Source organism: Myxocyprinus asiaticus, chromosome 45, assembly GCF_019703515.2.
Source record: "Myxocyprinus asiaticus isolate MX2 ecotype Aquarium Trade chromosome 45, UBuf_Myxa_2, whole genome shotgun sequence".
Classification (NCBI taxonomy): Eukaryota; Metazoa; Chordata; class Actinopteri; order Cypriniformes; family Catostomidae; genus Myxocyprinus; species Myxocyprinus asiaticus.
The window spans coordinates 11,072,105-11,360,197 of NC_059388.1; the positions used below are offsets into that span (position 1 = coordinate 11,072,105).

The window sequence follows — 288,093 nt, forward strand, 5'->3', positions numbered from 1 at the left end:
GATATCTAAGATGTAATATTGTAATATTCACCAAAGCAAGCTCACAGAAATCTGCCTAAGGTAAAAGCAGATATAAAGTTTTTAGCTATGTGTGTCGTACAGCAATAGTGATCGGTGCATAAAAAAGACATTTGTATTTGATGACTTACAGAAATCAGTAAGTGTCCTTGTTACACATATTGCATGTAACGACTATAGTAATAACAGTCAATCATGCATAATTACAAGCAACTAACCGTAAACCAAACACTTACCCTAAACCTATAGTAAGAACATGTTGTTAATTAGTAATAATCAGTAATTACTTGTGTAATTACACTGTAACAAGGACACTAAAACAAAGTGTAACCCAGAAATCCTATGTCACTTTGTGATTCTTTTGAAAATCTTTTAAACCGTGGTATTACAGCAACAAAATAATAATTCCTGAGAGTGAGAGCTTATATTTGATATAGGACTTGTCCATTTAGGTGCTATGTGAAGGACTTTTATTTTCATAGAAATATTTCTACCCCATTATCTCTAGGGGGCGCTAATTTTCACCGCGAATGTTTTGAGGCCTTATTTTGTTATTTTAAGTATAGAAATGCAGAAGTCTACTCTTTTCCATGCCAGGTTAAAGCTAAGCTGAATTTAATCTAAAGGCTCATTTGTGCAGCCATATAGAGCATCTATGAAACTTTAACTGGAAGCAAACAATAAAAGACAAGTTATAGCTTTTAATTCAGTAATTATTATTGTTGCAAGTTGAATTGCATGTTTTTATTGCCCTGTTCTTTTCGATATCCATCACTGTAATGTGAGCCCGTAAACCGCTTTACTACATGGGTTTATAAGGATTTTACACACTAGTAGACACCCTGACAAAGTGTAATAACATGCCGTCCACTGGGATGGGACCGATAGCAAGGTTTATCAGGACACAGACTCTTGTAATCCCTCTCAGACAAGCTCTGACGGGGCTATCGCAAACACCTGCCTTGTTCATCTCCCCCTCTCTTTTGTAAAAAACATATTCACACTCCTTAAAACACAAAGCCTTATATCCAAACCTTAGTCAAAGAGTGCAATAAAGATCACAAACTTATCTACTCTCTTCTCTCTCACACAGTTGTCATATGTCAATTTGTGTTTCACTGGTGTGAAATCAGCAGATCATTTTTCAAGCTTAGCGGGAATCAGTTGAGGCAGCATGATTCCCCACGAATGTGAAACCTTAAAAGAGCTTGTAAAGCCAGAGTAAATGTCAAGCTTGATAAAACACATTCTCTTTGATCTTTAAAGAAGCCGAGCCGCAGAATCCAGGCATTCTTATGCAGGCGAAACGAGGCCTGTTATGGGACTGAATGATTAAAACACTGCTGTGTGGTAGTATTTACCATGTTGATTAATATTCACAGGAAAATTTTCCATTTTAGCACAGCATTTTTGAAGATTCAAGATGCTAGGCAGAACAGCAGTACATTTTAATAAGAGAAGAAACATTAACCACTAATAGCAAAAGTCCTTCCTTATTAAATGTGTTAAAGGCATGTTGAAGACCCCATGAAATCAAAATTGGAGTTGGGCATCATTAAGTCATGTCTGTTCGATTTGAGGTCATTTATATTCTTGTGTTCTTCCAAAAGATGGATTAACTTCACTGAATTTACAGACTGTACATTTTAAATGTGTATTTATCTTCTCAGAAAACAGACCAAAAATATTGATGACATCATCTTCTGTTCAGGAGCGATACAAATTTTGATCAAATAAAATGCTCTTTAGAATGAGAAATACCACCTCCAACCAAAAATGGGGTGATTTTCACAAAACCTGTCAAGATAATGTCCTGGCCAAATTTAATTCCTAATACAAAAAATCTGAAAATATATTTTGCATAAAGAAAATGAAGACTACCTTTAGGACTATTAAAATGTTTTTGCATTGTGACATTATTAAAATGTTAAAATGTGTGTAATTGTCATGAAAATAATATGATAGAATAAAACATTTAAATGGCCCTAAAATTGTTTTAATTTTACATATGTAAATGATAATTTAAGTTTTTATTTTAAATTTAATGGGATAGTTCACCCAAAAATGAAAATTCTCTCATCATTTACTCACCCTCATGCCATCCCAGATGTGTATGACTTTCTTTCTTCATCACAACAAACAACACAACAAACAAAGATTTTTAGAAAAACATCTCAGATCTGTAGGTCCATACAATGCAGATGAATGGTGACCAGACCTTTGAAGGTCCAAAAAGCACGTAAAGGCAGCATAAAAGTAATCAATAAGACTCCAGTGGTTTAATCCATGTATTCAGAAGTGATATAATAGGTGTGGGTGAGAAACAGATCAATATATAAGTCCTTTTTTAACCTATAAATTATCCTTCTTGCTCAGTAGATGGTGATATGCACAACAAATGTGAATCACCAAAAACAAAAGAAGAAGAATGGAAGTAAAAGTGAAAGTGGAGATTTTTTTTAATTTTTTTTTTTTTTTAAGGACTTAAATATTGATCTGTTTCTCTCCCACACCTATCATATCGCTTAAGATATGTATTAAACCACTGGAGTCGTATGGATTATTTAATACTGCCATTATGTGCTTTTTGGAGCTTCAAAGTTCTGGCCACCATTCACTTACATTGTATTGACCTACAGAGCTGAGATATTCTTCTAAAAATCTTCATTTGTGTTCAACAGAAGAAACAAAGTCATACACATCTGGGATGGCATGAGGGTGAGTACATGATGAGAGATTTTTCATTTTTGGGTGAATTATCCCTTTAATAAAGTAAAATAGGACTAAAATAATACCAGGAAATTGTCTTAACAGGTTTCATGAGAATCACCTAATAGCAACTATGAAATCATGGTTTGTCTCTAATGCCTAAATGCTTGTACTTTTATTTCCTTTTCAGATAATCAATTGGTTGACAAGGAAGTTTCTGTAAATGTATTCATTTTAAAAGTTTCTTCATTGCTTTTGTATTTTATTTTGAATGGTTTTGTTGGGCTGTGACATAGGACAATGTCCCACCTCAAAGTCCTCTTGAAATAAGAAATGTGTTAAAACAGGATAAAAAGCTGCTAGTCAGACCTTTATTATGTGGCCTTTAACATTTTCAAACGATCCTTCTCTCAGAGACCTACTACAGTACACTCTTACTTTTTATGCACTGAACTATGCTGTAAATAAAATACATTCATTGCCCGCTTTATGCATATTATAGAAGTCATTGGCATAACGTCTAAGTCAAATGAAATACTGTTCTTCCCTATCAGAAGGAACTACTGAATGTAAAGATGTAAAGTGAGCTATTATTCCTGACTCAAGAGAGAAGTGCACCATATAGAATGTTGTTGATGTAGAATGGCAGTGATTCTTGTAAACAACTCAGTCTCTCTCTCTAAAGAACTGGTCCCTCATGGCTGGAGTTCAGCTCAACACTGCAATGATCACTATATGCCTACAGAGTATACTTAAAGTCAATATGAAATGGCAATCACAACACATTTTACTTCCGTAATGTGATATATTTACAAGTGAAACTTGGTATATTCAGTGAGTAGTTCAAAGGATGCGAGTTTGCTCAAATTAATGCCCAAATAGCTACAGTATTTGTCTATTGGTTTACAATATCCAATAGTCTTTGCTGCCTTAAAAACAGGGGAAAGGTTTTTCAAAGGAAGAGCAAATTATTACATTTTGAGTAAAGATTAAAGACATTTTATTTGGAGTAATGTGCACCAGTGCATTGCGCACACTAAGACCTGGAACATGGATTGAGAAAGTAAGAAAGTAGGGTCAGTAATATTTCATGTTGACTTAAAAGGTGAAGTGTATAATATCTTCTTCACTAGCACCACTTTCAATTTGTGCTGTTAGTGGTGCTGAAATTATACACTGACATAACAGTAAAGTCAACAGTGGAATTTATAATTGTATTGTCATTATGTGTAAAAAAAAAAAAAAAGAGAGAGAGAGACAGACTGACATATGTTCATGAGGACACACAAATATTTCTATTTCATATTTTTATATCATGTGCATTAAAAAAGATCACTTCAAGAGATTGTTGAGGGGTTCGCGTGACTAAATTCCTCTGTTGAGACTGAGAGCTGGCATTTATGTCCTTGCAGTGACCATGGGAATGGGGGAAAAAAAATCAATGCAAGAAAACATGAAACAAATGTAGTGACAAACTTCACCTCTCCAACCACTTCACTCCTCAAGTCTTAGTGATTTTCATGATGTTTAATTGCTAATTTTTACTACAAAATGCTATTTATTTTTTTTGTACATTCTGTAAACCCTAATGCTCAAAATAATTAATTGTTTTGAATAGGAAAAAATTTAATAATACAAATTAGTTCAAATAAATTAACCTGGGTGAGTTTTTAGAACGTTGAGTAGTGGAGCTTGAGCTTAGGTTGAGGACAGGTACAATTGTACCAATCCAAAAAGTTCAATTGAAAGCTGAGTGCCATTAAAATGTATGAGTTAGCTTACTCAGTATTTCAAGTTAAGAGCGATTAACATGCATGTATAAAAAATGGATGTAACTGATTGCCTCAATTTTTTGGAGTTCTGCTAAATTATTAGGGTTTACAGTGTGAAAAAAAAAAAAAAGATGTCTTAAAGTTAGGAGTTCTACTTGAAAATATGTTCTTTATGGAAAGATGTTGAAGCAGTAGAAACTGACTGTGGAACTGTAGTGTGTACAGTGTCATATCCGCAGGGGAGTCCTGAGGCTGACGGACCTGTCGTTGTCCATGGTGCTGACCCATTGAGAGCCAAATGATGCCGTCCATGGTTATAAGGGTAAGCTATGGAAAATGAGTGTATGTACTGCTCTTAATCTTAATACTAGCCTACAGCCAAACACAAACCTAAACATTTCAGTGTTTAAATGCTTTCTCCAATCCCAACTTAAAGTACAGAGATAACTATACTGTAAGTGAGCAATTCATACTGCAACTTGACTCCCTGAAGTGTGTATACACTGTGGCTCTGACATTTTTATATATTGCACTGTTCGAGCAATCTGACACATTAACTTACGGCTCTAATGGTATGAGTTTGAGTTGGGACTACCTGTTTGTTTGAACAATGGATGACGGGGGAAGTGTTTTGGTAATTTTTTTTTTTTTTTTGCAATTCCATTTGTGCTGATAGGGTTTGCAGAAATGATAAACATCACCTTTAAAGTCAGCAGTGGAATTTGACAAGTCAATTGTCATTATGTGTGAAAAGAGAGGCTTAACTATATTCATAGCAACGTAGCTTTTTCAGTTTCTGCTTTTTATATCATGCACATGCAAAAAAAAAAAAAAAAAAAAAAAAAAAAAATCCCTGCTGTCTTTCTCACTCAGAAACTAGATACTGTAAAATATTGTAAATGGTGCAGATAAGTAGAACAACAAAATGGAAAACTTCAAACAGTGAATATTGAGCGTATATTGTATAAAACAGCAATTTACTTTCTGCAGTCTTGTATTGGCATTCAAGCTGTCTAAATATTAGTAGGTATCCATCATTTATAAACCCATATCAGTCAACCACTACTTTTTATGTTACACAAAGCACCACAGACTCCCATGACTAAAAGGTACACAAAAAGTTTGGTTAAAGTTTAGGGGTGCCTAAAGGTTTTTTACGCTTTTCCGCATATCGCGGCCCCTTCGGCATATCGCTGAACCATTTTGCTGCCCTCTTTAGCCAGTAGTAGCTCGTTCGGCATAACGCGGTGACCTGTTTCAGCTTATTACCGCCCATTCCGCCCCGTTTTGCAGCCAGCACACAGGGAAAAGTCCCAGTTCTCCCTATAGCCAATCTACCCCTGATATGAATTTTCAAAGTGTAGTATCGTCCCAAGTGGACACTTTATGTTTTTTTACTACATAGAATGTTTCTCCGTATAACAGCTGACGGAAGTGACATTTCAAGCGCACGTTATGTGTTGCCGCTAGCTTTAGCGCGTTAGCCAACCTCAGTTAAACTCTTGTACAGCTTGGGGTGGTGGTTAAGCATTCAACTCATATTTGTAAGGTGCTGTATCTGCTGAAATTCGCTAGCTGCTACATAATTCATAATTTAGAACTGTTTTGTCAGACCAGCAGCGCAGCCAGGTAATTCCGCCCCTTCCGCTATGTACGGCAAACCGCGTGCGCTGATTGCATGAAGTGTCCAACATTCCACACTCCGTTTTGACGGTTGAAAAAGTGAGTCATCTGGGTTCTTAAAGTACACATCTTTTTACTGCATTTTCAATGTTAACATACTACTCGCACTACTTCCACTACAAAATGGCGTAGACGCACCTAGTATCTCACACCTTTGTGCAACTGTTTAAAGTGATCAAATCAGGCATTGTTTCCCCTTATTTCTTCAGAAGATTCGCTCTTCACATGAGAGCATGTCATAACTCAATGGATTAAATGTCTGGGATATTGTACACGTAATTAGGTGCATTGACTCTATGACTACACAATTTATTTCTTTATACACAGTAACTTTGTCGCGACCATCGAGGACCTGATGGTGTGTTCGGGAAAACACTCCAGCTTCCGGTTTGCTAAGCGTCTGGGTTTGTTAGAAACCGAACATACGAAAATGTCCTGGTCTTATTTTACACGCATTGAAACATGCACTTTCTATGTATTTGCATGATTGTTTTATGGTTAGAAGTACTTTTTTCTGAAATTACGTCCTGGTGGTGTGATGATAATGTCATGTTCAGATACCGTAATTAAGGTGCCGTTTAGACTGTACAAGTTTTTGTGGTAAAAACCAAGAAGCAGTGCAACGTAGGCTATATAACAGAATGCAGGTGTTCCGAGATTTTTTAACGGTTAAACGTATTTTTTTTTTTTACTTTACACGGTGTCTAAAAACGCGTTGCTCCTGCGCGAGATGCAGAAAACACAGCGAGACGCAGCACAACGGTCAAAGACGCACGTGTTTACATAGTGAAACAATCGAAAAACAGCAGACGGACACAAAACCGCTTTCAGCGTGACCTTATTCACCACGGCGCCATCATTGATTTTTGAGGGGAATGACAACGGGGCTGTAAGGAATAGACGTACAGTCTCTTCAATGGGTTGTACAGTTGTTTAACGTGTTTTTGGATTGTTCCGCTGATGAAACATTGAAAACATATATTTCCAAGAAATTTAATTACACAAAAAAATCCAGACAACGTGAGTTGTCGAAAAAATAGATATGAGCTAGGAGCTTTTTGATAGCTTTGTACAGTGCATGTCATTAACAAGATGATAAGTCTATCCCTCACAGCCTCGTTTTCATTCACGTCAAAAATCAAAGATGGTACTATTGTGAATAAGGTATATGCCCTCTAAGAGTGTATTTTCTGAATTTGTATAACATTTTCTGAACGTTGTTAATAATATATATATAAGCTACATGTTCATTTTAACGTGTAAACCAACGTATAGGATTGTTTGGTTTGCGTTGGAAAATTGCACAGCTGCAACTTTAAGACAGAGGCGAGCTCCCCCCGTTTTCTTGAGTAATGGTCTCTACCGACCGCCGCTGCATCTCGCCGCTGAGTCCTTTTAACGTGCCATTTTATTACTAATGGGCATATCTGGAAATCAAAATGTCATCGATGTACGGAACAGTCTCGCGTTTCTGAGGATGCTAGCGGTGGATATTCGCGCGTGTTTCACCGGACCAGTGCTGTTTTTAGACAGTGCTTCCTTATAGTGAGTCGGATGATTGGAGCAGCTGTGCGCTCGCGCTTAGACTGCTGCAGCTGTCATTGACTATTGAACAGTGAACAGTGAGTATACGACAGCATGCACTATCATAAGCAACAGTCATGCATTGTGTCAGACGTGTGTGTAATTTTAGTATTGTTTGAGCAGCATGGTCAAGGTGATTTAGAAAAGCCGCCCCTTTAGAGCAAGCAAACTTCCAACAGATGTGAGAGGTATTGCTGTACAGTAGTAACAGAGATCAATGAATGAGTGCATTAGTGAATAAATGAAAAAGTGAATGCATGCTTATTCTGTTGAATGCATGATCATCTATCGAATATGTCAGACAGGGAAAAGGTGCATAGATCAATGGAAGACACTGAAAGAGATAGAGAGGAGGGAGAGAGAGAGGGAAAGACAGGCATGATGTAATGCGCTTGAGACAATGGTCGAGGATTCTCCAATTAGAGTCACAGCAGTGGAAAAGGCCGTTTGGAAAGCGATGAGATCACTATAACGTGTCGGCCGGGAATGTGTAGCGGGAATGCCACGGGAATTGTTCCTGTACGTCCCACTCGCCTGTGGTCCGGCTGTAATAGACCTTATTCACATGTGCGGTCTGTATGAGTGAACATACTGAGATACTTTAACATACTACACACATACATCTGAATGGAGGTTAATACAAACAAAGAATATTTGAGTAATTTCAGGATTGACACATCAGCCAAGTGTTTAATGCCTCAAATTTCAATAATTAAAGGAATATTCCGGGTTCAATACAATTTAAGCTCAGTCAACAGCATTTGTGGCATAATGTTGATTACCACAAAAATTTATTAAAAGTTGTGGCTCCTTTAAAAAAAAGAGCAAAAATCTGGGTTACAGTGGGGCACTTAAAATGGAAGTGAATGGGGCCAATCCGTAAACGTTAAAGCTGAAGTATGTAACTTTTTCAGTGTTAAAATACTTTCTTCTATCCCATCTTAATATGCAGAGACAACTATAAGTAAACCATTTATAGGTTAATTTGCTTGAAAACTGTAAACGCTGTCACTGTGGCGCTATAAAAATTGGTGTTTGTTTTGAGTGACCCGCTTAGACCCGCCCCAACAACGTTACTCAACCAATGACGTGAGTTGGGGCGGGACTATCTTACTGTTTGAACAACTGCCGGCGAGGGCGTATTCAGAAATTTTCGATGGCACTAGTGTCGCAGCTTTAAAATACTCACCTTTTCAAAAGTATAGCCATAAGACATAAACAATATGTGTGTTAACATATTGTAGTGTGATAAAATGGCTTACTAACATTTTCTGTGTAAAGTTGTATCTAACTTTTACAGCTTTGTTGCCAGGACGCCCATAAAAACGATGATTTAAACAACTTTGCAGCTCAAATAATGCACAACTTTTCACAGAACAATTAACGTCCTGTAAGTGCTTTTATAAAATTAAAAGCTTCACATGCTGAAGTTCTTTTTAACCTGACACAGCGTCTAAATAACATGGCGCTCCTACATGGAATATTTCGTAAAATACATGTTCATTTAAATTAGGGCGGTCGATTGATTTTATTTTTTATCAAATTAATTGGAGACATGCCGATCACAATTGAATAAATGTCCCTAAATAAAGATAATTCAATATAATGAAAATTGTACGTAATAATTTAATGACAAATGTAATATATATAATAAATATAATCATTCAGATTTAAATATATTGCATTATTTTGGCAGACGAGTAAAGCATTGATTAAACAATACAAAAAGTGTCTTTAGAAGTCAATATACATCTATTGTTTTATTCCAAAATCATTGAACAAGCCTACTGTCGACAGCAATCCATTTTGCAGTTGAGTTTGTTGGTCTGTCCTGTGCCCACAGGATGCGTTTTTGCGTTCCACCTGAGCTATTTTTAATTGTTGGTTTATGTACATGTGTGTCAGACTGATGCTTTAAGAGCGTCTCACTGGCATTCAGCATCCTAAACTCTGCGTTTTTTAGTAAAAATGTTACATGTACTTCAAATAAAATACATACTTTTATTTATTTGATTGTAGGCTTGGGATCGATGCCTTTTTCGCACATCAATAATCAGATGATTTTCCTGATGATTATAGATATGTATCAAGATTTTTTTTTCAGATATAAATAGGGCTACCTGTTGCAAAATAGTCTGTCTTTTCAAACATATATCTGAATGCAACTTTGGTAAGGTCTGAGCGGCATGGTAATTTAAAGGGGGTTGCACACAGGACATGTTTGACGGACAGCGCGTTTTAAAATTCAAAACAATTATTTTCTATGAAGGTATGTATGCCCACACTGCACGCAGGCTTGCCGTCTTTTGAGGCTGCTCAAGAAACTGCAGCGCCACAAAACTCAACTCGCATAGTTTTCCTTAAAAATCGTCCCAAATCATAATCAAAGGACAAAGATTATTTACTCTAGCCATCAGTGGATGATATATTGTGTATATGTATCTTTTATATAGCCTACACAATGTATTTTCAGTTACAAGTATGTCTTTTTGTGGTTTCTCCACTTGAATGAAACCTCTTCAAAGATACATACAGAAAAATTGCATAATAATTTCTAATCGTTCAGTTTGCGAAGTTAAACCAGTTTCATACACTAACCTGCAAACTCATCAACGTCACTTTGATTCTTGAAGAAGTACAAAAACCTTTGTAACTTTTGTGTGTAAGCGTCTTGTGCAAGGAGCTCTAAAATATCCATCCTGTGTTTTGATACCTGTGCCTTGGAACATGCTTCAGTAAATGTTATATCACCCCCTTGTGGTCTCACAATGCTATTATGCCTCACATTCAGCAGAAGCTCAAATGGGTGAATTGGAAAGCATGCAAATTAGGGTTCTAATTTAAATGTTGGCTACTGTAAATATATCGATGCCTCAAAAATACATTATATTGGTAAAATACCATGCAGATCAATAATAGATATTTTATGACATGCCTATTTAATTGTGTTTTTTTTTATCATTATTTTTTATGTAATTATCTCACTAAATCAACTCATTAAATAAAAAAACATAATTTAATTTATACATCATACTACTTATGTGCTATTATTAAGCTGAAATAATCACACTGGCATTATTTCGGACATTGGCTACCCTGTTCTATAGATATCAGCCTCAACCAAGTGAAATGTCATAGACAGAGCTTAACTTGTATTTAACCAAGAATATTCCTTATATTTCAAAGCCAGAGAAACATTCCATATAAGACCAGGCATGCACCATATGCATCATGAACAGTCCTTTGTTACAATTGGATCTAGCAATCACATGCAACCCATTTAATGTGGAATCCATGACTGGGTCAAGCTGAATGAGACTTGTAGCTGCCATATTGGTGTTCTAAGTTGCCTCTAATGGTCCATACCACTGTAGCGAGACTGAATATAGGATGCTCTCTGTGTCCCACTGACCCTGTTGGTAGTGTGTCTAAGGTCTGGCTCAGCAATTTTCTTTGTATTTTGCCATCCATACAGCTATTGATGCTTTATGTGACCTTGCTGGGTGAGTGTGGGGAAAAACATCCTTTTCAAACTTCTGAAAGCCAAGGTTATTCTGCGTGTCATTACGTCTTGCGCACGATTGGTCGTTCTAGCAGTTCAAAGTATTAGATTTTGACCACAAGTCCATATGTACGCATTCATCTCATGCGCAATACGACTGCTTTCTGATACTCTTTAGTGTATTAATATCTATGCTTTTTAGTACATTCAACTTCAGGCACGTGCAAAGAGGATGCGCAAAGATGCGTACAGTGTGTATGTGTTATTCCCTATTATTCTTGCTCTATCTTGTATCAGTACAAATCCAGAAATTTCAATGAACCCTCTCACTCTTTCTCTTTCTCTCTCTCTCCCTCCCTCCCTCCCTCCCATAGCCATTCATTCATTCATTCAGACAGTGTGTGGAATATGATCCCTCTTGTACTCATCATTGGGGCTTTAACTCTGGGAACTGCCTTGTGCTCCACTCAATACTCAGATTGAAATGTGGGTATAAAATACAGGGTACAACACAAAGTTGCACCAAATATTTTATCAAGCAGTGTTGGGTTTGTGCCCATCTGCCTTAAATTTCAGTGCATTACTGTTAAGCCAAATAACTTCCAAATATGCTGTGCCCTTGAAACTTGTGTTAAGATTTGGGCTGCCATGTGCTATTAGTCAATCCATCACACTCTCACGGCGAAATCGTCAGGATTTGTATGACTTTTCTAAATTAGCTTAATTTGTATAATATCGTGCGACTGCACTCATTTGAATTCCTATGACTTTCACTACAGCCAATGATGTCGCTGGGCATCGTTTCCATCTAATGCTTCTGCCACACAGAACAACTTCTTATCATGTTTACACACTCTACTGATTGGTTAAGTTTAGATTAGGGGTTTGGGTAGGGCATAATATTAATAAGTATGTCCTTAATGCCTCGTGCGTGGAACTCGCGCTTACTTCCGCATTAGAGATCCGGGAATTTGCACGTGATGATGTCGTACGAGTTTATGCAAACAACATCATGCAAGACCATACGAAATAGCCAACTTGTAAATTATGTATGACTTTTCATGAGATCTGGTTGGTCAATCTTTTTATTCTTTTGTTCTTTTATTCATTTCAGTCCACAGACAGATACACCACCCCCTACTTGCAAGGATTTAGTATTGGTCATCATTGGAATACTTGATGCAGTTTCATTAACCAGTCAGAAGGCCTTAATCAACTTAATCAATGCAAACGTTTTGAGGGCAAGTTTGATGCATTGTGTCCAAATTTGTAACCATATTTTTATAAAATACATTATAACAAGACCCAAATGGATATAACCATATTTCTTCTGCATTGCCACCAGAATATGGCTTTATTACTCTCGGAAGTTCCCCTACAACAAGGGTGTGAGTCCCTGGAGTCATGTAAAAAACTGAATTGTCACTGTCCTTTTTGGATCAGCCCAAATAAATCAGTTGTTTCTCCAATGAAAGGTGGGATTCTAGTGTTCTTTACGTTCATTGAATACCAATATGCATCTCGAAAGGAGATCTCCCCTGTGCTGAGCTCTGGATCATTCCACAGTTAAAGTATTGATGCCTTGCCAAGCCCAGTGCTGATGTCTGAAGTAAGGGCTGTTTGGCTTTATGAAATATAGATGGGAGTCTCACTTAAGCAGCTGTAATGGCTTTTTCTTTTGCCTTCCGCTGCATCATTTTTTCTTTCTTTGCCGTTACCTATAGATAAAAAAAATCGAGGAGCAGTTGGTGATTAATTTCAAATTCATTCATAATTTGTCCATGTAATTTCTTTGTAAAAAATTGGAACACTAGGGTTGGGAACCAAGAACCATTTTCTGGAACCGTTCCATTTTTAAGAAATACCGGATCTGCATGATTTTCATTACGTTTGGTTCTGTTAGCTTCAAAAGTGCAATCTTTCACCGATGGGGATGAAACACCATAGTAACATATTCTTGCAGTGTTTCTTGCACTATATTTAGTGACGCCGCAAAACAGCTATTGAATCTATGGCGTGAAACATACAGCAATTATTGAGCTGGTTCTTTTTAGTGAATGAAAATCGTACAGTGGGACCAGTATGGTCCGATTACTAAAATTCTGAACAAATAACTCTTATGAGCCGGTTTTATAGTGAATCAAAACCATACAGCCGGACCAGTGTGGTCCAATTCCTGAATTCCTGAACAATGACTCTTACGAGCCGGTTTTTAATGAATCAATAACAAACAGCCGGACCAAGGTAGTCCAATTATTGAACAAATTACTGTTATGAGCCGGTTGCACCTGGAGCAGTGTCGTCCGATTCTTTTTCAGATTAACATTTTTATTGGATGATTCTCAGCATGACACATAACAGTTAACCAGCTCTTTTTAGTGAGTCATAAACATACAGCTGGACCAGTGTAGTCTGATTCCTAAATTCTTAAATAATGAATGACTCCTACGAACCAGTTGTTAAGTAAATGTAAAAAAAAATACAGCGGATCAGTGTAAACCGATTCCTGAATTCCTGAACAAATTACTCTGATCTTTTTAGTGAATTATAAACATACAGCCGGACCAATGTAGTCCAATTCCTGAATTCTTAACAAATGACTCTTATGAGCCGGTTCTTCTTAGCAAGTCAAAAACGTCCAGTCGAACCGGTGTAGACCAATTCAAGAATGAATTACAGTTATGAGCATGTTCTTCATAGTGAATTAAAAAACACTTTTTGTCATGTCCGATTCCAAATAAACTGTAAACTGTTGAATGTTGTATTTGAGGCTTTTGAGACGTAAATCAGATTTTCTTCTGTAGTGGGAGTTACTGACTGGTTGTTCATATCACAACGTGTAGTTTAAGATACATAATTAGTTTTGTTGCAATCAGTGGTATTTTATTAAATAAATGAATGAAGTATGTTACCACAATCCTGTGTTTGCCCAGTTTGTGGTGTCAATGTATAATAGGGATGTAACAGGCAGTGTGTACGCTGTGTGGCACATCCAGCCTGCTGTGAGAGTCAGTGCTGAGCACTGCAGCAGATGTTTGCCTCTGACGTCACTCTCAGAGGGTGACTGAATGTGTGAATTTTGTGTAAAAACAAATTTAGCAGCCTTTCTTCCATTGCAGTTGTGATGTGTGTTTGTACGTGTATGGAATATCTGTGGTCTGTGTGTGTGAATGCTTGTGCAGTGATTGAGAGGGAAACCCAGACTCTGTCCCACTTGAATAATTTATTGATTGGCATATGGCATTGAGACGATGCTACTATACCAGTTCCTTTGTTCCTCTTCTCACTCCTGTCTCTCCATTCATGATTCCTCTATTCCCCAGATATTCCTCTATTTCCACTTTTTCAAAAACGTGACTGAAATGATAACAATCAAGCACAACCCTTCTTATGCTTTGGGTTTTGGTATACCCCATCCTATTAGTGATTTAACTGCATTGATTTATTGACTTTCATTGTTGTTAGACAGCCGCCTGTTTTACAGTCGTTAAAAATTGTTTTCCTTACCAGCAAGCTCTAAGGGTCAAGGGTAAGGAGTGCTGGTGATTGTTTTGTATTGATCAACTATCAATATCCTAATAACTGTACTTTGAAAAGAATGACGATGTAGGATAAGGCAGTACTATACTGTTGAGAAGAGACGTTCAGATTTTAGAAATGTAAATCTCTTCATTTCTTAAAGGAATAGACAACCAAAAATGAAAATTATGAAATTATTTACTAATTCCAAACCCGTATGACTTTCTTTGTTCTTTGGAACACAAAAGATTAATTTTTACATGGTTTATTTGCCATAATGTTAGTGAATTGTGACTCTGGTCTGTCAAGATCAACACCAGATTCTCATCAAAATATGGCTGCTACATCGATAACATTATTGGTTCATTGCATTTTTTGCTAAACGTACGTCATGCTCATGAGACGCCACGAGTACCAGTGAAGTTTGATGTTATCGATGTAGCCACCATATTTTATCCGCTTTATTAATATGATTTGAGACTTTTTGTTTTGTGATTGCCTCGCTTTAGAAGATTTGGAATATAGTGCACACTAAAAAACCCTAATAAGTTGAATTTACATAATTGATTGAGTAAATTTGTTCCCTCAATTGAATTGAGTAATGGCATCTCCAAAACATAATGTAATTAAGTTAACTTAATTTGGTGTTCATATAGAATGAACTTAACTATTTAAGTTAAAATAACTAGATGCAAGATGGCTAAACTCAGATTTGCTATTTGAAAGTTGTTGTTTCAACTTAATAATTTTCATTGAAGTGACTTAAATTTAGATCATACAATAACACAGCTCAAATAAAGAAGATTCTGATTCTAGGTGAATCATAATATATATACAGTATGCCTGTACTTCAGTTGCACATGCACAAGGAGAACTGAGATGGTGTAAACAGGGTCCAACTTGATCAAAGGGGACACAGATCACTCTAATGGTGACATCACACAAAACAACTATTTAAAAACTAAAAATCATAAATAATACTACAAAAGTGCTAAAACCTCGATGAACTCTAAATAACAACTATTTAAATGCCTCCATAAGTACCCTTTGACCAAGGAAACATAATTAAATAATTCAAGCGCAAGGCAATATGGGTGTTTCCCATAGCCTCAATTTTGTACTCAGTCATTTGAGTTTAACACTTAAAATATTAATTCTATGGATTTTTAAGATAAATAAGTTCAAGGAGCATAGATACAGTATTTGAGTTGTGAGCCCAAAACTTGACATTCAAGTAATGTTTAATTAATACAACTTGATTTTTCCAGTAATAGACAACATTAGGGTTTACGGTGCATGAGTCGTATCGATTACTGGTCCTACTTTATATTAGGTGTATTTAACTACTATGTACTAACATAAAAATACATCCAATACAATGTATTTATTATGTAACTACCAGTGTTGGGTAACATTACTTTTAAAAGTAACTCGTTAGAATATTGCATTACTCTTTAAAAAAGTAACTTAATTAAAAAGTTATTTATTTTGGATAGTAAAGAGTTACTTTACTTTTGCATTACTTTTGTGTTACTTTTTTCTCACAGCCACTTTCTCTTCTGCTATGCTATGCATTCCAAACAAATAAGCCATGCATTGCATACAAGAGACATTGCAGGTCATGCTAGCTACTGTACAACACTCATGTCAAAACAACAAAGTAAACAAACAGATATTTAGAAAGTAGATCTTCAAGTCATTTTTTATAATAAAGAATCAATAACATGAATATGCATGATTTGTTTTTCCATCAACATGGTAGCCAATATGAATAATGAAGAATAACCACTGTCTTAGCTAAAGCAGCAAAGTCCAACACTTGAACCTGCATCATATGTCATCATGTGCTGTGCCCATCCACAATGTCAACTTAAGATGTTTTTCAAAAGTCAGGATAAAATTCAGTGGGGAATGCCAGTCTAACATGTTCAAGGAATAAGTCTGATGAATAAAAGAATATTTTTCACTTAAGTCATCTTAGTGCATGCTTGTTTTGAGTTGATCCACGGTGCATACAGATGGCACAACTTCAAAAGTGCATGTTGATACAACTTGAATGGAATCGTATTTAATGCTACCAAAATATCATAAAAAGAGTTTGTTTCATGAATCAAACTACTTGTTTATTATAAAACAAAAATGTAGAATCTTTTTAGAAACTAAGATATTTTCTCCGCATACACAATTGATGTAGAACGTTGTTCGGAGCGACTGATCCAGAGTCAGCTTTTTCATCCCATTCTCCTAGTTACAGGGAGCTGTAACACTGAGCAGTTCGGCTGCATAAGTCAGTGAATTGAGTGAGTATTTCACACTGTGTATCATGTTGTGGCCAGTGGAAGACTAGTCTTATAATCCCTCTCCTTAAACGCGTTTACTGATTTTTTTTTATTTAATGCAGTGTATATTAACACATGAATCAAACGCGTTTCACTCAACTGAATGTTGACGTCATATTACACTAAAACATGAAATGCGCATGCATACACACACCAATGGACAGGTTGATGGACAGGTGATGTCTGTATCTAAAAGGTGATTGGCTCTTTTATCTGCAAGGCGGGACTTCCTTTCTACATCCATTGACTGTTGGGTGCTAGAGCTTCTTGATTGGGCGTTCCAGTTTCTCCCATTCATTTAAATAGAAGTGACTCGTCTCTACTAAATAGTCTCTGGCCTCACACTCTATAGAACTATAATGCCCATCATGCACTACATCTCCTCCCCGAAGTTTGCACACTTTTACTCCTGATTTCTCGCAATACAGGGACAGTAGAGGTGTACAAAAGCAACACGTTGCTTTATTTAAAAAGTAACTCCGGTATTATGGTCTAAAATAAAAAATATTACGTTACTTTACTTGTTACTCGAAAAAGTAATCTGATTACGTAACACACACTACTTTTATCGCATTACCCCCCAACACTGGTAACTACATATTGTTTTGCAAATTCACATTTGCTGCTACTGAGGTTGAGGAATGGGTAGATTTAGGAGTAAGGGTACTGTATGTTTAGAAGTATAGGGGTTAGGGTAAGGGTTGGGTTAGTTAGGGGTAATGTTTACAGTGAAACTACAGATGTATTGTATCAAATGCTTAAGTAAATAGTTTTTAAAGACACCTAAAATAAAGTGTATCCTGCTTTTACAGTGGTTTTATGGTGATTTTTATTTTTATTTTTCAAGCTTTTCATTGTTCTCTTTCATTTTGTGGTGCATATATGTGTGTGTGTGTGTATGTGTGTGTATATATATATATATATATATATATATATATATATACACTATATTGCCAAAAGTATTCGCTCATCTGCCTTTAGACGCATATGAACTTAAGTGACAGCCCATTCTTAATCCATAGGGTTTAATATGACGTCGGCCCACCCTTTGCAGCTATAACAGCTTCAACTCTTCTGGGAAGGCTTTCTACAAGGTTTAGGAGTGCATTTGTGAGGTCAGACACTGATGTTGGACGAGAAGGCCTGGCTCACAGTCTTCGCTCTAATTCATCCCAAAGGTGCTCTATTGGGTTGAGGTCAGGACTCTGTGCAGGCCAGTCAAGTTCTTCCACACCAAACTCGCTCATCCATGTCTTTATGGACCTTGCTTTGTGCACTGGTGTGCAGTCATGTTGGAACAGGAAGGGGCCATCCCCAAACTGTTCCCACAAAGTTGGGAGCATGGAATTGTCCAAAATCTCTTGGTATGCTGAAGCATTCAGAGTTCCTTTCACTGGAACTAAGGGGCCAAGCCCAGCTCCTGAAAAACAACCCCACACCATAATCCCCCCTCCACCAAACTTCACAGTTGGCACAATGCAGTCAGACAAGTACCGTTCTCCTGGCAACTGCCAAACCCAGACTTGTCCATCAGATTGCCAGATGGAGAAGCGCGATTCGTCACTCCAGAGAACGCGTCTCCACTGCTCTAGAGTCCAGTGGCGGCGTGCTTTACACCACTGCATCCAACGCTTTGCATTGCACTTGGTGATGTATGGCTTGGATGCAGCTGCTCGGCCATGGAAACCCATTCCATGAAGCTCTCTATGCACTGTTCTTGAGCTAATCTGAAGGCCACATGAACTTTGGAGGTCTGTAGCGATTGACTCTGCAGAAAGTTGGCGACCTCTGTGCACTATGTGCCTCAGCATCCGCTGACCCCGCTCTGTCATTTTAGTTGCTGTCATTCCCAATTGCTTCCACTTTGTTATAATACCACTGACAGTTGACTGTGGAATATTTAGTAGCAAGGAAATTTCACGACTGGACTTGTTGCACAGGTGGCATCCTATCACAGTACCACGCTGGATTTCACTGAGCTCCTGAGAGCGGCCCATTCTTTCACAAATGTTTGTAGAAGCAGTCTGCATTCCTAGGTGCTTCATTTTATACACCTGTGGCCATGGAAGTGATTGGAACACCTGAATTCAATTATTTGGATGGGTGAGCGAATACTTTTGGCAATATAGTGTATATATATATATATATATATATATATATATATATATATATATATATATATATATATATACACTACCGGTCAAAATTTTGAAACACTTGACTGAAATGTTTCTCACGATCTTAAAAATCTTTTGATCTGAAGGCGTGTGTTTAAATGTTTTAATTGAGTTTTGTAGACAAAAATATAATTTTGCCACCATATTAATTTATTTCATTATAAAACAAGTTTTTGAAATTGATGACTTGGACCAAATAATAAAGAAAAACAGCCAATAAGTGCCCAACATAGATGGGAACTCTTTCAATACTGTTTAAAAAGTATCCCAGGGTGATACCTCAAGAAGTTGGTTGAGAAAATGTCAAGAGTACATGTCTGCAAATTCTAGGCAAAGGGTGACTACTTTGAAGATGCTAAAATATAACACAGTTTTGATTTATTTTTAGTCACAACATAATTCCCATAGTTCCATTTATGTTATTCCATAGTTTTGATGACTTTACTATTATTCTAAAATGTGAAAAAAAATTATAATAAAGAATGAGTATGTGTTTCAAAACTTTTGACTGGTAGTGTATATACTGATGAGCCAAAACATTATGGCCACCTGCCTAATTTGCTGTTGGTCCTCCGCCTGCCGCCAAAACAGTGCTGACCCACCAATGCATGGACTCTACAAGACCCCTGAAGTTGTCCTGTGGTATCTGGCACCAAGACATTAGCAGCAGATCCTTCAAGTCCTGTAAGTTGTTTGGTGGAGCTGCCGTGGATTGGACTTGTTGGTCGTGCACATCCCACATATCCTCAATCGGATTGAGATCTGGGGAATTTGGAGGCCAGGGCAACACCTTGAACATTTCATCATGTTCCTCAAACCATTCCCGAACAATATGTGCAGTGCCACTGCCATCAGGAAATACCATTGCCATGAAGGGTGTACATGGTCTGCAACAATGTTTAGGTAGGTGGCACAGTGCATCCTGTTGCAAACAGCGCACACGTACATGGCTGTCCACGTGATGTAAAAGAAAGCGGGACTCATAGGACCAAGCAAGCTTCTTCCACTGCTCCAAGGTCCAGTTCCGATGCTCGCGTGCCCATTATAGATGCTTTGGACGGTGGACAGAGGTCATCATGGGCACTTTGACTGGTCTGCAGCTATGCAGTCCCATATGCAGTGTGTTGTGACACATTCCTCCCTTAACCATCATTAAAATATTCTGTGACTTGTGCCACAGTATACCTTCTGTCGGTTCGGACAAGACGGGATAACCTGTTGCCCTCACACATAAAAGAGTCTTGGGTGCCCCAACACCCTGTCTCCGGTTTATGGTTTGTCCCACCTCTGACCACTGTCGGTAGGCACTCACCACTGCTGGCCAGAAGCACCCCAACAGCCTTGCCGTTTCAGAGCTGCTCTGACCCAGTTGTCAGGCCATAACAATTTGGCCATTGTCAAAGTCGCTCAGGTCTTTACTCCTGCCCATTTCTCCTGCATTCAAAACGTTGACTACGAGAACTGATTGTTCACTTACCATCTCATGTAGCCTTGTTAGAAGATGATCAACGTTATTTGCTTCACCTGTGAGTGGTCATAATGTGTTGTCTCAACAGTGTGTATATACACCGATCAGCCACAACATTAAAACCACCTGCTTAATATTGTGTAGGTCCCCCTCGTTCTGAGTATTCTGAGATGATATTCTTCTCACCACAATTGTAAAGATTGGTTGTCTGAGTTACCGTAGACTTTGTCAGTTTGAGCCAGTCTGGCCATTCTCTGTTGACCTCTCTCATCAACAAGGCATTTCTGTCCCCAGAACTGCCACTCACTGGATGTTTTTTGTTTTTGGCACCATTCGGAGTAAATTCTAGAAACTGTTGTGCGTGAAAATCCCAGAAGATCAGCAGTTACAGAAATACTCAAACCAGCCTGTCTGGCACCAACAATCATGCCACAGTCCAAATCACTGAGATCAAATTTTTTCCCCATTCTGATTGTTGATGTGAACATTAACTGAAGCTCCTGACCTGTATCTGTATGATATTATGCATTGCACTGCTGCCACATAATTGGCTGATTAGATAATCGCATGGATGATTGTTGGTGCCAGAAGGGCTGGTTTAAGTATTTCTGTAACTGCTAATCTCCTGGGATTTTCACACACAACAGTCTCTATAATTTACTCCGAATGGTGCCAAAACAAGTGTGTGTGTGTGTGTATATATATACACAGCTGTAGCCAAAAATATTGGCACCCTTGGTAAATATGTGCAGAGAAGTCTGTGAAAAGAAATCTGCATTGTTTATCCTTTTGATCTTTCATTAAAAAAAATCACAAAAATCTAACCTTTAATTGAAGTAAAACAATTGAAACAGGGGAAATATCTTATTATTAAATAAATATTTTTCTCCAAAATGCATTGGCCATAATTATTGGCACCATTTTATTCAATACTTTTTGCATCCTCCCTTTGCCAAGCTCTGAGTCTTCTCTTATAATGCCTAATGAGGTTTGAGAACACCTGGCAAGGGATCTGATTCCATTCCTCCATACAGAATCTCTACAGATCCTTCAAATTCAGAGGTCAATGTTGGTGGACTCTCCTCTTCAGTTCACCCCACAAATTTTCTATGGGGTTCAGGTCAGGGGACTGGGATGGCCATGGCAGAACTTTGATTTTGTGGCCAATGAACCATTTTTGTGTTGATTTTGATGTTTGTTTTGGATCATTGTCCTGCTGGAAGATCCAACCAGGCCGATTGTAAGCTTTCTGGCAGAGGCAGCCAGGTTTAGATTTTTCATCTGATGGTATTTAATAGAGTCCGTGATGCCATGTGTCTGAACAAGATGTCCAGGACCTCAGGCAGAAAACAGCCCCACAACATTAAAGATCCAGCACCACATTTAACCGTGGGCATTGGGTACTGCTTCATCTCTGTGTGCACCAAAACCATCCCTGGTGTTTGCTGCCAAAAAGCTCTTTTTTTTGTTTCATCTGACCATAGAAACCGGTCGCATTTGAAGTTCCAGTTGTGTCTGGTAAACTGAAGACTCTTGAGTTTGTTGTTGGATGAGAGCAGAGGCTTTTTTTCTTGAAACCCTCCCAAACAACTTGTGGTGATGTAGGTGATGTCTAACATCTTTTTTTAGACTTTCTGATCACAAGACCCATGAATTTCTGCAATTCTCCAGCTGTGATCCTTGGAGATTCTTTGGCCACTTGAACCATCCTCATTGTGTGTGGAGACAATATAGACACACGTCCTTTTCCAGGCCAATTCTTAAGATCTCCAGTTGATTGGAACTTGTTAATTATTGCCCTGATGGTGGAAATGGGCATTTTCAATGCTTTGGCTATTTTCTTATAGCCACTTCCCATTTTGTGAAGCTCAACAACCTTTTGCTGCACATCAGAACTATATTCTATAGTCTAACCCACTGTGATTGATGATAAAGGGAATTTGGCGTGTGTGTTATCTCATATTTATACCCCTGTGAAACAGGAAGTCATGGCTGAACAGTTTCATGTTCCTAGTCACCGAGATGTGCTAAAAAATGTAAAATATGAATGGGAATATACTTCAGATATTTTTACTCATAAGAATTTCTAGGGGTGCCAATAATTGTGGCCAACGTATTTTGGAGAAAAATATTTATTTAAAAATAAGATATTTCCCCTATTTCAATTTTTTTAATTCAATGAAAGATTAGATTTTTGAGATTTTTTTTATTGAAAGATCAAAAGGATAAACAATGCAGACTTTTTTTTCACAGCCTTCTTTGCTCATATTTACCAAGGGTGCCAATATTTTTGGCCATAACTATATATACAGCTCCAGCTCTAAGAGACCACTGCAAAATTATCAGTTTCTCTGGATTTACTATTTATAGGTATGTGTTTGAGTAAAATGGACATTTTTGTTTTATTCTATAAAGCACTGACAACATTTCTTCCAAATTCCAAATAAAAATATTGTCATTTAGAGCATTTATTTGCAGAAAATGACAACTGGTCAAAATAATGAAAAAATGCAGTGTTTTCAGACCTTGAATAATGCAAAGAAAACAAGTTTATATTCATTTTTAAAAAACACAATACTAATGTTTTCACTTAGGAAGAGTTCAGAAATCAATATTTTGTGGACTAACCCTGATTTTCAAACACAGCTTTCATGCATCTTGGCATGCTCTCTACGTCTTTCACATTGCTGTTGGGTGACTTTATGCCACTCCTGGCGTAAAAATTCAAGCAGCTCGGAATTGTTTGATGGCTTGTGGCCATCCATCTTCCTCTTGATCACATTCCAGAGGTTTTCAATGGGGTTCAGGTCTGGAGATTGGGCTGGCCATGACAGGGTCTTGATCCAGTGGTCCTCCATCCACACCTTGATTGACCTGGCTGTGTGGCTTGGAGCATTGTCCTGCTGGAAAAACCAATCCTCAGAGTTGGGAACATTGTCAGAGCAGAAGGAAGCAAGTTTTCTTCCAGGATAACCTTGTACGTGGCTTGATTCATGCGTCCTTCACAAAGATGAATCTGCCCGATTCCAGCCTTGCTGAAGCACCCCCAGATCATCACCGATCCTCCACCGAATTTCACAGTGGGTGCGGGACACTGTGGCTTTTAGGCCTCTCCATGTCTCCGTCTAACCATTAGACGACCAGGTGGAGGATTGGTGATATATATGTATGTATATATTTTAATGCCTGTTCCACAGAATCTAAGTCATATGGGTTTTGTAAAACATAAGTAAATGCAAGTTAATAAAAATAAGATGGAAATTTCAGTTCCATTTATTGCCCTAAACTCACGCCATTGGTTGATCCAAAAGTCAGGTTGCTCAAACAACAGAGCTTTAATTATAGCTGTAATAAAAAATTTAAAAAAGCAAGATGTTCCGTTTAAATTAGTTCAGGTTCTTAGTTTGTTACTGCAAATATCTGTTACTTTGATGCCCATCTTTTGTTTATGCAAAAATTGCGGTGTGGCATAACTCATGTCTAACCTTCGGAAAAATAAGAATATGTTGCCTGCAAATAATAAACTACCGTTATTTTTGGTATTTGCGTGTTTTTTTTAGATTGCATTGCTACAGTTCCCGTGAATTTCCTTCTGTTTGTAAACTAGGCATTCCATCCTCAGTATAGTGTAACAGATGAGCCACCTGAGATAAATAACACAGTTTGTGGTTTTGGTCTTGATGTGATTTCTACCAGGTCATGGTTCCGTTGCTTTGGAGCCGCTCGGTAATGTAATGTAACGGTTCTGGCACAGTAAATGACACAAGCATGAAATGTAGAGCACAGAGACCACAGCTTCCCATGACATGTCTGCTTTAACACACACATACACAGAAACACACACTCTTACACTACAAGGTAACATTTCACACACAAACACATTTCGTCCTTGCCAGGAGATTCCTCCACCCGCATTGCCTCTACTGTATCATCCAGGCATGGAGTTCTGTGGCCCCTTATATTTTAATGCCTGTCTCCCCTGCAGCAATCAGCCGCCACAATTCTGACAGCTTTGAGTCTGACAGGAGCAGACAGACATCAACACTATGTACATACAGTCTACATGCTGTCTACTCAAACTTGTTCTTAGCGCTTAAATGCTTGTACAGATAGACACAAAAGGGGCTGACAGAAGATGGGCTGCATTTTAAAACATTGTGTCAGGAAAGGAGTTCAATTACGAAAAGCACGTCTCGAGATCCCCGCCTTCTGTCTTATTCTGTTGCGCTGCTTCTAGCTTTCTGTTTGAACAGCCCCTGTTGAAAATTACTACTGTACATAAAACTATTATAAATAAATTCCCTCACTAAGGCCTGTAGCATAATCTACACCTTCTGAAATGTGTCGGAACGTAACATATAATGCAATGAATGTACTGTATGTGTTGCATTCTCAGCGTTGCCACAAGGGGTGCTATAGCACTATTGTGCTATGCATCCCTGCAAAGGCAAAACAGTAAGTAAACATTTTGTCAAATTTGCATTGGCATTGTTTTGGCTTTGTAGGGCACTATAGTCTTCCTTGAGGGACTGTTTCTCTTTTCAAGTCACTGTAATGGTGCACACAAGAATGCGCAAGTATATCTGCATTTGCATATTTGCATAAAGCATGTTTCTGGCCCTAAACAACTGATATATTTTTAGTGCAAAAAGTTTTGCCAAATTACATACACTCACAGAGCACTTTATTAGGAACACTATGGTCCTAATAAAGTACCAGATGTGGTCTTCTGCTATTTTAGCCCATCCACCTCAAGGTTCAACATTTTGTCAGTTGAACAGAGTGGTTATCCGAGTTACCGTAGCCTTTCTTTCAGCTCAAACCAGTCTGGCCATTCTCCGTTGACACCTCTCATCAACAAAGCGTTTCTGTCTGCAGAACTGCCGCTCACTGGATGTTTTTTGTTTTTGACACCATTCTGAGAAAACTTTAGAGATTGTTGTGTGTGAAAATCCCAGGAGATCAGCAGAAATACTCAAACCAGCCCGTCTGGCACCAACAATCATGCCACGGTCCAAATCACTGAGATCAAGTTTTTTCCCCATTCTGATGGTTGATGTGAACATTAACTGAAGCTCCTGACCTGTATCTGAATTTTTTTATGCATTGCACTACTGACACACGATTGGTTGATTAGAATTGCATGAATAAGTAGGTGTAGAGGTGTTCCTAATAAAGTGCTCAATGAGTGTATACTCTGCATGTTTTCTAACGACTGTCGTCTTTCAGCAGGTAAAAATGATGTGCGAGGTGATGCCCACGATCAGCGAGGACACTGCGCTGAGCCAGCGTGGCTCCCAGAGCAGCGCCTCTGACCCAGACTCGCACTTCGAGCAGCTAATGGTGAACATGCTGGACGAGAGGGACCGTCTGCTGGACACCCTAAGAGAGACGCAAGAGAGCCTGGCCCTCGCCCAACAACACCTGCAGGACGTCATCTATGACCGGGACTCACTGCAACGTCAACTCAGCTCCGCACTGCCACAGGTACAACACACACAACTACACAAACAGTGAGCTGTTGAGAAGATAACTCGTATAACCAGACTTTTGTCTAAAGTATCAGCATGAAGTCTGGTCCACATTGCAACTTAATGGGTTTAATTGTTTGGCTCATGTAGACATATATGGACATGGCAAGTGCACTTAGATCTGCATCAAAACTATCGTCTGATTTCAGCTCTAGAAGTGTCCAGTTTTGTTGGGTATCCAATTTAACCCATCAAACCAAAGAACCAACCAATATCCTATGATAACAACAAGAATACCTGATTGATCTTTAGCATGTATGAACAGTGTTCGAGCAGCCGCCAAGCTCCAAAACAAAAGAAAACAAAACAATATGTAACAATAATGCTTTATTAACATTTTCCAAACAACAGAGGCTGCTAAGTACTTGATTTCTATCACAAGTCCCATTTGGGCTTGTTTTGTTCAACAAATAGTGTTAAGAGTGTCCTTATCATTTGATCACTGACACGGCTGTTGTGTGTGTGTTAGTGGAGTTTGTGGAGTGTGCATGTAATGACTCCAGGTGGACACATCGCAAAGGTTCTGCCCTTTTCCAACCAGTGTATATGCTGGTTTATGCTTTATTAACGGTAAATGCGTTAATTGGATTAAGAAAAATGAACAAGCTAAACTTTAAATTAAATTAACGTGTTAACTTTGACAGCTGTAGTTTCATTATAACTACTTACTTAGACATGAGACAAATAAGCTATATTGTCTCATGTCTATCAAATCCACTTGTAAAATGCAATTTAAAAAAATGTCCGGTAAGAAATCAGACTGGCTGGTACTTTTGTGACTGGTGGGCTTAAAAGTTACTTTCGGACTTCATCTATAGACATCAAAGCTACCAACTACAGTCCATTTATTTACTGGACATTTAGGGGCAGGTAAATCTGAAATATGAGAACAAATGTTCAGGTATACTCAAGGATATTTTGTTTACTTATTGAGTGAGCTATTGAGTGTCTCAAACAAAACTCTTGAAAGATTTGATGTCATGAACCTTGCAAACTTTAGCAAATTTCAGTGACTAGTTCTTCGTCAAGTGCTCATTGTACCAGCCTGGAAATTTGTCAACACAATTTTATTACCAGCAGACTATTATAAAACTCCCGGAAATTGCGTAGAAGCCAACCAATCAGGAACTGGCGATATCAGTGAGCTCTTGCCATCAGTTTGTCTATGAATGGTCCATGGGCGAAAGTTGTGTCTTTAATTTCAATAAGGATATCTGAGAACCAGAGGTGTTGTGAGGAATTGAGTTTTTGCTCGTTCCTTTGCTGTACGTTTCAGTATATTTTTACCACAGCTGAGAGACTCTGAAAATATGGGCATGTCACAGCTGGCCGTGTGTGATTGCAGCAGCTGAAACTGGTGATACTAAAATCTGTGTCCAAGTCGCTCCTCCCAAACAAAGAGCGCTAAAAATCACCAATCGCGTTTTTCAGCTGCACTTCCATCGCCCGGAGACGTGGGCAATTGACGGCTTACATAATCATGCCTAAACCCAGATTAGCTCAACACTCAAAGGAAAAGTGTGTCAGTAATTCTAGCCACAAGTCCCTACTGCTCTCCTTCTAGAAGTCTCTGTGGTGTTGGCGGAGGAGAAAAGGTTTTATTGTGTGGTAGTTCTCAATTTCCAACAGTTATTTTCTTGTTCCTGGTAGTGACAAAGTTTTAGTAAAAAAAAAAAAAAAATGAAATAAATCGGTAACTTCAATGTATTTGTTACTGTTTTAGTAACACTTACTATTAAAGCAATTATTACTTAATGTATAGGTAATAATAAAGCATTGACTAATTACTAACTAAGCATTTTGCATGACCTAAAGTAAGTGTGTATATGCCTAATTAAACATTTATTAATGATCCATTACTCTGAAAACTTGGCCCTGAAATAACCATCTCCACAGCATCTCAATCACAAAGGCTCAAAACAGACACAGACACAACACAAAAGTACAGGAATAATAGTGAGAGAGGAAAATCCACAGTTTATTAAAAGATATCCTTTAATTGCTCAAACGCCACTTTAGCATGTTCCATCCTATTATGCTTTATGAGCAGACTTGTTCTCATTATTGCCATGACTGTTTAATTCAGTTTCACCAGTGGACCTACTATAAATATTTCATTAAATTTAATACGATTCCAGAAGGAAACTCCAAAAGTCCCACTACAGTCTGTGCGCACACTCTGGAAACTGGTCACATGACAGTGATGAAATGGCAAAAAATAATAATAATAATAATAATAATAAAAAATGAGTGCCTATTGAACTTCATTAGTGAAAATGTCCTTACTATGCTGCTGAAGTGAACAAGTGATGTTGTCACGCCATACATGTTACTTTTCTCAGCGCTGGGCCGGATGGAACCAGAGATTGCAGGGGCGGATTTGTATCTCAAGTACTAATCCTTGCAGTAAAAAGATACAAGCGCAGTATTGAATGTACAAATGTCTGCAGTATGACAAAAACGTCCTAAGATTTGAATGCTGATCAACAAAGAATTCAGCTTTCAGGATTCAGGCCGGGAGGTGCCCCCCTTCAGGAAGACACATTTGTCTCTCATAGAAGGCAATTTTTTTGCCATATCACCACTTTGATGACAAGTTTCAATTAGAAAAATTAGATATTCAATACATCAACAACTTTTATTAATTGAAAGAAAATGCAAATGTTTAAGTTTGCAAGGCATAAAAAATAGAACCTGATTAATTTTTTTTCCTACTTCTGCTTTGTTTTCCCAAATTCAGTTTTCCATTTGTATTTTTTCTGAATTCCATGTTTAAAAGAGATATATATATATATATCACTGTATAAATTAAAAACTAACAGTACATTCAGTACAACAGCACACTTTCTTGTGAAATTTGCTCGAATATAAATATTCCTGATATAATAGTAATAATAATAATGTTTATTATAATAACATTAATAATAGTAATAATAATAATAATAATAATTATTATTATTATTATTATTATTAATATTTTAAAATTGAATATAATTTTTTGTCATCATTTCTTCAATTTAAACCAAACTTTTATTTTGATGGATCACTGTGTCAGTTTCTGTCTGTTTGACAGAAGTTTCACACTTCTGGATAAGCAGTTCGCTACGTGGTATTTTGATGTGCAATTTAATTAAATAAGTAGTTTGGAATGTGCTGCACGCTTCGCATTAAATGAGCATTTCGCTTTCTGTAATCTAATACACAGATTACAGAAGTCATAATGTGATGTTTTTGCGGGTCAACGCCTTCACACATCACTTTGAAGCATGCAACACATGAGAACTGGATATTTCTTAAATGAAATCGCAGGCTGCTGTGGTTTAATAATCAAACTAGGACAAATATACAACACATTTACAAGATCAGTGGAAGAATCTGTGACAACGCAGAACTGGCCCGAAAGGGCGAAACTCTCACACTGGCCCCGGGCCAGCTGGCCATACTTACTGTTGAACCATGTTAATAAATGTTTAATTAGGCATATATACAGTAGTTCTCACTTTAGATTAGGTCACGCAAAATGCTTAGCTATCCATTAGTAAGTGCTTTATTACGACCTTATTAAGAATTAATTGATTTAATAGTAAGTGTTCCTAAAACATTAATATACACATTAATTAAGCAGAAATGTTTATCCAATTCATTATATATTTAATATCTTTATTAACTATGAATTTATGCTTTCTTAATGTTCTCATAAACACATCTTTACCATTAGTTTGCATCAACTAAAATACATCAGTTAGGTATGATTAACAAGTTGTTTACTAAGGATAAAAAACACATTATCAAACTGCCTATATATTAACTTATTAAACAATAATGAATTATTTGCTAAAGTGAATAGAAACAAATAACATACTATTTATATGTAGCTTATTAATGTATTAATAATGTAGGAACAATAATTTATATATGATTAATTAACTACAAACTAATGTTTTACAAATACTTTATACTGTGTAGTTATTATGAAGTGTTACCAATAAATCTTATACGCCTGTTGTCTCCATGTGAATTATGGACATTATCATCTGACCTCTTGACTCATGTCTCACTATTTTACGATCCAGCGCTACGAGATCATTTTACAAGCATTACACCGCTGAAGAGCAGGTTGATAATGATGTATTGATTGTCATTATTTCACGAAGGTACGTTGACATACTGATCACCACACGGCAATGGTTTAAATGAGATGTTGCGTCTCCTGATCCAGATCTTTCTCCCCAACGTTGCACACATGCAGATGATTCCATTAATTACCATGGCAGAGCTTTATTAGCTCATGCCACATCAACTTCATGCTAATGCTTTATGAGGCTCTTTGGAGCGGTAATACTGAAGATGTGTACCAGCAGGAATGCTATGTTATTATAAGCTGCTATAATGAAGAAATTGTGAATGGTGTGTGCTAATGTTTTTTTTTTTTAAACATGAATGAAATGGGTTTCATTTACAGTGATTGTTCAGTGGCGGTGGTAAATGGGCACTTTATGTAGTTTATGCTAATTGTGGTATGACGGATGCAGGCTTTTGTATAGTGATAAGCAAACTATCCGTTTATTTACAGCTTTGCGCAAAGATGATTTTACATACCCAGAGGAAAATTTATTTGCACAAAGATTGTTCTTTTACAGCTCGGGTACCGTCATAAATATTTCAGTTATGTTCAATTTAAAATTGAAGTGTGTAATTTTTTTCAAAGTTAAAATACTTTCTCCTGTTCCAGCTTAATATGTATAGACAACTATACGGAACGTAAACCATTGGATTTCCCCAAAAAGTGTAACAATGCGGTGCTCTGTGGTGCTTTCTGAACATTGCTTTGTGTGAGTTACCTGTCCAGCCTGACATAGAAACAATGTCTCGACCAATGGCATGAGTTGGGGGCGGGACTATCTGTATAGCCAACCAATGAAGACCGTGCTTGTTCAGGTAACCTGTTTGAAAACAATAGTTATTTTTGCAGTTCTGTTCTGTCATGCTAGTTTCGCAGAAATTACACACTTCTACTTTAAGTATTAAATTTATATCATGTTTCTCCTAAAAGTCCCTAGTGGAAATAAAAATAGACATAAATGAGACACAAATGTTTACATGAAGTAACAGTATAGAACTATAACATTAACGTGGAGTGCATGGAGGGGTTTGATATGAAATGTTTGGGGTTAAAATCCCTGTTTTATGACTTATGATTGCAGACTTTGGTATCTTAGCAAATCTAAGCACATTTTGAGACATTGTTGAGATCTCTTGCAGAGATGTTTAGAATATTTTTCTCAGGAGAAAAATCTGAGAAGCAGAGAGCTCAGTTTTTGCTGTCAAAAACGCCGCCTCAGTGTGGACAGAAGGCCAAAACATAGAGAAAAAGTGGTTACTGAATTATTCTTATACTGATGGGCAAGTTGAATTTCCAACTGAAAATTAAGTTAGAACTGTTGAAGTCTCTCAAGCATGAGGGCACAGAGGTCAGTCTCTTATTTCCAAATAATTTTACCTCAAAAGTACTAAAATAATCTTTACTGGAACCATTAAGGGACCGAAAAACGTTAAGAGGAATCAGAATCGGAACCGGTATCGTTAAATTCCTTACGATACCCATCCCTAGATATCGGTTGATTTGTTGCTCTGTTGGGTCAGATTGCATTTGCACCACAAGCGTTCGATTGAAATCAGGCCGAGACTACCTTGTCAAGGTGGTCTCGAACCAATTGTTTTGAAGCAGATCTGAGTGCGATTTGCCGTATTCGTTTATATGCCTAAACGAACCGAACTAAGGAAGAAAATGCACCAGATTCTGAAACAAATTCTCCAAAGGAGCCAGGTGTGAAAAACCCTTACTTTCATCGTTATCAAGAAGAAGCAACTGAGAAATTAAAGAGATCTCGTTTGGTGATTTTTTTCTGTCCTGTGGGTTGTGCTGATTTTGTTGCTGTAAGCAGGTTATCTGAATCAGGTCCACGGAGTGCAAACATCTGGAACATTTCTGAAACAACGCTTTGCCCTCTTTTAGTGTTTGACAACGTCTGAGCTTTAGACACAAGGTTTCAAGTGTGTTTTAAATCTGGGCTCTGATGAGCTGGGAGATGAAATAGGCTGAATTATTGCTGCAGGGTAAACTCGTATGTGGAAGAAGAACAGGAGAGACAGGAAGGGGGGAGGAAGTAGATTGAAGGTGGAGTGATGCGGAGAGGAAGCGGCCTGATTTCACCACATGATCGCAGCGAATGGCTTTCTGAAATAAAGCTGATACCTGAACTCTTTCTATTTGTCTCTCTCCGTCGTACACATACATCTCAAATTTAAATCTGAAAACTCAACACAAAACATGTCAACATGTGTCAGTCAGATCTGAGTGGCGACCTTTCCGGTGTTCTGGCGACTTGGCACATATGCATGTTTTGTGTACATGTCTGTTTACGTTTTTGATGTCAAAACTGTAGGAGATCTAGACGATTTCAAAATCTCATGTAAACGCAGTTTTATTGTGTTGTAGGGTTTTTATAACGAGCCATTTTTGGAAAATTATCAACACTTTTTTTGACATGTGAAAACACTTATTCATTTACATATGATAAACTGAGGCTTATTGTTTAAGCATCATCAATGGTTATAGTGATGCTTGTCTTAGCAAATTGCAGTAACTAGCCTTTTACTGTTATACCAAGGGGCAGCACACAGGTTAAACCTAAATCTAGCAAGGTGTGCAAGTGTTTTAATGGGAAGTCACTTTTTAAGGTTTAATTCAGCCCAAGAGAAATCTTTTTTATAATTTATTTTTTTGCAACTGTTAACAACACCTCTAAAGTCACCCAGTGAAGTCACTAAAACACAATCGTTACTATTGATTATCCCATCTAGAGTAAGTTGCTGACCGAAATGCTGACTGGACTTCAGTGCAAGCAGTTGAAGTGTATTTACACAAAAGAGCTGTGGATCTTAAAGGGGTCATAACATGAGGAATGGAATTGTCCTTGATAATTTGAAATAAAAGGTAGCATATTCAGACTGATCTCACAGTAAAAACGGAAACAGTAGGTTGACTTTTCTTTAGATAAAATCATTCTGTGCTTACTGATTTTGTTTTCTAAATCACATACTTGTGTTAACCATGTCAGCTGAGTTCTGCTTACTCATCAGTGCAAACTGGTGTGCTCACATGAATGCCACTTTTGAGTCTAGGTCAGCAGGTTTTAGAAAGCAAAACAGAGAGAGAGAAAGGGAGGACCATGTCTGCCTCTCTCGGAGCACTCTTTTTACGGACCTTCAGACTGATTTGACTTAGTGTGCTTTGACTTTTCTAACCGATTGGGCTTACGGTTTTCCTGTAGTGGACATTACAAATCCCCCAAATCCCATTGACATTGACATAATGTTCACACGGGCCAACACTATTCAAACTCTTATAACTGTCTCTGTAACGGTCAGTCTGACTGTCTATGTAACGGTCGGTCTGACTGTCCATTTGACGGTCTGTCTGTCTATCTAGATAGCTACCTGTTTGTAGTATTGTCTGGATTACAATCAAACTTTTCAAAACTAGTTTAAAGTCTTTGTCAGGCCAACATCAAAGTTTCTCTAAACAAATCTAGTTGAGTAATGGTGTCTCTCAAAATGTATCAAGTTCACCTAATGTGGTATTCATATAGAGTGAACTTGACCATTTCAGTTAGGTTGATTCAAGATGCAAGTAGACTTACATTTGCTATTACATGGATCAATTGTTTCTACCTAATATTTTCAAATGAATGGGCTCAATTAAGAAAATGACGACTGATTCTTTGTCAGTTGTTAAATATGTTTAATTTCCCACAGAAAGAAGTATTCCCCACAGTCACAATTTTGTACTTGATTATTTGGGTTACATAGATTAATTTCTTAATAAAAAACACCACAGAACCTTACTGTTTATAGTTTTTGAAAAAATCTGCCTATTAATGGTTTACGTACAGTTGTCTACATATTAAGCTGGGATACAAGAAATAATTTGCATATAGAAAAAATAACACTTCAGCTTTTAAATTGCATTGATACCTTCGCAATGTGAGATACAGTGAAAACATGAATGCACACCAAAGTTGTTTCTATGGCGTAATGGATATGTTGTATTTATTATTAACTGAGTTATTACAGATATGCAACCTGTCAGTCTAGCTAACCCCATTCCATAAATCATCAAAAAACCATCCTAATTTATTACCAGTCAGCCTCTGTTTCTTACAGTCCAATCAGTGAGCGGGATTGTGTGGACATGGAATGTACCATTATGATACGGGGAGGTGAGATTGTTGTGCTGTGTGGAAAGTCAGATGATTAAATGGCAAAAAAAAAAAAGAAAACTGAAGGGCAAGAAACACATGAATAAATTGTTCTTCTTTCCCATCTCTGCCTCACTTGTACTCTTTCCCTCCTTACATCTGTCTAATTCTTCCTCTTCCCTCTGGGCTCATGCAGTCAGCTGGTTTCCTGCATGACAGCACATGATTCGTTGTGATCGTCCATTATTGTTTGTGCCCTACTTCACTCGACCCCTAGGCCACATGAACGCTTGATGCCTTGAGAGAGACAGAGAGGTTGAAGGAAAAACAAACATCATGCTCAGTTTTATTTCATGTACATCACAAATGAGTTCACACATTTCTGTGTATTTGTATCTGGTTATTTAAAGGTGAAGTGTAATTGTGTGCCACTTGTGGCAACAAAAGGAACTGCAAAAATTCATACCTTTTGTCATCCACTGGTCAGCTAGTCCTTTGATTGGTTAGCTTTGATTAAGTATATATATCATTGGTGAAACATCAGTTCCCTATCTGTCACTCACTCGACGTTGTGTCGATGTAGTGACACTAGGGGTCACTCTTGGGAGCCCGAAACACCTCTGATCTTTTGAAAAAAGACCAATGAGAATTGGCAAGTGGAATTTGCATGCCACTCCCCCAGACATACGGGTATAAAAGGAGCTGGTGTGCAACCACTCATTCAGATTTTCTCTTCGGAGCCGAGTGGTTGCATTCAGTGCACTGAATACAATTCCTCTTGAGAAAAAAAAAAAAACTCACCTCGCAAAAGACTGCTGGATTTGACGGCTCATTTCAGCGGTTTCTCCCCCTCTGTGCCTTTGCAGTGCAGAGAACGCCCCTGGGTGCTTCGGCAAAGCAAAAAAAAAAGAGTATATTCTGAAAAGAGTATATTTTATATTCATGTCCCCTTGACGTGGCACCTCGAGCTCCACCCCGCCGCGAGGCCCCATCCGCCAGTACGTCCGATACGATTATCCCCTTGGTCCCCCTCATCCGGAGTTTGGACTCGTGGCTCGCGCTTTCCAACCCATCGCATTGGCTGACCTTCCAACTCGGCTACGCGATTCAGTTCGCCAGGTGCCCGCCCAGGTTCAGCGGCGTCTGCTTCACCTCGGTGAAGGGCGAGAACGCTGCTACCTTGCGTGCGGAGATCGCGACCCTCCTGAGCAAGGCCGCGATAGAGCCTGTCCCTCCAGCCGAGATGAGGAAAGGGTTCTACAGCCCTTACTTCATTGTACCAAAGAAAGGCAGTGTGTTGCGACCAATCTTGGACCTGCGAGTACTGAACCGGGCCTTGCACAGACTCCCGATCAAGATGCTGACACAAAAACGCATTCTAGCGAGCGTCTGACATCTAGATTGGTTCGCGACGGTAGACCTGAAGGACGCGTACTTCCACGTCTCGGTCCTACCTCGACACAGACCCTTCCTGCGGTTTGCCTTCAAGGGCCAGGCGTACCAGTGCAAGGTCCTCCCCTTTGGCCTGTCCTCGTCTCCTTGCGTCTTCACGAAGGTCGCGGAGGCAGCCCTTGCCCCGCTAAGGGAAGTAGGCATCCGCATTCTCAACTATCTCGACGACTGGCTGATCTTAACTCACTCTCGAGAATTACTATGTGCACACAGGGACCTCGTGCTTCAACACCTCAGCCGACTGGGGCTTCAGGTCAACTGGGAAAAAGCAAGCTCTCCCCGGTTCAGAGCATCTCTTTTCTCTGTCTGGAGTTGGATTTGAACGAACGTGCTCAGTCGGTGCTGAATTGTCTGAAGGCGTTCAGATGGAGGACAGTGGTTCCACTGAAATTTTCAGAGGCTCCTGGGGCATATGGCATCCTCAGCGACAGCCACACCACTCGGGTTGATGCATATGAAACCGCTTCAGCACTGGCTTCAGACTCGAGTCCCGAGATGGGCATGGCACCGCGGGATACATCGCGTGGCCATCACGCCGATTTGTCGCTGCCTCTTCAGCCCTTGGACCGAACTGGCATTTCTACGGGCAGGGGTTCCTCTAGAGCAGGTCTCCAGACGCGTTGTGGTTACAACAGATGCCTCCAAGATGGGCTGGGGCGCCGTATGCAACGGGCACGCAGCCGCCGGTTCTTGGACTGGCCCGCGGCTGCATTGGCACACCAACTGCCTAGAGTTGTTGGCAGTACTGCTCGCCTAGCGGAGGTTTCGGCCGTTGATCCAGGGCAAGCACCTGTTGGTCTGGACGGACAACACAGCGACGGTAGCTTACATCAACTGCCAAGGCAGTCTATGTTCCCATTGCATGTCACAACTCACCCGCCGTCTTCTCCTCTGGAGTCAGCAGCGCCTCAAGTCGCTACGAGCCACTCACATCCCGGGCGACCTCAACACCTCAGCGGACGCGCTGTCACGTCAGGTTACCCTCAGGGGAGAGTGGAGACTCCACCCTCAGGTGGTCCAGCTGATTTGGAGTCGATTCTGTCAAGCACAGGTAGACCTGTTTACTTCCCGGGAATCCTCCCACTGCCCACTTTGGTACGCACTGACCAAGGCACCTCTCAGTATAGACGCGTTGGCACACAGCTGGCCCCCTGGACTATGCAAGTATGCGTTTCCCCCAGTGAGCCTACTCACACAGACCCTGTGCAAGGTCAGGGAGGATGGGGAGCAGGTCATCCTAGTAGCACCCTACTGGCCCACCCAGACATGGTTCTCGGATCTCTTCACGACAGCCCCCCCTGGTGAGTTCCCTTGAGGAAGGACCTGATGTCTGGCCCTTAGACGGGACGCGGAGTACTTAAGTGGCCTACCGCCCATGGTGGTAGACACGATCACTCATGCTAGGGCTCCCTCTACGAGGCGCCTGTATGCTTTGAAGTGGCATCTGTTCGCTAAGTGGTGTTCTTCCTGATGGGAAAACACCCAGAGATGCGCAGTCGGATCGGTACTTTCCTTCCTGCAGGAGAGGTTGGAGGGGCGGCTGTCCCCCTTCACCTTGCCTCCTCCTGGGACAGCGCTTGCAGGTTCACCACCTGATGCCTAAAAGGGGTCGTGGGAACTACTTTGTAGTTGTGGTGAAAAATAATTGTAGCAAAGTTGAATACTTCATTTTTAATCAACTCAAGTAAAAGTTCTATTATTTATTTATAATTAAATTAGAAAAATGTGAAAAAATGTACTCAAGTGCTGTAATGAGAGTAGTTGTAATTCATTACTTTCCACCTCTGCATTTCACAGAATGAGTTTCATTCTGTGCCATTTGAGTCAACATTGTGTCTGTGTCATGTACTTGACCATATGTAATTAAATTGATTGATCACATGACTCTCTGCCCAGATATGGAGGACTATCACCACTGGTTGGAGCAATCTTAACCCAATACGACTAGTTTAGGGTTCCATGATGCTACAGCATTTCCGATGACGTCATCTGATCCAGGAAAACTAACATGTTTGTAGCCAGATAGCAAGATTGTGCTTTGTGTGGATTATCTAATGATCTTTGCATCTGATTGCTTTTGTGTGTGGGCTCGTTTTAAAAATAATAGCTCCCTCTAAGTAATGGTATGTGATATTTTATGTTCTGTTTATTTTTTGTGAAGTTATAAGCAAAAACGTGGCATATGAACAACACCTGTTCACATGAAACATGTATGTGAAAGACATATACTTTGCTATTACTCTTTCCAACAACACGACACATGGCTATTTGATGAGTTTGATGTTTTTACCAATTACAATAATAAGTACAATGCAATTTTTTTTTTTTTTTTTAATACAGATTATCAAAACGGAACACTTTTAATTTTTCTGTAAATTTCAAAGCACTTGTTCAGTTTTGGTCATAATGCCTACATGCATCATAAAGTACAGCTTCTAAGCTTTCAGACAATATTTATTTTGTGATAATCAAGACTGTAGTTATTCATAGATTGATAATTATTTTTTTACATTCAAGCTTAAAGGGTTAAAGTGTTTTAATTTATCTTTTAGAAATGTAAATCGAAGGAAAGTGCTTGAATTTAAACTGAAACATTCCTTTCGTGTAATGTGTTCATCAAAGATGAGATCCACACACTCCACTTTTTTTCAGTAATGTGTTATAAAATCCTTTGTCCTTTACAGTCAGTTAACATTAATTTGAATCACACATATCACGGATGCAGTTGTTAACATGCAAAAATATGTCCCTGACCTAGGCTAGGCATAGAAACAAGTACAGCCATCCCTTGCATGTTACAGATTACCTTTGATTGCAACCTATTATATATTTAAGGACATTTTCTGGGCTGCATTTCCCAAAAGCAGTGCCTGAATTCATATGGGGGGTCCCCACTCCTTGAGGTTTTGATTTGGGAGGGTGGAGGGGGGTCCTTGATTGGGGTTGTTCTGCTTAGCAATACTTAGGGGCACAGTCAGTGTTCAGGTTAATACAACTGGTAATGTATCACAACAGAGCATGCATGCATTAAAAATTACTACAGAATTCATTAACAAAAGATTCTTCATACATGACAAAGGACGTCTTCTCTGATAAACCTTTTTCAAATTATGATTTCTTAAATTAACCTTACAGGCAGCCCCAAACTACATCAGTCCTGATGGATCTCCTTAAGCCACTAATAAACTAATAATATATTGATGACACTTTATACTTCCATTTGCCATTGACAAACATATACTCAGGGTTGGGAGGGTTACTTTTGAAATATATTCCACTACAGATTACAGAATACATGCTGTAAAATGTAATTGTAACATATTCCGTTAGATTACTCAAGGTCAGTAACGTATTCTAAATACTTTGGATTACTTCTACAGCACTGGTCGATTTTTTTTCTACCAGAAATTATCCTGTTTGGACCAAACAAGCTTGACTTAGGTATTCTCACTCATGTTAAGAACTTAGGCTTTTTCTTTGATAGTAGCCTAAAGTTCGACAAACAAATTAACGAAGTGGTTAGATCGAGTTTTTTCCACCTACTTCGCCTAGCTAAAACAAAACCTTTTCTATCCAGGAAAACTTTTGAAATTGTGATCCATGCTTTTATTTCTTCACACTTGGATTACTGTAATTCTCTGTACACTGGTCTGCACCAATCAGCACTATCCTGCCTGCAGATGGTCCAAAATGTTGTGGCACGACATTTAACGGGCAGTAGTAAACATGAACACATCACTCCCATCCTGATCTCCTTGCACTGGTTGCCTATCAGATTTCGAATTGATTTTAAGATTTTAACATTTGTCTATAAATCCTTAAACAATCAGGCACCCCATTAACTCTGTGATTTGGTTCGTCCGCATAACCCAACCAGATCACTCAGATCTGGGGATCGTGGACTTCTGTCTGTTGCTAGATCCAGGTTGAAACATAGAGGTGATTGTGCTTTTTGTATCACTGGCCCCAAACTTTGGAACAGTTTACCTGATTACCTCAGGACCGCCCCCTCTCTATCTGTTTTTAAATTGTTGTTTAAAACATTCTTATTTTCCTTAGCTTTTAATTTACCATAAATCATGGTTAAGCTGTGAAATTGCCCTTCTACCTATGTTTTATTTCTATTATACTGTCCTGCCTGTGATGCCACTGTACAGTACATTGGTCAGCCGTGGTTGTTTTTAAATGTGCTATATAAATAAATGTGATTTGATTTGATTTGACTTGTTTTGACTATAAAAACTCTGCCAGTACAGTAAGACAGATACACATGTTAAAAATATATTCTCTGAAAAACCTAAATATCTTATGCAGTGTTGTTTCTAAAACAAGATAAATCAAATTGATCTTGTTTTAAGGATTTTTAGATATTTTTACAGGAAAACAATAAAAAAAATTATTATCAAGATTATGATTTTTGCCCTAATATCAAAGGTCTTCCTAGAAAAAAAGAAATTATGATCCAACATGAATTTTCTTGATACAAAAATATGATCGTGCCTGGTAACGTGCATGTAAAATGGCAAAAAATAGCATTTTATCTTAGCGTAAAGCTGACAATTTACACAAGGTTTATTTCTATTTCTTCTGCTCTAAACTTACTTCAAACTTATTCGCTGTCTGCTCGTATGAATGTAACACATCATAAGAAAGTGTTTCACTGCTGTTCAAATGCACTTTGGATTGCATCATTTATATGTATAAATGTTTTCCATCTGAAAGGACTAAATATTAAATGAAACAAATGACAATAAAATGCAAAGGAATCTCTTCAGTAATCAAAATACTTTTTGAATGTAACTATTCTAATTACCAATGATTTAAATTGTAACTGTAGTGGAATACAGTTACTTATATTTTGTATTTTAAATACGTAATCCCGTTACATGTATTCCGTTACTCCCCAACCCTGCATATACTGTAGGTATGACTAATTATTAACAGATTAGTAGCTAGTTCATTAACATTTAAATCTTTCAAATCAAACTTTCAGGACATTCATAACTACATTAATGTATTTTCAGTTAAAAGTGTCTATTAAGCATTGTATAATGCAATAATGCTTAATGGGTTATTCATGAAAGTTATACAATGTTAATTTTATATGACATAAACTACCAGAATGAAGCAATTCTGCATCTGTATATGCTGTTTTTTTAAAAATTGTTTTCTATGAAAATATGAGCCAGACCAGTGATTCTCAACCTTTTTACCTTGAAGCCCCTTCTACTTATATACTGTATGTCTACACATACAGCAAATGCAAAGGTTATGCAATGCACGTTCCCAAAAACCATTGAATTATAATCATAATTTTGCATTCCTCACGCCATGGATGCGCGCTCTCTCTCCTCGCACTCTATGTGTTTGCTAGTGTGCGCGCGTGAGAAATGCAAATGATGATTATAATACAATGATTTTTGGGAACGTGCTTAGACATGGATATTGCATAACCGCAATAGACATGATACTTGATACATTTCTAGTGGTTGACATTTCTACTAGTCTGTTACACGTTGATGCAGAGCCATGCAGCTGCTTGATGATCTCGTTATAAAGCATCAACAAGGTATGCCCTTTTAAGAGTTTTTTTACAGTGTTGCATTGCGTGGTTATGATGTTATAGAATTGTCATGACCATTGAAGATCCAAGAAAAACAAACCCACAAGCACTCGTCCACGCGACAGCCAGCACACCTGCGTTAGAAGCAGAATACTGTAAATTTGGTGCGCGTCATCCTCACACAGTTGTGCAAAGAGGCTGTTGCTGGTAGAGTGACATTTCATGATTTAAATTTTTTATGTTTGAGATTTTTCTCATCACGTTGAGTTAGATGAGGGCGCTGACATGCTGTTTATTGTTATCGCGCATATTATGGATTCGCACATTTTAATTTGACTCGCTATTTTTCGCCGAATCTTGCTTGTGAACGCTAGATTAATCCATCATTATTTAAAACGCTGTCCATAATTTTGACACATAAAAAACAAGCAAGAAACTCCGCTTACACCATCTTCACGTAGTATATCTCTCCGTCAGCCTCTGCATGCGCATGAAAGAAAGAGAGAGAGGGAGAGGACAGCGTTCGCAGCCATGTGAGAGTGAAAAAAGGCACTTTTGATGCAAAAATAACGAACACGCCTCTTTTAAAAGTATTTGGTATATGAGGGAAGATACATTAGGGAGTTTTAATTCTGATGGTAGGCTGCAATAATAAGTTCATAACTTTGGGCGTTAGATCAGCTGTTACTCGCGCTGGTGCGCCCAAATAATTTTTTGCATTCGCAAGCAGTAATTTTCACTCGCAAATTTTCTACGTCAGTTAGCAATGTCAAATGTAAATCAAATCAATCACTGAAACATCAGCGCCACCTTGAGTGAGAAAAAACAAGTATAATATGTACGTGTACACTCATATATGATACTGATAATTCACCATTGTTGATAATTCATTGTTGCACAGAAAATGAACATGATATAGTATTTATTTGTATGAATATAGTACTAATTTCTCTTGTAATAAACAAAGAAATACATATCCTATTATAGTAAACTTAAATACTGTAGATTATGAAATAGTCATAAAAATATAATTTATGGAAGTGCGAAAAAAACAAACAAACTCTTACATACCTCGGGTCTCTAAAGACCCTATACACTTTTGGTACTTAAATTTTTATGCAGTTTTGACATTTTTTTGTGTTGCACTATTTATAAGAGATAGATTGAGGAATACTAAAGAGGTTTGGGCACAACTTGAATGAGGTACATGGGGTGGAATGAGGTCCCGGGTCTCTTAAGGGTTAATGCAGTGAAGAGCTCTACATTGTTCATTATCACTCTGTCACCTAATGCACGCTTAATGACAGTGTTAATTATAATAGAAGCTTGGGCAGGAACCACAATAGAGAATGACATCTGCTTTCCCTACTTCATTCTGTTATCATCAGTCGGCCATTCATATGATTGACTGTAAGACATGACGCGAGGGGTTGGCCACGTCCCATGGGTGTTCATTAAGGTGTGATTAAAAAGGGCTGGAGAGACCTAAAGCTGTAATGTCGTCATGTCTTCTGAAGTCACTGAAGTTGTTAGAGGACGAGTGCAAGTAAAAATGTATGAAGTCAAAGACTTACTTTCTCGGTAACACTTTACAGTAAGGTTCCATTTGTTAACATTAGTTAACAACATTAGTTAACATGAACTAACAATGAACAGTACTTATTAAGCATTTATTAATCTTAGTTAATGTTAATTTCACCATAAACTAATACATTTTTAAAATCCAGAGTTGTTTTTGTTAACATTAGTTAATGCACTAACATGAAATAACAATGAACAGTTGTATGTTTATTAACTAACATTAACAAAGATTAATAAATGCTGTAACAAATATATTGTTAATTGTTTATTCATGATGACTATTGCATTAACTAATATTAAAAAAGATTATTAAATGCTGTAAACAATAAATTGTTAATTGTTTATTCATGATAACTAATGCATTTACTGATGTTAACAAATGGAACCTTATTGTAAAGTGTTACCACTTTCTCTTTAAAAGAGGTTTCATTTGTAATTATCTTGGTTTTAAAAAAGGTTACAATGCACTTCTTTGTGTTTGTATTTCTTCTTTTATGAAATTTATCTTTCATACAGTAGTAGCACTTTTACATTTTAATATCTACAATGAAATTGCACAATAGATTCTTTAAAACAGCAATGTTTTTGATTAATACCAGTTGCGTTTTAATGCGCAACCTTGTAATTGTGTCGCAGGTGATTTTTATGAGTGTCTCAACGTTCAGTGGATCAGCACCCTTGCCAGTGCCAGAATACGTGTTCACGACATACTGATTCACGACATAGGGAGCTAGGGAGCGAGATGAGACACTCCCTGGTTCATGACTGATAAGGAAAGATTTAAATAACACTGACTTGCAAAATGTGTGCATTGAATATCTCAATGAAATTGTAAATAAAGTATGTAAAAAGTTTGGACTTTATCAGTTACACATCCAGAAAAATAATACACATATTCAGTGTGAATAGTACTCAAAGTACATATCTCCAAAATCCACAGTTTTCCTGACTAACCACTGGGCACTGCCATGATGATTTTAATTGCCACTGGATTGCTTTCTAAAGTTCTGGTCTCCATAAGAAGCAATGCAAAAACTATCAATAATGTGTGGTTTTTAGTTGATTTTGTGCGGTTAAAGAACAGATTCTACAGTTGTTAGCTTCTGATTGGCTCTAAGATTTCATTGACATCAGCAGACAGTGTCACACCCATAACAAGCATGACTCACAACTGAGGTGAGGTTCATCTGAAAAATAGTGTCTTAGTAAAGCATGTAAGGTGTATAACCTGATCCCTTCACCAGCCAAACAGCAAATGGTGTTGACTGTCTTGTTATTATTATATTTAGCATCCATTTAGCTGCTTAGAAGTATCGGGAAATCGTATCTACTCGGCAGAGCCTCAAATCCTGAAGTTGTATCTACCAACAGACTGCTCTTGCATGGAGCTAAATTCTCTTTCCTTCTAACAGCATTCAAACTTCTTCCATTTGAAACTGAATTAACTTTTTTAGAAGGCAATATGTGTGTTTTTGCATTCTTCTTTTGCTGTTCATAGTCTATTAATAGTTAACTAACTAGTTATAATGTAGTAATAACGTTTTATCACATATTTAATTTAGAATGTGTTTTGAGAGTGGCTTATGCTCCAAGATTAGTTAAACCAACTCATTAACAACTTAAATGCCCTCTATTTTATATAATTGGGCAATGTTTGGTTAAATTAATGGCAATATAAACGATTCAGGCCATAATGTTACGCATTTAATCAGTCCCAGAGTGCTGCTAAACCAATCAGCTATGTCCGGTCTATGAATAGTACAGAATTACAGATCCACAGACATAGAATGGGAGCTGATGTTTTGTGCGTGCAGCTGGCCGTTAATGGATACCTTTTAACTTCTGACTGCCTCACTTGAGTGCCATAAATAGATGATGATGTCACAGACACTCTGCTTGGAATGCTTAAGTAACAACGGGAGATTCAAACTGGTCAGATTCTCAGCTCTGCATTCCCAAGACAAACGACCAACTGCATTTAAATACAGCTGCCTTTGCTGACTATTTGGCACCGTTAAGCCTAACATCAGGAGTTTTATGTGAATTACAAAGCCATAAAACCACTCTGAAAAGTTGAAAGTTGGATTTCTTTGTCTATCATTCTAGTCCCCTTATGAGCTATGATTGCTAGAATTTCACTGTCCCTACAGATCAATCTAAGGCCTCATACGGTCTTTCATGCACAGGCTCCAAAGTGAAGCTTTCAACAGAAAACAAAATGTGTAATTAGTAGGGCTGCCCCCTGATAGTCGACCAAACGTTAGTCGATGAGAAGAGTCTTGGTCGACCAAGTTTTGCAGCACTTATAGAAGATACTGTTCTTGCAAAAAATAAATAAATCAGAAGACTGAAACAAAGAAAGAGTGAGAAACTTTTACATGCGCGTGTTCCACGTGGCTGCACGCCTCTGTATCAGCGCGTCATACATGCACATAGATGCTTTTCTGTCATCTGTTCTTATAATATAATAAAGTGTGTTTCTTCAAGCACCTGTCTGTGTGTCTATGGGCAAATTATTTGTAATATTAATTTGATAATAATAATAGCCTAATAATAATAATAATTTAATAGATTAATGGGAAAACGAGCCAAATATCGTCTTGACATGGTCAAAGTCATCAGCTATTGGTGATCACTCTGACCATCGTCGATCCCCGAGATCATCGTCTGTCGGCACAACCCTAATGTTCATTTTTCTCTATAAATTAACAGTATGTTCAGACAGTCTCCTTGTTGGTTTTTCCGACACATTCAGAATCATTACAGCTTTTGCCAGTGTCACTATGACTCGCTTCGTGCGTGCGCTTGTAAAATGTATATTTTAAAGGCTCATTATTATGGTTTAGTATTTCTCTGTAATGTAGAACAGTGTTAGCAATGTTACTTAAAACATTCTTTCTCAGCCTTGGAACTCAAACCATTTTCTGATGCCCCCCAGTATATATATATTTAAGTAGTTAAATTATTATCATAAACGTGCGACGACTAGTCGACTAATGGCTTAAATTAACGACTACTAGTCCAGTAGGAAAATCTTTGGTCGGGGGCAGCCCTAATAATTAGTGCTGGCTAAGGCAAGAATTTGTACTACTATTACTATTTTTTCTAAACCCCTAAACCTAAGTATTAAAATTCAGTTTCTAACTTGTCCTCTATTGTTTGTACTACAGACATGAATGATGCTTAAATTGTACAGATTGTTGAAGGTCACTTTTTATTATTACTTTTCGAAGTAATCAGACTTGGTGTGCAATTTTCACATAGTGAATGATAAAGTGGGCAAAGAATCTCATAGACCCTGTTTACACCTGTTAATAATATGCTTTTCGGGTGATCGGATCGCAAGTGGTCAGCACTAAATACAAGTTTAAACGGTGTCTAAAAATGTTGTGATCGGATCACAAAAAACACATACGGAGGTAGTCAAAAACGCATGTGACCACATTGCATTTGAGGTATAAATGCTAATCTGTCTTAAAAGCATATATCGTCATGAAATCAGAGACCCTCCCCTCGAAATCCGAACACAGTTGGTCACAGGAGATTCATTTAAATGACCAGGTGTAAACAGCGATGTGTCTCGATCAGATCACCTGAGACACATCTTAAAACCAGGTGTAAACGGGGTCGTAGTCTTGCACTGAAGGAGCGACCTGAACCATATTGGGACCAGAATATCATAGAGACTTGGGGGTGGGCTCTTTGGAGTTAGGCTTGTAAGTTTCTAACTAGCCACCACCCAGAATATCCTTGCAACCACTAAGCAACACCCTAGCAACAACATAGTAACGTCCTAAAAAACATACAGAACACCTTAGCAACTGCATTGCAGTGCCCTTGCAACCACCCACAACAACCTATCATGGTGGCAATTTGATAGGTACTCACATTTTTCTTAATATATTAAAAATACGTTTTCTATGTATGTACGCAATTTAACTGTTAAGTGTTAAAATAAATTTTTTTATAAAAAAAAAAAAAAAAAAAACACTTCCAGACAGATGTGATTTTTGTATTTTAACAGAAAAAAGACCATTTTGCCACTCATATTTTTTTAATTTCATAATTCATTGCCAGTATATCGAACCATTTGTATGCATAATTATTAGGCGTAGGATCGATGCCGTTTTCACGTATGGATAATCGGAAGATTTTCCCAATGATTATCAATATACAGTATATCGGGATTTTTTCAGATATAAATTGGGCTGCTCGTTGCACAATAGTCTTTGTCTTTTTTTTAATATTTCTCAACGTAACTTTGGTAAAGTGTGAGCCGCAGGGTTAATTAAAGTGGGTCACGCAGCAGACGCATCTGGTGGACATGGTGCATTGTAAAATTCTAAACAATTATTTTCTGTGAAGGTACGTTTGCACACTGCACTGGCTTGCCGTCTCTGGAGGCTGTACAAAATTCTGCAGCACCAAGGAGCATAGTTTTCTATTGAATTCGACCCATATCATGGATCATTTACTCTAGTCATTACTGAATGATATATTATATATCTTTCATAGAGCCTACATGTATTTTCAGTTACAAGTATGTTGTTTTGTGGTTTGACAGCTTGGATGAAAGACATATTCAAGGCTACATACAGAGAAATTGCATAATAAACGTCACCATTTCTAATCGTTCAGTTTGCACAGTTACACCAGTTTCATACACTAACCTACAAACTCATCAACATCACTTTGTTCATTCTTGAGGAAGTACAAAAACCTTTGTAACTTTGGACTGCAATCAGCTCATAATGTGTGTGTGATGCCTTGTTGTTCATGCCGTGACCAGCTTCAGTAAATGTTATATCACCCCCTTGTGGTCTCCCAAAGCTATTACATCATTGAATGGAATGCAACTGGCAGTGAACTGAAAGCACACAAATTAGGCTTCTAATTTAAATGTCGGCTGATGTTAATGATGGATATTGTTTGCCGAGGATGCATTAAATTGATTAAAAATAATTGGAAAATTACAGTTAAGGCATTTATAATGTTTACAGTTGTCTGTTTCTTTTATAATAAATGCAGAATTCATAAAATTTTCTGTTCATCCAAGAATCCTCTACTAAAAATTCTGCATACTGTTCATTAAAGCTGCTAGTTTAGGACCTGTGTTGAGTCTATTTCTCAAATTAGAGACCCTGATGTACTTGTTTTCTTGTTGTGCATCTGGGTTGTCCACTTCTCTCTCTGTCTCGTTAGATCGAGTAAGTTTTTTCTTTCAAAACAGAAGTGCATGGAATATCTCTAAAAAGAACAATAGATTGATGAATTTGAGGAGAAATATGTTTCTTTTTAGTTATTTTTAAAACTGAATTTTGACTTGCAAGTGTAAATTAACTTGCAAATGTACTCAACACCTCAGCTGGAAAAAGACTGTATTGTAGTTCCACACTTCATTAAGTAGCACAACCATTTTAACCACTCTAACAAAAAGAAATGTTACTTTAGTACCAAGTTAATACATTAAATTATTTCTTAAGGATTATGTGACACATTATTTTCTTAGTAAATTGGAGTAATGACAGCTGAAAATGGGGCTTTGCCATAATTTTATTATAAATAAAAACATAAAACACTAATTTCAAACACTAATAATAAATTGCAACATTTCGAATGATTTTGCTAGTATTTTTGATCAATTTAATGCATCCGAGGTGAAGAGAAGCATCTTTTTTTTTTTTTTGTGTTGGTGTTCTAAAACCTTTGAATGGTGGTGTGTAATATAGAGTTATAATATAGATTATATCTCTGTAATCTTGGTTGAAACTGAAAATTCTGAACACATCTTTTTTTTTCCTAAAAAATAAAATAAATAAATAGCCAAATCTATTGGATATTTCCATTCATTTTAATGAATGGGCGTTTGCTGTCAGCCACGCTAAACCACACCCCCAGCACTGCACGTGCACGCGTATGTGTGTGTGTGTGTGTGTGTGTGTATGTGTGTGTGTGTCGAGACTGCAGAACAGAAATTCTCGAAGAAGAATACCAATACAAATGTTTCAGCATTTATTATTCATTCATTAAATTACATATATTGCAAGACTTATGTACTTGTGGATGGTTTTGTAAGCAAAGACAACCATATATTTGTGCTCTCTTCTGGTGCATGGATTTGTGAATACTTCAGAGATGGCAGAAAAAGTGGATGGACACTGTTGCACACTATTCTAGATTAATAATGATACAGTATGAGTGAAGACTAGATGCTTTCTTTTTCTCCTCTATTCTATAAGCACTGATATTAGAAAGGTCTGGATGTGTGAAAAGCAAGATGGCAGCAGCTTCATCAAACTTTTGTTACCCATCCCTTCTGTTTGAGAAGCAACACTAACAAAGGGATCAGCTCTAGCATGCTGATTGGCTCACTAATACCTTCTCTGGGATTTTTCCTGAATAATTCATACATGGTCTGTCCCTGATCACAGCAAGAGTCCTGACTCCAGATAGATGTGAGGAATACTTAGGGCAGATAGTTAGCATTCATGTCTTTGACTACTTTGATTGTCTCTCTCTATGTTTCTCTCTCTTTCTCTCTCCCTGTGCCCCTGTGTTGTGATAATTACAGCGTAGCTTTCCTCATCACCAGGATTTCTGCCCACCCACAGTGGGCTCAGCTGTTCATCCAATGGTAACCGCCTGCAGCCCGCCACAGCTGCCGTCAGGGAAATCAGCGCACAGGTACTCCACCGCGCCAGGCAAATGCTGCTGCCCCTCCAGTCGCAGACCCCTGCCTGATTATTGCACCTGTAACCTTTAAAAAATGACCTCTGTGAGGGGCTGATTGTAATTCCCCTTCTGGTGTACAGGTGGCATACAGGTTGAAAGGTTTGAGAGAGATCATGTTCACTTTTATTGTGTCTTTGTTTCAAACAGACACTAGTTATTGATAAATTCAAATTTATTACCTCATATACAGGAGTTGTTTCATGGACTCTACCTGCTGTCTCAGTGAATTGACAGAATTCTTCCTTGACAAGTGTGAATAACTATTGCTCTTCTTAGGAAGCAATTTGGGAAGCTGCCATATCTCCATTGCCAGATTACAGATTCATGAACAGTGCGAAAAAAAAGACAGTAATTGGCCAAGTTTTAGCAAGGGGATTCCTTTTGATGAAATAAATATGCAACAACTTCCCACTAATAGGGTGATTCTCACTAAACCTGTCAAGTAAATGATAAATCATATACAGCATATACTGTATATATATATAGTAATGTGCAAAAGTATTAGGCACATAAGATATATATATATATGATTAAAATTTTAAAGGATTTTAACTCCCCTTTTAATTTTCACAGATTTTAATAAAAGTTAAAAGTGTTAATTTAAAATTTAAACTGTTAAGTTAAAATTTTTGATATATTTATGAAAAAGCAATTTCATTAAATGTTTTTCAGGTCAAATGGAGTAACCCAAAAACTTCTTGATATTCTTGACTCAAAAATTCATGATATTTTTGTAAAAAAATTAATAAATAAATTTCTTTAAAATATGTTTGAAAACTTTTTTTATTTAATTAATTTGTGTGCACTTTCATGTATTTAAGGTGCGAGGAAAGTATTTTAATTAATTTTTACTTGATGGTTACACCACTTGACATTTTTAAAGTCATTAATTTGTTATTACTTTTTTTTGTCGAAAATACTAAAAATGTTTTTCAAAAATGCATGAAACCAAATTGAACACAAAAATAATATTTTTATGAACTTGACATGAATGTAACTAGATTTTTAAAAGATTTTTAAGTAAGGAATAATTTACGAAAGCATTGGATTGTTGAAAAATAATGCACACCCGAGGTGGCAATGCGGTCACGACACACAACGGAGACAATTATTCAGATTATACCATGGTTACCACACCTTAAAACATCGTTCAGGGTTTTATCTTGAGACATTTTCTGGTTTTCGTCCCTAAAGCACTTTTGTGAGTGGAACTACTTTCTTCTGCCACAGATTCAGCATCTTTAATACAGCTCAAGCCTTCGTTGCTAATTCAAAATTGTCACATTAGAACTAGCAACGGAGGCTTGAGCTCCTTTACTCGAGGACTTACTGGAGGAATAAGGTAGTGCGTTTGTGCGCGCGTGTGTGTGAGTTAGTGCATGTGTGTTTGAGTTTGTATTTAAGGGATCGAAAGAGAGAAACTTAGAAAATGAGAGAGATCGCTTCTGGGGTAACCTTTTTTGTTGCAGCTCTCGTCAGAAGTAACATCACATATTCCCGTTTTTCCCAGAGATATTTCAGATAATATAGAAACTGTCATATTGATCAAGTGTATCTAGCTTTAATACAGCTCAAGCCTTCATTGCTAATTCGAAAACGTCATTTTAGAACTAGCAAAGAAGGATGCTGATTAGGAAGAAAAACATTGAAACATTAAAAGTTATTTCGGGTAATAGAAATTGTTGTATTGATCAAGTCACGGGGGTTCGGGTCTATTTGTTGGTCGCGACTCGAGTCTCAATGTGTGTATGTGTGAGTGTAAGTGCGGGGGAGATGAGGGAGTGCGAGGGCTCTTTTTTTAACCGAAATTGAAATAAATGTAGGATATTTAAGACATTGTTTGACGTTCTTAACCGATTTACTTTATTCAATCTTTGTTTTAACTGGTAATTTTGTTGTGGTAGCCTGTAGGGCTCTATTAAATAACTGAAATAATTTGGTGAAGTGATATGGAACCGTTATATGGTCAAGACTTGGAAAAATAATTGCACACCTTAGAACGTCCATCAACCAATGAGAATCAAGCATTTACCAGACCTGTGGTATAAATTGTTATAATCTTTGACAACCTTATTTATCAATTAACATTAAGTGTCCTGAAAATAATGTCACTATGCAAAAAATATTCATAGTCCTACTCTAACTGTAGACTTAATTTTTTATGCAAAATATCATAATTGTTATTTTTATTTTTTATTAAATGGGGAGTAGATTTAGAACATTTTTCTTGACAGGTTTCGTGAGAATCACCCAAAAATGTAAACTGCGTTCTAGAACTTGTACACACACTACGCCAACTTCAGGTGGAGGATCAGGGAGTTGTTCTCGCCTTGCCTGTTTGGACACTTTTTTCGAGTGTTTCCTCACAAGTGTGTCGCCGTAATGGAGTCACTCAACACCGAGACGTGTCCTCCCTGTGCTTGTCACTTATCGACAGCACATCTCCTCACACACGTCTGCTGTAAATCTGGCACACTCTATTGTCACAGCTAAGGGCAAGACCAGAGATTGACTGGCCATTGGGAGCACCGGGACTTTTCCCAGTGCTCCCAATGTATAGCTACAGTTTATGTGATCTAAGAGGGGCATGTTGGCACTATTCTAAAACATACTGAGCAGCCTCGCTGTCTACTGCCTACATGGGATGCTACCCTCTAAGGCGCCATCCTGAAAATAATAAACAGCTGAAATGACAGAGAATTTTCGGTTAATTCCTGCTCCAAACCATTTATTCTGCCACTTTGGATTATTTTTGTTACATTTTTGTTTCTTACTGTTTGGAACAGTCTTCGGTTCAGGAGTGGGCCGGTGATGCCTTAAAATGCTATTTAGGTAGGCAGCTCACTGTTTTCGAACAGAGCTACTTTATTTATCTAGTGGGATGTCTGCTCTTCTCCTGACTCATGGACTATGATAACAGATGCCAGTTGTCACAATGTTTACTGCAGGACATTTCATAAAGCAAATGAGTACAAGCAACGTTTGAACACTCCCCTCGATAACCACCAGAGAGCGCTGTCACCCGTGTATTAACTGTTTCTCATGAACTACGATTCACATCATCCTCAGCGGGACTGATTACTACACAGCTGTACCTTATTTCATGGACTATTTAAGCACTGCAAACACTGGGTTCAGTGTGAAGTCTTGTTTTTGCCCCGGCTAACATTTCTGAGCGTTTTTCCATATAAGACTGCCTGTGTTTGAACTTCTGCCTGTTATTGTCATTCTGATTCACTGCTGCCTGCCTTTTGACTTTGATCTGTTCCTGGGAATACACTTTGCGATTGTTTTCTGCCTGCCTCGACCCTCTGCCTGTTTTTTGACCACGATTATTGGATTTGCCTACGTTGCTGTATATTTTGAATACTAACCTCTGCCTGTTGTATATTCTCTACTGACTTAACAAGTAAAGCTGCTAATGGATCTAACTTCTGGTTCTCCTGAGTCTATGTTACAGAAGACTTCGCAACCTACTGATCCAGCAGGTATTTTTCAGCTCTCCAACGACCTCTCCGCTCAGGCTGGTGTATTGGCAGTTCATCAGCAACAATTACAACGGCTTACCTTATTAACAGAGGAGATGGGGAAGACGCTGCAGAATCTTCACCTGCCCGTGGTAAACCCATCTCCGCCAACACCTCAACCAATTCCTGTGGAGAATCCAACAACACCGAATCCCATCACCACCAATCCATGACTCGCCTTCCCAGATAAGTTTGATGGTACACCTTCTAAATGTAAGGGATTTTTGATGCAATGCTTGATGTTCGTGGGCCAACAGCCTACACTTTATCCCACTGAGGAGAGTCGCATTTGCTTTGTATGTTCACTGCTCACCAGGAGGGCATTGGATTGAGCTACTTCCGTGTGGTCTAACGCGGGTTCGAGATTCACCTCATTCACCAGCTTCAAACAACGCTTTCGCAAAGTGTTTGAACATCTCAAGGGAGGAAGAAGTGCGGGCGATCAATTACTCTCTCTCCATCAAGGAAGAAACGCCCTGTCCTTCCTCACTCTTGCTGCACAGACTGTATGGGTTGACGACACGCTCAATGTGCTGTTTCGAAGAGGATTAAACATCGAATTGCAATCGGAGTTGGCATGTCGTGATGAAGGGATGACCTTGAACCAATTCATTGATCTTGCCATCCTTATTGACAATCTCATTCGCTCGCAGAGACCAGTTAAACCTCCCCTGCAGAATTATCAGCCGGCATGCACCGCTGAGGAATCGGTGTCTGTGCAAATAAGGCACGCTCATTTCACTTCGGAGGAGAGAGAACGCCGCGTCAGACAACACCTATGCTTACATTGCGGTTAACCTGGACATTTAAGAGCAGCCTGTCCCATACGACCAGCACGATCATCTCAATCAGCAATGAGTAATGTCTCTCTACCTCTCCATGTAACCTCATGCATTGATGTACCGATAACTATTTCCTTCACAAAGAAATAACTTCCCACTCACGCCATACTCAACTCAGGGGCAGCTGGCAACTTTACTGATGAGGAGTTAGTCAGAGAATTTAAGATACCATTAATTCCTTGTGAATCTCCCTCGGCAGTGGCAGCACTAGATGGACGTCCTCTGGGGACCGGCCATGTTAATTCACCACTGCAGACATCATCCTTCAAGTGGGCATCATACACACTGAAATCACACACCTCTGTCATTCGCTCACCACACCATCCTGTCATTCTCGGACTACCCTGGCTTCAGCAACATAACCCACAAATCTCTTGGAGTGAGAGACAGATATCACAGTGGGGCTCCACATGCTTTTCCAACTACCTGAGATCAGTAGTTCCTTTATCTGTTGGAGCTGTATCAGTCACAGAGAAGATCACTGAGGTACCCAAATTACCAAAGGAATACACAGATCTGGTGGAGGCCTTCAGTAAGACCAAAGCATCACAACTTCCCCCTCATCATTCCAGCGACTGTGCTATTGAGCTATTACTGGGCACGACACCACCATGAGGCAGGATTTTTCCTTTATCTGAGCCTGAAGCCCAGGCCATGGGTCACCTCCGAAACTCTACCCCTGTGCTTTCTATTCCTGAAAACTCTCCACGGCAGAACAAAACTATGATGTGGGGACCGAGAATTACTCGCCATGAAAGCAGCACTGGAGGAATGGCGACATTGGTTGGATGGGGCAAAGCATCCATCTCTCGTGCTGACAGATCATCGGAACCTTGAATATCTGCGCTCAGCAAAGAGAATGCATCCACGGCAGGCCAGGTGGGCACTGTTTTGACTTCAAAATCACATATCGCCCTGGCACTATGAATGTTAAAGCTGACGCCCTCTCGAGTCAATTTGAAGCACAGAATCAGAACCAGACATCAGAACCCATAATCCCCACATCTCTAATTGTTGCACCAGTCCAATGGGACATCATGACAGAGATTAACCAGGCCCAGTCTCAAGATCCAGTTCCTCACGATTGCCCTGAAGGTAAAACCTATGTGCCACAGTAATTACGGTAGAAGGTTTTACGGAGGGTCCATACCACCACCAGCTCCAGGCACCCAGGCATCACGTCTACACTCCAACTGCTCCGGAAACAATTTTGGTGGAGAACCATGCAGGCAGACACCATTTCTTATGTCAACCAATGCCCCACTTGTGCAGTAACCAAATCTTCCAGTCTACTCCCGGCAGGCCTGCTTCAACCACTTCCCATTCCGCAGCACCCATGATCTCACATCGCCAATGACTTTATCACTGATCTTCCAGTCTCTCAAGGTAACACCACAATCTAAACTGTAATCGATTGTTTCTCCAAGGCATGTCGATTAATCCCTCTTCCCAAGCTCCCCACAGCCTTCGAGACAGCGGAACATCTATTACATCAAGTATTTCGGTTCTATGGGTTGCCTGATTACATCGTATCCGACCAAGGTCCACAATTCACTGCTCGGGTCTGGACGGCCTTCTTCCGTCAATTAAATGTCAACATCAGCCTCACCTCTGGGTACCACCCTCAATCCAACAGGCAGACCGAACATCTGAATCAAGAGATCACTCGTTTCCTCAGGTTGTATTGCCATCAAAACCAAAATGACTGGAGCCGGTACCTGCTGTGGGCAGAATACAGCCAAAACTCACTACTAAGTTTTGTAGGCTCTGTTACGAACACTCCCCCTCGATAACCAACAGAGAGCGCCGTCACCCGAGTATTAACTGTTTCTCACGAACCACGATTCCCATCATCTTCAGCGGGACTGATTACTACACACCTGTACCTTATTTCATGGACTATTTAAGCACTGCAAACACTGGGTTCAGTGTGAAGTCTTGTTTTTGCCCCGGCTAACATTTCTGAGCGTTTTTCCATATAAGTCTGCCTGTGTTTGAACTTCTGCCTGTTATTGTCATTCTGATTCACTGCTGCCTGCCTTTTGACTTTGATCTGTTCCTGGGAATACACTTTGTGATTGTTTTCTGCCTGCCTCGACCCTCTGCCTGTTTTTTGACCAGGATTATTGGATTTGCCTACATTGCTGTATATTTTGAATACTGACCTCTGCCTGTTGTATATCCTCTGTGACTTTACAAGTAAAGCTGCAAATGGATCTAACTTCTGGTTCTCTGAGTGTATGTTACACAACATTCAAAGAAACAAATTTAAACAGTGTGAAAAGCAACATGACAAATCAAGGCATCATCATTCCCCAGGTTTCTCAGAAGGTTCCTGTGGTGGGCATTATGAGACATCATTAATGGTAATACTTTCGCCTTAAGATTTTATAAGGCACTCAATGGAGAGAGGAGTCAAGTTAAAAGTGTGCGTGTGTGTGTGTGTGCATAAACTCAGCAGTCATTCAGCAAGGGAGGGCTGTAATGATGGCAGCAGGGACATCTCCAGGGTCACACCCACAGCAATGAGATCATCACAGTTTCTAAATCTGGAGGTTAATCATTGTTTGTCTCTGTAGATTCCTCTTTATACATTGTTAGGGTGGGAACTGTGAATGCTTTTTTCCTGTGCTGTTGTAGTCTGACCTTTATGTCAATGGATTCTGAGTGCAGTTAATTTTCATGTCCAAAAAGTATAGTTTCAGTTGCTGTAGCACAACTGGTAGATCATGCTCATAAAAGGCCAATATCATGGGTTTGATTCCCAGGGAACACAAACTGAAAAAATGTGTACATGGAATCTGGGCCCAAAATTAACATTTACAAATGAAATGAAATTTGGAGTTACTGGTCATTGGCCAACATAATATATAATTGAAATCACAATTTAAAAAGTCAAATCTTTGACATTTTATTTATCTGACATAAATGCCAGTGAATCAAAAAAGACATACAAATTATTGACTAAGCTCAAAAATACAACAGTCAGTTCCGGTCCTCGAATCTGATTGGATAATTATCATTCCGCTTCTCCGTGTTCGAGACTTTAAAAATAGTGGTGGGGATTTTGATTTACCTTTCATTTTGATTTCATGTACTAAATTTGTTAAGTGCCTATTTCTGGAGATTGCATAATTAGGCCAGTAGTTGGCGACACATGAGCATCTTTTATAGATAGACAGATGGTCTTTATTGTCCCAGAGATAAATTTGTTTTCACCAGTCTGTTCCACAAACACAAAACATACAGATACCCACATTACATCATATGACATATAAATTCCCCAGACCCAACCTGTGTACATGCATACAAATGATCAGTGCTATCGAGTTAATTTGTTCAGAGCAGCAATGGCTGATGGGACAAAACTTCTGCCAAAGCGAGTTTGTTTCCATCTTAAAGTCCTGTATCTGCGACTGGAGGGTAGCAGTGTAAAAAATGGATTCAGGGGGTGATCAGTGTCATTTGCTAATACTTTCGCAAGATGTGCGGTGGCTCTGTCATTCAAATCTGAAAGGCTGGGAGTAGATAGGCTGATGATTTTGGAGGCAATATGTGTTACCTTAGTGAGTTTGTTTTTGTTGGAAATGGTTAACATTGTGAAGAAACAATGGGAGCAGTGCAACAAGATGGACTGAATTATGCTTTTATAAAGCAGCAGCAGAAGGTGGGGGGCAACAGACAGAGCTCTGAGTTTGCATATTACATAAAGTCTTTGCTGTGAACACTTTTGGATGGCAGTGATACATCGAAACTTAGTTTATTATCTATGATGAGTCCAAGATATTTGAAACTGCTGATCTGTTCAACTGGCTGTCCGTGGATAATGGTGTAGTTCAGTCCAGGGTGGGATGTGCTGATTCGTGAATGACCAGTTCTTTTGTTTTATCCACATTCAGTTGGAGGTAGTTGTCAGAGCACAACTTTGTGAAGTGAGAGATTGAGTGTTGGTAGGCTGTAACAGAGTTCTTGTCGTTGAGTAGTCGCAGTATGGCAGTGTCATCAGAGTATTTGTAGTATGTGGTGACGGGTGACTGACTAATGCAATCAATTGTGTAGAGGGTGTACAGAAAGGGACTGAGGACACAGCCCTGAGTATTGGTGATGATGGTTGATGATGTTACAGTGCCCACTTTTATGTTACGAGTGTGTCATTGAGTTGTTCACCAACAAAGCAATGGAAGTGAACAAAAACAACTTAAAAGATTTGTTTTTCTGCTACCGTTATATAACGGCAGGACTTTGAGGTGACACATTCCTGGTGTTATGCTACCAAAACGAAAATATGAGGAATAAAATGACCTATGGTGATATTTTCAAGTTGTGCCATTTCATTGAGTGACTATATGATGGTGTAACACAATGACCTGCACTGTTTATAGAGCATGCACCTTTATAGCTCCTGTCTGGCAGTGAGCATTCTTGACAGGAGATTCATTGCGTACGTCATTGGGACACACACACACACACACACACACACACACATACAGTATACAGAATAAAAAATAAAAAATAAAGTCATCCAAGAGGAAACTGGAATATGAAGTGTATGCTCTGGAAGATTGGGCACTGGTGTGTGTGTGTGTGTGTGTGTGTAATGGCCAGGACAGAGCCTTAAGCATTCTGAAGAATTTAAAGAGGAATGACACAGCTGTATGACTGACAACTGCAGCTAACTAGGTCATGGGAAAGAGAGAGAGAGAGAGAGAGAGAGAGAGAGAGAGAGAGAGAGAGAGAGAGAAACAAGATTAAAAAAATGAGAGTGAGGGAGAGAGAGAGAGAGAGAAAGAGAGAGAAAGAATGATCAAGCACAAGATACCAAGAGTATGTCCATATCAATAGTCCCACACAGGTAAAAGAGCCTATATAATGGTTTGACAAATGCATTTTTACTTCCTGTTTTGTTGTATTTTATTTTGAAACAGGAAGTTGGTGTAAGACATAGATGTCGCACGTGAAATTGATTGCTCACCTCACTGATGCTAAGCTAGTTTCGAAACTACACTCTGTAGTAAGCATGTATTTAGCATGCTAACATTCACTAGTTAGTACATAAAGAAATAAAGAGATTTATCAGTTACATTGACTTATTTTGTTGGGTTTGCCTAATTCAACTAGGTTCTTTCTACACAAAGTGTTTGTGTTGAGATTACATAGTACAATTAAGGTAAGAAAACTCATTTTGAACCACTGTTGACGACTGAATCAAGTTTAGCCATAGAGCTATTTTTTTAGTGTAGTAGGATGCTAAAACTGGCAAAAAAAAAAAAAAAAAAACTCCTGTAGATTGGAGCTGAAGGAGGCCATATCTTGATTTTGGGGTGGACTATTTTGACTTTGGGCAGTAAGAAACCACCCAGAGTAATCCACCAATGTGAAAATAACTTGATTTAAATGTAAACGTTTGATTGCTACTTGCTTTTGCTAGTCAGTGGCAGCTGGTATTAAAGGGATGGACATTCTCATTGTGGAGAGCATTTTATTGGACAAAAATGTTTATATGTCTCTGCGAATAAGATGAGTCATCATTATTTTTGGTCCATGTTTTTGGTCTCCCAGAAGAGAAAGACTAAATTTTAAGTGTGTATATCTTCTAAAAGTTTTGACAGTGTTTAGAAGTACACTAGCATATAGATGACTTAAAAGCTAACAGACACAAAATGTATTTTTTTTATTTGATTTTTATTTCCTGGAGTCTTTAACAAACTTCCAACCAGCGTTATACATGTTAAACACCACTCTGCTTTTTACGTTCAAACACCATTAGACGTCATAGAGCTGACTACTTATTCAAATGCAAGTTTATGGGGAAATGGTGGTGGTTGCAGTGACGTAGTGGGCTAAAGCACATAACTGGTAATCAGAAGGTTGCTGGTTCAATCCCCACAGCCACCACCATTGTGTCCTTGAGCAAGGCACTTAACTCCAGGTTGCTCCAGGGGAATTGTCCCTGTAATAAGTGCACTGTAACTCACTTTGTATAAAGGCATCTGCCAAATGCATAAATGTAAATGTAAATAAAACTTTGCATTGATTTCATACTAAAAGTGTGCATACGTACAAAAGTCAGATTTCACCTGATTTTGAACCTGCACAAAGTTCCCTTTAAAAATCCCAGTTTGCGGAAGTTTGTGTGTACAAGCACGTGTTTCATTCCCCACCCTGTCTCCTTTGCAAAATATCCATATGTGTAACCTAACCTAACTTATGCAATTTTTTTCTCAGTTAATTTGTAAAATCGTTTTTAGGATCTTTTTATAGATCTTTATCTGGCATTTTTTAATAAATAAAAGGTAAGATTATGTTTTGTTTTGTATGGTATTTTCCATGGTGTTTTCGTTTGATCAAAGCGCTGCACGGTGGCTAATGTTCTTTAAATGGGGCTCATTATTGTTGTATAGTATTCAGGCTGTGCTGGTAAAACAGCATTTTGGAGCAAGAAACCATGCACACTGCTAAGCTCAAACATAAACATGACTTTAGTAAATTAATTTAGTGTGACTTATGCTGGTACTGTATGTGGAGGATAATCACAACAGAGGTGATTTACATATAGAAGTCTTAAAGGTACACTAGCAACAACAGCCTGTTCAATTCTAAGGTTCAGAGAGAGGTTGGAAAGTGGTCATGAAAACTAACTTGTGACTGTTTTTGCAGCAAGAATCCTTGACTGACATTATAAGTGGAAATTTCCCCTACTGAAAAATCCAACTTGAGCTGTTAGCACTGTTTTGGAAAATGGCAGCTAGTTGTTAGCTGGTCCAAACTGGTCATTAGCTGGTTAACCAGCCACCATGTTCCAAAAAACAGTTTGATCATCTTGAGTTAGAATGACAAGCTGGTATCTGGATTGTTGCTTATCCAAGATGGCCTACCTGTTAATGACCAGCTACCATGCTTTAAGACACAGCTATCTGCTCAAACTGGATTTTCCAGCAGGGAGTTGATTAAAAAAATGCCACGAAAGTGTAGAATATCCTCCCTTTAAGTATTATTTTCCCTCTTATCATCTCAGCAGCTTCTATGTGACTTTAACCGTCCCATAACGGCAGATAAGAGAGACAAGGAGAGAGAGAGAGAGAGAGAGAGAGTGATGGAAAACATCTATCCGGAGGGCAGAGGAGTGTTGGGGAAAAAGGAAGCAGAGATTGGAGGAAGTACTCAGCATATCTAACGAAAGAGTGGAAAACAGAGAGAGAGGGAGTATTTAATGTATGAATGTAATGGATATCAGCAGTTCTTCAGTTGTCCTGGCTCACTGCCTATGTGATATTGACATGACTTCTTACCGGATCAGCTCAGCACAGGTCAAACTGAGGCTGCATTTACATTACAAGGCCTAATACACAGATCTGATCTCTGATCTCATTGGAACAATCTAGTTTTGTCTCTTCACATCATGGCATGCCCCTTTAAAGCAGCACCTTTGACAAGAAAGGCAGAAATGCAAAAAATGCCTTGTGTGTAATGCTAACAGAACTACTCAGAGTGAAGAGAAATGCTTAAAACAGAATTCATCACCCTGCTAAATACCTGTTATCCCTCATCTCCATCATCTGATGTAGGCTATACAGGTATTTTCTCTGCTTTTGTGAATTAGTCAAGTTTAATAATATAAGTAGGCCATAGGTATCGGTATTAGTATACATAATAATAATGATATAAATACTATATTAATACTTGTAATATACATGCATAATATTCAAAATATAATTTGATTACCTATCTTTAAAATACTTCAATGTTATAAAAAAATACTTAAACGTCAATGTTATTGACTTTCTTTTGTGCTACACAGGAGAGAGAAATTCATGTGGGGAACAACATGAGGTTGAGTACTGATGAAATTTTTGGGTGCACTATCGTTTTAATTGCCTGTTTAAGTTTTTGTTAAAAGTATCTGCCAAGAACAACAATATAAATGTAAGTCAGCAAATGACTTCATTAAGTCTTGCTGGGAAACAAATGAATTAAGAAGGGCCATAATGTAGGCTGTATATTCAAAAATAAAAAATAAAAAAAAACTAGAGGTAAGAATTGAGAAAAGGAGCCACCAGCGAGATTTAGGTAAGAATGTTTCTCACGCAGTAAAACTAAAGTTTTTGGATAATTTAGAACACAGAGATCAAACAGAGCACTGGATGAATTGGATATTAATCTACAATCAATTGAGAGGTAACTTTGAGAAACTTCAACTAGTGCTTTGCCACTTAAACAAGTCATGATAACATGTATATGCAAAGAGATTTAAGTAACTGACAGTAATATCATATAAATATACTTGTATATAAGTATGCAGTGATAATATGCTTACGTATAGTAAATAAACCCAAAGTTGAAAAAACAAAACAAAATATGCTTTTATAGCAGATAGCCCACTTATTTTACGCCTTGCCGTGAAAATTTGGCAATACAACTATGACACATGTGATGGCACCCCTGTTTCATATGTTCTTTCCTTTGTGCGTTCTTTTGTACGTTTGTTCTTTTGCACGTACGTGCGTGCAGTTCTTTTGTGCATTCTTTTGTACGTTCTTTCTTATCGTACATTCTTTCTTTTATAAGTTCTATCATACATTCTTTTGTAAGTTTGTTGTTTTGCGTGTACGTGCATGCGTTTGTTTCTTTGTACGTTCTTTCGTACGTTCTTTTTATACGTTGTTTCTTTCATTCTTTTTCTTTCATACGTTCTTTGTAGAATGTTCTTTTTCTTTCGTACATTTTCTTTTATACAATCTTTGGTACATTCTGTTGTACATTCTTTTTTCATTTGTTCTTTCATTCGTTCTTTTGCGTGTACAAGCATGCAGTTGTTCTTTTGTATATTCTTTAATAAGTCTGTTCTTTTGCGTGTATGCACATGTAGTTCTTTTTTGCATTCTTTCTTTTGTACGTTCTGTCTTTCACACGTTATTTTGTACGTTTGTTCTTTTTGTGTGTACATGCATGCAGTTGTTTGTACATTCTTAGTACATTCTTTCGTAATTTTGTTGTTTTTTGCATGTATGTGCATGCATTTGTTCCTTTGGTACATTCGTTTGTACGTTCTGTTGTACGTTATTTCTATTTCATCTGTTCTTTCGTTCATTCATTCTTTCTTTTGTTCGCTCTTTTGCCTGTACAAGTATGCCATTGTTCTTTTGTGCATTCTTTTGTACGTTTTCTTTTCATACATTCTTTATACATTTTTCTTTTGTACGTTCTTTCATATGTTCTTTTGTACAATCTTTCTTTCATACGTTTTTTTTTTAGTTTGTTATTTTGCCTGTATGTGCATGCAGTTGTTTCTTTGTACCTTCTTTATTTCGTACATTTTTTTTCATACGTTTTGTTCTTTTTCTTACATTCTTTGTAGTACGTTCTTTGGTATGTTTTCTTTCATTTTCCGTAAGTTCTTTTTCTTTCTTTCTTTCTTTCTTTCTTACGTACGTTCTGTCTGACATTCTTCATTTTTCATGTGTTCTTTCTTTTATATGTTCTTTCGTTCATTTGTTCTTTCTTTCATTCCTTCTTTTGCATGTACAAGCATGCAGTTGTTCTTTTGTACATTCTTTAATAAGTTTGTTCTTTTGCTTGTATGTGCTTTTGTACGTTCTTTCTTTTCATACACTCTTTAATTTATATGTTTTTATGTTCTTTCTTTCATACGTTCTTTTAAACGTTCTTTTGTAAGTTTGTTCTTTTGCGTGTACGTGCATGCAGTTAATTTCATACATTATTTCTTTTGTTCTTTTTCTTTCATACATTCTTTGTAATATGTTCTTTTTCTTTGGTACATTTTCTTTCATATTTCGTAAGTTTTTTCTTTCTTTTTTTCCTCCATTTGCTCTTTCTTTTATCCGTTCTTTTTTGTTTGTTCTTTCTTTCTTTCGTTCTTTTGTGTGTGCAAGCATGTAGTTGTTTTTTTGTACATTCTTTTGTACATTCTTTCATAAGTTTCTTTTTTGTGTATGTGCAATAAGTTTTTGTGCAATCAGACTTTTGTACGTTCTTTCCTTTTGTACGTTAATTCTTACATTCTTTCATATATTTTTTCCGTTCGTTTTTTTCTTTTGTACTTTTCTTTCATACATTCTTCCTTTTGTATGCACTCTTTCTTTCATAATTGTGTATTTCGAACGTTCTTTTGTAAGTTTGTTGTTTTGCGTGTATGTTCATGCATTTGTTCCCTAGTATGTTCTTTCTTTCATATGTTCTTTCAAACATTCTTTTTTCTGTACTTTCTTTTCTTGCGTACATTGTGAATGCAACCGGTACAGTAATTGCATTACGTTATGAACGTAGCTAGAAGTTCAAAAGTGCTTCTCTGCAATTTTTTCCCACATTGCCTATTCATGTATATCTTTTATCAATGTGTGCTCTACATTCAATTGCTTAATGAAAGGCATACATACACACAAAGCAGTATTATCCTTTTTACCACCTACCAATGCTGTTTCCCCATCAATGACAGCAGCTTTTCACCGCAACCTCTTTGAAGGTGAGAGAATGAGAGGGAGAGAATGCACAGATGGCTTGTGGGTAATTGAGGGCACATATCAGACAGTGAGAGTGTCCTTGACCTTCAGAGCTGCCACTGGTGCGCCCGAGTAAACCTGCTGAACAAACACACACACATATACATACTTTAACCGATATTTGGCTCAAAATACACTACCGTTCAAAAGTTTAGGGTCACTTACTCATTCTTTATTTTATTTTATTTTTTTCACATTTTAGAATAATAGTAAAGTCATCACAACTATGGAATAATAGAAATGGAAATATGGGAATTATGTTGTGACTAAAAAAATCCAAAATAAATCAAAGCTATGTTATATTTTAGCATCTTCAAAGTGGCCACACTTTGCTTAGATTTTGCAGACATGTACTCTTGACATTTTCTCAACCAACTTCTTGAGGTATCACCCTGGGATGCTTTTTAAACAGTATTGAAGGAGTTCCCATCTGTATGCTGGGCACTTATTGGCTGCTTTTCTTAATTATTCGGTCCAAGTCATCCATTAAAAAAAAAAAAATGTTAATAAAATTTTAGTTTTGTTATTAAATATATTAATATGTTGGCACAAATATATTTTTGTCTACAAAACTAATTTCAAACATTTAAGCATACGCCCTCAGATCAAAAGGTTTTTAAGATCATGAGAAACATTTCAGTCAAGTGTTTCAAAACTTTTGAACGGTAGTGTAAGTGCTTCTACTGGTATTGACATTTTTGACAGAGCAAAAAAAAAAAAAAGGAAAGATCTTACAAGCTCAATTTAGGAGATTTTATTCAGCAGCAGCACTTTTTTTTCCTCAAATAACCTCAGATGCTGCTTTACATCCTCTGTGTTAACAACAGCTCAGAGTGACAGCTCTAAACACTATATTAAATCTGGAGTGTTTTGAGTGACGTAGCACTATCCTATGAGTCATAGTCACATCAAAAGTCTTACACACGCACATGTTTACTTTCAAAACAGGGACATACTGTACTGTACCTTTTGACTTTGTTTGTACTGTATATACACAGATGAGCCAAAACATTATGACCACATGCCCAATATGCTGTTAGTCCTCCGTGTGCCACCAAAACAGTGCTGACCTGCTGAGGCATGGACTTTACAAGACCCCTGAATTTGTCCGGTGGTATCTGGCACCAAGACATTTGCAGTCCTGTAAGTTGCGAGGTGGAGCCGCCGGCTTGTTGTCCCAGCACATCCCACAGATACTCAATCGGATTGACATCTGGGGAATTTGGAGACCAGGGCAACACCTTGAACTCTTTATCATGTTCCTCAAACCACTCCTGAACAATGTGTGCAGTGTGGCAGGGTGCATTATCCTGCTGAAAGAGGCCACTGCCATCAGGGAATACTTTTGCCATGAAGGGGTGCACCTGGTCTGCAATGATGTTTAGGTAGGTGGCACGTGTCAAATTGACATCCACATGAATGACCGGACCCAGCATTTCCCAGCAGAACATTGCCCAGAGCATCACACTCCCTCCACCGGCTTGTCATCTTCCCACAGTGCATCCTGGTGCCATCTCTTCCCAAGGTAAACGGCGCACACATACACGGCTGTCCAAGTGATGCAAAAGTAAACGTGACTCATCGGACCAGGCAACCTTTTCCAGTGCTCCAAGGTCCAGTTCCGATGCTTGCGTGCCCATTGTAGGCGCTTGCGACGGTGGACAGGGGTCATCATGGGCACTTTGACCACGGCTGTCTGCGGCTACGCAGCCCCATACGCAGCAGAGTGCGATGCACTGTGTGTGGTGACACATTCCTCCCATAACCATCATAAAAGTTGTGCCACAGTAGACCTTCTGTTGGTTCAGACCAGACGGGATAGCCTTCATTGCCCTCGTGCATCGATAAGCCTTACACCCTGTCGCTTTGTCCCTCCTCTGTAGATACCACTGCTGACCGGGAGCACCCCACAAGCCTTGCCGTTTCAGAGATGCTCTGACCTGAGAGCCGTCTGACCAGAACAATTTGGCCCTTGTCAAAGTCGCTCATGTATTGTCAAAGTCGCTCATCTATTCCTGCCCATTTTTTCTCGACACATTGACTACAAGAACTGATTGTTCGCTTACCATCTAATCTACCCAGACCTTAACATGTGGCCTTGTTAGGAGATTATCAATGTTATTCGCTTCACCAATGTTTGAGCGAATGTTGCTGTGTTGGGCTGGTCAGGATGCTCAAACAAACCGAGAAATGTTTTGATAGTGTGAAAGAGCCACAGTGTTAAATTTTTACGGTGCTAAAATGCTGCAGCATTCATTTATCTTGGTTGATGTTAATTTCAACATATAGTAATACATTTTTAAAATCAAAATTTGTATATTTTAACATTAGTTAATGCACTATGAACTATCATGAACTAAGAATGAACAATTGTATTTTTATTAACTAACAAAACCAAATAATAATAGATGCTGTAAAAAAATATATTTTTAATTGTTAATTGAATTCATGATACCTATGAATTAACTAATGTTAACGAATGGAACCTTATTGTAAAGTATTACCAATAGACCTTACTCACAGCAGCGCCATCTTTGATTTTGAATGGGAATGACAACGAGGCTGTGCAGGATCGATGTACAGTCATTTCAATGGGCAGTGCCGCAGTTGAAAGTGTTTTTGGATCATTCTGCGGACAAAACATTGATAAAATATCTTTTCAAGAACATTCAGTAGACAGAAAACTCCAGACAACATGAGTTGTGGAAAAACAGATGTGATCTAGGAGCTTTATACAGCTTTATACCATTCGTGCCATTGAAGAGATGGTAAGTTTATCAAAGATAGTGCTACCATGAATACGGTCTGATCACACCAGTATTTAGTATTGATCACACCAATTTAGAGCAACTTTGCTCCTGATAAAAGCTGCTTTTCTATTGTTTCATTCAGCCATGTGTTAATATGCTTTTTATCATGAAGTCAGAGGGTCTGCAGACCCACTCCAGAGGCATTCTTGGAAGTCACAGATATGGTTGTTCGCGAGTTAAGTGGACTAGGACATTTTGCTGCAGGAACTTCTCACGGGCCCTATGAAGTTTTTGAAATTTCAGACGTAATAAAATGACTACAAATGTTTAATAATTCAACCTTTTTCAGATACTTTTCTCAAGACAAAAATACATTCTGGTAACACGTTATAATAAACTTTTGTACTTTAACATTTGCATTTTGCATTATGTATAATTTTAAACTAACATGAATATTTTTTTTTTTTACAGTATTTAGTAATCTTGGTTAATACACAGTAAAGTCGTATTTAAGCAATATCACACGAGCAAGAGTACGATATGACCCTACATCAGCTCTGCTGTGATTCGGCCACAGGCAAGAGGTTGTAGGCCGAGTGCCGTAGGTAATAAACACAAGTGGAGTGATACACACAGTGAATCGTCTGAATGCTGATGGTGTGAGGCCATCAGTACTCATGGAGCATCTCTCATCCAATCAGATTCGAGGCCCGGAACTAACTGTTGTATATTTGTTAACATTAGCAAACTACATTAGTTAACATGAGCTAACAATGAACAATACATTTACAGCACTTATTAATCTTGGATTATGTTATATTCAACATACACAAATACATTTTTAACATCAAAAGTTGTAATCGTTAACTTTAGTTAATGCTATATGAACTGACAATGAACATTTGCATTTTTACTATAACCCTTAACATTAACCAAGGTTAATAAATGCCATACAACATATACTCATTTTGTTCATAATACCTAATATATTTACTTATGTTAACACATAGAATCGTATTGCAAAGATCTAAATTGAATGTATATTTTTTTATTACATTTTTATAAATATTTATAATTTATAAATGTACTCTTGCTCATTGTATACAACTGATTTATCCCTCTGATACTGTTCATTGCAGGCCAACACCTTTACTGTTTTAAGTCTAATTTGACTGGGTGTAGTAATTATACTGATTTTTTGTATTTATTTATTATTATTTTTTTATGCAAATGAATTTCAATAAATTGATGTTAAACATTTGCATTTCATTTAAAATGTTATGGTATTTTTTGTAATTACTAAGTAATTTTTTTTTTTTTTTTAAATAAACATTTTATATTACTTTCACTGCTGTAAAAACATTAACGTCATTAAAATGAAAAATTAAGAAAATGTGTTATGCAGTTGGAGCATCTGCTGAAAAAAAGCATGTTAATTGCATGAAATGACAGTTATAACCAGTAGGTGGCATCTGTAAACAACACATTTTGCTTGGTCTCTGAAAACCAATGATGTAGTAGATGAGTTTTGAATTTGAATATATATTTAGATAAAAAGGTAAGCATTTAAAAAATAATAATTCTGTTATAGTCTAATGCTGATAAAGAAAAAAAAAACCGAACAGTAGTCAAGGTTTAAAAGAAATATTAGTATATGTAGAAATGATCATTAACCAAGATTAATACATGTTGTAACAGTATTGTTCATTGTTAGTTCATGTTAACTTTTGCATTTACTAATTATAATGTGTACAACCATATTGTAAAGTGTTACCGATATATAGTCTATTTTTTTATGGTGTGCCAAAACAAGTATACACATCATAATGGTATTCGTTTAATTGTATGGCACATTACACAAACATTTTGCTGAATTTCTAAACTTTTTCTTTTTGCCTTTCTCTCTTTTGGTGCTCTTCTCTGTGAATGGCTCACATTTCCATATTCACTCCTCACTTCTATGGAAAAGGTAAGACACCCTCTCTCTCCATCTTAATCACTGTATTTTGGTTAAATTTGGGTTACTCAGTGAGACACACAAAATGAAGACCACCTGTTTGGACATGTAATAATTGAGCAGTTCAGAGAGGCATATACAGCCACACCACAAAGATATCCCTAGTGTGATTTATTTTTTATTTTTTTATTATGATGTTTTTGGGAGGTAAGTATTTATAAGGACCAGACAATAGATGTTTTATTTGACATACAAATATTTTCCCTTGGTCTGCTGCCATAACTGAATCTGCTGGACTGAAGGTGTTCTTTCTCTGTTTGCTGTCTTGATGTATCAGTGCGCATATATGCAAGCATGCGCAGTTTTGTGATCTGGTCAGCTTAACTTTCACTGAAGGAAGTGCAGTAAGTGCAGTGGAACAGCAGACTAATCAGCAATGACCTACACACACACACACACACACACACACACACACACACACACACACACACTCCATCTCCCTTCCTTTTAAAACAAGGTAATCTGCACTGCTGATTTTCTTTAGCTTTTAAAACCTGAACTCAAATTATAACATTCACTGTCTCTTGTCATGGGTCATCCAAAGTGCAATTTCGACCGCAAAGTGATTTTTCTTCATGTAACAGTCTTTCATATGTTTCTCCTGTTTAATAGTTCACCTCTAGATTATGTCAAATAAATAAATAAATAAAGAAATACTAATTAAAAAAAAAAACAGCTTGTAAGGTCAATTCTTGTAAAACATGTCAACTCATTTAAATGTGAAAAGGTGGAGGAATTCATCCAAAAGTAATTCATTCATTTAGTCACAAAGCCTGACATAATCTTAAACTAAAACATACAGCATACCGAATATCAAAATATTATCTAACAAGGCTGTTCTGGTCCAAATACACATTACAGTTCAAAAATGCATTCTAATAATATCAAACTGCTTATAATAAAAATCACGTCCACGCCTCACTTTTGGAGAAAGCTTTTTATTACAGTGGACTCCTGTAGTCTGTCAAATAACTTTTTTTATTGGTGTTACTACGCCCTCTTATGGTCACAAAGGGGAATGCAAAAAGATTGATGTGGCTGTTCCTGACTCATGACTTACTTTATTCCTTGGACCACAAAAGGAGATGTTAGGCAGAATGTTAACCTTAGACACTATTCATTTTCATTATATGGAAAACATGCAGAGAATGTGAGTGATGTCTGAGACCAACATACTGCATGACATTTCCTTCTGTGATCCATAGAAGCAAGAAAGACATATGAGTTTGTAACAACACAAGAGTGAGTAAATGATGATAGATTTTTCATCTTTGGGTGAACTATTCCTGTAAGGATGCCATTGTAATAGTTTGTTTTACATTTAATACTCTTTTATTTGTATTTTTATGGAAACCATTGCGATAGCCCAGTGCAACATCTCCAGAATAAACAAACAATAGTGGACTTGTGTGTGATAAGTCCAGTACTTTATATTAAAGCACACAGACTATGTTTAAACACAAAAGACTGAGAAACGGCTGGACCAGAAGCGTAAAGAATAAAAGAAAATTAAACCACTGAGAGTAACAGATTATCAAAGACAATCATCCATCAATTCAAGTAGTATCCTTTAGATTATTATGGAATCATTAATATTAATATACTATAGAATCACAAGCAAAACAAAATGCTTCATTTTTTACCTTCCTAACAGGCAGCTATGTTTTTTCTTTATTTTTATTTAAAGACCTATTCATGCTATCTGAAATTAATAGTAAGGGTGACAAGACAGCCACATCTATGACAAGTGCTACAGGAAGTGTGGGGTGAAATGTCACCTGAGTATCTGGACAAACTGACAGCTAGAATGCCAAAGATCTGCAAAGCTGACATTGCTCTACGTGGAGGATTTTTTGATGAGAACTCTTTGAAGTAGTTTAAGAAGTTCTGAACATTTGTTTCAAATTGTAATAGTCATTTTTCACATTATTAATGTCCTGACTATACATTGTGATCAGTTGAATGCCACTTTGGTGAATAAAAGTACCAATTTCTTTCCATAAGAGCAAAATCTGTACATTATTCCAAACTTTTGGTCGTCAGTGTGTGTGTGTGTGTGTGTGTGTGTGTGTGTGTGTGTGTATGTGTATATATATATATATACACTATATTGCCAAAAGTATTCGCTCACCCATCCAAAAATTGAATTCAAATGTTCCAATCACTCCATGGCCACAGGTGTATAAAATGAAGCACCTAGGCATGCAGACTGCTTCTACAAACATTTGTGAAAGAATGGGCCGCTCTCAGGAGCTCAGTGAATTCCAGCATGGTACTGTGATAGGATGCCACCTGTGCAACAAGTCCAGTCGTGAAATTTCCTCGCTACTAAATATTCCACAGTCAACTGTCAGTGGTATTATAACAAAGTGGAAGTGATTAGGAATGACAGCAACTCAGCCACGAAGTGGTAGGCCACGTAAAATGACAGAGCGGGGTCAGCAGATGCTGAGGCGCATAGTGCGCAGAGGTCGCCAACTTTCTGCAGAGTCAATCGCTACAGACCTCCAAAGTTCATGTGGCCTTCAGATTAGCTCAAGAACAGTGCGTAGAGAGCTTCATGGAATGGGTTTCCATGGCTGAGCAGCTGCATCCAAGCCATACATCACCAAGTGCAATGCAAAGCGTCGGATGCAGTGGTGTAAAGCACGCCGCCACTGGACTCTAGAGCAGAGACGCGTTCTCTGGAGTGACGAATCACGCTTCTCCATCTGGCAATCTGATGGACGAGTCTGGGTTTGGCGGTTGCCAGGAGAACGGTACTTGTCTGACTGCATTGTGCCAACTGTGAAGTTTGGTGGAGGGGGGATTATGGTGTGGGGTTGTTTTTCAGGAGCTGAGCTTGGCCCCTTAGTTCCAGTGAAAGGAACTCTGAATGCTTCAGCATACCAAGAGATTTTGGACAATTCCATGCTCCCAACTTTGTGGGAACAGTTTGGGGATGGCCCCTTCCTGTTCCAACATGACTGCGCACCAGTGCACAAAGCAAGGTCCATAAAGACATGGATGAACGAGTTTGGTGTGGAGGAACTTGACTGGCCTGCACAGAGTCCTGACCTCAACCCGATAGAGCACCTTTGGGATGAATTTGAGCAAAGACTGTGAGCCAGGCCTTCTTGTCCAACATCAGTGTCTGACCTCACAAATGCGCTTCTGGAAGAATGGTCAAAAATTCCCATAAACACACTCCTAAACCTTGTGGAAAGCCTTCCCAGAAGATTTGAAGCTGTTATAGCTGCAAAGGGTGGGCTGACGTCATATTAAACCCTATGGATTAAGAATAGGATGTCACTTAAGTTCATATGCGTCTAAAGGCAGATGAGCGAATACTTTTGGCAATATAGTGTGTATATATATATATATATATATATATATATATATATATATATATATATATATATATATATATATATTTATATATTGTATGTAGTATATTAGTGAATGCATTAGGTATCATGAACTAATTTGATATTTCTTTGTTATTGTTAATTTACAAAAATCTAATTGAGAGTCATACTATTAGAATAAACATTTTCAATTAAATGTAATTTTAATTTAAAAGTTAATTTGGTAACAAACTTTTCTCGAAAGTAGGTGTGCTGCAAGGAAGTAGAGATGAACATTTAAAAATACATAAGGAATATTTTTTTTCCCTATTTTTTACTGTTAAAAACTATGGCTGTCAATATAATAAAATAATCATGATTAAACTCATGAAGTCTGATCAGTCTTAATTCTGTAAAAAAAAAAAAATATTTAAAAAAACTTTTTGTCTACATTTTCTGCAGAACCCTAGCACCCCCTTGCGGCCAGACCCCTGTTTGAAAACGCCTGGTTTAGTTTAATTGTTAAAACCATATCAGAAGTGACCAGCAGATGGCGCAATGCATTGTGAAATATTGTCCTGTACTGCTAGGTCATGTGATGCAGGCCAACATCAGTCATGCTAACATCAGATTCATTGCATGCACTTAACATTCAATTGCACTTTTGCCTCAGTCCCATGAAGAGGTCCTGTATACCTTAAGCAAAGTGTTCTGTAATGAAGCAAATCTCTTCACAGAGACAATTAATCGACTCATGTGGAAGAGCTGCTGCGCTCCTCTGTTCCTTCTGGTATCTCTGCATTATCAGGCAGGAAATACAAATATGTGCATGTTAGCAGAGCTATATCAAAGCAGTAAATCACGGGTCATTACTGTCAGAGCGCTGCCCCAAACTCCACAACGCTCTATATCAGGTTAAAAGAGATGCATATCGGCAACACTCTCCATTTCATTTATCTCAACTGAAGTGCAGCCTATTTACTACACACATTAATTGAAGTCTCTGTCCTTCTGACCCTATTAAATACATGGGCATTTCTGTATCATCATTTCTAAACAGGCTCTGTCTAGAAACAAGAATCCAATTCACATCGAAAAAAGGCCTAGCACATTAAAATGCTGTTGCTCGTACACTCTTAAAAGCTGACTAAATTCACTTTTAGCAGATATATGTATTTAAGATGTTAAGTCATTCCTTTTCCTTTTATTAAAGAATGATCAAAAATGTTGATGCCATTGAATTTTGGGTTAACCAGAGTACCAGCTGCAGCTCGAGTGTGTGGAGCATCACCTGGCCTCCACAATTAGATTTTTGCTATGTTGTTAGGACACCAACTGCTTATACAGCTCCGAAATGAACATTTATCCTGCTTTGCCAACAACTTATGCGTTTTTAATTCCATCTAGTAGGAAGCAGACACAAAAGCAGTGCAGAAGAGCCGTTGTTCTCCCAAATGTGAGCTGCGAATAGGGGCGCGGGTACATTTATCATCATTTTAAGGGCATTATTGTGAAAGTTATGAGACGATCTCGCAGCACCCACTACAGACTGATGACTTTCAGCTTGCAAATAAAGTAAAAGCAATCAAATGCTGCTGCCGTGGAGACATCCACAGACCAGCATTAGACAGAGTTAGCAGAAATGTGTTTGAACACTGCCGAAGATTGATCACACCAATTTAGAGCAACTTTGCTCCCGATAAAAGCTGCTTTTCTATTGTTTCATACAGCCGTGTGTTAAAAATATCTTTAAAAAAATTAAAAGAGATCAAACCAAACAAGCCGGCAGAAGAATTCTTAGGTCTGTGCTTCAGCATTGTTACATCTGCTGTGTGACTTGTTTAATTGTTCGAACTCTTTGAGCGTTGTGTACTAGTTCAGATGTGGGCTGTTAGTGAGTTGATTCCTGTGAAAGCAGCTCTGCTGTTTGTCACTTCCTGTATACTGACTGTATCATCAGATAGCTTGCTGGAGAACATCATCCATCCCTATTAAAGGCATAGTTAATCCAAAAATGGAAATTATGTCATCATTTACTGAACCTCGTGAAGTCCCAAACTTGTTTGACTGACTTATGTGGAACAAAAAAGGAAATGATGTCCAAGCTGCTCTTTTCCATATGAAAATGGAACATAAGTGACTGATTTTAAATGCTCTACAACAACTCAGCATGGGCCACAAATAGCACTCTTCATGCAAAGCACACAGAAGACTCGACTCCCAATTGATTCATTTAGAGTTTGATGTTAGCATGTTGCTAAGCTAACTACATAATGATCTAATAAGCAAAAAATGGCACAGAAAATATTATGAACAATATAATGCTTTATTAATATTTTCCAAACAAAGTTTTCCACAGTATAAAGATTGAAATGCACTAAAATTGCACCAATTCAAGTAACATTAAACATTTCCCAAAGTCTAAGTGGGAGTTTGACTAATTGAAAGAACTTGTCTCCACATAGGTTGTATTTTCATTGCAGTGGGCATTAAATCTTTAACACTCTCATCCTCCACAATATTAGTCTGCCGATAGACTGTAGCTATCCGCTTTGCTACAGCAATTGTGAAGCCGCATTCATGATTTGTGTCAGGGCCTCAACGCCAGCATCAAGCACCGCTTTAAACTCCACATGAAAAGCGCTTGCAGACAAAAACGTCTCATTCTGCGTTTTGGTGTTAGTTAAGACTTAACGTGCTTCTGTGGTAATTAAATTGCACCTTACTTAGGCTGAAAAATACTTGATTTCTGTCTCAAGTTCCAACTGGGCTTGTTTCGTACATCAAATTGTGTTAAGAGGTCTTTTCTCCATCATTTTACCACTGACACGGGAGCGCTGTTGTTTGTGTGTTGTGTTTGTGGTGTGTCTGTGTAATGATACTATATTACATTTTACACATATTAGAGGTCTTTCTCAGCAAATATTGATATGTGATTTAATTAAATACATTTTCATGTCATGCAATTAATTTGATTAACATCTTTAATTGATTGATAGCCCTATTTTTTGGTATTTAATGATATTCAAATACCTTTATCATCAACTCTCTTTCTCAACTTATCTGTCATCCCTGCTGAAAACAAAAACAAGTTAAACCAGCCTAAGCTGGTTTTCTGGTCTCCCAGCCTGGTTTGTTGGCAGGTTTAGAGGGTTTTGGGCACTTTTCAGCTAGCCAGGCTCAGAGACCAGCTAAGACCAGCAAATCAGTTTAGGTTGGTCTAATACGTTTCTTTTTTCACTGAGCTTGTAACAGTAACATTTGCAATTTCCTTGCTTGCCTACCTTGTGGTACAGCCTTCACATTGGGAAGCGCACTTACTAAACCTTAAAAAGCTGTCTAGGTAGGCAGCTCACTAGGAATTGGAACAGAGAAAATGTGACCTATCAATCCATGGACCAATTTATATCTAAAATTCCATCACTGTCTCAGCACTCCTCCACCCCATGCTGCCTTCATTAAATCACCATCAGTCTCCTTGATGAGGATCCCTAGCTCAAGAGGAACATGGAGATCAGAGTCAGGCATTAGCCGAATCGCCTCCACTCAGGCCATTAAAGTAAGTCTCCAGTCACACATAAATAATCCAGCAGTGTTAAACTGCTCAATAGCAGGCCAGCAGACTCAGTTCACTGGCTGGAGAAATGGCAGTAGAAATGCCCCCTAAATTAACATTTATTGTTGTAAGTGTCTATTGTTGGTGACCAGAAATTGGCAAAGTAGGACAGCGGGATCTTTTGTTGGTCCTGAAATGACATTCCTGTCCTAACCCTAACCCTGACCCTAACCATTAACTGCCCTTTAAGCCCTCATCTTGTGTAGCCAGACCTTTGACTAGTAACAACATTAAGTGTGGTCTACATTGCAGCTTATACTGGCCAAGGGCGGCCCACTAAGGGTGCTTTCACACTAGCACTTTTGGTGCGCACCCGGGTTCAAATGACTTTAAAGTTTGTTTTTTGTTTGGATGATGTGAACACTGTTTTCCGAACTTAAGTGTGCACCCGGAAACCGCATCCGAGTCCACTTGTAAAGGTGGTCTGGGATACTCACCATAGAAATGGACAGTTTACACTAATGTCCGCTGTAGCGCCCCTTGTGGCAACTTTCAGAATGCAACGCATACTTGCATTGTGTTATGAGTTGGAACACCACAAAAAATCACACATTCATAGCTTGAAGAAACTGGGTTCATATATTTGCCTAGAGTATCTTTCGGCCTTTAGACAGGAAGCAACTATCTGACCAACATGTAAAGCGACCAGTCACAGTACATTTTGTTTTTATGTGCCTTTTAGGGGCGGGCAAATCCGAAATACTGTGTCAAGAAAAGTATGTGAACCCTTTGGAATTCCGTTCCAAAACACACATTTTCTTCCTCTTTAACCATTCTGTTATTGATTTGCTTGTGTGTTTTGGGTCATTGTCTTGTTGAATCACCCAACTGTTAGAAGACAGAACACTACCCTAAAATTCTCTTGTAAAATCTCTTGCTGCACTTTTGAATTCATTATTCCCTCAATGATTGCAATCTGTCCAGGCCCTGATGTAGCAAAGCAGCCCCAAACCATAATATTTTCTCCCCCATGCTTCACAGTTGGGATGAGGTTTTGGTGTTGGTGTGCAGTGCCTTTTTCCCTCCAGATATAGTGTTGTGTGTTTCTGCCAAAAAGTTTGTTCCATCTGTCCACAGAACATTATTCCAGAAGCTCTGTGGAGCATCAGGGTGGTCTTTCACAAACCTGAGACATGCAGAAATGTTTTGTTTGAAGAGCAGTGGTCTCCTCCGTGGTGTCCTTCCATGAACACCATTCTTGTTCAGTATTTTTCTTATAGTTGACACATGGACAGAGACTTTAAGAGATCAAGAGATTTAAGAGTTCAAGAGATTTCTGCAGATCTTTTGCTGTTACTTTTGGGTTCTTTTTCACTTCTTTTAGCATTGCATGTTGTGGTCTTGGGGTGAACTGTGCAGGAGGCTCACTCCTAGGCAAACTAGCAGCAGTGCTGAATTTCTTCCATTTGTAGACAATTTGTCATACTGTGGATTGGTGAACATCCAGGTATTTTTTAAAATGTTTTGTAGCCTTTTCCAGCTTCATGTGTTTCTCTATTATTAGGACTTATGTGAAGAGCAGACCATATTTTATGAATAATTTATGCAGAAATGTGGGTAATTCCAAAGGGTTCACATACATTTTCTTGCCTATGTAGACAATATCACAATAATATCCCGGCACAGGAAAAAAAAAAACTATATTTGTGCAGTTCATTGTATTCAAATTACACTATACTTCAAATTTTGCTTGGCAGTCTTTGCTAATGTTTGAACCAAGAACACAGAACAAATATGTGTGAATTTTGATTGGAATTTATGTCCATCCAGAAGCAATAAGTACAGATTATGTCACACACAAAAAATATGGTGGAATATAAAGTTCTGCTTGTTAAAATCTAGTTTACTTGCTACTGTATGAAGTGGCTTGAACAGAACTCTGAATATCTTAACATATTTGATGCAAAAAACCTAAATGCGTGTAATATAAACCCAGTACCTTGTTAAACAGGATTTTGTTTTCTGATATAAACATATGCACCCTCACATCTGATTGGTTAACACTCTTGCCTTTCTGTTCTGCTGTAATTTTGCACTAACCCATATACAGTATGTGATTCTATCAACTTGACTTTGGCGCTCAATACCGATTGTGCCCATTAATTTTCTAGTATTCTTAAAATTATTATAATTCTAACTTTAAGCTTAACTGAATAAAAGCATGAAGTAGCTTTTATTGAGCGTAGGTGTCCTGTTCAAATGAGTTAGTATAAATAGTACAGGGAGTTTATGAGTCGCTGACTATGTGCAAAAACCCTCGCTTGAACTCGATTGTGTGCGTTTGAATGTTTTGTATGCTGGGCCGCCCACACGGCATTAGTATTGCATGGAAAAATATACAACTCAGCACGGGCCCTGCGGAGCACTTTCTAAATCGTGACTTCAGTTGTGCGGTAGACACTTTCAAAACTCAAAGTAATAACCACATTTTTCTCAGAAGATAATAATGGAACAATTAGAGGATTATCATCCAAAAGCTTTCTCCAGTGTTATGAGATCTTGTCATGCTTTCTAGAGCCTCTTTAAAGGAATAGTTCACCCAAAAGTGAAGATTCTGTTGTTATTTGATTTACTCACCATGTCTTTCCAAATCCAGTTTACTTTCTTTTCAGTGTGAAACACAAATAGCTTTCAAGCTGCAGTAGATTTGAATAATGACTTAAATTTCAGTCTGTTCCTCACAAATATATCATATGGCTTCAAAAGACTTAGATTATAGGAATACATGTCATTTGGATTACTTTTATGATGCTTTTGTTGAACTTTTTTGTCCTCATCCACTTTCATTGTATGGAAGAGAGCAACTCAGCTGTTTTGCAGACTTAAGATTTCTGAAACTTAAATCAGTTAAATTGCTGACAGGTTGTTCATATGACAACGTGTAGTTAAAAAACTTGTAATAGTAATGATGGGGTTTTGTTTTTTTGTAATACATGATAATTTCATTAAAATATATACAGTTTTATTGTTTTTGTTTACTATTTTTATTTATTTATTTGTTTTTAAACATGTTCTGTGTGTGTTCAAATATGTGTCTGATGGTAGAAATGCTTGCATGATTATTCTCTGGATCTCAGAGATCTGCTTTGCAGCTCTGATTAGTTAGATGTACTGTATATTCACAGATGAACCAAAAAATTATGACCACCTGCCTAATATGCTATCGGTCCTCCGCGTGCCACCAAAACAGAGCCGACCCGCCGAGGCATGGACTCTACAAGACCCCTGAAGGTGTCCTGTGGTATCTGACATCAAGACATTAGCAGCAGATCCTTCAAGTCCTGTAAGTTGCGAGGTAGGGCCGCCGTGGATCAGACTTGTTGGTCCAGCACATCCCACAAATGCTCAATCGGATTGGGGAATTGGAGGCCAGGGCAACATCTTGAACTCTTCATCATGTTCCTCAAACCATTCCCGAACAATGTGTGCAGTGTGGCAGAGCACATTATCCTGCTGAAAGAGGCCACTGCCATCAGGGAATACCATTGCATGAAGGGGTGTACCTGGTCTGCAACAATGTTTAGGTAGGTGGCTTATGTCAAATTAACATCAACATGAATGGCCAAACCCAGGGTTTCCCAGCAGTACATTGCCCAGAGCATCACTCTCCCTCCACCGGCTTGTCGTCTTCTTACAGTGCATCCTGGTGCCATCACTTCCCCAGGTAAATGGCGCACACGTACACGGCCGTCCACGTGATGTAAAAGAAAATGGGACACATCGGACCAGACGAACTTCTTCCGGTCTGCAGCTACTGTGTGTGGTGACACATTCCTCCCGTAACCATCATTACAATTTTCTGTGATTTGTGCCACAATAGACCTTCTGTTGGTTCGGACCAGACCAGATAGCCTTCCTTGCCCTTGCGCATCGATGAGCCTTGGGTGCCCAACACCCTGTCGGTAGGTACTCACCACTGCTGACCGGGAGCACCCACAAGCCTTGCCGTTTCCTAGATGCTCTGACCCAGTCATCTGGCCAAAAATTTGGCCTTTGTCAAAGTCGCTCAGGTCTTTACTCCTGCCCATTTCTCAGAATCAGAATCAAAAAGAGCTTTATTGCCAAGTATGCCTACACATACAAGGAATTTGTCTTGGTGACATAAGCTTACAGTACACAAACAATACAGCAACAAGACTACAAAAAAAAAAGGAAAAAAAAGAAATAGAATAAAAAGTGAATAGAAAATATAAGTATATATGGAAATATACAATAAGACAAATATATATATATATATATATATATATATATATATATATATATATATATATATATATATATTTTTTTTTTTTTTTTTTTTACATTTTAGAATAATAGTAAAGTCATCAAAACTATGGAATAACATAAATGGAACTATGGGGATTATGTTGTGACTAAACAAACTCCAAAATATATCAAAACTGTTATATTTTAGCATCTTCAAAGTAGTCACCCTTTGCCTAGAATTTGCAGACATGTACTCTTGACATTTTCTCAACCAACTTTGCTCTGCTTTTTAAACAGTATTGAAGGAGTTCCCATCTATGTTGGGCACTTATTGGCTGCTTTTCTTTATTATTTGGTCCAAGTCATCAATTTCAAAAACTTTTTATTTTTAATTACATTTTAGTTTTATAATGAAATAAATTAATATGGTGGCACAATTATATTTTTGTCTACAAAACTAATTTAAAACATTTAAGCATATGCCTTCAGATCAAAAGATTTTTAAGATCATGACAAACATTTCAGTCAAGTGTTTCAAAAGTTTTGACCAGTAGTGTGTGTATACTGTGTATATATATATATATATATATAAAACAAACCAGACAGTTATTCAGGTGCAGAGGACAGACTCAGTGACTGCTGAGTAAAACTCTATCAGCAGCGACTGTGGCAGGTTGAACTTCCTCAACTGGCGAAGGAAGTACAACCTCTGCTGGACCTTTTTCACAATGGAGCCAATGTGTGTCCCCCACTTCAGGTCCTGTGAGATGGTAGTGCCCAGGAACCTGACTGACTCCACTGCTGCCACAGTGCTGTTTAGAATGTAGAGTGGGGTCAGTGTTGGGGTGTTCCTCCTAAAGTCCACTATCATCTCCACTGTTTTGAGCATGTTCAGCTCCAGGTTGTTTTGACTGCACCAGTGAGCCAGCTGTTTAACCTCTCTTCTGTATACAGACTCATCGTCATCTTGGATGCATGCAACACGTTAACTACGAGAACTGATTGTTCTCTTACCATCTGATCTACCCAGACCTTGACATGTGGCCTTGTTAGGAGCAACATTATTGACTTCAACTGTGAGTGGTCTGTGGCAGGGCGGAGGGCGGGGCCATGCCGTGATGCTGCACACCCGGCACCTAATCAGGCTGATCAAGCCCGAGAGGGATAAAGGCGACTGGAGGCGGCAGTTCGAGAGAGAGAGAGAACTATGGGCAGCTGCCCTGTATGTGTTTGTGTTTGTCTTTATGTTTAAGTTAACCATTAAATATTATTTATATTGTTAAGCCGGTCCTCGCCTCCTCCTTTCCCTTTTACCTTGTTACACGGTCATAATGTTTTGGATCACAAGTGTACATTTATGTGCATTGCCATTCATTTACATAGATAATCCAAACAAGATCACAGCACAGGCAACCTGAGCTAAAACACTCCAGATTATCTTTATAACATGGTGTCCAAACAGAACCTTATTACCAATACCAGAGTAATGACAGACCATAATCATGTCGCTTTTGATCTTACTCTCCAATATCACTCAACAATATATAATAAATGTATTGCACACAGACACAAACTCATTAAGTCATTTGCTTGTCAGAAAATAGAATCTCATCACTATAATATTACATCTGGTTGGATGATTTGAGCCACAATATAAAACAGTAAACAGTCTGTCTGAGGCCACCACCCTATCTGTTTCAGTTTGTATCTCTCAGTCTCAATATATTGTATGGGTTAGGGTTAGGCCAGTAGACCAGACTGAGTTCTATTCAGGGTTTTGGTCATGATCTTTATATTCCCAGAGAGCATGCATGCATGCATTTTTGCAAGAGTGTTATGCAACCTATAATTGCAATGGAAAAATGTATATGCCACAAAGAAAGCAAAATGCTATTCAAGGGTTCTGTCTGCACTTTAAACGCAAATAAATGACTGTTAATCTACAGATTGCAGCACATTTAAGCATATCTCACCTATCTACCCCTCTTCCAGTTTATAGCTGGAATGTTGTATATGTTTACACATCCATATCCGGGATAAAAAGTTGTAGAGATGCAATCTGTAGTCCATTTTAAAGCAACCTATCAGTAAACCAGTATCAAAATAAATACAACATTTCACCAAATCCCCATTTTCCAATTATTATACATTTCTGGATATATTGTTTGCTTGATTTCAAATGTGATGTATTGTTTCTCAGTCATGCTGTCCATATAGCACTCACGTGATGCGCTCTGCATGCTAAACCTATTGTTGTGACTTTCCATTTGTAATATCCTGCCTGGATTTCAGTGTTATGCTGAAACAGGATGCCTGGCAACATTACCAGCTTGAATATTAAATCTTTTTATTGGAAGCGTTGCAGAAGTCAAAATGCAATCACCTGTCACAGTGCAGAAGTTATCATTTCAGTTATCGTGGTGGGCCCATCTGTCAATCACTGACTAAATGGCACATAGTGACATTTTATCCCATGCCACCTGCAACTACATAGTTGTTGCTGTAATGTCTGTTGAATATATTACTGTATCGGGGAGACCGAAGGCAATCGTAACATTTTTGACATTTTCCCGCATAACTTGCAGACTTTTTTACCTACCATGTTTTAATGTAACTGTAGGAAACATGTGCTACTATAAGAAAATTGTGAATGTAAATTGGGAAAGACTAGATCATAATAATCAATGATCAAATATAATACAAGAAGCCAAATAGTGTTAAATTTGTTTCTGTTATAACAGTGGTTGGGAGAAACTGTATCACTTCAAAAAATAAAAAATAAATAAAAACACTGACTCCAGTCAGGCTTCCTAAGCAACCAATTGGCCCGGTTGCTAGGGTGGGTAGAGTATAATGTAGTTCTACATTATAGAACTATATATAATGTAGTTCTTGCTCTCGGTGGGGTGCGTGGTGAGTTGTGCGTGGATGCCGCGGAGAATAGCATGAGCGTTCACATGCGCTAGGTCTCCGTGGTAACGCGCTCAACAAGCCATGTGATAAGATGCACGGATTGACTGTCTCAGATGTGGAGGCAACTGAGATTCGTCCTCCGCCACCTGGATTGAGGCGAGTCACTACGCCACCACGAGGATTTAGAGCGCATTGGGAATTGGGCATGCCAAAATTGGGGAGAAAAGGGGAAAACATTTATTTATTTTTTTTTACCAAACTGTGTTTCAAAGAAGAGCACACCCAATGTTATTGCTTTAATTTGTAATAATTTAAAAAGTTTAATATGGTACTTTTTCGGTGTGCAGTCCAGAATAATGTATTTAAAGCAAAAGTCTAAGTGGAATCTGCATTATAACTAGATTATTATATGTTACTTTTAGATACAGAATGTTACATCTTCAATTAAATCCTTTTACTACAAGATATTGCTCAACTGACAGCAGAGAAAAAATATTGGACATCCACTACTACTACTACTACTACTACTACTACTACTACAACTACATTCTCCTAGCCAGATTGGAAAACTGGGTAGGGCTCTCTGGGAAGGTCCTCAGCTGGTTCAGGTCATACCTAGAAGGGAGGGGTTACTATGTGAACATAGGCTACTATGAATCTGAGTCGACATCCATGACATGTGGAGTCCCACAAGGCTCAATTCTTGCACCGTTCCTGTTCAACCTGTATAAGCTCCCACTAGGCAAAATTATGAAAAAGAACCAAATTGCGTACCATAGCTATGCAGACAACACCCAGATCCAAATGACTATAGCCCCATAGACTCTCTGTGCCAGTGCATTGATGAAATTAACAGTTGCATGTGCCGAAATTGCCTTCAGTTAAACAACGACAAGACAGAGGCTATTGCGTTTGGAAAAGGAGAAATTCCCAAGGTGAACACATACCTTGACTCCAAGGGTCTAAAGACAAAAAAATCAAGTAAGGAATCTTGGTGTCATTTTGGAGTCAGACCTTAGTTTCAGTAGTCACATCAAAGCAATAACTAAATCAGCCTACTATCATCTCAAAAATATAGCGAGAATTAGATGTTTTGTATGCCATCAAGACTTGTTCATGCATTCATCACCAGTAGTGTGGACTACTGCAATGGACTCCTCACCGGCCTTCCCAAAAAGACCATTAGACAGCTGAAGCTCATTCATAATGCTGCTGCCATGATTCTCACCCGAACCAAAAAATCTGAGCTTATTTCTCCAGTCCTCATGTCTTTACACTGGCTTCCAGTTACATTTTGAATTGATTTGAAAGTACTATTACCCATTTATAAATCACTCAATGGTCTAGGACCTAAATGCATTGCAGAAATGCTTTTTGAATATAAACCTAACAGACCTCTCAGCTCATTAGGATCAAGTCAGTTAGAAATTCCACTCAAAACAAGGTGAAACAGAATTTAGCTAGTATGCCACCCATAGCTGGAACCAGCATCCATAAGAGGTTAGGTGTGCTCCAACAATAGCCACATCTTAGACCAAGTTGGTTCCACTTCTGTTAGCCAAGAACTGAAAGCTAAGGGTGCACTGGGCACAGGCTCATCAAAACTGGACAGTTCAAGACTGGAAAAACATAACCTGGTCTGATGAATCTCAATTTCTGCTTAGGTACACAGATGATAGGCCCACTGCAGCCTCAGCTTTCTGTTCTTGGCTGACAGAAGTGGAACCTAATGTAGTCTTCTAGTGCTGTAGCCTATTCGCCTCAAGGTTCATCGTGTTGTGCATTCTGAGATGCTATTCTTCTCACTACAATTGCACAGAGTGGTTATCTGAGTTACCGCAGCCTTTTTGTCAGCTAGAACCAGTCTGGCCATTCTACGTTGACCTCTCTCATCAACAAGGCGCTTCTGTCTGCAGAACTGCCGCTCACTGGATGTTTTTTGCCATCATTCTGAGTAAACTCTAGAGACTGTTATGCGTGAAAATCCCAGTAGATCAGCAGTTACAGAAATACTCAAACCAGCCCGTCTGGCACCAACAATCATGCCATGGTCAAAATTCCTGAGATCACATTTTTTCCCCCATTCTGATAATTGATGTGAACATTAAATAAAATGTTATTCACCAAACATTCTCAATTCTTTTGACTAGCATTATAAAGTCATTCTTTGCTTATTTTGGCCATGAATGCCCACTTAGATATGAGAAGTGACCATTTACAGTTCTCTTTGTTTTTGTGTGGTGTTTAAGATTGGGTTTATCTTAAATAGAATATACTGAAAAAATAAACTGACTTGAATAAACAATTACACAGCAGTGTCAGTCCGCATAGAGAAAACCGAAGAAATTAACAGAAATCTGTCTAGACTTCTTGATTTTCTGTCTGTCCAAAAGCAATCGAGACCAACAGTCTGGTTCCTGAAGTAAAAATGTGTAGCACCAACCAGTCACACTGGGACTGGATTTTAGCCAACTCTTTCCTTTCCACGGAGTGTGGGTGTGCTGTCTAAGCAGCCATTTACACAGAACACCTTTTTTCATCCATCTGCGCTGTTTTTTAAATGATTGCACCGTGTCTTTGTTTTTTCAGTGTCTCACACTTGAGCACCTCGTTTTTCAGTGTCTAGCGTTTCTATATTCATCCATCCATCTGTGCTATTTTGCACTTGTTTTTACATGTAAACATGCGGCAGTTGGACATCTTTGGCCGTTGCACTGCATCTTGCAGTTTTTTCAGCGTCTCGTGCATGAGCACACTCTTATTTACACACCATGTCAAGTTAAAAAGAACTTCAACTTTTAAAACGCGTGTTCTTTTCTATTTTTTCCGCTGTGTCTAGCGTTTCTTCATTCATTCATCCATCCATCTGCGCTGTTTTTCAATTGTTTTTTTTAATATGTAAACGTGCCAGTTGGAAATGTTTTACCCTTGCACCACCTCTTGTTGTTTTACAGCGTCTCGCGCAGGAGAGCCGTCTTATTTACAGTACATCGTGCCAAGTTAAAAAGAACTTAAATTTGGGGCCTGGGTAGCTCAGCGAGTATTGACGCTGACTACCACCCCTGGAGTCGCGAGTTCGAATCCAGGGTGTGCTGAGTAACTCCAGCCAGGTCTCCTAAGCAACCAAATTGGCCTGGTTGCTAGGGAGGGTAGAGTCACATGGGGTAACCTCCTCATTGTCGCGATTAGTGGTTATCGCTCTCAATGGGGCACGTGGTAATTTGTGCGCAGATCGCGGAGAGTAGCGTGAGCCTCCACTTCAATAAAAAAAGCATGTCAAGAAAGCTGTGTTCTGTTCTATTTTTTTTTCCACTGTCTCTAACGTTTCTTGATTCATTCATCCATCTGCAGTGTTTTGAAATTGTTTTCTATGTAAACATGCACTGGAAAGACATCTTTGAACATTGTTCCATGACTCGTGCAGGAGTGCCACGTTTTTTAGGCGCTGCATCAAGTTAAAAAGAATGTTCACTTTTAAAAACTTGTTTTGAGACACCTGCATGTTATGGTTATGGTTCATCCATCTGTGCTGTTTTGCAATTGTTTTTCTATGTAAACATCCGCCAGTTGGACATCTTTGACCGTTGCACCGCCACTTGTTTTTTCAGCATCTCGTGCAGGAGTGACGTCTTGTTTACACACCGTGTCAAGTTAAAAAGAACTTCAACTTTGAAAAACTTGTGTCGAGACACCTGGATTCTGTTTTTGCTGCTGTGTCTAATGTTTCTTACTTCATTCATCCATTTGCACTGTTTTGTAAACATGTAAACATGCACTGGAAGGACATCTTTGACCGTTGTTCCATGTCTCTTGCAGAAGTGCCACATTTTTTAGACGCTGTTAAGTTCAAAATAACCAACTTTTACCAATGCGTGTAGAGACACCTATGCTCTATTTGTTGTGCTGCATCTAGCTTTTTTAATGCAAGAACACGTTTGGCCTTACGCCCACCTAAGGGTAAGACAACTCATCACAGGCAACATACAGGTCCTGGCTTACTATCCTTCCCTCATCCCACTTCTTTTTGATCAATTTTCTCTGTAATCATAAAATGGTACAGTATTTGACTAGTATATGAAAACAATATTTCGTCTTTCTTGCTGAACTGGAATTGTTTTTCATGCAGTAGTGCAGACTCATCTGTGCACACAGAGACGGCTGCTGTTTTTATAAGCAGAGAGAGTGACAAGGCTTGACATGTTTTGTGGCCATGATCCAAGCTTCCTGGCCTGGCACACCCTCAGGGGAGACCCCACATTCTGTGTGTGTGTGTGTGATGTCCTCTCATGTTTCTCTGAAGCCCCATCTGGTGCCTCTCTCTATGCCTCTGTGCCCTGGCAGGACGTTTGGAAAAGGAGAATAGCATCAGTCCCACTTACTCTTCCCTTTCGGAGAGATGCACAAAATCAAATCGTCTTTATGCTGACTTTATAGTAGCCCTATGAGACAAGTGTGCTGCCTTCCATTAGTGGAAACAAAGAGTCAGTGTTTTGATTCAAGCACATTTCCATTTACGTTTTACATTTACATGCTTTTAAAACCACTACAGTAGAATCATGACACTAATTAAAAAGAATAGCATCATTACTCTTTATTTCAGTCATCCACCGAAATAGGAACTCATTTAGAGATGATTGCTAGTGTGCATTGCCAAAAATCTATACAGTATTATTTAATAAGACCTAAAGATTGAAATCAGTTACTGTATCATGTCATGTGCTTTATACAATTTGAGTAGTGTGCTGACCTTCATGGAGTATACATGTTGAGAGGCACATAAGAAAAAGGTCAGGGGTCTCTGATTCTATAAAGTCTGGTAAATGGACTCCTGCTAAGCCTGGTTTTGAAGATTTGATTATCTCTCTCAACAATGGCAACATTCTCAGAAAAGCCAAGCAATGGGACCAAATTGAATGAGACCCTCTCGTGTTGCCCTTTCAGTAGAAACATTGAATTAAAAGAGCTCCTCTATTAACTGAAAGAAAGCATAACCTGGTTAATACTGACTGGACACATTTTAAATGGCTGTGGTGGCATTCTTTTAAAAAGAAGTCAATTGTTGTGAGAGAAAAGACTCATTGATTCCAAACACTCCTTGTAGACCTAGTTTTTTAGGTCAGAGTCAAGACTTACATGTGACCAGTGGTATTATAGTTTTGGATTTTTAATTTAGTTTTTATTTCTATTTTATATTCAATTTGTCATTACAATTTAGTTTAGTTTTCGTTAGTTTTCAAAGTTTGTCTTGTTAGTTTTAGTTTAGTTTTAGTTTTCACAGTGAACTGTAGTTTCAGTTTAATTAGGTTTTATTTTAGTTTTAGTTTTAGTATTTTTTATGGCTACCAAAGCTGAGTGTTTACTGGTGTAATTTAACATGTCTAGCATCATTACATTTCTCAGGGCAGTCATGTGTTACCTCTATCTAGTAGTATGTTCATGTTTAATGTGGATTGTAAATGTTGCACATTTTATAATATAGGATGAATAAAGGACATTTAAACTTGATCCACAGTGTATCCATATGTATTTCCTTAAATGATTATAACTCATTAGTAAACGAATCTTTGGGGAGTAAACAAAGGCTAGTTCACTCAAAAATGAAAGTTCTCTAATCATTTACTCACCCTCATGATATCCCAGATGTTAATGACTTTCTTACTTCTGTTGAACACGAAGATTTGTAGATGAAAAATTCAGCTCTGTAGGTCCATACAATGCATGTCAATAGGGGCCAAAACTTTGAAGCTCCAAAAAGCAAATAAAGGTGGCATAAAAGTAATGCTTATAACTCCAGTGGCGAAATCCATGTCTGTAATAGGTGTGGGTGAGAAACAGATTGATATTTAAATCCTTTTTTACTGTAAATCTTGACTTTAGCAGTCTCCTTGGCAATCATGATTTCAAGCTCGATTATATTTCCCAGCGCCATCTAGTGCTCTGCGAACTGTACTAGTAAGTGTAATCGAGCTTGAAATCATGATTGTTCCTGTAGACTGCAATTGCAAGATGTACAGTGAAAAAGGAGTTAAATTTTGGTCTGTTGTCACCCAAAACAGATTAGATCACTTCAAAAGACATTAAGCCACTTATGGATGACTTTTATGCTGCCTTTATGTGCTTTCTGGAGCTTCAAAGTTTTGGACCCCGTTGACTTGCATTGCATGGACCTACAGAGCTGAGATATTCTTCTTAAAAGCTTTATTTGTGTTCAGCAGATGAAAGAAAGTCACACACATCTGGAATGGCATGAGGGTGAGTAAATGATAAGAGACTTTTCATTTTTGGGTCAGCTATCCATTTATCTTTTTGAGGTTTTAAATTGATGATTTTAGTTTGGGATGTGTGGCAGAGCTCATTTCATGACCACTAGTGGTAAAAGCAATGGTAAAGAAAATGACAGAAATTTGAAGTCAATCTTGTTAAGGTTATAATAAAAATAAACTTAATGTTAACCTAATGTTGTGAAAGTGTATTAGAAAATATACAAATTAATTCCAAGTACTGCATAAAAAAAATCTGGGATTTGATCAAATGAGGGTCTTCAAAAGTTCTACTTCCCAGTATTGAATATTTATTCATTTTTGCTTTTGACTAAGGTAGAAGACATCCTAGGCTTTTTTCAAAGTTATAATGTTAGGTTATGTGGCGTTTGAATAATAATTCAAAGAGTCAAGAAAAGTACAATTTCCAAAAGAGTTCCACTTTGCCCATATTCACCCTATTATATCAAAAAAATAAAAGTAAAATGTATTCAAGATCATTTTTATTTTATTTTAGTTAGTTTTGGAATTATGAAGCAGTATTTTAGTTTAGTGTCAGTTTTTTCCAATAATTTCAATTTTTATTTTTGTGAAAAAAAATGATTTTATTTTTCGTTTTAGTTTTCATTAACTATAATAACACTGCTTGTGACTTCCTGACAAACATGCCTGTAACATTTATAATGCAAATATCGCAAAGTTACGCTCATGGATGACCAACAGGTTTAATGCCTGCTGAGAAACACGTCCACTGTGACTCTGAGTTGATAAAGAGTAGTGAAAGACTAATGCACTGGCCAAGTCGAATAATCAGCTGAGGTTTTGCCATTTTGAGAGTAACAGCAGTGTTGTAGTACTGGAGACCAGACTTGGTCTCGGATTCTGTCTCGAGACCATATTTTTATGTTCTTGGTCTTGTCATGGATTCTGGAGCATTTGGACTCCAACAAGTGTGGACTCTGACTTTACGCCGAGACCGGTCAAGTCCCTTTAAAAAATGTACCATGAGTGCTTCAAATTATCTGACAAATTTTTCTCTGACTGACAGTATCTGCAATTATGATGTGTGTCCTGCATTTCGGTTGGCTGTGTAGAATTAAAACAAGTGATGCCCAATTCACGACTTAATCATTCTTTTGTGTCAGCTTTTTTTCAGTGAATTGGCCAAAGTGGTTAGCAAAATAGTCTGAACTGATTCGCTATTCAGTCTGATTAGTTCGAACTGCTATCTCACTGAATTATTTGCAGCGGTTTCTCAGTCAGTAAAACAGTATCAGAATATTTAAGAACACTGAGATTATACCGATCACCGGATGAAGTGGATATTTGCCTACAATCATTTGAAACAAAAGGCTACATTTTTGAGAGGTAACTTAGAGAAGCTTCAACTGGTTCTGTGTCATGTGAATAAGAGGCCGTTTACACCAAGCTTGTTTTGGTGTCCATCCATGCTGATTTTCAGTTGTTTTTTCTGTATTTGTGTCCATCCATGCTGATTTTCAGTTGTTTTTTGCTATGTAAACATGTGCTAAATGGATGTCTTTGACCTTTGCGCCATGTATTGCTGTGTTTCCGATGTCTCACGCAGGAGCGCCACAATTAAAACAATCCATATCTTCAGAAGCGGTATGATAAGTGTGGGTGAGAAACAGATCAATAAGTCCTATTTTACTATAAATCTCCACTTTCACTTTAACATGCTTCTTCTTTTGTTTTTGCCGATTCACATTCTTTGTGTATATCGCCACCTACTAGGCAGTGAGGAGAATTAATAGTAAAAATGGACTTAAATATTGATCTGATTCTCACTCACACCTATCATATCACTTCTGAAGATATGTATTTAACCACTGGAGTCTTATGGATTACCTTTATGCTGCCTTTATGTTCTTTTTGGAGCTTAACATTTCTGGCACCCATTCACTTCCATTGTAAGGACTACAGAGCTGAGATATTCTTCAAAAAATCTTCATTTGTGTTCTACAGAAGAAAGAAAGTCATACACATCTGGGATGGCATGAGGGTGAGTAAATGATGAGAAAATTTTCATTTCTGGGTGAACTATCCCTTTTAGATCTCTCTTTTTTGGGGGGGATTTTCTCCCCTTTTCTCCCCAAATTTGGAATGCCCAATTCCCAATGCGCTCTAAGTCCTCGTGGTGGTGTAGTGACTCGCCTCAATCTGGGTGGTTGAAGACGAATCTCAGTTGCCTCCGCGCCAGAGACCGTCAATCCGCGCATCTTATCACGTGGCTTGTTGAGCACGTTACGTGGAGATCTAGCGCATGTGGAGGCTTCATGCTATTCTCCGCGGCATCCACGCACAACTCACCACACACCCCACCGAGAGCGAGAACCACATTATGGCGACCACAAGGAGGTTACCCCATGTGACTCTACCCTCCATAGCAACCGGGCCAATTGGTTGCTTAGGAAGCCTCTCTGGAGTCACTCAGCACACCCTGGATTCGAACTCGCTAGTCCAGGTGTGATAGTCAGCCTCTTTACTTGCTGAGCTACCCAAGCTACCCCCTTAAGATCTCTTAAAATCTCATATTGACCATTCAAAATTTAACCCCACCAATGAGGTTATAATGGCTTTGAAAACCTGCTATTTATTGTAAAAATGTGCAGAAATAGTAGAAACATGCTCAAAGCAGCCTGTTTCAACAAATGGTGCTATAATTGATGAACTAAATAGTATTAATGATAATAAAAGTCTGATCTCATGAATATGCTACTTGGCATCACTCGGCGTTCCTCCTGTAGCCCCGCCCACTTCTGATTCTGATATGTGATTGGTTCTCTGGCCTGTGATGGTTTAATAATGATGTGAGGAGTCAGCAGCTCAGGGAACAGATGGGCTGGTCCAGCATCCGTGCTGCGATCATGGAGCCTGCTGCTGTGTTTATCAGTGAGATTTCACATCTCTAATCGATAGTGTCAGCATTAAACTGACATACTAGTCATCCAAAGCGCCTGTACGTGCATGAAAAGGACGCGTGCTATAAGTTCTTCGCATCTATGTCCAACATCATTTTGGGAGTCCAGCATCATTTTGGGAGGGACTGATCCCTGATCAGTTGAACTTGACGACCAGGATTGAATTTATACTTTGCAATCGGAGGCTTTTTCCCCCTGATCAGTTCTGCATTGCATTGGGGGAAATATGATTTTCTCAGACATGAACACGGGGACTAACTCCCCAAAGGTCCACCCGCCCAACGGGACGAGATTTTACACATACCAGGCGAGTATTAAGTCTTTCGTGCATGAGAACAAAGTGACAGTGGATGAAATAAGAATCTTTTGCATTTGAATAGTCAAACAACTAATGTAAACACATTCTTTATACGGCTTATTACTACTATTTGCACCTAGAGACTGTTCTTTTTGACATCTATTATGCATTAACACGTTTCCATTGTTACACTGTTTTAATTGTTTTGCTGTCACGAGAGCTCGCGCAATATGCGCATTCAGAGTTCGTGGTTTATAGTTTTATACGGCACAGGATGAGTTAACAGTTGTTAGCGTTTAAATCTCTTGGATGATTGAGTCCAGAGCTAAACTCACAAAGGTACATTGGTGACCACGGTAAAGATAGTTTGCGGTTTGAAATTCAGACTTCGTTTGGCCATAAACCCGCTGTGCACTGTCGTAGACATGTAAATAATGTCTCATGTGATTCTTCATGATTTGTGAATTCAGATGACATCATCCTCTGCTCTGCAATCGGTCGTTTAAATTTTATGACTCTTCATTTTCTAATGTAGCTCCAAAAGTTGAACACCTAGAAGACTGAAACCACTCTCATCTTGACCAGTCTGATTTGTGAATTTTTTCACAGCAGTTTGTTTTCCTGTCAACCCTTTTTCAGTCCATGAGTCAGGACGGTGACAAATAAGTGCTCTTCACTTTTCACACTTCCAGCAAACACACTGTCTGGAAACTTTCACAATCACATTTGGTCGTGTTTGATTGCGTCTTACTGCTCGGCCCCCATTGCCTTGAGAAATAATAGGAAATCAGCTTATAATTCCAAAAACGGACCATCTTCACAGGTCACAGTAGGCTCAAAAAGACCTTGATGATTTGTACATTTTTCCACAGATCAGTTTTTGTCTCTTAACCATTTTTTGAGTTCTTGGGTCAACAGTTTACCTAAAAAATCAGTGTTATAGGCTTTGAGAGGTCACATTCTGGAAACATGATAATTACGATGAATAAACACTAGTTTCACACAAAACTGGATTAGTGAAAACTTTCACAGATTGATTTTACTCAGTTTGATGGTTTCATGCATATTGGCATTGTGGAAAAATTAAGGATGTAAGCCAACGAAGTAATAAAGGGTATATAATTTTAAAAAGTGAAATCTAGATGGGTCATAGTTGGCTCAAAATGACCTTTTATGATGGGAATTCTTTTTTTCACAGTACTGTTAATATCAGTTAACTAATTGTTTCAGTTTCTGAGTCAACAATTCATCAGAAAAATGATTTTTTAGGCCTTGGAAGGCCATTTTATAAAGCACACTGCTTATAATCAGGGGAAATACACTTGTTTCAGATGAAACTGGATTTGTGAAATCTTTCACAGATCTGTTGGACTAATTTTGATGGCTTTATGCATATTGGCATTGTGGAATATGAATAAAATAAGCCATATAACCAATAAACTTCTTATAATTCTAAAAAATGACCATCTGGACGGGTCACACTATGGTTAATTAGACCATCTTGATTTGTGAATTTTTTCACAGATCAGTTTTTGTCTCTTAACCCTTGTTTGAGTACTTGAGTCAACAGTTTACCTGAAAAATCTGTAGAATTTGAGAGGTCACATTCTGGAAACACATGATAATTATGATGGAAAAACACTAGTTTCACACAAAACTGGATTTGTGAAAACTTTCAGATTGATGTTAGTCCTTTTAATGGCTTCATGCATAATGGCATTTTGAAAAATTAAGGTTGTAAGCCAAACCTGAGCACGTAGATGGGTCACTCTAGACTCAAATTGGCCTTCATGATGTGAATATTTTCACAGATCAGTTTTTGCCATTTAACCCATTTTTTGAGTTCTTGGTCAACAGTTTCCCTGAAAAATCAGTGTTATAGGCTTTGAGAGGTCACATTCTAGAAACACATGATAATTATGATGGAAAAACACTAGTTTCACACAAAACTGGATTTGTGAAAACTTTCACAGATTGATTTTACTCAGTTTGATGGCTTTGGTTTGTTGTTGAAAAATTACATTTTGATATGAATGATACGTCAACTAGCTAGTCATTTTGTTTAACCCTTGTGTGGTGTTCGGGTCATTTTTGACCCATTTTGATTTAGTTTCTTTAATAAAAAAACTCTGTAGGCCAAGGCTTGGTTACTTTTCCTATATTTGACATCTCAACACGCAAAAGAATTGGACTGTATTCAATGAGTTTAGGCAACGTGACAAAAAAGTAACACTCGTGGTGCTCCAGGTCATTTTTGACTCACCATAGGAAAAGAATGGGAAAGACTAAAACACAGAGCAATTACAACACAAAGCCTATAACTCTGATTCTGACTGTTCACTCAAGGATTCAATAAAGGGTTAAATGACAAAAACTGATCTGTGAAAAAAATTCACAAATCAGGATGGTCTATTTAAGCCTAGTGTGACCCATCTAGTTGATCATTTTGTAGAATTGTAAGAAGTTTGTAAGAAATTGGTTTTATGGCTTAGTTTTTGAATTATTCATAATGCCAATATGCATGAAGCCATCAAACGGAGTAAAATCAATCTGTGAAATTTTTCACAAATCCAGTTCTGTGTAAAACTAGTGTTTTTCCATCATAATTATCATGTTTCCAGAATGTAACCTCTCAAAGCCTGTGAAAAAAATGTACAAATCATCAAGGTCTTTTTGAGCCTACTGTGACCTGTGAAGATGGTCAGTTTTTAGAATTATAAGATGATTTCCTATTATTTCTCAACGCAATGGGGGTAGAGCAGTAAGACGCAATCAAACACGACCAAATGTGATTGTGAAAGATTTCACAAATCAGGCTCTATCTAAAAAAAGTAAATTTGCATGAACCAGTGTGTTTGCTGGAAGTGTGAAAGTAAAGAGTGAAAAGTGAAGAGCGCTTATTTGTCACCATCCTGATTCATGGACTTAAAAAGGGTTGACAGGAAAACAAACTGCTGTGAAAAAATTCACAAATCAGACTGGTCAGGGGGCCTGGGTAGCTCAGTGGTAAAATATGCTGGCTACCACCCCTGGAGTTCACTAGCTCGCTAGTTCGAATCCCAGGGTGTGCTGAGTGACTCCAGCCAGGTCTCCTAAGCAACCAAATTGGCCCGGTTGCTAGGGAGGGTAGACTCACATGGGGTAAATGCCTCGTGGTCGCTATAATGTGGTTCGTTCTCGGTGGGGTGTGTGGTGAGTTGAGCGTGGTTGCCGCGGTGGATGGCGTGAAGCCTCCACACACGCTATGTCTCCGTGGCAACGTGCTCAACAAGCCACATGATAAGATGCGCAGGCTCAGACGCGGAGGCAACTGGGATTCGTCCTCCGCCACCCGGACTGAGGCGAATCACTACGTGACCACGAGGACTTAAAAGCACATTGGGAATTTGGCATTCCAAATTGGGAGAAAAAAAAAAAATCAGACTGGTCAAGATGAGAGTGGTTTCAGTCTTCTAGGTGTTCAACTTTTGGAGCTGCATTAGAAAATGAAGAGTCATAAAATTTAAACAACCGATTGCAGAGCAGAGGATGATGTCATAGTATTCTGAGATGATATTCTTCTCACCACAATTGTACAGAGCGGTTATCTGAGTTACTGTAGACTTTGTCAGTTCAAACCAGTCTGACCATTCTCTGTTATCAACAAGGCATTTCCGTCCACAGAACTGTGATCTCAGTGATTTGGACCATGGCATGATTGTTGGTGCCAGACGGGCTGGTTGGAGTATTTCTGTAACTGCTGATCTCCTGGGATTTTCACACACAACAGTCTCTAGAATTTACTCAGAATGGTGCCAAAAACAAACAACATCCAGTGAGCGGCAGTTCTGTGGACGGAAACGCCTTGTTGATGAGAGAGGTCAACAGAGAATGGCCAGACTGGTTTGAACTGACAAAGTCTATAGTAACTCAGATAACCGCTTTGAACAACAAAAACTCGTTGCTGCAACTGGTAGAGAAATCCATTTTCTTTTTCGATATTCTCGTTAGATCGCTTGCTTGTCTTTTTTAATGTTTTGCAATTTATCAAATATCTTCTCATCCGTGACGGACGAAGGTCAGACCAGCTGAAATGTGCTTTGCGCCACCTACCGTACCGAGGTAAAATTGCTTATGCAAAGCATTAAAATACTGCAATTTTATATATATATATATATATATATATATATATATATATATATATATATTATTATTATTATTATTATTATTATTATTATTATGCTTGCAATTATGAAACAACAAAAAATGTATAAATAAATTGCATATATATATATATATATATATATATATATATATATATATATATATATATATACTGTATATATACAGCTCTGGAAAAAATCAAGAGACCACTGCAAAATTATCAGTTTCTCTGGATTTACTATTGATAAGTATGTGTTTGAGTAAAATGAACATTTTATTTTATTCTATCAAGTACTGACAACATTTCTCCCATATTCCAAACATAATGTTGTCATTTAGAGCATTTATATGCAGAACTGGTCAAAATAAAAATAAAAAGATGCAGTGTTTTCAGACCTTGAATAATGCAAAGAAAACAATTTTATATTCATTTTTAAACAACACAATACTAATGTTTTAGAGTTCAGAAATCAGTATTTGCTGGAATAACCCTGATTTTCAATCACAGCTTTCATGCATCTTGGCATGCTCTCTACCAGTCTTTCACATTGCTGTTGGGTGACTTTATGCCACTCCTGGCGCAAAAATTCAAGCAGCTCGTCTTTGTTTGATGGCTTGTGGCCATCCATCTTCCTCTTGATCACATTCCAGAGGTTTTAAATGGGGTTCAGGTTTGGAGATTGGGCTGGAAATGGCAGGGTCTTGATCTGGTGGTCCTCCATCCACACCTTGATTGACCTGGCTGTGTGGCATGAAGCATTGTCCTGCTGGAAAAGCCAATCCTGTGTTGTTTAAAATGATTATGAACTTGTTTTCTTTGCATTATTTGAGGTCTGAAAACGCTGCATCTTTTTTTGTTATTTTGACCAGTTGTCATTTTCTGCAAATAAATGCTCTAAATGACAATATTTGGAATTTGGGAGAGATGTTGTCAGTGGTTTTTAGAATTAAACAAAAATGTTCATTGTACTCAAACACATACCTATAAATAGTAAATCCAGAGAAACTGATCATTTTGCAGTGGTCTCTTAATTTTTCCCAGAGCTGTATATATGACATGTAACACATTTGTGACAGTCTGCCCCGACCTCACATTTATACCCTTGTCCTGAGAACACAGTTCAACCTCTTGGATAAAATCTACCTTCATTAAACCTTCATTATACAAAAATGATTCAAATGTAAGTTTTTAACTTCGTATAGCCCTCGTGACAACTTACATGTGTGAAAACAAGCCCTGACATCCCCTAATTATTCTCTGCAGGAAGAAACCTCATTTATACCCTGGAAAAGGCACTGGCAGTGCTTTGATTATTATGCACTTGTGGTAGATTGTCTTTATGTGCTGAACCGCATGTACTGCTCAGCTGTGACCCAAATCTCATGCATTGGAATGAGGGTAGTGTCTTTAGATATTGATTTATGTCATGGCAGGCCACGGTAATCAAGCCAGTGATGATATCAGTGAGAGAATATGATGATTTCATCTGTGCTGTTTTCAACTGGTGTTTGATGTTTGTTAAACCATCTGTATTGAGATTTGTTTGTGGAATATTTAGAGGCTTTAAAATATTATTTTGCATGGTATATGTTAAAGTTGTTTGTAGGTTTGCACATTCTGAGTGAGCACATATTAATTATGTCCACTGTATGCCATGTTTCTGTGTATGTGGGAGTGTGTAGAATCCAGAGTCTCTATTCAGCTTGTCTCATCATTAGCAGTGAGGTGCTCCCCAATGGAAAACAGATTGAGAGATTTTCCCCCTGATTCAAATGGACACAATCTATTGTTTTTATCCTGACATTCTATTTCACAGGTTACAGCCACAGCGCGAACAATCTAAACTGTCTAAACGCACACTGCCAAGACAAGTTAGCAGCATGGTTGTTTACCATTTCTCTTGCTTGCTTTCTCTTCCTCTGCATTGTTTACCCATTATTTGGTATCAGACTTCCTATGGTCACGGAAAACCTGGAATTATCAGGGAGTTTTAAAATGGTGATTTGCAGGCCTGGAAAATGATGGCAATTCCTTAAAAATCTTAATGGTGCTGCAAGTTATTTATTTATTTATTTATTTATTTATTATCTTAGGGAATAACATGTGTAAAATATCACTGAATAATGTAGGGCTAAACAATAAATCGAAATTCAACAAAATCGCAATATGATGTTGTGCGATTTTTAAACCACCAAGGCTGTGATTTAATTAAATTGTAACACTTTACAATAAGGTTCCATTCGTTAACATTAGTTAATGCACTAGGTATCATGAATTAACAATGAACAATACAGTGTCCAGAAAAAGTATGTGAACCCTTTGGAATTACATGCATTTATGTATAAATTTGTCTTAAAATCTGGTTTGATCTTCATCTAAGTTACAATGATGAACAAACACAATCTGTTTTAACTAATAAGACACAAATTACTGTATTGTTCTTGTACATACTGAATACAGCATTCAAACATTCACAGATTTGGTTGGAAAAAGTATGTGAACTTATAAAAAAAAATCCACCTTTTGGAGTGGCCCAATCAGAGTACAGACCTTAACCCATTAGAGATGCTGTGGAATGACCTCAAGAGAGCCGTTCACACCAGACATCCTAAGAATATGGCTAAGCTGAAGCAGTTCTGTAAGGAAGAATGGTCCAAAATTCCTTCTGAAGGTTTTGCAGGTCTAATCCGTAGCTACTGGAAATGCTTGCTTGAGGATATTGCTGCCAAAGAAGGGTCAGCCAGTTATTACATCCAAGGGTTCACTTACTTTTTCCATTGCAGTATGAATGTTTAATGTGATGTTCAATAAAGACATGAAAGATTGTTATTATTTGTGTGTTGTTAGTTTAAGCACACTGAGTTAGTCTATACTTGTGACTTTGATGAAAATGAAATCACATTTTATGACCAATTAATGCAGAAAACCAGATAATTCCAAAGGGTTCACATACTTTTTCTTGCAACTATTTGTAACAATTGTTAGTTCATAGTGCACTAAATAATGCTAACATACACAACTTTCGATTTAAAAATGTAATACTATATGTTATAATAAACATTAACCAAGATTAATTAATGTTGTAAAAAGTATTGTTCATTGTTAGTTCACGTTAACTAATGTGTTTAACTAATGTTAACAAATAGAACCTTATTGTAAAGTACCAATTAAATAAATACATGTTCTGCATGCGCTGCTCACTGCGTTTACTGTATGTGCGTGGCTCTGTTCTTTGTACCGTATTTACATCTTTAAAGAATGCGTGAGGCCTATGAGCAGAACGTGTTATTTACAGCGCTATTCACTAATGGGACATTTGCGTAATTCAAAATATGCTTGGCTGCTAAAAGTTACTATCCAAATCTAAAGTCACCTCACAACACCGGATTTTTGTGGACAGAAGAGAGGGTATGAGAGTATTTCTCTGCATTAAGATGTATTGTCAACTCTCTGACAAACAGAAAGGTTATAAAATTGGAAATATTTTTTGCGATTTTATCACAGTGAAATCATATCAACACATTCAGTGTTTACTTCTTGTGTCCTCAATCCCCAAAAATGCTGTCGATTGAGCTTAACTTGTTTTGAACTTGGAACATCCTTTAAATTATTTTTTTTAAATGTATTGATTCAAAGGATTGGTACCTGACATACAAATGGAAATCCTTCATAGACATCTCTATAAATTGTTAAATATACTTATAAATATTTATTCTGTAATCATGAACAAATTGGTCAAAAAGTGTGGAAACCTTGTGGGATTAAATGTTTCCTGAATAGGCTGGTCTAAAGTGCAAAGAGTGTTTTCAGAACTCTGTAATGCTGTACAGAGGAAAATTCGCACTTCTTCTTTAGCATTCCTTGCTAGACCTGACAAACATTGCACAGTCAATATTAGTGTTGGCGTTGCAAAGCGCACCTTTACTCTTGGCAGCTGAGTGTACGTCTGAGGGTTTGCACGTATGTATGTGTGTATGCATAAAGGTATGCAAGGTTAGTCAAGCACAAGGCTTGTTTTGTTAATGGAGTTTGCATGAGGCAAGGAACAAATATACTGAGGCCTGTAGACGTGTTGTCAGTAATAGTCCCTATGTTAGTGCACACCTGTCTCCTGTAATATGGAAAATTTTAATCAAAACCAATAGTGGTTTAGCTCACTGATCCTGCACAGAATTCATAGTGTAAGTGAATTACAGATTGTGTTCTTTAGGTAAGACAGATCATATCTTAAAAAACGGAAAATATAAGAAACATATAGCCCTTGGCATCTGTGGCTCTGTCATAAAGCGAGGATGGTATAATTTGATTGCCTTTGCCACTCCCCTTATAGCTTTGGCTGGGCACTGATAATAAAAACCAGTGATAATAAAAACCAGTGAAGGTTGGCTTCCAGTGCCTCGTCAAATGGGATTAGAGTGAAAATAGAGGTGCTGTCAGAGTCTTTATTGTGTTTAATGGGGGTTGATCAATGGAAAAGGTGAGGAGCCGGTCTGGACATTTTAAAAGACAGTTGGTGGCAGAAAAGCACTGAAATGTTTAAATCAGTTTAGAGGTGACCCACAAGCTGCTGTTAGAAATTTGCCCTTGAGCAAGGCACTCAACCCAAGAATACTCCAGGAGGACTGTGCTTTTTTAAGGAGTGTATTGTAATTGTCCTGCTAAAGGATAAGTAATGAGTGGGTGATGAGAAATGATGTGGGAGAGAGACGTCAGAACAGTATTGGAGAGATGGATGGAGAGAGATTGTGACTGATAGAGAGTGAGGGTGTGGATTTAATCAGACTAATGGCTTGACCCTTCTTAACCATTCACATAGAGCTCAGTCCAGCCCAGAATACTAAACTGGTTAGACTAGAAACTTGTTGACCAAACATTAAGTCATAGGTGTATGTGCTCTACTTCCAATAAAAAGAATGTTTAAGAAAGGGTGTTCACCCTTGGGAGGGGGGAGGAGGGGGTATGACTGTATATGACCATATACCTTATGACATAGAGATAAAAAAAATTGGCTTTATATACATGTTAAAACAATTAAATAAAGGATCTAGATCTTGTTTGTTGCTTGGTAATGAAAAGGACACTGTCTGCACACAGCTATGATATATTTTTGGCGCCACTGCTATATCTATCACAAGTATGGCTTTCATAGGCCTTATTCAAGCTAGCGCCATCTTTGAATTTATTTATTTATTTTTTAATTTTATCCTCTTTTCTCCCCAATTTGGAATGCCCAATTCCCACTACTTAGTAGGTCCGCGTTGTGGCGCGGTTACTCATCTCAATCCGGGTGGCGGAGGACAAGTATCAGTTGCCTCCGCTTCTGAGACTTTCAATCTGCGCATCGTATCACATGGCTCGCTGTGCATGACACCGTGGAGACTCACAGCATGGGAGGCTCATGCTACACTCCGCGATCCATGCACAACTTACCACGTGCCCCATTGAGAGCGAGAACCCCTAATCGCAACCATGAGGAGGTTACCCTATGTGACTCTACCCTCCGTAGCAACTGGGCCAATTTGGTTGCTTAGGAGACCTGGCTGGAGTCACTTAGCGCGCCCTGCATTCGAACTTGCGACTCCACGGGTGGTAGTCAGCGTCAATACTCGCAAGATCTACCCAGGCCCCCCATCTTTGATTTTTAATGGGAATGACAATGAGGCTGTGAGGGATAGACTTACCATCTCTTTAATGACACGAACGGTATAAAGCTCCTAGATCACATCTGATTTTCCACAACTCATGTTGTCTAGAATTCTTTGTATACTGAATGTTCTTGGACAGATATTTTATCAATGTTTTCTCTGCGGAACGATCCAAAAACACTTTAAACTGCAGTATAGCCCATTGAAGAGACCTTACATCTATCCCGCACAGCCTCGTTGTCATTCCATTAAAAATCAAAGATGGCGCTAGCGTGAATAAGGTCTATTATTGTCTCATATAAACATCCCATAGAGTTGTAATGTGTTTGAGTAGTCCAGTGACACTCTACTTGTTTGAAGTCATCTACACTCACATTTATCAGGGTCTGTGGTTATGTAACCTTGTTCAGTCAGATCTGATTAGTGTGGAAAAGCCTATTCAATAATGTATGTCTCAAGACATGGACTATGGTGAGGATGACAGCCATATTAATTTTAAGAATAGCTAAAAAAAAAAGTTAAAGGCTGCCTTTTCGATATTCGAGAAACTATGTCAGGTTAGTAGGTTCAAATGTGGAACTTGCTGGGGTATGTAGTGTTGCCCCATATGCATGGTTTATTAATATTCTTGATGCAATGTAGCGCCTTCTAGACAGCTGCGTGCTTTCTACACTGCGCACAGTAGTGATGTTTTGTTCGTGAACTATTTGGTCTTTTTGAACGAATCATTTAAGTGAATAAATCATTCTCGTTCAACTCCATTCACTGACTCATATTTCTTGTTCACTGATGTCTCTCCCTTTCGAAGCCAATGAGCTCTTCTTAGAAGCACGAGACTGCCTGTAAAGACTGACTGTAGCACGAGACAATAGCATTTGAGTGCAGGCTGTGAAGGAGCATATCATTGGTTTGACCCACTGAACGAATATGCCACTTCACTAAATGACTAAAGATCAGGCTCTGTTGACCGACTGAAGGAGAGGAGGAAGTATATCGTTCGTTTACGTTGGTAATCTCCTTCAACAAGGACAAAAATGTGCTGGATGTAGGGATGCCACGGTGTGAGTTTGTGATGGTTTAGATTACCGTCTGAGAAAATAAATCGTGATTAAACGATTTTACGATTATTTACAAATTAGCAATGATGCAAAAAATGCATATCATATCACAGTTGAACATCTTAGTGGACGTATTTCTGGGGGATATGTGGATGCTAAGGGCAGCCCTATAATAAAAAAAAAAACTGATAAATACACAAAAAATAAATAGGAGGTAGGCTATACAGTTAGAGATGCTCCAATCTAGGGCACGACACCGCTTATGTGCATCCCGAGCTCAGTGATGTGCTAATGTAACCGGAGTGATTCAGAAGTGTACATGTAAGATTATTGTGGGTGCGCAACATGTACAGTACTGTGCAAAAGTCTTAGGCACATAAGATGTTTAACAAAAACATTTGTCTTAAGATGGTTATTTATATCTTTGGCTGTAGTGTGTCAATAGGTAATATACATTTTAGACTCCCAAACATTCCTTCTGCAAATAGAATAGAATAGAATAGAATAGAAGAACAGGGAGCCCTGCAACAGATGGCATGGCCCCACAGAGACCCCCACTGAACATCGAGTCAGACTGGGATTACAAGAAGAGACAGAAGCAATTGAGACAGCCTAAATAGATAGAAGAACTGTGGCGAATTCTCCAAGAAGCTTGGAACATTCTATCTGTCAACAACCAAGAAAAACTGTGTCCAGGTTTCCCTAGGATAATTGGTGCTGTTTTGAAGGCAAAGTTGGTCACACCAAATATTGGTTTAGCTTTTTTTATGTTTACTAGACTTTGGATGATTTTAATTGAAAAATGAAAACTAATCATGGCACTATTTTTTAAGAAATCTTCACTATGCAACATTCTTCACAAGTGCCTAAAACTTTTGCACAGTACTGTAGTTCACGGCATCCAACAGGTTTTTTCTTCTGAAACAGTTAACTAAAGCAATCCGTTGTCTGTCAGACACCCCAATATAAAGAATCGGCAACAGACTCTCCACAAAATACTGTCCACAACACCTCACAAATAAACCTTTGGACAATGCATAATAATGAGAACATTGCTTACAGCAGGCAATTTAAAGTCTGTTAATGACTAAAAATGACATTTACTGTTGAATGCGGTGAATATATACAAGCAATGATTTATATAATGAGGACGATTTAAGACACAACTTTTCAAAGTTTACTCACTGATAGTAACTACATGCAATGCACCGTGCGCTGTCAGCACGCTTAAACATTACAAAGTTGCATCTTTTAATTCATCACTTTAAAATCACCACAGCAAAAAATTATTAAACTTACTAGTTTGTTGTTGGATGACTAGTGGAGTATCCTGTCCCATTTGTAGGGTTATGACTTCTGTCTGCATGCTTTACACCCGTCATGTTCAGTCAGTCATTTAAATGCTCCCAAACAGCTGCTATTTGGTGGATTTGAGTCTGGTAGATCAAATCCTTTGTTATATTTTGGAGTTTGTGTGTAGCCCCAGTTTCACATGAATTGAAAGTTCATGTTCCGCCCGCGACACCTGGCCATCAAGCACCACGCGGCCACCATCCGTAAACATAACAACAGCTCCAGTACCCACACAGGCACAAGAGTTTTTCACATTTAGTCTTACAAAATCTTCTGAATAACTGTTTTATAGTATATATTTATACATTATATATAATATGTTTGCCATGTGTAAATAAAACATTCCACGGATTTTAACCGTTGATTCTAAATTCTTACGGTTAAATTAACAGTGGCGTTTATAACCGCGGTTAATAGTAAAACCGTATAATCGCGGCATCCCTAGCTGGATGAATTATGAGTAACAGTGACTCATGACATTACAAGGACATCAGGATGTATTTTAATCACTTATAATAATTTTTTGGCTAAGATTGTTGTCTTTTTTTATAGTCATGCACAGCAGTACACAAAATGTTAGCTATGCTTTGTTGTCATTTGTTGGGAAACCGCTTATGATGCTTAAACAAAATGTAAAAAAAATTATACAAGTATAATTAGACTTGTTTTGGTTGTAAATGACTCGGTGCTTTATCAATGGTTTAATGACTCACTCAAAACACATAAAAGACGTTCATTTGTTGACACCTACTGGTTAAGGTTTGATTTACAAAAATTGTCACTAACAAATCACTGAACAAATCTGAATGACAGACAGAGTACATTTACATTTATGCATTTGGCAGACACTTTTATCCAAAGTGACTTACAGTGCACTTATTACAGGGACAATCCCCCCAGAGCAACCTGGAGTTAAGTGCCTTGCTCAAGGACACAATGTTGATGGCTGTGGGGACCGAACCGGCAACCTTCTTCTTTACAGTTCTGTGCTTTAGACCACTACACCATCATTTATTTAGAGTTTGATTTAACTTTAAATTATAGAAGTTGTAAAATGATTAATTCATGTTCTATAATTTTTGTTAATAAATGGAGAACAAAAAGGAATGATTAGGACAGATGAAACGTGCTGCCAATAAATAGACAGTTACACTAATATCTGGTTTGTCTGTATTCTTCAGTGTATTTTATTTTTTATTTTTTTGTAATTTTATTCATGTTTATTAAAGAAAACTACAATATTCTGAATGAATATTAGCTGTCTAGCTTAAATGATATAAAAACACTGTAAAAAAAAATCCTAGAATAGCCACTGGTTTATATAATCTATTTGATTTAATGCTTTAGAGGTGGGCGATATGACTAAAACTTATATCATGATATGAGTAATTTTATATCATGATTGCGATATATATCTCGATATAGTAAAAGTTTTCTGGAAAATCAATACAAATTGATTTATATATTAAATAACCCTATTGCAGTGCCTATTTTTGGAACTCCAGTCAGTGAATTAAATACTTCAGAAATTAAAACTACTTCCTCTTTATTTGGAACAAGACAAACAATGTCAAAGTAAGTAAATAAATAAATAAAATTCAACTTGTTTTCAAAAATCAACCTTACCAAATGCTAAATATAAGAGTATGCCACAATTCAGTTTAAAATATTGTTGACCAATATTATTATCATTATTATAATTATAAACTTTGCTCAAGCAATTTAAGATCTTCTCAAAGCAATGCGACAAAGAAAATAAAACGTAAGTAAAAAATAAAAAAAAATCCAACAAAAATAAACAGTTCTTGAAGAAAATAAAAATCAAATAAATATCACTTCTTGCAAAATAAATAAATAAATGAGCGAATTAATGCAGAGTTCATCTTTTGGCTTTCATAATATTATTTTGTGTGTTTCATTTTGAGGTGGTAAAACAGATTGCTTGCATTACGAGTGATTAACGTCGTGCGAAACAGTTTGCAGATGGATTCGTGTGCACTTCGGAGCTCCAGAGACAGCACGCGCCACTGTCACGTGAAACACGACAAGAATATTTAGCGCTTTTAAAACACCAAATGCATGATTAAGATCATTAAATTTGCTTGGGCAGCTGCAGAAAAATGTTCAATGCTGGAAAAACCCTGTCCATGTTTCTCCAGTTCTCTCAGTATCACCTGAATTCCTGCCCACTGATAGATAAGACCGCTCTGCACACATGGATATTTACATATCGCAATATACTCGATATAGCAAAATCTCTTTCGGTTGATACTTTATATCATCGACAAGATATACTGTATATCGTCATGTCGCCCAGCCCTATAATGTTTAATAAAAATAGTGCAAGTAATTTTCTGCGTTGAGCATTTCATTATTATGTTAGTAACTCGTCCTGCACCATTTGCGCTACAGACATGACTGTTACTTTAAATTGTTCAGCTTATTGAGGAGAGGTGTGCTGTACTTTTCTAAGCAGATGGATTGATGGTAGATGATGAAACAGGTGAAAAAACCTCATAGACTTACATTAAAAGACAGATCCAAATATCATAGAGATGTTGGAGTGGGCTGTTTTGACTTAGCCAGTAAGCAACTACCCAGAACACCATAGACACCACCTAGCAACATCCTAGCAAACATGCTGAACACTCTAGCTATACCATAGCAACGCCATGGCATCCCACACAACACCCTAGCATTGTGGTGAAGATTTTGCACAGGCAAGCACCACTCACATTTACTTAAAAAAAATATGAATATACAGTATACCTGTCTGTAACAATCGGAAATGTAGGTAACCCAGTGTTTAAGACAATTTTGAGGCCAAATCAGGTGCTAATCCCACCTACCTGAGATTATTTGTGCCATAAAAGCTTGGCACTGGGGTTTGTCAGTTCAAAGCTTGAGAAGGCAGATATTTATACCAGACCCCAGGTGGCTCTTTGGTAAAAACAAATTACATCTCGTCACAAAGCAAAAGCCTGAATCAGTCCAAACACCATTACCTGTTTTGCTCAGAAAAATCATCTATTCAGTTTAACGGTCTATTCAATTAAAGGTCAAGGCAAAGACAAAGCTCTTTTGTTGGATCATAAAAGAGAGGTTAATGTGGAGATTTTATTCACGGCTTGGGTTTGATCATGCCGGATGCAACAAACCTTTCTAAAGCAGTTTAGAAGTTCTGAATCAGAGAGGAATTTGAGGTGGAATTAAAAGCTTTTGGGCTATATATTAATGTATAATATTAATATATTCAGGGTGATTTTGCTGCAATATAAAATCAAGCAACATTCTGAATATCAAATATTTACAATATATTCATAATAATTTAGCTGATGAGGAAAAATTAAGGAATACTGTGAATATTGCAATGATTGTAATGCACCTTTTATAGGGCCACTAAGTTGTCTAGAATTGGGAGGAGGGCTAATCAGGCTAATCAAGCCCTTGAGAGGGATAAAGGCGACTGGAGGCGGCAGTTCGAGAGAGAGAGAGTTATGGGCAGCTGCCCTGCATGTGTTTATGTTTGTGTCTTTTTGTTTTATTAAAAGATTATTTATGTTGTCAAGCCGGTTCTTGCCTCCTCCTTTCCACTGAACTTTGTTACACTGGTGCCGAAATCCGGGAAGGAGGAGGGGTGCGCCGTAGTAGAGTCCTCGCCACTACCATCCACCCCAACGGAGCAGCCGCGGCCATCCGCCGGGGGATGGAGGAGCCCGGCCGCCTGGAGTGAGAGGGAGGAGGGGCTCCTAGCCGACTGCCTGGAGTGGTCAGGGCAACTGCCATGGGCAGAGGAGACCCCTGCCGGCCGCTAAAACGCGGTGGGGTCTAGAGAGGACCGCCGACCGTGAGCGGGGAGGGGCTCCTGGCCGACCGCCTGGAGGGGGAGAACCGCTGCCAGTGGTGGTGGAGACCCCTACCATCCACCGAAAATGCGGTGGGACGTTCCGTCTGCCAGGGGCTGGAGGACTGCTTCCGATCCACCCGTGGAGGTGAGGTTGTCGTCCACTAGAGGGTGGAGGAGTGGCCGAGGACCAGGCTACGGTATATCAGAGAACTGGCGAGTAAGTTTTTTTTCTCTCTCTCTCCTCTCTCCTGCTGCTGCTCCACGTTGGCCTTTGTCGTTTTTTTGTTGTTGTTGGTTTTTCCCTCCCCTTGTCACCCTCTCAGGTCTGAGAGGGGGCTCCCCCGCCTGAAGGAAAGGAGGGAGGAGCACACCCGGCCACTAATCAGGCTAATCATGCCCTCGAGAGGGATAAAGGCGACCGGAGGCGGCAGTTCGAGAGAGAGAGAGTTACGGGTAGCTGCCCTGCATGTGTTTATGTTGGCATGTGTCTTTTTGTTTTATTAAAAGATTATTTATGTTGTCAAGCCGGTTCTTGCCTCCTCCTTTCCATTGAACTACCACGTCATTGATTATCATCAAAAGGCTGAATTGTTAAACTATGTTTCACAGCCCGAAATATCTTTGCTTAGGCAGTGTGTGTGTCTGTATGGACTTTGTGAATGTGTTTCTGGCTTTCGAATCTGCAGTCTGCAGCCTGACGCTAGCAATAATCACTGGAACCGTTCTAGGCAAATACAGAGTTTTCCTCCTCTATCACTCTCTCTTCTTTCCCCTCTTGAGCACTTCATCACAGCAATTAAACACTTTCTCAACTCTGTCGCACTCTCTTCACTTTCTCTGAGCAGACAAGCTCCGATGCCGTTCCAACCAAATGTCAGGTAAAACGGATGACGGAGCCTCGCCTCCTCGTTAAAAGTTTGTTTTGTTTCGTCAAGTAGTTTTGGGCGCTGCAGCGATTAGTGCGGGGGTGTTTGGGGGAATTGGATCGGGGTATAACTCGATGATAGCAGCATAGTGCTGTGTTCGCACTGCTATTTCAAATCTCACACAGCTCGCCAAAGCAGATGAAGAGGCTGATAAGCACATGCATAGCAGTTCTGAGCTATAATGTGATGGTGTCCTGAGTGCATTTGTGGACTGATCATACACAGTGTGGTATTTGTAATTAGTCAGCTGTTTAGGTTCACAGAAATTGTGCCCACTGATCGAAAAGAGTTGGAGGAATTGCTAGTTTGTTTAAGCTAATGTCTGTAATAATGGTGCGAAGCCTCAGATTTAGTCATGAGCTGTTTTATTTTATTGTACTGATAAGTGTTCCATGAAATAAATAATGCAATTCATCTAATGTTTGTGTGTTTTATATTGATATATTTTAGAGTGAATAGAAAGCAAATAGCGAGATACAGCTCAACGGTCAGATATGTCCATCTAGCGCAAGTTTACATTAAAAAAATATATCTGAAAAACAGTGCAGATGGATTAAAAAGTATTTGGTGTGAACAGCCCCTTAGAAGGTATCTGTCTATTTAGACTGTAGGTAGATTGACAGTTTGCTAGATTTTGAATAGTCTTTCAGTGTCAGTCCAATCCAAAATACCACAACACCACCGCCTTCAATATACCCCTCTCTCTTTCTCTCGCATGCACGCCCACATGGGATTACAACGGCGATTCCCTGCAGCAGATGCACATGGATTAGGACAGCAGGGCATGACTCGTGACTTTGACGCGATGGTGATGTTCTTTGAACCAAAAGGCGTGATTATGACAGTAGTGCTGCAATACGAACAAAAAGGACTCACTTCTGTTTAGCTGGGGAAATGACATTATTACAGCATATGAATGTGTTATCTGTCAAGAAAACACTCACATATTTTTTATCCTCTAACCCTACACATTCCCTTAAACATAACCATCACACTAACCTTTTTCATTAAGACATTGTTTAGTATGTTTATTAGGCCATTTTCATTGTGGGGACACACCAGACAGATCTCACAGTGAAATTGGAAACAGTAGGTTGATTTTTCTTAAGCTGAAAATGGTCTGTGCTTACTGAAATTTGAAACTCTCCCCCCAGTGGCCAAAGCGGTAAGTGTTGTTGGGCATAAGAACACACATGAGCTCCATTTTCCAGGTGTAATGTCCACAGAGGGGCGCCAAAAGCTGGTTGTAATGTGAGTTGGTTTTATTTGTACAGGCTGTAATATAGTAAAGAGGAATGTATATTTTATAAACTGAACCCCCCCCCCCCACCCAAACCCTAAACTTAACCATCAGTGGAGTAAAAATGTAATGTTAGAGGGAAAAATGCAAACTTCAAATCACGCTCGTCACTGATTCTGCAAATCTGATTACTTCCTGGTTTCAACGTGGGACACTGACGCAACGCGCTTCCCGTCACGCCACGGGGGAAGGTAAACACACTGGAGCCGATGCAAAAATCTCTGATAGGAGGTGCCGCTTGTCAGCAAGTCGGCATAATGTGGCCGATCCTAGGGTACCGAAACTCTCTGAAACAAGATGCAGACTTCCCGTGTGATCATGTTGGACACAAATACAGCTGTGCTGATCACAGGATCATAGCGTTACAGGTCAAGAACTGAACAAAGGGATTTGTTTACACTGATCAGGCAGACAGCCTCTTCCATTCACCGGCGTAATTGCTTCCAAACATCCTTCATGAAAATGCACTAAGACCCTTGCTGGAGTTTCCTGAATTCAGCAGCACTCTAAACTTGTGGCCTATTTTCCTCTGCGTATGTGTTTTAATCAGGCCTTGTGCATGAAAATCTCAGCAGGGCAGATGGGACGCAGTTTGACCCACTTTTGATGGAATCCACACCGATTAAAAGGATGAGTGAGCTTTCGAAAGCCCAGAGTCCCTCTGCATGTGTGTGTATGTGTGTGTGGTTCTCTCTGCTTTAGGCCATCCTTAGCACGTATTGGTCTTACTGCGTAGGACACATTTCCCCAGGGTCAGTGTGTCATTGTTTTATCTAATGATGAATATGTTTCACACAGGGGTAAGAAAGCTTGAGGTGTTTGATTCCACAGAGTAAATCTCTCTCACCCTGTCTCACCTCATCCTACTTTATTCCCATTTTATGCTCCAGTTTTTTTTATATGTAAACACTGCCTCTCCCTTAGACTCTCTTTTTTTGTGTGTCATTTGTCGACTATTTCTTGACTTGCCTTCTTTTTTCTTGCTCCCATTGGCTCTGTTCCAAGCTCTATTGAGCAGCCTACCTTGACAGCATTTTTTGGCTTCAAGGCTGTTTTTCTAGTCAGGTGGTAGCTGCCTCATACTTTGTTTGGCCAAATTTAAAGACCTTTGTGGAGAAGGCAATCAAAGAAGGCATTGTGCTGAACTCAGTACAAAATCAAGGTGGCAGAGAGTAGAGGAAAGGTTGATTTATAATTATTGGTGCTGTCAATTTAATGGGTTAATTCTGTGCCATTAATTATATTAAAAAAGAACGCAATTAATCATGTTTTCGGTCTCTAATAAGGAGTATTCCTACCATCGGAGCAATTCAAGCTTGAAGTACCACCTGTTTTCAGCAGGGGGTGGTAAGCGAAACTCCAGCTGTAGATGCAACGCACAGCTGTACAGACAATAAACAACACTTAGGCTTTCTAGCAATGCATACTTGCATTAAAACAGCTGGATGGAGCGCAATTCCGAATTCAGGGATCTCGAGAAGTTTCAAACTACGTTTAATTTGACACAGTGACCTAAAAACGCTGTTTATGATGCAATGCAACCAAAGTGAAATACTCCAAAAGTGTCTATCTGACGCACATGTTCATAGACACATCCTTAGAAAACCCCTTATAATAAATCTATATCGGACTGATTGACTAATTCAATTGCAAAATGGTTCGCTGTGGACTGTCGACCAATGATGAACTTATGTTCATTTATATGGAAATAAACAATATATTGCCTTCTAAAGCCACTTTTGTATTGTCTTATCAATGCTTTACTAGTATGCCACAATAATGTAATGCATATTAATTATCTGAATTATTATATTTGTAATAAATACTATATTTATAATTATTTCAATATAACTATTGTTATTTTAGGACCTTAGCAAATATTTATATATACGATTAATTATGATTAATTCAATTAATTAATCAGCATATCATTAACTAATTTGATTACAAATTCTGATTTATTGACAGCTCTAATAATTATAATATAATAATTATAATAAAATATATTTTATTCAGTACTGAAAAGTACCTAAGTATCTAATTAAAAATTAACTATTTCACCCAACATTTGACATCTTGCATATTAATCTACGTTTTTATCTAAACCACTTGGCCATCAACAGGTTGATGTGACAAGAAATTTTGTCGGTTACTTGGTTTTCTGTTTTCCTTGGATTTCTGTTGCATCGATCTGATTAGTGTCATCCACACTGAAAGTAAAATTTGTTGTGTCATGCCTAGTTAGTATGACATATAATGCTACAACTACCTCATGCTCTCAGCACAGAATGGGCACATATGTAGGGCATATGAGAATCAGCACAACTCTAAAGGGAACCACTAGTATTTTTGGACCCATGCAGATTTGTCCTTTCCAAAATCAATATACAAGCTGACAAATGGCCTTCAATATTTCAAATGCTGTAATAAAATTAAATGTGGCCTCATTTATTTTTAAGGGGTCAAATGAGCTAATTTGAATAAGAGAGACTGAGTCAATGAAATTGATTGAGGATAATCTTTGCTCTCTTTTGAATGTCCTTACTTTTCACTCTTTATTACCTCCCTATCTTTATACCCATAATGCAGCTGGAGAAGCGAAGCTGTGGTGTCAGCACATTTGTCACTGTGGCTTTAGAAGTCTTCCATTGGCTTCTGACGCAAGCTGTTTTTGACTGTTAACACCTTTATTGCCTTGTAAGGACGCAAGAATTTTGCCAGACCAAGCGTGTAGAGTAGCATTTTAGGTCTCCAACTCATTCTTTCTATAAATGAGTGTGGAGTTAGTTGATACAGTAGCACATGTTTCATAAACGCTTCTTAAGGCCTTTTTCATAATTGTTGCATAGGGTGAAAGAGGCCGAATTAGAAGCCTTTATTGCTTCAAGAATAAAGCAAGTTTCATGAAAAGAAACACTTCAAATTAAAGGAATAGTTCACCCAAAAATGAAAAGGAGATGTGGATATCCCGGTCTGTCTTTTCAATGCAGTGGCAGTTGATTGTGTCTCATTTTAAAGCTTAAAAAAGGACCATAAAGTATAAAAAAAATTAGTCCATGTGGCATATTCCAATTCTTCTGAAGTCATATGAGATTTAAGTCATTTGTCAATGAAAATGAAAAGTTCTCGCATAACATGCAAGCCACTGTGAACGGTCACTATTTTTAATTGTTTGTTTGTGTACACATTGCTATTTTTTCACCGCCTCGCTTCATGAGCACCTCAAGCTTGAGTTAAAAAGTTTAACCTTTAAAAAAATGCATCTCGAGATCCATTCTGTTCCATTTGCATTCCGTCTAACTGTTCGAAAGCAAGAGCACGCTCTGTGTGAACAGCCCCTAAAGCAGTTATTCATACTTGTGCGGTGGACTTCCCTTTCTTTGCTCACTCTTGTTTGTGAATAATACAAGTGCATTAAATACTTGCCATGTTCAATTAGGTGAGCATGGCCATTTCCTCATTTATGGGATGTTCCATGAGGTAGAAACAGACTCGTAAAGCTGCACTGATATGAATAATATTTCACCTTTATTTGTTTTTTTAAAGCAGTGCAATGGAGGAAAGAGGCTGTTAAAATGTAGAATAGAAAAACATATTTGCTGTTAGTGGCAGGTCAAGTGAGGTTTCGGTTATACGTGATTTATTTAGCTTTGCTATTGCACTGCAGTGGTTATTTCTCTTAGCTTATGATGAAGTGAAGCCACAGAGATGAACAGGGCATTAGAGCATAAGTGTTGACCTTTCACCTCTCCAAACTCCACTGAATACAGGAATTATACCCTAAGCAGATGAACTTGAGTGTTCAAGTTATGCAGTTGTATAATATTTGGGTCCGGATTGCTGTAGCGCATATTGTACTTTAGCCGTAATAGCTTTATGTCATGTTTCAACTAAGGCCTTAATTCAATTAAGTTTACAACTTATTCCTTTTTCAAATTGATGTTCCAACCAGGACAAATTTGAGAGATATGTTAAAACTGAAACACCTTTTCCCTAAATAATTTTCCCCCAACAACACAACAGCTTTCCATTAAGCGCCTTCTCAAACATTTCCAGGGATATCATCTGAATACACTGGGTGTGGGAGATTAGGATGCAAATTGAAGGCTGTCCGCTACCTGTGGCAGCTCGCAGTTAATGGCATCGCCTCAGGATGGCCTGACATTCAGCCAAACGATTTCAGAGAAATCAATAAACTTCTGTGCTGAAGATGCTTTAAATGTTCATGGCGCTCCCAGCACATTTAATCACTCTTGTACTGACTCCTGCTGATATTGCTGTAGCTCAATATGGATGACAACAGCCAGACTGACCCCTCCATCAGAAAATCAAAAAATCTGAATTAGCTCGGCTGAGCTGGATGACATTAATTTTATGCCCAGGTCTATGTGGATTTAAGTTATCCCTGCTGAAAATACAAACATGGCTGGTCACCAGCATATGTTTTGTATGCTTGTCCCTTGCATCCCTGCTTAAAAATACGGCCTAAGCTCATTTGCGGGTCTTAATCGGTTTCCCAGCCTGGTCTGGTTTGCTGGTTTTAGAGGGTTCTTGGGCACTTGACAGCTGACCAATCAGCTAAACCAGCTGAGCACCTGCTTGGCCATGCTGGGAGACCATCTAGACCAATGTAACCAGCTTAGTCTGACTTAAAGCATTTTTTTTTCATGGGTTTTCAAGGGTCAATTCATGTTGTATTTTCTGGTATATAGATGGGTTAGGCTGGCTGATATCTCCAGTGTGTTACTGAAGTTGTTAGATAAGTAGCTCTCCAGGTCAGCGATGCAAGTATATGAGGAGTAGAGAGGGATAGCGTCCACTAAGAAGCTGTATAACAGGACACAGGGGACAGCTAGCTTCAGCAAACTGCAGGCAAAATGCAATTAAAACTAGATTAGATTACATTTTTGAGAGTTTCCTCACCCTTGTTTATTGAGAGCAGACGCTGGCCCTATTTTTTTTCTCTCTGTTATTTTACCTCAAAGTTTCAACCAATAACCAAGCAACATTAGAAACTCCCATCAAGAAGTCTCTGGACCCGTCAGATTTCTGGACCTTTTTTGCCAGTAATAAATTATCTGAGATGTGGTGTTCTGTTTGTGCATTGCTAAGCAATTGTTACTGAATAGCCCAAAGGCATTATGCAGATTATGTATACTGGTGGCCAAAAGTTTGGAATAATGTACAGATTTTGTTCTTATGGAAAGAAATTGGTACTTTTATTCACCAAAGTGGCATTCAACTGATCACAATTTATAGTCAGAACATTAATAACATGAAAAATTACTATTACAATTTAAATGTTTTTTTTTAATCTTGTATTTTTTCAATTTTTCAAAACTCAATTACTACTTCAAAAAGTTCTCATCAAAAAATCCTTCACGTGCAGCCATTACAGCTTTGCAGATCCTTGGCATTCTAGCTATCAGTTTGTCCAGATACTCAGGTGACATTTCACCCCACACTTCCTGTAGCACTTGTCATAGATTTGGCTGTCTTGTCGGACACTTCTCACACACCTTACAGTCTAGCTGATCCCACAAAAGCTCAATGGGGTTAAGATCCATAACACTCTTTTCCAATTATCTGTTGTCCAATGTCTGTATTTGTTTGCCCACTCTAACCTTTTCTTTTTGTTTTTCTGTTTCAAAAGTGGCTTTTTCTTTGCAATTCTTCCCATAAGGACTGCCCCTGAGTCTTCTCTTTACTGTTGTACATGAAACTGGTGTTGAGCGGGTAGAATTCAATGAAGCTGTCAGCTGAGGACATGTGAGGCATCTATTTCTCAAACTAGAGACTAAGATGTACTTATCCTCTTGTTTAGTTGTACATCTGGCCTTCCACATCTCTTTCTGTCCTTGTTAGAGCCAGTTGTCCTTGTCTTTGAAGACTGTAGTGTTCACCTTTGTATGAAATCTTCAGTTTTTTTTTTTTTTGGCAATTTCAAGCATTGTATAGCCTTCATTCCTCAAAACAATGATTGACTGACGAGTTTCTAGAGAAAGCTGTTTCTTTTTTGCCATTTTTGACCTAATATTAACCTTAATACTGTGGCAATTCCCCTTTTCTCCCCAATTTGGAATGCCCAATTCCCAATGCACTGTAAGTCCTCGTGGTGGTGTAGTGACTCGCCTCAGTCCAGGTGGCAGAGGACGAATCTCAGTTGCCTCCGCGTCTGAGACCGTCAACCCACGCATCTTATCACGTGGCTTGTTGAACGCGTTACCTCGGAGACATAGCGCGTGCGGAGGCTTCACACCATCCACCATGGCATCCACTCCCAACTCACCACGTGCCCCACCGAGAGCGAACCACATTATAGCGACCACGAGGAGGTTACCCCATGTAACTCTACCCTCCCTAGCAACTGGGCCAATTTGGTTGAGCTGGCTGGAATCAGTCAGCATGCCCTGGATTCGAACTCATGAATACCAGGGGTGGTAGTCAGCATCAATTAGCATGATTACTCAAGGATAAGGTGTTGGAGTAACGGCTGCTGGAAATGGGGCCTGTCTAGATTTGATCAAAAATGACTTTTTTCAAATAGTGATGGTGCTGTTTTTTTACATCAGTAATATCCTGACTATAATTTGTGATCAGTTGAATGCCACTTTGGTGAATTAAAGTACTAATTTCCTTCCGAAACAGCAAAATCTGTACATTATTCCAAACTTTGTCCGCCAGTGTAAGTGCTGTGCACCATTCAGAATTGAACTGAGAATTCCTTTCAAAAGAATATTCTGGGATTAAAACAATCAGCAGCATTTGTGGCATAATGTTGACAGTGCTGGATAGTAACAGATTACATATAATCTGGATTATGTAATCATATTACCAAAACCAAGTACTTGTAATTGGATTACATTACATTTTATAATGTGCGAATCATATTAGTTAAATTTTTATGGATCACGTAATTACATTCTTGATTACATCACCAATCAGCCAAAGGCAATAACTTGTGCATAATTAACTAATTATTCTCCTAAATTTAATAAATATTCTGAGACAAGGCCTGAAATGTGTACGATAGGGCTAGCCAGGTAGAACTACAGTTCATACACTGAAGATTTTGCACTCCAGTTCCTCATTTCACTACATGCAAAAATAATTGACTTTCACAGAGAAAGGGAGAAATAACTGAGCAATGTAATCTTTGCCTTATAAAAATTACAGTGACAAGGAAAAGTATGTGAAACCTTTAGCATTAGCTGGTTTTCTGCATTAATTGGCATAAAATGTGATCTCATCTTTGACAAAGTCACAAGTATAGACAAACTCAATGTGCTTAAGCTAAAAACACACAAACATTTATAATCTTTCATGTCTTTATTGAACACATACCATTAAACATTCCCAGTGCTGTGGAAAAAGTAAGTTAACTTTTAGATTTAATAACTGGTCGATCCTCCTTTGGTAGCAATAACCTCAACCAAGCATTTCCAGAAGGATTAGAAGTTAACGTTCAGAAGCAATTTTGGATAATTCTTTCTTACATAACTGCTTCAGCTCAGCCATATTCTTAGGATATCTGATGTGAACGGCTCTCTTGAGGTCATCCCACGGCATCTCTATTGGGTTAAGGTCTGTGCTCTGACTGGACCATTTCAAAAGGTGGATTTCATTTTTTTGAAGCCATTCTGTAGTGGATTTACATCAATGTTTAGAGTCATTGTCCTGCTGCATCACCTTCTTCTCAGCTTTAGCTGGCACACAGCCACTCTGACATTATCCTGTAGGATATCTTTATAAACTTGGGAATACATTTTTCCCTCTGATGGCAAGCGGAAGCAGCAAAGCAGTCCCAAATCATGATGCTCCTTCCACTGTGCTGCACCATCGGGATGATGTTTTCATGTTAGTATGTGGTGCTCTTTTTACGCCATATGTAGTGCTGCGTGTTCTTCCGAAACAATTCAACCTCAGTTTCATCAGTTCACAAAACATTTTCCCAGTAGCATTGTGGAGTCTTAGTGTAATCTTTGGCAAATTTCAGGTGCGTAGCAATGTTTCTGTTGGAAAGCAGAGGCTTCCTTTGTGGTGTCATGCCATGGACACCATGCCTGTTTAATGTTTACTGTATGGTTCACACATGAACAGAGATGTGAACCAGTTCCAATGATTCCATCAGGTCTTTAGCTGTGACTCTAGGGTTCTTTTTTTAACTCATTGATCATTCTGTGGTGTGCCCTTTGAGTCATCTTGGCTGGATGGCCACTTCTAGGGAGAGTAGCCACAGTATTAAATCGTCTCCATTTATAGACAGTTTGTCTAACTGTGGACAGATGAATAATATCTAAGCTCTTCGAGATAACTTTGTAACCATTTCCAGCTTTATGCAAAGCAACAATTCTTGATCATAGGTCTTCTGAGATCTCTTTTTTGCAAGGCATAGTCCCCTTCAGCAGGTGCTTCTTGTGAATAGCAAGCTCAAAAGTTTGAGTGCTTTTTATAAGTCAAAATAGCTCTAACCCATACCTACAATCTTGTTTCATTAATTGGATGCCAGGTTTGCTTGGCAAGCTTTACTCCTGACTCTAATTAGCTTTTTTGATGTCATTAGTCTAGGGGTTCACATACTTTTTCCAACATACACTGTGAATGTTTGAATGATGTATTTAACATGTACAAGAACAATACATTAATTTGTGTGTTATTTGTTAAAACAAATTGTGTTTGTTAATTATTGTAACTTAGATGAAGTTCAAATAAGATTTTATGACAAATGTATACATAAATACACATACTTTTTCTTGCAACTGTATATCCATTAAAAAAGACTCCACATCCAATCTTAAGAAGCAGCATTTTGAGGTTCTGTATGTTCTCTATATTTGAAAATCTGTATATACTGTATGTTCTCTAAATATAAAGTATTTTCTTTTAATAATTCATCTAGCCATGTGTGCATGTAGCTACCAAAATTGATACGCTGCCTTGAAAGTGCTTAAAGAGGCCCTATTATTCTTTTGTGGATTTCACCTTCCCTTTAGTGTGTAATATAGCTGTTTGTGCATGTAAAAGGTCTGCAAAGTTACAAAGCACAAAGTCCATGCCAAATGGAGTTACTCTCTCCCAAAGAAAACACTGCTCCTGAACTGCCTGGTTTGCAGTCCAGCCATCACTTCCGTGACATAGCTACGTCACTAAGTAATACATTTGCATAATGCCCGCCTCAGGAATGTGTTGCTCAGGAAGCCTCGGGAGCTGAAACTCAGTTATGGTAAGGGGTGTTACATTTCCGACACACGCTCTAAGCGGTTGACAATCACAACAGACTGGGTCAGCTGACCAATCAGAGCAGACTGGGCTTATCGGAAAGGGGCTCTTTAAAGAGACAGGAGCTACAACAGAGCGTTCCAGCCAGACTATTTAGCAGAGATGGGCCACTTGTACTAAAATTAATGGGAGAAATTGCAATGCCTAATGGCAGCAAACGATCAGCGGATATAGAAAGGAATTCCCGCCTTACAGGTAAAAGAGCTAATCACCTTTTAGATACAGACATCATCTGTCAATCAACTTGAGAACGCCCATGCACTTTAGCTATTCAGATTGCGTTTTTTTGTGTATTCTGAGGTAAAGAAGCACAATTTATGATACCAGTGTTGTCAGATTTTACTGCTGATTTGAAAAATGTTCTTTGATCGTGATCTTGACCAACCGTTTTGGAGATTTTGGTCTTTCCCTATTCAAGTAGGTAGAAGCTGCACTGTCATGACTGGAAATGGCCTCCTGAGAGTGTTCCAAACATGGCCGACAGTGGACTGACTTGCTCGAATCACTTTGAACACATGCAACTTTGTGCTTTTGCACCATGCAAATGCACTTTGCGCATGCTTCAGGATGGCAAAAAAAAAAAAAAAAAAAAAAAAAAAAAGCCTTAGGTTGTCTAAGGTTAAGGCTACACCTTCTCATGAATACAGTGCTGTGAAAAAGTATTTGCCCCCATGCTGAATTCTTCTGTTTTTGTGTATATCTCATACTAAATTGTTTCAAAAATTCATACAAAATCTAACATAAAACAAAAGCAATCTGAGTAAACACAAAATACAGTTTTTAAATGACAATAAAAGTTATCCAAAAAAGTTATCCAATACCAACTGGGCCTGTGTGAAAAATTATTTGTCCCCTTAGTTATTAAATCCCCAAATCTATGAAACTGCATTCATAATGGGATTCAGCTGGACTAGACACACCCAGACCCGATTACTGCCAGCCATGTTCAATCAAATCAACACCTAAATAGAACTTTTTCAGCAGCATGAATTTGGCTAAAAGGTCTCACCCAGTAGCACACTATGCCAAGGTCGAAAGAAATTCCAGAAATTATGAGGAAAAAGGTGATTGAAATACATCAATCTGGGAAGGGTTACAAAGCGATTTCAAAGGCTCTGGGACTCCACAGAACCACAGTGAGAGCCATTATCTCCAAATGGAGAAAACTTGGCACAGTAGTGAACCTTCCCAGAAGTGGCCGACCTTCCAAAATTTCTCCAAGAGCACAGCGACGACTCATCCAGGAAGTCACAAAAAAGCCAAGGATAACGTCCAAGGAACTGCAGGCCTCTCTTGCATCAATAAAGGTCACTGTTCATGACTCCACTATCAGAAAGAAATGGACAAAAATGGCATACATGGAAGAGTGGCGAGGGGAAAACAACTGCTAACCCAGAAGAACATTTAGGCCTTGATGATCGTTGATGATCCTCAAACCTTTTGGGAGAATATTCTGTGGACTGATGAGTCGAAAGTGAAACTGTTTGGAAGATAGGGGTCTTGTTACATCTGGCGTTAATCAAACACAGAATTCCACAAAAAGAACATCATACCTAATGCACCAAGCTTGGTGGTGATAGTGTGATGGTGTGGGGATGCTTTGCTGCTTCAGGGCCAGGGTGACTTGCAATAATTGAGGGAAATATGAATTCTGCTTTCTGCCAAAAAATCCTAAAGGAGAATGTCCAGTCATCAATCCATGAGTTGAAGCTCAAGCGCAACTAGATTATGCAGCAAGACAATGATCCAAAGCAGAGGAGTAAGTTCACCTCTGAATGGCTCAAAAGAAGGAAAATTAAAGTTTTGGAGTGGCCTTGTCAAAGTCCTGTTTTGAACCCGATTGAGATGCTGTGGCAGGACCTTAAACGGGCAGTTCATGCTCAAACTCTCCAATGTGGCTGAACTAAAACAGTTCTACAAAGAAGAGTGGGCCAAAATTCCACCACAGCATTGTGAAAGACTGATCTCCAGTTATTGGAAGCGTTTGGTTGCAGTTGTTGCTGCTAAAGGTGGCACAACCAGCTATTAAGTTTAAGGGGGCAGTTAGTTTTTCACATGGGTGATATAGGTGTTGGATAACTTTTTTGCTTAAAATATATATACATATATATATATATACATTTGAAAACCGTATTTTGTGTTTACTCAGGTTGCCTTTGTTTTATATTATATCTTGTTTGAAGATCTAAAACAATTTAGTATGAAAAATACACAAAAATAGAAGAAATCAGGATACTTTTTCACATTACTGTAATTATGAGGAGGTACAAATTGTACATCTCTACATCATATCTAGAGACATTCTCTCATTATGGATTTCAAAGCTGGATAATAAAAAGTCCAATCCCTATTCTAAATTTCTAAAAAATACAAGCATGTTCTCATTGTCTTTTATCTTGAGTAACATTAATTTTTATGACCCTTTAAGAACCTTTAAGAAGTTTCCATTTGATTTTATGTTACTAATGTTTAATGAAAGAAGTGTTAGTTGGTATTTAATACATTTCAAATGAATGATTAGATTTTCATCATTTGAGTGAGTTTTTTTATTTTTTTTCAAATAATACATTTCATAAACATGTTGTCATACACACAATATATGTAGTATCTCTAGCAATATAAGGTAATATTAATAATTAAATGCCACCTATAGAAATTAGTATTTAATATGATTAATTTAATTAAATTGAATACTAAAAACTGAACAGAAACAGAACATCTGAGACGTTATCTATTCTTGCCCATTTTGTAGTTGGACTAATCAAATACCTCAGTTGTGTGACTGTGCTGAATTTCTTTGAATTTGATTAATTTCTTTAAATTCAGTAAATTCCTCTTCATGGCATTCTAATTCAAATTTCAGTAAAAAAAATAAATAAATAAAAATAGTCCACCATTAATTGCCACCTTTCACCCAGTTTAATAGACTGTCTTAGCAGTGTTCATGCAGCTTGAACCAGCTCTACCAATGAAAAGCAGCACCTCCCTGGTAATGGTTGAAAGGAACAATAGATTGCTGGTAAGAACCGAATGTCCCCAGAGGCCCCTGGGTGCAGAACACAGCTCTGGTTATTATCTTCCTCCAGCAGGTTTGGGCTGAAGAGTGCTGACTTGAGGGGTCCAAGGAGAAGAGAGTTCTTCGAAGCTCAAGTGTTTTCCAGCCCTCTGAAAATGCACCCATTGTTAACATGAAAAAGAGTGCCATACTGCTTGAGTACTCTGAAGCTTTTAAATGACTCATAGATGAGAGAGGGTGACTCAGGTGGGTCTTTCTTAGCAGCTTTGTAATGCAAGGGGCTTTTGTGCTGTGGACAAGGGCACATGCGAGAAACAAGTGGTGTTTGCATCAAGTGTTGGAGAGTCAGTTGATTGTGTCTGAAAGTGACTAAATGTCTGCATATTAGGTTCATGTTGTTTATTAAAAGAGCTACTGCTGAATGTAGAGCAGATCACCGTGTGGTTTCTGGTATCAGTAGTGACTGTGTTAACAGAAGCTGACAGCATACCTGCTGTCTGAATATCAGAGAGTTTGTCAGAGAAACATGGGTGGCAAATTAGACATAGACTTGCTAATTACTAACTAATTTTTAAGGCTCATGACTGCTGTGACTGAGTAATATTAATTTGCCTCCTCTATGCTACTTTTTGGGTAAAAACTCTTGTAGTTCTTAGTAATGTTAAAGGAATATTTCATTCAAAAATGTAAATTCTGTCATTTACTCATCCTGATCTCTTTCTAAACCCATGTGACTTTCATATGCTGACCACACAAAAAGGAGATATTTTAAAGAATGTCTCAATTGCTGATTTACATACAATAGCAGCTGATAGTGACTCACTTTAAGTATCACAAAGTGTCATAAAAGTAGTCCATGGAATTGCATGTCATTCCAATTCTTCTGAAGGCATACCATCGCTTTGGATGATGAACAGACTGACATTTAAGTGGTTATGTATGCTAAAATCAAATAAAATCTAGTCACTGATTAGCTTGTGTATACAGAGCCCAAATCAACTATGGCGACACGTCAGTATTGTCAAACCTCATTGGTTTTTGTGTCATGCCATTTGTGAACCAGTGAGGTTTAATTATATTATGCAGTGATCAGGGGCTGTCAAGCTCCAAAAAAGACAAAGCACCATAAATTATTCCATATGACTTATGCGCTATAATTCAGGTCTTCTGAAGCCATACAAAAGCTTTGTGTGAGAAACGGACTAAATTTAAGTCACGTTTCTGTGGATTCAACATTGACGTACCATGTTTGGTTATGAGGCATCGAACCTGTGGCATTTGGTGTCATTGATGTCAAACCTGGTGCAACGTGTCTTAAAAATGGCAAGTTTAAAAATGCACATGCGCAAAAAAGAATTGAGAGCCAAGGCGGAGAAGATTTGCAGTAAATAATGACTTCAATTTTGGTCTTTTCATCACACAAAGCTGTTGTATGACTTCAAAATACTTAAAATGGATTGCACACAAGTCACATGGACTACTTTTATAATAGTTTTATTTTTCCTTTTTGGAGCTTGACACTCCCTAGTCACTTTATGCTTTCATTGTATGGAAAAGAACAACGTGTACATTCTTGAAAACTTCTCCTTTTATGTTTCATGAAAAAAAAAGACATACAGCTTGGAAACAACAGGAGGATGCATAAATGATTAACTAATAAACTTAGCTTTTAATGTTACTAGCTGTAGGACATTACTGGTTGTTTAGATCAGTGTTACTATTAGAAATAATTGATAATTATTTATTTAGTTATTAATTAATATTTAAATTTATTAATTGAATCTAACTCATTAAAACCTCATATGGGGCTCCAGTAAATGTAGTGCGCTACGTTTAGGAGTGGGTTTGGTTATTAGCAATAATTAATAATTATCAAAGATAATTATCAATTATTAAAATCAATAGAACATTGATTTGAATCAGTGTTAGCTTTTTAATCCTTTAAACCAACAATCATCAAAGATAACTATCAATTATCAAAAATCAATAGAATATTAATAAGGATTAATATTGCCGGGGGACCACCCTGGAATCAGGGACTAATAACCAGATAGTATAACAGTCTCAATATTAGATTGTTTTCTTAGGAAAATCGACATCCGAAGAATATCGATTTTCGGAAAAAAAAACAACGAATGAAGGCTTGAATCCGAGCACTGACATCCCGTCAGCATGTGACACAGGTATATGCAAAAAAAAAAAAAAAAAACCCTTCTCTTTGAAATATAACAAAGTTTATTTCTGCAGTAATATCAATTAATAATTAATACAATGCAGTCAATAAACTTCTGACTTACAACTACAAACTAAACAGTGATATGATTAGAAATGGAAACTAAAATAATCCTATAACACATGAGGGTGTGTGTGTATGGCGGACGTGACTCTCATGGAGAGTATGTCACACGAGACTTCCGGCCAGAGAATACGGCTGCGAATGTGGGCGGAGAGAAACCAGTCAATGGCGTCTACCAGTTTACCGCGTGTATCCGCTTGTACGATAGCTAAGGGACAAAGCTGAGCTTTATCACAAAGCTATCTACTAGCCAAAAATGTGTGCGAGAATGTTTTTGAGGGGTCGCGTGTGTTTGTGGTTAGTACGAGAGAGAGAGAGAGAATTAAGTGATGGCCCCAAAGCCGATTTCGTGATCGTGGGAGAGAAAGCAGCTGTTAGTTTATCACTCAGAGACGCGGTGGACGGCTCGTAAACCGTCCCGCGGTCTTTGATTCTTTAATGGATAAACTCAGTGTGCCGGTCTCACCCGTGATGTGGTTGGACTACAACACAGAAAATCTCATTCATGATAATTAAATACCTTGAGTATTAGCCGCAATGAGCGGACTCTGCGGTCCGTAAACTGTACAAGCAATAACCTTGATACACAAGAATAACACACTCTAATATCCTATCTCTGCCCAGACGTAAACCTCTTACTTGAATCGTATGAGGACGTAGAATGTGTGTTCATCCGTCCTTTAACTCCGACTCGGTTCCTCGAGGCTCGGGTGATGACGGGAGGCCGTTTCCTCGTTGTCGGCGGGCGGTACGGCTGCTGATTCTCGGGGGGCTGGCGGAGAAATCAGCGACGTCGACTTGATTGAAGATGGAAGAGAAATCTTTTCTCTCTTCACTTCTGCAGGCAAACGGATGAAGATGCAGATTGCTCGGCGGTCTCCTTCGGATCCGTTAGAGTGTTCGGTGGAACACAGAGTAATCTCAACTCGTCCAGCGAGATGGAGATTGTATGGCCACAGTTTCAAGTCGGATGTTACTTTCTTGTGCCACGAGGCTACACCTGAGAGCAGCGATGAGCTGCATCTACACACGGCAAGCAAAGTTGCTGGAAGCAAATCCCGGAAGCATCTCAGAGATATTTCTACTCCCGATGATGTCATGGTTGAGGGATGTTCTGTTGTGTGCCTCATCCTATAGGAGTTGAGAGTTCGATCCTTTAGTGAGCAAAGCTTCATGGGATTTATGACTTGGTATGTGGGCCTCAGTTAGGTTTTATGACTGGGTTAGGCCTGCCTTTGTCAACATAGCAAAAAGCTTATTGTAGGCAACATCATCCAAGATATCCCAAGGCAACATTGATTGGTTGATGTGAAACATTAGAAGTTCGCAAAATCTAGCTGTCAAGTCTAACATGCTTAAAGACTGTTTTACAAGGTAATATTGTCAGAATGGGGGCATTGCTGTATTCTGATTTTCCTGATTGCAAATGTTTTAAACGTTTTGACCTCTTACGTATAATTTGTTTGGGTCTGTTCATCTTTCAATACCCTGTGGATCTAACATATTGTTGGATGGCAATTTGAATCCCCATATTACAAATAATCTTCAGTCCACGCTTGAGTCCTGCCACTGACGTTTACAGCATACTGATTTCCCTCATCCCTGAAATAAACAACCCATCAAATCCTGAGGCCACTAATTATTACAAGAGGGATTTGTCTGCAACATGGTTAATTATTTGCAAATTTAAAAGGGCTGGCAGTTCGGGAAATAGCACAGCCGCTAATCAACTGCTAACTTGTTGTAATCAACAGAAACCCCTTTATTAGCATCAATCGCGCATTACATTGGTAATTTATTACCGTATATTCATACTTCCTCTACTCTATGTCTTTGTGAATACCTGGCAGCTTTAGCATCATTGAACACTTGCTTTAAAGACTAGCATATCTTGTGCAGTAGAAACTCAATGAATAAGACACATATCTGGTAGTCTTGTGTCACTCCATATGTGCTCTTATGGCTTTGGGATAAAGGGGACTAGCTGATATGTGTCAGTTTTTTGTAAGGATAGTCTGGTTCCCCTGAGCTAGCACCAAAAACACAGAATATTTATGGGTTAGCTAGCTAACCTGCACTTCTCTGTTCTCATAGAATGACTGGATAATCAAAGCACTCTTCAGTCACCATAGCATTTAGCTTTTTGTTGTCAATAATTCAACATGCAATAGACTTTGAATATTTAATAAAATGGCGAACTATTTTTAGATCTTGCAGGTGGATGCATGTTGATGTATCGTGAAGTCATATAGTTGGTATAGTGCTTTCCAGATTGAAACCTTTTTGAGATGTTATACTACATATTACAAATATGACAACCCATGAACCACTGGGGGGTTTTAATACAGTTATGAATAATGTATTAATAAGAGCTCAATGGTTTTAGGACAAGACATTTGTGCTATTTTCTGCCTTTATCCTATTGACAGTTAGACTATAAGGGAAACCAATCCTTGAACATGACCAACTATATTTCAGTGGAAATACTAAATTTATATTGTTAAAGAGTTTTCCAGTTAACTGCCCTGCTGGAAAATTCATCTTAAGATGGTAGCTGTGTTTCGGAACATGGTTGCTGGTTTTTATCCAAGCTAGTGATTTGCTGGTCCAAGCTGGTAAACCATCTGGGACCAGAAACAAGCCACCTATCAGCTTGTCATACCAGCTTAAGGTGATCAAGCTGGAATAACAACTGCTTGCTGGCTTAATGTGGTCAAGCTGGTTGTTGGAACATGGTGGCTGGTAAACCTGCCAAGGACCAGCTAATGACCAGCTTGATCCAACAAATGACAAGCTTGGACCAACTAATTACTAGCTTGTACCAGCTAATAACCAGCTTGTTCCAACTAATGACCAGTTTGTTCCAATTAATGACCATTTTGGACTAGCTACTGTACAGCTTGGACCAGCTAATAACAAGCTTGTTCCAACTAATGACCAGCTTGGACTAGCTAATGTCCAGCTTGCACCAGCTAAACCAGCTTGTTCCAACTAATGAACAGCTTGGACCACCTAATGGCAAGCTTGAACTAGCTAATGATCAGCTTGTTCCATCTAATGACCAGCTTGTAATACAAAATTCAAACAAATTCTAACATAAAACAAAGGCAATCTGAGTAAACACAAAATACAGTTTTTAAATGATTATGTTATTTATTGAAGCAAAAAAGTTATCCAACACCAACTGAGCTGAAAAAGTATTTGCCCCTTTAATTACTAAATCCTCAAATCTATGAAACTGCATTCATAATGGGGTTCAGCTGGACTAGACACACCCAGGCCTGATTAATACCAGCCCTGTTCAATCAAATCAACACCTAAATATAACTTTTTCAGCAGCATGAAGTTGGCTAAAAGTTCTCACCCAGTAGCACACTATGCCAAGGACGAAAAAAATTCCAGAAATAATGAGGGAAAAGGTGATTGAAATACATCAGCCTGGGAAGGGTTACAAAGCTATTTTAAAGGCTCTGGGACTCCAAAGAACCACAGTGAGAGCCATTATCTCCAAATGGAGAAAACTTGGCACAGTGGCGAACCATCCCGGAAGTGGCCGACCTTCCAAAATTCCTCCAAGAGCACAGTGATGACTCATCCAGGAAGTCACAAAAAAGCTAAGGACAACTTCCAAGGAACTGCAGGCCTCTCTCGCATCAATGAAGGTCACTGTTCATGACTCCACTATCAGAAAGACACTGGCCAAAAATGCCATCCATGGAAGTGTGGCGAGGCGAAAACAACTGCTAACCCAGAAGAACATTAAGGCTCGTCTGAATTTTTCCAAAACACACATTGATGATCCTTTTGGAAGGAATATTCTGTGGACTGATGAGTCGAAAGTGGGACTGTTTGGAAGACAGGGGTCCCGTTACATCTGGTGTAAATCAAACAGAGAATTCCACAAAAAGAACATCATACCTACGGTCAAGCATGGTGGTGGTAGTGTGATGGTGCGGGTTTGCTTTGCTGCTTCAGGGCCAGGGCGACTTGTAATAATTGAGGGAAACATGAATTCTGGCCTCTACCAGAAAATCCTAATGGAGAACATCCAGTCATCAGTCCGTGAGTTGAAGCTCAAGCGCAACTGGATTATGCAGCAAGACAATGAGCATGTTTACATGCACGTTATAACACCGATTATGCTTAATAAGCCGACAATGTATGTGGTCATGTAAATGTAAATCACACTGTATATTGCAACTTAGTCTCATAGAATGAACATTACTATAACAACATTTTTTGCAAACCGAGTTTTACGTGCCACTTTCTACATTTTGCTGCAATTTCCTGGTGAAATTAAGGCACTACAACAACTGTGCATTTTATTCCCTTTCACACAAATCATGGGTGCTATGGCTGTTTGACTTTATAAGCAATTATTTTTTCGCTCTGTTACTCACCCTGCTATGTTAATACAGTGCTGTGAAAAAGTATTAGCCCCCATTCTGATTTCCTCTATCTTTATGTATATCTCGTACTAAATTGTTTCAAAAATTAATTAACCCGCCTTCATTTATCGCCGTAACGACCACAAACGGCTTATGTATAACCCGGTCGACACGGGTAGAGTTTTGCCCAGTACGGCGATTTCATATGCCATATAAACATCTTACCTGGTGTTCTTACCGACTTATCCAATGTGCGTGTGATGAGCACATGTCTCTTCACGGTTTGACGTCAAAAGTAAGGAATAACATGGTTATTTTAAATGTAAACGCGGATTTCTTGCCTTGTCAGATTTTTTAAACAAGCTGATTTTAGAGAGTAATCAGCGTATTGGTGTGCATATAAACGGGCTTATTGATCCAAAGCATAGGAGTAAGTCCACCTCTGAATGGCTCAAAAGAAGTAAAAAATTAAAGTTTTGAAGTGGCCTAGTCAAAGTCCTGACTTGAACCCAATTGAGATGCTGTGGCAGGACCTTAAACGGGCAGTTCATGCTCGGAAACCCTCCAGTGTGGCTGAACTAAAGCAGTTCTACAAAGAAGAGTGGGCCAAAATTCCACCACAGCGTTGTGAAAGACTGATCTCCAGTTATTAGATGCGTTTGGTTGCAGTTGTTGCTGCTAAAGGTGGCACAACCAGCTATTAAGTTTAAGGGGGCAGTTAGTTTTTCACATGGGTAATATAGGTGTTGGATAACTTTTTTGCTTAAATGAAAAATATTTATATGTTTGAAAACTGTATTTTGTGTTTACTCAGATTGCCTTTGTTTTATGTTATATCTCGTTTGAAGACCTAAAACAATTTAGTATGAAAAATACACAAAAATAGAAGAAATCAGGACGAATACTTTTTCACTTCACTGTATATCAAAACATTTTATTTGAAAAACTATACATTTTAACGCTTGTATCACAGACCCACCTACATTTACACAATTATTCCAATGTAATTGACTTCCACGGTAACTCACCTGATACAGTCATGGAATTTGGACTTGGAGACCAAGCCTCGAACCCTGCCAAGGACGCTCGAAAAGAAAGTGCAAGTGAAGTGAAAGAGCCATAGAAGTGAAATGACGTGGTTGCTTCAGTAAATGTGCTTTTCATGTCAAATTTGCTTTTAAAACCTTATTGGTTAGGTTTAGGTGTTGATTTAGGGTAAGGAAGTCCTTATTACTGACTCGTTTTGACAATTTCATACTTAATTTCTTATCCATTTTTTGTTGTTTGTGGAATCTGTACACAAAAAGCTGTTTTTGCATGCTATGTCATGTCTGCTTTTCCCCCCTCTTTTTTTCTTGTCATTTTTCTTTTGCATGCTTTTCCTCTTCAGAAAGGATAGATTTCTGAATTCTGCTTCGATGGTCCAAGATGACTGCCTCAAGAAAGGTTTTGTGATGTTTTCCGTTTTGAAAGCTTGGTGGGCTCAGATTAATATTGAAATCCACACCCCTGTGGTTCATTTGCTGGTGGGTTCAAGCTTATTCTACAGATCATGGACTTAATAGTGGGACTAATTAGCTAAGAGCTTGCACTGGGTCAGTTCATTAACAGATCTGCATTAGCATGCATGTTTCATCACTAGAGATTTTTGACCTTTGACTCTTTCAGTAATATATAATTAAGACATTTGTTATTATAAATAAAGTTTGCATAAGTTGGTGTATGACCTTATTTCCTAGAAATGTAGGGTAATAAAAGAATAAAATGTGTAATAAAAGTTATCATAATATGCTTTAATGGGCTATAATTCTAAAATTATAATGAATGGACCCAGTTTGCCCCATTGATTAACCTGAGTCCACCAAGGCAAGCAAGTATGCTGTGACTTTGCATTAACAGTAGTCCATTCATCTTGGTTTTGTGTGTGTACATGTGCATATGTGTGTGAGAGTTTGCATTAAGTGCAAACATCAGGTGTTGTTTGTTTTCTCAACTAATTCCATGTCTCACTATCCTCACTGCACGATTTAGTTTCCTCCAGACAGATGTCGTGACAGTCATAATGTTTACCTTTTGTGAAGTTGTATAAGGTCATATAATCACGTCTAATTTTAGGTTACACGTCTGTCTGATGTCTTCTTGCAATGCCACCAATACATAAATATTCATATCCAAAATATACTCTCAGCTTATTAAGGGATATTCAAAAGACTGCATTAGCATTAGCTGGGTTTCCATATTTTTATGTGAATTTTGGGATATTGCATAAAAAGTGCAGGATGGGGGGCCTGGGTGGCTCAGCGAGTATTGACACTGACTACCACCCCTGGAGTCACGAGTTTGAATCCAGGGTGTGCTGAGTGACTCCAGCCAGGTCTCCTAAGCAGCCAAATTGGCCCAGTTGCTAGGTAGGGTAGAGTCACATGGGTTAACCTCCTCGTGGTCGCAATTAGTGGTTCTCGCTCACAATGGGGCACGTGGTAATTTGCGCGGATTGACTGTCTCAGAAGCGGAGGCACCTGAGACTTGTCCTCCGCCACCCGGATTGAGTTGAGTAACCGTGCCACCATGAGGACCTACTAAGTAGTGGGAATTGGGCATTCCAAATTGGGGAGAAAAAGGGATAAAAAAAAATAAGTGCCGGATGGTAACACAAAGATGTGCATAAAAAATGTATACGTCTTTACATTTAAAGTACCTGCATTTAATTGCATCTGTAATTACACTGTTAACCTTACCCCTAATCCTAAACTTAACTCTACCCCAACCCTTACCCTAAACCCTAACCTAACCCTAAGTTTCAGCCAAATGTAACATTGCAAACAGAAGCTATTCAAAACTTTGAAGATCATAGAGGGTATGATCCATAGTTTTGGGCACTATTCCCCAGCCTTAACCTACAACCTAAACCTATTCCTAAACATATCCGTACCTCAACCTCAGTAGCAGCAAATGTGAATCTTGTGAGAATTTTGAAGAAAAAACATGTAGTTACCGAGCGTACTGAAGACCTTAGTGCAACATTTACCTGAAGGAGCCAACCCAATCAGTGTACAACTCCTCTCTCCATTTCACTCTATTGCTTTAACATGTTGAGTGAGGAGGAGTGCTAATTCTTGAAATGAGACTCAATTAAATTGGAATAAATTAATAATATTTCCATAATTCTCAGTGTGTTAAAGGTTTACTGGCTAAGATCTTGATTGAGCACTTGAGTCACCCACTGTTTTGTGGTTTCTCATAATTCTCTTGAGTTCGTGCAAAGCTCTTTTGAGTCTTATTATGGGTTTATTATGGATGATTATGAATCAGATTCTTTAGTCAAAGTAATTTGTTCTCAGCAGGAATATTTAACTCGTTTTTTTAAAGCATTCCCGTTTGTCACTGAATATTTAGCTCCATACTGATTTCAGGGTTCCCACAGTCATGGAAAACCTGGACATATAAGGGAATTTTAAAATGGCGATTTCCAGGCCTGGGTTAGTCATGGAAATCCAGCACTGTTTCTTGCTATAAGCAGTATAAGCGGCCGCTAAGGTAAGCCCAGGCACCAGGGGGCTCTGCAATGTAATAAAAAAATAATAAAATAATAAATCATATAGTTGGTAATTTATTGTAATTTTTTGCTAATTTATTGTACTTTTTTTTTTGCATTTCGTGTCATTTATATATTCCAATTTTAAGTTAATATTTGTATATTGCCATGGGGGGTGGGGGGCAGGGTGCATTTCCATGTGCTTAGAAACAGTCCTGTGGAAATCAAACAATTCCTAAAAAGTCATGGACATTTCTAAGGTTGATAACTGGATATACTGTGGATTTCCTTAGTTTATTCTCTAAAATATTGAATTAGCTATCATTTCTCTTTGTTTGTGCAATCTGTAGAAGTCAGGAAAGGTGTGGTTTACTCAACATACAAAGGCCCCAAAAAGTATTTGAACTTAGGCCACACTTAAAAATGTATGAATGTCTTTGTATTAGATAACAACTAGGGCTGTCGAGTTAACATGCTGATTCAGTGTGATTAATTATATTAAAAATAGCACCTTTTAAACATTTAATGCAATTAATCATGCTTTTTGACCGTAATAAGGACTATTTCTACCATCAATGCAATTCAAGCTTGAAGTACCAGCTTCATGTTTTCAGCAGGGTGCAGTAAGCACAACTCCAGCTGTACAGGCAACAAATCTCACTTACTGACAGCAGATAGCACAAGATGAAGACGGGTTCTTGCATTCAAACACAGCTGGATGGAGCGCAACTCCAAATGCAGGGAATTTTCAACTATGTTTATGACTTGACACAACCAAAGCAAAATACTCCAACAGCGTCAGTCTGAATCATAGACGTGTCCTTAGGAAAGTCAACCTTGGAACGATTGACGAATTTAATTGCAAAATGGATTGCTGTGAACTGTTGGCCAATGATAGGCTTATGCTCAATGGGCCTCATTCATGAAACTTTAGTAAATATATGAGTAAATTTGGAGTGATTTGCATGTAAAATTGACCTTCCCGAAAACGTTCACTTCGCTTCGTACTCCCCAGATTTGTTGGTTAAACGTGTGAATGTTAGTGAATTCCAAACATTCGGAATTAAGGGTGTGTTCACATTCATTCACAATTATCCTAATCCACACCCATGAAAACGTCCTAGAAGAAAGGCATCAGATTGGCTAGTAAATGAGAATAGGAAGCTTTTAACATCTATGCGGAACAGTAATAAAATAAATTAAATGCATCACATCATAAAACTTTGATTTAGCAAACACACTATTGTGTTCTGTCTCAAAGAAAGTGAGGAACTAACTGTCATCACATGTTCTAGCTGCCATCGAAGGTTCTTTTGTGGATTGAATTGTCCAAGAGGACAATAAAAATGGTTTGGCATGACGCTTTAGTGTAAAAAATTTTCAGTTCACTCCGGGAGGAGGATGTCCACCACCTTATCTGGTTCAGTTGATCACATCGCCAGCATCATTGGTGAAACTTCTCGGGTAAATTATGATGGTAACAGTGTTATACTTCCATTGCAACTGGAAGAATCTTCAGAGAAATAAATTGAATGTCTGAAGAAGGTCTTTCACCGAAACCCTGTAAGCTAAAATATGTTTGCAAGCTACGACAATGTGTGGAGCTTTTTCTATTTTTCCTCCGCATTTTATTGTGTACACAGCTTCCTGAAACATGTGTTTGTTTATAGGTTTAACAGCATAAACATTGACCATACATTATCAAGTGAACGTGATTTATCGACGCCTATACTGAATAAGTGAAACCTAAATTGTAAAGCTCATATCAAATGAAGAAATTGTCTAAACAGTCACATTAGAAGGCGTTCACTTTTTTGAGAAAATCAAACAAAAACTATGTCTTTTCATACACTTTTTGTTCCATGCCAAGCGCTTATGCTTGGAAAATTATATAATTTATGAAGCAGAGTTGGGAATAAACTATCATTTGAAAAAATAAATTCAAGCATCAAAGAAACATTTTTAATTAAGTATATGGTTTAAAAAGAAAACAAACCTAAAACTTTTTTACTAATTTATGCTATTTTATAAGGTTTTACTCATTTGATTATTAGTTAATTTTTTTCATTACTTATTTAATTTGACTTCTGTCAAAATGAAGTCATGGCAGTTTGTCTGAAAGGACACAAAGCGTTCGGATGTCTTACACACGATTTACACTTGGTCCGGAGAAGGTATAAGTTTTTTTTTCATACCTACTAACATTTTGAAAATACAAAAACTTTTGTGAATCAGAGAATTTATGTCAGAATGGCTTTACAATCGATTTACACAAACATTTGTTTTGCTCGAGTTTCATGAATGAGGCCCAATGATATAAAAATAAACAATATATTGTCTTCTAAAGACACTTTTTGTTGCCTAATCAATGCTGTACTTGTTTGCCACAATAATGTATTTTTAATGATCTGAATTATTATATTTATTATAATTATTGTACAGTATTTATTACATTTAAAAGTATTTAAATATGATTATGTTTTATTATTTAATCATTATATTGAATTATTTTTATTTGCGGGCCTTTCTCGATATATTATATTGATATATGTGATTAATAGCTATTAATTCTATTAATTAAATGGCATATTGTGCAATTAATTCAAAAATAAACAAAAATATCAGTTGAAAGTCCTAAAACAACTTACCAAATCAATGGCAGTTATTTTAAAGAAATATAGCACAAACACACTTCTCAAGCAAAACATTTCACAAAAAGAGGTTGTGGACATGGCCTTAGTTAATTATAGTTCATGTTGTTTTAATTTAAAAGTTGATAACCTAATTACTTAGATTGAAAATGTATTTTAATGAATTGATTAAAAGTATTTTTAAATGGAAGGATGATACACAATGTGTTTTTATATGGTAAGAAAAATAAAGCCCTCATAGAGGTAAAAAAAATGCCCCGGAAATTAATTCCAGAGGGCAAATATTGCCCCTTAATAAAAAAGTGAATTTCTGACACTAATCCAAAAGTCTCCAAATACATTTTGGGGCTACCAAACATCATAACACAGTCAGTGAAAATGAAGCTTTTGTGTATTTTTCAGGTTCACGCTGCTATGTTTTTAACATGGCAGAAGAAATACCGGATTGATAGGCATCCAGAGCTGTTCACCACATTCCCTTGAGGAATTCTCCACTCCCATCTCCATGCACACAGCTGCCAAACTACCTTGACATGTGTTCTCAGTCCTATTCTCGCAACCACATTCATTTAGTCCCACTGGTTGCCTCCTGTCAGTTCTGCTAAATAGAAGTCTTTCTGAATCTCTCGGCCATCTCTGAGGATGAACAGTGCAGAGCTTTGACTTTTGAGTAATTCTGTGTAAAGGATGACCTGAAAGTACGGCATTGGCCTGACCCTTTCGTAAAGAAGTGGGTAACATCATGTTCAATGAATTCATGAGGGTTCTGGGGGAAATGTTATTTCCAGGTATTGTAATTGTTGTGTTGTACCCATAGAGGGATACATACAGTAGATTGACTGATATAAAGAAGTTGCATCAGTATGGCATGTTGGATATTACAAAGGATTCATTGCAAGTGACTTGTTTGCTGGTGGCAGTATTTAAAACTACAAAACATCTATTCTGAATTTGTGCGGTTTTCCCTTTAATCATTTTCATTTTTGACCTTTTAGCCAGTTTATAGACAGGGACATTTTGAATGTAGTCTCACATAGCCAGACTTTTTACTGTCAGAATAAAGTCTGGTCCACTTAGCAGATTATTCTGGCCAAGAACTGGCCACTTAAGGCGCGGTCACTCATACCTGTACCTTTGCACGCCGAAATTCTGCAGGTGAAGATGGCATGGGCGGACGTTAAACGCATGTGAAACCAGCAAAAATATGAGTCAAGCAGCCTTTTTTAATGCTGTACTTTATAGAGAGACTTAAGTTAAAAAAAACTCATGGCTAAAATGATATCCTTTTCTATTGTGAATATTCAGTGTAGCTGTGTATGAAGCACCACCCACACAGAGGTCACTGCCAAACTAAGCAACTTCCCATTGGTCAACGTGGCAAATTCGCCTGTCAAAGTTCACTTAACTTTGAACTCCACCGCCGCCGGAAGTCCATCGATCACGTGGATTCCCATTGAGATGACTAATTTGCCCACATCATTTTGCCATTCGAAGGTATGAGTGACTGCGCCTTTAGAAAGGAAGGGATGGTCACACACATATGTAAAGCAACCAACCACAGTTTCTGTTTTTACATGTCATTTAGGGGCAGGTGTATTGAATCAGGGTCATTGGTTCAGGAATTAGGCTATACTGTTAGCACTTTTTGTTTCAAGCAGTAGACTAAAAAGAACCGACTTACAGTATAAATGTCATTCTTTCGTGAATCGGGCTACAATGGTCATGCTTTGTGCTTCACGCAATAGATTAAAAAAGAAATGACTCGTAAGAGTTTTACTAGCAGAGTTGTGGTGCCTCTCATTGGTGGCGAAGGAAAAACTGTGAGATTATTTTAGCACATTGTCATGCCTTCCGCGTTAGTGGAAGAATGCATGTTCCAGAAAAGTTAACAGTACTGAAAGTCTTGAAAATAATTCGGTTCCTGTATTTAAAAGAAAAAAACTGGTTCTCAGTTCCCAACCCTATACAGAAGTAATAAGTACTGGTGGTTTCAGCCAGCTCATGCCTTCGTTGTTTGTGATATGCATTAGATGGTCAGTGAACGGTCTGTGGGTGGTCTATGGGCGTCAGCTGAGGCTATGAGTAGGACTAGTCAGAGAGTAAACAGGTGCCACCAGACTCTGTGTCAAGCATGTGCATTACTCGCCAAGGTTACTCCAATTTTTTCTGCAAGTATCAGTTTTGATGCACTTTTCAAGGCTTAACTTTGTACCGAAATGCAAAATTAACCCTGTGCACTGTTGTGGATTTCAATTCAAAGAAAACAGACAACCTGACAGAATCAACATGCTCATTCTCTGCCGTGAGGTACAGTAGACATGGCCAGTATATTGTGTTCTTTGTGCTGTTTGATTGTTCATTCAGTGACATTCCGTTGTATTCCTGCAGGAGGGCGCAGTTTGAAGGCTATGGCCATATTTGGATCTGCTTTTAATTTAGACTTGACAGCGTGATTTTTCAATAGAATTTGACATGAAAAAGCTCCACCTGTGCAGAGTCCCGCTGGCTGGTGCTAACCTTTATCTGTCATGGTAAGAGAGATGTGAGAATAGAAGCTCTTCAGAGTGGCACTAATTCATTCCTGTGAGTGGTGTTCTGATTTTACACACTTTCCCAGCAGGGATTCACCGTGGAACTGTTTGTTCAGATTACTATTAAATGCTCAGCCGCAGTGTATGTATTGGATGGCTTATTGTCAATTTTCTTGACCACAGCACATGAAAAATTCTTTATTATAGAAATGTTATGCTTTATGCTTCCAGAGAGTGAAAATTTCACAACAAATGCAGTTGTCGTGCAACCATCTTTTCAAGCCATATGGTTTCAGCTTTCCTTTAAAAATGGCTTTCTGTTGGAGCCATGGCTTTATGGCTAGTGAGTGTTCTCCAAACACTATGAGCTATGGTGCTCATGTGGGAGATGCAGGTTCAAATATGGCTTGCGTCTTATCCCAATTCTATTCTCCTTCTCATTTGATGATTTTCTGTTGCCTCTCTACTGTTTCTATCAACAACATTGAAAAAAAATATTGCAAAAGAAAGGGACGAAAACTGAATTCCACCGCAGTCAAAGATTTTGCCATAATTAATAGCATGTCACACCTTCCTCACCCTGCGGCCTAATGATCCCCTATAATTAGCATCTGTTTTCAGTGTGTCGGTGTTGTCATTAGTGGGGTGCAGGCCACAGGATGGTGCCCATGTATTCACCATTGATTTATCCTTTTCTGTTTTATTTCGATTTGTTTCCTCTTATACTGTGGGGAGGTTAGAAGATAAATTTGTTTCTGCACATTTTCTTCCAGTCAGGGTTTTGATTTGAGAACACTGTATTACTGTATGTTCGTGGCAAGAACATTACTTTATGACTTTTGCACTAAACCAAAAGCCTTGATTGATTAGCATTGTCATTGTAATGTAAGTTTGAAGTTCTGATTTTCCTAGCATTTATTATTTAGTGTTACTCTGACGCCACGTCCACACTAATATGTTTTCGTTTGAACACGCATCTTTTTCTCTACGTTTTGGCCTTTCGTCCACACTGAGATGGTGTTTTTGCCAGCGAAAATGGAGCTTTTCGAAAACACACTCCCAAATGGATACATTTGAAAACGCCGTCTTCGCGTTGTAGTTTAGATAGGGAAAATGGAGATATCGGAAAACAATGATGTATTTGTTGTCATGTGACGTAATCATGTGATCCATTCAACCCAAAACAGTGAAGATGGTGGCCCATGTTGTTGCTGTGTTGTTGTGCCTGTTGTTCACTTTGATAGTGTTGTAAAAGGTAAATGTTACTTTCTACAACCTTTACATTGCATTTCCTAAAAGTGATGGGAAGTTTACTCGGAATTGCTGCGCAGTAATTTTTGCATGTGAAGTAAGGAAATTTAAGAGTTTGCATATGTTTCATTGTGGACGAGCAACTTTTGGAAAGCAAATGAAAACGACAGTGTGAACGGAACGCGTTTCAAATTAAAACGCTGTTTTCCACGTTCGGATTAATGTGGACGTAGCCTGGGTGATTACTACAGTGTTACTTTTATTGTTGTTGTTTGTTTTTTTTGTTTTTTTTACTAAACATTTGATTTGGTGCCTGAAATAATTATGATTTTGTTAAAGCAAATTGTATCACACCTGTGGTAATGATTTAGGAGTATCTTGGCACTTTCCACGAATAGGGTCTATTACTTTTTTTTTTTTCACAAAAATATCAGCAAAAGGAGGTTCCTAACCCTCAGGCCACCTCAGGAGGTCAAACCAAATTGTTTACAGTATGAGCTGCTTTTTCTGTTATATGAGGTTTTTGCACCCTGTTACCAAAATATGGTAAATATAGCATAGAACCCTGATTTGTGGTGTTTTGTTTTCTAGCAATAAACATTAAATAAACATCCAAATTAAAATAAAATAAAAAATGTGCCAGATGTGCCGAGGTAGCAGGGTTGCAAGTAACTGGCTTGCAGTTTTCACCTCAGAAAGAGGCTAGCTGGTTTGGGACCAAAAGTTGGTTTGTAGCTGTTGATCAACTTATATTTCCCATGAATTAAAGGATTTTTTTCTTTTCCTCATTAAATTTAATAATATTTTCAAAAATCTGAGTTTTTCTTATTTTATTTCCATGCTATGTTTATCTTATGTTAGATAATAGTTTAGCTAACATATCTAATAGTTCTCACTTCTCACAGTTGTTTTTGCTCCTCTAAGGGGCCATTCGTGTGTTTGCGTCTGTTTCAATTGTTTTTCCACGTAAACATATGCTAAATTGACGTCTTTGACCGTTGCGTCGCGTTGTGCTTTTTTTTCAGCGTCTTGCACAAGAGCGCCACTTTATTAATATGCCATGTCAAGTGAAAATAACGTCAAAGTTTAAATATCAAAGACACATGCGTTCTGTTCTATTTGTTGGGCTGTGCCAAGCTTTTTTAGAGCAAGAACGCGCTCCATCTATACGGCATTTAAAAAGTAATAGGACACCAACGTGAACCCTATTCATGGAAAAACTACCTATGTGTGAACTTCATTTGTAGGAGTGTCTCAAGGACAACTCTTGGGCCACATTACTTTTGAGCCATTGTGAGCTGTCAGGTCTCACATCTCTTAAAATCAGAGATCCTTGTTAGTGTTCCCTTTGGTGCTGTTGATGCATGTTCTCTATTTTAAGCATGAGAGTCAACAGTCAGTATCAGTCAATTTGGTTAGACTCTCTGTCATTAGTGCTTTAATCTGTAGTAATTAATGCACCTCTTCCATTATACAGACTTCAACACACCACTGCATCTAGTTTGAAGATTCTTTTTCTTTATGTTTCAACTAAAAAAAGAGGCATAACATATGGGTTTGCTTTTAAAAAGCTGTTTCCATGGAAAGTAAACCACCAAATTCGATTTATATAATTAGCTGAATGGTATATAATGAGTATATGTGACTGTGGGGTAGAGGTTGCATGCTGTTGTGTCACCATTTTGTTTCAGTTAAGGGGCTGTTTTGCATGTTGTTTGCCTTCTTCACATCTTACTAAAGATTGGAGAAAAATTAGCATGTTTTTTTTTTCCCTCCACATTTTTACATTTTGCTTAGAGCCATCACTTGAGAAGAAACAGCGGAAAGTTACATTTAATTTGAATGGGTGTGAAGAGTTTTACTCCACCAGCAATACAATTACATTTTGAACCGCAAAAAAAAAGAAAAAAAAAAAAGAAAAAAAGATTATTGTATGCTAAAGAGCAAACATAGGTACATTTTGTTCCATTTCTTAATTTAGTTCTCACCTCATGTCAGTGTTGTTAACACTATGGAATGTAACATAAGATGTAATACATGAGAAAAAATGTGCAAGGGTTCACTATGGCAACAAAGCATATGGAATACTGGAATATAGGTTTCCAAGGTGATGACGGAGAAATCTTCTTGGGATAAACGGAACAGCTTGATGAGCAAAAACTATTAACCATTCAGCTATATCCAAAATGATAAATATTACTATATCTATTAAGTATTTATACAACTCACATTGAGGCATGCATGCATCTTTAAATGACATTGAATTTGTAAGCCCTGTAGTGCAATGTTATTGCATCTCTCTTTTGGATTATATTTATAGACAGTTGCCACTGAGTCAATCTGAAACATTTTAGTTGTTAATTTACTGAGGCAGTACAATTAGAAATCCATATACATTTTGATTATCCAATTAGTTAATGACTATTTGCAGTATACACCCATCTGATGTCCTTTGAGTTCAAAGTGATTTCTGCATTATTCTGCACTTTTTTTTTTTTTTTTTTTAAGTCTAGTAAGCTTGAACACTAAAGTTCTGTTATTAAAAATCAAACATCAGGCAGAACCAAACATCGTCTTTACCCAAGATACCAGATCCAATAGTGTGTTGTAAACTTAACTGCATTATGTATTGTATTATATATTGTTTATGAGTGGAAAGTGTTTTAAGAACTCTGATTTTTGCTTTAGAGTGGGTAATATTAGCTCATAGCACAGGTAGAGTGGCTCTATGATTATTTTAACTACACCAGATCCCTTGAGTGAGGATGTAAATTTCTCCCTCATGAGCTCCTAAAGTGAATCACTCTTGATGATTTAATTAGCATTGACATCCACCTTTTATGTCAGTGTTAAATTAAAGTACCGTAACCTCAGATACATTAAGCATATAGGTTCAGTCATTTGGCCGAGTTATTTACAGCTGGATAAACTCGTTGTTTGGAATTTAACAGAGAACATTGTTTTGGCTCTATGTCCTAATTTTACCTGATACTAAATACACTCACTGAGCGCTTTATTAGGAACACTACGGTCCTAATAAAGTGCCCGACATGTTCTTCTGCTGTTGTAGCCCATCCGTCTCAAGGTTTGACATGTTGTGCATTCTGAGGTGCTATTCTGCTCATTACAATTGTACAGAGTGGTTATCTGAGTTACCATAGCCTTTTTGTCAGTTTGAACCAGTCTGGCCATTCTCCGTTGACCTCTCTCATCAACAAGGCATTTCTGTCCACAGAACTGCTGCTCACTGGATGTTTTTTTGTTTTTGGCACCATTCTGAGTAAATTCTAGAGACTTTTGTGTGTGAAAATCCCAGAAGATCAGCAGTTACAGAAATACTCAAACCAGCCCGTCTGGCACCAACAATCATGCCACAGTCGAAATCACTGAGATCACATTTTTTCCCCATTCTGATGGTTGATTTAAACATTAACTGAAGCTCCTGACCTGTATCTGCATGATTTTATGCATTGCACTACTGACACACGATTGGCTGATTAGATAGTCGCACAAATAAGTAGGTGTACAGGTATTCTTAATAAAGTGCTCATTGAGAGTTTATACTGTGTAATGAGCTGAAAATCTCCTCCACCATAGGTCATCACATTCACGCTTGTCTGCATTCCAGCATAGCTCCTCAAGATGCATAACGCTAGCTTTGTTGTCAAACATCATTGGTTCTCACATCTTGTGACCAATTGAAAATTGAATGCTGTGAACTGAATGCAAGCATGAATGAGATTTGAAAGCTATGGTGGAGATCTCCAATAAAAAAAATTGAGATTGACATTGACAGGGGAATAATACAGTCTGCCAACATTTGCTCTGACATTTTTATTTTGTCTGAGTTTTTTTGGTACATTACTCCCACTTTGATCTTGTCGGTATGTAATAATAAGCTTGTGGTACATTTGTCAGTAGAACTGTTTGCAATAGCATCAATCAAAACTTGTATAGCTTTAGTCTGCAGTGTTAAGTCTGCTGTACTCTTTATAGGCAATGTGTTGTTTGTGTTGATGGTAGGTGCATGTGGGCACAGACACACCAGCTCAGTGCCAAAGAAAGAGAGATTTGTCTGATTAATGTTATCTCAAGCTTTTGTGACCACATAGCATTTTCAAAAAAATTATGAAAAGATGGTTCTCATTTACATAGAACCTAATGTCGGCAGGAGCGGGAATGTCTGTCACGTCTTCTCCATTCTGAACCAGTGTGTATGTGTGACCAAACTCTGACTAAAGAGGTGTGACACCATTGGCCAAAATCAAGTAGTTTTTAACCGGCTAGTGAGATGTTGGATCGGTGGCACTTTGTTGTCTGGTTGGGACATGGAGTGACTGTGGCTACCTCAGCCTCTTCCATCTTCCACAGTTTGATTGAATACTTTGGTACAAACAAATAAGGCTGGGCATAGAAATGCATTTCCTCTTCTACTTCAAATTCTTCAGACATGTTTACTAACTTCTGTTCTCTGGTTTGTGTGCAGCTGTCTTGTGTTTTCTGATGTTAACCCTATCGCATGTACGATCACACTGGTTTGATCATTCCAGAGTGGTCCCTGGGGCGTACGATCACACCGGTGTGATTAGAACGTTTGTGTCTAACGTCATCAACTGGCAAATGTTAAAATTCAAATCTGCTTTCGCGCTTTTTAAGCTGCTAGAACTGTCTTTTTAACCATATAATATGTTTCTTTTATGTTACGAGCATTCAAACAAACACAGAAGAATACAAGTTTACTGTCCATATCCACACACTGTGTATAATAGCGGCAAAACTAGCTGAGAAACTCACCAAATCAGCTGTTGTTGTGCTGCTGCTACGTAGAGGACTGGCTAAGCACTCGTCATGTATGTCCAAAACAGCCATTTGAACAGTCTTTTCAACCATATGATGTGTTTATTTTTTGTTACGAGCATTCAAACAAACATAGAAGAATACAGGTTTACTGTCCACTGTGTATAATAAAGGAAAAATTAAGAAATTCACCAAATCTGCTGTCGTGCTGCTGCTGCTATGGAGAGAGACTTGTGAAGTGCTTGTCATTTATGTCTAAAATAGCTGCTCAAACTGTCTTTTATTTATAACAGGCATTCAAATAAACACAGAGGTATTAGAATACAAGTTTACAGCGCATATCTACACATTGGTATATGACAGCAGCAAAAATAATTGAGAAAAACAATCACCTTTCAAACGTAATGTTTTATTCACATGAAACAAATATTATGTTGACATGCTCTGGACTCTGAAGTCTGCATTGCAATGTAAACAAACATGGCCATGGTCACAGCCTATCAATAATTACTTTGTCTCGATAGTAATACGATCATTATAAAAGTTATATAAACACAAATAAATTTAGATATCCTCTTCCTTCTGGAGGGCTACAGCAATTTTACCCCTCCTGGACACCTCCTATTTTTTTTTAACCCTACAAAGTCAGACCCCACCTGCATCTCCCACAGAGGTCTAGTGTTTGAAAATGTTTATAACAGAGGAGCTTGTTGAGGAGATCAGAACATCTACGCCGCTGAACAGCTGGAGAAAACACCACCTGGAGTAAAAGTAAAGCTGGCAAAGTGGGTTCTGACTAATGTAAATGAGATTGAGATTTATGTAATTGAGGTTATATTGTAGTTTTGTGTGATGTACTCACTGGTTACACTGGATCCACCACTGACATCCACCACTACGAGGGACTTGGGATCTCTGGGTCCGCCGTCATGTCCTTACTGGCCCTTAATATTGATAGACCACTCTACTGATTCCCTGCAATTCAGGATCAATCTGATGAGAGGGCTGCTTGAGGAGCACAGTTCACCACGGTATTGGTGCTGTGGGGGCCGTCCTGCCTCAGACAGCCAGTTTATAGTACTTCACATAGTACTTCACATCATGCAGACTCAGGACATTTACAAATTACAAGTGAATAACACTCCTTTCAGCGTGTTTTTGTTCCATAAAAATAACTCTCCGTGGATGGATCAGTGATGAAGTGGAAGGGTAGGCTGACATTTCATTAGTTTATACCTGTAAAAAGAAACAGATTTCACATAATTTGTTTTGTGTGTGACATGCACACTGAGTATTTGAAAGACATTATTATTTATACCGGATCTACCATAAACATTCACCATTATGAAGGGCTTGGGATCTCTATGTCTGTTGTATTGACCTTACCGCTGCCTTATGTGCGGAAGGATACTGGTATACCAGTCCCACATTCTCCCAGCAATGTTACGGGGCCTGTGGTACAGGGGGCAAATAGGATGAGAATGACCATGATAACCTGCAAAATGACCAAAGAGAAAGCAGAGTAGTAAAGTAGTAGGGTACTCACCAAGTACATGAAAGCTGTGCAACACGCTCTTTTGCGTGTCTCACATGCGTCTCTCTCTTGAACTGGCACCTCTGGCTCCTCTTTATCTCGCTCTCCCGCTGATCAGCTAATTCAGCACCGGCCGTGCATTGTCATGGCCCAGCCACGCCCTCCTCCTCGTCACACTCCTTCCCTGCCGGATTCAGGCCACTGTCGCACGGTCTTCAACCACTCCTCAGCCCTCTGGCGGACAGCAGCGAGTCCTCCGGTCCCTGGTGGACGGTACCGCTCATCCCCTTCTTCAGCAGACGGCAGCGGTTCCTCCAGCTCACGGTGGCCGGCAGCGACCTCTCTGTCCCCAGGCAGACGGCCACGGCTTCTCCCCTGGTGGATGGCAGCGGCAAGGACTTCACAACAGCGCATCCCTCCTCCTCCTCCCTCTGGGATTTCAGCACCACTGTAACAGTATAAAGGACGTGTGCATCTCTCACTCAAACTGGTGCCTCCAGCTCCCCTTTAACTCGCTCTCCTACTGATCAGTTGATTCAGCACCTGCCTTGCATTCCAGAGTCGGGAACCGGCTGAAGAGTAAACATAAAGTTTAATGGTAAACCAGCATAAAACAAACATAAACAAACACAGACACACATGCAAAGCGGCCACGTGCGTCTCTCTCTCTCTCGAACTGGTGCCTCCGGCTCCCCTTTATCTCGCTCTCCTGCCAATCAGCTGATTCAGCACCGGCCGTGCATCGTCACGGCCCGGCCACGCCCTCCTCCTCGTCACAGTCTCTAACAAAGCAATGCTATATGATAATAACACTGAATTGACATATGTCTCTAACAAAGCAACGCTGTATGATATTTTACATCACAGGATTTTTCCCTTCATGGTGAAACATATGAGCAGCTTATCGTGAATAAAGACAATGTCTGGCTTCATTGCTGTAATATTATGTTCAATACCGTAACTTTAGCTGAAAAATATACCCTATTAAAAAATCCTAAAACAATAACTTTTCATCAAAGTGAGCATAAGTGAACACAACAAAATAAACAGTTATAAACGCTGCAACGTGGTGAGCAGAGCATTGCCAAATAGATTACAAAGGCAGTGAAAGGGCATGATGGCATTGTACAGTACAACAAAACTAATGTCATAACGAATTACAAGACTGTATATGTAGGACAAACATATTTAAGTCATGCATCTGTTATAGTCTATGCATGTTTTTTGGAGGTTTTGAAGTGAAAATTAAGCTTAACAGTTACTCACCAATGTTTAGCCCTCCCTTGTGCATCGGCTGTAAAACCTCATGAACCAGTGGAATGCAAGGCTCAAGTAAAGTGAAAATAATGGCAACATAAACTGTGGGTTAATATGTTTATTATAGCTTATGGATATTTTGAATTTTTAGAGGTTTTGAATTTAAACTAAAGCTAAACGTGTCCTAGTTTACTCACCTACACTCTCTCCTCCTGGAGCGGCAGTTGCGAAGTGTCACGTGTCTACAAAATGCCTTGTGATTGGCTTGTTGCATCAGGATGGAATTTAGATGGTTATATGTTGTTAGATTTCATTTCAAGCACATAAAAACTCATGCTGGGGGGTGACAGTCAGAAAAATTGAACGTACGTGCGAAAGGGTTAATATCGCTGTGGTGGCCCCTGTTTTATCAAACAAAGCAAGTTTTCGCTTAAACACCCCATCTAACGAGCGGGTGCTGTGTATTCTGTTGCTCTCTTGCATTCTCATGAACGTGCACAGGAGAGCAACAATCGGTGAAGATTTTCAGTAAATAATTAGATTTTGGTTTGTGTCTCACCAAACCCTATTGGATACCTTCAGAACAAGGTATGAGTCACATGAAATTATTTATTAGACTTCTTTATAATACTTTTGCATCCTTTTGAAGCTTGAAGAGGTGGTCAAACTGCTATTGTGTGACATACAGTGGCAGGGGGGTGAGTAAATATTGACTGAATTAAATGTTTGGGTGTACTATACCAGATATTATTTAGCAGAAATGGGCCACTTCTATTAAAATGAATGGGAGAAATTGGAATGTTCAACCAAGGACTTTTGAGCGCCCAACGGTCAATGGATGTAGAAAGGAAGTCCGGCCTTACAGTTAAAAGAGCCAATCACCTTTTAGATACAGACATCACCTGTCAATCAACTTTAGAACGCGCATTAGCTATGCAAGCCTGGAAATTTATGATTCCAGTATTGTCAGATTTAATTGCTGATTTGAAATATGTTCTTTAATCGTAATCTTGACCAACTGTTTTGAGATTTCGGTGTTCCCCCATTCAAGTAGATAGGAACTGCACTGGATTCACTGGAAATAGCCTCCTGAGAGCGTTCCAAAGATGGCCAACAGTAGACTGACTTGCTAGAAAGATTTTGGGTGAATCTCAATGTGCGTTCTTTTGTGTTCTTATGTTCTCGTGGACTCGTTCTATATCATCATCCACTGCCGAAGTTTGATTCCAATCCTCAAGAATGCAAGTACAGTGAATGCAGTAAATTACCCGGATGTGTCCTTGAAATCGAGGATGCATCAGATGGTGACTTGTGGGCAAGAACTCAGTACTACGGTGGCAGACGAAGGACATTTATCATTTTGTTTTTCCTCAAGAGTTTCCCGCTGTAAGCTCGTGAGAGTAATAATACTCCGTCAACATTTGTTTTTTTATTCTTTTAACATGTCACTAGTCCTGCAAAACCTCACTGGTGTGATGATATTAATGCTGTCACTGGTGTGAATGCCAGTAGTTCTCTCACTGGATTCAAATGTGCTGTGACGGTTAATTGCACAACAGGAAGATCGCAGCACATCTCAAAGCTCGCGATAGATGCGTTCTGCGTCCTCCTGTGTTTCCGAATTCGTTCTTCCAAGGATGCTTGGCAAGACCAGTCTTAATAAGAACATTTATTTTTAAATGAACTACAAACCTTTTTATCAGCCCTATCATTGTTTTCTGTTATTTCATATTTTGCTTTAGGTTGATCTTATCAAGGACCCATATGAAACAGATGATTCTTTGGCACTCTCGTCAGTTGCACTGTGGTATTTATTTGGCACAGAAATCACAGGAGGCCATCTGGCATCCTCAGCCTCTCAGAATACCTAAATACAGTCAACTCATGAATGCACCAGCCCTTTAAACTCTACCAGCTATTAGAACAGCCCAAATCAACATCATTTACTCAAGTCAATATCATTACGAAGTTCAGTCCTCTCCATAGACATACTTACAAATTTCTGATGTAAAATTTTTGGGAAAGGTTTAGAAGTAGGTTTAGAGGTCAGGTAGATTGTTAGTTCAGGAGATTATACACTCTTCTGTGCAACCTTTGCAGTCTTGACACATAAAGAAGTCTGTATTCAGGAAAACACTTTCTGAAAGTGCCTTCCCATGGCTCCATCTTTCATTGTGTGATTCGTCACATCCCTTTATCCTGACACTTCACCTTCAAATGAACCTCTGTCTTCATTAAAAAAACATTGCAGGGTTTTGCTCCTGTTTGCTCAAGACAGCTAAAAGTTCAGGGCTTTTATTACTGCTGTGCCATGCTGTGAGGGACCAAACAGATCCTCAGAGAGGAAACAAAGACTAGAGGGTGAATGGTTCATATGTAGTTTTAGGATGTTTTACAACCCCTCTGTCCTTTTGTTTGACACAGTCATCAATCTGAACTGTGCAATCTCGCTTTAAAAGATTCATGCCAGATTCCTCAAAGGCACAACTTGCTGAAAAGAGAATGCTGACCCTTAAGGAATGACTTAAGGATGCCACAGAGATTGACAAGCAGAATGAACTCGCATATGGTCAAAAGTATGTGGAACCCAAAACACCACACCATTGAAGCTTGTTTAGCATTTCATTTCAAAATAATGGCGTTAAAAGGGAGTTGCACCTCCCTATCAGCTTCCACTCTTCTTGGAATATTAATATATATTATAGGTAGTGACCAGTGAGACCCCCTGCCAGTGTGCACCTATGTAATACACGGAAATAAGAGTCTTTGATATGTTTGTTGCTTGACTTGTTTGTTGTCTTGTTTGAGCGATGAAGTCTACCTAGTGTTGAAGTGTGAGTATTTGTTTGTATGTGTGTGTTGGGACTTTGCATACCTGAATTCTGGTGTGTAGTATAAGCTGGTCTTGTCGGTCACTGCAAAAGGGTGTGATTATGTTTTTGTGGTGTGCTGAGCAGATAGAGCGTCTGCAGGAGGTTAATCCTCTCAAACACAGAGAATCTCAGGTCTACTCGAACTGCAAAACTACTCTGACAGCTTCAGTGAAGACAGAAGTGTGTGTGTGTGTGTGTGTGTGTGTGTGTGTGTGTGTGTGTGTGTGTGAACGCAACCTCGGAGCCATTTACACAAGGTAAACATTGACCCTCCGAGTAGCCGACTACTCGGCTACTTTTCTGTGCAGGTAGTCGACTAGTCAAAATGAGTAGCCGTGCAAGCCATATTATAAACTGGACCCAATTGAACTACAGCCTAACTGAAAAATTCTTAACAATAAACTGATAATACTTTGTTGAAAATGGTGTGTTTTTTAGACACAGCATCCAAGGTAACATGGATCCTCCCCTGTGCTGAGCTCCACACCTAAGACCTTTAAGAAAATGCCAGAGATTCACATCAGCAGATGTCATGCTAATGCAAAGTGAACACATGCCGCAAGCCTTGCTACCCCTGCCTCTTACCTGTGTGTGTTTGCCTGTTGGTTTGCTGTCTCATATAAGTCTATTTGTTTGTGTGCAAGTACGTACTGTCTATCTGTGTACAAATCTGATTTACCACTGTACCACTTTGCCTAATATCGGGCATAACCCTAGGTGGCAAGACTGAGTCCATCCTGACCTTTAAAACTTGATTGGCTTGGCGCAGTCTGGCAGGACACAGACGACAGGACTTTCATTTATTCCTTGTCTCATGTGACGAGCCAGCCATTATCCACAGGGAACTTCCCTCTGTGCCACACTGCCTGCAAACCGACACTTTGCATTGCATTAGAACGCTTTCGATTTATAGTAGACCCTTATGACACGGGCCAGCAGATGTGCCAAACATACTTTATGGGAAAACAAGCTGGGCAAAGCAGATAAGCTCCGAGCACAACGAGATGCCATTAACAAGAAATGTAGATCAGGGTGTGTGTGATATCCATTGCTTTCAAAAAAGTGTTGTAAATATCAACCAAAGTAATGAATTTTTAACAAAGATTTGTGCATACTTGGTTATGAAGAATGAAGAAACAGAAGTCAGTGATTTTATGGGGTTCATCAGTTATATTTTCTAAGCAGTTTTTCATCAAGTCCTGTTCTAGTTGCATTAAAATTTAACATGGTCTTTATACAATATCAGGCTCACCATCTCTGATTGCATGCTTCATTTTGCAACATTGTTTTGAACTAGTGGTGCAGTTAAATACCAGAGTGTCATAGTTTTTAGAGTGCAAGACAAGTTTTGTACAAATGTCAGAGTGCAATTTAAAGTTCTCAGGGTGTTAATCGGCTGGTCTTTTTTGCTATTTACCTACTACAGTGTTCCCAAAGAGCCCCATTCCTGCAACTTTACTACCAACTTTGCTGTGGTGACGTAATAGGTGGGGTAATTGCAGGCAATTAACAAATTGCACTTGAGCGTTTACAATGGTCTTTGGATTTGTTGACAATAATTTCATATTTCAATGGTTTCTTCAGAAGATAACACCACATTTGGCTGAGTAAAATCAATTGGGCAACATTTTTCATCTTCACCTCAGTGCGAGTCCCATCTGTGCCTGGTACTCTCAGTTTTTTTTCCTCAAAACACTTTCTCTGTTCTCTCATTTTTCAGTTGAGCCCTTTGTTTTAAAGTAGAATGTAATGAGAAAGGTAGCAGTGTGGCCAGACATCAGGAACTCTTTGAAATGGTCTGATTTTATAGACGGGCCTCCTAAGAGACTGCCTGAAAGACAGAATAAAGTGAGGGCAAAGGTCATCTGTGCGCAAATGACCATCGTTTCACTTGCTGCTCCTCTCATCCAAAAGAGAGATTTGCCTTTTCAGAAAAAGTAGAGATCGAGCAAAAGAGTAAAAAATTGTTTAGCGCTTTATCTTATCCACATCTCTGAATTGATTTTATTGGTTGTTCTGTTTAAGTTAGAGCGAAACAGTCAGGTTCTGATGAAGATGAATAAGTGATGAATATTCACTGTTAAATAAAAAGATACTCAAGGCATTTAATGGTGTTCCTCAGATCGCAAGATGGCCTCAAGGTTCTTTAGAGTTCTGCCAGTGTGGCAATCTGAGGAACCACAAATGGTGCCTAAAAAATCTTTTCATTTTTAGAGTGTGGGGTGGTATGGCTTATTCGGTTAGGGATCTGGACTTGAACCCACATAGTAGGTTCTGTACTTTATATCTGTTCAACATTGTACATGTCCACTAGTTGGAGATGAGTTAAGCTTGTATGCAGGCCTGTGCCTGGTTTATCAGCTAAATGAAATTGCATCACCTTTTAGGACTTGGTCTCTGATTAGCTCCTCTTTCAGTGATCTGCCCAAAGATTTCTCTCTAGACATGGGCTATTCGTATGTGCAGATTCTTAAACCAATCACGACAGCTTCCTGCGGCTGCTTGTAGAGTTGATTTATGGGTACTTACAATGCCATTCGCCCTTTTGTTTTATCGGCCATATACAGAGATGTACGCTGGACTGTGGTTATCTGATTTGACAGTTATTGTTTTCCGGTTTTGTCCACTCTCAAAGCAGGATGACTTTTATTTTAGACAGATTTGTTGGAGAGGTCATAGTAGATGTTTCTACCTCTTTACAAATAGCACAGGTGGAACTAGCTCCAGTAGACAGCATGATGCGCTGAAAGTATTAAAACATTTTGCATTTACAAAAGGGAGTTCAGGTTTATCATTAAGGTTCCCTTGAAAATTCAGCAGTTTCAGACTCCATTCTTCTTGTTCATTGCTGGTATTCACAGCTGGTTAATGGATGATGCATGGGCTGACATTTGTAGAACGTGTGTGTTGCTGTGTTCTGCTGCCTGACTGCTCCACTAGATTGGTTTTAAAGTGAGAATGTGTGACACTCATTACACATGGGTGGGGCCATGTTCTCATTTGCCCTCAGCTCTAGTGTCCTGCAATGCTGAGAATGGGCTTCTTGAATAACAAATGCTGCAAATGTTTATGAATAAGGCATAAATGTGTTGATATTTCCATTAAACCACTTGCAGAACATGGACGCAGGGGAAATGTAAAGGTCAGCACAAATATCTGCCCTTGTTTGTTCAAAAAAATGTAACCCTGAGTTTGAGCATTTGTAAAGCACCACTAGCTATTGCATATGTTTTTATTTAAATTTGGTATTTATTGTTTGTTTTGTTTTAACTGTGGTTGCTAGTTGACTGATTTAACCTCTAACAGCCTCTCGGTGTCAGAATAGCAGGTTCATTTGTGCTTTCTAATGATTGTCATGAGGAGGACAGAATTAGCCAATAGGGCCTGTAAAAAGCTCTAATTCCCAGGACTGTAATCACCCCCCCCCCCCCCCGCAGATTTATAGGCGGCTTTACATCCGAGCAATGACCCCTCTTAGTTCTGCAGCCAAAGGTCAGAGTAAACAAAGCCCGGTGGTCCCTCCAGTGCACAGACCCTGCTTCTAACAGTTTCACGAGCCATTGGGACAGTGCTGGAGTGGCTTTCTGACATGGCTGTGTGTTGCCATTGGATTTATATGGGTTTAGTCTTATGCTGAGAGAGAGAAGGGGTTTATAAAGGAATGAGTACTACCAGAAGAACAGGTTACAAATTGCATCTGATTGAGTGGAATTGAGTACTTTGCATTATACGTAAAATTTCTCATGCAACTAAATTTAACAATTAGAATATTAATTCTAATAATCATTTTTGTTTTATGTATATATACACTGGCGGCCAAAAGTTTGGAATAATTTACAGATTTTGCTGTTTCGGAAGGAAATTGGTACTTTAATTCACCAAAGTGGCATTCAACTGATCACAAAGTATAGTCAGGACATTACTGATGTAAAAAAACAGCACCATCACTATTTGAAAAAAGTCATTTTTGATCAGATCTAGACAGGCCCCATTTCCAGCAGCCATCACTCCAACACTTTATCCTTGAGTAATCATGCTAAATTGCTAATTTGGTACTAAAAAATCATTGAAAGCTATTTGGTTGAAAGCTTTTTGGTTCGTTAAATGAAGCTTAACATTGTCTTAGTGTTTGTTTTTGAGTTGCCACAGTATGCAATAGACTGGCATGTCTGAAGGTCAATATTAGGTCAAAAATGGCAAAAAAGAAACAGTTTTCTCTAGAAACTCATCAGTCAGTCATTGTTTTGAGGAATGAAGGCTATACAATGCTTGAAATTGCCAAAAAAACTGAAGATTTCATACAAAGGTGAACACTACAGTCTTCAAAGACAAAGGAAAACTGGCTCTAACAAGGACAGAAAGAGATGTAGAAGACCAGATGTACAACTAAACAAGAGGATAAGTACATCAGAGTCTCTAGTTTGAGAAATAGACGCCTCACATGTCCTCAGCTGACAGCTTCATTGAATTCTACCCGCTCAACACCAGTTTCATGTACAACAGTAAAGAGAAGACTCAGGGGTGCAGGCCTTATGGGAAGAATTGCAAAGAAAAAGCCACTTTTGAAACAGAAAAACAAAAAGAAAAGGTTAGAGTGGGCAAAGAAACACAGACATTGGACAACAGATAATTGGAAAAGAGTGTTCTGGATCTTAACCCAATTGAGCTTTTGTGGGATCAGCTAGACTGTAAGGTGTGTGAGAAGTGTCCGACAAGACAGCCACATCTATGGCAAGTGCTACAGGAAGTGTGGGGTGAAATGTCACCTGAGTATCTGGACAAACTGATAGCTAGAATGCCAAAGATCTGCAAAGCTGTCATTGCCGCACATGGAGGTTTTTTGATGAGAACACTTTGAAGTAGTTTAAGAAGTTCTGAACATTTTTTTCAAATTGTAATAGTAATTACATAATAGTAATAATAGTAATAGTAAGAATGCCACTTTGGTGAATAAAAGTACCAATTTCTTTCCATAAGTGCAAAATCTGTACATTATTCCAAACTTTTGGCCGCCAGGGTATATATACATATATAAAACTACCTGTCTGGCACCGTTTTCAGAAAACCATTAACTTCCCAACTAAAATGACCTTAAGATCACTGCGCTATTCACAACGTTGCTTAATTTTACAATGCCCCCCCCCCCCCCCCCCCCCAAAAAAAACCATCGCAAATTTATTGTACATTTTCAGTATATCACCCAGCCCTACTCTTACACATTTTTAGGATGTTGTGTCCACATTCCAATTACCGTAACCCACCTAGCCAAGATCCATTTGTATGCCCCATACAGATGCTGTCTTTACTAAAATGCTGGCCTGTTTCTGTAAACATCCTTCGAAAAAACAGAAAGGCCCACTTCTTGAAGAGATGCTGGAAGATTCATATATGACCTTCTTGAATATTTAAAGGAGTGGAAATGAAATGTGCTGACTGCTGATGTTTAAATAGGCCTTTCCTCCTCCTCATGTTATTAGTTAGCTGTGTCACGAAGGCCTGAAGACCTGTTCCAAACGTCTATGCCATTTAAAGAAGCTTTTTGCCTTGCAGATTGCAAATGTCTTATCTCACAGAGTGCTGGAGTGGAAGCAGATGAGAAATGTTTTTATAAATAAAACTTTCTTTCTAATTTAGCTTTTTCTCTCTCTGTGTGTGTTTTCTAAAGAAATCTTCTGCAGGAGCTTGAATGGGAATCAGCCTGAAATACGTGGGCTGTAACATTTGGCAATGAGCTGCCAGTGCACCATCATATAAATCTGTTACACTTATTGCACAGAAATTAACTTCAGATACATTCACCTATGCTTGTATGCTCATATGCGTAATTCTTTGACCTTTGGATATCAGTCCTACTGATACTGTAAAACTAAAGGACTAGTTTCAAAAGCCTTGCGTGCAACGCAGAGGAGAACGGGAGCTCTCTTTCGCCGTACAATACATCTGTGAGCATGCATGTGCCCCATGGGACATTCTGTAAATAAAGCTTTACAGCATGCATTAAAGATTCATCAAACACAAAACATAACCTCAGTCTACTGTTTAATGGGTAAGTGATTTGTATATTATCCATGTAGCTGTTAAAGTTACTTAAGTATTAGAGCTTTTTAATTTGTTTATGATGGAGCATGGCTCCTCTACGATTTCATTTTATTTCATTAGTTATTGTGACTTTTCCTACTTGCCACTTACAGGAATTGCTCTGTTCGGAATAGCATACTAACATACAGTACTACTCAGTGCTTACTATGTTTATAGTACATATACTGTGCTTAGATTTCTGTGTGGATTTGATACCTGGGAACTACATACTACATTAAGTGAATGTACATGATTACTACATTTAATATTTACTGCCAAAATATATGCAGTATACAATAAAGCACACTGCGCAGAATTTTGTGTCTCACAATGCAGTGCTCTCAACTTGACTGTCTATTTCTAGTGTGATGAATGAACCGGAATTAAAAGGATAGTTAAACTATCATTTATTCACCCTCATGCCATCCCAGATGTGTATGACTTTCTTTCTTCTGCTGAACACAAATGAAGATTTTTAGAAGAACATTTCAGCTCTGTTAGTCCATACAATGCAAGTGAATGGTGGCCAGAACTTTGAAGCTCCATAAAGCATATAAAGGTAGCATAAAAGTAATCCATACGACTCTAGTGGTTTAATCGATATCTTCAGAAGCAATATGATAGGTGTGGGTGACAAAAAGTCCTTTTTACTATAAATTCTCCTCTCTGCCCAGTAGGTGGCGATATGCATGAAGATTGCGAATTGCCAAAAACAAAATGTAGAAGAGTGTGAAAGTAATAGTGGAGATTGATAGTTAAAAAAGGACTTAAATTTAATAACCAAAACAAATAACCAGGAGTGCGTCTTATTCATTTAAAAGAGAGTTTTTTCAAATCAATCAAAACGAGAACCTCTCCGAATGAATGACGTGTGTCAAGGCTTTTAATGTCATCTGGTTGGTATTCATTAAGACATTTCTCTGTAGGTTTTGTCAAACCCAAACACCTCAAACTGAAGTGGTATTTGCTCGGGGGGGAAAACAGGTTTGGTCTGATGCTTTCATGTTGGTGGTCTTTGTCATTAAGCTCAGACTTGCTTTAAGCATGCTGTCAGCTTGAGCGCCAAACCTTCTTTAGATATGATGAAATGGAGTTAAACCCTCATTTTTTTTTAATCCAATATGACTTTGTCTCTTGCAGAACACAAAAAGACAAAGTTTGAATATTGATCATGTTCATTGTGAACGTTCTTTTTCATAAGCTCTGAAAAGGAAAAAAATTGCATCATGAAAGTAGCACAAAAGTAGTCGAATCGAATGAGGAAATATGCATCAATACCCAGCCCTAACTGTCAGTATGTCATAGTTTGCCCAGGTAAGGGGCTATTCGGACTAAACGCATCCTTGCGCTAAAAAAAGCTAGACCCAGCTCAATGCATATAACAGAAAGTAGCTAAGTAGAAAGTTCTTTTTAACATGACATTGTGCCTTAAAAATAAATAAATAAAATGGAAAAATATATATTTTTTATACATAGTGCAGATAGACACATAAAAACGTTCAGTGAGATGTTTCTGCTTCTTACTTAAATATTCAAGTGTTTGATTGTATTATTTGTTTTCCATAACATCATAGTTACAGTTTTCCTTAAGGAAAGTTGCTCCACCACCCCACCCCCCACCCTGGTAAAAATACAGCACATCAACACCCCTGCCTCGGACATGTTAACGAGTCTGTTCATTTTTTTTTTTTCCCCATCGTTGTTTAAAGCAGCGTAGAACATGTTGTAATTATGCCTGTCTCTCCCCTTAGATTAACACCTCTGCAGTACCACCTCTCTAATCAACACTTTTTAATTAGCGCTTTTGCTAACTCATCTGCAGTGTGCCAGACCGAACTGAATGACTTCTGCTAGACAGCAGGGTCTTCAACATGCCCATTTTAGGCATCAGCCAGCATGCTACCCTCTGTGTATGGTAGAACTATGGTGAGATATTCCAGAGTGGAAGTCTTCAGGATTGCTGAATCCTTACTGGCTTTCTCTTATTACATCCTGTGGAGATTAATTATGTCATATCGCTGCCCTCATTAGCCATACAAGTCATGATGCGACAAACTGTCAAGTGGTAAGACACATCTGCTCTGTGTTAATCTGTTAAAATTAGTTTTTATCTTATCCGCTATGATTGTCAACAGTGTTGCGCAAAGAGACATTTTGATGGATGCTTGGTTTCTATTTCAACCTTCTATTTACTTCTATGTCTATCTATTTCTAGCTGCTGCTATTTAATTGGTCCAAAATCCCACTTCACATAACTGTTAAACCTCTAAATGTTTCTAAATGGCTGTGATTGTGTTGCTCCCCAGACTAAAAGAGAAAAATTGCTCTTTCATACCTAAAGAGACTTCATGGAGTTCACAGTTATGTTTCATTCAAGTATCAAGTTCGGGTTAACGTCCAACCCATGGAGTGCTGATTTGTTGGTGGCCTGTGTTGGTGTCCATGTCCATACTGTTATGTGTACCCGTTGAATCTTAAGGCTTCCAAAGGTGCAAACTGTGTGATACATCCTGGGCTTACTTGTACTTCTAAGATTGCCTCAAGCAATTCATTTCAAAATCTTCTTCATGAAGCCTTGCTTCTTGTTTGCTCGAATACTGATATATTCTGGTCTTTTAATACTTAACATAAGGAATCAATGCCATTGCCGTTATCTATCATGGCCTCCTAATAATCCCCATCCCTGAATTGGCTACATCGCTCTACTCTCCTCTCCATCAATAGCTGGTGTGTGGTGAGCGTACTGGCGCACTATTGCTGCCGTCGCATCATCCAGGTGGATGCTGCACACTGGTGGTGGTAGAGAAGATTCCCCCTCTACTATGTACCGCTTTGAGTGCCTAGAAAAGCGCTATATAATTATTATTATTATAAGACATGGTGGTAGCATTAAGTTTGATTTGGTAGAGATACATATTTAAAGACAACCCTATACCATGAACTCCCAATTGATGCAAAACTTCGCCAACTACTGCAATACATCTGCTAGGGTTTTTGATGCCCAGCTGGACATAGTCCTGTTCAATTATTCCTCTATAATCAGATGAGCCTTTTAGCTGAAGAAAGGCTTAGATCAATAACAGTGTGTGTTATTGTCCTTGAAGGCTACCTTTACATGATCCCAATCCATCCTATCTGTTCATAGCATGGCAGGCCTGTCATCATCATCAACCAAGATGAAGCTAATTTAAATTCAACTCTAAAGCCAACTCTTGCCAATTTTAATAAAAACCTCCGATCTATTACATTGGACATCAAACGCTGGCCCAATATAGTACCAGTATTGTTAATTGTACAAAAGTACCATACATTGAACTGCAATAGCCTAACAATATCAGGGTATTTCCTACATTGAGAATTTTTCTGCAGCTGCCCAAGCAAATTTTATGATATTTATGTCACGTTCGGTGCTTTATAAGTGCTAAATCAAATCAAATCAAATCAAATCACTTTTATTGCTAATAAATAACAAATATGCTTCTCATTTGAAATGTGCATCTGTGCGGGGTGACTGAAGCCTGGTTTCGCATGCAAAATGCACAGGGTCACGCATGTCAATCAGGCTTTCCTCAATATGCACGCTCCAGAGACAGGATAGCACAGTGTTGCAGAGGTTTTGTGGTCTGTGCTGTGATATTGAGGGATGACTCCACCATCACTTGCACGAGTCATTTGGGCTTCCCTTAATATCACCGTGCAGACCACAAAAATTCTGCAATACACTTGTAGTGAACTCAAGAATTAGCTGGTTAGCAGGTCCCTGCTAGCCTCTGCTGGTAGATGCTGGAATTGCACCCTGATGTTTTTTTTTTTTTGTTGCAAAGTTTGTTGTCCAGTTTATGATCTTTACAAACTCAAACTTTATTCTGGCTACCCCCATGTCCACTGTTGGCAGAGTGGTGTCCATTAGATCCAAGAAGCAAGCATATTTTTAGCCCACCCAGTGACAGAGTTGGATTCAAATCAGCCCTGCTAGACCTAATTGTCGACTAGCAAAATAGCATTCATATCTCTCGTTGTGATTTTCCTGATGCTGAAATCAGCTGGAATCCAGTCATTAGAGCGAGTGGATGAAAGCTATTGTTTGCAGAATTTGTTGTCACTTAACACCATAGTAGTTTATTTTGACATTGACATTCCTGACTTTTATCTGTATTGTTCATCTCATGTGGCTTGTTGTGGCACCTAAATGAACTGTGTAAAAACAATTGTTTCACCACATATTGTTTCAGCGTGTACAAGCCTTAATCGATGCCTGGCCCCATTTCTGCCATTCCTGAAATCCTCTTAGTGCCACCAAATGCAGATTACCATTAGTATGTTGAATCTGTACCTTACTTTCTTCATGGGTTTTTGATTTCCTCGAACATTACAGTTTATTCTCCAACTTTGTGGACAGTAGCTGCAAATTAATCATACAGAGTTCAGAAAATATGATAAACTGCACTATGGTGTCACTAAATGGCAACCACAGATAGCAGGAAGAGGGCCATAAAAGTTTAAAGCAGAGATGCCCAGCCATCCTCCTGGACTTGTCTGTAATTTGGATGAAACTAAACCAGAAGACCTTGATTAGCTTGCTAAGATGCGTTTGATTAGGCTGGGAGCTAAACTCTGGAGGAATGTAGATCTCAAGGAATAGGATTTAGCAGCCCTGGCAAAGCATTCTCATCAAGGGCACTTTGAGCATGTGCAGTGAGGTACATCATTCCTGTTCTAGGTCATTTATTTTCCTCAAGTGAAACAGTGTTTCCTCACTGTGTGCTTATGATGTTAAAATGGCTTTATTTTCTGTGTCTTGCAGGAGTTTGCCACTCTGACAAAGGAGCTGAATGTCTGCAGAGAACAGCTGCTGGAGAAGGAGGAGGAGATTTCAGAGTTGAAGGCCGAGAGGAACAACACCAGAGTGAGTTCACACAATATGTCTTCCAAATACTTAATTGAACAGGTTTTGTTCCTCAACCCTCATGCTAGTTTACAACAAAGCCAAAAATTTTAACAGCTGCCCACCCAACGACTTGTGCATTTCAATAATGGACATTCAGTTGAAGCAGATACATTATATAGGTGAGGATACGGACCACTTGCATATAAATTGTTGGAATTGTAACACTAAATATGGCGACTCTAGTCCTGCCTTACATTTTAAAGAGTCAATCGTCTTTTTGCATTGCAACGCTCAAGAAGCAGCTGTAGAAATGGAAGTCCCACCTTATAGTTAAAAGAGCCAAATTGTTTTTTTTTTTTTTATAGAGGCATCGGAATGCTCAATATGGTGGCTATAGAAATGGAATCCCACCTTGCAGTTAAAATAGCCAATCGTCTATTTGATAGAGGCAATGCAACGCTTAATATGACGGCTGTAGAAATGGAAGTCTGCCTTGCAGTTAAAACAAGCCAATTGTCTTTTTGATAGTGGCTTCGCAATGCTGCAGAAGTGGCTGCAGCCATAGCAAAAATGCTATGGTGGCTGTAGAAATGGATGTCCCTCTTTCAGTTAAAAGAGCCAATCAGATTATTGATAGAGGTATTACAACGCTCAAGATGGCAGCTGAAATGGACGTCCCGCCTTATAGTTTAAAGAGCCAGTTGTCCTTTTGATAGAGGCAGTATGGTGCCACTTACAGTGCTCAGTATGGTGGCTGTAGAAATGGACATCCAGCCTTACAGTTAACCCTTAAATGCATGGTGATTTTCCCAAACACTATTCACTTCTATCTATCAAAAATGGATGTACAAAATGCCCAAATAGTGTCAAAATTTTAACATATTTTCAAGACAATTAGAAAATAATAAAATACAATATATTTTGATATATTTTGATGTTTTATTTTTCATAAATCAAAGAGATAATGCAACAAATCAGGACAAATCTAGAACAGGATTCATTACTTTAAGCGAAATTTCATTAGATGCAACTGGCTGTCAAACACATATTGAGCTACACATAACACATTAGCTACACCTAAGTTACACATACGTTACACATTTATTTTTTCAGGCATTTTTTCAGTCTAAATAGATGAACAACTTACAAAATTTGAGTAGTAAACCCAAATGACAATTGTCATATCATACTGTTCATGTGTTTCACTTCAATGTTTCTACGTCAGTTAGCAATGTCAAATGTAAATCAAATCAATCACTGAAACATCAGCGCCACCTTGAGTGAGAAATAACAAGTATAATATTTATGTGTACACTCATATATGATACTGATAATTCACCATTGTTGATAATTCATTGTTGCACAGAAAATGAACATGATATAGTATTTATTTGTATGAATATAGTACTAATTTATCTTGTAATAAACAAAGAAATACATATCCTATGATAGTAAACTTAAATACTGTAGATTATGAAATAGTCATAAAAATATAATTCATGGAAGTGCGAAAAAACAAACAAACAGACACTCTTACATACCTCGGGTCTCTAAAGACCCTATACACTTTTGGTACTTAAACCATTACATAAACCATTATATACTGTGTATATATTATATTATATATATTGTATGTTGTGTGTGTGTGTGTTACACTGTTTATAAGAGATTGAGGAATACTAAAGAGGTTTGGGCACAACTCCAAAAAATGGATGAGGTACAGGGGGTGGAATGAGGACCCGGGTCTCTAAAGACCCGAGGTATGCGTTTAAGGGTTAAAAGAGCCAATCGGCTTATTGATAGAGGCATTGCAACGCTTAAGATGGTGGCTGTAGAAAGTACAGTGTGTCGAGTGGACTGACTTATAGAGATAAAGAAATTTTTTTCACTCCAGTCTTGCTCCAATTTTACTTACCCTGTTCAGATACTGACCAAGCCTGTGAGTCATAACAAAATGATTTCAATGTCATGAGAGGACAGTAAGCAGAGTATCTTTATCCTTCAGTAATAACATGTAAGAGCGAGATCATAATTCCCTGGAATCAGATAACAGGCTGGCATTTTTCACTGAAATCTGAGCTTTCTTCACTGCCGCATTTTTGCCGAGCTTAAAAAAGCCGCTAAAAAGTCTGACAAGAACCGCTATCATTTGTCTATCATTTCCATCACATGTAGAAGCAGACATTCTCACTTGTTCTGCCTCATTTTCACCTCCATTCTTTTTGCCACACCCCTCAGTGCCTGCTGGAGTCAATGTGTTAATGTAACTCAGCACTCCAGCCTCCATTCTGCGATTCAATTAATTACTTGCGTTACTTGCCGCAGCCAAACGTTTGAAGAGTCAATTATGGAATTGAGGATATTGGAGGGTATTAAAATGTAGGGAAGCATATCGGGGGTGATAAGGAGAACTAGTGGAATGGAAAGAAGAGGAAATGTGTGATACTAGACACAGACTGCTTGAAGTTTGCAGAAGTTTGAATCTTCCTATCTTGAGTGGATTATTTAAATAGTGCACCCAAAAATGATTATTATTGTATAATTTGCTCTCTCTGTTAAGGCGTTTCAAACCCAAATGACTTTCTTTATTCCATGAAACACAAAAGGAGATGTTAGTCATAATGTTACCCTCAGTTACCATTCACTTTCATTGTATGAAAACACACACACACACACACACACACACACACACACACACACACACACACACACACACAAAGCTGAGATTCATGACCCTGAAGAGATTCATGTATTGGATAATCGCTGCCTGTTGAAGGAACCAGTGTGAACTAGGGGTGTAATGGTATGACATTTTCACGGTATGATAACCGTTGCAAAAATTACCACGGTATCCCGGTATTTATGTACATTGATAATATTATTAGCAGTTTAATATTTGGTTATGAAATATGCCTGATAATCACACAGAGAAATATTTAAGTTATAACCAATTCTTGAACTTTATTTGGGATTTCTTCAGCTTTAATCCTTTAACTTTTGATCTTGAACATCAGGACACTCTCTTAATCCGACAAGGTAAAAAAAAAAAAAAAAAAATCACAAACAGGTAAAACATGTGGCTTGTTGAGCAAGTTACCGCAGAGACCTAGCGTGTGTGGAGGCTTTACGCTATTCTCCGCGGCATTGATGCACAACTCACCACGCGTCCCACCGAGAGCAAGAACCACATTATAGCAACCATGAGGAGGTTAACCCAATGTGACCCTATCCACCCTTGCAACCGGGCCAATTGGTTGCTTAGGAAGCCTGACTGGAGTCACTCCAGGGGTGGTAGTCAGCGTCTTTACTTGCTGAGCTACCCAGGCCCCCGATTTAGTTTCATTCTAAACTATACCTAATGAATATATATATTATTCATTTGCAGTTTATTTATTGCCATTTTGTCCAATACTGTCTGTTTTCTGCCACAGTTTCACTGTCAATTTCCTGCATGCATATTGTCAGTGTCAATTTCCTGCACACAAAAAGCCTTGCACTTTGTAAACCCTATTTAGTACAATGTTTTACAAATATTAGTAGTATCAAACACATTGTTGGCCTACTGTTACACTGCAATTAGGCAAATGAACAAACAGTTGGCACCCTATCGTAATGTTGAACGAGTGCTTAAATCCATGTGCTGCAATTGTGAATGTGACAGAAAGCATAAACATAACTTTAGCCTACCTACTCATTACAAATGGTGTAAAACTACAGGTACTTTGAATCTGGTGTTTTAAGGAAACAGGGGCTATAATTTACTATCCTGTATACTATATTTCCACTTGCATTCATCTCCATAAATTCCGTTGGATGGTGCTCACAGAAAAGTTGCTTAAGGTTTGAGGTGTATTCCTGCCTGAGCCGACAATTTTTTGAGACAAATTTTACAGAATGGGTAACCAACAGTATTGATGGTGCCTCGTAGGTCTTTAACATACCCAGGCAGAATTAAAGGTTTAGGCTCGGACCTGTCTGTATGGTGCACTTATGCTGCACTCATGCTGCGCTCCGCTCGTGCTGCACTTATGATGTGTTCGTGATGCGCTGCGCTCGCGACACCTGCATGTCACCTTTAAAATTGAGTGACAGTCGAACGTAACATGAGGAAGCCGCAATTTAAAGATTTATTTTATCTCGCCAAGTTTATATGATGCTGTGTCGCCGATTCTGTCTTAATTAAACTGATTTGGGTCTTTATATTCATGCAATACCGTCAATGAGAAGATTTCAACGGTATCATAACCGTCCGTTTTAAAACCGAGGTATATTGTGAAACCTTGAAACCGTTACATCCCTAGTGTGAACCCAATCCACCAAAACACACAAAGAGGAAAAGAGAGAAAAAGTAACCTAACCTGCATTATCTGGCTGTTGGGTTTGTTTAATGCTGAGCTGGCATGGGGAAAGACAGAGGCTGACACAGATTCAGGGTTATGAATGAAAGAGCATGAAGCCGAGCAGAAAAAGAAAGGTCAGCTCTGTTGTAGCTCTCTAGAGCAGCACAGTACAGTACAGATGCCAGTACAGCCCTAAGGCAGGTACATGTGCTATTGTAGGCCTAATGCTGCATTCCATTCAACACGAAAAGTTGGAATTTCCAACTTGGAAACTCTTGCCCTGAGATGCAAGTGTATGACATCAAACAAACATGCCGGCATTTAGGGAGATATTCACTGTTATTAATAAACATTCACTCGTGCCTTTGGTGCACTTAAGTAAACGACATCATAAATGCGAGTATGGCACCTATATAACTGCACAAATAAAACATTAAAAAGCTTCCCAAACAACAAGCTAATAACAGTCAAGGCATCTTTTAAAGGGTAATTGTCAACTAATGAGCTACTAACTACTATAAGCTAATAACACAAACTAAATAGCTAGCTACATTGAAGCCATTTAAAGGGGCAGATTGTACCATTTATTTCTACATTCACAGTAGTTAGGGATGTGCACCGTTTAGAATATTCAGTTAACTGCGAGGTTTCACAAACGGTTGCTACCACTCATATTAACAGGGAATAAAGTGCACAGTGAGTCGATTCGTTGTGACACCTGCGCAAAATAAAGCTAGATGCAGCGAATACTGAAAGAACACAGGTGACCTGAGATGCATTTATAAATATTGAAGTTCTTTTAAACTCAACATAGTGGACCTGCGAGAGACGCTGGAAAAAACAAAAACAAAGGGAGATGCGGCGCAACGGCCAAAGGAGTCCTTCCAGCGTGTTTGTATTGGACTCGGGTTGGGTTAAAGACCTCTATTGCATGTGTAGAATATTGAACGGTTAACCGAATTTTGACTGTCCATGCACATCCTTAGTATCCATCTGGCAACCTGAACAGATACATTTGCACTAAATACATCTAAGAAAACTCCCTAATTTGTATAATCGAGTAAAAAGTGATGGACAGTGTAATGGGTTTTGTGTTCATGTGTCTTTTGTTGTCTTTTATTTTGAAGTCATGTATGTGTAAGTCTTGTGTTTTCTGTTCCTCTTGTTCCTGTTTTTCCTGACCATATTGATTTGAGGTATTTTCTGTTTGTTCATCAATGTAAGAGTCTTGTATAACCCTCAGGTAACAAGGGCTAGCCAAAGCAGAGGTGAAGGATCTAAATGCACTGTTTACTGTTTACTAACAAAAAACAATATAAACAGTCCTATGACCATGAAAAAACCCCCAGATGAACACAAGAAAATCACAAACCTACCCAAGTTTACACACGACAGACAAAAGGATATATCGACAAATATCGACAACACTTAAAATGTAAGAACAGGAACAAGAGGAACAGGAAACAAGACTTACAAAAAATATTACTTAAATATAAAAGGCAAAATAAAATAAAAACGGCAGAATCTTACGGTGATGGACAGCAGTATCATACTGTATTTCAATACAAAAAAAGGAGCCGCTTTAATTAAATGATTTCTTGATTTAACGAACAAACCAGTTCACTAAAATGATTCGGACTTCGCAATGCTGCCGCATATGAAAGAGAAAGTGGACATTTTTGGAAAGTGTGTTTAAATATCGTCGTGATATTTCAATATCTGTAAAGATGTGTGCACAAATAATGTGGCATAAAAACCAGTGATGTGGTGTTTTGTTTCGCTACGCTGCTACTCGTTGGAAAAAGTATCCTGATATAGGAGTGGTGGTGGCGTAGTGGGCTAAAGCACATAACTGGTAATCAGAAGGTTGCTGGTTTGATCCCCACAGCCACCACCATTGTGTCCTTGAGCAAGACACTTAACTCCATGTTGCTCCAGGGGGATTGTCCCTGTAATAAGTGCATTGTAAGTCGCTTTGGATAAAAGCGTCTGCCAAATGCATAAAAAATAGCACATTTGCATCACCCAGACTGTTTACATCTGGAAGACGTAGTTTTTATGTTGTTTGCTCGTATGCAATACATCTCTAAGTCATCCCAGATAGCACACGTACATCTCCAAGATGTCTGTTTTAGATCTTTTCATCTGGAAAGCATCACAATCTTGTTTACGTCTGCTAAACATCTTAAAAGGATCAGATTTATAAACATTCTAAATAAACGTCTCGAAGAGATCTGATGAATGTCTTTTTGACATCCGAGTGGAAATGTCTTATAGACATATTGCAGATGAGGAAACAACCTAAAAAATACATCTTTCAGATGTAAACACACACATCATTAGATGTCTGGGTGCTGCTGTTGATAACAAATAAGCAAAAATGCAAAATAGCAAAAATGCTAGTATTGCTTAGGATCTTTTTTTCCCCCATTTTGTGGTTGCAGTTCCAGGAGACCTCTTTGTTGACAAACGAACACTTGGAAAGCAAACAGTAGAGCTGGGCAGAGAAATCAAGTAGGAATATCCCACATCTGGCTTTGAATGCAGTGCAGAATTATTCAGAGCAGGTTTCCTGTACAGTACCAGTGCATTTCAAAACAACATTCTCTCTGGCCATCTACACCCCTCCATGTCCTCTCTATGTTCACTGTTTTCTCTGTAAACTCTGCTCATCTAAAGCCAGACAGTATACTCTCTCTGTCTTCCCCTCAGTGTCCTTGGGACTTTGAGACTGAATTGATTTTCTGATGCCGTGTACCAGACAGGGGAGTAACCACATTAACATAATCTCCTTTGGGCTGAGTCCAGGGGGTTTCATTTTGTTTTGTCTGCTTTATTGTGTCAAGTAATGTAATGGGTTTTCTTGTGTCTAATGTTGTTACTCTTCTAAAACGGGTCTCTTGTAAAATGAGAAAAGACAAAATGGTGTGTTAAACGCTTGCCATTAGATTCCATATGAAGAATGTCCTTGAGGGTGCAGTCGCATGATGAAAAACTGACCGCATTTTGCAGTATGAGATATTTGATTTAGTCAGGCAGCTCTTTCATTTAGAGTGAAAATCAGTGTCATCATTTAAATGTAGATCAATATCTCGGTGGTATCAATAGTAGTATTGGTATTATAATTTGTATTACTTAGACAAAATAAATTAAGTTGTAGTTTGTCCTAGCGTTAGCATTAGTGTTTTGTTTTCAGTTAAGCTTAAGTTGTAGTTTTAGCTTTATTTTTTAGTTTTAGTTTAAGCTTTTTTTTAGTTTTGTTTTAGTGTTAGTTTTAGCTTTTGTTTTAGCTTTTGTTTGCTTTAGTTTCCCTGCTGAAAGCAGCATCTTAAACCAGCTTCATGTGGTTTGCTGGACTTAGCTGGTCACTGGTTTCTGGACTCACCGACCAGCTAAACCAGCTTAGGCTGGTTTAAGCAAATTTTCTGTAGGGTTTAGCTTTAGTTGTAGTATTATTTGTTTTCTAATGTTTAGTAAATGTATTAGAGGATAATAATGACAAACTGCCGTGTGTTCCACAGCTGCTGTTGGAGCATTTGGAGTGTTTAGTGTCAAGGCACGAGCGTTCCCTGCGCATGACGGTGGTGAAGCGACAGGCTCAGTCTCCTTCAGGAGTGTCCAGTGAGGTGGAGGTCCTGAAAGCCCTCAAGTCCCTTTTTGAGCATCACAAAGCATTGGATGAGAAGGTAAACTGAGAGAACAACAATTGCTGAAGTTCTTATTGTTTTCTGTTAGATTTAAAGGGATAGTTCAGCCAAAAATCATGCCATCCCAGTTGTATATGACTTCCTTTCTTCAGCAGAACACATTTGAAGAAAATAGAAAAATATCTCAGGTCAGTAGGTCCTTATAATGGGAAGTGGATGTTAATAAGATTTTTGATGCTCCAAAAAGCACAGACAATCAGCATTAACGTCATCCATACGACTCCAGTGGTTAAATGAATGTCTTATAAAGTGATGCGATCAATATTGGTTCGAAAAAGATCAATATTTAAGTACTTTTTAACTATAAATCATCACGTCCGGTAAGCAGCAGTATGCACGTTCATGAGAGGGTGTGTTCTTATCGAATGTGTTTGTATTGCGTTTTTGTAATACAGTTTATGCTGCCTAAAGAAAATAAAATAGAACTCAATTTTAGGTTCAAGGTGAACGTGTCTTGTATTTCTTTACGATTGAATCACTTTCGTCTTTGTTTCTTTATTACAAAGATATATATTACTGAACCTGCAGAGTTGCGTTCACAATGTGTAAGAGCGAACTGGTCCGTGGAAATAAAGCGAAACTCACAGTACCTTACGAGATGATCAGAGATCATTTGCATCATTCTCATAGACTGCATTATTCTTGCAAACAGTTTTCAGTCGAATGAAACAGAGAAAAAGGAGTGAAAACACTTTACATTCACTTGTTCCACATGACAGGCTCGTGCTGCACGCATCTGAACAAACAGCGAATCAGACACAAGCACTGATGGCTTTTCTTTTGTCTGTTCTTAAAAATTTAATAAAGTGTTTCTTCAAAAGCGTGTCTTTTTGAATAACACATTTCACGTCTTACACGTCGCTCGCCTGTTGCGGGTAGATGAGCGAAATTACTCGTGCATGAAATACCTGCATTTGAATGAGGAGCTCGCGAACTAGATTGAGCCTTGTCGCATTTGGAGGGTGGCGGGTGCTATTTCACACCCTGGGCGCACATAAAAAATAACGAACGTTCATAAAATCGCTCGTACAAAATGCTCTTAACAGCTAAGATCAATAGTTATTAGGAAACGAGGCCCAGAACTCTATGAATGTGTGTGTCTAGGAGAAGCGCTTTCATTGCACTCGTGGACAGCAGAGCTCACTACGCACACATATCAAATCAGACGTGCATCGGCGGCTTTTCTTTCATCTGTTCTTCAAAATATAATCACGTTTCGTCAAACGCGCATCTTAGTGTCTAATTTCTTGTAATATATCACTCCGAGAAGTCTTACAGGTCGCCCTCCACAGTGTCTGGAACATCAGCAAAATACTCCGCATTTGGCGGGTGTTCATTTCAAACCTTGTTCACCAGGAGTAGGCTGTACGACAAATTCAGGAGAAAGGAAATCAAAACAGTGTCATTGACTTCAAGCTTTGCAATCGCACCCACACTTTATGCAGGAAAATTTTCTCTAGAAAGTTTTAAACGATCATGTGTTGGTAAATGGTGAGACACCCGGCGAGCCACTTGATTTTGAACAAAGAGCCACTTGTAGCTCGTGAGCCATAGGTTCCCGACCCCTGCGATAGACTGACTGATCAATCAATTAATCTTAGTAAAACACAAAGTGCTCTCCTGCACTCAAACTCAATTACAATGTTGTGATCTGTTTTTGGATGGTGAGATCTCAGTATGTTTATTTTATAGTGTGACCTGCACTGTCCCACCTCTTCTATCCTTCATCCTGTGGCCTTTTATTTATGGATAAAGTCCTTGTGTGGCAGTTCATTCAGCTGTAATCCATTCTGTGGCCTTCTACAGTCAGTGTCATTTACAAGGCATTAGGTAGCAGGCAGCAGGAAAACACACATGATTTATGGGATTACAGTTTCAGTGACCACTGTCTGTCCAGTGATAAAGGACTGAACCCACTGCAATGATTCCAGTGATCAAACTGGTCACCAGTGAGAGATGGGAGTTTTTTATTCAACTTTTCTTTTTGTTGGCTCATTTGTCTCTTTATTAAAATTTGGGAAAGTTCAAAATGACTTATTATCAGATGTTAACATGTAAGACCAAGAGAAAAGATGTACACAGAGGCAGGGATACAGGATAGAAGACATTATTATTATTAGTCTTTAATTGTTTTATTATTCATTATATTATACTGTAAATATATGAATTGCATGATTATATATTATATTTATTTTTATATTACAATTTAGTAGTCTTATTTTATTATTATTATTAGTAGTAGTATTCTTTATTTGTTTTAGTATTAATTTTCTTATAATTATAGTATATATTTTATATTATAATTTATTACTATTATTATTGTCATCATTAGTCTTTAATTTGTTATTATTAATTGTATTATAATTATATAAATTGCATAATTGTTATATTTATTTATATAAATAATGTATTATTATAATTACTGTTATTACTAGTATTACTTTATTGTTATAACATTGTAATAACATAGTAATATTAGGTTGATATAATATAATATTAATTCGGTCCGAGACAGCTAGAATAGGCTTCAGCACTACCCACGACCCTACACAGGACAAGTGGCTATAGAAGATGGATGGATAGATGGATATAATATTAATAATATTATAATTGTACTATAATTATACTGTTATAATAAGTATTATTATAATAATATCATATTAAGTATATATAAGTAATATTATTTAAGTATTGTTATTAGATAACAGCTACACTACGGGTCAAAATACAAAGAACGATTTATAGACGATCACAGTGATTAATGCAGGTGTTTTATTTATGTATTTATATATTTATTTATTATTCAGGTACGAGAGAGATTGCGGGTATCACTTGAGAGAGTCTCTGCCTTAGAGGAGGAGTTAGCCGCAGCCAATCAGGAGGTAAGACACACATTAATGATTGATGCACAGTTGTCATTTGGCTTACTATCTACGGCATAATTATATTCACCATTTAGTTAAATAAACAGAATAAACATGGGATGTACTGTACGCTTCGCTATTCCATGTTGTTTTTGCTTGATCTGATCTGTCTCAAATGCAACAGAGCAAATAAATCATTGTTAGTGTTAGTGCTGTATTTATGCTAATACTGGCAGTCCAGATGGTGCCGTTCAAGATGATAGGGCTTCAATCGTCTTCTCTACACGAGCCAAATAGCTTTTCAATTTAGTTTTTCTTTTAGACTTGTAGAGATGAAATAGAGAGAAGCCCACATTGCCACGTGGTATTATGGTGAAGAGCTATAGTGTAAGAGTAAGGCTGTCAATCGATTAAAATGTTTAGTCAAATTACAGTGGTAAGAAAACGTGCGTGAACGTTTTGGACTTAGCTGGTTTTCTGCATTAATTTTTCATAAAATGTGATCTCATCTTCATCAAAGTCACAAGTATAGACAAACACAATCTGCTTAAACTAACAACACACAAACAATTATAATATTTCATGTCTTTATTGAACACATTCCATTAAACATTCACAGTGCTTTGGAAAAAGTAAATGAACCCTTGGATTTAATAACTGTTCGATCCTCCGTAGGGCAGCAGTAACCTCAACCCCAAGTGTTTCCACTAGATGCAGATTAAATGAGCACAATATTCAGAAAGAATTTTGGACCATTCTTCCTTACAGAACTGCTTCAGTTCAGCCATATTCTTAGGACGTCTGGTGTGAACAGCTCTCTTGAGGTCATTCCACAGCATCTCTATAGGGTTAAAGTCTGGGCTTTGACTGGGCCACTCCAAAAGGTGTATTTTCTTTTTTTTAACCATTCTGTAGTGGATTTACTGTGATGTTTAGGGTCATTGTCCTGCTGCATCACCGAACTTCTACTGAGCTTCAGCTGATGCACAGCCACCCCATACATTATCCTGTAGGATATCTTGATAAACCTGGGAATCATTTTTTTCCTTAATGATGATGGCAAGAATTCCAGGCCCCAATGCAGCAAAGTAGCCCCAAATCTTGATGCTCCCTTCACCGTACTTCACCGTTGGGATGTTTTCATGTTGTTTACGCCATACATAGTGCTGTGTGTTCGTCCCAAATTATTCCACCTTAGTTTCATCAGTCCACAAAATATATTCCCAGTAGCATTGGAGTGTCAAGGTGGTCTTTGGTAAACTTCAGGCATGCAGCAATGTTTTTGTTGGAAAGCAGCGGCTTCCTTTGTGGTGTCCTGCTATGGACACCATGCCTGTTTAATGTTTTCCATATATTAGACTCATGAACAGATATGTTAACCAGTTCCATTGATACCTTCAAATCCTTAGCTGTCACTCTAGGGTTCTTTTTTTAACTCATTGATCATTCTGCAGTGTGCCCTTTGAGTCATCTTGGCTGGACGGCCACTTCTAGGGAGAGTAGCCACAGTATTAAATCGTCTCCATTTATAGAAATTTTTCTAACTGTGGGCTGATAAATATCTAAGCTCTTCGAAATTTCCAGTTTTATGCAAAACAACAATTCTTGATCGTAGGTCTTCTGAGATCTCTTTTTGGCAAGGCATGGTCCATGTTAGAAGATGCTTCTTTTGAATGGTAAACTCAAAATGTTTGAGTGCTTTTTATAATTCAAAGTAGCTCTAACCCACACCTCCAATCTCGTTTCATTAACTGAATACCAGGTTTGCCAACTTCTGACTCTAATTATCTTTTGTTGACATCATTAGCCTAGGGTTCACATACTTTTTTCCAACCTACACTGTGAATTTTTGAATGATGTATTAAATAAGTAAAAGAACAATACAATAATTTGTGTGTTATTAGTTAAAACAGATTGTGTTTGTTCATTATTGAAACTTAGATGAAGATCAAACCAGATTTTAAGACAAATTTATACGTAAATGCAGGAAATTCCAAAGGGTTCACATACTTCTTTTTGCCACTGTAATAACATGTGCTGATTAATTAATCAAATTAATTACAATTTATCGCATACCAATATTTACTTAGAAAGGCCCCCAAATAAAGGTTATTTAGAATAAAAAATCATGCAACTAATCACGATCTAAATATTTGAATTGACTAATAATTATACAACAGTTGGTTTCGGTCTACTAATTTGATTAGATGAGCTGCATTGAGTGCAGCTATTTCTTAAAACAGCACTGGAACTTTTAACTTTTTGTGTCACTCATTTTTCTGTGATTGTGCTCTTGGTTTTAATATGTGTCTATTTTTATGTCTTAAAAGGAATTTCAAATGACAAATTTGAAACTTAAATGAAACATAAGAGCTATGAGAAAGCAACCGCTATGCATTAAATTGACATCATCGTTCCTTGTGGGGTTAGGAATGTTATGTGTGAAGCTTTTTACAGTCTAGCTTCACATGTTAGTCCTCATCAAGTGCTATTTAAGAATTATGAAAAGAGTGCATGCTTATTCTCTACAAGTGCAACTGAACCGTCTATCTCAAGCTTATATTAATTTGTGATGGTTGGAGGGAAAAAATGCTGTTTTACTCTCCCCGTTTAGGTGTCATCAGGATGAATCGGGTTTTTGTGAAGTAGTTGTTTTCTGTTTGAAGCAAACCAGCGTTCAGGCACAGCCACTCTCGTATGTGCTCTGCTTTGATTAAACAAAATGAAGGACATCAAAGCAGACATACTCACTTTGATTGGACCTCCACTTCTCATTTACCCTCAATTGCATGTTGACTCAATATTTCGGCTCTTTGTGGAGTCAGAAGGTGTTGAAGATTGTTTGATCTTCAGGTCTAAAAAAATACCAGACAAACCCCTTTCTGTGCCTTCAAAAGCGAGAAGCCGCTTAATTGCCGCCTCATTAAAGGAATGCGTGGCGAGCGGAGATAAACCGAATGAAAGGAAGCGGATCTCTCCATTTTGTCTATCTGTTGCTCTGTCTTTGAGCTCACAGTGGGTAGAGAGTCTCAATATGGGTGTGGAATAATCTCCTAGTGCCCTTTAGCCTGGAGAGAGCAGCGCGTGTGTGTGTGTTGGTGTTACAGTTGTCATCACTCAGATCGCCTTCTTCAGAGGCACTCCTGTAAGAATACTAGACTATTGTATTAGGGAACATATGCCAGTGGACACGGTCAGCAACTTCTGGTGCTATATTTGTATGCATTGCACTTTTACTGTATTAGGCTGTAACAGTTTGTGCTGGTCCAGAAATATTGCATTTAATGATTACTGTACACAAAAAAGGTAGCAAAAAGTAATGTGATAGTACCATGTTTTTTTTTACATGTACAATGGCAATACCAAGGAGATAAATTTGGATTTTTTTAAATCTAGTGGTCATTCTAGTGACATAGGCGAGATATGACATTTATATGTATGTCAAGCTCTGGGTTGATTAGATGGTAAGTGAACAATCAGTTCTCATAGTCAACGTGTTGAGGAGAAATGGGCAGAGGTAAATACCTGAGCGACTTTGACAAGGGCCAAATTGTTATGGCCAGATGACTGGGTCAGAGCATCTCTGAAACAGCAAGGCTTGTGGGGTGCTCCCAGTCAGCAGTCGTGATTTCCTACTGACAGTGGTTCGAGGGGGGACAAACCACAAATCGGTGACAGGGTGTTGGTTGCCCAAGGCTCATTGATATGCGATGGCAACGAAGGCTATCCCATCTGGTCTGAACTGACAGAAGGTCTACTGTGGCACAAGTCACAGAAAATGTAAATGATGGTTACAGGAGGAATGTGTCACAACACAAAGTGCATCACACCCTGCAGCGTATGGGGCTGTGTAGCCGCAGACCTGTCAGAGTGCCCATGATGAACCCTGTCCAGCGTCAAAAGTGCCTACAATGGGCACATGAGCGTCGGAACTGGACCTTGGAGCAGTGGAAGAAGGTCATCTGGTCTGATGAGTTCCGTTTACTTTTACATCACGTGGAAGGCTGTGTACATGTGTGCGGTTTACCTGGGGAAGTGATGGCACCTGGATGCACTGTGGGAAGATGACAAGCAGGTGGAGAGAGAGTGATAATCTGGGCAATGTTCTGTTGGGAAAATCTGGGTCCGGCCATTCATGTGGACATCAAATTGACACGTGCCACCTACCTAAACGTCGTTGCAGACCAGGTACACCCCTTCATGGCAATAGTATTCTCTGATGGAAGTGGCCTCTATCAGCAGGATAATGTGCCCTGCCACACTGCACACATTGTTCGGGAATGGTTTGAGGAACATGATGAAGGGTTCTAGGTGTTGCACTGGCCTCCAAATTCCCAGGATCTCAATCCGATTGTGCATCTGTGGGATGTGCTGGACCAACAAGTCTGATCCATATCGGCTCCACCTCGCAACTTACAGGACTTGGATTTGCTGCTAATGTCTTGGTGCCAGATAACACAGGACTCCTTCAGGGGTCTTGTAGAGTCCATGCCTCGGCCAAGAGCATATTAGGCAAGTGGTCATATTGTTTTGGCAAACCTTTAAAAATAAACTACCATGAGTGTCCAAGTTGTTAAGTGATTGTTTATGCTTCTGTAGAATCCACAATTCAGTGTGATTTCAACTTCATTTTTAAGAAACATGTTTAATAATTCTTGGTGAAGAACTTCATCCATATTCCTGAAGGGAGATGCACAATTTCTCTGTTTTATCTATTTTAAGAGGCATCACAGATGTTTGCAGTAATTTGCCACACTGTCTATAGTTAGCGCAATGTGGGAACAAATGAAACCCTGTGAGGTATGAGTTGTTCACTCACCTTCTCGCAAGGTTTCTAGTCGTGTCACAGCAGTGGAGTGTGAAGTGTCAGCTCACTCTGATGGCACTAATATGCCCTTAAAGAAGTCAAATAAATGGGGACTCCATTTAATTCATAACAAAAATTTTTAAAAAAAAATCATAATTACATTTTTCATGATCATTTTTCAACTTCTCTCTAACCCTTAAAATTAAACATTACCTTAAAAAACTTTTGTGGAAAGACTTGGGGGTTATGAATCCCCTAATGTTGGAATCCTTCAAAAAATACTCTTATCGTTAGTTATGTACAAGCGAGCAATTAAACCGCAAAAAAATTATCAGTGGAAATATCGATGGTAATTCCACTATCGGCGTGATAATATTTGGATTTTTTTGGCTATCGGCCAATAATATATTGGCCGCCGATATATTGTGCATCCCTAGTCATATGTTAATGTATTATAAAGCTCAAAGTAAAATTGTTCATAGTACAGTTTTATTTCCAAAAGATCAAGGAAAATGTAATTGTTTAACAGTATGACTCCCTTTAAACATGTACTTTTCCGTATCAGTTCCACTATGTAATTGGTTTTGTATACAGTTAGTTAGAGCTGTGGTGCAGTGGCTAGCACACACACTCCTGAAACGTTGAGCAGTGGTGCTCATGCAGGTTATACAGGTTTGAGTCTGGCCTGGAATGCTTCCCCATCCCATTTTTCTCTCTCACCAATAATTTCCAGTCAGAATGAACACCGGTACTAGTGTAGATAGGCTGGTCTCCTCTGTGCCCTTCATACTGTACGTTTGCAATTAAAAATTAACAGAAAAGTGACTTTGTGCTTGTTGTTAATGTGCCATATGTATGCAGCGAACACTTCTAGGCACTTGATTTATGATGCTTTTTTTCTCCATGCATGCAGTTTCATGAGCAATCAGCATTATGTATGAACATTGTTGGGACATAACCCTTCCCACATCAGTAAAACTGGCTTCAGTCTGTTCATAGGAACCATATGCATATTCCTTAGAGCTATAATGCAAGAAAACTACAAAAGAACACTGCAACTAGAAATTTTAATTGCCACTTGGCTATCGTCCAGCCTTAAAATGGTAATAACTGATTGTTGCCATCCACAAACACTAAGTACCATTGATGTTGGTTGTCCATAGAAATGGCATTCAGAATATTTGCTTCCTGTTAGTTATACAAATAATCATAAGGCTTCCTTTTACAAGATAATAATATGACACTTGATGTGTAGCCTCAGCTAATGTGTGTCTTAATCTCCTTAATAAACCCCCCAGAATGCAATTAAAGACCACATCAGTAAACATAAGGCATTAAAGCATAATAATAGTCACATTATTCAATGTAGTATTTAATTAAGTACAGGTTTAGGATATGATGGACCACTGAAGTCTATGACAAGATGGTCATATTTTCATATTATGTCTGTATTGTTTGGCCAATAGGATTTGATATACACTGCCTGGCCAAAAAGAAAGTTGCATACTCTAATATTTCATTGGACCGCCTTTAGCTTTGATTAGGGCGCGCATTCTTCGTGGCATTGTTTTGACAACCTTATGCAACGTCACAACATTTATTTCCATCCAGAGTTGCATACATTTTTGGCCAAGATATTGTATTGATGACGGGAGAGTCGAACACTCCGTAAAGTATTCTCTAGCACACCCCAAAGACTTTCAATGGGGTTAAGGTCAGGATTCTGTGGTGGCCAAATCATGTGTGAAAATGATTCCTCATGCTCCCTGAACCACTCTTTCACAATTTGAGCCCGATGAATTTTGGCATTGCCGTCCTGGAATATGTCCGTGCCGTCCGGGAAGAAAAAATCTATTGATGGGATAACCGGTTCATTCAGTACATTCAGGTAGTCAGCTGACTTCATTTTATTGCCACATAATGTTGCTGAGTGTAGACTTGAACAATTGAAGCAACCCCAGATCATAACACTGCCTCCAGAGGCTTGTACAGTGAGCACTATGCATGACGGGTATATCGCTTCATGCGCTTCCCTTCTTAGCCATACCCATCACTTTGGAATAGGATAAATGTTCCACAGTCCAATCTTTATGCTCCCAAGCAAATTGAAGTTGTTTTTTCCAATTAGCCTCACTAACAAGTGGCTTTCTTGTGGCCACATAGCTGTTTAGTCCCAATTCTGTAAGTTCTCGTTGCATTGCGCATGTGTAAATGATCTTACTTTCGCTATTAAACATAGCCGTTCTACATAGAGTTCTACTGTTGATTTTTTACAATGTGACTTCACCAAGGGTTTTAGTGATCACCAATCATGATCATTCAAGATTTTTTCCGACCACATTTATTCCGTGAAGCTGTCGGTTCACCACTATCCTTCTAGGTTTTAATAATGCGTTGGACAGTTCTTAACCCAATTCCAGTGATTTCAGCAATCTCCTTAGTTGTTTTCTTTGCTTGAATCAGGCCAATAATTTGTCCCTTCTGAAACACAGTAACATATTTTCCACGACCACGGGATACGTCTTCCAACATGGTTGTTTAAGAAATGAGAAGCTACACACTGCATCATTTAGGGTTAAAAAAATTGTTGCTAGCTGAAACATATTAATCACTGCAATAATGATCCAATCATAGGTTCTTAAGTATCTGCTTATTTAAATCCAATGGTCGACTTTTTTTTTTTTTTGGCCAGGTAGTGTATTATTAGTGGTGTTCATCACAACTTCAGAGCATTTGTGCTTCTGACATAAATAATACTTCAAATGGTGAAGTGTGTTGAGGAGAGGTGTGTTATTACTTATCTAAAGGATCAGACTTACAGCTTTCGCCTGGCAGATAATAAAATCCCATACACTTGCATTGAAAGAGGGACCCAAGCCATATCTAGAGACCAGAATATATTAGAAACTTAATGGTGGGCTCTTGTGACTTGGGCCAGTAAGCAACCGCATAGTAATCACCCAGAACACCCAAGCAAACATATAACAACCCCTTTTCAACCTTTCATAGCATCATGGCAGTGAGTTTTGCATGAGCAAACACCACTCATATTTTGACAATGTAAAAATATAGTTAGAGAATTTTATTTAGCATGTAGTGCCCTTCAATATTTATTTATACGTCATTAACATATCAGTATTTCTGGTTATTATTTGCATGCAACTCTCTCTCTCTCTCTTTATTCCTCTTTTGCAGATTGTAGCCTTGAGAGAACAGAATGCCCACATCCAGAGGAAGGTTGCATCAGGAGAGGGGGGTGAAGACTTGCTGGAGGGCACTGATGCCCAGAAAGTGCATGGCAAGGTGGGTATCTACTACTGCTAGTAGATGCCTTTAACTGCCTTATTGTGGTGAATTAACAGTTATCCAGCCTCCAAAACCTAGTGAGCTCATAAGTGAGGGATTTGGAACCGCTACATAGGCAGCAACTCCCTTCATCATGCATATGCCACTCTTTGTGCAAAGACACAGGAGACTCGACTTACAAATAATTTTAATAGTTTCCCATTAGCATGTTGCTAGGCTAACAACACAATATTCTAAGAAGCTTAAAAACACATAGTACACACTGATATTGGTACTGTAAAATATCTGCCTTCCCCACAAAGAATACAAGTAATGATGCCTTAGAATTTGGCCTAAAGAGGGTATCTTTGCTCATGATCTCTTAAAATGCTGCCTACGTTGGCAGCTCACTATGTTTTGTGCCTTGCATGTCAACACAGCATAATTAGAGCCTTGGGATTTCGATTGTTTTGACGTACAAGCAGTTTTTAGTCTAGAAGGAACAGAAATGATATACTTCAAATCAATTTGTGATGGGTACAATCACAAAGCCTTTACTGTACAGTCAAAACAAACACTCATCCTTTCAAACTGTATTTCTAGATTACATCTGATGTGCTGTTAAGCCGGTCGTAGCAGAATCTTCCTCTGAGCGGTGGCTCATGCTCGTGATGAAAAGATAACAGGATAAAAAGGATGAGAGAAGTGTCACCTCCTCTCACTTTCACTCACGGGTGTCATATGCGGTGTTAGACTTTATTGGCATCACGACAGGGATGCTGGGAATGTGTGACCTCATACAAGAAAGGCTGTCCCATTGAACGTTTTTTGCAATTGGCCTAGTTTATCTTCCACCATGGATGATAGATTTAGTGACAATACTGACAATATTCACAGCCTATTGAGTGAGTCTGACCCACCTACCAGAGGTCTTTTTTTTTTTTTTTTTTTTGACAATTACATTGCATTCAGAAACTATTCAGACCCCTCCATTTTTTTCACATTTTGTTATGTTGCAGCCTTATGATAAAATGCTTTAAATATTTATTTTTTTCACATCAATCTACACTCCATACCCCAAAGCAAAAACCAGATTTTTGATAACTTTGCAAATGTATTAAAAGGAAAAAACTGAAATATCACATTGACATTAAAGTATTCAGACCTTCGCTATGACATTTTAAATTTAGCTCAGGTGCATCCCATTTCTCTGGATCATCTTTGAGATGGTTCTACACTTTGATTGGAGTCCACCTGTGGCAAATTCAGTTGATTGAACATGATTTGGAAAGGCACACACCTGTCTATATAAGGTCTCACAGCTGAAATGCATATCAGAACAAACACCAAATCATGAAGTCATAGGAACTGCCTGCAGAGCTCAGAGACAGGATTGTATCGAGGCACATATCTCGGGAAGGCTACAAAACAATTTCGGCTGCATTGAAGGTTCACAAGAGCACAGTGGCCTCCATAATTCTTAAATGGAAGAAGTTTGGAACAACCAGGACTCTTCCTAGAGCTGGCCGCCTGGCCAAACTGAGCAATCGGGGGAGAAGGGCGGTGTTAAGAGAGGTGTCCAAGAACCCGATGGTCACTCTGGTTGAGCTCCAAAGATCATGTGTGGAGATGGGAGAAACTTGTAGAAGGAGAATCATCACTGCAACACTCCACCGATCTGGACTTTATGGCAAAGTGGCCAGACATAAGCCTCTCCTCAGTGCAAGACACATAAAAAAGCACCTTAATGACTCTCAGACTGTCAGAAACAAGATTCTCTGGTCTGATGAAATGAAGATTGAACTGTTTGGCCTCAATTCCAAGCATCATGTCTGTAGGAAACCAGACACCGCTCATGACCTGCGCAATACCATCCCAACGGTGAAGCATGGTGGTGGTAGCATCATGCTATGGGGGTGTTTTTCAGCGGCAGGGACTGGGAGACTGGTCAGGGTTGAAGGAAAGCTGAACGCAGCAAAATACAGGGATATCCTTAATGAAAGCCTGGTCCAGAGCGCTCAGGACCTCAGACTGGGCCGAAGGTTCACCTTCCAACAAGACAATGACCCTAAGCACACAGCCAAGACAACGCAAGAGTGGCTTAGGGACAACTCTGTGAATGTCCTCAAGTGGCCCAGTCAGAGCCCGGACTTGAACCCAATCGAACATCTCTGGAGAGACCTGAAAATGGCTGTCTACTGACAGTCCCCATCCAACCTGACAGAGCTTGAGAGGATCTGCAGAGAAGAATGGCAGGAAATCCCCAAATTCAAGTGTGCAAAGTTTTTCGCATTATATCCAAAAAGACTTGAGGTTGTAATCGCTGCCAAAGGTGCTTCAACTAAGTACTGAGTTAAGGGTCTGAATACTTTTTTTTTTCTTTTTTAATAAATTTGCAAAGTTATTAAAATATGGTGGAAGGAGGTAAATAAGGAAGGAAAGAAGTAAATAAGGAAGTAAGCAAGCAAGTAGGGAAGGAAGTAAATAAGAAAACAATGAATGAAATAAGCAATTAAGGAAGGAAGAACTGTAAATAAGTAAGAAAATAAGGAAGGAAGTAAATAAGGAAGGAATTGAACAAGGAAGTATGCAAGTAAGGAAGGAAATAAGGAAGGAAGGAAGGAACTAAGAAAATAAGGACATACGAAAGGAGGTAAATACGGACAGAAAGAAGTAAATAAGGAAGTAACTAAACAAGTAGGGAAGGAAATAAGAAAGTAATGAAGGAAATAAGCAAATAAGGAAGTAAATAAGAAAGTAAGAAAATAAGGAAGGAAGTGAACAAGTACGCAAGAAGTAAGTAAATAAGAAAGTAAGAAAATAAGGAAGGAAGTGAACAAGTATGCAAGAAGGAAGTAAATAAAAAAGTAATAAAATAAGGAAGGAAGTGAACAAGTATGCAAGAAGTAAATAAGAAAGTAATAAAATACGGATGGAAAGAAGTAAATAAGGAAGTAATTAAGCAAGTAGGGAAGGAAATAAGAAAGTAATGAAGGAAATAAGCAAATAAGGAAGTAAATAAGAAAGTAAGAAAATAAGGAAGGAAGTGAACAAGTATGCAAGAAGGAAGTAAATAAAAAAGTAATAAAATAAGGAAGGAAGTGAACAAGTATGCAAGAAGTAAACAAGAAAGTAATAAAATACGGATGGAAAGAAGTAAATAAGGAAGTAATTAAGCAAGTAGGGAAGGAAATAAGAAAGTAATGAAGGAAATAAGTAATAAAATAAGGAAGGAAGTGAACAAGTATGCAAGAAGTAAATAAGAAAGTAAGAAAATACAGAAGGAAGTGAACAAGTATGCAAGAAGGAAGTAAATAAGAAAGTAAGAAAATAAGGGAGGAAGTGAACAAGTATGCAAGAAGGAAGTAAATAAGAAAGTAAGAAAATAAGGGAGGAAGTGAACAAGTATGTAAGAAGGAAGTAAATAAAGTAATAAAATAAGGAAATGAACAAGTATGCAAGAAGTAAATAAGAAAGTAAGAAAATACGGAAGGAAGTGAACAAGTAAGCAAGAAGGAAGTAAATAAGAAAGGAAGAAAATAAGGAAGGAAGTGAACAAGTATGTAAGAAGGAAGTAAATAAAGTAATAAAATAAGGAAGTGAACAAGTATGCAAGAAGTAAATAAGAAAGTAATAAAATAAGGAAGGAAGTGAACAAGTATGCAAGAAGGAAGTAAATAAAGTAATAAAATAAGGAAGTGAACAAGTATGCAAGAAAGAAGTAAATAAGAAAGTAGGAAAATAAGGAAGGAAGTGAACAAGTATGCAAGAAGTAAATAAGAAAGTAAGAAAATAAGGAAGGAAGTGAACAAGTATGCAAGAAGGAAGTAAATAAAGTAATAAAATAAGGAAGTGAACAAGTATGCAAGAAGTAAATAAGAAAGTAATAAAATAAGGAAGGAAGTGAACAAGTATGCAAGAAGGAAGTAAATAAAGTAATAAAATAAGGAAGTGAACAAGTATGCAAGAAGTAAATAAGAAAGTAATAAAATAAGGAAGGAAGTGAACAAGTATGCAAGAAGGAAGTAAATAAAGTAATAAAATAAGGAAGGAAGTGAACAAGTATGCAAGAAGGAAGTAAATAAAGTAATAAAATAAGGAAGGAAGTGAACAAGTATGCAAGAAGTAAGTATGCAAGAAGTAAATAAGAAAGTAATAAAATAAGGAAGGAAGTGAACAAGTATGCAAGAAGGAAGTAAATAAAGTAATAAAATAAGGAAGGAAGTGAACAAGTATGCAAGAAGTAAGTAAATAAGAAAGTAGGAAAATAAGGAAGGAAGTGAACAAGTATGCAAGAAGGAAGTAAATAAAAAAGTAATAAAATAAGGAAGGAAGTGAACAAGTATGCAAGAAGTAAGTAAATAAGAAAGTAGGAAAATAAGGAAGGAAGTGAACAAGTATGCAAGAAGTAAATAAGAAAGTAATAAAATACGGATGGAAAGAAGTAAATAAGGAAGTAATTAAGCAAGTAGGGAAGGAAATAAGAAAGTAATGAAGGAAATAAGCAAATAAGGAAGTAAATAAGAAAGTAAGAAAATAAGGAAGGAAGTGAACAAGTATGCAAGAAGGAAGTAAATAAGAAAGGAAGAAAATAAGGAAGGAAGTGAACAAGTATGCAAGAAGTAAATAAGAAAGTAATAAAATAAGGAAGGAAGTGAACAAGTATGCAAGAAGGAAGTAAATAAGAAAGTAATAAAATAAGGAAGGAAGTGAACAAGTATGCAAGAAGTAAATAAGAAAGTAATAAAATAAGGAAGGAAGTGAACAAGTATGCAAGAAGTAAATAAGAAAGTAATAAAATAAGGAAGGAAGTGAACAAGTATGCAAGAAGGAAGTAAATAAGAAAGTAATTAAGGAAATAATCAAATAAGGAAGTAAATAAGGAAGTAAGTAAATAATAAAGGAAACAAGGAAGTAAGGAACTAAGTAAATAAGGATGTAAGGAATAAGGTAAACAAGGAAGGAAAATAGTAAAATAAGGAAGTTATCAGGAAGCCTTAATTGAAATAAGCAAATAAGGAAGGAAGTACACAAGGAAATGAGAAAGTAAATAAGGAAGAAAGTGAGCAAATAAGGAAGGAAGGAAGTACAGAAGGAGGTAAGAGAAAAAGTAAGTAAGGAAGTAGGTAAATAAGGATGCAAGGAAGTGAGTAAATAAAGAAGAAAGTAAGAAGTAAATAAGGAAGGAAGCAAGCAAACAAATAAGGAACTAAGTAAATAAGGAACTAAGAAAGGAAGGAATAAGCTTATAGATTGTTGATTAATAAATTTAATCACAAACATGTTAAGTGATCAAATTCTTAATGGTACAGTATATTAAACAAAAAATATATACAGAAGGAGTTAAAAAAAGATTGTACATGGATGGATGAGCATCTAACCGTCACATGCCCAGAAAGAGAAAATGAGAGGGGCTGGAGGGAAAGAAAAAGACAGAAAAAGTGAGTCATTCTCACCCCCGCAGCCTCTCTAGAAAATATTCATGGCTATTCTTTGTCTTGTCAGTCTGTTTATGATCCCAGAATCTCTCCTGGTGAACTCAAGGCTTCTGTGATCGCTCATGCAGGGTTGCTGCAGAGTTTTTAAAATCAAATTTAAGACTTTTTAAGACCTTTTTAAAGACCTGAAAAAATAAAATGAATACCGTATCCCCATCCCAAAACAAACCCACACAATCTCAAAATAAATCATGTATCACAGACTCTTATTTAAACAGGCAGGGGCACACATTCAACATGGCCTTTAACATTACTTATCAGTAAAACAGGGTGGGGGGCTATATGCAAGTTTAAAATACTCAAGATGTGTTTTCCACATATATATCACATTACAGTTGGTTTATGTACCATTATATAAATAAATACAAATTAGAGTTTGACAGATATTGGATTTTGCTGATGTGATAATGTGTTGAAAGAAAAGCAATTAATCTGCCAATAGTTTTTTCGGGAGGGCCAGACAGAGGCTACAAGAGTCCAAATGAAATTAAATTCCAGATGCAGTTTATGGTGCAACCAAAATACCAATAACTAGGGGAAAAAAGAAAAAAAAAGATTTGAACTTTTTACTTTAAAGGCTGAAATACACCAGGGACTCTTATTTTGAAATGTTTGTGCTTCACTGCTTCCAGCTGCTCATTCAAACAGATAAGGGAAATAAAATGTGCACTCCTAAAATAATCTATGACGTATAGCAATATAAACAATTAAAAGTAAACATTGTCATATTTCATCAACACTATATCATCATCTTCAACAGTGGATCATTAGTGACCGCTTGTCATAAATTTCCAATATGGCCTAATGATTGCGAACTGCTCTGCAACAGCTGAAAACACTCACAAGCCCCCACGTACTTGGAGAAAATACAACAGTGCCACAATTTTACTCTAAAGGAAAAAGCGCATGCATTTATTTAATGAAATCATATTCTTTTGAAGTTTGATCATCACATTAGGTCATCTCATGATTCCTGTCTTTCTGCTCCCAAATTTAAGACCTCTTTAAATGCTAATTAAGACTTTTGTTGTATCATTTAAGATATTTAAGACTTTCTATGACCTTAAATTTCGGAAAACTGAATTTAAGACATTTTAAGACTTTTTAAATGATTTTATCACCCTTTTGTCTTGGCGTCTGCACCATAAATTACTCTGGAAATAAAGTCTAATTTTAGTTACTGTAAGATGTGTCAAGTTTTAGAGTGAAAATGTGAGAAGAATCTATATTCTAGGCATTGCAGAGGACAGATCTGCTGACACACTGTCACACGCTGCAAAAAGAATGCAGTTAGATTGAATTGAGCATGCTGGGTGTTCAATAATCCAAAAATTGTCCACAGTTCCAAATATAAGGGACAGTGAATGTTTGAATGAATGAATCTGCAGAATACATTAAACCATGAAAAGATTTAATGTTGGGGATGTCAATTTTCAGGATTCTTATAATCGATTGTCATTTAAATGAATGGTCTATAGACTGATTAATCATTAAGATGCATGAAAGCATGGGGGCCTGGGTATCTCAGCGAGTATTGACGCTGACTACCACCCCTGGAGTCACGAGTTCGAATCCAGGGCGTGCTGAGTGACTCCAGCCAGGTCTCCTAAGCAACCAAATTGGCCCGGTTGCTAGGGAGGGTAGAGTCACATGGGGTTACCTCCTCGTGGTCGCTATAATGTGTGGTTCTCGCTTTCGGTGGGGCGCGTGGTGAGTTGTGCTTGGATGCCGCGGAGAATGGGGTGGGCCTCCACATGCGCTACGTCGCCGCGGTATTGCGCTCAACAAACCACGTGATAAGATGCGTGGATTGACGGTCTCAGATGTGGAGGCAACTGAGATTCGTCCTCCGCCACCCGGATTGAGGCGAGTCACTACGCCACCACGAGGACTTGGAGCGCATTGGGAATTGGGCATTCCAAAAAAAGGAGAGATGCATGAAAGCAAAACCCCAAATACCAATGGGCACAAAGCTTTTTTTCTAACTATAATTCAAATGTGACTTATACTTAAGAAATATAAGTATTGGTATTTTCCTCCAATACATTTCCAGTTGCAATATTTCAAAGCATGTATGTTTAATATCAATTTAGTTTTTGTTTAATATATATATTTTGTATATAATTTTTTTAATATAGCAAATAATATGGTGTATATATACACCATATAAAATGCTTTTTAATATGGTATATTATTTTTGTTTTATATACCATTAAGAATTAAGAATTTGATAAGTGAACATGTTTGTGCTGGAAATCTGTCAAATGAACAATAGTTAATTGTCAATTAATCTTTTCTAAAGAACTCATGTAAAATAACACAACATATCTAATTAGGTTATACAGAATTAATGGAAGACTTTAAATTTGTTTATATAATTACATAACATTAATAGTTCATGTACATTCAAAAAGATGGGAATGAAACTTTGATTAATATATTTTGAACTACTGATCTAATTAAGCATTGTATAAGACTTTTGAAAGACTTATGAAAGTTGAATAAGTTAACATAAAATGTAATTTACAAAATCATGATTTAATTAATCAGCTTCCCATTATACTCTATAAAGTGTATTGTGTGTTTGTATTGCAGAGGTTGTCTAACGGGTCGATGGAGTCGTGTGATGAGGCCAGTCAGGTGGTGGAGCTGCAGGAGTTACTGGAGAAGCAGAACTATGAGCTGGCACAGATGAAGGAGCGCATGTCCTCACTGTCATCACGTGTGTCTGAGGTGGAACAGGAGCTGGAAACGGCACGCAAGGACCTCATCAAGAGTGAAGACATGAACAACAAGTACCAAAGAGATATTAAAGAGGTGCGGTCTCAAATCATACTCTGGCTGTGTCTTAAACCTTTAATATGTTCCTTTATCTGGAAGTATACATACAGATCCAATGGTTGCATAACACCTTTGATTTAGGAAGGCAGTATAGATGTAATTGTCTATATCTCACAATCCCGTGCATGGAATTCAGCAGTTGGTTGAAAGAATTAAACTGTCCTGTGACAGAGCGGTTGAAAGAAGTAAAAAAAAAACATTTTTAAGGAAGTAAGAAGATAAGGAAGTAAATAAGGAAGGGAACAATGAAGGAAGTAAGGAACTAAGTAAACAAGGACGTAAGGAAGGAGGTAAACAAGGAAGGAAAAGAGTAAATAAGGAAGTAAGTTATCAAGGAAGGAAGCAAATAAGGAAGCAATGACGGAAATATGCAAATAAGGAAGTAAACAAGGAAGTAAGAAAGTAAATAAGGAAGAAAGTGAGCAAATAAGGAAGTAAAAAAGGAAGTAAGGATGTAAATAAGGAAGTAAGCAAATAACAAAGGAAGTAAGTAAATAAGGAAGTATACAAGGAAGGAAGGAAGGACGGACAGATGAAAGGAAGGAACGAAGGAACAAAGGTAGGAACAAAGGAAGGAACAAAGGAAGGAAGTAGGTAAATAAGGAAGTAATTAAATAAGACGTAAGGAAGAGAGTAAATAAATAAGAAAGCAAGAAGTAAATAAGGGAGGAAGGAAGCAAGCAAATAAGTAAATGAGGAATTAAGCATTTGCTTTATCTCTAAAGCTCACTTAAATTTATTCCAGAAAATCAGACGTGACGTTATGGTGAATTCTGAAACAGATGTCCTTAAACGGTGCCTTAACAAAAATAAATGACTGGCACTGACTGACTGGGTAGTGAGGCAGCAAGGCAGCTGCCTTCGCTTCTGAACACAGCCTCTCGATTTTTTAATTAATAATTAGTGACAGCTGCACAGACATTAAGAAATGTCTGTTGGATTGGAGACATAGATATTGATAGAGAGTGGTTGTGGCAGCGAGAGTGTATGTCTGGGTCCCAATGTGTGTGTGTGTGTGTGTTTGCTTTTGTGTTGATATTTGTCCGGAAGGTGTTTTTTTTTTTTTTAACCCAATTTTGGAATGCCCAATTCCCAGTGCACTTTGAAGTCCTCATGGTTGCGTAGTGATTCGCCTCAATCCAGGTGGCGGAGGATGAATCCCAGTTGCCTCCACGTCTGAGACAATCAATCCGCGCATTTTATCACGTGGCTTGTTGAGCGCGTTGCCACGGAGACATAGCGCATGTGGAGGCTTCACGCCATCCACCGCGGCATCCGCGCTCAACTCACCACGCGCCCCACCGAGAACAAACCACAAGGAATTTACCCCATGTGACTCTACCATCTCTAGCACCCGGGCCAATTTGGTTGCTTAGGAGACCTGGCTGGAGTCACTCAGCACGCCCTGGGATTCAAACTAGCGGTAGCCAGCGTCTTTTACCACTGAGCTACCCAGGCCCCTGAAGGTTGGGCTTCTTGATTGACAGCAGACTGTTTAACCTGCAGGCTCCAGCTTCAGTGTGTCTGAGTGTCACTAAATAACTGTCTGCGTGTGTGTGTGTGTGTGTGTGTGTGTGTGTGTATACAGGCGATGTGTCAAAAAGAAGACATGGAGGAACGGATCGTAACTCTTGAGAAGCGCTATCTCAGTGCCCAGCGAGAGTCCACGTCACTACATGACATCACAGACAAGCTGGAAAACGAACTGGCCAATAAGGAGGCGTTTCTGAGACAGGTCAGGTTTGACCCCTGTGAATGCACAAAACCAATTACCTTCTCAATTTCTCTATAGTATTAATTCAAATTACTTGGATGTACCACATTTGCTTAACTTATTGCATCTTGATTCACATACTTGGTAGACGTCAAGTAAAGACTGCAAAATCACAGTGCTTCAAATGTATTTTGAACTTAGATAACTGGCAAATAGTCTTTCCATTTCTTATAGAACTTTGTCTTACTCTGATTTCATGGTCAAGATGATGCATCATTTCATCATCTGTCAAATTATTTAACAGAATGTCTACACATATCTTATTAAAAAAATGTTCAGAACATTTTACTGGGGCATTTTATAAAGGGCATGACAAATATTTTAGGTTATGACATTTATAACATGTTGAAAAACCAGTTAAAGGAATAGTTCAGCCAAAAATTACAATTCTGTCATCATTTACTCCAACCCCCTATGGCTTTTTTTTCCCTCTGTGGAACACAAAAGTTGAATTGTTCAAGACTATCTTGAATGCTCTTTTATATACACTCATTAAGCACTTTATTAGGAACACTATTATCCTAATAAAGTTCCCGACGTGGTGTTCTGCTGTTGAAGCCCATCCGCCTCAAGGCTCTACGTGCATTCTAAGATGCTGTTCTGCTCACTACAGTTGTACAGAGCTGTTATCTGACCACTAAAGTGGTCTTTGTGACAGACTGAAATGTAAGTTGGTATTCACTAATAATCTTGCCCTCCTCTGTACAGTAGCTCTCAAATCAAGCAGAGTGCTGTTTGACGCATCGCGTCAGATTTGACGTCTGTGACGACAAACATTGGTTCTTGCATGTTTCATAACCAAACGTGATTGAAAATTTGATGATACTTTTATGGTACTTGACAGCACTCATCCCCATTCAATTAAAATCTTTTTATGAGTGTTAGATTACATTATTAAGGGTTTAGTGGACAGCTGATCTACCTGTTGCCATAGATAGTCAAACCCATGGGTGGGGTCAATGAGCATCATCAGGTTAATGGGATCTGCTGTATAAGGACAAACAAAGTCTGATCAAAGACTGTGTGTGTGTGTGTGTGTTCCTCTCACAGATGGAGGAGAAGAACAGGCAGTTACAGGAGCGCTTGGAGTTAGCGGAACAGAAGCTACAGCAGACTATGAGAAAAGCAGAGACACTGCCTGAAGTAGAGGCTGAACTAGCGCAGAGGATAGCAGCTCTCACTAAGGTACTGTATACCACACACACACAGACACATGGTCAAGGTCTTTCTTTACCTGTAATTTCAAAGCTAACATATTTGGGCTGCATCAGTCCGCATACTATCTGTACGATGTTGTAGTTGAGATTAAAGGAATATTCCGGGTTCTATACAAGTTAAGTTCAATCGACAGCATTTGTGGCATAATGTTGATTACCACACAAAATTATTTTGATTTGTCTGTCCTTTCCTTAAACAAAAAACCAGAAATCGAGGTTACATTGAGGCACTTACAATGGAAGAGAATGAGGCCAATGGTTTTGAAGGCTTTAAGGCAGAAATGTGAAGCTTATCTTTTTATAAAAGCACTTAAATGAATTCCTCTGTTAAAATTAATGTATTATTTGAGCTGTAAAGATGTTTCTATCATCATTTTTACAGTTATTTTAGAGTTTTAGGGTTTGTTGACATTACATCGTCATGACAACGAAGTTGTAAAATTGGCTCTAACTTTACACAGAATAGCTTAGTAAGTGATTTTATCACACTAAAATCACATTAACATGCATATTGTTTACATCTTGTGGCAATACTTTTGAAAAAGTGAGTATTTTAAAGTTTACGGATTGGCCCATTTCACATCCATTGCCTCACTGGAACCCAGATTTATTTTATTTAATTTTATTAAGAAAAGGAGGGGCAAGTCAAAATAAATTTTTGTTGTAATCAATATAATACCACAAATAATGTCGATTGAGCTTAACTTGTAATGAACCCAGAATATGCCTTCAAGATTATTACATTCGAAATCACAGTACGTAAGATACAGTACGTAGGTGCCTGTAGTTTTTTCTTGGGGATTTTTGAAGTATGCAACCATACTTTACTTGCTCTTTGGGCTAATAATAAATCTATGGACATTCTCTAGCTATTTTATAACAGCAGTATGCCCCAATGCAAGCAAACTGTCTTTCTATATTCTCAAAAGTCTATACTTTCCTATCACTGTCATACTTTTAGTGCACAGTGGAAATATGGATATTTGGATGTAACTTAAAGGTGCACTATGTCATCTTGAACTTACACTGACACCTAGTGGCCTGGATGCTGCATTATTCAAACACAATATTTTTAAGTTACCAGTGTCACTGTAGAAATTCACTATTCACAGTCAGCCATAATGAATGTAATCCATGAGTGAAAGGGTCCAATAACAGGGTGGTTACTAAGATTAAGTGAGTAGTATTTGGCTGATCATGTGATCCTAACATGGCAGCCCCCATGAGGACTTTAAAAAGCTTTTATAAGATTACTGATATGACTGAGTCTTCATCTCATGTGAGTGTACATGATTTTAGACATATGTGTTAAAATTGCTATTCATTTCTTTAGTAGTAAATCTTTTTTTAATGAGGAAAGAATTACTGAGTGAACCTTTAATGAGGCAGCTGACATTATTAGGCAAAGTAAGGAGGTATAAGACGTTTGGTCATACTTTCCACAACTGCTGTGTAAATATTGGCTGATAGAAATTATTTATACTGTATTCATTATTAATGTTGTGCTATATTTCTCTGTATTGTGTGGTTTGGTAGTCTTATATGGAACTAAACTCTAGGACGTGAACTGCAGTCTTAGGAAGGTCTCTCTCTCTCTCTCTCTCTCTCTCTCTCTCTCTCATTCACTTAAAAGAATATTCCGGGTTCAATACTTGTTAAGTTCAATCGACAGCATTTGTGGCATATTGTTGATTACCACAAAAATTAATTTAGACTCGTCCCTTCTTTAAAAAAACAACAAAAATCTGTGCTACATTGAGGCACAATGGATGTGAATGGAGCCAATCTGTAAATGTTAAAATACTCACCATTTCAAAAGTATTGCCACAAGACATAAACAATATGTGTGTTAACATGATTTTAGTGTGATAAAATCACTTAATAGCTTTTTCTGTGTAAAGTTATAGCCAATTTTACAAATTCGTTGCCATGACGATGTAATGTCAACAAACCCTAATGACTGTAAAAAATTATGATTTAAACAACTCTAGAGCTCAAATAATACATGAGTTTTAACAGTAGAATTAATATAAGTGCTTTTATAAGAATATAAGCTTTACATTTCTGCCTTTAAACCCTCCAAAAATGTGCCCATTCACTTCCATTGTAAGTCATGGTTCAGAGGTCTTTTCTCTGCTAGGTTGTGCTAATTTGTGGATTCACCATTTCTCATCTGATAAAATTAAATGTGTGTGTGTGTGTGTTGTTGTTGTTGTTGTTGTTCAGGCAGAGGAGCGGCATGGCAGTATCGAAGAGCGTATGAGACATTTAGAAGGACAACTGGAGGAGAAGAACCAAGAACTGCTCAGGGTCTATGTCACATTATATCATTAGAAAGCACATAGGTTACATTCAAAATGGCATACTACTCATACAGTACTTACATTTCCAGTCTGGCGAATGGAACCAGCAATATCAATTGTGATTTTAACTCATTATTTGAACGGTCTGTTAAGAGGTAAACTAAGACTTTTTATTATATATACAAAATTTTATTAAAAGTGCAAAATAACAGTTTTTTAGTTCTGAGATAACTGGATGCCACTGTCTGAATTAAATAGGCAACATAGTGAGGTCATGAAACATTGTTTCATACTATGGAATTGCTTATTCTTGCATAGAGCATGAAATAGGATGGAATACTTAGTGTGCTAGTATTCCATTCTGAACATAATGACCCACTGTTATCCTAAGGGGCCATTCACACTGAACACATTTATGACTATGTAAACATGCGCTAGCTGGAAGTCTTTGGGGGTAGTTACTCTTGGACACTTCATGTGGCTTTGCTGATCGGATTGCTATCCGATCATGAAAAGACCAAGTGCAAATGCCCTCCAAGACAGATTTGAGATGAATATAAATCCGGAGGTGGTTTGAGACTTATTCCGGACAAAACTTGGTCAGGTGTAAATGCATCTGGCTGTTCAAGCCACATATGTAAACTTTACTCCACCCAAACAGCACTTCATCAGCATGGGTAAAATGTGAAACATAACAGCTGTTATCAAGGATTTGCATAGGACTTGCATCGCGCAATAAATAATAACAAATTAAGAAACGGACGCACGTTGTAGGAGAGACAGAACTTTTTTCTTCATTTATTTGATGCAGGTGCTGACAAAACTGAAACTAAACACTGTAGATACAGTATATGTGCTTAGATATTCATCTGTCCACAGTTAGACAAATTGTTTATAAATGGAGATGATTTAGTACTGTGGCTACTCTCCCTAGAAGTGGCCGTCCAGCCAAGATGGGTACAGCTCAAAGGGCACACTGCAGAATGCTCAATGAGATAAAAAAAGAACCCTAGAGTGACAGCTAAAGACATCTCTGTTCATTTGGAAAACATTAAACAGGCATGGTGTCCATGACAGGACACCACGAAGGAAGTCGCTGCTTTCCAAGTGCATGGACATATCTTACTACGACAAGCCTTGAGGAGTAAAATACACAGTGCACACACAAACACATGTATACCCGCTCGCAGGGCAAAGTCACTTGTAATCAAATAATAAATCACATCTTTTAAATTCGCTGCCCAGCATTAGCATAATCACAGATGTGAACTGTGTTTTATTTGCATATAGCACGGGAATTAAAGATTGGATTTATATCCATTTTGCGGAGACACATTGAGGTGGCCAAGTGTAAATGGAATTTGCTTATTCAGTTCGATAGCAATCCGATCAGTAGAAATGCATGAAGTGACCAATTGTAAATACCCCCTTTGACTGCTGTTCCACGTCTCATTGTTTTTTCTCTCAGCATCTCACTGAGGAGCACCACGTTTTTTAGATTCCGTGTGAAGTAAAACGAGCATCCACTTTTTAAAAAATGTGTCTTGAGATATCTGCAATCTGTTTTATTTGTTGCGCAATAGTGGGTTTGGCCTGAACGGCCCCGAACATATTTGACCAAGCTTGTGCACAACTGTAGTATGATATAATATATAAAAATTGAATTATAGTGAATATTTCAGATTAGTATTTTAATTTGAGGCTGAAAATTTTGTTTATTTCTTCAGGCTCGACAGAGAGAAAAGATGAACGAAGAGCATAACAAGCGTCTTTCAGACACTGTGGACAGACTTCTGACTGAGTCAAATGAACGATTACAACTTCATCTGAAAGAAAGGATGGCCGCTCTTGAGGAGAAGGTAGAATAGGAGCCAAACATTAGCACTGACTGTTTTCCATCACGTTCATCACTCACTCTTTTCTCTTTGTTTGTCTCTCTTTCTTAAGAATGTTTTAATACAAGACTCTGAGAACTACAGGAAGCAGTTAGAAGATTCCATTCAAGAAAAGGTCATTAGTTTTTATTTTCTGAAAATTAGCTCTGCAGATCGAAAATGAATGCAATGCTTTGCTCAGTGTTCTGAGTAATGTGCTTTGTGGTTGTAGTCTCATCTCTCTGAGGAGATGGATAAAATGAGATCTGAACTGGATCAGTACCGGCTGAGGGCTGGATCCCTTACAGAGCCCACACTGTCACGGTGAGACACAAAGAAACAGACCAACTATCCATTTACTGACCCACTTTATATTAGGTGTCTTTAACTACCATGTACTTGATACAGTTTACTTATTGTGTACATACGTGTTGTTGCATTGTACTTACATGTAAAGTACCTGCATTTAATCTGTAGTTATACTGTTAACCTTACCCCTAATCCTCACCCTACCCCAATCCTTACCCTAAACCTAACCATACCCCAACCCTTACCCTAACCCCCTAAACTTAACCCCTTACCCTAACCATAAACCTACCCGTACCTCAACCTCAGTAGCAGCAAGTGTGAATTTTGTGAGAATTTTGCAGATTAACATGTAGTTACACAATAAATACATGGTATTGGATGTATTTTACTGTTAGTACATAGTAGCTAATGACACCTAATTTAAATTGGGACCCAAAAAGCTTGTAGACATTTTAGACATGATATTTTATTATTTTATTTTTAAGCATTGCAAATGTCATCTGTGTGTCTACATCTTGATCCCAGGTCTCATCTGGACGCATCCGGAGATCTGCGGTTCTCTCTGGGCTCTCTGGCTGAGACGCAGTCGGACCACTACCGCTCCACCAAGGTTATCCGCAGACCCAGGAGAGGACGCATGGGACTTTGTATGGAGGAACAGAAGGTAGGAGCTCTTCACCCCAGCAGTCACATTTCTTCATGAGGTTTGTGTTAAATCACTCCTTCTTGTGTCTCTTTTCGTCTTTCTTGCAGGCTAAGTCTCTGGGCGAGCATGAATGGCGCTCTCAGCAGCTTGGCGTTCTGGGCGGCCACCCGTATGAAAGTGACACAGAGATGTCAGATATAGATGACGATGACCGTGAGACCCTCTTCAGCTCGATGGATCTCCTGTCTCCTGGAGGACATTCAGATGCTCAGACTCTGGCAATGATGCTGCAAGAACAGCTGGATGCCATTAATAAAGAGATCCGGTCAGTCCACTCACTGTGACCACTCTTCTTGGTCAGGTTCCCTGTCATGGTCAGCTTTTGATAAAGCACCAGTTTTGGTGTTTGTGCTTTTGGGCTATAACGCATGAGACTGTTGTATGTCTTACAGTTAACTGTTGACACATTAAATGCTTAAAAATGGCTAAATTTGAATTGACTGTAGCCCAGTCGATGGTTGTCTTGCAACATATCCAATAATCCAGGCCTATGAGAACCTGCAAGGGCAGTAAAGTTCAGTTTGAGGATATTGGCTCAAAGCATTGCTAGCTCATTTACTCAAGCGATTTCTAAAACTGTTATTTGCCACCTATTGCATCAGTCTTCAGATAGTTAGAGTCCAGATGTCAAATCTGACCAATATTTTTTACATGTTGCTTTCTTAATCTCTTTTTAAAGTAGCAGCTCTAAAGCAAGGTTGTCTAAAAAAAACATGCCTGAAGCAATAACCCCATGTTGCAAAGACAGTATGTAGATTTTCTGAGCCTCAGAAAGCATTAGCCTCCACAGACTGTATTTCCTGTTGGAAATTTTCCCCTCATAACTCAATAATCGAGTCATCAGGGCCATGCCATTTATCTCTTTAGATGCACACAGCTGGTGGAGACTGGCATTGGTAGAGCAATTTAAAATGCTTAGTGTACCATCTGAGATCTGAAAAAGCACTGTGCTATTTATCAAATTTCACTTCTCTGATCTGAGCCCCTGTGCTTAGACTGAAGATCATGACATCACAGAAAGTTTTGAGATGTTCAGCTTGAGATAAACCCTTTTATATCACTGTATCTGCAGATGGATTACACTAAAAGTTGTAGTAACTTGCAGGAATAGTTCACCCAAGAATGTACAGTGGCAAGAAAAAGTATGTGAATCCTTTGGAATTACCATTTGTCTTAAAATCTGGTTTGATCTTCATTTAAGTTACAATAATGAACAAACACAAAATGTCTTAACTAATAACACTCAAATTGTTGTACTTGCACATATTGAAAACATCATTCAAACATTTACAGTGTAGGTTGGTACATGAACCCCTAGGCTAATGATGTCAACAAAAGCTAATTAGAGTCAGGAGTTGGCAAAACTGGCATCCAATTAATGAAACGAGATTGGAGGTGTGGGTTAGAGCTACTTTGACTCATAAAAAAACACTCAATCATTTTGAGTTTGCTATTCACAAGAAGCTGGAAAGGATTACAAAGTTATCTCTAAGAGTTTAGGTATTCATCTGTCCACAGTAAGACAAAATTTCTATAAATGGAGATGACTTAGTACTGTGGCTACTCTCCCTAGAAGTGGCCGTCCAGCCAAGATGACTCAAAGGGCACACTGCAGAATGCTGAATTAAAGGACCCTAGAGTGACAGTATTGGAAATGGTTAACATCTCTGTTTATGAGCCTTCTATACGAAAAACATTAAAAAGACATGGTCTCCATAGCAGGACACCACGAAGAAAGCCGCTGCTTTCCAACAAAATCATTGCTGCATGCCTGAAGTTTGCCAAAGTCCACCTTGACACTCTACAATGCTACTGGGAAAATATTTTATGGACTGATGAAACTAAGGTTAAATTGTTTGGGATGAACACGCAGCACTACGTATGATGTAAACAACATGAAAACATCCCAGCGGTGAAGTACAGTGAAGGGAGCATCATGATTTGAGGCTGCTTTGCTGCTTCGGGGCCTGAACCACTTGCCATCATCAAGGGAAATATGAATTCCCAAGTTTATTAAGATATCCTACAGGATAATGTGTGGGGTGACTGTGCATCAGCTGAAGGTTAGTAGAAGTTGGGTGATGCAGCAGGACAATGACCCTAAACATAGAAGTAAATCCACTACAGAATGCCTGAAAAAAAAGAAAATACACCTTTTTGAGCGGGTTAGTCAGAGCCCAGACCTTAACCCAACAGAGATGCTGTGAAATGACCTCAAGAAAGCCGTTCACACCAGACATCCTAATAATATGGCTGAGATTAAGCAGGTCTGTAAGGAAGATTGGTCCAGAATTTCTTCTGAACATTGTGCAGGTCTTATCCATAGTTACCCGAAACACTTGGTTGAGGTTATTGCTGCCAAAGGAGGATCTGTGAATGTTTAATGGGATGTGTCCAATAAAAACATGAAATATTATAATTGTTTGTGTGTTGTTAGTTTAAGCACATTGTGTTTGTCTATACTTGTGACTTTGATGAAGGTGAGATCACATTTTATGACCAATTAATGCAGAAAACCAGCTGATTCAAAAGGGTTGACATACTTTTTCTTGACACTGTATGTTTAAAACGATGTACACTCACATTAGATGAAGAGTAATGTCATATCAGTAGCCTAATAAATGCTGTTTTATTTTCAATGGAGTGCCTTGCAGTTGCAATTGTCATTGGATTATGTCTTCTGTGTGATTGTCATTGATTTTAAACCTTCCTTGTTGAGCCATTTTTTGCAAATAAAATTTGAGAGCTTAAATTTAGAACACAGGGAATATGAGGCACAAGTCATATGGATCACTTTTATGATACTTGGATGATGAATCCACATATTGGTTGCACAATGGATATTTTCAGTGTATATGCTGGTTTTAGCTGTGTTTGTTTTTCTCTAAGCACTCTAATAATATTGATGTAAAGTTACTACCCAGTATGCCATGAGCTTATTTGCCATATATTGTCTTATTGATTTACTGTGGGTTACACTCTCTCATGTGTTTCCAGGTTGATCCAAGAAGAGAAGGAGTCAACAGAACTGAGAGCCGAGGAAATCGAGAACCGCGTGGCCAGTGTGAGCCTGGAGGGGCTTAACCTGGCGCGGTTGCACCATCCCGGACCCTCCATCACTGCCTCAGCCACCGCCTCCTCCCTCGCCTCATCCTCGCCTCCCAGCGGACACTCCACCCCCAAACTCACCCCCCGCAGCCCCGCACGCGACATGGAGCGCATGGGGGTCATGACACTGGTACATACACTGCAAAAAAATAAAAATGTACTCTGTATTTTGGTTGTTTGTTTAACTGTAGAAATGTCTAAACATAAGAATACTCGATTCATAAAAGGCCACACAATTGACTTAATATTTGCTCTCTTAGAAATTACATTAGAAATTCTTTCTTTGTTGCTTTGAGTACTTTATGATAATATGATAATGTCAAGGCCATTATCAGGCGCCAACACACTAACATTTGTTTTCTGTTCTGCAGCCCAGTGACTTGCGGAAACACAGGAGAAAGGTACTTAACATGTGCTGTCTTCACAAATGAGCTCATTGAATTTGCCATGATTGTTTTATATATATATATATATATATATATATATATATATATATATATATATATATCACTTCGCCAGATTATTTCAGTTATTTCAAAGAGCTGTTAAGGCTACCACACACACATATATACACCGATCAGCCACAACATTAAAACCACCTGCCTAATATTGTGTAGGTCCCCCTCGAACCACCAAAACAGCACCAATCCACATCTCTGAGCATTCTGAGATGATGTTAATCTCACCACAGTTGTACAGAGTGGTTATCTGAGTTACCGTAGACTTTGTTAGTTTGAACCAGTCTGGCCATTCTCTGTTGACCTCTCTCATCAACAAGGCGTTTCCATCCGCAGAACTGCCACTCACTCGATGTTTTTTGTTTTTTGCACCATTCGGAGTAAATTCTAGAGACTGTTGTGTGTGAAAATCCCAGAAGATCAGCAGTTACAGAAATACTCAAACCAGCCCATCTGGCACCAACAATCATCCATGCGATGATCTAATCAGCCAATCGTGTGGCAGCAGTGCAGTGCATAAAATCATTCAGATACGGGTCAGGAGCTTCAGTTAATGTTCACATCAACCATCAGTATGGGGAAAAAAATGTGATCTCAGTGATTTGGACTGTAGCATGATTGTTGGTGCCAGATGGGCTGGTTTGAGTATTTCTGTAACTGCTGATCTTCTGCAATTTTCACGCACAACAGTCTCTAGAATTTACACCTGCATTGAACTATACTAACAATGAACAATAATTTTTAAAGCATTTATAATTTTTTTCATTGTTCATGTTAATTCATAATGCATTAACTAATGTTAACATATACAGCTTTTAAAAATGTTTTATTATATTTTGAAATTAACATTAACCCAGATTAATAAGTGCTGTTAAAGTATTGTTCATTGTTATTTCATGTTAACTATTGCGTTAACTAATGCTAATTAATACAACATTATTGTACTGAAATACAATTGTTACCAATGAAATGTATTTTGAAAAACTACACAGCAGTTCAATTTTGCTTCCTTAAATTCAAATTCGAATTACATTTATGCATTCTGTTGCTACCACAATTCAAATTCAGGGATTTTAAAGGCATTCTCAATTAAATTCTAAATGTTGCACAATCCTTGAGGACACTATGGTATTCTGTCCTCTCACAGATCGCAGCAGTGGACGAGGACGGCCGAGAGGACAAGGCCACCATCAAATGCGAGACCTCTCCACCTCCCACCCCTCGCCAAGTCCGCATGACACACACGCTCCCCTCCTCCTCACACAACGACGCACGGTGAGACAACAACCACACATGACAACAGCTATCAGACCCATGCTATGTTCAAGCTCAGCCCAATTGTTGTGTGTTTATCTCCAGGCTGACTGCATTAGAGACAGAGGCCAGTGCTCTGAGCAGTGTAGCCAGCAGTCAGGACTCCCTCCACAAGCAGCCAAAGAAGAAAGGCATCAAATCCTCCATCGGCAGACTGTTTGGGAAGAAGGAGAAGGCCAGACTGGGACAGCTGGGGAAAGAGCTGGTGGGACCAGGACAAGGTACAATACACACAGCTCTATGGAAGCATTATTGAGACTTTTAAATTTGTTGAATGAATATTCAGCCACAGATGCTTGTCAATAGAGCTTAAGTTGTATTTAACCTATAACATTCTTTTAAAGATAAATACTGTATCTAGAGTTGAAAACATTAGCGCTAAATATAATACTAAGTACTGTGAAGCATTATTAGCTGATGGACTAATCAATCTTCTCCTGCAGTAGGGAATGTATCTGATCCTGAGCTTCTGGGTCAGGATATTGCAGTGGGAAAGCTGGGAACACAGGCAGAGAAAGATCGCAGACTTAAAAAGAAGTGAGTATTGAGTATTTTATAAACTGCCTTTTAATTACATATCCCAGTCACTGTTAAACACAAGCTAAATAACACTGACACAGAAGTTACAAATAAAGATTATGCTTACCATTCTCCTTCTCAAACTAATAATCATACACATTTAACAATACAACAATATGATTCTCCTAGCTCACACACCCCTCTTATATACCAATGATTCTTTACAAATCATCCCTTTGAATGCGCTATAGTGCCTTACGATACCTCACCTGAAAGAAATACATTCAAGCTACATTCACACAGCACCACAGTACAGTCAGTCCTGTTTTAGAGTGTTAAATACAGTTTGGTTATGAAAAATACCGATAATACTCCTGCATTGTGATGTATGAATAAAACCTCAGTCGACAACTTGTCACATCATTGAAATATGAGTCACACATATACAAATGTGTTTTTCTTCAATTCTTTGTGGTTCCTTACACGTATCACAGCAGTTCCAAGGGGAAATGTCCACTGTGTGGTGCTAAAAGCGGGTTAAATTTTCTCCCAAACAAATTAGGTTTTGATGCTTAATCGAGTTTTAAATCAGCAAAACCAACATCTGTACCTAAAACCGTTAGTGTCATAAAAAGTAAATGTGACACTTTTGGCTCACTTGTCAACTCATGTGCTCTTCTAGACTCGTATCCCGCTCCTTTGCATCGCAAGTGCAACTTTTATCAGAAAAGCTACTGTGCAATTTGATCACACTCTAACAAGCTTATAAATGTAGTTGGTTATGTAATGCAAAGGTTAAAATGTATTGCCTTACAAGTTATGCGCTATAGTAAAAAGTGTTTCGATGTCATGTGAGCATTGTGTGAGGAATAGGGTGAAAAGTAAGTGTTTATGAACTGAAAAATCACTCATGATATGTGTGACAGGGAATAAAAGTTGTAAAATTGTTAAAATAAAATTGTTGTTTTAGCGCCTCTAGTGTTCATTTCATTAGGAAACTGCCATGATACGGGCCACATAAAAATCATTTTGCAAAAAAGTAAACTGAAAAAAAAACAAACAAAAAAAAAAACGATTAATTGGCTGAACAACCTTTGAAAATAAATAGCTTCTACTCAGAAACTTGCAAATTTATACAATTTTTAGCTTTACTTAGTTTGAGTTAATGTGTTCAACAAAAAATACTCATTATAAGATGAACTTAGTAAGTAAAAGTAAAAGACTAATTGTGATTTCCTTGAAATTCTTTGTCTTACAAATCCATAAAATGACGATTTTAAGTACTACTAACTCAAACGATCAAGTACCGAACTGAGAACATTTGAATGCATAGCTTTATCTGCACTTTTTGATTTAGGGAATCAATTGTTTAAGGACTGACCATTTGAGTCATTATTTTATTTTGAGCCAATGAAATTTGGTAGTAACAATAATATTAAAATTAATTTGAAACAACGTGCTTTTAGTTGTTAAATCTTATTGATATGACATACCCCTTTTTAAGTAAATAAAGTTGCATGAACTTATAAATTTGTGTTCATCTAACAAAGGTTTTCTAGTTATGTTGACTTAAAATGACCATAAGTTGAATTTACTTAAAACGCATGATGCAAAAATGCTACATATATATTTTAAGTAAATCCAACTCAAAAATGCAAATTTTTTTTTCAGTGTTGGTATAGTAACGTGTTTCTGTGAGAACCAGGGTTAAAAACTCCAAAAACCGGATGAGGGGAAAAACGTTTTTGATCACATATGTGCAAGTTTGATAGTAGTGGGAGTTTCCCGAAATGCTGAAAAGTCTAGAAAAAAAAATGTAATCCTTGAAGATGCAATAAAAGTGGCCTTTCACTATGGTTAGTTGATGACATTATTCAATCTGCTCCGGTAGTCTGCTGTAGTATGTACTGGACCTGTTTCGTAAATTCAGTTGCCATTTCCAAACACTAATTGTGTAGTCTTAGTTTCTGCCGTATAGCCCAGTATTGTAAATTTAATTAGAAAGTCCTTTATATTCAACAGATTTGCATTTATAATAAGCATAATTTTAATGCAATTAAGAAGGACCTTGCCCCTTTTCCTACCTGTTTGCTATAAGAAAACAGCCTGTTTTAACCATGTGGTTTATTGTTAAAACAAAGCAATTTTCTGAATTTGTATGATTGCCATTTGTTTTACTGTATGTCAACATCAGACCTATGCTGTGCTCTTTATAGCAGGATTGGGAGCTTGCTGCATAATTTGATATGTTGATGCCTTTAAAGCATGTTGTTGAAGTGCTTGCTGAATCATGTTTCTTTGGCTTATTGCTATTGGTTGAATGTGAATTTCATGTAATTTGGCTTGTTTTGGTTTCTTCCATTGCGATGCCATGTGAGGAGGACAACTCTTCGCTGTTTCCACTGCATAGTCACTCTTTCTGCATGCTGTATGAATAAACTTTGAAAGAAATGTAGATTGGTTCAAGTGTGACCAATAGGTCAACCTAAAACTGCAAAAAGCCATGCTCTGCACCATACAAGTATAATTCTCAGACTTAATCGTGTTTGTGCATGTCAAGCTAAGATGTTTGATAAAGTCTACATACAGTATGCTCAATAACAAGCATTTAATTTTGTCTCCCATCGCTTTCTCTGTCTTTTTTCTTTTTCTCTCTCTCTCTCTCTCTCTCTCTCTCTTTCTCCTCATCTGACTCTGTATCAGCGGGTAAGTTTAGTTTTGTGTTGCCGCGACTTTGCTGCATTATCCACTGTCAATGCTCTGTCATGTCTGTCGTCCATGTTCCTAAAGTGTGTGTCTATCTTCAGGGGGGTTCGATGCATTTCCTCTACGTCCATCTCGAGACCCCTGTCTCTGCCTTTTCTTTCATTTGATTGTAAATGTGATTTTCCCCTCTGCAGTTCTATTGACGATGCATATCTGCCTGGAGAGAGAATGTGTGCCTTTACAACGACCTGTTCTTAATCTGCCATGCCAAGGCCTTTCTCCTCTTGTGTATTTATGTGTGTGCTGTACTCAATAACCAGGTCTAATTTCTGGTTATGGGCTGTCAACTCATTGATTACTTCCCTTGCCTTTTTTTATTTTTCTTTTCTATCATAACTCTTTCTCTCCCTCCCCAGCTACAGTATGTTCAGAAGAAGTCACTCATACACTCATACACAACCTGAACATATTCAGTCCAACATGTTATAAGGAGAGTCACAACATCACCACCATGAAGGCCTTATTGCCTTTACAGCAACCTAAAAATCTGTGACTGAATGGTTTGCCACTTGTGCTGGAGCCAAAGCCCAATCTAGCCCCATTCCATGCGTTTCTACTGCAGAAAAGATGGTTCTGGGCTATACAAAATGTCTTAAACCAGGAACCACTCATCTCACATAGCCAAACTTTTGAAAATTGGTATAAAGCCTGGTCAGCTTTATACACTTATGTCAGTCAGGGCCACTTCTGTTAAATGAACAGTTTTATTGATTTATAGACAATTTAAAGCAATCTGTTGGTGGTGGTGGTATGGTTCTGTTCTGAGAAAACTCCCCATCAATCACTGCAGAAATGCATGGACATTTTTGGAGAAAAAAAAAAAATGTGGAAGCACAACATGACAATATTTAATTAGCATAATATTGATTAACTAACATGACCTGCCTGAACTAACGCATGGCTTGATTCCAGCCAGTAATTGCCCATTTAGACAGGAAGAGACCACCTGACTGACACGCAAGGCAACCGTTTTTAAGTGTCATTTAGAGGTGGGATTATCTCAAATATACCACAATAATAAACCGGCATGGGAAATAAACTCATTCAAATAATTGGACTGTAGTGTTGGTTTGTGATCGACTGAAGAAATTAGCGAAATGCGTGTAGGTACCTTGCAAAAACAACTCAGTCAGACTGGAATTTTTTTTTCTTGGTTAAGTTCTAAGGTTTAGTTAGTTGACAGTTTTAGGCCATGTTCACACTAATATGTTTTCGTTTGTAAACGCATTTTTTTCTATGTTTTGGCCTTCCATCCACACTGAGGCTGCGTTTTTGTCCAGCGAAAACAGAGCTTTTCGAAAACACTTTCTTAAGTGGATAAATTTGAAAACGCCATCTTCGCGTTGTAGTAAAGCGGAGATATTAAAAAACGATGACTGTATTTTCTGTCATAAGGCACAGTCATGTGATACATTCAACCCAAAACAATCAAGATGGCGGCCCATGTTGTAGCTGCATTGTTGTGCCTGGTATTCACTTTGATTGCGTTGTTAAAGATAAATGTTACTTTGTACAACCTTCACATTGCATTCCATCAAAGGCGACAGGAAGTTTACCCGGAATTGCTGCCTGACGACAGAACACAAGGATAATTGCATTTTAGACCATACATGGAATGGTGATTTTTCGGATTCACTGTAAGGGGATTTAAGCATTTTTATACGTTTCATTTTGGATAAGCAACTTTTGGAAAATGCTCAAAAATGGCAGCGTGGACGGAGAGCATTTCAAAAAAGGAAAACACCATTTTCAAATGTATCCAGATTAATGTGGATGTAGCCTTATTTGCAATATGCATTAGTGGTACAACCCATCTTAAAAAAATAAGCTGAATTAAATTACTTTGGATGCTAAAATAAGTTCTTAAAATTAGGATTGCGATACTTTTTCTCACAATATTGTGTTGATAGTTAAGATCCCTGTATTGATATTTTTATTGAAGGGCTGTCAATCGATTCAAATTCTTAATCGAATTAATTACATGACATGCTGATTAATTAATCAAATTAATCGTAATTAATTGCTTCAATATTTCAATATTTGCCTACAGTCTACAGCAATCCATTTTGCAATTGAATTTGTCAATCTGTCCATGGTATACTTATTATAAGGGATCTTCTAACGACGCGTCTATGTGTCACATCAAAATTAACACATCAAATCAACAGCCCTATTTTACTGATTTATTTGTGTATTCATATCAGTTCCACCAGTTCAGTAATGAAGAAGCAGGATATGTAAATTAAAAAAAAATCCAAAGACCAGTGTACAGTTGGTGCAGATCAAAATTACCTTTAGCGCTGCGGTAAAACTGTAAATTTAAGTCACACGTGAGACTCGTTCGCACAATCATAGCCAGTGGTGCAAAGAGACACTTTTTTGCACCTTTGTTGAGTGTGAAGTGAGAGTTCTTTCTATTATTAACATAGTTAGGACCCAATCACTGAAGGTGTGGAGGCCCTATTGTTAATCTAAGGATTAATATTATTATTATTAGGGCCCAAGCACTGAAAGTACAGAGGCCTTATTGTTCTTCTAAGGATTTTATTATTATTCTTTTTTCAAGGGTTTCGATACTTTTGGGGTACTTAACATACGTGAACACCCTTGAAATTTTGCACACACATCAGAGTCGTCGGCCATTAGGGCTAGGCAAAGGGGGGGCTCTGTAGCGCCCCCTTGAAAATGGGCATGTAAGGGGGGCTCTGTAGCACCCCCATTTTCACCTACAGTCACCAAATGGGTATATATATGTAGTTCTCATAAAGCTAAACAACTTTCATGCTCACAGTCATTACCTTCACCCAACAGGAAGTCGGCCATTTTGGATTTTCTGAAAATTACATGCTCTGAATTTTTAAATACTCCTCCTAGGGGATTCATGTGACTGGCACCAAATTTGTGCAACATCATGCCAAGACATTGTAGATGCTAAATTGCTAACGGATTTTTGATATTTTGAATGGTGTCACCATGGCGAAGCAATACATTTATGGTGAAAAATGGAAAACAGGAAGTGCCTTATATCTTCTGTGTGCATTGTGTGATTTTAATGAAAATTCAGCTGTGTGTTTGCTAATGAGGGCTGATCACAGTGATGTGGCTATTATGGGTCACGGTCATAGCACCACCAACTGGCAGCAGGAAGTATGGCACTTTTTACAGACTTTGAAATAGCCCTCTTGTGTTTACATGAATTGCTTAAATTATTTTGAATAATGTCAAGACACTGCTGAGGTAAAATTTTAAAGGAATATTTGATATCTTAAATACTGTTTCCATGACAACACATTAATGGTTATTATTCCTTTCTTCCTATATTTGGGTGTTTTTGAGGCACTTGGCATGCTTAAAATTTCATGACATTTTGCACACACATCAGAGTCTTCAGCTATTAGGGTTTTATTATTATTCTTTTTTCAAGGGTTTCGATACTTTTGGGGTACTTAACATGCGTGAACACCCTTGAAATTTTGCACACACATCAGAGTCGTTGGCCATTAGGGCTAGGGAAAGTTGAGGGGGGGTGTGCAGGTGGTGCTCTGTAGCGCCCCCTTTAAAATGGGGGTGTAAGACGGCCTCTGTAGCACCCCCATTTTTACCAGTCACCAAAATTGGTACATGTATATTTCTCATCAAGCCGGACAACTTTCATAATTATAGTCATTAGGTCCATCCAACAGGAAGTCAGCCATTTTGAATTTTTTGAATATTGCAGTCTCTGAACTTTTAAATACTTCTCCTAGGTGATTCATGAGACTGTCACCACATTTAGACAACATTATGCCAAGACACTGAAGATGCTAAATTGCAATCAGATTTTTATATATCGAATGGTGTTGCCATAGCAAGGCATTACGTTTATGGCGAAAAATGGGGAAAAGGAAGTGTAGCATATCTTCTGTGTGCAATGTGTGATTTAGATCAAAATTGAGATGCATGTTTAGTCTTGGGTGCTAATCAAATGGATTTGACTATTTTGGGTCACGGTCATAGCACCACCACCTGGCAGCAGGAAGTGTGGCTTTTACAGCAGACTTTAAAATAGTCATCTTATATTTACCCAAATTGCTTCAGAATTTTTTTTTTATAATGTCAAATGCCAAATACATGTGTCCACCATTTTTTCCGAAAGCCACCGGATGGAAATGGACTTATGGTGCTTGGGCCTGTCATTGCTGCTTGCAGCTATATTTAATATTATTATTATATATATTTTTTACATTCTGATTTATAAATGAAGATTAGGGTTAACAATTGCAAAAAAATGCAATTAATTAATGGTAGCATTAAAATTTTAGCTCGTTACTTTAATATTGACAGTATAATTGAAAAATTTGCAGTGTCTGCCTTTGTGAATAAATGGAAACTGTTGCTTCATAGTTATTGGTTAATCATACCACCTTCCTTCTGAATATCAAAACGAAAATACCTTGTAAACTATCATAATTTGATTGTAAGCCTTACTGAAAAAAGCAACAATGCAGGAAATTAATGATGGTGACATCCCATGTTACAATTGAACAGAAGAGTGGTAGCTTTGTTCAAATGAAATGTCGCTCATAAGCATAGTAAAATGTAAATGTATTTATTTTGTCTCCGTTTCAGAACTGTTTCTATTAGGCATGAGAGAGTTAGAAATTGAACCTTGCAGGGTCTCTCAATTGCGTTCCAATTATGATATTATAATGCATTGAACTATATTAAATCATGACATATGTATAGCGAAACATATCATATCGTGAGCTGCTTGGCGATACCCAGCCGTATGACATAGTTACGCTGTTATTCCAATATCAAGTCTGTGGACAGATGATACCCTAGTTGAACACAGACTCCAGCACGGCACCATTTCAGATGAATAGTTCGCATTTTTGCGAGTTATAGGATTTATTTGTGCGGATAGAACTATAAACACTCATTGCAGCATGTTTAACTGCACACAACAGTTCATCAAAGTGTCCTTATTTAAGACCGCAAACATGTGGATGATGAAGCTGCTCTCTGAGGGAGGAACATCCAACATTGTCTCTGCCTTAAAGTCCACCACAACATTCATCAACCATAAACTATTCACCTTTACTTACTCTGTAGCAAAATGGCCTTAAAATTACAGGACAGTTCTTTAAAATGGTTACAGAAGGTTGGAAGATAATGGATACTTGGGAGACAAGTCTCTTGCTTTTTGACATCTTGACATTAGGAAAGATATATTGGAACACTATGGAGAACAGTCTAAGTTAAAAGTTTTGTAGCACCTGTAAAGTTGCTAAACAACAAACAGGCAACCTTGGTAAAAGTCATACATATTTCCAAGTAGAACGAGTTTGATCAGAGTTTATGATAGCAGTTATGTCTTAAAGCAGAAATATTTATAAAGAAAACATAGAGGTTCAAAAGAAAACAAATTCCTGTTTTCCCTCGATAAGTCGCAGCATTCAGTTTTCAGAAGCTCTGAACACAATCTCAATTTTAAAGGTGAGGATCAAGGCACAGCAAGGAAATGTCACAATGTCTTTATCTAAAAAATAAGTTAACAGAGAGTTCCTAAGTCTCAGCATGCTTTTCTTCTCCCTTAGTTTCTTTCCTTCGTTTTATTCCACCCCAACCTCGTCTTTGATTCAAAACCAGAAACCCAAACTCAGTTTGAGAGAAGAAACAGACCATAAATTCAATTTCAGTGAGATGTCATTTCAAACAGTGCAGTTTATTACTTTCAGCATTGCTTATTTACAAAGATTGCATGAAAAAGTTATTTAAAAGACATGCATTTGACATGGGAAGCAGTCATAACTGTGATAAACAGATAGTGGCCATTAAAGGACAGGAAACCTGGCAGAGACAGATAATGCATCTCACATTCTATCTCTACATCTCTCTCTGTTTGTTCATTTGATTATCTCTAAAGGGGGCTGATTTTTTTACTTACCTACCTTACGTTCTGTCTTGCCCTCTCTCTCTGTCTCTCTCTAGACATGAGTTGTTGGAAGAAGCCAGAAGAAAAGGGTTACCCTTCGCTCAGTGGGACGGTCCTACGGTTGTTGCGTGGTTGGAGGTGGGGGGCTCTCACAGTGTCTGAAGTTAAAAATGTTCCCATATACTCCAATCAGCCACAACATTAAAACCACCTGCCTAATATTGTGTAGGTCCCCCTCATGCTGCCAAAACAGCGCCACTCTGCAACTCAGAATAGCATTCTGAGATGCTATTCTTCTCACCACAATTGTACAGAGTGGTTATCTGAGTTACCATAAACTTTTTTCAGTTTGAACCAGTCTGGCCATTCTCTGTTGACCTCTCTCATCAACAAGAAATTTCCGTCCACAGAACTGCCGCTCACTGGATGTTGTTTGTTTTTGGCACCATTCTAAGTAAATTCTAGAGACTGTTGTGCGTGAAAATCCCAGAAGATCAGCAGTTACAGAAATACTCAAACTAGCCCATCTGGTGCCAACAATCATGCCACAGTCCAAATCACTGAGATCACATTTTTTCCCCATTCTGATGGTTGATGTGAACATTAACTGAAGCTCCTGACCCGTATCTGCATGATTGTATGCACTGCACTGCGGCCACACGATTTGCTGATTAAATAATCTCATGGATGATTGTTGGTGCCAGACAGACTGGTTTGAGTATTTCTGTAACTGCTGATCTTCTGGGATTTTCTGAGTCTATGGTAACTCAGATAACCGCCCTATACAGTTGTGGTGAGAAGAATAGCATCTCAGAATGCTATTCTGAGATGCGGGTTGGCAGCACGAGGGGGACCTACACAATATTAGGCAGGTGGTTTTAATGTTGTGGCTGATCAGTGTATGTATATTTGTGATATAAGAGGCATTAACTCAAATAAACATGGGTAAATACATTTAAATGACACCAAAGACCTTCAACAGTGTCTGCTGCTCTACCACTGTATCCTAACCAGGCAGTAAAAGTCTCTTCCATGTTAATCAGAGTTAGTTAGGGGCAGAACTATCTTTTCGGTGACCAATGGCAGATGATGGGGAGTGTTCTGGAAACCTGTTTGGAAAGAGTCATTATTTTGGCAATTTTGTTTTGTGACGCTAGTGATGAAGAAATGAAACTTCAACTTTAAAACCTAAAGACATATAGATATATGAACATCTCTGTACTTTTTTATGTGTACTTGTTTAAGTATGCTACTATGATTATGTTTGTGTCTGTAGCTGTGGCTGGGGATGCCAGCATGGTATGTGGCAGCATGTCGTGCCAATGTGAAAAGCGGTGCTATTATGTCGGCCCTGTCAGACACTGAGATTCAGAGAGAGATCGGCATCAGTAACCCGCTGCACCGCCTCAAACTACGCCTGGCCATACAGGAGATGGTCTCACTCACCAGCCCCTCAGCGCCCCCTACGTCTAGAACCGTGAGTACAGACACATACACATTTGGCAAATTGACAATAACTGGTGAACTATAAGTGTTCCTAAACATAATCAGTAAACTGAAAACATCCTAAAGCCCTGTTTAGAGAGGAGTTTATGTTGAGTTTTTCCTGAGAGGTTTTCAGGGGTACTCTGATTTCAATCCCATCCAAATATGCTTTTCTCGCACAACATTACTAAGCAAATTACCTAATTGTGGTGTTCTCTGAGAACTAACTTGGGTTTACTACCTTTTTTTTCACGACACCTCAGTTGTGTCGAAGTTTGTTGAATGATAATGTTCTCATTGTGCTTAAATCGAACTTCCTGGTGCACCTTCATTATGCATTTAGACCGGGGTAAAATATCAGTTTGGGATTCAAGAACTACCTACTGGCAAGTTAAATTATTTATATTAAAATTAATATTTAGGTGTTTCTTTAACTTTTGGGAAATTTTAGCTCTGTGTATTTCTAGAGAGTAAAATTTTGTTACAAAAAATTCACTCTCAAATTTTTATTATAATATCTATTTTATATTTAATTTGTCATTTCAATTTAGTTTATTTTTCGTTAGTTTTCACACTATGACCCAGTTTCCACCCGTTTTCGGGTGATCCGATCACATGTAGTCAGGTGAGACACATCACTGTTTACACCTGGTCACTTAAATATGTCTCCTGTGGCCATTTGTGTTCAGATTTGGAGGGGAGGGTCTCTGTTTCATGACGACATCAATCACTATGTCAGTGTGTTAATGCATAATATTAAAGCACAATAAAGACAGAAAAGACAAAGAAAGCTAAAAAAAAAATGGCGTGCTGTTTCTCCCAGATGTGGTTGAAATTGAATCTAAGCACAAACGCAACATGTCAAGCATAATTATCCGTTATTTTAGTGGATAACAAAGGAGCTTCAGATGTTCATGCTTGTCATCTGTGTTGATATCAGACACACTAAAGAATATCCGTGAAGCTCTCGTGATTGTGTATGTATCTGCTTTTTTACATTTTCCGATTGGACGATTATTTTTTTTAAATAATCGGCAAAGTTTAAACTCTTATTTTAGTGCAGCAGTTGATTGACAGGTAAGGGGTGGTGCTTCGCTGTGACGAAGACGCATTCAGGTCGGATTACTGTTTACACCTCAAATGTGATGTGGACACATGCGTTTTTGACAGGCTTGGGGAGTAACAGATTACTTGTAACAGCATTAGGTAATCATGATACAAAAATTAGGTAAATGTAATCCATTACAGTTACATAAAAACATCGTAATCAGATTACAGTTACATTTTTAAAAAATTGGGATTACTCTCAGGATTACAGGTTTTAGTTTCTGACAAAAGAAATAGTGAATTTTCCTGACATAAAGTGATACAGACAGCTGTTTGTTTAGAGTGAGAGATGTTTCGATGTGCGTTCTCTTCAGGTTCTCTCTCATGACTCACTTGAGTCAGGAGCGCCTCCTGTCACATGTGCAAATAATAACTGTCTCACATCAGCACTCTGCACTTGAGGCAAACAGCTGCTTCATCGTGATGGCATTGAAGAACATGCATTATTTTCTTGGAAATTTCAACATTATTCGCTCTTTAAAAGCAATACATGGTAGAATTACACTTTGCAGTGTTTTTGAATCTGAGGTATATCCTGTCAGAAAGACATAATTCAGTGCATCTGTTCTGATTATATTTACTTTATGAGAAAAGTCCTTTTTCTGTAGCAGACAGAGAACTCGCCTGATTTCTTTTAAAATACTGAGTTGTTCTACATTAACAGCTCATTTTCTGTTTTCTTGGTAGGGTGCAGTGTCCATGTTTCTTTGCCTTAGATATAATAACAGCTACAACAGTACTCATAATATTACTCAAAGATGTTCTGTTTGCATTCAAGGCATAATTTAAAGTTTTAGAGATCATATTGATTTTATCTTGACTTTATTTACATATGTGCCCTTGTGGTAATCCAAAAGTAATGAAAAATATTCTGCTTACATTACTTTCATATTGCTGTAATTGGATTACGTTACTGATTACATTTATTGTTAAGTAATTAGTAATCTGTAACAGATTACATTAAAAAAAGTAACCCTCCCAACCCTGGTTTTTGACCACATTCATATGTGGTTTCTGTAATCGGTTCACAAAACGTTTCAGACCTCGTTTAGGGCTGACCACGTGATCGGATCACCCAAAACGCTTCTTTATACCAGGTGGACTTGGGGCCTTTGTTAGTATTAGTTTACTTTTTGTTTTCTCAGTGTTTTCTAGTTTTAATTCATTTACTTTTTAGTTTAGTTTTAGTATTTTATGGCTGACAAAGCTAAAGCATTTACTGATATCATTTAAAATGTCTAATGTCATTACATTTCTCTGGGCAGTCTTGTGTTACCTCCATCTAGTTGCATTTTCATTTTTAATTAAAGTGGATTGTAAATGTTTCAAATTGTATAATATAGTGCGAAGATGGGTAAAGTGGAACAGTTAAGCTTGATCCCCTTTTGTATTCATATGTATTTTCTTAAATAGTTAAAAACTTTTTCATTAACTTTTTGAGGTTTAAAATTGTGTGTGGCAGAGCACATTTCATGACCACCGGCCGGAAAAGCAACGGTAAAGAAAATTACATAAATTTGAGTTAAATTTTTTCAAGATAATAAAAAAGTAAAAGTTGACTTAATGTTTGTAATTGTTACATATGATGATTTATGATGTAAAAGTGTGTAAGAAAATGTAAAAATGTATTCCAAATAATTTGTAGATATTTTCTATAGAATAATTTTTTCTCTGTCCATTCATTTTTGCTTTTAAATAAGGTAGGAGACATCCTAAGCTTTCTATAAAGGCATAATGTGGCATTTGAACCATAATTAAAAGTGGCAAGAAAATAACACTTTTTCCAGCACATGTAAAATTCTGTATTGTATTTAACAGAATTCCGTGGTGGAATTGATGCTGATGGAAGTGACATTTTTAACACTTTTGGAATAAAACGGCCACCTCCTTTGTCTTGCTATGGCTAATTTCATAGCTTACACAGTTCAATTATATTTTTACACTTTTTGCGTAATTGATTGGAAATTTTGATATTTACCTTGATTTTTCTATTTTCTTTCAGTAGAACTTGTCTCATTTTTAATCTTAACCATCCTCTTTACTGACATTTGTGTTGTCTTGCTTAACAATATTATTAGGGGCGAAATTGTTGGCAGGACTGTGAGACAGAAGTAAATTTGAAAAATTGATAGAATAATTTTGATACAATAAATATGAAATGGTTTGTTTATTTAACTCTTTGTTTAGATTATCATAGCTTTAAACATGTAATAATTTGTATTTTTATAATGAATTTTTATTCATTAACAGAAAAGTTTTCAGAAAAGATTTGGAAAGTTGTAGTCTGGGACAAGGCTAAAGCAGTCAAATCTATACATAAATGACATTTAAAAAGTACCACAAATAAATGATGAAGGCCAGGTAAAAAGTTTGCAATTCAGTTTTAATGAAACCTTCAGTAACAAAAAGGAAAAAAAAGTTGAAATAGTTTTGTTAAAAATCAACCTCTAAGACATAAAAATGGCTAAAGCTGAAGAAGCACCCATGTGATAAATGTATTAAATGAATATATAAATCATATGAAATGAATGCACTTATTCAAAGCACATAACCTTTCAACCTTAGTAATAACAACAGAGATGCCAATCCCCTTCGAATCAATACGTGAAATGACATCCTATGTAAATACAAAACAAATTTATCTTAAACAAAAACTTGAAAACAAATCCCATCCGAATAGTGCTATATTCTCCGTTTCATCTATTTTCAACCCAACTGCAGCTTTATGATTTTCTGTTGTCATGGTAATCGTGTTTGGCATCAACTGCGATGGCTGAGCCGTTATGATATTGTGTAATCACACTTTCACAGACTGACACATCCCCATCCCAGCAGTACAACAAACTGTGGCTTATCAAATTTCTTATTGACAATTATTTTTATATACTCAACAGTCATTCTACTAACTACATCAGGCATCAACTCATGTAGCATGTTGCAATGGCGTTTTCCCCAGCAGCAGTTCCTGTCCTATAAATGGGATGGATGCTCTGTGTGTTTGTGCTGTCTCAGGCCTTTGCCTCAGAGGGCAGGTCTTGCTAATGATCTGACTGTGATGCTGTAACACTATTGGCTTACAGTGCTGCTGCTATTCTTCTTTAACACTGCTTGCCCTTCCTGTTGGATTTGCTGCCACCCACATAGCCATCGGGTAATGTGTGGGTAACCCATGAGGAAATGGAGACCCTTGCTGCCCCCTCCAAAACGGTCAGTCACCATGTCCTCCTCCAGTCTCTCTTCTCTTCCTGTTTTCATAACATTAGCTGTGTCTCATTGCACTCCCTAGTTCTATATGACGTGAGTAAGTATATAGTGGACACGAATTCAGGCACTAGCAAGGGCCTTGATAAACTTTGGGTCATTAGGCCTTGAAGACTAAGGCCATGTCTACACTAATACATTTTCATTTAAAATACAGCTGTCAAAATTAATGAGTAAACGCATGTGATTAATTTAAAAGGTTTCACATGTAAATTTTTCTTAATTGCGATTAATGCATTTACTGTTAATACAGCATAAACCAGCATAAACACTGGTTAGAAAGGCGGAACTTTTGCAGTGTGTCCGCACAGAGTCATTACACGGATGCACACTTCACTACACACACACACACACAAGCGCTACCGTGTCAGTGATAAAATGATGGAGAAAAGACCTCTTAATGCTATTTTATGTACAAAACAAGCCCAGATGGGACTTGTGATAGAAATCAAGTATTTTTCTGCCTATGTAAAGCGCATTTTAATTACAACGAAGCACACCAAGTCAAATCTCACCAAAACGTAGAATGGGAAGTTTTTGTCTGCAAGCGCTTTTCATGTGGCGTTCAGAGCAGTGTTTGACGCTGACATTGACACCCTGAAGCGAATCATGAACACAGTTTCATGATTGCTGTAACAAAGCAGATAGCCACGGTCTACCAGCAGATTAATATTGTTGAGGATGAGAGCTTTAGAGATTTAACGGCCATTGCAATGAAAATGCCACCAATGGGGAGACTAGTTCTTTCAATTAGTCAAACTCCCGCTTAGACTTTGGGAAACGTTTAATGTAACTTGAATTGGTGCTATTTTAGTGCATTTTTATCTTTATACTGCGGAAGGCTTTTTTTGGAAAATGTTACTAAAGCATTATATTGTTACATATTTTTTGTTTTCTTTCCTAAGAAGGAAATAAATGCATTTTGACAGGAAAAGAAGTATATTTAGACAGATATTTTGTTTCAGATATGCCCTCTGACACTCTTTTCGATGTCTGCCTTCTTTTTTTTCACTATCTAAAAGAAGCATGTCTATGAGCATTAACAAACGTATCACAGAAATGTCATATTAGTCATTTACACACAGAATTCATAATTGAGATTAACCTCACGTTCCTGTGACACAATCATACATTGGGGTCCAAAAGTCCACATTCAAAATCTGGAGGAAAAAAAACAGTTTAAGGATTTTAAAGTTTTAGGATTTTGAAAAGAAATTAATGAAATGAAATATAAATTGCTAATTAAATGTAAGCAAATATTTGACATTGACCAGGTAACTCCTTTGTACAAAAGGTTAATTTCCAGCTCAAGTGCATGCTGTTTATTACAAATAAGAGGACATACCAAATACTATGAAAAAAAATCATGTTAATTATCACTTGCATTATGTTGACAATATAATTTGTGATAAAACAAATGTAATTAAATGAGAAAAGAATGCAAAGAAGCAGTGTTTTTACCAGCAATTTCAGACTTTTGGAGCCCACTGTATGTGAGACAGTAATGGTAAATAACCATTACAAAAAATTGCACGATTATCACAACTTCAAGCTTTCATCAATTCAAGTCTGAATACTTTATTTCTCCATATTCAGCTCATAGATCTTGCTATTAAATCCAAAACTAATGATCTTTAGATGGGTGAACCAGCAATGTTAGAGGGCCTAATTTCCCATAGAACAGCTCTGACAAAACCAAGGCTGAATGGATGTTCTCAAGTTCAAATCAAGCATAATCAGTAATAGGGGGACAAAACTAACCTCGTTATTTCTCATTGAGCCTTATTGTAAAGTCAAAGCAGGATCCCAATCACAGCTTACCTTATACCTTACCTCTCATCAACAAAACAATCACTGTAAACCGAGAACACGAGTCTGTAACGGAAACCGTTATACTGTATAGCAGATTAAAGTGCATGGTTGTCATTAGCACAGTGAAAATACAGGCATAATGTTTGTATTTGATGTAGTTTGTATGTAATGTTGAAGTCTGTTGTGTGTTTGCATGCCTTTGCTCTTACTTGTGTTGCAGAAATGTTAAAACTTACCAAATTAGTACAGTTCATTAGCTATGTATGATTGGGTTTATGACAAAAAAAAAAAGAATGTATTTATAGATAAGTGCATTACAAAGTAAATAAATGTGTACATTGTGAAACAGTTTACAGATGTAGTATGGATAAAATGACTTTTCTTGTGCTTCACCCCACAGAAGTCAGAGTCAGAAGAGGGCAGCTGGTCACAGGTAAGTGTATAACAGTTTTATACTCATTCTTTTCAAGCACAAAACATACATTTACAAATGCACTTACAATGGATGTCTAAGGGGCACTTGTACAGTACTGGAATAAACATAAAAATTATAGTTATCAAGCTGTTTTGAAGATATTGCCTTAACACTCCATACATGTTCACATTAGACATTGTCTTATATGAAATATAAAATTATATAACTCCTGTCATGGCCATGTAAAGCCTATAAACACGTGATATCTGTTATATCTATCATTAGGATGCTAAGAATGTACATGACATACAGTTGAAGTAAGAAGTTTACAAACACTTAGGTTGAAGTCATTAAAACAAATTTTTAACCACTCCACAGATTTCATATTAGCAAACTATAGTTTTGGCAAGTCGTATAGGACATCTACTTTGTGCATGACATGAGTCATTTTTCCATCAATTGTTTACAGACAGATTGTTTCACTTTTAATTAACTATCACAACTCCAGTGGGTCAGAAGTTTACATACACTAAGTTAACTGTGCCTTTAAGCAGCTTAGAAAGTTCCAGAAAATGATGTCAAGCCTTTAGACAATTAGACAATTAGCTTCTGATAGGAGGTGTACTGAATTGGAGGTGTACCTGTGGATGTATTTTAAGGCCTACCTTCAAACTCAGTGCCTCTTTGCTTGACATCATGGGAAAATAAGAAATCAGCTTTTTTCAAGACCTTTGGAGTGGCCATCACAAAGCCCTGACCTCAATCCGATAGAAAATTTGTTGGCAGAACTGAAGAATGTGCGAGCAAGGAGGCCTACAAACCTGACTCAGTTACACCAGTTCTGTCTGGAGGAATGGGCCAAAATTCCAGCAACTTATTGTGAGAAGGTTGTGGAAGAATACCCAAAATGTTTGACCCAAGTTAAACAATTTAAAGGAAATGCTACCAAATATTAACAAAGTGTATGTAAACTTCTGACCCACTGGGAATGTGATGAAAGAAATAAAAGCTGAAATAAATCATTCTCTCTACTATTATTCTGACATTACACATTCTTAAAATAAAGTAGTGATCCTAACTGACGTAAGACAGGGAATGTTTTCTACGATTAAATATCAGGAATTGTGAAAACTGAGATTAAATGTATTTGGCTAAGGTGTATGTAAACTTCTGACTTAAACTGTATCTATCTGTAAAGTGATGTTGCATGGAGCAAACCCTACCCAGAATTACAGAAAATCAGTAATGTATATAAACAGATGTTCATCTACCTAGAAAAGTAGTCCCACCTTGAAAGGATGATTTAGATGGCGTTACAGATTAAATAGTAAACTTTTTGTTTTACTGAATGTTTCATGTTAGTACTTTACCAAAAACACAAGCTTAACATTTTTACTTTCTTTTAGTGATGTGACATTTGACATGGAAGCTATAAAGCTTGAGTCAAAAAAGATTGTTTTTGGTAATAACTGAAGTGATCTATGACGTTCGAAACTTAATTTGACTGAATGTTTCGGTATTTGGTTCAAAGATAAGTGCAAATACCAGCTTAGGTTGGGTCCCACGTTATGTTAGGTCTCTTGAACTACTACTGTATGTACTGACATTAAAATACATATAATACAATTTATTTATTCTGTAACTACATGTTGTTCTGCAAAATTCTCACAAAATTCAAATTTGCTGCTACTGAGGTTGAGGTACGGGTTTAGGGTTAGGTTATGGTAAGGATTGGGGTAGGGTTAGGTTTAGGTATGGTTAACTGTGTAACTACAGATGTAATTTAATGCAGGTACTTTAAATAGAAGTACAATGCAACAACACATATGTACATAATAAGTACACTGTATCAAATGGTTAAGTACATAGTAGTTAAAGACACCTAATATAAAGTGGGTCCCAATATTGTAATACAAATACTTGCTCTCGCCTGTCAATAAAATGTTATGTCCAGACAACAAGCACAGTTATTTCCTAATCTACATTTGGGGTCTCTTAACTCGTAGCCTCTGCTCCATTCGAACACTGTTTGGAGAACCATTAATTAGGAGCACTTTGTTAAATTTTCTGCCATCTGCTGGTCAAAAACAGTGTACTGAAGCTTTGAGTTATGAACCCAGTTTCAATACATCTGTAACAAAAGCATATTTCTTCAGACTTATAACTCTCTGGAATGCCTTGCCCCATAAACCTCTGTTATAAGTGTTTTACATTTGTTTAATTGAGGGATGAGTCAGAATGATTTACTGTGGGAATCAACAGCAGAAAGTTTATTTGGGTTTGAATTTGTTTTTTGAAAAGAGGTTGACAATGATGTGTATAGACTAGACAAACAAAAGTAGATTTTTTTAGTTAGACTGCAGTGGCATGATTTTTTTTAATATAAAGTGTTGTATATGTCATTTAGACACTGGCATACGGTGATATGAACCATGAATGGATTGGGAACGAGTGGCTGCCCAGTCTAGGTCTACCTCAGTACCGCAGCTACTTCATGGAGTGTTTGGTGGATGCACGCATGCTGGACCATCTCACCAAGAAAGACCTCAGAGTGCATTTAAAAATGGTGGACAGCTTCCACAGGTAAAGAATCCAGAAATAAATGACTCTTTCTTATTACCAATTTTAATGGTCAAAGAATGTGTTCTTGAATCAGGACCTTGTTCTTGAACTCTACTTTTGGTTAAGGATTGTAGTAGGGAATTTAATTTAAATTAGATAATGATTAAACTAGAAGGAGCTACCATAGAATCAGGTGAAATATCCCATTCTGTTCTTTAGAAATCTTATATATAATATATAAAATAAGTATATTAGTAGTTGATAGTATATTAGTTCTGTTTAACATGCTTAGACTCTAATATCAATGTATTATTAAATGCAATTTCTGTCATTATTTACTCACACTAAACTGAATCTTTGTTTTTTGTTTTTTTGGTTTAACTTGATTAAATTGTGGACACTGGCTCCCTACAATGAAAATAAGTTACTGTGATATTTAATTAAAATGCAGGCTTTACTCAAATACTTTGTGTAGCAAGAACCTACATAAATTGAGCTAACCTAACTTAAATTTGAATGGGGCCACAAAGGCGTTTGCATGATTTTTGGCGTACTTCTACAACTTTTTGTAAACAACAAAAGTATGTCACTGTGACATCATCGTGAGCAACAACTTGCTACAAATAAATAAATAAGTAAATTGTTGGCCCCCTCCCCCCAGAAATGGGGCCACATGGCGATAGCACCTAATTTTGCAGCCATTGGAAACTTAGCTAAACGATTTACTTATTTGTAGCAAGCTGTTGCTGTCGATGTTGTCACAGTGATGTCATTTTGTTGTTTACAAAAGTCGTAGAAGTACGTCAGAAATCGTGCAAATACTTTTTATGCATTTATTTATTTTTTTATCCTCTTTTCTCACAATTTGGAATGCCCAATTCCCACTACTTAGTAGGTCCTCGTGGTGGCGTGGTTACTCACCTCAATCCGGGTGGTGGAGGAACAAGTCCCAGTTGCCTCCACTTTTGAGACAGTCAATCTGCGCATCTTATCACGTGGCTCATTGTGCATGACACCGCGGAGATTCACAGCATGTGGAGGCTCATGCTACTCTCTGCGATACACGTACAACTTACCACGTGCCCCATTGTGAGCGAGAACCACTAATCACGACCACGAGGAGGTTACCCCATGTGACTCTACCCTCCCTAGCAACCGGGCCAATTTGGTTGCTTAGGAGACCTGGCTGGAGTCACTCAGCATGCCCTGGATTCGAACTCGCGACTCCAGGGGTGGTAGTCAGCGTCAATACTCGCTGAGCTACCCAGGCCCCGCCTTTTATGCATTTTTAAGATTTGAGCAATCAAACATAGTGCCACCTTTTTTTCTTTTTTTTTTTTGGCTGCCCTGTAGATAGATTGAACACAAGGAAATTAAGTTCAGACCAAATGCTAAAGAATTGTGTTGCATTAGCTCATTTAAAATAAGTTAACTGAACAATCAGTAAAAATCACGTTGAGTGAACACCATCCGTTTGAAGTCTGAATCCATTTGAACTTTTCATAGCAATGTGATCATATCATTTTTTGATCACTAGGTTGAATATCACTTGGACTTTACACAATATAATCATGTTCTCATCTCAAACATAAATGTATTAAGTTGATTTCAAGTGTACTGGTTTAGAATTTTTAATAGAGCTGCTTTCCATTCTTTTTAGTGTGTGTCATTTCAAACCTGTATTTCTTTCTTTCTTTTGTGGAACATAAGGAGATAGTTAGCAGAACATATATGCTGCTCTTTTCCATACAATGAAAATAAAAAAAAGCACCATAAAAGCAGTCCACACAGGTTTCGGACGACACAAGGGTGATTAGATGATGATAAAATAATCCTCCCTTTAAGCTGCATTAACTGAAGCTTCAAAATGGTAACAGAACCAGTCTGCAGTACGGCATTATGTGTTTGAAGAAGCTCAACTATGACAGGAAAGAGCTGGAGAGACGCAGAGAGAGCAGCCAACATGAGATCAGAGGTACATACAGCCTGCAAAAGCTGTCTGTTTTTATTTCATTGACTAATATTTGTGACATATTGCTAAGTCCACTTTGTCATGTTTTATTATGGCCAAGACGTGCTAGTGTGGACCAACGAGCGTGTGATCCGTTGGGTTCAAAGCATCGGTCTCCGCGATTACGCCAACATCCTGTTAGAGAGCGGCGTGCACGGGGCACTCATCGCACTCGATGACAACTTTGACTATAGCAGTCTGGCCCTGCTGCTGCAGATCCCCAACCAAAACACTCAGGTCTCCACACACATTCACTCGCACTACAATTGCTGCCTTTTTATTTTAAAGAAAGAACATTTGAATGATTTCCCCCTCCCCCCCCACACCCCCACCCCTCCACAGGCGAGACAAATTCTGGAACGAGAGTACAACAATTTGCTGGCACTGGGAACAGAAAGACGATTAGATGAGGTTAAGCAGATCTTTTTATTATATTTCCCACACATTTCAACAGGCTCTCTTCAAAGCTGCCTTCTTGTGTATATTAGACTTTAAATTGTGTTGTGTTAATTTGATGTTTATTGTAAATTGGTAAATGTCTCATCACTGTCACAACTGCTGTGTTGATCGGAACTGCACCCAAGAATTTCACACACCATTGCACTTGTGTATATGGCTGTGTGACAATAAAAATGATTTAATTTGATTTGATTTAAAGTAGCACCTTTACTAAAGTGACTGATATGGCCTCTTTAGGCAGCTTACTAGGTTTGGGAATAAAGCCAATGTAACATCTTTAGACAGCAAAGCTCAAGGCAGATATAACATTATGTAATGACTGTGGTCTGAATCTGTCTCTGGACTGTGTGCAGTGTGATGAGAAAGACTTCAGAGGGCCGTCATGGAGGAGGCAGTTTCCTCCGCGGGACGTTCACGGAATCAGCATGATGCCCGGCTCAGCGGAGACCCTGCCTGCGGGCTTCCGTCTCACTGCCACCTCTGCACACTCACGCAGACTGCCACCCGAGGGTGAGACATTGCAACTGCATGTGCAAATACACACGCTACTATTCAGAACACATGCTGGTGCACAAACACAAGCACTGAAAACTCTGCTAGGGAAAAGATCAATGTAGTGTGAGACAGATTCTTATGTTGGAAAAGGAATACTAGCATCCTGCGTACTGCGCAGTATATATATTGTATATTGCCTACTACTTTTTAAAATAGTGAAACATTATGCTCTATGCAGTGGTAAATACTACATTGTTGTCACTTAATCTTACTATGTTGCATGTTTCATTTATGTGGTGCCCAGTCATCATCTCGAAAATAGTTATTTTGCATTTTTAATGTAAGTTTGTTTAAAACATCTTAACTTTTGATATTTTGATCAAATAATAAGTCAAGAAAGAGAATATTAAAGGAATAGTTCACCCAAAAAATGAAAATACTGCAATTAACTCAACCACATATCATTTTTATGTGGATCACGACAATTAAAAATTGAACAAAAAGGGGGCCTGGGTAGCTCAGCAAGTAAAGACGCTGACTACCACACCTGGAGTCAAGTTCGAATCCAGGACGTGCTGAGTGACTCCAGTCAAGCTTCCAAAGCAACAAATTGGCCCGGTTGCTAGGGTGGTAGGGTCACGTTGGGTTAACCTCCTTGTGGTCACTATAATGTGGTTCTCGCTCTCGGTGGGGCACGTGGTGAGTTATGCATGGATGCCGCAGAGAATAGCGTGAGCCTCCACACGCACTAGGTCTCCGCGGTAATGCGCTCAACAAGCCATGTGATAAGATGCACGGATTGATGGTCTCAGATGTCCTCCGCCACCCGGATTGAGGCGAGTTACTACGCCACCATAATGACCTAGAGCGCATTGGGAATTGGGCATGCCAGATTGGGGAGAAAATCCAAAGATAATATATAAAAATATAACAAAAAGTAAATATTTTAATGAATATTTTGGACACACTTTTCAGTGCAATGGCAGTTACTAGTGACTCACTTTAAAGCTTAAAATAGGACCCAAAAGTAGCATAAAAGTGATCCATGCAATCTGCGCATCATATTCCAAGTCTTCTGAAGGCATATTATTGGTTTTGGTGGTAAACAACCTAATTTTTCTTTAGAGAAAATCTTGTCATTGCTCATTCACAGTGGCTAATGTGTTATCTAAGCGCTAAAAGCAACACTAGTTCTTGCATGTTCTGGTGTATACTGCAGATTTTGGCAAATGTAGTTGGTCATCCAAGTTTCCATGCGTACAAAAAATCGTATGCCTACCTTTAAAAACAAACAAACAAAAAACTATAGGAAGTATAAAATTAATACTATGGAAGCCTGCTTTTGCAACATAAAAAAAAAGTAAGTCTTTGGTAAGTCATCTCATAATTGATATTCAATCTCAAAAATATGCCTTTGAATCTTATAATTATGACATTTTATCTCATAATTATGATTTAGTATCTAATTTTTAGTACTTGCCAAAGCACTTTTTCCCCATATCATGGAAATGGGCTTCCGTAGGATACTGTGTCCTATTCAGTAAGTAGGAAAGAAGTATTTTAAAAGACAGGGGCTATGTACGGAAACAGCAAACTAACCATTATCGTGGAATAAGGACTACTGTTTCACTCACCCTCTTAAAGGTGCATTCAGTAATTGTGTTTATGACATCTTGGACTTACACTGACACCTAGTGGCATCGATGCAGCTACAATTGTTTTCAGTTACAGATGCCATTGTAGAAATTCACTATTCGCAGTCAACAATTTTGTTTCAAAATTACAGTTAATTTATTTAGGCGTAACATTTTTGGTTGAGGAAACAATTACTGAGTGCACCTTTAAGAAATAAATAAGCAGTATACAGTGAATAATATGGAAGCCTGTTTCTACAACATGGAAAAAAAAAGTAATTGGCAAGTCAATTTAGATACGAAGTCATATTTATGATACACAGTAAAAATTCGTAATTATTAGATTAAAAATTCATGATTATTTTACGCTCGTAATTATGACTTTGAATCTAATAATTACGACTTTTTATCTCATAATAATGACTTACTAAAGTACTTTTTTTCCCTCATGTGGCGGAAATGTGCTTCCATAGAATACTGTGCAGTAATTAGTAAGAAGTGAACTAGTATACCATTCCAAACATAGCCACACTTCCAGGAAGACACAGATCAGACACTATCAAACAGACACACACACTGGTCTGACTGTGTTTTTGTTGTTTTCTATGGACTGCTGCTGTAGTCCTGTATGAGGTGATGGATGACAGTCCTGACGACATGTATTTGGACTGGTTTCAAGGTCAGATATAACGGAGCCTCCAATCGTGTGGCACTCCAGACCCCCACCCCTATACTGTACTCGTACACCTTTACCTCGTCTCACTGTCTCCTGTCCTCTCTACTGTCAAATATACCTGTCAGATACAGTGACTGCAAACAGTGGAGTGCAAATATGTCAACTGGTTTGTATTTGGCTTCAACATTGAGGCATATGTTGGTCATGGTATACCAACAGTTATAGATTTGCAAACTGTAAAATAATGTTTTACAAAAAAATTGTCATCATGAAAACATGCATGACAATTATTAATAGAACACAAAACACTCATTTCGAAATATCGTACTTCAATGGTCCTTTTTTTATTATTATTTAGGAGCTAGGATGAGTTTTTTTTAGTGGTTTGGATGCCAAATAACACATCTTCATTCAGGTACCCAGACTTTATTCAGGGAATGATTAAAATTCGTACTAAATTATTCTGAGTACGAATGTTTGGTACTTTTATGTTATTTTGTTGAGTTGCTTTTGGTGCTATCGGGGGCCAGATTCATGAAACATTCTTAAGAAGAATATTCTTCTTAACTACCAATCTATAGAAAGTCCGGCTTTTTTATTTTTATTTATTTATTTTTTTTTTTTATCAAAATGTTTATGTTTCCAGAAGTGTTGTTTATTCATGTTTTTGAGACATTACAGAAATTAGCATAATTAATTCAGATTCAAAGTAATGGCCAGCATCATCCAATCACTGCCAATCATGTTAAAATAAAATTAGACATTATAAATTATGAATCTATGTACTGATTACCATTGTCTCATGTCTGCCAAACATGTTGAGTGATCCAAACATCATCTGCAGCCTTAAACTGAACTTCTGGTCAGATTTTAGGAGTGAATGCACTTAGCTGCATAGGAAAGCTATAGGATGCTCCCTTGCTCCCTAATTAGGGAATGACTTAACCTCCAGTGTGCTGTCTGTCTGCACTAGTCTCAGAACAGTTCGAAATGCACCTTATTTTCATCCTAACTCCATATCAAGCCTCTGAAAGCAACATTTTTCAGCTTTTGGATGAACCCATTGATTCTTAATGTGAAAATGCACAGTGAATATAGGAATGCATTTACTAATGTTAATGAATAGAACCGTATTGTACAGAGATAACAAAATAAGATATAACAAACTTATATTAAAAAGAAGCTAAATGACCCACGTTTAAAATAACTAACATGTTTTTTTTTGTTTTTGTTTTTTCAACTTATGAGGTAATAATGTCTCAAAATCCAAAAATGTGTACATCATGTTTATCAGCGTGCTGACGCGTGAAAAATGAATGAATTTTTTAAAGCGCCATATCAAACGAAACTAGAGACGCTACTCTTTACAACCAAACAGGTTTCAATGAAAAAACTTTGTTGGATCTGCACCCGTAGAAGCGCTTCATGGAAATCGACGTCATGTTGTTGTGTCACGTGACTCTGTGCGCCAGAAGTTTAACCCTTAAATGAAAGTCTAGAATCTCATGAAAAGGTTTAAATTAATTAAAATTATGCTTTACGTATAGCGAAGCCAAAAAACTATGTCCACAAGTGGACGCGGGTTCACAAGAGGTAACGAATAAAAGTTACAAATTTACATTTTAGAAAATAATTCTTAAAAATCGTTGTAACACCTTAAATCTTAAAGTTAGGAGAACCTCACAGTTGTCTTAAATCCCAAAAGTAAATTCTGTCATGTTGTGTCGGAAGTCACAATGGGCTGTTTATGTGATTTTAGGCCAAAATGGATGTGCTGCATCGTCCATAGAAAAGCTGAGACTGTCCTCTGCCACCCTTTCCCATGCCCGCCTTTTACTTTCCAACATGATATAATTATCAAGCTTTCCTAGAAGAACTTTTTCCTTGCAGTAATTTCCTCAACAAGACCCTTCGGCTCTTGTGTTCTGAAGTTTTTGTTTCTATTCTTCTATGCCAAATTAGAAGTCGTCAAATGGTTACCAGCAAGTAAATCCTCCTATGACGGTTAATGTCCTTATACTACTACGTCTCACACATTTTACATATAAAAAGTTATTGCGATGTGCTTGCTACTTAAAAAAAAATAAATAAATTAAAGAGCATCTATTATGGTTTTTCAAATATTACCTTTCATGTAGTGTGTTATATAGATGTTTGTGAATGTAAAAATCTACAAAGTTTCAAAAATCAAAGTGCACGACAAATGGAGTTATTGACTCCCAAAAGAAAGGACCGATCCTTAACACCTGAAACAAGTCGTTAGTAATTTCAGACTTACCTCCTGTACTAACCTACGTAATTTGGTAACAAAAAACCCGCCTCTGGTCTTCATTGGCTGCTCGCGAACAGCTATAACCCACCCTGAAACACTACACTAAGCGGTAGACCAATCACAACAGACTGGGACATCTGACCAATCAGAGCAGAGTCGGCTCACTGAATGGAGGAGTTTAGAATGAATCCTTTAGAACGGATCATTGAACGAGTCGTTTTTGACACTGGGAAAAAAAAGGTAATGTTGCCATTTAAATTATGAGCAAATTAAAGTGTTTTTTGACCTTGGATGCATGTAAATCTATTGTATGAGACCTTTAAAACAAAATTAGGCACTTTTAAAAACCATAATAGGTGCTCTTTAATAGAAAGATACCTTTATCGTTACGATTTGCCAGTGTTGAAGAATTTAATATGTTGCATTAGACAAGGCAACCTCATGAGCAGGCTAGTGTAATCAAACAATATAAAAACAATTTTATTCTTTAGAAAAAAAAGTAAGACGTTCTAAAGAAAATGTTTGAGAACTTAAGGATTTTTCAAGAATAGCACTAAGGAACATTCTTACAAACTTCTTCAAATTTATCCTAAGAACTTTCTTTTTTTCTTCTTCTTAAGAACATTTTCGTGAACCCAGCCTCAGGACTTAATAGGTCCTCTTATCCGAGGTACCATTTACCTGTAACATTGGAAATTATAATTACAATAATAAACACCCCAAAGGAACCAAGCTATGCAAGAACAAATTAGGACACATTAGAACGTTAGTAAAACTTTATAAAAGTGCATCATAAAACATCACAACTTGCTTTGAGTTAAAAGACTACACTGGTTGAAATCGACTCAAAATGTGGTGCATCTCGCATAGTCTGAAGAACAGTGTTTTACTGGCGTTGTCCTTACTTCAGTGTTGCTGGACATGCCTTCATGTGCTGTGTCCTCTAGTGTTTGTGTGGATATTAACTGCTTGCAGCAGGGAGACACTAGGGAATTCACTTACTTGGTGACTATCCAACTAACCATGTAATCATTTTTGAAATTGTGCTGTCCTGGTTGTTTGTGGACATTGTGACTGGGACTGGGACTGTACATACTGCAGCTAAATACAGTAGGGATTGCACAGACCTGCCACTAATTGACTAATTATGTCGACCAGAATTGGATTACATTACTAAATTTGTGCTTGTTTTTATAAAGGTTGACACCAGTAAAATTCCTGTCCACAAGAAATTCACTCTCACATTTAAATGGGGTCGTCACTCCTAAAATGTTGCAGTATATACATGGTCAGAGAGAGCAGAAGTCTAGTGTAAATATGGTAGCTTATTCTCTGAATGTCTTTGTTTCCTTGCAGTCGGGCCATCAGCATTACAGCGTTTGGAGAGTTCCACTGTGAGGACCTACTCTTGCTGAGAGAAGACATAGACTGTCTGTGAAATATAAGTGAGTGTCATATCCGCACACACATGTATAATGAAGTTGATCCAGTTACTTAGGTCGTTTTCACACTTTGTACGTTTGCTTTAGTGCAAAACTGAATTAATTTGGTCCCCTCCATGTGCCAGTCTGCTGTGACACTATGTTCTGTTGTTCCGAACCGCAGTGCATTCAAAAATTACTCATCAACTTGAATACGATATAAAGCTGTTTCACCATCACAAGGCTCAAGCTTGAAATTTGAGCATAATGGGGAACAAAGTTTTTTTTATGTCTTTGATTTTATTTGGTTTTACTACTCAACTATTGGTGAGCAGCAGTGGCGTGCACAGACCTTCCAGGTGCGGAAGGATAAAAAAAGGGCACTGATATTTTTTAAATGAGTAGTACTTATACAGTATATACTTAACTAACTTATTTGCTTTTACGGTATTTAAGCATTTTCTTTTATAAAATAAATATCCTAATTTTTTTATTTCCTTTATCACAAATGATAGCCTTTTCTGTTATCTTTCTCACAAAAAGTCCCAGGGTATTACAATGTTTTTTAGACATGGTCCATGGTAATGCCATGTTTTGACATGTGCTATAAGTAACACATCACCCTGTCATCTCTGCTGCTTCCTCTCTGACCTCATCATTCTCTTTATAGAACTGACACTTTCTATAGTACTTTCATTTCATTTCCTTTCATATAAATGAAATGTTATTTTACTATATTCTGTCATGAATATTTAGGACCTTACAGCAAGTAATGTGGCAGAACCTGAATGGTTACCATGGTAGCCTCCATTTCCAAAAAACACCATAGTACTCATAATACCATAGTACTTTTTTGAAAGTGATTAGTCTAATGTGTTATTAGTACTACTAAACTAGCGATGTCCCGATATCGATTCTGGTACTACTTGTACTTGTGCTCGTAATAACGCTCCAAAACCAAAAACCGATACCATCTGCCATACGAATGTCATTGCGTTAACATTCAGTTCACAAATTAAAATCACGTTACGTCCTAGTGTGATTATTAAACCGCAAAGGCTGCAATTACCATGGAGCTCTAAAACACCATCATGGGCACTGCACGCTCTGTTCGTAGCAGATGACAGCGAGCAGAGCGCTAATTCACTATGAAGCATGCAGCACATACAGACTACATACTTATTTAACGAAATAACAGCCTTTTGCGATTAAATAATCACACTGGGTGACAAAGTGACCTGCTTTTCTGGAAGTGAGAAGCTACCTTCAAAAACACAGAAATGGAAAGGGCTTCACTCCAAAATAAAAGCTTCTGCCAAAATAAAAGCTTGATTTAAATGGAAATACTTACAACAGAAATATATCACTACAGTAAATTGCTGTAATATGCACTGTAATTCTATTAATACTACTAATAATAAATCAGTAATTATCATATATTCAAGCAATATCTGTGATGCTCTCTTGTGCAGCACTTTATTTGACAAAAATAACTACAATGTTGTACTTTGGATTGTGCTGTGAGGATCATTTGATAAAAATAATACAGTATTATGTTGAAAATTAATTGTTCTACTTTGATTTGATTACAGTTTTAATTGATTAATTAATTTAGATCTTGTTTTGATGATAACATTGAAATAAACTGTTATACAGGTGCATCTCAATAAATTAGAATGTCGTGGAAAAGTTCATTTATTTCAGTAATTCAACTCAAATTGTGAAACTCGTGTATTAAATAAATTCAGTGCACACAGACTGAAGTAGTTTAAGTCTTTGGTTCTTTTAATTGTGATGATTTTGGCTCACATTTAACAAAAACCCACCAATTCACTATCTCAAAAAATTAGAATACATCATAAGACCAATAAAAAAAACATTTTTAGTGAATTGTTGGCCTTCTGGAAAGTATGTTCATTTACTGTATATGTACTCAATACTTGGTAGGGGCTCCTTTTGCTTTAATTACTGCCTCAATTCGGCATGGCATGGAGGTGATCAGTTTGTGGCACTGCTGAGGTGGTATGGAAGCCCAGGTTTCTTTGACAGTGGCCTTCAGCTCATCTGCATTTTTTGGTCTCTTGTTTCTCATTTTCCTCTTGACAATACCCCATAGATTCTCTATGGGGTTCATGTTTGGTGAGTTTGCTGGCCATTCAAGCACACCAACACCATGGTCATTTAACCAACTTTTGGTGCTTTTGGCAGTGTGGGCAGGTGCCAAATCCTGCTGGAAAATGAAATCAGCATCTTTAAAAAGCTGGTCAGCAGAAGGAAGCCTGAAGTGCTCCAAAGTTTCTTGGTAAATGGGTGCAGTGACTTTGGTTTTCAAAAACACAATGGACCAACACCAGCAGATGACATTGCACCCCAAATCATCACAGACTGTGGAAACTTAACACTGGACTTCAAGCAACTTGGGCTATGAGCTTCTCCACCCTTCCTCCAGACTCTGGGACCTTGGTTTCCAAATGAAATACAAAACTGCTCTCATCTGAAAAGAGGACTTTGGAACACTGGGCAACAGTCCAGTTCTTCTTCTCCTTAGCCCAGGTAAGACGCCTCTGAAGTTGTCTGTGGTTCAGGAGTGGCTTAACAAGAGGAATACGACAACTGTAGCCAAATTCCTTGACATGTCTGTGTGTGGTGGCTCTTGATGCCTTGACCCCAGCCTCAGTCCATTCCTTGTGAAGTTCACCCAAATTCTTGAATCGATTTTGCTTGACAATCATAAGGCTGCGGTTCTCTCGGTTGGTTGTGCATCTTTTTCTTCCACACTTTTTCCTTCCACTCAACTTTCTGTTAACATGCTTGGATACAGCACTCTGTGAACAGCCAGCTTCTTTGGCAATGAATGTTTGTGGCTTACCCTTCTTGTGAAGGGTGTCAGTGATTGTCTTCTGGACAACTGTCAGATCAGCAGTCTTCCCCATGATTGTGTAGCCTAGTGAACCAAACTGAGAGACCATTTTGAAGGCTCAGGAAACCTTTGCAGGTGTTTTGAGTTGATTAGCTGATTGGCATGTCACCATATTCTAATTTTTTGAGATAGTGAATTGGTGGGTTTTTGTTAAATGTGAGCCAAAATCATCACAATTAAAAGAACCAAAGACTTAAACTACTTCAGTCTGTGTGCATTGAATTTATTTAATACACGAGTTTCACAATTTGAGTTGAATTACTGAAATAAATGAACTTTTCCACGACATTCTAATTTATTGAGATGCACCTGTATATGGAATTCAGAAAAAAAAAAAAAAAAAAAAAACAGGTATCGGCGAGTACCGTAAAGGAAGGTTCGGTACTCAAACCTTTACTCAAAAAAAGTGGTATTTAGAAATTCCCTAAATTAAACAAAAAGTAAACTGACTTTGGCAGAAACAGACAGCACCTTCAGTTTATGAGAGAGTATTCTACAAAAGATGTATTGAATTTCTATTCAGACTGCTCCCATTATAATTAATTAACCGATAAAAGCCTTGGCTATTTGATTTATAGATAAATTAACCATAACAGACACTTACAGCTTCTTCTTATCTGTAAATGTAAAATGTTTGTGTTTCAGATGTATTTTGAGTCGTACTTTGAAGTTGTGTGAAGGGTCACTGGGCCTGAATGAAGAATTCTGATAAGTCACACTGCCAAGAGATCAAGAAAAGCCCCAGAGGATGGGGCGAGGAGGGGGGAGGTGAACGCTGTGCCAGCCCCACACCCCGCTCCTCAGCACTGAACAAGCCAAGGCCACGGCCACGACCCAGGCACCCCCCAACAGGTGCTAACACACTCTCACCCTTTCTACTTCAGCTTACATACTATGTATTCTACAGGGGATGTGTAGGTTCAACTGTAAATGAATATAAATAAAGCTGTTTTTATATATATATAGATATATATATATACACATGTCTGTATAAAAAGTTGAAGAAAAAAGACAAGAACATATTCAGAGTTTGTGCAGATTATGTCCCTTAACGTCATGGTTTAAAATGATGCTGCTCTTCGATCTTTTCACCTAGACCAGAGAGATGTTTTGTACATGCTGTTACTTTCGTTTCGTTTGTTCAAGTGTTTTGAGGGCTGTTGTGATCTACTGGTTGAAAGCCCCTCCACCTCATTCAGATGTCACTTCCTGTTGTCGGCCAATGAGAGCTGTACATACCTGTCATGTCCCACCAGTTACATCACACATGCCAGAATGGGGCTCAAAGGCGTGTCAGATTTTAAAGTCTACATGAAACGGCATTTTCAACCAATTTAACGTCCGCAATGTGGCGTATTTCCGAGTGAAACAGGATATTCAGTAAGAAAAAAAAGTAGGGCGGGACCTGGTGTGATTTGATGAAAATTTTGCGCTCCATACTAGAAAGGAACCAGACGTGAATACCAATTTGCAATGGATTGCGCACCCACTTTTGAGGTTTTTTGACCAGGACATAGAGACTGAAGTTCTTCCCAATGGTAGCGCTGCTTCACGTCTATCGTTATTTGCCATTATTTCCATAACTTATATTATGTTAACACAAAAACGGTATTAAATTACCATGTTAATTAGTGGCAAGTTTTTAGATAAGGTACATTACCTACAACAGTAGAGTAAAACAATGCTTAAATTGCTACAACTGTTAGTGATTTACTGATAACTACCAAATATCAGATTATTTAAAAAAAATCTGACAACGCAAGAAAACTGTGTTTACATGCGATTAGATTATTAGGTTATTCTCTGCTTTTGATTTTAAAACGTAACGTGTACTTATTGTATAAGCCTGTAAGAACACAGGTAAAGGTGTTTACATGCAACATGAAAATGATGTAATGCGCAAAAATCTTTGTGCGCTGACTTAAAAGGTTTATGACTAGGGATGTGCCCGAAGCCGAATAACTTATTCAAAAAGGCACAAATAATGACTTCAAAACAAATAACGAATTCATCCGAATAATAGAAAAAAATATTCGGAAGACTGATTATCCAACGAGCACAGGCATAAAGTGATATTTTAAATAAACATATAGAAATTTACAAAGCAACGATGAGTCTCTGAAGCCAATATTTCTACAGTGTAAACCTTATGAATGAAAATGCACATGGTGATTTTAAGTTCAGATCGGATGGCCACATTCTCGACTGCAGTCTCCGTTAATTGTGCGCGTCTTAGAAATCTAAGCTTGTTAAGAGTATTAACCCTATCATACACATTTTCCACTACTTGAAATGTCTGATTACATTAACAACAGATGTTTCACACAATTCACACGTAAGGATTCTGAGCGCGATGTTTAATTCCTGACCAAAGAAGTGATGATTTTATTGTGGAGCTTGACTGTAAGTTGACAACATTTATATCCACATTAAGGTAATTATCTGGTTAATCCTTTATTCCAAAAATGTTTAAATGCTGCATAGAGGTTTAAATACTTCAAGAGTGAAAATCTACTCAGAATATTCCTGCACACAGAGGATTACACACACTCGCTTTTCATTTCTATCAGGAAGACTCGCATACTTGACTGAAATTTAAGATGACATTTATTTGATGAATATAAAACAGAAATGTAAAGTCTCTCTTTGGCGTAAGCCCCGTGTAGCGGTCCGAAGAAGTTGTACTCTAAACCGTCATATCCTGCCGGAGATAGGAGGCAGAGGCGAGGAGCCTACCCCCATGCAGGACGGGACTCAACTGGTGGTGGTGAGGTGGTGGAGGTTGTCATGTTAGCACACTGAAATGCAATGTGATAGATTGTGAGCAGACTTATAAGGCATTGGCTTGCATGTGATTGGCAAGGAGTTACCTAGCTAATAGTGCGATGATGTACAGCTGCTAGTCTTCCCGCTAGAACTAGGCTGCGCTTACATTTCTAGAAATATATAAAGGCTCTATCTTGCAATTTATTCCAATGCATTTCACTAATTCTCCACATGTAATTTAACTAATTATTTATGTCCTCCACAAAAATATGTGAACACAAAATAATCCTCGAGTGTATCATAAAACTTTCTGATAGAGATTTACAGTGCTTTCAGATTGTAGGCTATATTCATTTATTCTCATTTATTTTAATATTCGTATTTGCAAAATTTGTACTTGACATTTTACAGTTGCTTGACACCTTGTGCCTCCAGAATAACATTGTTACTTGCACACTGCACAGACATAAACTAAAATGTTGTTTCAGCAGATATTAATGTCCGAACACCACAGTTAATAACATATTCCACAGTTTATGTAGCCAACATATTCAGCTTCATCTGGTGAGAAAAAATAAAGAATATATCAATAATTTAATCAAATAATAATAATAATAATATAATAATTATTATTATTATATTAGTAACAATAATAATAATAATATAATTATTATTATAATAAAATTAATTATTATTATTATTATTATTATTATAATAGTTAAATAGGCCTGTCTGAGGCATACTTTATATACAGAAGCTATAGCCTAAATGTAAGAGAGTTACATTTTAAAATTAGTTTTGACGCACTTCTGGTTTAAACCCCGCCCACATCCGGTTCTATCCGAATAGAGATACAGTTACAGATCATTTTGTCATAGTAACAGATACAGATACAGATAATGGCTTTGCTGCACACCCCTAGTTATGACCTTACCGTGATACAGGAATGCCATCTTACATGACCTTAAATGTGCACTCAGTGCCAAAGATTTGGCTGTTTCTTAACATTATTTCTGCCGCCCCGCGCAGCCTAGGTGATGTCAGCTTAAACGAAAAGTCATTTGAAGGGAAATTATTAAATACCTAAATAAAGTAAATGTTGATTTCATGTTGACTTTAAAGCATCTCATCACGGATGTTATTGTTTGGCAAGAATGAATGCATAACACTTACCATTTATGGATCAAATAGTCATCCGTCATGGGCAAAACAAAATGTCCCAGAAAAGCACAGCGTGTCTCATCGCCACTATGGAATGGACTACTTGCATCACTCAGCAAACACTCTGCATGACGGCACACCTGCTGTCATTCACTGAACACCTGACCACCTATCAACCAATCAGCTGGCTTCATTCAAGAGGGTCCAACCCACTCAAGGTTATTTCTCGTAGGTGAAATAACTAAAAGACAGGCTTAGCTCATAGTGAAAATAGAGTGTATATCAACTTGTTGAAGTCCAGATTAAACTTTTTAAAAGGCAAACCTTTTGCTTGCTGTGACTTACTTTGGTGTAAAACTGTTTTAAATCTCTGTTTCTTTTGAGGTTTCAGGGGAAAACTGTTGTACAGCCATTGACTATCTGTCTTTGAGTTATTTCTGACACAGTCTTCAACAGTTTATATATCCCTGTTTTGCACGCAAAGATCATCTTTTTATTTTGTGTCCATTTTTTTTTTATTTATTACCGATTGTATTTTGGTCAAAACTATGTGGTGATCAAAAAACTTTTCATTGTCAATAAAAAGTACAGTCTAATAGGTTGTTTGTAAAAATCATTTTTACAAAGACATTTCCTCAAGTTGACACGTCATTAGATTTGATATAGTGAAATGTGCTTGGGTTGCAAAGAAAATACACACAGAAAACGGATGAATTTCACAAACCCTACCAAAAACATGTCCAAGTTATATCTCACCTCAAAATTCAGAGGAAAAAGTAAGAAAATGGAGCCTATTTTCAGGACATTTATATATTTATTTGTATTGTGACATTATTTTCATGACAACTAAGCACATTTCCCCTGAAATTCTCATTACCATAAAAAAAAGAATAATAACAATTAAAACATTTTTTTATTGTATTCTTTGAATTACAGGGAAAAATCACCACTGAGAAATAAAAACGCCTGAACCCAGAGTAATGAGAATTTTGGGCGAAATATGCTTTTTGCTTTTTTATTAAAATGTCTCAACACAAATATTTATGACCGTTAAATTAGATATTTTACTTTCTTTAAGCAAAATATTATTACTTTAAATTTTGGGGTGAAATATGACGATTTTTTTTTTGTGACATTCCCGCTTTCATACTCTTACCTTAAGAACAAGTGGTTATATTTGGTCCAGCTAATACAAAATCCAGCCATTGAAATGATACTATCACTCATACTAATACAAGAGATTATTATTGCTTGCAAATATTATGGCATATTGAGTAAATGTACTTCCTATTGGGTACCATGATCGGATTCTATATGCATAACGAGTTTCACAAGTGGAATCTAGCTCAGTATTACCAGGTCTTTTAATCGTTGCACTAACCATCTTCTTAATGTCCTTAGAGACCTCAGGAACTTCTATGGTGGGAGTGATCTGTGCATTTCAAATTAGAAACATCTAAATTAGAAAGCTTTGCAATACCATAATATTTTGATTAAAGATTTGCTGCTGTCGCTTATACAACCTCCATTTATGGGACCCACTTTATATCAAGTGTCTTTTTTTTCAATTAGGCATGCCCAATTCCCAATGTGCTCTAAGTCCTCGTGATGGCGTAGTGACTCGCCTCAATCCGGGTGGCGGAGGACGAATCTCAGTAGCCTCCGCGTCTGAGACCGTCAATCCGCGCATCTTATCACGTGGCTTGTTGAGCGCTTTACCTCGGAGACGTAGCGCTTGTGGAGGCTTCATGCTATTCTCCGCGGCATCCACGCCCAACTCACCACGCGCCCCACTGAGAGCGAGAACCACATTATAGCAACCACGAAGAGTTTAACCCAACATGACTCTACCCACCCTAGCAACCGGCCCATTGGTTGCTTAGGAAGCCTGACTGGAGTCACTCATTATATTAGGTGTCTTTAACTACTATGTTGTATTTAAACAAAACAATTATACAATGTACTGATTATGTACATACGTGTTGTTGCATTGTTCTTACATTTAAAGGTGCATTCAGTAGTTTGGAGCCAATTTAAAAAGTTTTACACATTAATGATTGAATTGTATTTTGGTGAAGTTTGATCCGAATGTTGTACACTCACATGAGATGAAGACTGTACTCATAAAAGTTTTCTATAAAAAGTGTTTTATTCTACATGGTGCGGGGTCACCCCCTTCAATGTGTTTTGCTATGTTGAAATCGCATGACCTGTGGTGTTTCACTAAACATCGAAGAAGAGAAACCTCGCGCTCATTGGCTGCCGCCTGTGTAGATACTCTTGGTTATGCTTAGAAAATTGTTGTTTGGTGACGCGAAAAGAGCGAAAAGAATCAGAATGAGCTTTATTGCCAAGTATGCTTACACACACAAGGAATTTGCCATGGTGACAGAACACAATGGAACATACTTATTTATTGTGCTTTAGCAGCGGAAACAATGGGAGATCCAGTAGCTGTACTGCCAAAGATGCAAAAAAAAGGTCTGCAACTGGCTTCAAGCAAGAAGACAAAAATACTGGCAAAGGCAAAAAAAAACTCGAGTAAACATCGGTAACGGTAAGGCATCTGCGTCTTCATTCGTTTAGTGCAAAGTAGCGTTGCACAGCAATTGTTGTGGATTTTGTGTAAACATGATGTTGGTTGCTTGGAAATAAAACGAGTTCTTCAAATACAGTATTCATGGACATGCTAAATTTGATCATCAAAAACAATTCTAATCTTTCCTTTACCATAACATTCTGTATTGCTAGATATTTGAGGTTTATTTATGCTAAGATAACTGTCTTTAGAAATAACATGAAATGTAGACAGTCTCCAAAGATTACTGATATGAGGGACAATAATTATCTATTCTTAAAAGTAGAAGCATTCTATCAATCAAATCAAGTTCACTTTATTTCTTAATAAATTACCTCAAACTCCGACATTTTCCAGATGCAAATGATTTTCCAAAGCTGATGGGGGCAGCAGAGACTATCATGCTGATCCACGTCGAAAGATGGCAGTACAGCGTCTAACACCATCACATCGGTACTTAAAGTACATGAAGAAGAGCAATGCTAATGCTAGCTAGAGAACTACTGAATGCCCCTTTATACTACATGCATTCAGTTACATCTGTAGTTACACTTCTAACCTTAACACCTAACCCTAACCCCTAAACCCTAACCTACACCCTAACCCAGGGATGGATTACCGACCGGGCCAATGGGGCCAGTGCCCAGGGGCCCTTGACTGCCCAGGGGGGCCCTGGGTTTTAAGGTTGTGTGATTTCCCCCCGCTCGAAAACCCATCAACAATGAAAACGAACACAACTTTTGGTTATGAAAACGATCCCTTGTAGATAATCAAATCCTAATCCGTCCCTGCCCTAACCCTAATCTTACTCCTAAACCTACCTGTATCTCAACCTTAGTAGCAGCAAATGTGAATCTAGTGAGAATTTTGCTGAAAAACATGTAGTTATACAGTAAATACATTGCATTGTATATATTTTACTCTTAGTACATAGTAGTTAAAGACACCTAATATAAAGTGGGGCCCATTTATATTATAAACAGTAACTGTTATCTTTAGGGGGGGAAAGTGGAGAAAATACACTGTAAGGCCTAGAGCTGAGCGGGTTAGCAAGAGGCGATTGGTTTGTTGATACAGCAATAAGAGTCAGATGGTTATGTGTCAGACTGAAGTGCACTGTGTCATCTGTGAGACAGTCTCTCTCCTCACACCTCTTCGAGGGTACCAGTGGATAACCTGTGACCTGCGACATTGATGACATCATCAGACCGTGACATGATGTACAAGAAGCCCTCCTCATCCATGTAACCTGCATCCATGTTGTCATAGTAGCCCTATGAGTGAGTATAGCAAAAAGACATTAAAACAAAAGCAATATGTAAGTACTTGCTTGTACCACTGGATGGCGCTGTGCACCACATAAAAGAACAATACTCTGCTCAGTCTACTTTGATCATTTGTCATGTGATTAAGTTATTGCATTTTTATAATTGTATAAAACATTCTAATTCTAAATAACCTGTGATAAACGTTCTCAAAACAATAACAAACAGAACTGCACAACAAAACCACAGTGGAATCCCTGTCAAAAAGGAAGAAAACACTGATAGAGCAATATTAATGTTGTGGACTGGGCCAAACAGAAACCTGACTGCAACACAAATGGCAAACATTTGACAATTTAAATGAGTAATCTTTACAGCATAGAACAAGAATCGACGAGAGAGATGTGTGTGTCTGTAACGAGTAGTTATTGTGAGACTTGATTAATGTGTGGTCACTAGGCTTTGAGCATGCTAAATTAATTCGAACCCTGTAACAAAGGATATGATGTCACATAAGACATTCCCTTCTGTACTGAGCTACTGGGTTGACACATCAGCTGGGGGTTCTGTGGGCCTCTTTGCATGAAGTTATTCTGAAGGTGAACCAACTTGTGCCAAGATTTGATGTTATTGATGTCGTCAATAACATTATGTCGTCGCCATATTGGATTCAGCTGTGTTTGCATCATGCACAAGGAAGTGTAATCAAGATACAAATCATGATTGCACCAAGGAGACTGCAGATGTCAAGATTTATGGTGAAAAAGGAGTTACATTTTGGTCTGTTTCTCTACACAAACCCATCGTAACGCATCACAACACATTTATTAAACCACTTGAGTCATAAGTATTACCTTTATGCTGCCTTTGTCCTTTTTGGAACTTGAAAGTTTGATCCTACAGACTTGCACTGTATGGACAAACACACATCATATATCCATCAAAATCTTTATTTGTGTTCCGCAGAAAACAAAGTCATATGAGTTTGAGAGCACATGCCAATATGAGTACCTCAGTATGGAAGGGAAAGATTGCTGGTTCGATTCCCGACGGAACTGTGTTACTCTTATTTTGAGACTAGTTGGTTCATCTTTAGACAATCAGGCTCACAGAACCCCTACCAATATGAGAACCAGTAGGGAAGGGATTGGCCTTGAGAGTAGAGGAGCCCTGTTTAGAGTCCCAACAAAGACGGCAGTGTTGTACTTCCTTTCAGGTTAAAGGAATTTTGAGATTAGTTAGCTAGCTATCAGAATTATTTAAGACAAGGAGGCCCACAGAACCTGTGATGATGTGTGGAATCAGCAGGGAAGGGATGGGCCTTGAGAGCGGAGGAGCCCTGGTTCAAATCCCAACAAAGACTGCAACATTGTACTTCCCTTCAGGTTGAAGGTGTTTTGAGTTTCGTTAGCTCATCATCAGAATTTCTTCAGACAAGGAGGCCCAAAGAACCTATGATGATGTGGGGAATTGGTAGTGGCCTTGAGACTGAAGGAGTGCTGGTTTAAATACCTAAATACCAGGTGAGGGCAACAATATGGCTTGAGTTCAATGCTTTGTAAAAGACACACACTCTCATACCCAGGCATCTCCACCTGTCATATAACCCCTATGCTCTGGGAAGCCAAGGGGGACACCACTAAGTCATCCCCCACCCTCTTGTGTTTTAGTGTTTGTTCACCAGATCCAGTGCAGACCCAGTTTTGGCCAGGATCAAACCCTGGACCTCCTGCTCCAGTTGCAGCACTCATACCAGTGAGCCACTGGTGCCTGTACAAAATTTTTGAAGGAAAAAATAATGCTGTGAAGGAGGCATGTGCACGTATACAGCTCTTCACCCAATCCACTAAGAGGTCAATTAATCTAAAAGAAAAAGGTTTATTTTTTGTTATTTTGACTGAATTAAAATGATGCTGTGAAAACAACAAATTGGAGGATGGGTAAATTAGTTTAAGGCGCACACCTTGCTGAAAGTTTTTAGCTGCCTCTTATTCGTCCAAATAATACCAGTTGTTTTGGACTCTATACTGACACCTGTAGTCATGGATGCATGAAGTTCGTTTACTAACTGCTGCCACTTAACACTGAAACTGTTGATCTCCGTCTCATACTACACTTCTAATGGGCTACTACACCACTATTTGATTCTGTTCTGTGTGATTTTTAAAATGTGATCAGAACTTTCTGAGCTGATTAGGACTGAACTGAGTCTAACAGTGCAAGTCTCTCTCTGAAAATCTCAAAGCACTTGTTCAGTTTTTGTAATTGTAAAGAAGAGCTTCTAAGCTTTCAAACGATACCTGTTTTGTGTTGGTCTAAACTGTAGTTATTAATACTTTGACAATTATTATTTTTCTCGTAGGCCCATCCAAGCTTAATTGCGTTCAAATTATGCGATTAATCATAATTAAATATTTTAATCGACTGTAAGCACTAACAAATACACAATCACAGATATTCACAGGGTAAAGGTACTCTTTGAATCGCATTCTAATTCAATCTATTACAGTTTTTATGTTCACATGGAGCAATTTCTGCAAGCTCTATTTGACAGGAAATAAGAGAAAAAGTCAGAGGGAGTCAGTATGTCTCTCATCCCGCCTCTATTCTGAATCAGCAAGTGTAACAGACCTCAAACTGAAGAGAGCAGGATCTCAGCAAAAAAACTGACACCTTCGACAAAATAGAGTTGTTTTGAGTCGGCTATAGTGTGACGCCGGCTTTAAGGGTTTGTAAGGTGTGTGTGTATTGAAACTCTTACAGGGAACTTAAAAAGCTTCTGATTCTGCCAGAGACTGAGAGCAGCTCCAGGAGGAAGAGGAAGCCTGATGAGAGAGAGAGAGAGAGAGACCCTGATGTACTAACATCGAACAGGCTGTTTTTCAACCTTTCAGGGTCAGATAATTATATAGAGTACAAAGACAACTATTTTCAGAGACAAAAATAAGAAAATCATTTGTAAAAGGGCATAAAAGGTGTTAAAAAATGGTAATAAACATGATGGTGATAACCAGTTACAGAACTGAAAATATACGCTACCCCTTCATATCATTCATATAATTATTACCCTATAATCTTGGTGTAGAAAAAATAAATGTCTATGGACCTTTGCATTAATGCAGTAATGCATCAACTACCCATTCAATCTCCATCCAGGCATCTTGTTCTAATACAACACAATTTCAATTCAATCTGAGCAAGCTTTCAAACATGCTCTTGATTAAAATCAAATCTATTGGAACACAGAAACCACTACAAAACAAACATCTATGAGATTAGTTTCCTCTGCGTCACTGGCTTTGATAGGTGTGGTACATGAAGAAAGGCTGAACTAAGACACAAAACAGTCAACCAGACAATACGAGATGAAAACACTTTAGTCATTCAGCTCAGACTCTGGGTTGATGTCCTTGTGAAAAGACTGAGATTTTAAAGTTAGACAATAAATCCTTTATTGTGCAGCGGGAAGATAAGGAGGGGGTTAGTCGATTGAAATTGAAGGCAGAGAAAAGGAGAGTTATTTGAGAAGATCAAACAAAAAGGCTAAAGCATCTTTAGGACACAGTAGAGGACTAGTCGGGTATCAGAGCACAGACTTTTGTCAAAATATGAGAATATAAATACTTCAGATCATTTTATTGATTTTTATGTGTACATTTATATCTCTTCCTACACTGACCTGCAAAGGCAAAATGCTGTAACTAGACATTTTTGTCGAGATTGACATCACGTCTCTTAGACCATGATTTATGTTTTGCCAGATGGGTTTAGCTCAACTATTCTCAAATTTAAAGAAAATGGACTAAATTATCTTAAAAGAGAATATGTCAGAGCTGTGGTCTACTGGTGAGTGCATATGCTTGAGACATTAAGTTGTAGTGCTCATGCAGTAGATATAGGTTTGGATCTGGCCCGATCCCGTTCCCGTTCCCATGCTCTCTCTCTCTGCAATAATCTCCAGTAGAGCAGTCTCTGCTGTCTCAATCAATAGAAAGAGACAAAATGAAGAAAATAACTTACTTTACAAGAATATTCCCCAGAGTCTTTGGTTTTACCGGTTGCATATCGTCATCAAAAACTGTCACAACGAGACAAAAGCATGTAAATGCTTCAGGTATTAAAACTGCATGTTCAGCTATTACAAGCTGAAATGACAGTCAGATACAACCCGATCTCATGAAAAGTCGTTCATAATTTACAAGTTGGCTATTTCGTATGATCTCACACGATGTTGTTCGCATAAACTTGTATGACTTCATCACGTGCATATTCCCGGATGTCTGATGCGGAAGTAAGCGTGAGTTTCGCGCACGAGGCGTTAAGGACATACTTATTAATATTATGCCCTAACCCAAACCCCTAATCTAAACTTAACCAATAGAGTGTGTAAACATGATAGGAAGCTGTTATGTGTGACAGCTTAATAGATGGAAACGATGTCCAGTGACGTCATTGGCTGTAGTGAAAGTCGTAGGAATTCAAACGAGTGCAGTCGTACGATATCATACGAATTAGGCAAATTTAGAAAAGTTGTACGAATCCTGACGATTTCGCCATAAGAGTATGTTGGTCAGCACATGGAATTTCAAGCAAATGAAATCACACCATTTTATCCAGGCACGGGTTTCCCTGCTGTACCAGCAGGAGTGAGTGAGTAATTCAGACCTATACTCGAGGGAGTGATAGCCAAGCCACTTTCTACAGGAAATAAAAATAATTAAAAAAGTTATTATAATAAAAATTAAAAAAAACACAATAAATATCAAACTGCAGAAACGGGTTGCTCAGAAATAGTCATGTTTATTTGTCAACAGCTATTAAGTATTCAGAAAATATTATACATCAGAGATTATCACTAGAATGTTCTTGAATGCACAAAATTACAATTTTATTTAATTCTCATATTTTTAACTTTATTTTCAAATTTTATACTACATTAGCCTCCCGCCTCCCAAACCACATGTCCCCAGACTATAAATCAATACTCAAAATTAAACTTAAAACAGAAAAAATCAACATTTATCATGACTGAAGGAAGAGGTTAATTTTAAAAACATTCCTCTTTTAACAGGTGTGTCCCTACTTTTTGTCAACACAGTCAGATATTTATGAAAACATTTTAAAATCAGGCAAAATCAAAGTCTTCATTTTGAAGTTCCTACTTCCATATTTTACCATATTTTTAGACAAGTTCCCTCATTTTAAGTAAATCCTGTTAGCTGCTAGCAACACACACACACAAATGGTCAGTGTTTTACATATGTGATATGTAGGGCTGGGTAAAAATATTGACTCACACACCTCCGTGTCTGAGACCGTCAATCCGCGCATCTTATCACGTGGCTTGTTGAGCGCGTTACCGCGGAAACATAGCGCGTGTGGAGGCTTCATGCTATTCTCCGCAACATCCACGCTCAACTCACCACGCGCCCCACTGAGAGCGAGAACCACATTATAGCGACCACAAGGAGGTTACCCCATGTGACTCTACCCTCCCTAGCAACCAGGCCAATTTGGTTGCTTAGGAGATCTGACTGGAGTCACTCAGCATGCCTTGGATTCGAACTCATGACTCCAGGGTGGTAGTCTGCGTCAATACTTGCTGAGCTACCCAGGCCCTCAACAATATCCATTCTTAAAATTTCAAGATCGATCTTTCACTTGTATGCAAGAAAAATGGACATTATATAAATGAATATTGATGTTAATGATATCAAACGTATCACTGGTTTGGCCCACTAAATCAGGGCTAGTCAACTGGTGGCCCGTGGGCCAAATACGGCCCGCCAATCATCTTTGTCTGGCCCTCCGACTGATTTTTGATAAACAAATTGCCTCTCCATCTGAAATACCAGAGCGCTCTACAGTGGTGTGCAGAGACCTCAGTAGGGTCAGGGGTGAAAGGATAAAAAAAGGGCATTGATTTATTTATTTTATTATTATTATTATTATTATTATTATTATTATTTAAAGAGTAGCACTTATATACTTAACTTATTCTTTGCTTTTTGAGTATTTAAGCATTTTTCTAGTATTATAATTTTTTTTCCCATTATTTCCTTTCTGGCAAATAATAGTCTATTCTGTTATATTCCTAACAAAATGCACCATATTTTACACTTTTCTTTTTCTTCTCAGACATATGGTCAAATCATTGTGCCGATCTGAACGTTTGCGAGTAGAAAACAACACATTATTTCACTCACATATTAAATTAAGTAAAATCCTAAAAATACTTCACAATCATTCGAAGGGAGCATGACCCAGAGCAAAGTGTTCACAGACAACAGACTGATTCCTCCTGTATCTCAAAGCCAGATGCTAGACATCAGCAGGAGAGAATTGTTGGCATCACAGCGTGTGGTACCATGAGTCTGTTTGGCACTGCTGCCATATGTGAGTATTGCAGAAAGCCTTGAACACTTTTCACAGGTCACACACAGCGTGTAGACACACACAGAGAGCAGGAGAGGGTGTCTGAATATTCTCATAATGATATGAAGCCTTCCTCCAAATGAGAAAACCTTGTTAAAAGATCTAAATTAAGAGCCTGTCACACTAATGACATTACCTAGCATTTTTCTGAAGGATAGTTCACAATAAACTGAAAATTCTGTCATCATTTACTGACCCTTTGGCCTTTGGTACCACAATATGCGTTGCACCAAGTTTGACATACTGTAATTAACGCCAAATGACATTGCGATTGTTCACAAGACGTCCAAGAACCGATGTGCCATGTTTGAATGTCTACAAGTGTGAATAAGGTTTGAGATCTATGCTACAGGGAAATATTTTAGTGAATAATGGCTTAAATTTCTGTCTATTCCTCACAAAAACTAGCATATGACATCAGAAGTCTTCTTTTGTGTTTTATTGAAATTAACAGACCTTGGTCACTGTATGCTTTCATTTACTCGAAAAGAGCAGCATAAACATCCTTCAAAATATCTTGGTTTTGGGTTTGGGAAGACATGAGGGCAAGTAAATGGCTATTTTCATTTTTAAAGATGGAATGAACAGATGTGCATGAAAACCTAACTATGTTAGTACAATTTTGGTCTAAACTGACAATTAACCTTGAAGGTTTTAAGAGAACAATCACTAATTTGTTCCATTTGAAGTTCATTGTATGCCATCACTAGTTTTTGAATGTTAATGCCAACCATCTGCCATCATACAGTACCATGTTAAGTGATTAAAGTTTAGTGGACAGATAAAGTTCACCAAAGACAAAAAACTGTGACAGTCTGTGCTAGAGCCACAAAGGGATGAACACATACACAGCTCAAAGACAGGTGCCAGCGCTCAGGGCCAGTGTTAAGGTCGTTACTGCAGCCAGTGCAGTAACTGCCACATACTCCCAAATGAAAACATGCCAGTTGCCCGGCAACAGCAGTGACATCAGCAGCCCTCATCATCAAGCCCCCCACCACTTCACGGCAGGATTTGCGTCTTAAAATAGAACACAGATTATTATCAGGTCTCAAAAGCAGCAGCCTTTCTTTCATTTTCTGTGCGTTCTGGATGCGTGCTGCCTTGGAGTATAATGATTAACTGACACTTTTACATATACATGTGCATATGTGTTTGAGATATAAATATAGTCTGTGAATATAGTCTTGGCTAAAGGGTGTTGTTAGGCACGTTGCTCAGCGTTATTTTAGGAAACAGATACTACATAGATATTATGTTTAAATTAGACCTGTCGAAATTAACGCGTTAATCGCATGCGTTAATTTTTCTTAATTGCAATTAACACATTTACCGTTAATACAGCATAATCCAGCATAAACACTTGTTGGGAGGGCAGAACCTTTGCAATGTGTCTGCCTGAAGTCATTACACTGACGCACACACCACAACAGCATGCTTCCCTGTCAGTGATTAAATGATGGAGTTCTTAGCACTATTTGATGTACAAAACAAGCCCAGAAGGGAATCAAGTATTTTCAGCATAAGTAAGGCACATTTTAATTACCACTGAAGCACGGCAAGTCTTAACTATTACTCCACTTTTCTCGTGAAGTTTAATGCGGTGCTGTATGCTGGCGTTGACACTCTGATGCAAATCATGAATGCAGCTTCATGATTGCTGAAGAAAAGCAGATAATCACAATCTCCTAGCAGATTAATATTGTGGAGGATGAGAGTTTAAGAAATTTAATGCACACAGCATTGAATACTAAACCTATGGGGACTAAAGCCATCTTTACCTAGTAATGATGGCACAGAAGCTGCATCTGAAGTGGCAATTAGGTTTATTTTCACAGACCAGGAATAAATGCATTTACACAGCAGTTGCAAATGCATAAATAATGTTATGAGATGAATATTTTAAATGTAAAATTAAATGAATGAAATTATGAATGAATACTCAAACTATGGGAAGGCTAGTTCTTTCAATAAGTCAACCTCCCAATTAGACTTTGGAAAATGTTTAATGTTACTTGAATTGGTGATATTTTAGGGCATTTCAATCATTATACTGTGGAAGGCTTTATTAGGAAAATGTTAATAACGCATTATATTGTTACATATTGTTTTGTTTTCTTTCCTAAGATGGAAATAAATGCATTTTGGCAGGAAAATAAGTATATATGGTGTCAAATTCCAGCATTTTCAAAATCTGCGATTAATCGCGATTAACTACAAAGAATATGCAATTAATCGCGATCAAAAATTTTAATCGACTGACAGCACTATTTTAAATACCACCAATGGCATAAAGGGGGAGCGTTCCTGTAATCTTTTTTTAAAAACAGTAATTATTTCTGCAATTTTGTTTGGTGATGCTAGTGGCGTAGAAATTACACACTTGTCACATTTTTTAAGCAAGTACATTCCTCTAATTGGCAAGAAACCTTCCGTTAAAGCGGCTTCCACATGACCCGTGTCAACGCTGCCGAATATTGAAGTATATGGAGTAAAGCGTCAGTGTCGGGCTGTCATGATTATGACATTTGGCTGATGATTAATAGTTTAATAACAAACTGTGACAGTGTATTGTCTGTTTTAGGGCTTTCATGACTATGCAGATTGTCATTACAATTCATATTGTCATTCTTCTTTAGGTGTACATGTGCTTCATACACCTTAAAGTCATTTCTTCATTTCAACTTGGAATCATATAGTAAAATAGGGATTTATAATTTCCTTTAACCATTTAAGCTTGGATGGGCCCACGAGAAAAAAAGTATTATCAAAATATTAGTAACTATATTCTTGACCAACACAAAATAGGTATCAATTTAAAGCTTAAAAGCTCTACTTTCCAATGCATGTGGGCATTATGAGCAAAACTGAACAAGTGCTTAAAAATTGGCAGAAGTGTTCCGTTCTGATAATTTATACAAAATTATTTGTAAAAACATCAAATTGATCAAATAGCCATGTGTCACATGTCGTTGGAAAGCTCTCAAAGATTAGAATACAACCAGCCTATTTAATTCCTCACAAACAAAAATATACCCGAGTAATAGCTAAGTATATGTCTATGACATACATGTTACATGTAAACAGGTGTTGCTTATATGCCACGTGTTCGCTTATAACTTCAGGGGGAAAAAATGTAACATAAATATATCACAGACCATTACTTAGAGGAGGTGATTATCTTTAAAATGAGCCCACACAAACAATATAATCAGATGCAGAGATCATTGTTAATCTGTAATCCAAATCACAGATAATCCACACGAAGCGCAGTGTGCACAGTGCACATAATGTGCTATATGGCTAAAAACATGTTAGCTTTCCTGGATCAGATGACTTTATCAGAAATGATGTAGTACGTTGTCCAGCATCATGGAATGCTAAACCAATCGTATTAGGATTCAGATCGCTGCAACCAGAGGTGGAAGTCATCCAAATATGGCCAGAGAGGATCGTTCACTGTATTGTTTTTATGTGACATCCCAAAATGCTAGGTACACAGGTGTTTCGCAAAATAGCTATTACTATATCATGAGTTTTAGCATGGCTGGAATGTTGTTTTGACCAATCAGCATCCAGGACCAGAACCATTAATTTTATAACAATCACTATCTTCATCCACAATCTGGCGCTTGTAAACAAAGGCATGCCACTGTTAAAGGGAAATTGTGTGTGTGTGTGTGTGTGTGTGTGCGTGCGCTAATAGAGACATACATTATGTGTGAGTCTGAGAAGGTTTGAGCTGGAAATGACAAAGATATGGGTTCGAGTCACTTCCACTGTATTTCAGAAAAGCGATTGCACCGGCGCAACCAAACTGCCATTACACTACAGCTCATCAACTCTTTTAATTAAATCCCACTCTGTGCCACTGATCAATTCAAACACATACCGGTTGTACACTTGCGTGCAGACACTGACACTAGCGGAAATGTATCTGTCATTACAAGCTGTATAACAATTCTACGCGTCATGGTGCCAATACATAAACATGTTTTTAATCATAAATTTAAGGGCCGAAGTGAAATTATAAATGGTAGGACACACACACACAGGACAGAATCATTCATCACATAAAATACTTTCCCTATCTGATCCTGTGCTTTGCACGCACACACATACACACACAGAGAGAGAGCCATCAGTTGTCGCTATTACATCAGAACAAATATGACACTGGTTTTAGATTTGTGTTGTTGAATGACACAAAAAATTTATACAAGTACCAACTAGCAGGTGGATAACTTAGGACAATTTATTTCTTGTTTATTTCTTAGAGATATGAATATTATTTACTCTGGATAGAATGAAGGAAGTAACCCTGTTCATTATACGTGATGGTTTATGCATGCACAACAAACTGCATTTTTTGGCCTTTTGACACCTATTTTTGAGGCAAGAAGTAAAAGACAGGAAATGATGAGGATAGGAAAGGACTTGGAAAAGTTATAAGCCGGATTCGGACTCGCATCAGCAACATTAGCACTACAATGCACCTCAAATTGACATCCGCTAACTGCAACTCTGACAACATGCACATTAGTGATGGATCAATAGTAGAGGTCGAAAAATATACATCGATTTTACAGATTATTCAGTGCCGAAAATGTTATTCCTCCATGACAATTATGACAAGCGATCACTGATGATTTACTATTGATGAATGATGATCTACTAAAGCTGAATTGCTGCTCATACAGTATTTATTAGCCTATATGACTAGGTTAACTTTGTATGTTCTAATACATTGTTGATAATTGTAAAACTGCATATTTTGTTTTCCTTGTGTTTAGGTGAGCAGGGAGCACAAACATTTCAAAATAAGAGTCCCTGGTGTACTTCAGGGCTTGTTTATGGTTAAAAGTTGCACTTTGCGCCATTTTTTTCTTTTCTTTTCTGGTTCTTATTGGAATTTTGGTTGCACAATAAACTGCAACTGGGATTTTAATCATTTTGGACTCTTCACCTCTATGTCTGTGCCCATCACAGTAAGGAATGATGGAATTTGTTTTAGCATTCAGTAAATCTATTTTTAAAAACTATCTGCCGATTAATCGGTTATCTGCCTTTTCCACTAGCATAGTTCTTGGTATTGGCAAAATCCAATATTAGTTGACCTCCATTTAATAAATCTGCCAATATTTGGCTATTTGGAGATCATCTTCGTATAATGTATGATAATATATTGCTATTAATCAATGCCCGATTGGTCGATTAACAATAGTTTTAGTTCCTCTTTTATCAGTTTCAAAATCTACCAATAGCCTTGACAAAGAATAATAAGCAATTTCAAGATTCTGTCGTGAATTTAAGGTAATAGTAAATACTGAATAAAGTCTTCATTTAATTTCAGCAATTTTTGAGTATCTTATCTGCTATTATTAAACTGTATAATCTATAACAGTAGTGTATAATGCATATCGGTTGACAACTACTCCACGATAAATCGCTACTACCATCATTTGAATACAGTGACACCCAAATTTAAACTAAACAAGTATATGTTTGGACCAAATTTTTACTTTACTTGATTAATTTTCAGCTGAGATGGTCCACTGTGCCAATACCTGGTAAAACATTGGACCAGATTCTGGTCCATGTTGACATGACTGTAACTCGCAATTTCTGCAGATTTTTCAGCTGCACATTCATGCTGCAAATCTCCTGTTCTACCACATCCCAAAAGTGTTCTATTGGATTCAGATCCGGTGACAGGGAAGGCCACTGAAGAATAGTGAACTCTTTGTCGTGTTCATAAAACTAGTTTGAGATGACTTTTGCTTTGTGACATGGTGCATTATCATGCTGGAAGTAGCCATTAGAAGATAGGTAAATTGTGGCCATGATGGGATGCACATGATCAGCAACAATATTCAAATTGGCTGTGGCATTCAAGTGATGATTGATTGGTGTTAACAGGCCAACAATGTGCCAAGAAAACATTCCCCACACATTTACACCACTGCCACCAGCCTGGACTGTCGACACAAGACAGGTTTTGTCCATGGATTCATGCTGTTGGCACAAATTCTGACCCTACCATCTGTGTGCCTCTGCAGAAATCGAGATTCATCAGACCAGGCTACATTTTCCAGTCTTCAACTGTCCAGTTTTGGTGAGCCTGTGCCAACTGCTACCTCAGCTTTCTGTTCTTGGCTGACAGAAGTGGAACCCGACGAGGTCTTCTGCTATTTTAGCCCCTCCGCCTCGAGGTTCGAAGTGTTCTGCATTCTGAGATGGTGTTCTGCTCACTACAATTTCACAGAGTGGTTATTGGAGTTACTGTAGCCTTTCTGTCAGCTCGAACCAGTCTGGCCATTCTCTATTGACCTTTCTCATCAACAAGGCATTTCTGTCTGCAGAACAGCAGCTTACTGGATGTTTTTTGTTTCTGGCACCATTCTAAGTAATCTATAGAGACTGTTGTGCTTGAAAATCCCAGGAGAACAGCAGTTACAGAAATACTCAAACCACCAACAATTATGCCTCAGTTGAAATCACTGAGATAAAAATGTTTCCCCATTCTGATGGTTGATGTAAACATTAAATGAAGCTCCTGACCCGTATCTGCATGATTTTATGGACTGCAATGCTGCCACACGATTGGCTGATTAGATAACACTGTGTAACAATTTTATTTATTTTTTTGTTCCTGGGTAGTAAGTGTTATTTCCTAATTGCTTATGCCTCAAAAGTATAGAAAATGGCTATTATTCCCCACAAACTTTGCTTTTGTGACCAGGACAGTGATATTTTGAAATTTACCTATTTCCAATGAGAAAACGGGCAAATTTGTGTCTTTTTGTTCACATAAAGTCAGAAAAACAACATATGAATCCAAATTTATATGTATATATACTAAAGTAATATTCAAAGCTGTGCCGGTCCATAATGGTAACAAGTACCCGTCTCTTCCCCTTTTGGATTCATATGTTGTTTTTTTCTGACTTTATGTGAACGAAAAGACACAAATTCGCCCGTTTTCTCATTGGAAATAGGTACATTTCAAAACATCACTGTCCTGGTCACAAAATCAACGTTTGTGGGGAATAATAGCCATTTTCTATACTTTTGAGGCATAAGCAATTTAGAAATAACACTTACTACCCAGGAACAAAAATTGTGTTCATGTGTAATCACATGAATAAGTAGGTGTACAGGTGTTGCTAATAATGTGCTCAGTGTGTGTAAATCTGATTTTTGGCTAAACTTCCAGTTGTTCACCCCCTCTTTGCAGCTACCCTCAGTTTTTGTAGAAGCCGATGTGCCATACTATGGCAACCAATGTAGATTTGCTAAACACTGACTACACTATCTGAAAAAAAAAAAAGATCTAATTTCATCAATTGCAAAAATGACTGTGTGAACATTCAGACGGAAACAGTGTGAAGAAAGCTTTAGAGACAAGATGCATTATGAAAATGACAGTGAATGGACCTGAGATGTTCACTCAGATTTCACAAGAAACAAACATGTGAAAATAAAGAATGCAGGTGTGAATTAAATATTTAGTAAACTATTTCTTGTAGTAAAGATACAAAAATAAGAGATGGTTGGATGAAACAAAGTGGGCATAATGGTGAGGACTCTCTGTTCTAACTGCCCGTAGTTTGCAAACAATGAACGTATTGAAGTGTTCAGTAGTCGGTTCCAACATAATATCATTTCATCTGCTCAAGTCTACAGTGTCAACATACTGTGTTCTTGCTGGAAACTATATCTGTAAAACAGAAAGCAGGCTCGCAGAGCTTCAAAGGACGGTCGAAACATATTTTCATCATTGAGGCATGTTTGAAATGAATACCATGAATAGTGAGTGATTCAAGCCTTGACAGGCAGAAGTACAGATCCTACAAGTACCTTTGCATTTGCATTGAATGCAATGCAAATAAATGTAAACACATGTTAATATGAATAATGTACTATAATATATAATATGTTAAAGTATTATAATAATTACAATATTACAAAGCTTTAAACATCATTTTTATGTTTCTATGTTACAATGTTACTATGTTGTTTGAACACATCAGGATAAACCTTCATAATGCCTGTTTTTTATTTGTAACATCTGATGTTTTTTTACACATTTAATCTAGACCTATTTTTTATTTTATTCTATTTTTTGTAATGAATACTCAGAATTTATTCCATCAATTTAATCAGTTGACTAATTTGAAGTATTTGAAGTATTTCAGATGCTGGTGTCCTAGCCCCCACCCATAGGCTATTCTAAAAGAAAACCCATAATTTAACATTTTAAAAACATTGACTGAACGCCAATTTAAGTGAAAGATTTAAAACAGCTCCCTTAGAGAACAGAAGCTCTTTTAATAGTCTTTTCACATTAGGTACAAACTCCAAGTCTTTTAGCACTGAAAAATAATAGGAAAGGATGTGACTTTTTAATGAATTTATAAGGTCCCTTTCACCACTGATTTATTCTGACTCTGAGCCAGTATCTATGATTAAGGACAGTATTAAAGCAGAGCTCTGTTCACTGAATTACTCCAGGGTCAAACAACGCACAAACTATTCATTTATTTGGAGTCAAGGTCAGATGTGTGTGCGATCTGCATCAGAACAAGCTTGAGTGTGATGGGGATAAAATGCACAATACATTAACACACACACTTGCGTGCCCCTCTTTCAAAGGCAAAATCAGATGCTATTTAAATCACTATAACTTTAAAATATCTGTTTGTTTGTTTGTTTGTTTGTTTGTTTTTTTCATAAATGATAAATGATCATAAATGAGACACAGTGCAGCTTCCTGTGGAAACAGGCCATGACAACACAGAAATGAGGCATTGATTCATATAGAGAGAGCATCATTTACAATGTTGTCTGAATGTATGAGTGGGTGAAAAGGTTGTTTCAATGAGAGCTTTTGCATATTGATATGCATACAGTAAATTCACAGTCAGGTGCACTTAATCTAGTCTTGCAACCTTCTGCAAGTGTGGGTTAATATCAGCTTAATGATCTTGGTGAGAGGGCAGATCCTTATCTGACATGGGTTCTTTGAGCTGGAAAATTCTACTGAGTGAAGCCGTTCCCTCTGGCATACATTTAAACCCAGACTGAGAGCTGCAGGTAACAGCACTGACACACAAAACACACACCACAACTGAGTGCCTGTGCTTTTGTGTGGCAGTCATGCATTTCACGACTCCTTTGGGTCGAGGGGAATTCTCCTATTTCATCCCTGGGAACATATATATATATATATAGTACAACGTTCAGTTGGAGCATACTTTAAAATGCAGCACATTTTAAAGGGAATAATGGCTATATGCAAAATGTTCAAGTGGAAAAACCTGTTATTGCTACCATGATTTGCATAACCTAAATGTTTAAAAAGTTATTTCAGTGCAGCATCAATATTGATTGTATGTAAAATGTAAAAAAGTGCAAGTTAGTAAATGAAAATACCTATTATGCTTTAATTAGACAGTAATTATTTACACGATTGTTTTTATCTAGCAGAGTCCACTATGCTGGTAAGATTGTATTGTGTTTTATTTTCAAATCCAAAAATTTCATTTCATTTCATAATTTAATTTCATTTCATTTAAAATTAATATTAAAATTAAAATGGAATTAACTGGCCACTATTTTTTTTTTAAATAAAATTAAAAGTAAAAAAAAATCTTTTTTAAATGTAATTGTGATAGATTCTGTCAATATGTAAAATATTTTTGTACATATATGACAAAACCTTTGTGGTAGCCTGTATAACACTGAAGGCAGCAATAATTGCCATTTAAAGCATGCATGATTCCGAAATTCAATAAAGCTTACTAGCCAGTAAGTTTTATTTACTCACTTAAGTCATTTTACTTGCATTTCATAAAACCATTTATTACATGAGTCACTGGAATTCTAAATTTTTGATTGGTCATTGGCGCCATCTAGTGGTCTGATATTTCAGAGTAACAACCGCACATCCGGCGATTAAGACATATCAGACCAGTCATCTGGGTATTGCGAGCCATCTTTCCTACCTCTCAGATCACTGAGAGATCTCTACAAGCAAGCTAAAAAAATAATTTCAACTCAAATCAACATTTCACGTCCATGTATTCATTTATTTAGCAAGTACTCTGACGCAAAACCGGAGGTGAAATTCAGCTGTTCAGCGATTTCTTCTCACATAATTTAAATGCAAATCAATGTTTCATGTCCATTTATTTATATAGTTGGCAAGCAGTCTTGTAATAAGCTGGATAATGAGCAGTCGGATGGTCATTATTTACAAAATAAACACCAAAAGAACTTCAGGAATTCAGCGATTTCTTTCTTCACAGAAAATTAGATAATTTCAACGCAAACCAATATGTTATGTCCACTTATTTATTTATTATGTAGTAGCCATGTAGTAAGCTGTGATGGGGAGTAGCTAACTACAAGTAGCGATGCAACTAAATTAATTAGATTTTTCAGTAGCTTGACAGTAGCTCAGCTGCTTTTGATGTATGCGACCAGACGCTACATCATGTTCTGGTCAGATTATAACTAATAGCCTAAATTCTTTGTTGCGTAGAAGCCAAACTTCTACCGACAAAATGTCTGATGAACTTGCAGCGTATTCTGGTTGCTGCTCACAATCAGGCAGCATCTTTCTTCTTCTTTTGTAACGGCAGATCACAAACTAAAATAGTGCATTACCGCCAACCAACTGGAATTTCAGGTGTTTGAGTGGAACTGAAGAGGGAGTTAAGTAAATGTTGGTTGTTGCAACGGGTTTCCTGCAAATTTACTGAGATTCATCTGGCGTTCTGAGCTTTATACACGCTAAATATGCTTCCTCATCTTAAACACAAGAGATTCAAGCCTGGTTTTCGTGCAAGTGTTGCGTGAGCCATCCAAAAACCACTCGCGTGATGCGCTCTGCTCTATCCAAGTATCTGGAGTGAGCGCGTTGTCTGGGCTTCCCTCGATATTTACCTCAAAACTATTGCGACCCATTTGAATTCTACTCAGTACTGTCTAGTTTAAAATGCTATGGAGGAAATCAAACATCTCAAATGGCTAAACAGCCCTGACGAGGTAAAGACTATAGACTAGCTACACTGATCTAACCATAGTAATAAGAAGCCATCCATGGTCTTACCTGCTTATGGTATTGCACTACAAATATAAGGGCAAGTAAATAAAGGGCTTTAAAGTCTGGACCTCCTAGATGTATGGAAAAATTATGGACAAAGTTTTCCTCCAGTGTAATGTTCTGTATGAATGATGTTTAATAAATAAACTGGCTTTGTTAAACTTCAAATATTCATAAAAATTACTTAAATCATTGAGAGCCTAATGAAAGGAAATCAATATCTGTTATGGAGTAGGAAAAAAAAATCACTAGCACAGTCCCAACTCAGTAAAATGGTCTACCCATGGGTATAGTCAGAAAATGATTCTAGTCTCAAAACTAATCTCATAGAAATAAGGTGTTAATCATATTCTGTTTGATTTCACATAGCACTAAAAAAGTAATAAAGGTGAGTAATGCTAGTTGTCATTTAAAACTTATTAACTAGCCTGCTATTCTGCACACTATATCAAATGTCTATTTCTGTTTTAATTATAACAATGATGATTCATTTAGCTATTATTTGTTTGATAGTACCATTGAAAAAAAATATTGTCTCATTAAGTAGCTTCAATGTAGCTAGCTACTTTTAGATAGTAACTTGTAGTGTAGCTAACTACTTTTTCAAAAGGGTAGCTTGACTATAGCTTAACTACTTTAAATTATGAGTAGCTTGTAGCTTGTCAAACTACAGTTTCAGAGTAGCTTCCCCAGCACTGGTAATAAGTGGCATAATGCACAGTCAGCTGGCTGTTATCACAAAATAAACCCTTTCAGGGTGAGATAAGACCCCTCCGGTTTGCAGATCCTGATACTCTGTTGGTGTTTATTTTGCGATAACAACCGGCTGACTGTACATTATCCCTTACATAGCAGCTTCCCTGAGGATTCAAATTTATGCAAACCTGTGGTTATCCTTCCCAGGGGTTAAAGCTTTCATAACCATCTATTAACTGGAAGTTGATGTAAAAGATTAATGGCCATGCAGTAGTAATGCATTTAATGGGCACTAAATTGTTATGATTTGCAGAATATTATTTGAGCGCAAGGAACAAAAGGAATTGCTGCTATTTAATGCAACAGTGATTTAGTTTAATCAAATCCATAATAGAAATATAGAAGCTTTATACTGCTTAATTGAATCACATCCATTACTATCACCATGGTAACTACACAATTGACTCTTGACAACTGACAATTTTTCCTTAATGCACTGTCAAACCAAACAGCAACATGCTTTGTGTTGAGGCACAGATCAGTGGCTCTGAATTGGGTTTGCTTCAAGACTCGGATTTTACACTGGACATCAAGTGTTGACCCAACACTGTAGCAAAGCCGTATTCTGTACAAAGTATAAACAATCTCCTTAAAATCAACATGAAATGTATTAATATTACCATGAACTGCAAAGGCCCAACAATATACCAAATTCTTCACATGAAATAAGCTGAACAGGAAAACTGACAAATTGACACTATAAAAGGCACTGTTTTGTGTGTCTTTGAACAGTTACACCAAATAACGGCATTACACCACTGTGCATTTAAAAGGAAACAATGGTGTCCACAGTTAAAGTAACTTAAAAAGTTAATTAAGTAACAATGCAAATAAATTAAGAAACAGTCATTCATTCTGAAATGAGAAGCAGTTACACATAGCTTAAGAAAAAGGTTAAAATAAATGTGCAACCATTTAGAAATAATATATATATATATATAATGGCATAAATAACATCATCATCATTATTTATTCTCAATAAAATATTAATGATGAATATTACAGTGTTTATTGTTATAGTCTGATGATTTAGTCAATAAAACAATGTAAAAATAAAAAAACATATATAATTAATTAAAAAATAAAATTAATTATATTTCTTATATTTCTATATATAATATTTCTATATATAATATAATTATATATATTTTTTATTAATTTATATTTTTCTTTATAAATAAAAAAAAAGAACTGGTTCTGCATATTTCAGTTATCGAATGTTTAAAAATAATCTGTGTCGGATATAAGCAATATCAATCAATTTCTATAATTACGACCCACCAAATGAGAACTTTCCACTTGCCTGGAGTACTTATGCTATATTTTGCTAATGATAAAAAAAAATTATAATTTAAGGGACAATACGCTTAAAACACACTTTTTACAGATGCTTTACTGCACAAAGGAGATGATGTCACCTGTTGTGGGCTTTAATGTGACTTGTTGCTTAATGGGTAATGGTTTGTGTACAGGTACAGATGTTTGGTTACCTGTTGAGTGGGTACCGTTTCACATGTTCTGCCTGAGGGTCTTGCTGGCAAATGGCTCTGATAGCAGTGGGAGCGGTAAACATGGAAGCCGTGCCGTGCTCCGACATCACACGGAAAAATGCCCCGGGGTCCGGAGTTCCCACCAGTTTACCCTGCAGAGACAACAACTGATTACAGCTATCTGAATGCATAAATAGCCTCATTATTTTAATCAAACGCAGAAGAAATTCAGAAAAATTGCATTTCAAAAATTCCTCTTCAATGTTCCTTGTAAATGCAGAATCTCTATACCATTTGTAACATTCCTATTATCGACAAATTCAGTAGTGTGCACAAGCATCTCCTATTGTTGAACTGGATCAGCACGGGCATTTGCAGTGGTTGAGGAGTGAATTTTCAATGAAGGATGTGTTTGAAATGGAGAGTGGTTTGGAAAGGTGCCTGGGTGGCAGATGGGCTAAGGAACAGAATAATACTTTTGTAAAAAAGATTGCACACAAGTAGCATTGCATAATGCTGAGCTGTTGAAATATTCATGTTTCTGCCAGGCTGCTCAAAGACCATGCTCCGAAAACTAAACAAAGACTTCATATTAGCTGGGACAAATCAAATGGATCACACAGGAATCTCCAATCTCATTTCTAGAAGAGCATCTTTGTGTATTCTGAAAATAATCGTTAATCAAAATTGAAGTTATGAGAAATTATTAGATTTTTCTTAGACAATCTTTTATTGAAGAAAAATATTTCAATTATTTTGACACTTTGTTGTTATACTGTAGTAACAGAATAGAAAGACCCCAAAAAAAATTTTTAAAAAAAGGAAGAAAAAAAATCTTGTTGACTGATCCCAATAAAAGAATGAGGGGAAAATAAAAATGTCTACTAAGGAATCATTTCGTTAATAACTATGCAGTCAAAAGAGTCTACTGCCAAGCCTGGTCTCTAGGTATGGCTTTGGTCCCTCCTTCAATGTAAGTCTATGGGATTGTTTTGCCTATTTTATCTTCCACTAGGCAAATTATGAGCAATATTAATGGTTATTACAAGCATCAATAATTAATAGGGATGTCCCAATACTGATACTGTGCTCACATACTTGTGCTTGTGCTTGTAAAAATGCTCTGATACCAAAAATAGATACCATTTGATGTAGGAATGACATTCCTTAAACATTCAGCACAAAAATTAAAATCACGTTATGTTCTAGTGTGATTATTGAACCGCAAAGGCTGCAATTTAATGAGAAAAATATATAGTCTGCATGTGCTGTGCACTTCAAAGTAAATAGATCTTGTTTTGAGAATGTTTGAATGTAAATGTGAAGCTGGCTGCTCATACCATGGAGCTCTAAAACACCATCATGGGCATTGCACGCTCTGTTCGTAGCAGATGACAGCGAGCAGAGCGCTAATTCACTATGAAGCATGCAGCACATACAGACTACATACTTATTTAATGAAATAACAGCCTTTTGCTGTTTAATAATCACACTGGGTCACGTAGCAACCTGCTTTTCCGGAGGTGAGAAGCTACCTTCAAAAACACATAAACTGCCCGTGTGTGTGGAGCTCTAAAATAAAAGTTCCACCAAAATAAAAGCTCAATTTAAATGGAAAAAGTACAACAGAAATATATTACAACTGTATATACTGTAGTTGTAATATACACTGTAATACTACTACTACTACTACTACTACTACTACTAATAATAAATCAATAATAATATTTTTTTAAGCAATTTCTCACATCTGTGATGTTCTGTTTTGCAGCACTTTATTTGAAAAAAATAACTACAATTTTGCATTTTGGATTGTGCTGTGAGGTTCTGTATAAAAGCTCTTCATTTGATAAAAATAATACAGTATGTTGAAAATGAAATGTTCTATTTTCATTTGATTACAGTTTTAATGAGTTCATTTATTTAGACCCCATTTTGATGATAATATTGAAATAAATTAAATATTTAATTCAGAAAAAAAAGCAAGTACCGAAAAGGAAGTATCGTACTCGTTCTCCAAAAAAAAACATCATTAGGGACATCCCTAATAATTAATAATAAACAGATTTGGCATATTTCATCAGCTGTTAAAATAAAAAGTTATTAATTACCAATGAGCTCAAATCTACTGTGTATGTACACTGTAAATAAGGCATTCTAATAATTCTGTATTGAATTTTATATTAGAGCACTATTGAGAGATTTGCTGAGATCAAACTCACAGCAGACTAATAAATTCAGTCAGCATCTATTTTCTATTTTCTCTCATGGAGAGAGACAACACATCTAATCAGTGGAGGAAAATGGCAAATTCACCTTGATGGAAAACCAATATGGGCATATCACCTCCCATCAAGTGCAAATTTTTTACATTTCATTACATAGTATTCTTAATATACTTTTTATACCTGTACCTGTATTATAATATATAGTAATCATATCCATTTAGTATTCACAAGGATAACTAGTTTAAAACTAAGAGAGCTGCTCTTTAACCAGTACAAAAGCTTGTGAAAAGCAACAGCAAATCGAACGCAAGACAGAATTTATCAAATAAAGATCCAATCGCACATTGCATCTTTTTCCATACATTGACAGTGAATGGTGACTGAGATTGAACATTCTGCCTAAAACCATATGGTGTTACAAAGTATTATTATTGTTACTGTGAAGAAAGTAAGTCAAACGGGTTTGGTGAATAAATAACAGAATGTTCTATTTTGGGTGAACTATCCCTTTAATGCTTTAAAGAGTTTCTTTTCTACCTTTCTTGCATTCCCTGAGAGAAACAACTGCTAGAGTCTGTAAAATTCCACAATATGGACTTGGCAGACCTCAGTTCAGTCAAAGCATCAGGATCCAGTAACCCGGCAGCAGCAGATAATTAAATGTTAGCAGGTCCGTTCCACAGGTCAGCTGCTGTAACCCATTCACACTCACAGTTTCCACACACACAAACACATAGCCAGTGCCTCGTAGAGCACGGTGGTGTTGCCATATAGAAGAGGAGCGTAACAGATGGCCCACCACCCAGCCAAGGTCAGACGCAGCCCACCAAACCTGACAGTGAGAGAGAGAGAGACATGGAGGTGAAACGGTGCCAGATATAATGAACAGGAACTTCCATTTTAGTTCATACCTGGAAGTGGACATCTCATACCTTTTGGAAGCATTTCTTTTCCCTGTAAGGTCCACTTATAATGTGAGTCAAGAGTTTTGCACCAAAAAGACATTTTAGTTTTTCATGATCATTTTCAAAAACCCTCTGTCTGAATTAAACAGGCCAGTTTGCTGCGGTGCTGAAAAGGTGAAGTGTGCAATTTCTGTGCTACTAGTGGCACCAGACGAAATTACAAAATAACTAGATTCTAACCATAATGCAACCTTCTAAGTGAGTGATTTATAAAGCTCTTCATGGGCAGAAACTCGCAATAGAGATGCTCTACTGACGCGTAAAAGCATACAAATAAATGGCACACACAAATACAGGGTAACATAATATTTTTTTATAATTACACTGAACTATTTGTATCTATACTTTCCAGTATTTAATAAAATATAAAGTTTATTTATAATCAAAATGTTCTGAAGGAATGTGAGTGGTGTTCGTCGAGGCAAAAATGTGGATCTGTACGGTGCCATGAGTCATATCTATAATAGTCTGGTCCCTAGCTAGGGCACTCATTTAAGTTTTGAAACATACAGTAAGTTTTCATAGTATATTGAAGTCTTTTATTGTAAAAGATCAAGGAAAATCCTTGCAAAAATCCTGAATCATGACCTAACTCACCAGGGGCCAGTCCGTAAACATTAGACATGGTCCAGTTTAACATCACGGCATATCCGCCTGAATCTCTAACTACACCCTGAGAGGAAAGAACAGGTACATGTCACAGGAAATCACACTGTCAATAAATTATTTCCTCATCTAAACATGTCAATTCTTCAGTCAAAGAGACAATTTGTGCAACTGTGTTATTAGTAAGTCAAATGCTTTGAAACGACATGATGGTGAGTTAATGATGATAGAATTCTCATTTTTGGGTGAACTATTCCTATAATTAGGACTAACTGGGTGACTTTCACGTAACCTGTCAAAAAAAAAATGTCTGGTCATATTTAAACCCCAAATCAATACACCTCCCCCCCAAAAAAATATATATATTTTATATATTTATTTTTTGGGTGTATTGATTTGGGGTTTACATATGACCAGAAAATTTTTTTTGACAGTATATATATATATATATATATATATATATATGTGTGTGTGTGTGTGTGTGTGTGTGTGACAAGGAGGAGGGTGTGGCCGGGCCTTGAGGGTGCACGCCTGGCGCTGAGTTGGCCAATCAGCGGGAGAGGAATAAAGGGGAGCCGGAGACACCAGTATGAGAGAGAGAGAGAGAGAGAGCGAGAGCGAGAGCGAGAGAGAGACGCACGCGGAGTTGTGTGTGTGTGTGTGTCAGTGTTTTATGTTGTGTTTCAGTTGGAAGTGTTTAAGTTGTGATTAAAGTTCGTTGAGTGTTCAGCCGGTTCCCACCTCCTCCTTGCCCATCTTGTGAACCCGCTACATTGATGCCGAAACCCGGGAGGGAGGAGGGGTGCGCTGTCAGAGAGCCCTCGCCGCTGATAGAGGGTCACGACGTGGAGGAGGTATGGTCTGGTGGTACTGGAGCGGTTTTTCAGAAGGCGGAGGAGCCTGCTGCCATCTGCCAGGGGGCAGAAGAGCTGATGACTTCTGCTGGGAGGCAATGGAGCCCGTTGCTGTCTGCCAGGAGGGGAGGTCCAGTGCCATCGCCTGCCATCGTGGAGGACCGCTGCACAGCTGGCTGAGGACCAGTCGACAGCGTGTTCAGGGACTGGCAAGCCAGTTTTTCTCTCTCTCTCTCTCTCTGTCTCTCCCACTCACTCTTTCTCTCTCCCCTCTCCCTCCCCTCCCCTCATCTCTCTCAGATTCTCAGGAGGTGGGGAGGGCAGCGTCTCCCCTCCAGAGATTTATATTTTAATTATATAAAATATAAAATTGCATAAATAAGTAGGTGTACATGTGTTCCTAATAAGTGCTGAGTGAGTGTATATTGTACTATACTGAATTATACCATTTAAAATATATATCTTTTTTTATGTTGCGTTAATGAGAATATCATAACGGCTTCCTTTTATTTTAACATTGTGGTAATGAAAATTGGGAGGTAAAATTTCCATAACTGTCATGAAAGTACTGTCACAACGTAATACATTTGAATGGCTCTAAATATAGGACCTTCGTGAGATTTAGCAACTAGGCATGTGCAGAGCATCACGACTGAGACTGAGAGTTGACATTTGGAGGTCTATTTTGATTTGGATGGTGGTAATTAAATCCTGCTTGTGTCAAACACACATAGATACCTAAATATGACAGGCAAGCGCCTCACTAAGCAAGTGAGGCAGGACCATTAGCAAGTGTTTTATACACAGGGCAGCATTGCCTTGGGCCAGATATTTCACAGCGGCTGGAGTCTGGGTCAGTGGAGAGCTGTGTTTTGCTCACTCTGCCTTAAGGCATTGATACTTCCTCCTGTTTTCTGTATTCTTTACTTTTGCCTCATTTCTTGTTCATTCAATGTGTATCTATAAGTTAGTTGGATGGAACAGCACCCGAGGCATGATAATGAAAATTTCAAGGTGCTGTTCACCTCATGGACAATGTCATATGGGCAAAATAAAAAGTTATTTAGAGGAGGTCTTTGAATGAGAGGTGAGCAGAATGGCAATTAGCATTGAAAAAGGGATTCTGAAAATGAGCTGGGCTTAACAGCCAGAACGTCTCTAATTTGTCTTGTTGGACTTCCTGTATTTTTGATTTGCCTACTTGTACAAACAATTCATGATTTTGACAAACTTGCGATTATGATGTAGCATCTGGACCAATCAGACACACAATTATTCATTGTTTAATGAATAATCCAACAGACGTCTCAAGACTGTAAAAAGCAAAGGTCCAAGTAGGCCCAAGCAGACTCCGAGATGTCATGAGCTTTTACTCCCCCTTTGCTGACACTAATCCAGAAACTAGTGGACCTCAGAGACATTCCAGGTGGGGGAAGGTAGCCACATGCAAAGCAAAGGAATGTGGAAAGAAGTAACTCACTACATTCCCCCATAGGAAAGACACATAAAGCCCATAAAACAGAATTTTCTTCATTAATTTATAGACAAACTGTTCTATAAATGAACATGCATATCCTCAAGATATTGTGTGTATGATTATTACTGTCTCGTATAGTGTCATTTGTACTGTATACCATTTTGTGCATGCTTTATGACAAAACCACTATATAATGTAAAATTATTGGTATCATGCTTCCAATCAAATTAATCCTTGTGTGATGCCCTAAACATTGGAGTATAGCACCCCCCTTATAGCATGCATTGTATGCTTGTTGTATTAATCAGAGCATAAATGGGCACAAACTGCTAGCTTTCTCCAATCATGCAAATGAGTCAGCTTCCAAAATCGCACCTTTCTCATTGGTCAAGCCAAACTCAAGAGGAGTGGCCTCCCTCAGGAGTTAAAGGGCACTGTCGGAGTGACCTCCCTCTCTCTCTCTTCCCTTTTCTCTTTCTCCCTTCTGCTCATGGTTGCTGCTCGTGTGGGACCGGAAACACCCGGTCCGATCGCGATATCGTGGGTTCAAGTTCATCATTTCTTCATTCAACGCGGAAGAAATTGATTGCAACTTCGAACTATCAAGACTTTCTCCTGAGACTGCATCCAGGCGCTCTCTCAACAGCCAAGGCATTGCAAGTATCGTACAATTAACTAACTAAACAGAGGTTTAGTATAAGCTGTGAACCCCTTTGTTAACAAAGGTGCTTTGAAGTAAGAAACTGATGGTTCTTTCAGATGGTTAAATTACTCTTGTCATAGCTTCATTCCCCTGTTCTGTTCCAGTTTCATTCACTTTCACTTTTCGATTTCCCATGTATGTGTGATTTGTGTGTATGTGTTTGTTTAGATTAGTTATGTGTTCGTGATTTAGTTAAATAAAGCTTTTGTGTACATTCTTGCGAGTTGATTCTGGTCTGGTATAAATCAACGTCAATTTAACGATTTGATCACAGCTACATGCTAAGAAAGAGTTATTTTTCTGTGGCCACGAAAAATATCCTTTCTGAGAGTTGATAGACGTTCAATACTGAGTGTTTGCTGGATGAACAGATTAATTGATTGAAATGTTAATTCAGCTACATCAAGTTAATTCTATTTAACTGATCCAAATGTTTATAATTAATCATAACGAGTTATGATTAATTATTCATATTTCCATTTTAAGGATAATTTGACTGTGGTATATTTTGATAAATAATCTCATCCCTGTTTTTAAAAGATGTCACTTCAAAGCAGTATGTGTAATATTATTTTCAATAAGCCATGAGAATAATATTAATCCAATAAATTAATTAATCATAATTCCCTTATTAAAGCTAATTCCTTACAATAGAATTTGTGAGCGGATACAACGAGACGTTGTATTACGATTTTAATGGTGGAGAATTTTACTCAGACAAATAATCTAGTTATTTGTCATTTATCTTATTTATAATGGTTGTCGAGCGCGACTAATTCCATTATAAATTTCCTTACATAATAATGTAGAATAAGGACAGTTTAATTTAATTCCTAGCTCACACATACTGTTTCCCTTCATATGATGGTGGAGGTATGCGGGCACTTTAATCCATCCCGTATACATTTACACTACCAAATTCGCTACAATGAGTAAATGTCGGCCGATATATCGGTTTTACCGATTACTCGGTGTCGATAGTTGCTTTTTGGAACTATCTGTTATCTTCAAAATTAAATGTACTGTAGATAGGTATAACTATCATTTTTTTATTCCTCCGTGTTCCTCAGTGGCCACCGCTGGAGTATTCTACAATTAAAAAACAATTTGATTCTACAATATAATAGCGGTTTCTAGAGGTGAAATAAAAACATTTGCTTGCATCTCGTGGGGATTTGCTGTATCTAAATCTTTCATCATTGACCATATTCATCCATATTTTTATTCTCACTTTAATGCATACTTTGTTATTTTGATTAGATAATCAAGAGTTCAAAATTGAAGTGAGACCATACAAAGAAAAATGCGACTATATAGAAATATACCACTTCAGCACATACATCGTATCTCCAACTTCCTATCTCATTAAACCTCATCTGGTGAAATGTATATACAAAACTTTTTATCTGGTGAATATAAAGGCTATAAAAAGTTTAATTTGGTTAATACTTAATATTAAGCATTGTAACGAGGCCAGGTCTCCGTCATTTATAAATAAGATTCCCCGGTGTGTTTCAGGTTTGTTTATAGTTAAAAGTTTTGCACTAAATCTTTAAACCCAATCTGGTTATTATTGGGATTTTGTTTTCATAATAAACTGCATCTGGGATTTTATTCATTTTGGACTCTTGTAGCCTCCATGCAGTGCTGGGTAATAATAGATTACATGTAATCTGGATTATGTAATCAGATTATGAAAATAAACTACTTGCAATTGGTTTAAATTACATATTAAAATACGTGTAATTGGACTACAGTTACTTTGTTATGATTACATGATTACATTTTATTAGGCTACGGAAGTAAATTGTTCATAATTTATTGAGCTCCATAATATTTCTCTTTTTTTAAATCTTATACATTTTTCACTCTAAATCAGCCTAACTATGATTTACATTCAGTAACTCTTCAAGTGTTTTCGGAAGAGAGGGAGAGGAGGATTTTGAAATTGCACAAAGTCCTGATACTCGTCATTAGCCAGGTGAAGATGGAGCGGTCTAAATCAGTGCTTCACTTTTAGGGCGACACGGGCCAACAACATCACTGTGCAATGTAAACTTTTCCTTCAAAAGGTTAATATCCTGCCAAATGCAAAGTAATTAATGTCAAATTTAAAGAAGCATTTGAAGGTATGTTTGCATGCTTTCTTAACTCATGATGAACACATTTGAATGATTATTTGAATTATCACTCTTGCTATGTGTTTGGAACATTTTTTTTTTTCATCAAATGCATCAAAATGCCCAAATACATGTCATTTCATATTCACAATGTAATCCAATTGCATTATCGCAATCGTTTTTAATCATGGGCATTTATTCAGGTTATGTTATAATTGATGAATGGTACAGGTCATTCGTGTACTTGTCCTCTGAGGTGTGACTGATCGTCTGAGTTATATCAGGAATGCAGGAAACAGTGCTTACTCATTCAGCCTAGCTTCCAGAGAACAGATATACATGTGAGTTGTAATTAATTCATTTGATCATTGATCAAAAAGAAGCAAGAGTTTTATTGTGTTTAAGTTTTTGGTAAATTATAAACCTCCTGTACCCTTTCACCTAGAAATTCTCAGGCTCTAAAAGTGTGTACGTGCAAGCTGTGAGTCTTATCAATGTTTTGTTCTAGAAGAAAGAGAAAACATTCAGCCTGGATCTCGATGACATTCCGCATTAAGAAGATACAGTCTCTTCTTTCTCTTAAGATGCAGTATTTTCTTTTTCCTTCTTTGTATTTCTCAATCTCTCCTATAGTCTCTTTCTCTTTTGATTGAACCTTCAACTTTGACTCCTGGTCTTCATTGTTCATACTGGTTTCATTACTGGGTATAACTGTATTCCCCTACAGTAAGGAAAGTATAAGATTTTTTTTATATAAATGCATTTTTAAAATCGGCCGATTAATCGGTTATCGGCATTTTCCACCACATTAGTTATCGGTATTGGCAAAATCCACTATCAATCTACCTCTAATTACAAGTTGGAGCAATAGAATTGCATGAAAACTTTAACAACAACCCCCTTTTTGTCAGTTATTTTATTGTCCTTATGATTTGATAGTAAGGGGAAAGCTGAAAAGACCAATTCAGATTCTGTTACCAACACTAAATTAATAGTGAATACCATATACAAGAAGCCAGACAAAAGCCAACAAGTGTACATCTACATGCTATAGCCTTGAAACTAAAAGTGAGTTCCTTCACAGGTCAGGTTGAGCTTGAATGCAGACAAGAGTTTCTAGAGATTTATGGCTCATGGTGTCCAAACAGAATATGCAATAGACAAATACCCTGACAATATGGATCTATTCCATAGTACACACCCCCATTTAATCCCTCAGCTGTGTTTTATCACTATGTATTGTCATAAACAAGCTTTTACCTTAGGAGTGCCAGTGGTGCCAGAGGTGTTGAGGACATACAGAGGGTGATGAGCAGGGATGGGCATACAGTCATGAGGGAGAGCAGTGGCCATTTCCTCCACCCAGTCCAGATTCATGTCAGGATGCATTGAAACCTTTTCCTGGGGAAAGATGATAAAGTTTAGCTACAAAACAATGAGGCATTCAGGATAATGAGAAGCCAATCAGAAATGTGCCTCAAAAAATAGTTCAGCCAGAAATGAAAAATATGAGTCTCTTCTTTTTATTATTTATAATTGCCATTAAATAATTCCAAATATATTAAAAACTTCACGAATAACAAAATGTGCACTTTTTGCTAGTCAATTTGAAAGCTGATTTTAACTCAATTATTTTTCTGATTTCTGACATTTGGTTATTTTCATCTGCACAAACCATATGGGATTCCTCCTTTACCCCAATCCATTGGAAAATCAAAAAGCTATTTCCTGACAGTTTCCATGACAACACAGAATGAAGATAATTAAGTAATTCCCTGTGTTGAAAAACCAACATATTGTTTCTAGAAGTAGCAACATGAATCTACTGGAACAGACTTCAAAGAGGTAAAATAAGATGTAATGACTTTGGCTAGAGATTCTTAAAATGCAACAGGCTGAACGGTTGGAACATTTGATATCCAAATAATCAGATTTTTGGAGTGGTACATTATTACAGCTGTAGGATGGCAGACAAAACTGAATTCCTTTAACATTGTTGTTACAATGGCTAAGCATCAGCCTCCTTGAGAATGAGGATGTGAAAGTTCATTTGAGAGCTAAACATGGTATGTGCAGCTGTCATCACTAAATCTTTAATTTGTTATTATTATACAAAACTTAACCATTTGGTTTTCTGTGAAGTACTGAACATTTCTGTTTCAAATGCTGCTAATTAAAATATTAAAATGTGTTAAAATGTGTTAAACAGTAGACCAATCAGTAATGTTTTATAACATATTCCATTGTTGTCCAAAAGTATTTATGAATTTATAACTGTATAAACCATATAATTTTCAACTATTATATTAAGAAAAAAATTTATATATATATATATATACACCTATCAGCCACAACATTAAAACCACCTGCCTAATATTGTATAGGTCCCCCTCGTGCCGCCAAAACAGCGCCAACCCACATCTCAGAATAGCATTCTGAATCTCTCCATTCTCTGTTGACCTCTCTCATCAACAAGGCATTTCCATCCGCTGAACTGCTGCTCACTGGATGTTTTTTTTTTTGGCACCATTCGGAGTAAATTCTAGAGACTGTTGTGTCTGAAAATCCCAGGAGATCAGCAGTTACAGAAATACTCAAACCAAACCATCTGGCACCAACAATCATCCATGCGATTATCTAATCAGCCAATCGTGTGGCTATATACACACACACTATATATATATATATATATATATATATATATATATATATATATATATATATATATATATATACATTTTATATTATATACACTGATGAGCCAAAACATTATGGCCACCTGCCTAATATGCTGTTGGTCCTCCAGGTGCCACTAAAACAGCACTGACCCGGCAAGGCATGGACTCTACAAGACCCCTGAAGGTGTCCTGTGGTATCTGGAACCAAGACATTAGCAGCAGATCCTTCAAGTCCTGTAAGTTGAGAGGTGGGGCCTCCATGGGTTGGACTTGTTGGTCCAGCATATCCCATATATGCTCAATCGGATTGAGATGTAGGGGATTTGGAGGCCAGGGCAACACCTTGAACTCTTCATCATGTTCCTCAACCATTCCCGAACAATGTGTGCAGTGTGGCAGAGTGCATTATCCTGCTGAAAGTGACCACTGTGATCAAGGAATACCATTGCCAGGAAGGGGTGTACCTGATCTGCAACGATGTTTAGGTAGGTGGCACATGTCAAATTGACGTCCACATGAATAGTGCACATGTACACGGACATCCACGTGATGTAAAAGAAAAATGGACTCATCAGACTAGGCAACCTTCTTCCACTTCCACTGCGTGCCTATTGTAGGCACTTTCGACGGTGGACAGGGGTCATCATGGTCACTCTGACTGGTCTGCGGCTATGCAGCCCCATATGCAGCAAGGTGCGATGCACTGTGTGTTGTGACATATTCCTCCCATAACCATCATTAAAATTTTCTGTGACTTGAGCCACAGTAGACCTTCTGTCAGTTCGGACCAGACGTGATATCCTTCGTTGCCCTCGCATATCGATGAGCCTTGGGTGACCAACACCCTGTCACCGGTTTGTGGTTTGTCCCTCCTCAGACCACTGTCAGTAGGTACTCACCACTGCTGACCGGGAGCACCCCACAAGCCTTGCCATTTCAGAGATGCTCTGACCCAGTAGTCTGGCCACAACAGTTTGGCCCTTGTAAAGTCGCTCAGGTCTTTACTCCTGCCCATGTCTCCTACATTCAACATGTTGACTACGAGAATTGATTGTTCGTTTACCATCTAATCTACACAAACCTTGACACGTGGCCTTGTTTGGAGATGATCAACCTTATTTGCTTCACCAGTGAGTGGTCATAAAGTTTTGGCTCATCGGTGTATATATATTTTTACAGTATATACAGCTTTTATATATATTTATATATATAGCTAACCATATAATTTCCAGCTATTATATGAAAACAAAATGTATAAAAATATAATAAAATATATAGCTGTGCAAACTGCATAATTTCCAGCTATTATATTTGGAAAAATATATATAAAGTTTGTATAAAATATATATAGCTGTATAAACGTATAATTTCCAGCTATTAAATTAATGCAGATTATATTTTAACCATATATATTTATACCTATATACAAAGCATAAAGAAGCATTTTTTTGTGGTGGTACCAGTGAAAATGTTGGCAGGGCATGTACAAAAGAACAAATCTGAACTACCAGCCCAATCGGGGAGTACTGCTAAGTCCAGCTACAGAAAGGGGACTCATTTGCATTTTGGTCTCTTGCTACGTTATCTAGCAACATCTTCTCTTTTAACAGCTACTAGGCAGTCAGACAGCCTCATAATGAGACTTGTGTCATGGTGCTGTGGGTTTGTGGGAGGTTACCATGCAGGGATGACTGTAGATGAGGACTTTGTGTGGTTTGTGGCTGCTAAGCTCCAGAGCTTTGTCCAGCAGGTGAATGTACTCCACTCTCCTGCCCGGCTCGATGCCAAATGATGCTGACACCAGCAACTTTGGCTGCAGGGAAAATTATGATTTAAGGGAGGACGTTGTTTTCACCAACCTCAGCAGAGAGATACATCATGGAATTGCATTTAGATTCAAATAAATTTATCAATTTACTCTGCAGTCATAAAGAATTATTACGGCACAAACATAAGATTATTAATAAACTACATTTGCATTTCAAGAAGGAAATACCAGTGGTTGCAAGGCACCAAAAGAACAGTGTTAAAGTTTGAAGTTTATGCTATGTCTGGTGATCTAATTGATATATTTAGGAAATCAAAGCTTCCTTTACCTATTTACTTATACAGTGTTTCCCCTATACGCATTTTGCAGCGGCACTGCGTCACTGCTGAATTATGAGCGCCGCTGTTGGGATTTAACATGGTTAATTTAGTATTCATGATGCAACATAAGGCTTGCCAGCACCAGTTAGCCGTGTACTTTCTACACTGCGAAAGAGATCCCACCACACACACACACACACACACAAATACATGCACTTACTCACAGTGACGTCAGTGAATATAAAACAATGTGTCAAACTCACTTAATTCCAAGTGGCCTGCAAGCTCATTTCTGAAATGTAGGGTGGCAGGGGATCGCAACGTTTCACTGAACAATCAGTTAGTGCTTTTCTCGTGAATATAAATGAGCCTTCCCCTGTCATCTCTATGTTGTGGAGTGTATTTTGCTCGCTTCAAAAACGGAATGAAACAGCGCTGCACAGATCAATTATCAACACAGCTCAATAATGAATAAAGCAGCACGAGGGCAGAGCAGGTGCGGTTATTCACGGACAGGTCTCAATCGCACAGACTATTTTAAATGCGCTTGTGAAGCAGTAAGATGCACGGCGGGGATTGCGAATCCTGTTTGAATGCGGTACAGAATTGTCTGTTGCAAAACTCTTATGTCTCGGTGATGAAACTAGTTTAAAACAAACAACCCTCACATTCTAAACGGCACTGACAAAGAAAACAAGAGCAAACTGTTTTCTGAATTGAACGTTTTTCAATTCTCAGATCACAATACTTACAAAATTTTACCATGGATTTACTGCAATAACACTAGCTGTACTGTATTACCTATGGTAGTTGTGGCCGAAAAACTTTTTAAATGTATTTATACTGCTGTTTTTTCATTACAAAAATGCCATAGTTCTTTATATAGAAACCATAGTTACTAACCATGGTAGTGAGGAGCCAAGCATGGTTTTACCTATGGTTCCCATGAACTATTACAAATATCACTGTTAAAACGATGAATACTATGGAAGAACTATGGTGTATTTTCATAATGATGGCCCAAGCTATCAGTTTTCCATCTGTGTAAAATCTGTACTCTATTAATGCTCTCTGATTGTAGGAAAATGTAAGTTATTTGTTTGCCTTCAGAAATTCCAAGACATTACAAGGATCTGTAAAGAAGACACAACTTATTCACCGTGTCAGAATATTTCAATTTAGCCATATAAAAATTGGGAGTTAATTTTTTTCCACAGATGTTACTGTTGTTAATATCATAATTTTCATCTGCATCCCAAACTCAGAATCAATGCTGTACCGTCAAATGTGCATTTCAATGCACATAACATGTAATACTGTTTGCATGGGTGCTACCAAACCAGGTGCTGGTGCCACATTTTCAAAGGGCCTGTGACAAGGAGGAGGGCGTGGCCGGGCTGTGATGATGCATGGCCGGCGCTGAATCCGCTGATCAGCGGGAGAGCGAGATGAAGGGGTGCCAGAGGCGCCAGTTTGAGAGAGAGAGAGAGAGATGCACGCAGCCGCGTTGCATGTGTGTCTGTGTTTGTTTATGTTTGTTTTATGTTGAGTTTCTTATTAAACTTTATGTTTACTGTTCGGCTGGTTCCCGCCTCCTCCTTGCCAGTCCTTTATCTGTTACAGTGGTGCCGAAACACAGGAGGGAGAAGGGATGCGCTGCCGCAGAGTCCTTGCCGCTGCCATCCGCCAGGGGAGCAGCTGCGGCTGTCTGCCTGGGGATGGAGGGGTCACTGCCAGCCGCCGAGAGCCGGAGTAACCACTGCCGTCTGCCAAAGAAGGGGAGGAGCAGTTCCGTCTGCCAGGGGCTGAAAGGATTTGCTGCCGTCCACTGGGGGAGGAGTGAGCTGGCGTCTGCCAAAGGGTGGAGGAGTGGTTGAGGACTGGGCGACAGCATGTACGGGAGCCGGTGAGCAAGTTCTTCTCTCTCTCTCTCTCTCTCTCTCCTCTCTCTCTCTCTCTCTCTCTCTCTCTCTGTGTGTCTCCGCTTGCCCTTTCCCTCTCCCCACGCCTCCCCTCGTCTCTCCCCCAGGTTCACAGGAGAACGGACAGAACGGCCGACAGATAGAACGGCCGGAAGGGCAGCATCTCCCCTCCAGAGGTGGGAGGGGGGAGTTGGTCAGACCGGTGGCGCCACGGCCTGAATTGGGCGGGGGAGGAGTGTGACGAGGAGGAGGATGTGGCCAGGCCATGACGATGCATGGCCGGTGCTGAATCAGCTGGTCAGCGGGAGAGCGAGGTAAAGGGGAGCCAGAGGCACCAGTTCAAGAGAGAGAGAGAGAGACGCATGCGGCAGCATTGCATGTGTGCCTGTGTTTGGTTAGGTTTGTTTTATGTTGAGTTTCTTATTAAACTTTATGTTTAATGTTCAGCCGGTTCCCGCCTCCTCCTTGCCCGTCCTTTTTCTGTTACAGGGCCCTTTAAGGGCACAAATAAACCCTGATGTGACCCAGGCTAAAACTGAGTTTGACATGTTTTAATATATTCTTTGACCAACACGCGTTAATACGTGTCTAGCGTTGCGGACTTGTGGACACTTGCACAACAGCACCGCTTTTATAAAAACAGTGGCTTACCTTAGCATGGTCAATACAGACGGAAAGCTCTTTAGATGCAAATCCCCCAAAGATGAGGTTGTAGGTGGCACCAATACAGGCACATGCCAGCATGGTGAACTGTGGGCAAATAGATCACCACCAGATCCCCCATTTTCTCACCATGCCTCACCAGCACACCTGCCAACCTGGACACCTACAAAGAGTAGTATTTTTAGCAAGGGGCCCCATCGAATCAATTTTCAAGGGCATGTTTTTGAATCATATCAAACACTGCATGTTGTCAATCTGTCATATTTTTGCCTCCTGAATCAATTAAATAAAATACATTCTCAGTCTGTACAATTATGACTGTTTAAGGAATATTCCGGATTCAACACAAGTTAAACTCAATCGGCAGCATTTGTGGCAAAATGTTGATTGCAACAGAAAATTATTTCAATTCATCCTTCCTTTTCTTAAAAAAAAAAAGCAAAAATCAAGGTTACAGTGAGGTACTTACAATGGAAGTGAATATGACCAATTTTTGGAGGTTTAAAGGTAGAAATGTAAAGCTTGTAAAAATCCTTAAAGGGATAGGTGACCCAAAATTTATGTCTCTCATCATGTACTCACCCCCATGCCATCCCAGATGTGTGTGACTTTCATCTCATGAAAATTCATACAAATTTTCCAAGTTGGCTATTTCGTATCATTTCCTACGATTTCATTTGTATGAATTTGTACGATTTCATCACGTGACAATGCCCGGATGTGTTATGCGGAAGTAAGCATGAATTCCGTGCGAGGTGTCAAGGACATGTTATTAATATTATGCCCTTACCCAAACCCCTTATCTAAACCTAATCAATCAGTAGAGTAAACAAGCTGGGAAGCTAGGAAGCTGTTGTGTCTGACAGAAGCAAGTAATTGTTGCGTATTAGATGAAAACGATGTCCAGCAACGACAATGGCTGTAGTGAAACTCGTACGAGTGCAGTCGTATGATATCATATGAATTAGTAAAATTTCGAAAAGTCATACGAATCCTGATGATTTCGCTGTGAGAGTGTGCTGGACTTTCTTTCTTCTGCTGAACACAAATGAAGATCTTTTAGAAGAATATCTCAACTCTGTAGTACCATACAATGCAAGTGAATGGTGGCAAGAATTTTGAAGCTCCAAAAATCACATAAAAGAAACAGAAAAGTAATCCATAAGACTCCATTTAAGTCCTTTTGTACTATAAATTGCATAAAAATGTGAATTGCCAAAAGCAAAAGAAGAATGTGAAAGTGGAGATTTATAGTAAAAAAAGGACTTAAATATTGATCCGTTTCTCACCCACACCTATCATATCGAAAATATGGATTTCACCACTGAAGATTACTTTTATGCTGCCTTTATGTGCTTTTAAGAGCTTCAAAGTTCTGGCCACCATTCAACTGAGATATTCTTCTAAAAACCTTAATTTGTGTTCAGCAGAAGAAAGAAAGTCATACACATCTGGGATCGCACGAAGGTGAGTAAATGATGAGAGAATTTTCATTTTTGGGTGAACTATCCCTTTAAATAATTCTTCTGTTAAAACTTGTGTATTATTTGAGCTGTACATTTGTTTAAATTTGTTTTAGGGTTTACAGCGTTATGCTGTCAAGGCAACAAAGTTGTAAAATTGGATATAACTTTACAGGTTAGTAACCAATTTTATTACACTTAAATCATGTTCCCTATCTGTCACTCACTCGACGTTGTGTCAATGACACTAGGGGTCACTCTTGGGAGCCCAAAACACCTCTGCTTTTTTTTAAAAAGGCCAATAGGAATTGGCGAGTGGAATTTGCATGCCACTGCCCCGGACATACGGGTATAAAAGGAGCTGGTATGCAACCACTCATTCAGATTTTCTCTTCGGAGCTGGGCGGTTGTATTCAGTGCATTGAATTCAATTCCTTCCAAAGATGCACCTCAAAACTGCTGGATTTACAGCGCATTTCAGTGGCTTCTCCCCCTCTACACCTGTGGAGTGCAGAGAATGCCCCTGGGTGCTTCGGCAGAGCGAAAATAAGAAAGTATATTCTAAAAGAGTATATTTTAATTCATAAAAGAGCGGCACACACGGAACGTCTTTTTCAAGATGCCTTTCCATTTGTGTGTTATTCCTGGTTGTGGTCGTTATCTCTCCGCTTCTGATGGCCACGATCACTGTCTTACATGTCTGGGCGCTGCCCACGCGGAGACATTGTTCGTGGATGAGTCATGTCCTCATTGCGAGAACATGACCATGGCAACGTAGCGGCTCCCCGCACCGGTCATTCTACCGCGTCGGTTAGCACTGGGGGCGATTTGGGGACATCAATGGGACTACCTCTGCTGGGTATCCCCCCACGGACCTCCCATTCCCCAACACGCTCGCTTGCCCTGGTCGGGCTCTCGGATGAGACCGCCAGCTCGTCTCAGGGTGAGTTCGACCTCTCGTTCGGAGCTCGGGAAGAAGATGAGCTATCGAGCGCAGAATCGGAGAGCGGGCTCGTCCAGTCTGAGCGCAGAGGCTTCAGCTGGGCTTCCTCCTTCAGGAATGGTCGCCCAGTCTCAGGCCAATGCAGAAATGACGGACATGCTTTCCCGGGCAGCCGTGAGCATTGGGCTAGAGTGGAACCCTCCACTCTCCCCTGAATCCTCGCGGCTCGACGATTGGTTCCTAGGCTCAGGGCGCCGCCCACGGCCACGCCCCATCCCGGTCCCATTCTTTCCGGAAGTGCATGAGGAGCTGACAAGATCATGGGAGGCACCTTTTACTGCCTGGTCCCGGTCTTTCAGCTCCCCTGCTCTCACTACCCTTGATGGTGGAGCAGCCAGGGAGTATTCGGTGATCCCCAGGTGGATAAGGTGCTAGCGGTGCACTTGTGTCTGCAGAGCGCCGCCACCCGAAGCTCCCATCCAGGGCCTGTAGGTTTACGTCGTCCCTGACAACTGTGGCCTGCGGTGCCGCTGGACAAGCCACCTCTGCCCTGCATGCCATGGCTCTCCTGCAAGTACACCAAGCCAAGGCACTAAAAGAACTGCACGAGGGTAGTTCGGACCCGGGATTGATGCAGAAACTGCGCTCAGTGACCGACCTCGCTCTCCGGGCGACGAGGGTCATGGCACGGTCTCTCGGGCAGGCGATGTCCACCCTGGTGGTCCAGGAGCATCACCTTTGGCTCAACTTGGTTGAGATGGGAGAGGCGGACAAGGCACAGTTCCTTGACGCCCCCATTTACCAAGTTGGCCTGTTTGGCGACACCGTTGAGGACTTTGCCCAGCAGTTTGGCTCTTCACAATGCAGTAGATGGTAAGTACTTGGGGAAGCACGACTTGATCATCAGGTTTCTGAGAGGCGCTAGGAGGTTGAATCCCTCCAGACCACACCTCGTCCCCTCGTGGGACCTCTCTGTAGTCCTTCGGGGTCTACAGGGAGCTCCCTTTGAGCCCTTGGAGTCAGCTGAGCTTAAGGCACTCTCTTTCAAGACTGCCCTCCTGACTGCACTTACTTCCATCAAGAGGGTAGGGGACCTGCAGGCATTCTCTGTCAGTGAATCGTGCCTGGAGTTCGGTCCGGGTTACTCTCACGTGATCCTGAGACCCCGACCGGGCTATGTGCCCAAGGTTCCCACGACCCCTTTTAGGGATCAGGTGGTGAACCTGCAAGCACTGCCCCAGGAGGAGGCAGACCCAGCTTTGGCGTTGCTGTGTCCGGTGCGAGCTTTACACATCTATTTGGATCGCACGCAGAGCTTTAGAAGCTCCGAGCAGCTCTTTGTCTGCTTTGGTGGACAGCGGAAAGGAAGCACTGTCTCCAAACAGAAGATCACCCACTGGGTCATTGACGCTATCGCAATGGCATATCAGGCTCAGGACAAGCCACCCCCTGTGGGGTTACGAGCCCACTCTACCAGAAGTGTGGTGGCCTCCTGGGCCCTGGCCAGTGGCGCCTTTTTGGCAGACATATGCAGAGCAGTGGGCTGGGCAGTACCCAACACCTTTGCGAGGTTCTACAATCTCCGGGTTGAGCCAGTCTCGTCCCGTATATTGGCAGGCACGAGCAGGTAAGTTCCGGGACAGCTGGCCAGGTGTAGCGCCATACCCCTCCCTTGAGGTGAAGACGTGTGCTCTTGACTCCCAGTCGTGTTCACTGACTGTTATCCCTGGATGACCTTCCTCCTTAGCCCTCTGGCATTTTAGTTTGCGGAGAAACTCGCTGCTGGCCCAGTATGTGTGCTAATGAGGCCCTGTACTGAGGTAGATTCTCCACATGTGCTGGTTCCCCAAAGGCGACCCCATGTGATATCTTCTGCAAAATCGTTTCCCTGTCGGTAAACTACGTCTTCCTTGGGCAGAGGCCCCTCTGCCCCCAGTCGCCATGCTTTGTAGAAACTCCTCCCCCTTCAGGTAGGATCTACCATGGGACCTCTCCACATGACATACTTCCGACAAGACTCGGTAAGACCATGTGACGTATTCCACTCAAAATACCCCCCTCCCCTTTTGGGCGGGGTGTGGTCTCCGCAGTGTCTTCCCCTTGGGAGGGACACCCCCCGACGTAGACACTTATGGCTCCTAGTCGGTTAACAAATTCCACTCTTTTTGGGGAGAAAACAGAGGAAAAGAGGCCTCGGCTGGGCTAGCCTGTCCCTATTGTTGGGCAGTCGACTTGTTCCTGAAGGACTGTTCGATGCTCATAAGAGTGTTGGGGGAGGTTACGTGATGGCCTGGTGCACTGGCCACGAGGCATACAGCGATCTGCCCATCTCGCACCGCCAGTTCACTTAACACAGTTCAGATAGTTGTGGCGTTTTTTATAGGGACCCCTAGTGTCACTACATCAACACAATGTCGAGTGAGTGACATGGTTACTTTCGTAACCTCCGTTCCCTGATGGAGGGGACGAGACGTTGTGTCCCTCTTGCCACAACGCTGAACTACCCGCTGAAATGGCCGGGACCTGGTCTCGGCTCCTCAGCACAAAACTGGAATGAGTGGTTGCATACCAGCTCCTTTTATAATCTGTATGTCCAGGGGAGTGGCATGCAAATTCCACTCGCCAGTTCCCATTGGCCTTTTTTTTAAAAAGCAGAGGTGTTTGGGGCTCCCAAGAGTGACCCCTAGTGTCACTACATCAACACAACGTCTCGTTCCCTCCATCAGGGAATGGAGGTTATGAAAGTAACCATGACATTTACATGCATGAGTCTATTGTGACTATACTTTTGAAACAGTAAGTATTTTAAAGTTTACAGATTGGCCCCATGCATTCCTATTATAAGTGCCTCACTGTAACAATAATTTAATTTTTTTTTGTTTTTTTTTGGCAGCAATCAACGTTATGCCAGATGAAAATATGACAGTTACAGGTCACTACGGTGTCTGAAGAGGCGTTAAACACATACAAACCCCAGCACTAGATAGGCTTAGATCAGAACAAATGAAATATATTAAAATGCAAGATAACAGATTTCATTACAATAACAGAACAATGGAAACTGATTGCAAATTAGTGGACAGCACTACAGAAGAAGAGGGCCTTTGAGAGGCCTTTGAGAGACTCAGGACTTTCATGTTAATTGCTCTTGTATTTCTCTGTATGTGATGATTTGTTTAGTGCCGGTAACTGGACTGTCATAGATGACAGCCGCCTCATCACCTCTCCCATTCTCCACATGCCGATCCACAGTATTATAACACACGTTCAGCTTTCCTCCAACAAACCTGTGATTGAAACAGATGTTTTTAAAGGAATAGCCATTTTTTTCCTCCCCCAATCAATCATGACATTCCAGACTTGTATGCTGAATTTATTTTTCCTGTTGAACACAAAAGGAGGAATTTTGTGCAGCTCTTTTCCATGCAATGACAGTTCATTCAAAAAAAAAAAAAAACTTTAAAAGCACAATAAAAGTAGTCCATATGACTTATGTACTTTATTCCAGGTCTTCTGAAGCCACATACAATGGCTTTATGTGAAGAACAGACCAAAACTTAAGTCTTTTCCTAATGATAATCTTCCCCTCCACTGTAGCTCTGAATTCTCATGTGCATTTTAAAATGATGCATCAAATCTGTTGGATCTAGCATGTTCCATAACATAACCCAACACAATGCATAAGGGGAAGACTGTCAGTGAATAACAACTTAAATTTCACACTGTTCCAAAGCTATTATTTGACTTCAAAAGACTTAGAATATAGAGCACAAGTCGTAGCCTACTATGGACTACTTTTATGGTACTCATTGACTTGAAATGAGTTCACATTTACTATATAGTCTGCTGTTCAAAATTGTTCATAATGTTGACAGATTATACACCTGTATAATTTCTCAACATTATTAACTTTTTTTTACTAGACTATATAGTATATGTGAACTAATTTAAACAAAGTAACATCAGTTCTGCACATCAACAGGCTAATGGTGTTTTTGGTCCTTTTTGAGCTCCTAAGTCATTGAATGGAAAGTAGCTGCATGAAGAGCTTTCAAAAATTCTACTTTTGTGAGACTATGAGGGTGGGTAAATAATGTCAGAACTGTCATCTTTGAGTGGACTTTAAATTTACAGCTAATTTGATCAACAAAAGTTTAATAACATGAATATTTTAATCTTAGCATTGTGGCTCACCGTACGCTTATAAAGTCTTTGGCCGTTGTTGGAGTTGCATTTTAATACGGCGCGTCAGGTTAAGAACAGTTGAACTTTTAAAACGCGTTCTGTTTCATTTCACATACAAACCAGTGATTTACACCGATGACAGGCGTTTATTTTTACCTTCAGCACGTAATACGGTGTGCACGGAAACTTAAGAACAAACAAGCACCCTGAACCAACCCCGACTGTTTTGTTACTTTCCTTAACTCTACACAGTGCTATATTTCCAATGCAGATGTGTTCTAAACACGAGGTTTGGTAAAGGCACATATCTCTTGTTGCACAGCTGACTGAAATCACGCCGTTAATACTCCAGTGTTTGAAACTGAGCACCGCTTATCCAAGTTAGTTCAAAGTTTCTGAACTCAAAAATGGCTATGCAATACTTCAATACTTCATGACATGAAGGATCCACCCTAAGATACTGCAATCCATGAAAGAACACTGTTGCGTAACGAGAAGGTCATGTGTCATTTTAAGCAATGCTTAAACTTGCATACAGATTCAAATTTTTCATAAAGTGACATAGTAAGGCATCTGTATTAGGATTCAGGAAATCATGTTGGGGGGCATAGCACCAAATTTTGGGCCCCGGGCACTAGGGGTGTGCAGCGAAGCCTTTATCTGTATTTGTATTTGTATCAGTTCATATGACAAAATTACCTGTATCTGTCTCTGTATTCGGATAGAACCGGTGTGGGTGGGGTTTAAACCGGAAGTGCTCAAAACTAAATGAAACATTTTTAAATGTTACTCTTACATTTATTGATTCTATTAATAAAATATGTCTTTAATATGCCTTTCCATAACAATAGCCTAATAATAATAATAATAATAATAATAATAATAATAATAATTATTATTATTATTATACAAATGTTTTTCAAAAACATTATTTTATTCTTTTTTTTTTTTATATATATAAAACACATGAAAATATAGTGGAATAACAGTTAAGCTTTTCTATGCCCCCCCCCCAGTGAGGACCCCTGTTACTAAGGTCCATCATTAACCACTGTCCAACACCTCTGATCATGTTGCTTGTGTAATGAAAGCCCAGTGTAATAAATGCAATAAATTTGAGGCAAAAAGGATGTAGCCACTCCAGACTGTAGCTCATCTTCACTCACTTGTTTGTGTGTGTTTTGGAGCATATAAGTATTGATCTCATGGGAAAATGCATCAATAAAGAGCCTGAATATGAATTTCCTACTTTATCTTTTAAAAGTCATACTGGTGGACGTATCTTTCAAATGAAGTACACGATTAATAAACACTGGTTTAAAGGGATAGTTCACCCAAAAATGATTCTTTCTTCTGCTGGAAACAAACAAAGATTTTAGAAGAATATCTCAGCTCTGTTGGTCCATACAATGCAAGTGAATGGTGGCCAGAACTTTGAAGGTCCAAAAAGCCAGCATAAAAGTAATCCATACGACTCCAGTGGCTAAATCAATATCTTCAGAAGTGACATAATAGGTGTGGGTGAGAAACAGTTCAATATTTAAGTCCTTTTTTACTATAAATTGTCCTCCCTTCCCAATAGGTGGCAATATGCACAAAGAATATGAATCACTAAAACCAAAAGAAGAAGAAAGTGAAAGTGTAGATTTATAATAAAAAAGGACTTAAATATTGATCTTTTTCTCACCCACACTAATCATATCCAATCAAAGGTGAACTTTTTTGAGCGAACTACAGTATCCTTTTAAGGCACATAACATGAGATATGAATCAGTTAACTAGATTAATTGACACCAGTGCTCTCTATGATTGGCGTCCTGTCTTCACTTTATTTTTATTTATTTTTTATTTAATTTATTTCTCCCCTTTTCTCCCCAATTTGAAATGCCCAATTCCCAATGCGCTTTAAGTCCTCATGGTGGTGGAGGACGAATCTCAGTTGCCTCCGCATCTGAGACCATTAATCCATGCATCTTATCACGTGGTTTGTTGAGCGCGTTACCGCGGAGACATAGCGCGTATGGAGGCTTTACGCTATTCTCCGTGGCATCCACGCACAACTCACCACGTGCCCCACCGAGAGCGAACCACATTATAGCGACCACGAGGAGGTTACCCTCGTAACATCCGAGGGTAATCTCTCTAACAACCAGGCCAATTTGGTTGCTTAGGAGAACTGGCTGGAGTCACTCAGCACACCCTGGATTTGAACTCACGACTCCAGGGGTGGTAGTCAGCATCAATACTCGCTGAGCTTACTTCTTGCTCTTAACTGTACACAATTAAAATGAAAATTCTGTCAACATGATCATTTACTCTCGTGTTTAAGGTACCTGCCAACAGCATGAGAATTAAGATAGTTCACCAGCCATAAATATTTCCCCCCATCATGAAAATGTATTTTGCTTTATTTCATTGACAATATTGTTTCATCTCTATGACAAAGGGATCAATGAACTGTTTTCCCTTTCATATTGGCAACAGACATTATATTTTCATTACGTAACTGAAAGCATAATACACTACAGTTGTATTTTGTATTCAGCTAGCTTTCTATAGTCAGTAACTGTGCTGACTGTAGTCCCGTCATAACTATGCAACCTGGAGACTATGATTGAGTCATTCATCAAGCTGGGTGACAGTTAAGGGATGGTGTGATTTACAAATCGCTTGTGCAATGTTTTCTTTTAAGTTTGCAGAGGCAATTAATACTAATGGGTCCTATTCCTATGTGGTCTTTACGCTGATCAGGAAGTGAATTGCTCAGGATTTAATATAGCAGAATAAGATAAATATATTTTGCTGTAGGGCTGGGTTCAAAATGTCAATATGATGATACATAGTCATGTTCTCCTTGTCGATGCATGTATTGATGCAGCTGCGCCTTTATCGATATTATGCAGCACTTTGGAAGATTGAGTGTAGCCTATCATGTCTATCACACAATGCAAGTGTGTGGCACCCCTATGCTTTGCATAAATTGCATACATAGTTTTTGCACCTTTGTATACATGTAAAAGTAGACAGTAATGTGTTGAGAAAGTTCAGAACAAGCCTTTTTTGCAGTTTAGTTTCAATCTTTTTTTTGATGTTTTTTTGTTGTGAAAGTGACAGTATGTATATTTATAATACATTAAGCTCTTTTTTTCTCTAATGATCAAGGCAAACTTGATTCCCCAAGCAGTCTTGTGCTGAATGATCAAAATTACTTCATGAATTACTCTATTCTGCCATCTGGCATTTGCATGCATTTGTTTTAGGTTTTGCATTCTCAGCACTCTCGCAGCATGTCTTTGCCTCTGATCTGCATTCAGCTTATCACACAAACTGCAGCACATCTTCAGTTAGTTTCCTCCTTTTGTTGCAGAATTCAAGACAAGAATCAGGCCTTGGAACTTCATGCCCATCAACTTGCTCCAAGCACCAATTTGTCAGACACGAGGACTTTCTGAAACCGTATAGCCATTACTCTCTCTCGCTGGCTGTAATAGTACAGCTATTGCTTGACTGGAAATATTTCATTTTTATTTTGTCTGGCCTGTTAGGTTGTCTGATATGGACATGTCTCTGCTCAGAGTGCATTAAATAAGAGCCTTTCTCGCTCACTTTCTTCTACTTAACGTCTAATTTGATGAGTGCCAATTTAATTAGTGGAACTGAAGCTGATGGACTACCACTTAAACTTCATTCTTGAGCTTTTGGTCTGAGTCAGACATGGTGAGAGAACAAGATGAATGTAAAATGCTTA

At 38.2% G+C, this 288,093-nt stretch overlaps 1 protein-coding gene across 1 annotated transcript; it reads left to right on the forward strand.

Moving 5' to 3' along the window:
• Positions 1-7,631: 7,631 nt before the first annotated feature.
• Positions 7,632-240,696, forward strand: LOC127435397 (liprin-alpha-2-like). The gene is made up of 31 exons (XM_051688850.1): positions 7,632-7,804; positions 26,001-26,258; positions 161,669-161,770; positions 169,614-169,778; positions 172,607-172,681; positions 180,666-180,773; positions 188,849-189,070; positions 190,683-190,829; positions 191,919-192,053; positions 194,312-194,395; positions 196,116-196,247; positions 196,336-196,398; positions 196,495-196,586; positions 197,097-197,235; positions 197,325-197,542; positions 200,275-200,515; positions 200,757-200,786; positions 201,991-202,118; positions 202,203-202,378; positions 202,601-202,694; positions 211,416-211,497; positions 212,636-212,836; positions 217,096-217,158; positions 219,425-219,457; positions 221,847-222,022; positions 223,879-223,976; positions 224,074-224,249; positions 224,355-224,423; positions 224,825-224,981; positions 230,905-230,993; positions 234,535-240,696. The coding sequence occupies exons 2-30, from the start codon at positions 26,010-26,012 to the stop codon at positions 230,961-230,963; spliced, it is 3,714 nt and encodes a 1,237-aa protein (XP_051544810.1). The 5' UTR covers positions 7,632-7,804; positions 26,001-26,009; the 3' UTR covers positions 230,964-230,993; positions 234,535-240,696.
• Positions 240,697-288,093: the final 47,397 nt, after the last annotated feature.

What these genes read in the sequence shown, in the direction of transcription:
- LOC127435397 (XM_051688850.1), top strand. Translation starts at nt 26,010, where the DNA reads ATGATGTGCGAGGTGATGCCCACGATCAGCGAGGACACTGCGCTGAGC. An exon ending in CCGAGAGGAACAACACCAGA is followed by an intron (nt 161,771 to 169,613) that starts GTGAGTTCACAC and finishes TGTGTTCCACAG; the next exon opens with CTGCTGTTGGAGCATTTGGA. An exon ending in CGGTTGTTGCGTGGTTGGAG is followed by an intron (nt 211,498 to 212,635) that starts GTGGGGGGCTCT and finishes TTGTGTCTGTAG; the next exon opens with CTGTGGCTGGGGATGCCAGC.